Here is a 288358-nt window from a genome sequence, read left to right as displayed (position 1 = left end):
TTGTGTTGGCTGTGTTATCCAGAGAGGGGAGAAACAACGGGGCCTCCTCTCCCCCCTTTTTTGTTTTTTCTCACCATATAATCAACTCATAACCCCCCAAGTTGGCAGGACCACACAGGTACGTGTTAAAATTGTTACAATCATGTTTAAAAACCTAAAAAGGAATTTTCTGTCATTCAGTAGTCATTTGTCTTAAGCAATCAACAAAAACATGTCACAATTTAACTCTTTTAACCACTAAATTTGTCGTGTCCTCACTGGATGGTCAGACCAGTGTCTTTTCTTTTGAAGTTAAGTTGTTGTCCTGCAACCCAGAGAGTTTATTTGTCAGTAGTGTATAAACTATATCATTTAAAAACAGGTGTATGTTAAGTGTCGCTACTTTAACCTTGCTTGTACGTGCACATGTATGTAAGCTGTTTCTTCATTGCATGTATGGGTGCGTCTGTATGTGGGTTAATTTAACTTTTTTCTCAAACGAGGCATTTCTCTAACACGCACATGTGTCTGTTCCACACACTTCTCATACCTTTCTCTGGTTGTGTGTGGTTTTATTTGTTTCAGTCATTTACCAGGAACATCTTTTCCTTTTTTCCATGTCTTCCGCCAGAGGTTAACACTGGTGAGATTCAGGGACACAGCACCAGGAGCAGTTCAGCGAGAAAAACCTGCCTAAAACTTCATTCTCTCTTTTTCCCGGGTGGGGTGGGGACAACTCTGGTGTCCAGCCGTGAATTTTTTGAGCCAACGCTTGGCTTGTCTCCTGCTGCCGTACTCAGGTTTCCAGGTTAAGAAAAAACCACCTGTATGAAGACACTAAACATACATTTAGTATTTGTATAAACATAACTGCCTAAATTATTGAACTCTTGAGGAGGGTTGATTTAACTCTTTACTAACTTTAAACCCCACCAATAACAATTTCTCACTGTTGGGAAGCATTTGAGTAACAAAGTGTTGCAGGTTACCTTTGTGGTGGCCATCTTGTTTTCCCAGTAAAGAGGAAGCCTGCCTCAATTGCAGCTCTTCTATAGGCCAGTCTGTATTAAGGTGTGTCTTTAGAGTATTTAAAGGGAGCAGGAAATGGATTGGGAGCCATTTTGAAAAGTTACTGTCTGCATGTGTATGATGTTGGCAAGAGATAATAAAACAATTACTTTAATTAAGATAGAGTGAAGTCTGATGTTTCCCTCACCACCCCTCACTGCGTAACACTCATTCACAAACTTCTATGCATCCATTTAAACATGCGAAGCCAGCACAAATTCACACTCATACCCCTACAGCAAAGCTTTAACATAACCATAATCCAACTCCTCCCTCAAACGGGAGAAATCACCCTGAATCAACCAACTCTATATAAAACGTCAAACAAAAATAAACCACAAACATTTCTACACTTCTATGTCTTCCACGCAGCACACTAGGCAGAAAAACACCGATTAATCACAGTCTATTCAATTTATACTTAACATCACAACAAAAGAAAAACCTGCTCTTTTCACAACTCTCACAGCTAAAGTCACCAACTCCAAAACCACAGAATTTAATCAATATAGTCAAAACTCTTACACACAGCCTCTGAAATAATAAAAAAAAATCACCAAACACTCGGTTACTCTTTTCACTCGCTCCTTCTCACTCCCTTCTTCCTCATTCTTCCCATACAGCATACACGCTCGCTCCCGCGGACCCGCTCGGCCCCGCGGGCTCACTCGGCCCCCACCTTTTTTCTCTCACAGAGACAGAGAGAGAGAGACCCTTTTCCTTTTTTTTTTCTCCAGCACACATACACACACAGAATCCCATCTGAGAGAAAGAGGGAGAGAAGAGAAAAGAGTTTGTAGAGAGGAAGTTTAGCAGGAGTTTCAGATTTAACAGGATGACAGCTTATAGAACTTATTTACACTTTATTTACACACCCACGTAATATATATTCTATTTACACACGGGCCCGTATAGACATAGACACACCGCATGCCAGAACCACTTATCTCGTTTATTTCTCTAGCGGTGTTCCTAAGTTTTTTGACTGATTTAAAAGCATCTATAGCCCAGGGCCGCGCCCTTGCTGGTCAATTAACGTTTCAAGGACGCCGCCTTGAAAACGGTCAGATTACTAAATTCTAATTAATTTATAACAGTTTCCCGCAGCTGGAAAGGAGCTCCACCTCTGGCGCTAGTATCAAACCCACGCCTTCAGCTTTACTTAAAGCTCACAGGCCAACGACGTTGAGTGGTCCCGGCCGGGTCCGCGACCCTGTCGATCAAAAAATGCAGTATAAAGACAATTCACTCATAGAATTGCCGGCCTTTTACCTGAGGGTCCCAAGTCCTCAACGGAAGGCCAACTCCGGGCTAAAACCTAACCACGCGTCCGCGATTAGGGGTCAGTGCCACCTGCTGAACAAAACTGCATTCTTAGGGGATCCCCGTCCCCAGTCCTAACAACCTTTTTAATTGTTTTAAAAGCCTCACTGTGGGCACTCTGCCCCCCCAGTTTAATTATCTGAAGCCCAAAACCGCGTTTTTGCTACCCAATAAAAACCAAATTTCCTACACTACCGGGTGATTGGCTGGCATCCAACCACCCCACATCAGTTTTCACACACTGTCACACCTTGACTTAAACACATAACTTCTTAACTCAAAATTCACCCCCAAAATAAACAGCAATGAATTTAGTCAGACTAATATTCCCTATTTTAAAACTAATTACTCAAGATCAGAACAGAACAGAAGCCCCACTGAGTGAACATTTAATTTGGTTTTAATTTCCAATTCAGCACCTTTGGACGTCAACAGGCGGTGCTTACCTCTCATATTCCGGGGCCCATCACTCAGTCGGCCTCCTGGCTGTCCGTCTGACACCACTTATACCCCAGCCACGCTCCATTTGTCCCTCCTCAAACTGGGTTTTTCGGCACCAGAATTGTCATGGTTCGGATTTTGAGGAAGAGACTACGACTGGGATATAGTTTGGGTCAGCACAGATCATTTATTAAAAACACACATTACAGTGTGGGAAGAGCCGGACTTCTTCTTCGTTTGCACAAAGACAGAAAGCTTTATAGTCATTATGACGTCACACAGTTAGACCTTACTGGCAACGATAACAGTTCCTCGCACTCAAAACGTTCTCCTTATATGGACATCAACTGCTACTTTAGAGAAAAACAAGTGTGTATTACATTGTGCACTTTGTGATAGTGTAGCTCTCAGAGAGACTGTCCTAAGACGACCTTCCTGTTCTTATTAAGTGTGTATGTGAACGTGCGTGTTTTACATAACTCTGTATGTGCATGTTTGTGTAAGCCTGCAAGTGACTGCAGGAGGCCCAACTGGACCCTCTAGCTCGAGAGGTGCTTTCGCCACATGATAGAGTATTACATCTAGAATGGGTTTTATCCTACGTGCTCTGAAATAAACAATAAATGATACATGATAAACTGAAGATAAGTAATACAGACTAATGAAGTAATGATGAAATAATGACAGTGCCTGTAAATGATAACCAAGTAACAGTAAAATAACAGGTTTTCCTCGACAAAACCAAGAAACTGGAAGCAAGACCGAAGGGGTGTGTGGTGCATTTACAGAGGTATAAAGAGGAGTGTTTGTGGTCCAGCTCTTGAAATTCAAAGAAATTATTTCCAACTAATGATCAGTCATGTTTTTGTTATGTTTGTTGGGATATATGTTGCTTCATATGCAAGAAAAGCCACTGTGCTTCCATAAAATGATGGGTCTATAATTTCATCCTGCCCACACAATAAATATCGTGTTTATTAATCAGTAAATGATCACAAAGCACTTTGGGCTCTTTAGTTATTCCGTTGCTGAAGTTTGAGATGAGAAGTTACATTTTCAGTTAGCAGCAGCTCATTGGGTCACTGCAGGGCTGTTTTACGCCACTGCAGCTCCAGCCATTTGTCTCCAGACTAATGGTGTTTACAAGCCCCTGATGCACACTTAAATTGTTTTTTAAATCATGTTTAACTGGCCCGTTCCTCGTCTTTAGCCATTTTGTTCCTTATCGTGCATTCTCCATCTTACCATTGCATCAGCACTCCTCTGGGATTCACTGTATTGCAAAATTTCTTCCAATTCACAGCAGAGCTCTGCCATTATTAAAGTGCCTGTCTGAAGTCCAGCTGTCTGTCTCTGAGTCTGCACACACATCATATGATAATGTGTTTTTTAGGCTGTGGCTCTGTCATTTGCCGCAGAACCACTGATGTCGGGTGAAATGCATCTCCATCAGGCGTCCTCAGCAAACCCCTGCATCCTTATCGATGCTTCATCTCTGTGATGTTAACAGAGCCACTTATCACCTGATCTTGTTCATCTGAGAGCAACACCAGCTTGCTTTCTCACGTTATCAGTGTGATTTATCTCTCAGGAGAAGCAGGTTTAATCTGATAGATATTACACTTGAATTAACCCTTCAAGAGGTACTTCAGTGATCGATACAAGCCTTTGCTGTTAAATAAAAAGCTGAGAACAAACATCTGCTGCCATCGAGTGGTTTGTATGAATCGGATTCAGATTAATTTGTTACGGTGACTATTTACAAACAGAATCTCAGTTTCAGTATATGAAATGGTAATGAATAATGTCTTTTTATTCGAGTCCTAAATGATTTTGATTAGCAGCTGTCGACAGGGTGACCACATACCAGCAAACTAAATGTGGAACAAATTAAGTGGGTTACATCAATGATGCTGAGAGGTAGTCTGAATTTTATTCCTGTTATGAGCTGCTCTTCTGTCTGGTAACAGGTTTTAGGTTTCAGGTTGGATTGATCCGTAGACTGGCATGTCTTTGTTGAGACATTTTTATCCAGTTATGAGCACTTATAGGCTACTGTTGGTGTCATGATCCTGGAACCTGGTATTTTAAGTTTGTTCTGGACTTGAGAGATCATTTATGTTCAAGTTATTGAGTATGTTATTTCTCAGTACATCTGAGTTTATCTATAGTCCTTCGGTTTCGTTTGTTCTGGTTCATTTCCAGTAGGTCTTAGTTTCATCTCTGTGTTTTGTCCTCATTGTTTCCTGTGGAAATCATTCTCATCTCCGTGGTGATTTTTCCTTTTCTCAAGTTTATAAATTTTGTGTGTTTCAGTCCCTGTCTCAGTATTAGTTTCCTGTTTTATTGTGATAGTCCCTTGTCTTGTGTGCATTATGTACAGTTTTGCTTCCTTTGTCTCGTCAGTTAGATTTTGTTCCTCTGCTGTGTCACGATTCCCTCCTGTTAGTATGTTAGTTTGCCTGAGCCTCGCTCTGTTCTTTGTCATATTGTTGTCTGATCTCCGCACATGCTGTGTGTCTTCCCCGCAGTTTCCTGGGCTATTATGTTATTGTTGTATGTTGGCAATAGTCAGCAGCAAAGCTGCCTTTTGAATTCACAATTTCTCTTCATAGTCCTGTGTTTAGGTCCACTATCCACCTACCACACATTATTTTTATTATATTATGCATACACAGTGTTAGGAAGGTTACTTTTAAAATGTATTCCACTACAGATTACAGAGTACATGCCCCAAAATGTATTTTGTAACGCATTCCGTTACGTTACTCAATGAGAGTAACGTATTCTGAATACTTTGGATTACTTAATATATTATCATGCTTTTTTACAACTAATGAATGTCCTAATGCTATGTGATTTATTACTATTACTGAAGGCTACTCGCCATACAAATAGCAACTAGATTTGTAAATCTTAATATAAAATGGGTAACAATAAGGTGGACATTAGGTAAGGCTGCACTTTTTGCAGCGATCTTGTATATAAAACAGGTCTGCGGCTCCAAACCGTAAACGCGTAAAACCGTAAAGGGACCTCTGGCTAATACGTCGGGTTCTGTGTCGGGCTCGTAGCCAAAAACTAGCTTTACTTTGTTGTGTGGGTCAACTTTGCTAGCAAGAGACAGAGAGAGGCGTTGAAAGGCTGCTCCAAAGGAACTTATTGTTTCGGAGAAAAACACGAACCCAGTGTACAGTCGAGTCTTAATAGCGTACTTACAGCTGGGCTCGTCAGGCACTCTTTTTGGCTGCAGTGGCTATTATTATATTTACATGCTTCCAGCTCCGGTTTCTGATCGGTGACAACTCGTACTTTTCCACTGTCCTTTTTCTCCCTCCCTCGCTCACAGACACATAATGGGTATGGCAGTCCATTCTCCCTGCAGCACGGACTACACTGCCCATGGGGCTACATTCTTTAGGGCGATGCCTGTAACACTCTGCCTATTGCCTTCATATTAAATAATTTTAAAAAATATTTCTTCACGTCATTATGAGCCGCACGATTGAGACACGATCATTTGAGCCTCTTAATCCATGTTTTGTTTAGGTTTCCACCAGCGTGGAATTACCAGAGATAGAGAGGGCGTCGCCTAATATATGAAACAGGGAAAGATCACCGTGTAATTCCTTTATTTCAAAGTAACTGTGTTCTGAATACCACCTTTTTAAACGGTAACTGTAACGGAATACAGTTACTCATATTTTGTCTTTTAAATGCGTAACGGCGGTACATGTATTCTGTTACTCCCCAACACTGTGCATACATGTATTCAGTTAGTTGTAAAGTTTTACCCAGTGAGAGAATATACAGGTAGCTAAACTAGCTTGCTAAATGCAAGCTTCGTAGTTTTAACTTTTTGTATGCTAGTTTTATAGAAATTTCTTTTCACTGAGAAAAATAAATAAATACATTGCTGCCAATACCTCAAAAAATTTTGGATCATCTTAATTGGAGTTACTCAGAACTAAGTCAAAGTTTGAGGTGCATAATTTGAGATAATTATCCAGCATTTTGAGATAACCACTTAAAATTTTGACTTCTCCATTTTTAGTGGCACAAACATAGTTTATTGTTTTCGTGGAGTTTTTATCATGTAGACCTAAGCAGGCTGCACAAAAAACAGTAATATTATTTCCAGCCTGACGAGCTCTAACAGTAACATGCTGTGCTGTCAGATACTGATGTGATCCCACAGTTTGGGGCTTTAACTCTTTTGGTTTCTGAAGTGGGGCATGCAAAAAAAATTCAGCCACTGTTTCAACTCTATTAACCCCTAAAACTAAACAAACCTCAGGATGATCAGGATCCAGCCATGGACGTCTGAACAAAACCACTTTTGTCATTTTGAAAAGGCAAAAAAATGTCTTTCATTATGACAATCAAAGCTGTCTGTGTGGTTACTTTTTCAGGTTTATTTTCATTTCTCTTAACCTCATCTCCGAGACTGTTTTTTAAAGGTGCTTCAGTAAATTCTAATCTAACAAGACGTTCAGCCTTGCAGGCCTAAATAGGAACTCCTTTATCAAGCATTAAATGAATCCTCAGTCTGAGATGAAGCAGAATTGCATAAGGTGAAGCTCACTTCTGATTCTGTGTGATCTCCATCTATATAAAAAAAGACCGAATTTCAAAAACTGTTTGACTGAAACTGGTACCACAGCTGTCTCAGATGATTCAGTCTGACAGAGAAATTGAGAGCCTCACTTAAAGCTCTTTTGTTGTTGTGTTATGTTTCTGTTTCATGTGCAAGTTATTTTGATTGTTAATTTTAATTACAATTAATAACCTCATAAGTTGCACTAGCTGACTTTTTTCCATTACATAAAGTTTTGCAGATTGCTGGAGCTGCTTGACAAACTGAAAACAGCCTCAATTTATTTGTTTCCCGCAGATTCAGAGACCACACATATTTTCAAACTGCAATTTTCGTTTGCTGTAATAAGCAATTATGGAAACCGAAATTACAGATGCAGTCATTTAACTGTGCAGAATATCAAACCAAAGTCATTTGTAATTAAAACTCCCAATTTTCAAAGTAAATATTAAAATGTGATTTATTTCTCAGCATGTTCTCAATGAAAAGAACTACATAAAAAGGAAACTTCATTAAAAGCTATTTAGTGAGTAAATTACAGAAATGTTTTTGCCTGACATTTATGGACAATCTGACAGTGACATAAGAAAGTTTTTATCCTCTCACTAAGCATCAAGCACTGGTGAAATGTGACAGATTGCTTTTTCTTTCTTCCCTTATCTTGAAAAATCAATCCATGAATAAAGTCAGTTATTACACCAAATATTTTTCTTATTTTCAAATACACTACATCCCTGAAAGTGTCAGGTTTTTATTGAGTTTATTTTGTATTTTTGATTTCTTAGGTTTTATTTAAATATGTTAAGTTCTTGTGTTATTTTTTTTTTTAGTTAAGGTTTAGTCTAATCCAGTGGTTCTCAAACTTTTACTGCCTCAGAAAATATATGGCTCTTGAAGCACCACCCTTATGACCGACATTAAAGTACAGTAGTATAGGCCTTTTTAACAACACATACAGTTTACACAAGACAATTTTATTTCTTATATGAATGTTATTTATTTTAACTGTCATAAACAGGATGTGGCATGTGATAATAATAACAATTGTACTGCATTAAAACATTCACAACAGGTGGGATATCCACTCTTTAAGTGATGACCTGATGAAACCTGCTTCCGGTCCAATCTATTCTGCATTTATTAAGGCTGTTGTGTTTTTAACATGTTTTAATGCTTTATATTTTGTTCTATTTAATCTGTCGGCCTCTTTCAGTTTTTGTCATCACTATTCATTTTAAAGCTCAGTTTTTAAAACCTTACGATGTAACTACAGCTCAGCCCAGTAGTATATTAATGACTAACCTTATATTGCAGTTGTTCTCCTGACTGAAGTTTGGTCCATTAACAGCATCCTGCCATGCAGTTACCTTTGTTCATCGGGAATCGTTATTGAGTGGAAAAAGGTTAGCGTTGATCCTCCAGCTTCACTGTGTTTATATTATGCTAACATAGCTGTGTAGCTAGCCATCACGTAGCACATCGTTATATACCAGCTAGCCAAACTTCAGTAACCCTACAAACACCACTGCTGTTTAGTATTCTGTCTTCATTTATGCCGAAAGTCATAGCAGAGCTACAGTGGGGCAAAAAAGTATTTAGTCAGCCACCGATTGTGCAAGTTCCCCCACCTAAAATGATGACACAGGTCAGTAATTTGCACCAGAGGTACACTTCAACTGTGAGAGACAGAATGTGAAAAATAAATCCATGAATCCACATGGTAGGATTTGTAAAGAATTTATTCATAAATCAGGGTGGAAAATAAGTATTTGGTCAATAACAAAAATACAACTCAATACTTTGTAACATAACCTTTGTTGGCAATAACAGAGGTCAAACGTTTACTATAGGTCTTTACCAGGTTTGCACACACAGTAGCTGGTATTTTGGCCCATTCCTCCATGCAGATCTTCTCGAGAGCAGTGATGTTTTGGGGCTGTCGCCGAGCAACACGGACTTTCAACTCCCGCCACAGATTTTCTATGGGGTTGAGGTCTGGAGACTGGCTAGGCCACTCCAGGACTTTCAAATGCTTCTTACGGAGCCACTCCTTTGTTGCCCGGGAGGTGTGTTTTGGATCATTGTCATGTTGGAAGACCCAGCCTCGTTTCATCTTCAAAGTTCTCACTGATGGAAGGAGGTTTTGGCTCAAAATCTCACGATACATGGCCCCATTCATTCTGTCCTTAACACGGATCAGTCGTCCTGTCCCCTTGGCAGAAAAACAGCCCCATAGCATGATGTTTCCACCCCCATGCTTCACAGTAGGTATGGTGTTCTTGGGATGCAACTCAGTATTCTTCTTCCTCCAAACACGACGAGTTGAGTTTATACCAAAAAGTTCTACTTTGGTTTCATCTGACCACATGACATTCTCCCAATCCTCTGCTGTATCATCCATGTGCTCTCTGGCAAACTTCAGACGGGCCTGGACATGCACTGGCTTCAGCAGCGGAACACGTCTGGCACTGCGGGATTTGATTCCCTGCCGTTGTAGTGTGTTACTGATGGTGACCTTTGTTACTTTGGTCCCAGCTCTCTGCAGGTCATTCACCAGGTCCCCCCGTGTGGTTCTGGGATCTTTGCTCACCGTTCTCATGATCATTTTGACCCCACGGGATGAGATCTTGCGTGGAGCCCCAGATCGAGGGAGATTATCAGTGGTCTTGTATGTCTTCCATTTTCTGATGATTGCTCCCACAGTTGATTTTTTCACACCAAGCTGCTTGCCTATTGTAGATTCACTCTTCCCAGTCTGGTGCAGGTCTACAATACTTTTCCTGGTGTCCTTCGAAAGCTCTTTGGTCTTGGCCATGGCGGAGTTTGGAGTCTGACTGTTTGAGGCTGTGGACAGGTGTCTTTTATACAGATGATGAGTTCAAACAGGTGCCATTCATACAGGTAACGAGTGGGGGACAGAAAAGCATCTTACAGAAGACGTTACAGGTCTGTGAGAGCCAGAGATTTTCCTTGTTTGAGGTGACCAAATACTTATTTTCCACCCTGATTTACGAATAAATTCTTTACAAATCCTACCATGTGGATTCATGGATTTATTTTTCACATTCTGTCTCTCACAGTTGAAGTGTACCTCTGGTGCAAATTACTGACCTGTGTCATCATTTTAGGTGGGGGAACTTGCACAATCGGTGGCTGACTAAATACTTTTTTGCCCCACTGTATATGTTTTCATTTTTGCTGTGGCAGTTAGGCTGCCAGATTTTTGGCTTCACAACCCACAACCCTCCTTTATGGTTCGTGCACGTCGAAACTCAGTTTGTTCTTCGCAGCGTTTCGACACGAAATACCATCATTTGGTGGCCTCGCTGGATCCGCTGTCCACCCACCGGGTGATGACCCTCCTCCGGAATCCCCCCACCCAAGACAAATGCTCAAGGCGCTGCTGCGGCGCTACTCACTCTCCGAAACTCCTCTCTGGTGATAAGGAAAGGCTACTCTTTAAAGAGGACTCGCGCTTTGGGACACGTTTTCTGGTTGAGCGTCGGGAACTCTCATGTCGTCTTTGCATACCTCCACAATAGTATATTATTTAATCTTTTTTTAAAAATGGAGATTCCCTGCGTACCACCAGAGAGAGCCTGCGTACCACTACTCTTTGAGAAAGACTGGTCTAGTCTATGTTATCATCAAGGTCCCTTTAGTTTTGAGTCTTCGTCTGTTCTCTGTGTAGTCTTTGTTGTCCTCTTAGTTATGCTCGCGCCCTTGTCTCCCTTATCTGTTCTCATGTGTCTCTCCTTGTGTTCCGTGTCTCCCAAGTCTGTCATGTGTTCCATGTTCTCAAGATCGTGTTGTCATGTCTACATCCCATTATGTTTTCTATGTTATTTTGAGGAGTCCTGTCTTCCATGTTCAGTGTGTTTAGTTTTGCTTCCCCTGTGGCCTCATGTTCATTTGTGTGAGCTTTGTTATCCTACGTGTTTCTACTTCCCTCATTACCCTTCTTTGTATTTAAGTCGTCTGTCTCCCTCTGTTCATTGTCAGGTCGTCTAATTAGCTCACCTAATGTTCCTGGAATGTAACGTCATCTCAAGTCTCCATTTTTCTCAGGTTCATGCTCATGTTTATGTTTTATGTATGTATGTAGAGTTTTCTAAGTCTAGCTTTAGCTTTCCCCATTTAGTTTATAATTTCCTTTTTGCCATTACTATTTTGCTTCTGCATTGTTTTCTAACAGCCAGAATAAAAGGCTCGCTTTTTTCTTAACTTCAGTTCTGTCCCCCATGTTTCCTTCTTTTATATCCGCTCCTCAAAAACACCGGCCATGCTAGCTGTGACAGAAAGTGTAAACAACAAAGTAGGCTGTAAAAACAAAATCTCACCTGGCAGTTGGCTGACAGGCATTTTAAAAGGCTTTAGATTTCAGAAGAAGACCGAAAGCAGTTAAAAGCTCTCTCTAGCTGGTGGCACACTCTTTTGTTCAAACATTTGTTTGCAGTGGAAAAAAAATTCAGACAAAAGAAGCTTTTTAATTTACATGTCATCCACTTCTAAAGCCAGCAGAACAGCATTACGTGGCGTTTACTAAAGCTACTAGATGAACAGACAGTTGAGATATACAGCCTTTAATTTATGCTCTTTAAGGCTGATTATGACACCTGCCTCATATATTCATACTGGGCAAAAGTGCACCTACATTTAGCACCTCCATTTGCTGCACCTGTATGGACCAGATGATGTAGGTGAACCTGTGAAACTGCGTGTAACAGACCTAAAAGACTGTTCGTATCAGGTTTCGCCTCATGATATTCCCGAAGCTAACCAAGTGTATTTGGTGCCTTAACAGCGACTGTCCTTTTTTCACACAGGAAAGAACCACAATCTCCGTGATGAACATCATCTGGCTTACCTGTTGAGTTATTTTTCCAATCTTGGCAAATAAAAAATTGTGTATTTTGTAGGTTATGGTTCCAACTGAAGTAAAAAAAAAAAAAAGGGAAGAAGAAAAATTTAAGTTAGGGTATCTCTTAAGACAGGCCTACCTTCCCACCTACTGCTCAAACAGTAACGACTTTCATTTCCCAGTGGGGGAAAGTAGCCCACACAACAAAAAAAGTAGAAATAACCTAAACTGCCACTGTGAAATATGATGGAGAAATAATTATATATTGATCAGAATCGCTACGTTGTTGGGGTGGAGGGGTTTGTGTGTCCCAGGGATCCCAGGAGCTATGTTGTCAGGTGGCTTTTTGCCCCTGGTAGGGTCTCCCATGGCAAATTGGTCCTGGGTGGGGGACCAGACAAAGAGCAATTTAAAAACCCCTGTGAGTAAGCGCACGGGGGTGTAAACCCTGGTAAACCCTGGCTAACTGTTCCCCCAGCTACTGATAATAGCAATAGGAGCATGGAAGGTCACCTCTCTGGTGGGACCCTCAGCAGGGACCCTGAGGTTGAGAGATACTGACTAGATATAGTCTTGCGTAAGTCCAGACAAGAAGGTTCATTATGCAACAGATGATACAGAATTTACACAGTAGTGCATGAATATAACATAAGCGTGTTTTGTTTTTTTGTTTTTTAAAACTGGAATCCAGTAATATTAGTCTGTGTTGTTGACTTGTGCCTGTTGGATCACATCAAGCTCTCGTAATGCCAATGATGTCAACATCTGTCCAACTCGAGGCTTAAAGATGGGACTTATCAAGCTAATGGATAATGTTAGTTTGTTATGGTTGACTCTGAGGAAACACTGGACACAGGTTAAATGTTTTAAAGGCTGTAATGAAGGTTTCAGAAATCAATGGGTGACACTCAAGTTCAGTTTTCCACAGAACCAGGCTTTTTTTTTTTCCAGACTAGGGTTTCACAAGGGACACGAACAACTGGACAGCAGGTAGGTTTAGCCTGAGCTATATTATCATGTGAGAGCTGTGTTTAAATACTTCTGGTAATATCGGAAACCGGTATGCCTCCATGAGTCTTCCATGGACTACACCGACTGCTGAAAAAGAGGGGTTCAGTTTAATTTATATGGCACCAAATCACAACATTTGGCTCAAGACATGACATCCACAAAAGATATAAGGTAAGTCCACATCTGGGCGACAAGGGCGACTGTGACATGTTCGTATCTTCTACACAAACTGTGGTTCTGTTCTGTTTTAACATGCTAGACTTGAATTTCTGCCAGCTCCACTCCACTGAGGACAGAGCGGTTTGTATGAGTGAATCTCGTCTGTCAGCTTTATGAGAACATGAGCCTGAGAGTCTCTTGCAGATGTGCCTGTCGAGCACTATTTATTCAGGTATTGGATGTGTTTTGGATGTTTCCCGCTGCTTCAAGGTTCTTTGAGACAAAAGAAGTTTGTAGCCAGAGGTGACAGATTTTAAACAAAAGCTGAGCCTCAAATCACGTCTGAATGTTTCCCACAGTGGGAGACAGAAAACTCTTTGAAAATATACACAAAGGAGGTTACAAGAGATTTGATGTATTCAGTTGGGTGATATTCTATTTTCTTTCTTTTTGTCATGAATCCCATCAGGAAAAGCAAATCAACAATGAACTTCTACCAACAAGCAGAGCTCTGTTGTTGTCCGAACGTGATTAAAAAACATTAGTGCAATCACAGCTTTCTTTTAATGATCACTGAGAAGTGTAAAAATTGTGATTTTTGTGGGGCAGCACCAGAAAACACTTTAAAATGTTCAATCAAGATGTTTTGGCTTTGATGTTGTTCCAAAATCAGTTGTACCAACATCGGGATGAATTTCTCCAAGACCTTTGGAGCATCAAAACACACCATGAGCCTGGGAATAATTTAGATTCACTTTGTACTGACTGCTATATCCTTCTTATCCACTGCGAAAAATGGTTTCTGATCATTTTGACTAATTTTGTTACCAAGACTCATTTTTTAAAATTAATTATTTAGTTTATTCTTTTATTTTGAGATCCATTTCCAAATTCAAACTGAATTATATATATATATATATTTTTTTTTTTTTATTTTTTTTTTTTTTATTTAATGTTCTAACACAGTGAAATACTGCACTCATTTGTCTCACCGTTCACTGTCTAAATAGACAGCTGCACTACTGTCTGTTAACCTGGTTTTGTTTATACTGTAATTTTTTGTGTGTTTTTCTGTGCTTCTTATTTTATTCAGTAATTCATTTGTGACGTACTAGAAAGGAATCTGAATCTCATGTTTAGCTAGCGGTTGTTTGAAGATGACTTACCATCGTCCATGAAACCATAGTAACCTGCTGTAATCAAAGCAATCGCAAGGAGATTTCTGGCTCACCACCCTACACCTCTATGCGACCGACTTCACCTAGAAACTGCCAGCAACCTCCACCGACCTGTGCCGGATTTTATTTATTGATTTGTTGATTAAAACCTGAAATAAATTTTTTTTTAACAAAAACAATAACTTGCATCTTCTGTGGGAACAATTATTATGTGATGCAAATGTTGTCATAGTCCATGGATTTTCAAACATCCAATAAATAACTTGCTTTTCTTCTGACATTACGCCCTCCTCTGCTCACTCCACCATGACACGTGTGCGCTATGAAAGTTATTTTTGTTGTTCACAATCAGGAAAAACATATGAGGGGGGAGAAAAGTCATGTTCTTGAGATTTTTTCTTTGGATATTTCAAAAATAAAAGCCTAGAAGGAATTTAACATTTAACAGCAAGAAGTGGAAATAATAAAAGGATGAAAAATAGAAGTTTATATTATACAATAAAAACTGAGGCCAGCAGAGCGGCAAGTCCATCTGACACATCTCACGTAATGAACTAATTCTAAAAGAACACATCACCGAGCTTATTAAAGCAACAGGGACAGCAGCCTCTTCGATTTGTGCAGGAGATCGATTCTCGTGCGTGTAATATCATCTGCTTTAATACAACAGAAATACAACAGAACAGAAAAAAAGGCTGTTTTTGCTTTTTGCAGTTAATTAAATCATAGTGCTGCACATGAGAGCACAATAGTTCAATCAACAGCTATTTCAAAGTGAGAAATACCAGCTGAAAAAAACCTGGATTGTTTCAAACAACAGCCTGATGGGGGGAAAAAAGACTACCTTCATTTTAAACCTGCTTACTTCAGCACTTTCAGTGGTCATACAAATAAAGAGAAACAAACCTTCCTCCATCCTGAATGGAAAACAGACAAGATCTGTTTTCTACTCGATAAAAGCAAATCAGAGTCCTTGAAATGCCATCATGCAGCCCACCTGTGAGATTATGCGTTTTGGGTTCGTGCCTGAGCTGTCGAGCTGTCTCATGGGAGGTAATCAGAGGTCTTCTCTATCATCGGTAGTCTGGTTGAGTTTCTCTGCTGCAGATTTGTCATCAGGCTGGACTCGCTTTGACCTTGGTCATAGAAAAACAGCAAAGTAAAAAACACACAGTGCTTTGCTGCTGAATGCTGAATGCACAGATAAAGAGAAACGTTTACTCCCCTAAGCACAGAGAACAACCTGACCTCACCTATCAAAAAAAGTCCTGTAAGCTGATATTTTTTTACTTGAATATGTCTGCTTTTCATAGACTGTAAAAATATATTTCCTCATTATTTATATATTCTGGATAATCTGAGTGGTCGGTCAAAATCATGAAAAACACTGTGAACACTGTGCAACATGGTTAACTGTCGACGTCTTGATGCATTCTCAATCATCCAGGTAAGTAAATCTCCAAAAGTTGATTCTGTTCATCTGGATGTAGGAGAAACGTTTCATCACTCATCAAAGTGACTTCTTCAGTCTCAGCTGACTGCAGGTTTCCCCAATCTTATCTTGTCAACATTGATCGTGGGATTATAGACTAATGAAAAACGTTCGTGGTTAAACTTCTCAGAGATTCTAAGCATAAAGTGTTCAAAGTTTTCATTACTAAATTTGCTAAACCAGAAAAAACTTGTCTTGCTCAGTTCATCACTTGCTAATGCTAGCTCTGAAAGCACAGCTGGTAACTTATCTCAGAGCAGCGAAAGTAGAGCAATGTGGTAATTTCCCATCAGTCTCAAAGAGCAGAGGTTTATTACAGCATGCAGAAAAAACAAACACAGAGATGACCATCGATCACTGATCCACTATTCAGATTCCAGGATTCCACAATCAAGCGGAATTAATCCTGCTTTCAGAGACCGGGTTAGACAAACAACTGTGGCCACAAGATGGCAGTAATGTAACGGATGGATGGGGGCAAACAGGTAAGAAAGAGGATTCATGACAGCATTCTGTATGAGATCAAAGGAGAGAGGTAACTTTACTTTGTTACATGTTAACTTAGATTGCTCCGATGGAGAGCTACGGATATACAAATTCAAAACTCTGCGCCAAATCATTTTGGAACAGCTCTTTACCACCTTGAGGATATTTGGTGGTGTGTGGGAATTTGCCCCATCAGTCTGCATCCTTCTGCGTGTCCTTTAGGGAATGTCCCAGTAGTTTGTGGTACCAGAGCTGTGATTCCAGGATTATTGTTCCAAAACTTGGTTTGAATTATTGGTTAGTGTTCGCTGGGGCTACCCTTTGTCACTGACTCTGTTTGTAATTTTATAGCACAGCTGAAGGATGGAGAGATGGAGAGTATACAGTTTGGTGTTCTCAGGACTGTTTTTTTTTTTCTTTTTGGGATGATGTGGCGACATGCTGCACATTGCAGAGCCCACTTCAGGTTGGTAATGAGTTGCTGGTTGAGTTTAAGTATCTCAGGATTTCATCATGTTTAAGGAAAGGAAGGAGGGGAGGTGACCGATGCAGCTGCTGCACTGATATGGAATGTACTAGTCTGTTGTGGTGAAGAAGACCAGTCAGTCTACATTCATACCCTCACCTATGACCTCAAGGTGTCGATAGGAATTCAAAGAATCAGATCAAAGACACGAGCTTCGGTTTTTTCCTTCTAGTTTTGTTGCATATGACACGTGTAATGACTACAGTAATAACACTCGAGTAATAAAACATGATGATGGAAAACATAAAAATTATAGAGGCCGATTTTCCCTCTCTGAAGCTTTGTGTCTGTTTGCATTTGAAGCAAATAGGAGCAGCACAACAGAAGCAGAACATGAGGATAATTGTTTCCTTTGAAAGGTCTGGATTATGTGATATGCATGTAAACTGTCTGAAATCCACTGCGCGCCTATAAATAAACAGCCACACTTGACACACTGCATTACAGTATTTAATGGTGTTTTCTGGCTTCATTAGCGATCAGTTTGGTAATTGCACATCGGCCCGAGCTTAACGTTCTGTCTGTCAGAAGATTGACTGTGAGGACATCAGTAGGAATAATTAATGTGTCAGCCGATAATGCGTGTGTACTAATTGTTTGGCCGGCTCTCTGCAGAGAAAGGTTTACACCGTCTCTGCTGTGCGTGGTCAGGCTGAAGGTGAATCATGCAGCGTTTGTAACTCAGATAAAGTCTGATTGAATCAGTCATCAGGGTTGTGCTCCCGTTTTCTATTCAGAACATAGAGTGACTTTGTGGTTTTGTAGCTTTAGCATTTCATGACTCACTGGGATGGTAAAGGCAAGCATATCACCTCCTCATAGCTGTGTCTCTGTTTTTAGGATGTTACCCATGTGAATTTGCAGGGATTCTGATGGTGCTCACTCAATAAGAGAGTATCCAAATATTATTGTTAATGCAGTATAAAAACAGAGTGAACATCCTGCCGAGAGATCAAAACATACAACATGGCTCTGGTCTTTAACACTGCACCATAAAATAAGAGATGCCCACTCTAAAGTCATCCAGTGGTTTGTTTCCTGTTCGAAGCAGTCATGCCTCGGACTTACTGCAAGAGCTTAAAAACATATACACAAAACTCAAAGCGCTGGGTCAACGTCTGGCTGACCGACGTCTAACGAAAAGCTTTGAAAGGCCTTCAGAAATCCTGGAGAACATCTGCTCAAGTCTGGTTCCCTGCAAGCAAAATATGAAGAAATATTCATTAACATCAACACAAAGGCCAAGAGGGTTGGAAGCAGTTATTTTCCACTCTTGGATTCTCCTTTAAGGTTTCAAATTCCTTACAGGCTTTTTAACCAATGTCAACCAAACTGGGGAAACTCGTTCACGTCCCTGTTAGCCCGTCACGACATTTGTCACACTAATTTTTACATAATTGCCTGTCGTCTGGCTGTAAAATGGTACCAGACGATAACTTTGAAATGGAAACGGGCATAAAGTGAGTCTGAGAGCAACATCACTGTGTTCCCTGCTGTACACTGCATGTGTAATTCAGGAGACTTCACATCAAAGTACGGCCACCCCCCCCTTCCCTCTCACACTTTAATATTTGCTCATGCAAACACTCAGTGGTTCCATCTCGTCCATGTCTAAGTGCGTAATTTGAATCTCCAGTGGAAATTCGAAAATTTCTCTCCCACAAACTCACCAAGACAAATTTAAATGGAAATTCCAGGCTACTGTCCTGCTGACGAAATCTATTCAAGACCAACTCCAAAATCCAAGCTGACATTTTAATGTGTCACATTGAACATAATCAGGTTGAACCTATTAGATATCTGGTGCAAACTGACCCTGTGGTGACCTGCAGAGATTAAAACTGCACAAAAACAGAGCACTGGTCCGCCTTTTTGAATTTGGAAAGCATCATTGTCATGCATCACATTGCTCCCCAGACCACCCGTTGCCTAGGGGATATATGCTGCATGTATAACTCAGAGAAAAGCCTTTTTTCCCACATCAGCCGCTTGCCTTTCATCTCGACTTTTACAATCTCTGCAAACTAGAATCTGCTCTGTAAATCTTTCCTCATGAACATAATTAATCCTTGTACATTTCTCTGCAGCCCTGCAGGCTCCAGGATGCTTTTGTAATGCGTAGATTCCACAGAGACCTTTTCCACTGTTGCATTATTCACCTGCAGATGAAACACTCTGTACCTATGCATACCGTAGAGCCAGGCAGCATTCTGAAGCCCAGTCACATGCTGCAGCCCTTTGTACAAGTGCTCGCAGATACAATCACTCTCAGGGAGAATAAAAGGCTTTCAGCCCGGCAGATAAATCTGTTCAGATGGACGTTGACTCTGCCTGTGATGGATTTTTCTCCAGAGCTTGAATCCTTGAAAACAGAAAGGAGAAGCAGCAGGGTTAAGGGAAGCTTTTCTTTTCTGTTCACTGTGCAAACAGAAAAAAAGACATGAACAGATCATCATGACCCGGGGCTGTAGCACCACTGAGGACACCGCGGTCACATCCACTGGGATGGAGGTGAATAACATGAATAATATCTAATCAGCTTCTTTGTTTTCCAGTGATTCGTTAAATTATTAGGATAACTAATATATATTATTTTTTTCTTTCAAATAAAAACCCAAAGTAAAAGAAGCTCTAGTTCAAACTGTAAAAATTTCAGGGTTAAAAGAAAAAAAAAAATCACAACTTTATAAGAGGAAAAGTAAAAAAAAAAAATTTTCAAAATACAATTATAGGGTAAAAATTAATCAATACATTAAAAGAGTATTAAGAGGAAAAATTATAAAATAAAACGCAAATTTATGAAACAAACAAGAAAAATAAATGAATAAATAAATAGGAAAAAATGCAAGTTGATGAAGAAAAAATCAACAATATGCATGAATAAATCTCTAATATATAATACAAAAATCCCCCCCCACACACACACTATTGTTGTTAAATCTTACATTTGAAGACATGGGATGTAATAAAATTGGCTGTTGCTAACTTTGATAGTATAATTAAGAATAAATAATAAGAAATAACTGGCACATAACAAAACTGAGGGTTTTCATATATTTCTCTTTTTACAAAAAAAGTCACAGCAGATAAAATCTCTCAAATTTAAGCATAAAAATTCATCTTCAGCTTCAAAGTGTGACCTGACCAACCCAAAGGTCACCTCCATCTCTCTTACAATCTCTACATACTGTAAAGTCACGTGTGATTTTCAGTAAAAACATTAATTAATTAATGAATCCTCATTAATAATTTAAATTAATACATTATAACTTACTAAAATGATTCAATCAGATCTCCATTAGGATATGATTATTACAGCAGCATTTAGATAACACTTTAATTACCTCTGAATGAGAGGAATTTAAAATAAGCTGTGGCTTTGAGTGAAGCTGGGGAGGATTAATAAGCAGACTTGCTGCGTCTCTGAAACAGTAATAACACAACACAAAACCAAACTGTGGGTCGGCGGCAGCAGGTTGCAGCCGTGTGTTTGTACACAGCCCTGAGTAGTGGATTTGTGTGTCTTTGTGCGAGTGAGTGGGCGCACAAGTGACTGTGATTGGCTGTGGAGGAGAGCCATTAACGGCCACTACAGCTCCTGCTTACCAATGATGCTACAAAGACTCGGCAGTTATCTCGTAATAGGATTTATTCAAATTGCCAACGATTGCTCTGGGAATTTTTCTGGGCTGCATTTGAGTTTTTAAATGCTGTTCACTTTAATAATTCAATTATAAAAACAGACACGGGGCCAGGGAGAGCTCGCTGGAGCTCCGGGGATGTTGCCCAAATCTATTTTTGCAGCTTCATAGCTGCTTTATTAGATTTTAGAGAAGGTGATAGAGCGAGAGGAAATTACAGGAGAAGACGGACAAAGAGGTCGGGGGACACGCTTTGGAGGTGTGACATTAAAAATAACTGTTGGCAAACCGGAAAAACAACCAGACCTTCTTTCACGTCCATGTTTCTCCTTGAAATATAGTTTTTTTTTTAAATATACTTTTTAGCTGCTAGAGTAAAATTATTGTTTATAAAGATTCATGTTTTGCAGCTCATAATGTTTATAAAATGTCCTCATAAAAAATGCTTCAAAATGCATCAAAGAATCCAAGCTTGGGTTGGTTTGCACAAAGATCCAAATGCAGGACTCCAAGCAGGCAAAGTCATGAAGAGCAAACGTTGTATTGGGTCAGTAGGAAAATCCAATTAAGTCAAAAACAAACAGAAACCCAAGAAAACTGCAGCAAGCCTGAGGAAACAGCTAACACCTATCTGAGGCCGCTAGGATTTCAACTTACTCAGATAACTTTAGGTTTAACTGTGGATTTTCTGTACTATGACGCTGGTTCATGCTGACTTATACTGCAAACCTGCTCCAGAGCAAGCCACATTGCAAATTAGACATCAGCGGGTGTAAAGTCATCTCATACTGACCAATCAAATCTATGGAAAATAGCGTCATCACTCCTGGAAGACCCTTAAGAATTGTGTGCAGATGAATAATAAATTCATAATTATAATAAAGGTCAATCAAATGGACCAATATGGCAAGGCCATGATGATCCACTTGGTAAAATAAATCCGCTTGGCATCTTTCTTGGCCTTAAGACAACAATTCTGATGGCTAAAGATCCAAACGGGACACAAAAAAAGAAAAAAAAAAGAAAAAAAGAATTGTGTGCAGATAGTAGGAGGGTCTGAATTTTTTTTAATAACCTCTTAATGTTTCCCTGATGAGCATCAGTGAGAAATATAGATTCTTAGACTTCTTCACAACTGTTTTATTGTTCTGTGACGGTTGATATACAGTGGCTTGAAAAAGTATTCGGCCCCTTGAACTTTTCCACATTTTGTCACATTACAGCCACAAACATGAATCAATTTTATTGGAATTCCACGTGAAAGACCAACACAAAGTGGTGTACACGTGAGAAGTGGAACGAAAATCATACATGATTTCAAACATTTTTTACAAATAAATAACTGAAAAGCGTGGTGTGTGTAATTATTCAGCCCTCTGAGTAAATACTTTGTAGAACCACCTTTTGCTGCAATGAAAGCTGCCAGTCTTTTAGGGTATGTCTCTACCAGCTTTGCACATCTAGAGACTGAAATTCTTGCCCATTCTTCTTTGCAAAACAGCTCCAGCTCAGTCAGATTAGATGGACAGCGTTTGTGAACAGCAGTTTTCAGATCTTGCCACAGACTCTCGATTGGATTTAGATCTGGACTTTGACTGGGCCATTCTAACACATGGATATGTTTTGTTTTAAACCATTCCATTGTTGCCCTGGCTTTATGTTTAGGGTCGTTGTCCTGCTGGAAGGTGAACCTCCGCCCCAGTCTCAAGTCTTTTGCAGACTCCAAGAGGTTTTCTTCTAAGATTGCCCTGTATTTGGCTCCATCCATCAACTCTGACCAGCTTCCCTGTCCCTGCTGAAGAGAAGCACCCCCAGAGCATGATGCTGCCACCACCATATTTGACAGTGGGGATGGTGTGTTCAGAGTGATGCACAGTGTTAGTTTTCCGCCACACATAGCGTTTTGCATTTTGGCCACAAAGTTCCATTTTGGTCTCATCTGACCAGAGCACCTTCTTCCACATGTTTGCTGTGCCCCCCACATGGCTTGTGGCAAACTGCAAACGGGACTTCTTATGGTTTTCTGTTAACAATGGCTTTCGTCTTGCCACTCTTCCATAAAGGCCAACTTTGTGCAGTGCACAACTAATAGTTGTCCTATGGACAGATTCCCCCACCTGAGCTGTAGTGAGGAGAGAAAGTCAGGAGAGAATGGAGCCAGCTAAGAAGAGGAGGTGGTCCTCCCCTGTGTGGGAACATTTTGATTTTATTCCTCCCAACAAGGTATGTAAATTTCTACAGAAGATGTATTTTCATAATACTGATGGTGCAATACAATTTATGTTCAGCGGCTTTACTTTTGTACAAGGTGAAGTGTTTGCTATGTGCCAGGGAGCTGGGATATAACAACAACACCTCATCCATGCTTAGGCACTACAGAGCTTTGCATGAGAATAAGGGGAACAGCGATTGTGGAGCAAGACCAGGTGAGCCATCAAATGCCATGATAATATAGCATGCAGTAATGTTACTAAATAATATAACAATATTATACAACTGTAATAAGTTATGTGTTTGATATTTATATTTGTGCTTTGATTTTGTTGTCTTTCCTCAGGAGAACAATCTCAAATAGATGAAGACCTGGTTAGCATGGTGATTGAGGACTCCCAGCCATTTAGCATTGTGGAGGACAAAGGATTTAAAAGATTTGTTAAATCATTAAATCCTAGCTATGTTCTCCCCACTAAAAAGGTCATAAAAGCAGTGAAAATGTAGTTTTTACAGAATAAAATGTGAACAGGCAGGACTGAGGCTCAAAGCCTCAGTGTGTAGCTGTCCATACCTCAACGTTACAAAAGCACAACCACTGTCCACACCCCAACCACACCTCACCTCACAGTAAATGATCATTTCCATTTTAAGCATTTCCAAATAATCATTTTCCATACTGCCAGTATAAATATACACAGTATACTGCCATCACTACAATATAGATGTTTTACACACTCCTTTTGTTGTTGACATTTACAGGCTGTGTGCAAAAGGCCACACTCTTCAAATTCATGCCAACTAATATTTTTACGTCCAGTAGGTGTCCTACTAGAGCAAATGAAGCTTCAAGAAGCTTTGCGCTGGGATGAACCAATTGGATGAAAAGCTTCAGTGCTTCATGAAGCTTCATCTGCCCATCACTATTGGTAGGTTTACAGTTGTGCCATACTCCTTCCATTTCTGAATGATTGCTTGAACAGTGCTCCGTGGGATGTTCAAGGCTTGGGAAATCTGTTTGCAGACCTAAGCCTGCTTTAAATTTCTCAATAACTTTATCCCTGACCTTTCTGGTGTGTTCTTTGGACTTCATGGTGTTGTTGCTCCCAATATTCTCTTAGACAACCTCTGAGGCCGTCACAGAGCAGCTGTATGTACTGACATTAGATTACACACAGGTGCACTCTATTTAGTCATTAGCACTCATCAGGCAATGTCTATGTGCAACTGACTGCACTCAGACCAAAGGGGCCTGAATAATTACACACACCCCACTTTTCAGTTATTTATTTGTAAAAAATGTTTGGAATCATGTATGATTTTCGTTCCACTTCTCACGTGTACACCACTTTGTGTTGGTCTTTCACGTGGAATTCCAATAAAATTGATTCATGTTTGTGGCTGTAATGTGACAAAATGTGGGAAAGTTCAAGGGGCCGAATACTTTTGCAAGCCACTGTATGATCCTGAAATAGGAGGCCTGTTTGTACTTGTGGACATTATCCTGTTTTGATTTTTGTCTTTACCCTCGCTCAGTGTTGAGCACCACAGCTGAAATAATAAAAACTAAAACTGAACATTTATTTAATGAAATAAAATCCGTCAAATGTGTCTGAATGACAGAACCTGTTAACCTGCATTCAAATAAGCCAAATGTTATGAATGTAGTAGGTATTTTCCGCTCTTACTCTTAAAGCACACACATTCACAGTCCCTTCGATAGTTTGGTTTTCTGCTCCATCTGCAGCTGCTGTGTTACTTTCAGTTTGTATTGTGTGTTTAACGTCTTCATATTTTTATTATACTAGTTTTAAGCTCTCTGTAAAATTATCCACTCTGCTGCCAGCACACTCATCCATGTTTCTGCTTGGTCACATGCTGTTGACACACTTGCAGATTTATTGAACAGTGAGTTAACTCACTGAGCTACTAACCAGCTTTATGTAGCCTGGCTGCCAGTGTTAGGTTAAGTAAAGATGGATAATGCAAAGATATCATGTTGAACTTGCTTCACAGTTGAGGGCTTTGCAGAGGTGGGGGCTGTGTACAGTATGTACCCAGAACTGAAACAAAGGAAGCGAAGGAGAACTGGGAAAAAGCAATTAAACACAGGTGAAAACAGGAGGTCACAACCAAAACTAGACTGAAGTAAAACAGGAAACACCAGACTGCTTAGAGACCAAACAGAGACTGTTAACAGGCTTGTTGCCATGATGTGCTTTACACTGAAGTCAAAGTCAGTACACTCAGAGGTCAAGATAAAATCAAGTCAAGATAAGTCACCGCAAAAGTGTTCTACTTTTCTCAGTAAATCTGTAATACAGCAGATTATAATATTTAAATAATCTTCAGTATTGTAAGAGTCCAAGTTGTAAGAGCACATCTTTAAAGTTGGTGCAAACTTGAAAAACCAAATCTGGACTTAAGATATTTTCAGCTCTGATGTTTCTTGGCTGCTTTTCCGGTCATTATCTCCTCTATAGGGTGCACCCTCTTATATGCACAGAAATAGCACATTAGGCCACTCCTGGGCATTGTGAAGGCAGGTTTGTGCAGTAACGGGAAGCTGCTAACCACCCATTGAATTGCCTCCTCCAGGTGTTTGCGCTGGCCGCCTTCCCTCATGCAGCATGAAGAATTTGCTAAACTGGAAAAAGTTGATGAGTCGTCCGCGGCGCTGGGAAAGTGGGCTGAAACAGGGCCGAAGGTTACTTCTACATTTACCTCCTGATTCTCACCCCGAGGAGATGCAATTTGTCTCTTTGACAGGTTCAGAGTGTAAGGGATGAACACGAGGCGCTCAGCTTATCCCCACAGTTCAGGAGGAAGAGGCTCATTAAGGGCCGGATTTAAAACACAAAGTACACAAAGAAGAGAGCTGCCTGCTCAACACAAGTATTAATGATCGCTCTGAAAATATTTGAGCGACACAAGTGTATAAAGAAGGTTTTATCTCTACCTGCTAAAGCAAATGCCTTAACAGGTCATATTCAAATGTGGTAGAGCCATCTAGTGGCCAGAGGAAGTGTGACCGTTTGTCTTTAGGGCAAACGGAGGGAGGAGGCCAGGGTGGATGGATGGGTTCTGGATTTTCAATGCTTTAAGTTTTTAATGTTTTTATTTTTTAAACAGCGATTGTTTTCACTTAAAAAAAAACCCAGTATCAGGTTCCCTTGAGTCTTGTCCACATCAGCCTAAGACTCATTAAATATGTCCTGGTGATCTTTTACCTCATTACCTGGCCGCTAGTGTTGCTTGGTTCATGAATAATGTGCTTGTGGTGTCATGTTTCTCACAGTATTGATACTAGGAAATATATAGTATTATCTAAGTTCATAGTTTGCTCTATAGTTCTATATATATATGGCCTCATTCATAAAACGCGCTTAATGTTTCATGGATTTAGTTCTCATTCTGTCGCTCACTTTATTCTTTGTAAATATTCTGGTTTGCACTCATCCCTCATGCCTCCGAGTGTTTTCTGCTCCTGAGTCCGTTCACCTGTGTTGGCCGCCCGGCTGTGACATAAGGATCACTGATGCTGTTCTGGAGACCTATTGTGGGAAAATCCACACATGGACTTCATGAACATGTACAGAAGTGTCCCAATAAACAGAAACGTAACATTCTCATTTACAATACAATAATCCAGGACAGACACAGAGACCCAGCCACCAGCCTGCTTCATTTTTGTAACTATATTTTATATAGTTTTGCTTTTGCTTTTGTAGGCTTTGTTTGACTCTTGCAGAGGACATCATGTGTATACACAAAGTCCAATGAATGGAGGATACAGAGGATTAGAGTCATTCTGTCTACAGAGATCTTCTCTAAGCTTGAATGAAAGACCTTGCAAAGTTAGCAGCTTTCTCTCTTGCCACAGACATAATGACTTGTATTCAAAGACTGATGTTAGAGAGGAAGGTCTATTACATGTGAATGTCTTTTTTGTATAAATGGACTTTGTGATTCTGATGGCTTTAGATGTGTCAGCCTGTCTCACTGCATTGCTGTTTAATCTGAATACTGCAGAAGGTCAGAGAAGAAATGAGCTGTTACTGATAAATAACCTGTATGGAGTAGCAGGCAGTATATTATGCACATCAGCAATCCTGATGGAGTTTGGGACTCTTAAAACTAATCTGTCTGCCTAACTCTGAACAAATGAGAGAAATGATTTAATGACATTTTTCATAAATAATGGAGTGACAAAGAACATTTCCTGCTAATAAAAGCTGCACTCTCTCATTTTCCTGGTGATGAAGTTAATGTTTAGCATTAATTGCTGGAGTAGTCAAATGATCAAGAAGTTTTAAAATGCCATTTTTATTTTTCATACTTTTCCACTAATTCAGCTTATTATACTGGATGTGTGCGGTGCTGGTGTCTGTGGGAGCATTTCAGTGGGATTATCTGACTAATGACACGGATCGCTGTGTGGTACACACTGTGAGTGAAATTCTGATAGTTTAATCATCTGTTACTTAGCATTAATTAGCAGTTATATGTGTCTATGTGCTGCACCCGTGCAGTTAAAGGTGATAAAGCTGATGAACCTTGCACCCTTTCGTCCAGATATGAGCATTTTACATGTTGGTGGCCAAAATGCTGAAGCCACTGTGTGACATCACAGTTGTTACGTCTAGTCTGCAAAAGTCTGCTTTGATCCAGCAGGTGGAAATGTTGTCATTAGACGATGAGCACTAGATCTCATTTGGATGTGCAGATCCCTGTGACCATTTTGTGATTGTGTGGATTCTCCTGCTACACCCCAATGCACCAACTAACCATCCATCCATCAGGCAACCTTCGATAATATCTAACTTTAAAAGACCAGTGCTTTCCTTAATGGGTTCTCCCTACTGCCTTGGCTTACTGGTTGTAGTCCTTGAAAACAGTTAGCTTCCACTTCTAACTCCACCATCTTGGGCTGCAGCAGGTTGACAGCAGTCCTTGCTCTGCTCTGGAGATCACCTGTAAACTTTTGAGCCACTCTAACCGGAACCTGCAGCAGGTAGAAATGGCTTCATGTGAGGGTACACTGAGCTCACCAAGGCTGCAGAGTAAAGCGAGGACTACCAGCTGCTGTCCACGATGGAGGATGAAGTTCATCCAGCAGGACAGAAACTGGTTAATTGGTTTTGGCTGGTCCCCCTGGGTGGGTTTGTCTGTCAAAGACACCAGAAAACATGGCTGATTGGGGTTTCCAAGTGAATCAGGATGATGTAAGTTATAAGACTGCAATATTGAGGTGAGCAGGAGTGTTTAGCATATATATTGCCTGAAAACTTTGCATTTTGAGGCAATTTTCTAGCCATTAGCAGAATCGTTCCTTTTCTGATGTTAAAATCTGCCATCATGCAGATGTAGTGAAGAGACACGCGGGATAAAAACTAAAGTCGCTTAAATAAAAGGTAAAAGATCACCAGGACATATTTAATGCACTAAAATAAGAGCTGATACACCAGAACAACTCAACTTAACACTCACCTCCTCCTATCATGTCACATTTAATATAAAGCTATGCAGTGGGTGCACTATATATCAAGCTAACCCAGTTTGCAGTGGCATCAGTCATGAGTGGACAGAGGAGGGCTCTGAGCCACACAGGACCCAGCCCAGAGACAGAGCTGCCAATGACAACATGACCCAGTTCAAAACTCCACTGACTTAAAAACAGACTTTTTCAAAGACAGGAGCTGCTTCACAAGTTTCCTTCATCTCTTTTTATAGGCACACTTGTTTGAAGAAGAAGAAGAGTTTATTCCCAAAGTGGAGTCTGGAACCTCCTTCCTCCCCAGGGGTCCTCGATGGGGTCCTTTGGGGTTTGTTAGCATAATTTGGTGTTTAATATATTTATTATTTTTCACAATGAAATACAAAAATACAAAGCATAAAATAAAAGTAAAAGAGGAGAGAAAAATTAAAATAAAAAACCCACCCGAACAAACAAAACCCCTGTTCGCTGTCAAGTAATCAAAAGTTTAAAAGTGCAAAATAACGCCAACCAAGGTATACAGAATAAGAAGGAAGAAAAATAAGCAAACAAATATAATTAAAAATAAACCGTGGGTGGGGGCCGCGTCCTTCAACTTCAAACGTATTAGGCGTCTTGCCAATAGTGTAGAGAAGGCAATAAGTCTTTGACCCCCTGCCGGTAGTGCCAGACCATCGGAATTGACCCCAAATAAAAATAAAAGTGGATTGAGTGTTACTCTCATTTCAAATATGCATGACAAAGCCTCACAGACATCCGTCCAGGACTTTTGTACTTTGGGACAGGACCAAAACATATGGATCAAGGTGGCCTCTGTCAATTTATATCTTTCGCACGTTGGGTCAATCTGAGGATACATCTTTGCCAATTTTGGTTTGCTGAGATGTACCCAATGCACTATTTTAAACTGCAGAAGGCAATGTCTTGCACACATGGAGAATGAGTGAATATTACTTAAAACATTTCCTCAGTCTGCTTCAGTAATACAGATTTTAAGATCCTCTTCCCAGGATCGCTTAATTGCAGACATAGAACAAGAACCCAGGTGCAAAATCAGAACAAGTATTGATGATATGGCCTTTTTCTTAGCCGGGTTAAAACACATAATGTCATCCATTACATCATGAGGGGGTTTATTCGGGAACCCTGGGATAGAGCCTGAAAGAAAGTGTCGTATTTGTAGGTACCTAAAAAAATGAGAGGGGGGTAAGTTGTATTCATTAGTCAGAAATGTGGCATCATACACTGAAGGAGAAATGCATGTTTCTGCAGTCAGAGTTTGCATGGCCCAGTGCTGGACTTGTGTACAAACACTGTTTATCTACTCTCCCTTAGCAGTGATGAAACTGTGAAATATGCAGCACAAACTGGAAATGAAGATGTTTCGCCTTCAAAGTAAAAGTTGTTGCCTTTCTAGCACTGAAAAGTAACCTTTTGCTGGACTGGTAGTGAGCACAGCTGACAAATATGAAAAGCTAAATGTAATCTGCGAGCAATCACAGCAATCACTAAGAGATTTTTGACGCAGAGCTGTCTTTGCGACTGAATTCATCCAATGACTGCCAGAAACTTCCAAGAAACACTACAACCAGTCAGCAAATAGACAGTCAGCTGTATCACGTCTAATATGGCACATAGTTCTTGAGCAATGCATACATGGTGTCATGTGAGAAATCTCAGTGCTAGTTGCTCTGTTGACGGCATCATCATTCTGACAGTCTGGTTGTAGTATTGTTTGACTGACCTGTTTTCCTTCTTTCTGTGATCTACCTGTGGTGTGAATGAGTATCTGATCACACTATGTAAGTAGAACACCGACTTCATGTAGACATAGCCATTGTGAGTTCACTTATTGGTTTTGGACTCACTAAAAGATCTTGAAGCCTCAGTGCCATCATGTTGGTGTGGTGTCCATATTTGGATGAGAAGGTGAAGGGTGGAGCGCTAAAAGTTGGTAAGGGTCAAGCACAGAGATACTGGTACCTGTGTCTGTGTAAGTAATAGACCAATAAAAAACTGATACACACTTCTTGTCTGTCAGTAAACAAAACAGCAGTCATATTAAGGTGGAAGGAGAAGACTCCACAAAGGGCAAGGGGCGAGTGAGACTGTAAATATAAACGGTAAAGAGGCTAGGGGAAACAGGTGGGTAATACAGGGGGAACAACTCAGGGATAATACGACATAATACGACAGGAAGTAAAATTCAATATAAATCACAGGTGACAAAACACTACCAAAATAAAAACAGGAAGTAACTAGAAAGCATTGTGTAGAAGGAAGATAGGAAAAAATTCAGTAAGATGAGTTAGACCGAGCATTAAAAGGAGGTTCAGTTGGAAGGGGGTTACAAGTGTCTTGGGAAGGAAATAAAGACAGGTTTATCTGACAATTCTGAGAAAATTCCAACAGACTAAACAAAATAAACGTAAACGTAGAATATAACCACAAACTGAAAAAAATAACTGAAAATTAATGTACTTAAAAATGTGGCAAACATAAACAAACAATAACAATCAGACTGAGAACAAAGAAAATGTAAAATAATTACCAAAAATCAGGACTGTGACACACGGTCCAACTCAGTGACTATTATCACTGAAGGTGAAACCTAGCAGATGGCTAGCAGCTAACTTTAAGCCTGCCAAAGCAGGGCATTCTCCTTTTTTTCACCCGTTTCCTGTCCTCGTCAGATGAGCTGTGGATTAAAGGCATGGCTGGCTTGGCTTGTGGAGAACCACCATGTCTTGTTCGACCTTATCACATACACCTGGTTACATTATACACACATTTTAACTAGATTTTTTTTTTTTTTAGAACTTTAAATAAAACTCATCACCTAATCCCATTTTAAGCTTATAAGTCTGGTTGTAACAGATATGGTTATTATTCAGATCCTTGAACTCCATGCATGCTGAAAACAACTGCAATTGAACCAGTAATTCCCCAGCATGCAACATCTGCAACCTGAAAGAAGTGTCAACTGTTCCACCAACACCTAAATTAACAACCAAACCAGAAGACCCGTTCCACTGGGAAACTTCAGTTCCTCTGCAGCCCTGAATGAAAGCACAACTCTCTTACTTTTTACTTGTCTTTGAACATGGTGCTGGACTCCTGATTGGCTGGGTTCAGCAGCTCAGTGACCTGTGGCCGTAGCAGCACAGCACAAAGAGCAGTACTTCATAAAAACTTCACTCCTCAGCGTTCAAGATCTTTGGATTATTTTAGGTTTGTCTTGGGTCAGCTACAGATTCCCCAACGGACGATCTGATATCCTCGTGTTGGTGTTGTTCCCTCGTCACCATAAATAATGTTGTTCCAGGTTCAACATTGCAAGTGACCAATCACCTTCTCCTGACGTCATCCGCGACCTTGAAAAAAACAAACGCCTTCAAAAAATCTACTTCACTTGCGTGAAGAGAAACCGCCTCTGTAAGGACAATATGTATAATGCTTACCGTTTATTTAAAAAAAGTATCCTGAAATTCAAAGAATTCAAGTTCCTGGATCGGCGGACAGAAGCAGTTTCTCTTCTCGCAAGTGAAGTCGATTTTTTTAAGGCAGTATTTTTCAAATGCACAAAAAGGGGACGTCACAACAATGTGATTGGTCACTTGCAATGTGATTGGTCACTTGCAATGTTGAACCTGGAACAACATTTATTATGATGATGTGGGAACAACACCGACACGAGGATATCAGATCATTCTTCACCAACACCTGGAGGTGACACAAATAACACGTCTGTACCTGCAGCAGATTTTTTAAAGAAGGACACACAATAGAGAAGAGCTAATAGCAACTATCATTAGCTTCACCTGCATATTAAACAGACCCGCTGTCAGAAAGGTCGTTATTATTCACCGACGTGACGACTTAAAAACCCGAGCTGATGTTTTCTTTTAGTTCTCTCCGCAGTCTAATGCATATTTACACATGAATCCAAGTTCTGCAGCAGTAATTAAGAATAACAGCCAATTTACCCGGCGAGAAATTCAAACCTGAGAAATGTAATTCCTTCATGGCTCGCTGCATTTAATCCAAATTTGACACACTAGGTAAATGGAACCTAAATACTGTGCTTTTCAGCCTCTCCCTCACTCATTCACTCATCCACCATTACTTACATAATAAAGTAGTATAAAAGTAGTACTTCGAGGTACTTTACTTTCTTTTTCACGCCACTTTATCCCTCCACTCTGCTGCATTTCACTGACAAATACTGAATTTCATTTCACAGCTCCCCTTACCTGTTATTTTTCAGACCATGATATTACATAAAAACCATGAGACTGTGGGAGACATACAATCCATTATTAGAGGTTAAGCCTGACTCTGTTTTGTTTTATCGGTGTTTCCTGCTCCAGGTGGTGGGAGTTGTGCCTTCTGATGGCATGAAGGCTGTACCGGTTTCTCTGTTTGACAGCCGTCTTTTAATCGACTCATTTGAGAGAGAAAAACACGTCTTTCAGAGGCAAACATTTATTGCGAGGCTGAGTGCACCCATCCTTCCTGCCCTTCTACACAGCTAATTTCAGCTAACAGCGTTCAGCTGATGTTCCAGGTGTGAATCAGCCGGTCATAGGCTCAGAGAGGAGCTGCAGCACGTCTTTAACAGCCTCTTCTTTGCTTCATTCGAGTCCTGATGTGTTATGTAACAGCAGGGTGGCACCTGAATGAAAATGACCAGATTTCTGATGCCAGCAAGCCGCGGGCGAACATCTTTCCGGCTGCGATGGCATCCCTGCATGGCATGTCGGTATATCGTGAAGCATCGTGTCATATACGGCTCTTTCTAAATTATGTATCATTGTTCTTTTGCAAATTTAAACAGCTGTTGGAAGCAGTAAGAAAATCCAATAAAGCCACGGCTGTTGAAGCAGGCGAGGTTCAGACTTGGAGCCCTTTTGGCCTGCTGGAGCAGCATCGATTCCATCTGCGCTTCAGCAGAGCACTTTTAATATGAATTCACTGAACCAGGGAGAGGCATTATATTCACCTTTATCCCCGTTTTAACTCCTCACTTCAGCACAGGCCGGAGCGTCAAAGGTAAAGGAACATTTATAGAGAACTGAATTGAAAAATACCAACGAATAAATAATTCAGGCGACATGACGACATAATGGCTGTGTTTGCCCATTCCCACTTGGGGAGGAAAAATCTGGTGCATTTTAATGTGTTGCTTTGGTCACAAAAGGAGACTGATTTCATTTGTGCTCCTTGTTTTTAGGTCAGAGTGAGTTTTAAAGCTCATCAAGGTGGAAATGCTGCTAATGGGAGTTTCACCCTCATGTCTTTGAGTCTAATTTGCCAACTAGTCATTTAAAGTTATTGGTTTCCCAATTTTATCGTGATTAAAACCCATTTTCCCCCTCCAGCAGCAGCCCAACCTCGTGACACTGGTGGTCAGACCGTTTACCTGTCTACTCCAGAGTTATAGATCCTGTCATCTGCTGGAAGTGAAGTTTATTATGTATATTCATGATGGCCGGGTTAACCTCCTGAGGGCATGAAGGCAAAAACATTGTCCTGCCTCACTTCATCTATCACAGTATCATTATTTTCTCAGACAGCCCGAAGCCAGACATTGGAGATTAATGCATTAGATGACTGACAGAAAAATAATTGCCACCAATGTTGGTAACGTATGTTTAATTTAACCCCATAATCCTGCTTTTATTTATTTATTTGTTGATTGTGACCAGAAACGATGCCCTCACAGTCGAGTCAGCTTCACAGCTCAATTAGAGTTGTGTTTGGAAGTGTACGTCCACTCATCGTGAGGATGAAGGTCATCATGATTTCTTTGACCTGTTCGTTTCCCAGGTGGATGATTATACATCTTTAATGACTTTAAAAAAGAAGAATTGGGTGCAGATGGGATGTGCTCTGTCACAGTTTATGGTTTCTTGGAACCCAGAAAAAAGCTGCTGTGGCAAGAAGTTCATATCCACTCATCACGGGCATGAACGGCAGGGTCATTGGGGTTTTAATGATTTCTTTCACTTGTTCTTTTTCCAGATTACACATCAAACAAAACTCCAAAATTGAACCTGAATGAAATTTGCAGCGTCCGGTCAACATGGACCAGCCAAATGTCTTCTGGAGAAAAGCTTGATGGTCAGAGAGACAAAATAGCTATTTGGCCACAATGACAAGAGGTATGTTTGGAGGAGTAAAAGTGAGGCTTTGAAACCTAAGAAAACTGTACCAACTGCCAAGCATGGTGGTGGCAGTTATGTTGGCCACTGAGAGATTACAGCCAAGAGATGCTGGTTGGAGTCCTGTTGGACTTCACTTGTGTTTTCACCTTTCCTTTAACCTTTACCTGCATTCACTTCTTAGGTTTAGGTTAAAACACACCCATTCACAACCGTGACCCAGCTAGCTGACAAATTGTTGGCCTTAAAGTAAGAGAGGGCAAGTCAGGTTTACTTTGTTAATATGTTAGTATGAAGTGTTAGTATGATTTATCCATAAGTTGCGCATAAAAGCTGGAAGCAGCCTACAGCTCCTTGTATGCAGATGTTGATAGAATGAGGTGTCCTTGCAGAATCCTGGCAAACCTCTCAGGATGTTAAAGAAATTCCAAAAAGGGGACAAGGTGACAGGGACGACGCTGCTGCTCCCATCCTAAAGATAGTTTGCTCCTCATCTCTGCTCTTGTTTTGTGTCTATATGTTGTGAGCAGCTAAGTGTGCAAAAACCAGTTTAAAGTAGGGAAGTCTGCCACAGGGAGAATCATGAGTGGGTAAAAATGTTAGAAAACAACACATTTCCTGTTTCTAAAGGGCATCCTTCTGCGACCATTATTACAACATGCTCACACAGCCCATTATTCTCAATAAACACAACCAACTTTGGATTTTTTCTCACCTAATCCAAGTTTCAAGCTTCTTTTAAACTCCAGCAGCACTGAATAAATTACAGCACAACTTGGTGATGATGAAAGTGACAACGAATAATAATGCGGGTGACACTTTTACCAAATTGTTGTGTGACTTCTGACAGCAGGAGGGGGGGAAAAGCCATTTTCGGGAATGCTGTGGCAATTTTTTTTCACTTTAAACCCAAAGCCTTTTGTTCGTTTGATCCTAATCAGCATAACAATACTTCCCCTGCAAAGATAATCTGACAGAGCCTCATTTTAAGAATTATTTTCACGTCCATCTTTGGCCTCTTTGTGCGCTGCGCTTGACTCTCACTCTACTTCTGTGAGGCTTTTGTTGCAGATAATGTCTTATTAAATTTCCTTCCTGCAGCTTGACTTATAATTACTGTGGGCAGGCTGTACATTGACCTAAATTGCAGCACTCCTTCTGAGCAGGACGCAGTCTAACTGAAACATTCATCTTCCTCTGCTCGGTAATTCTCCCGCCTTGTGGCTCCCCTGGTGGCTGGAAAAGCTGATTAGTTTTACAGCATGTTTCCCAGGTATCCTGTTTCCTGATCACTAACGTCAGCATAGGAAAAATAGACCAGTTTTTTTTATCTGAGTGAACTCTGTGATGTGTGACATGTCACTTTCAAATGGGGTCCTAACCAGCGATGGGAATACTGCGTTATAAGTAACGGCATTACTTTTTTCAGTAACGAGTAATCTAACTAATTACTATTTCTATCGTTACAACACTGGTACTGTACGGGTACCAGTCTCATTACTATTTCTCAACAAACAGACGGGTGAAGCTGTGTTCAGCTTACCGCACCTTATATCAGTTGCACGGAAGTAACTGTAAGTAATCTGGGCGCTACAGCTTTAAGTAGCTGCGCGCGCTCCCGCGGATGGCAATCACTGTCTGGCAGACAATCACTTTTTGGCACAACACCTGGAGCTAAGCGGGCAAAACAATCGCAGGAGTACTGCTGTTTGACTGAGGAAGAATAACGTCGTCGTGGTAAGCCAATCACATGACCACTTTAAGATGACAAAGCAACAAGGGGATATATACCAGTTTTTAAATTGTGCTGATAGGCCACTTAAAGTCACGATAAACAATATATACACGGTGTTTTTTCCTGAATAGTTTCATCACATTTACTGTCTAAGGATAGCGCTAGCGAGCACTCTCTGCTTATGACCAAAAAAAAAAAAAACAACCAATTATACCCTGGACATTTTTTTTTCAAAGTAACACAATAGTTACTTACGGAGCCCCGCAGGGGACATGGGAGAAAAAAAAAATTAGGGAGAAAAAAAAAATAATTAAAACCGACTTTTGCGAGATCTCGCAAAAGTTTTAGCCGCATTCTTCGGAGGCCGCCAGCTCGAAGCCGACCGGGAGGTCGAGGCACGATGTGCCGGGAAAGCGGTGTTCCTCCCGGCTGTAGTAGGTCTCGACCTCCCGTTAGCTTCGAGCTAGTGGGTGTCAGATCTCCAAAAACGTCGGAGCACTTTTGCAAATATGTGATGTCTTGTAAACCGAGCAGGTATCTGACGCTTACACAACTACATTCACGCCTCAAAATATCTTAAAAGTGTATTTTGTGACCCAGAAAGAGTAATATTACAACTAAGTAGCTGCCGCCATTGTTGGAGTTTTGCGAGGCTGGCGGCCTCCGAAGAATGCGGCTAAAACTTTTGCGAGCTCTCGCAATACTTTTGCGAGATCTCTCAAAAGTCCATCTTAACTTTTTTTTTTTCTCCCTAATTTTTTTTTCTCCCATGTCCCCTGCAGGGCTCCGTAGTTACTCTTTCTAGTAATTGATTACTTTTAGAATATGTAACGCAATTACTTTTTTGAAGAAGTAATTAGTAAGTATAATTAATTACTTTTTCAAAGTAACTTGCCCAACACTGGTCCTAACATACATACATACAACAGAGCTAAGACAAAACAAATGACAATAAACTGTTGTTCCCTGTCTGAACGTCTGGTGTCCTGGTGCAGCCACAACAACCTGGTGCTGAATGCCCAGAAGACAGTGGAGATTATTGTGGACTTCAGGAAGCACACAGCTCCACTCCCCCCCATCATCCTGACTGACACCCCCATCACCTCTGTGGACTCATTCCGCTTCCTGGGTACCACCATCACCCAGGACCTGAAGTGGGAGCCCACCATCACCTCCGTCATAAAGAAAGCCCAGCAGAGGATGTACTTCCTGAGGCAGCTGAAGAAATTCAACCTGCCAACACGGACGATGATGCAATTCTACACTGCAATCATCGAGTCCATCCTCACCTCCTCCATCACCGTGTGGTACGCTGGAGCCACTATCAGGGACAAACAGAGACTGCAGCGTGTTGTGCGCTCTGCTGAGAAGGTGATTGGCTGCAGACTCCCATCTCTGCAGGACCTGTACACCTCCAGGACACTGGGGCGTGCAGCTCGGATCTCAGCTGACCCTTCTCACCCTGGACACAACCTGTTTGACCTGCTCCCCTCAGGCAGGAGGCTCCGGTCCATTCGCACCAGAACCTCTCGCCATAAGAACAGTTTCTTCCCCTCTGCTGTTGGACACATGAACAATAACCATATGACTGTACCCGCCACTAACACATGACCCTACGCTGTGTTCACTGCATCATTCCATGTTTGGCACTGATCACCACCTGCACTCATGTATATATCATGTATATATCTATCTATCTACTTAGCACTTTTAATTCTTATCTTATTTTTATTTTCATGTCTATTTAAGCTTAATTTATAACAGTATTTATAACAGTATGTTTGCACTAAGCACCGCAGCAATTTCCTAATGTTGTAAACCCGCTCAACATTTGGCAATAAAACCCTTTCTGATTCTGATTCTGATTCTCTGTCTCAGGTAGAGATGCAGCCCGGCGCATCCTTGTGGGTGGAGTTTTCCATTCCCAGGCTTCCTTCTTTTCACACCTGCTATTTATTGTCCTAGGAGAGGTTATAATACTACAGGTTAAAAATGAGCTCTGTTAACCACAAAACACAGAGAAGTGGCAAGATTGATCTAAAAATAGTAAAATTAATGTTTAGCTTATTATGATAAAGTGTCATCTACATTTGTAGTAGTATAATTTGTTTATTGACATTTTGCAATGTATTTACTGTTTGACCTACCCAGAGATGAAAATTAGCTAGCAGCTAAATCAGTCTCGTACAATGCAGCCTTTCTCAGAGGAGGAGAGAAGCTGGGACCTCGCCTCAGATCATTCCGCATGACGTGCAGTCTCTTTGGGTCCTCTGCAGGTCCTCTGGGATTACAGGCTCACTGTGGCCAGTCGAGCTAACAGCACAATTAGCTGGTGAAGAGTGATACTTTAAGAAAAAAAATCTGTACAACCTGACTTTACAAGACCTGCAAAATAAAAAAAAAAACACCAAAGCAAAGGTTTTGTTATATAGTCATTTAAAAAAATAATGAATGAAAACACTAACATGAGGAAAAAATTAAGGTAAATTTAACTCATCTCAATCAGAGAGAAACATAAAAGCCTGCCTCAAGTTGACTTTAGAGGAACTGTAGCTCAGAGAGTCCGAGGCTACTGGTGTTTACCATGTAAAACAGCAGCAGGTCTGTGACAAAGTAAGATGTTAGCCTCACACTTATAATCAATTTAACAAAAAAAAAGTCATATTAAATATTTTTTTCTGACATTAAAATAGTTCATAAAGGCAAGATCGCCTGTAACTGCAGAAGGCAAACAAAAATTGTCACGATCCTGGGTCTTAGGACCCAGTGTTTTGAGTTTTAGTTCATTTTGATGTTTATAGTATGTTAAGCTCTTTAGGCCTCCTATGTTCATTTGCTTATTAGTTCCCCCTTGTGTTTCCAACCCATGTTAAGTCTCCCCTGCTCTTCATGTGTTTCATGTCTGTGTCTTACGTTGTCAAGTTCTGGTTATCATGTCTGCGTCTCATTATGTTTCCTATTTTATTTGGAAGAGATCCTGTGCTTTTATATCATGGTTTATGTTTTGAGTCCTTTGATGTACTGTTTCTTGTTTCCCTGGATCTCAGTTATGGTTATCTTAGGTTTAGCTCTTTGGCTTTGTCATATGGCTTCCCTGTGTTCCATGTTATGTCCACTGTGATGTTTTGTACCATGTTTCAGGTTCCTATGTTCTGTCTCCCCAGTTGCTGTTAAGTTTGCGTGTTTTAGAATTCAGTCAGTGTGTTTCCTGTTTTACTTTGAAGGTCCATGCCTCATGTGAGTGTTTCTAGTGTTGCGTCTGTCTCGTCCAGCCTGATTACTCCCAGCTGTGCTCCCCTTCTGTGTCTCATTCCCTCGTTATCCCTCTGTGTATTTAGGCTCTGTGTTTCTCTTTGTCAGTGTCGTAGTCTCCCTCATGCGGTGTGTGAGTCTCTCCGTGGTTCCTGGTATACTTTATGTTTAGCTTTCCCAGTTTAGTTTAGTACTGTTTTTGTGTTTCACCTTTTGCCAGCATTAAAGCTGTGTTTTTGAGTTTACGTTTTGTCTCCGTGAGTTTGCGTTTGGGTCCTCTCCTGCCTGCCACACAGCTGAATCATGACAAAAATTCCAATTACACTTATTTATGATGATCTCACATGTGCATTATTAGCATAAAAATGAAGGTTTTGTCTTTTAAGTGGAGAGTTTACGTCTCTCATTTCAGATTCAGGTGATGCTGGAAGGAAACGTGTTTCTGATCATTTAGAAATCCTTTAACTGTCACAGTCTGGCGGAGGCAGACTGTATTATGAAGAGGACCCAAAATGCAGACACCATGAAACAAAACTTAAATGTTAACAGAAAGCGAGCCGTTTATTAAGGCTGGTGAAAACATTACAAAACAAAAGGCAGAGGAGAAGCTAAATAATAACCTAAACTGGGAGAGCTAAGATAACATAGAAACCCAAAACATGGACACAAAAACACCGAGAGCACAGAACCTGGAAACATGACACAAAGGACAACAGACGACCTGAGAGTGAATGAACAGAAACACACAGACTAAGGTCGTGTCCAAATTCATGGGCTGCATCCTCCTGAGGCCGCATTTGTAGACCGATTACGTCACAGCGACGCGCCGAAGGCTGTCCAAATTCGTAGACTCCTCCGAAAGCAGCCGACAAATGCGTCCTCCTTTTCCCCGAATTTGAAGGATACGTTGGGTGTGTCCTTCGTGGCCTACCATATCCCAGAATTCATAGCGCAGCCCAGCCAAACTCCAGTTTCCAACAATGGCGGCCGCTACTAAGTTTTAAAATTACTCATACTAATCTTTCTGGGTCACAAAATAAACTTTTAACATATTTTCAGGCGAGAAAGTAGCTGTGGAAACATCAAATATCTGCTCGGTTTATCAAGATATCGCATATTTGCAAAAGTGCTTCGACGTTTTCAGAGGCGTCTGCTACCCACCAGCTCGACAGCTAGCCGGGAGCTCGAGGGTTACTGATGCGGCCAAGAACGGCACAACTCCCGGCACATCATTTTCAGATCACCGCGGACTTTCGCTGCTCGGGTTAAACGTAATATATAATTCACTTAGACAACCTAAAAATGTTATCGTTGGGCTTTTTTCAGTGTTTTGTTTGTTCGTGAGTAAATCGGTTTGGTTGAGATTAAAGTTATTAGATTAGATTGGATAAAATAAAACTTTATTAATCCCCCTCCTCCTTGGTTTTTACACAGCTGACTAAACGTCAAACAGAAAACTGATTAAACAGAAGTATGAGACAGTCAAGAATTTACGCCAGTGTCCTGTTATATTTTAGATAGCAAGGAGCAGACGGCTGAGTTTATTAACCCTTTAAGACCTGCCATAGAACCAAGTCCGCTAGAGCTTATATTATATTTTTACATGTTGTAGAGCCATTTTTGGGAGCATTTCAAGTTGCTATACATCAATACAACCACTACAGCCTAAATTTTAATAATATGCATGCATTAAGTGCATAGTAATTACATAAATTGCAAAAAGTGCAATAAACTACAAAAACATTGAAAATCGTTTTTGTTTTTTAACATATATTTCTAGTTAGAGAAATTTAAGAGGCTTATCCCTCAAAACTGGAAATACAAAAAAGTTGCACAAAATAGTTTCCCACCACAGGAAATTTATTTTGAGTGTCTTCATAGTTTTATTTTTGAAATACACCAATTTCTATACACTGCAGGAAAAACGAAAATAAATATTATAGTGCAATTTGCAAAAAAGCAGCATATGCATCAAAATAAACTATTTCCAGCAGTGCAATATGAGTCCTAAGCATCCCAGAAACAACACAAAGTCATAAAGTCAAACATAACTTTTAAAAACACCAGTATAAGCTCATGAGGCCTTGATGGTAAAAAAAAAAAAACTACATTTCCGCGAAAATGACGCCACTTCCGGTTTCGGGCAGATCATGGCGGACATGCGATAGCTTGTGCTAATGGACGTAGGAAGTTTTATGAACAGCTGATCGGATCGGCAAAGCGTGTTTCTGGAATATTATGTTTTTGTTGCTGCAAGTGCTTTTTATGCAGTTTTTGCAAAGCTATATGTGGAAGGAAACCGTGACCTAGGACAGGCTGATGGCATAAGATGTAAGTACAACTCCTCCGGTTTCATATGCAAAAAAAAATTATTGCGCTAGCTCACGTGGTTGCAGTGCTACCGGGATTTAAAAATAGTTACACAAAACGGAGCGTGTCCGCTCTGACCGGTTTTAAAGGGTTAAACTCCACTGAGACAGCGGTGACCCTAATCTGAAGGCTAGACCGTCCAATTTCACGGCCGTTTACTTCCGGCCTACTCGACCTTCTGAGGACCCGGCCCACGTAGACCGCAAAGGCCGGGTCCTCAGGAGGATGCAGCCCATGAATTTGTACACGACCAGCATACACACAAGGGTGATTAGGGGGAAGTGGAAACACATGGGGAAACAGCTGACACTAGTCTGACATAACAGACAAAGGAACCAAAGCTGACTGCACTGACATAGGACACAGACCTTCAAAATAAAACAGGAAACATGAGATGTAGACAAGACAATATAAACCTGACAACATAAGATACGCAGCATGAAACAGGGAGAGGGAAACTTAAATACAGGGGTAGAAAAACACAAAGAGAAGCTAATAAACAAATGAACTTAGCTATTCTAAAGAACTTAAAACATCCAAATAAACTAAAACTCAAAACGGGTCAGTAGGAATGTGACACACAGGCTACGTTCACACTGCAGGCGAAAGCGCATCAAATCCGATTTTTTTGACCCTATGCGACCCATATCCGATCATGGTATGACAGTGTGAACGGCACAAATCCGATATTTTCAAATCCGATCTGGGTCACTTTCGTATGTGGTACTGAATCCGATACATATCCGATGTTTTAGAAAGCGACTGCTGTTTGAACGGTCATGTCGCATTAAATCCGTCTTTTACGTCACTGACACAAGACAGACGCCAATTATCAGCGCCAGAGAAGCGCCCGATAAGACATCGCAAACGCTTCCTGGCCATCTGGTGAAACAGCTGGGAAGACAACGTTTGAGAAACGTGAACATTTTATTTGTACTGTATAATCTGCAGATTCTGACAGAAATCTGCAACTATCCTTTGAAGCACCGCTCCTCTCTAAAACAGCAATAAGGATAATTATGAGGTTATTTACATTATTATGTAAATAACAAAATAACTTAAAGCAAAAATTGGGAAACATGAAGTCTGAAGTCTCTATATTAAGGGCCATCAGTCAAACAATATTGTTTGCTCTGGGTCTAAACAGAGCGTTGTGTGTGACGTCTTCTTTTGCGCATGCGGGCCGCTTTGGGCGTTCACACTAGAGCACGTTTGCTGTCGCATTTTATTTGTGGTGTGAACGAGCAGACAAACAAATCGGATTTGATCAAAAAATTGGAATTGAGCATTAAGACCTGCAGTGTGAACGTAGCCTAACAGACGCTCCCACTTCCCTCCAGGCAAACTAGAAAACCAAGCTGACCTCTATGTTCTCCGCGGCCTTCAGTGTTTTTGTTCTGAGATTTCACCTCTGTGCATTTGTTCTTCTTAGCCCCCGCTTCATTAAATTACCCAGACACTACCATTTATTCTGCCAGATTACTTTTAAATGTGTAATTTCACCTCTTTCCAATTAATAATAATGATGAGGAGGCTTCTGCGGAGCAGCCAAAGACTCGTGTTGATCTGAAATTGAGCACTGCATTATAATGATGTTTCATGCAGGTGAAGCAGGACACCAAAAAACAAGCTTTCATTAATCTCTCTTTATCTGTGCTGAGAAATTAAACAGCTATCTTATTTGTATTCTTCTCTGTTCTTTTTCTCTATTTGTTCCTTTCCGCTTTTTTTTTTGCTTTTTTTTTTTTCTTTTTAACATCTTGCAATAAAGACGTGAACACTGATGAGCCTGTAAAAAGGTGAAATCTCTTCAGCTCATCTCAGTGTTCAGGGACTCACAATGTGAGAAATAAAGCAGCAGCATTTCTTTATGCTGCAGTATTCAGTCAGGAAGAGGGTATCTAAAAGGTTTAGGAACTTAGGAACTGAATCTAAATTAAAAACCCCTAAAAGCCTCACTGAAAAGACCCAATTTTTATTTCATCCAGGGACTGAATTAAGGAAGAAAGTAAATGCCATGAGGCCACAAGCTGTTGTATTCCTCATTTTTCTCCTGCAGCAGTCTTACAATCATTTTCACCCATCATTACAGGTGTATAATACGCTTTGGGCTCTTGTTCACTATGCAGTGGACAGTTTGTACTTGCAGCAGTGATGCTGTTCTGGAAAAATCCTCATTGAAGACTAAATTAGGATTTTTCAAAATTTGAAGTTATTCCTCTTGTAACTTCACCAGTGAAGATGCTGTGTTCTCATTCTGGCTCAGAGTCTCTATGAATGCATCAGAAAGACAGTATTGGTAGCATGTAACCTTGCAGAGGTTACACAGGTAGTCCAAGTCCTCCAGGATGGCACACCTGTGTCTCCCAGTTTTAAGAGCAAGGAAGATATTCCAGGAGACATGCAGTTATTCTAGGAGAGCTACAGAGGGCCGTAGAAGGCCTTAACCCATCAACGGGACCAACACCTGCTCCTTTGTTCAAGGAGTAACAGGATGAGCACTGCCAGAACTTCAAAATGACCTCCAGGAGGCCACTGGTGTGAATGTCTCTTACCAAACAATTAGAAACAGACTACATGAAGATGGCCTGAGAGCATGACGTCCTCTAGTGGGCTCTGTGCCATCTCCCCACTGCCGTGAAGCCCAGATGCAATTTACCATAGAATACCAAAATTGGTAGGTTCACCCTGAGCACTTGTGACAGACGTGAAATGTTTTGGAGAAGGTGTGGAGAACCTCATTATGCCTGTAGCGTTCTTTAGCATGACCAGTTTGGTAATGGGTTAGTGATGTCCTTATGAGGAATATCCATGGAGGGACTTCTAAAAGCTACAATCTCAATGCAGACTTTGACTTTTCCCACAGAACACCAATTAGGAACCACTGCCTTCAAATATACTCTGGTTTATCATCCTTCTGGCTCTAATGGGACCACGATTCCCAAAAGGACATCATATTTAATGTAATAAAACTTGAAACTGGTGACTGAGACCATAAACTCCTCAAGAAAGTGTTTATTGACTTAATGTTGTATCCAGAGGAGTCAGTATGAATGTGGGTTTAAGGGGCCACTTGAGCCTCCTGAAGTGAGAGCAAAAATGAACTTCAACTGTACAGAAAACCATCTGAGTCGGAGCAGAAAAAGTTTGGCCCAGTCCAAACTAGAGGCCGGGCTAAAACACAAGGCAGCTAATGTGAAGCAAAACATAGATGAAGCACAAAGAGTATTCTGTACGGTGGAGGATGATTAACTGGGTGGAGTTTTTATGATTTTAGCCTTTGTTATTAAGCCACTTGCTTCACATGATAAACTGTTGACTAGGGATGGGTATTGATAAGATTTTCACGATTCCGATTCCATTTTCGATTCTGTTTAACGATTCGATTCTTTATCGATTCTCTTATCGATTCTTTTTAAAAAGGAGAACACTAAGGTCGAATAGCTTAGAACTTTGTTTTATATCTTCTCTTTGAACAAGACAGAAATTTAGGAGTAACATGGCCTTACAAACCCAACAGTGAGATCTTAAGAGATCCAGCCTACGGCTCTTCAATGGGGTGTCACAGGGTCCCCAGGAAAAAAAATTGCAAATGTAAAATAATAAAATAAATATTCTTCTGTAGCAATAACAAAGTACAACATAAAATATTCTGTAGCAATTACACAAGAATATCCAGTAATGTCCCTGCCTACAATTAAACACATTCACTTACCGAAAATCGGGGGCATCTGCTGTGGCAAATGGGTGCAAGCCTTTTACCACAAACTGAGTCTCTGCTCGGTGACATTCGTCTATCCTGCAGTCTACGCTACCGGTAGACTGCAGCGAGAACTGCCAGCATCTGAGCCAGACTCTGTCTCTCTCATCATGGTCACCTAAATGCACAGTAATGGCAGGTTTTGTAATAAGGCAGATCGCGCTAACATAATATGCACTGTTAGTTGATTATTTACCTGCCGCTTTAACAGGAGAGGACGTGCAAACGTTACCGCTGCTGCTGGGTTGAGATTCACGAGTCCGGAGCGGAATTAAAAACGCGACATTCATTTAAGGTCATCGCGTGTTTTGTGAGCAAATGCTTTTGCATATTCGTCGTGTTTCCTCCCTTAAATGAAATATCTACTTTGCAAGTATTGCGAGTTGCCCTGTTGTCATCCGTTCTCGATACCCATCCCTACTGTTAACATGTAAATAAAGGTTTTTATTGATTTATTTTTAGTGTGTGTACACTCACAGACTCTAAACCTAATCAGAACTGTGTGATTGACATTTTGGGCGAACCACCACCAAAGAAACAACCACTGGCTGTCCAAACTGGTCCCAGAAATGAAAGCCCATATCTGAGTGCTGAAAGCAGACCAAAATCAATCTTCAGCTGCTGTCACTAACCCACACAACCTTTTGGCTTCATGAAATCAAACACAATGGAGGATTCCCAACCTCATTACAAATGCTCTGGTCTCCTCTCAGCCAGAACCCTCTGCACAGAGATGAAGCCACACTGACAAGGGAATCCAAAAACCCCAGCCATGACGAGAAGGGCGAATGCAGCACACTTACCCTCTCTGCATTCACCAGTTTGTCTCAGTAAGGAATAAATATATATATACACATCCTCTCTGTATACTTTCATGTAAGTTTGTTTGTTTACATTTCCAGTAAATGTACATTTTCAATGATCTCATTTCCTCCTCAAAGCTGATCATCTCTTCAGCTGAACATCAGAAAAACAAAAATCGAACTTATATAATACATCCATCCATCCATTCGCTTCCGCTTATCCTTATCCTTTTCCAGCTGTCATAGGGTGAGAGGCGGGGTACACCCTGGACAGGTTGCCAGTCTGTCGCAGGGCTAACATACAGAGACAGACAACTATTCGTGCTCACATTCACTCCCACATTCACACCTATTGGGCAATTTGGATTAATCAATTAACCTATCCCCACAAACTGCATGTCTTTGGACGGTGGGAGGAAGCCGGAGTACCCGGAGGGAACCCACACAAACACGGGGAGAACATGAAGAGATGAACAGAATTTATAAAGAAAAATCAATTTAAATAAGACCAATAAATACATACAGATTTTTTTTAAATAATGAAACATCTCATTTAGATCTTTTTACCTTTTTATACCTAACTGGGAAAAAGTTTTGTCTTATATTTGTTCAGATGTAACCAGGGATTTTGGGGGTATTTGGGATGAAATACAAAAACTGATGACCCAAAAGTTGATTCTGTTCTTCTGGATGTAGCGTTTTCAGGGGGAGAAACGTTTTGTCCCTCATCCAAGTGACTTTTTTAGTCTCAGCTGACTGCAGGTTTCCCCAATCTTATAAACAGTACCTCTCAGCCCATTGTTCCTTTAGTGGTGCTAGTTTCAGTCATTATGCGAATGTACTGTTTACTGTTTATACAGCTAAATCTTCACTTGAAAATGTCTTAAAAATATTGACTTCAGTATCTTCATTGACTCCAGCTCAGCCTTCAGTGACATCATCCCAGACAATCTTATAGCAAAGCCGGTAAACTTGGACTAAACTTGGAACCTCACCCTAAACACAAAGAAAACCAAGGAAGTGACATGGAGTTCCATAAAACAAGAACTGATCCCCCTCCCCTATCCATAAAAGGTGACTATGTGGAGAGGGTGTCCTCCTTTAAGTTCCCCGGCACCCACATATCTGAGGACCTATCTTGGTCCACAAATACATCAGCCCTTGTGAAGAAGGCCCAGCAGCGCTTGAGGGTTCTGAGATGGCTGCAGACTGACCTACTCGCGTCCTTCTACCGTGCCACAAACGAGAGTGTGCTGGTGCACGCCATCCCTACAGAGGGTCATCAGAACTGCAGAGGAGGTGATCAGCTGTCCGCTCTCCTCCCTGGACTTAATTGCCAGCTCGAGATGTCTCTCGAGAGCCAGGGCAATTATAAAAGACCACCTCCACCTTAACCATCACCTCTTCAACATCCTGCCCTCTGGATAAAGTTTCAAATCAATCAGGTGCAAAAGCAATAGACTAAAAAACAGCTTCTTCCTGTGGGCTGTCAGAACTCTTAATGTGTGAACAGACTTCTCCCATACAACCACTCGGACGCTGCTATTGATTAACTATGTTGCTGCCATCCCATGTCCAATAGCTCAGTCTTTCCTTGTTCCTTGTTCTGTGTAATATTTTGGTCTCAATGAAATTACCATCCCCACCCTAAATGACCATAGCTCCTCCACCCTTATTTATTTATTTATTTATTATATATCTGCCCTTGTATAAAGCCCCAATGTTTCTGTTTCAATGTTTCTACTCATACACCATGTATATAGTTTACTCACATATTCGTGCTCACATTCACTCCCACATACATGTATATTGCTTTTTTCTTGTTGCATATTGTTTTCTTTACTTTTGCACCTTTGTGGTCCAGCTACCCAATTTCGCTGTGCAAGAAACTGCACAATGACAATAAAAGCTCTAAGGTCAAAGCCTAAAGTCAAAAGTTTATTTTGTGAACCAGAAAGAGTAATAAGACTAATGTTAAAACTGGAATTGGCTGGGCCGCGATATGAATTCTGGGATAGGTTGGGCCACAAAGGATACACCCGACCCATTGTTCAAATCTGGGGAAAAGCAGGATGCATTTGTCGGCAGCATTTGGCGGAGTCTATAAATTTGGACAGCCTTCATCGTGTCGCTGTGACATAATTGGACTACAAATGTGCAGCTGTCTATTGTAATTTGAGTCTACTAAAATAAAAATAAAAGTGTTCTAACATCTCACCTGTTTTTTTTTATTAAAGCATACATGTATACTATTTTTATTGATAGAGAGATTAAGCTTGTGTTTCAGTCATTTAGTGACTGTGCTTAACTGTATGAAGCTTATTAGACATTATAAAACAGATGATATGTAATTTTGCCAAAGTGCTTAAGATACTTAGATCTTAAGTATCTTAAGCACCCCCCCCCCCCCCTTCATCACTGAAATGTCAAAAAATAGCCAACAATGTCACCTCTTGTACTGTTGGCAAATATCCTGGGAGTCCAAAAATATTCAACTTCATTTTGTTATTTATGAGAAAGAAAAGCATAAAATCCAATTTGAGCAGCTGGCAAGTAGAATACTTTACACCGTGGAAGAAATCTTGGATGATGTGGTTTATCTGTAACATCCCTGAACATAAAAATCACCTTGAGCTTTGATCAAATGTAACTATAACGCTTTGCTCTCAGGCAAAGTCTTTCTATGTAGCACTGGTCAAAAACTACTTTCACTTGTTCCAAGTGGGAATTTTCTTGCAAGTATTCCAGTACAACCTTCTCCTCTTCAACCTTTTCTAGCTCCTTGTGAGGGATGCCAAGTGTTATAAGATGGTGTATGCCATGGCCTCCCAGCTGGGCATGCCTGGAATCGTCCAACCTAACCAGATACGTGAATCACCTCATCTGGCTCCTTTCAACATGACTCTACTTTGATCTCGTTCTGTTGTCTGAGCTCCTCCTCTGTAAGGCTGAACCGAGCCATCCTATAGAGGAAACTGATTGATGAGGAAACTTGTTACCCAGATCTTATGACCACATGAGGTTAGGAGGTAGATGGTCAAGTACAACACTGACACTGCAAACCAAACCACATCCTCTGCAAAAAGCAGGGATACTAATCTCAGGATCAAAGACAAGCATCAACCCAGGGAAAGCCCAGTGGCCTCCTCTTTGTCTTCTTTAAACGTGAAGAGAGAAAACCGTCTTGATAAAAGTCAAAAACTGTGAGTGAGGTCAGTGATATTCACTGAAGCAACAAATCTCACTCCATATAAATTAATTCATATCAAAGGGACAGATTTTTCTTTCACATTCACCACAATTTTTTTTACATTTCAGCTGCTTCATTATAAAACCTTTTTCCTTCTCTGCTGGCCTTTAAAAATACTTTTCACATCCAGTAATTTAGAGCTTCCCTCAACTCGGGCTGCTGGATGTGGGAACATTTTTCTGCTCCCACGAATGACTTTCCTCTCAATTGTCAACTTTTCAGGAGCCGAGATGAACATCTTCACGCACCGACCGACACAAAGCAGTTTAAAGCTCGCTCGCTGACTTTCATATCAGAAACAAAAATTACAACAAAAGATTTCCAGAGTGTGACAATGACAGAGGTGTTTCATCAACCTCCCAAAACTTGAAGTGAATAAAAATCTCCCAGAAAAAGCAGGAAGACAGTGAGAGTACGTCCTTACTTCATTACACCAGCAGTCACTAAAGGTTTGTGTCTATCAGAGGCGGAGCCAGACATTTGAAACACCCGGAGCTTAGCCCTAAAGGGTGGTATGCATGTGGGATTTTTTTGGGGGGGGGGGGGGGTTAGAAATGACTGAAAGATTAATTGCCTCTGTTTTGACTTTTGTTCAAAAAGAATGGCTTCATATAGGGAAAAATATATACCACATGTGCAGAGCACCTTAAGCTAGTTTTTTAATTAAGCAGCAAGGCAGAACAAGGTCAGGGCTGTATCAAGACACACGGACTAAACCCCAATTCAACCAGACCCAGAACTGATCCGGAATTAAAACAGGACACAACAGTTCAAAATCAGGACTACTTAGGATTTAACCAAGACAGAACCAGAATCAGAACTAAATGATAGCACTAAAAATCATCATAGACCTGCACTACACTTATTTTTTAATTCTACCAAAGTCCACTATTTAGATTGAGAAAAGTTTATATTATTATTTAGCCTTGTTGTGCAAACAAGCCTGCATAACTTAATAAATGTAGAATTTGAAAAATAACAAACCTAAAAAGAAACACTAGGTACGAGATACATGAGGACCTATGATACGGTGATACTTTTGGTAAACAACCATTTGACTAACATGTGTGTCGTACCTGCTCTTGTTCATCTCTGTTCTGTCCTCATTCTCCATCTCCCTCTCTGTTCCTCTCTCTCCCTCTTTGTGCTGACAATCATCAAACATACAGTTGAAACCAGATATTTACATACTCTTCAGTTCAAAACACAAACACTTTTTTAATTGTAACATCAAATCAGACTAAATGTTTATTTTTTTAGATTGATAAATATAAAAACATATTTGTTAACTTTAAGAGCAAAGAGAGAAACTATCTGTTTTCTTAATTGCAAATGGCACCAAATTGTATTCAAAACTGAGCCACACTTATGGAGCTCCACAGTTCTGTTCCTGGTGTTTTGGTTGACATCTCTTGATGTTCCCATTTCAAAGAAACAGACTCTGTGTTTTGCCTTATATGCATCCACAGCTGTGCCACCAATTTACTCACATGGACTCTACGAACCTATCAGAAGCTTCTTCAGCTCAGAATGGAATCGTCTGCAGTTTTCTTATTAATTAACAATAAACTTAGTGTATATGTGCTCCTACATTTGATGAAAGTGATAATAAATAGACAGCTCTGTCTCTCTTTATTCTGACATTTAACTAATTCAAAAGATATTTCAATATTTATTTATCCAAAACAAGTTTACTCTAAATTGATGTTGTACAGTAAAAAACAATTTCTTGTGTTTTTCCCTAAAGTGTATGTAAATATCTGGTTTAAACTGTGAATATACTGCTGTGTATTGAAATTCCTCTTGTTTTGCATAGAAATATACTGAACAACATACAAAGCATAATATATAAAATACTACCAGAGTTTTTTCTTTGAAAGAAGCCCCTTATGTCCATTCTTGTATATCAGTACATTACTGAAACCGATTTATTTAGCCGTGGAGGGTAACAACTGAAAATATGAAATAAACACACAAGCTGAGACTCTTTAAAGTTGTTCGGCTTTTCATTTCGCCATTTGTTGATTCACTTGAAGAGCAAGTAATGTAATATGGGTCAAGTGATCAGTTTGATATCAATCTTTCTTGATACATACTTATGTATGAATTCTGGTTGTGTTTACTGACTTCGAACTGATTTTATATGGTACACAGCGCTCAAAAATCTGTCAAAAATGTTTTAGTACAACAAGTTAGAAGTTAGCAGGAAGTTAGCTCGCTATAGTTTCCAACTAAACATGATATACCAAGTTCTGACTGAGAGAGTTCTGAAAAAATTAAAACGTACTGTTTTGCAATCACTTCCAACACAAATGAAGACAGAAAACTAAACAGCAGTGACATTTGTAGGGTTATTGAAGTTGGTCTTGCAGTTATGATGTGCTACGTGATCTCTAGCAACACAGATATGTTAGCATAACATAAACACATTGAAGTTGGAGGATGAACGCTAACTTTTTTCCCACTCGATAAAGTTTAACGTGAGGGTTCCCCAATAGTTATAGGCAAATGCAATCGCATGGAATTATAGAAGTATGGAAGTGGAGGAAGCATGAACTAACTGAACTCAAAATGCATAAAGAATATAACCAGCAAAAATAATAAAACAAAAATTCTGTAATAATACATGAGAAAATAATAAATAGAACTAGAAAGATCAAAACTCAAAAACACTGGTTTAAACACCCAGGACCAGGAATACCAGCCAGTAGGGAAACGGCAGAGAAAGAATTGGTGCTTAGGTGTAACAGAGCAAGGGGATGTTTCATAGAAAGAAAGCCTAAAAACCAAAACAAACAGAAAAAATAAAAAGTACAAACTTTACAAACCTGAGTCATGCAGCTAAGTGGAAAATACTGAAGCAGATGTGATATATTACTCGCCTCTGTCAGTGCGCCCCAGGGTGGCTGTGGCTACAATGTAGCTTGCCATCACCAGTGTGTGAATGTGTGAGTGAATGGGTGGATGACTGGATATGTAAAGCGCTTTGGGGTCCTTAGGGACTAGTAAAGCGCTATATAAATACAGGCCATTTACCATTAGTTTTAGTTTCCTGGTGGATTTATTGAACTTTATAAAGAGACAGATGGCATTACTGAGATACATAATCTTCTTATATTATTACCAATATTGATTGCAATTGATGACCGAAAGGAAGACTGTAATAAAAATATTTAATTATCAGAGAGCAACAGGAAAATCAGAGACTTCACTAAAGTACGAGAACGTACACTCAGTACTTTAACTATGTGGGAGCACTTGTGCTTACAGGTGTAGCCAGCCCTAAAAAGGCTGATTTGTGAGCCAGAAAAACCCTGCTGAGATGCATTCGCTTTCTATTATCAGTCCCTTACTATCTTAATATAGTCTATGAAACATGAAAAGTTGTCATGCAAACTTCCTGCAGTCTGAGTAGACATTTTTATTTGGTTTAATATTCAGCTCAGTTCAATTTGATGTAAATAGCACCAAATCACAACAGCAGTCCTACAGACCCTGCAGTAATACAATACATCTCTCCATCTCTGCAGAACTCTCATATTTCATAGGCTACAGTTGTTTCAGAAGAGCGATCGTGGCTCAAGAGTTGGCAGTTTGTCTTGTAAATGAAGGTTGCCAGTTCAAGCCCCAGCTTGGACAGTTTCGGTCGTTGAGTCCTTGGGCAAGACACTTCACCTACCGCCTAGTGGTGTTGGCCAGAGGAGCCGATGGCGCGATATGGCAGCCTCACTTCTGTCAGTCTGCCCCAGGGCAGCTGTGGCCACAACTGTAGCTTGTGTCCACCAGTGTGTGAATGTGAGAGTGAATGAATAGTGGAATTGTACAGCGCTTTGAGGTTCTCGAAAAGCGCTATATTAACGCAATCCATTATTATTATTCAGACCCCATCAGGTTCTGCACTGTTCCTAAGCATGTACTTTTAATCTTACATGAAAAATGGCATTTTCCCCCATCCATCCCAAGTTTAATAACCCACAGAGGTGTTTTTATAGACCCTTTGCTGTTTGGTGAGATTCGTCCCGTTTGCTTTGTTTATCGCTGAACCTGACTGCAGACTCGCTGTGGCACACTCAAGGGGCTGGAGACACTGTGTATCAAAGGGTTCACATTTTGGACTGCATTAAAGCAAAAACACTCTCTGCAGACCTCCACAATAAAACTGTGGTGAGTCATAGATCAGGTTAAGGGTCTGAAACCATTTCTAAGGCTCAGAGCGTTCCCAGCAGCACAGTGACCTTAATAACAGTGAGATGGAAGAAGTTTAAAACTCTCAACCATGAGAGGTGACTGAGAAGCCAAATGGATAGAGCTCCAGAGCCTATACCAGCTTTCTAAAAACACATTTCACTTTGTCTTTATTGGTTACTGAATTTAGATTAGTGAGTAAAAATATCTGTTTTAGTCATTTTAAAGCTGTTCTTTGAAGTCGACCTTTCTCACATATAGCAGTGTCAGATATGCTGTCATTACCGGAAATACTCTGTGTTGTTCAAACAGCAAAATAAAAGAGGAAAACAGAGACATGAAGACAGACAGGTATACAAACACAGTCAGGTGAACACCAGAGGTCCTGGCAGAGAGTAAAGGCTCAAAGGAAGAAAAACCCAAAATAACAGAAATAACCTAAAAACCATAACTTTATTTATAAGTTGTAAAATATTTGACACTTACACACACACACACACACACACACACACACACACACACACACACACACACACACACACACACACACACACACACACACACTGATTTCTGGACTATCTGCCGAGTAAACAGTCCTCACTCTCCGTATTTACCCTCTGCACAGCGAGTTTTCATCAGAGTGCTGATCTATCGGGTTAATGCAGTCTGTGTTTCTGGCCCACGGCAAGTGTGCAGATAAGACCCAGAGGGCAATTTATTGTCAAGTTAATCACTTTAAACGGTAAATATGCAGCGTATAAATGGCAAATTATGTGCTAATGATGGAGCGCGCCAACTCAATTACATCTTAATTGGGTTGATGTAACAACTCTCAGCATTTTCCAGTATTAGGTATTCATCAACAACTTAGTGCAGCCGCCAAGTGATATTTACTGTGCATCTCTCAGTTTGGATCAGATGTCAAGTGATCATATGGAAGCTGTCGAGATGAATGCTTGGTGGTTATTATGCACATTTTTCATACCAGCCAGATTTGATTCCACAATTTGCTTTTTCTTTTTTTTTTGGTGGGGGGGGGGGGTATATTGAATAAATAATTTTTGTAGATGACATCACCTATGACATCAGTATTGGTGTGTTAGCCTCTACCAGTTTGTTTTTTCTGGAGCCTGAAGTTGCTTTTTATGGATTGTTTACCGTTCAAGTGCACTGCACAGACATGGCTAATTAATGCTCAGTAATGGATTAATTGAATCAAGACTAAAGCACTAAGTTGTTGGACAGTGGGTTCTTCACTGCATTTTATGAGCCAGAAAATGTAAGAAACAGTGAAAAGGTCCAGTTTACTCACCTGAAACGGGGCTGGCTCAGCAGCAGCCTAACCAAAGAAGCTTCTCCCTGGGAACCTCCTCCAACTTGTCTTGGGGAACACCAAGGCCTCTCCAGGCCAGCCGAGAGATACAATCTCTCCAGCATGTCCTGGGTCTGCCTCGGAGCCTCCTTCCGGTGGGACATGCCTGGAACACCTCACCAAGGAGGCACCCAGGAGGCATCCTTGTCAGATGCCCGAACCACCTCAGCTGGCTCTCTAAGGGAGAGGCCAGCCACCCTTCAGAGGAAGCTCATTTCCGCCACTTGTATCCACAATCCTGTTCTTTCAGTCACTAACGACAGCTCGTGACCATAGGTGAGGGTAGCAACGTAGATCGATCAGTGAATTGAGAGCTTCACTTTTACGCTCACCTCTCTCTCTCTCAATCTGTCTGCTGATCTCTCACTCCCTCTCACTTCACCTCTGAACAACATCCAGAGATACTTAAACTCCTCCACTTGGGGCAGTAACTCGTCCCTGACCCAGAGTGGGCACTCCAGCTTTTTCCAGCTGAGGATCACCTCAGATTTGGAGGTGCTGAACCTCTTTCCCACCCCTTCACACTCTCCTCCAAACTGTTTCAACAACACGGAGTCCAGAACCCACCGGGAACAAGTCCAGCTTATTACCAGCTATAACTCCCATACACCCTAAAGTATCCTTGAGAGGGTAAAGAGCTGGACCAGTGTCCTGCAACTGGGACGAAAACCATATTGTTCCTCCTGTCTCTGAGGTTCGACAAAGGGACTGACTCTCCTTTCCAGCACACTTGCATAGACTTAATTCATGTTTTACAGAAATTTTAGATGCTTTACACTTCAGACTGGTTGTAAAAGTTCTCCAGCAGCTTGCAGGGAGACATGAACCAGTAATAAATAATGAACCCCCAAGGAAATCATTCTTTTCAAAGCCACTACACTACACTGTCATTTTTACCTTTGAGATGCGCATATCCAATAATTTACACATATTTGAATTTTGGTGCTGCTTTAGGTTTTTGTCTTTCTATGTTTGCAAATGTTTCTAAACAAAACACTCCAAAAAAGCCTCTCGTTCATGCTCGCTCTCAGTCTCCCGCCTGGTGTTAAACCTGTCGAAATGCCTTTTTTGCACTTACAGTAACATAATGTGTTGTTGTCACATCAATTTATGTTATTTTCCATCTCCTATTGCTTTCTGCTCCACTTCATGTGTGAGGATACATTTAAAGGATTCCCACTCTCTTCCTCACAGTGAGGAATACAGCTGGTCTCAGATCAGTGCTTACTATCAGCAGGTAACCTGTTGTATTGGAGCTGGAATAAGTTAGATTCTTGGATCTTTGCTCTAAATTCCACTTGACCTGCTCAGCTGTTCAAATCTTAGCAGCTTTAATGTAAATGACACACATTTGTGTGGTGTCTGGGAAAGAGCCAGTCTCAGCAGAGGAAACATGAGCCACTGCTGTAACAGATGAGCTCACTGAAGTCCTCTTCACTTCTTGTAAAAACTCAGAGGTGTTGTAGCAGCAGGCTTCGCTAACACGAGTTTAACTCCTGGGAAAAAGTAACAATGCTGATTCTCCTTCCCCTCCAAGGTCACGGAGAGACAGGAGTCATCAAACAGCTTAATCTTCTGCATCTCATGAAGGTTGTTTTAATTGGGTTTGTTGGCAATACAAAGTTCAGTGACTCACAAAGTGCAGTGACAGCAGGACTCAATGCACGATGCTTCAAACTGTATACAAATGAGTCTGTCCTTCCGGCTGTCTGTCAGAGCTGTGTTTGATCAGGCTTTATGAAATTATGCAACATCACAGGATGTGAGCTGGATAGCAGACAGTATGCATGCGAAATCCAGTAATTAGAGAAAGAGAGAGAGAGACGCTGTTTCCTGAATCTTTTGTTCTTCTGTCATGGACCCGGCTCTGGGGACTCGGGGTCCGTGGGCAGTGGGGACTGTGACTATTATTGTTATTGTTATTATTATTATTATTTGGTGTGTTGTCTGCACTGCCCCTATGCACATCTGTATGTAGGCAGGTATGTGTGTGTGTTTTGCCTTTCTGCTGTGGCCAAGTTACAGGCACCTTCAGCCCTGGGGGCGTGGTCTAACTTGAGGGCTGGCCACACCCGAAGTCCTGGCCGCACACCTGCTCCTCATCTGGGCTCGTCGGGGGAGCTATTTAGATGAGCGATGGAGCTTCCACCGACGCTGGATTATTGCATTTGACTACACGTCAGTCTTCAAACAAGTCAAGTGTGAGTGTATGCCTGCTGGGATAAGTGTTAACGGCTGCCTCTATTGTTTTCCCCTCAGGAGGAGTGTGGGACGAGAAGGAGCAGTGAGCACGGGGAGTGCAGGGACACTGGGGCAGAGAGCACTACACGGGGACTTTTGGGAAGAAGACACTACACGGGAGTCTGGGAAACTGGGGATTTATTGTTGTTTACTTCACCACCTTGTAAATAAACACTGTTGCACTGAAGAGTCCGGCGTTTGGGTCCTATTTCCCCATCTCCCCACGGTCTGCCAGCCAGACCGTGACATCTTCTCTTTGTGTGTGACTCTCAGAGATGTTTTTATGGACTCGGCCTCGTTGCCTGCTCTCTTTCTGGGTTGTTTGCCTCACTGCCAACCTCTGATTAAAGACTTGGATTTTGAACTTGTGCTCGGCCTCTAAATGTCCTGCATTTGGGTCCTTTCCTCTGCATTCTTTACAGAGCTACTGAGAAAGCAGGACGGTGACAGGAAATAGATGCTGTGTGTGCAGAGGAGCAACAGATTAGCTTCCAGGTGTTGCTGAACAGATGGGGGGCTTAGTTTGGTGATCTCCTTACCACCACCTCTAGGATTTCTTTGTTGGAGGTGTTTTTAAGTAGAGACTGAACCCTGAAGAAGAACTCTGTAGTGCCAGAACAGAGGAAAGTAAGAAGTACTGCCATCATACACATATCAGGTTCCCACTCATAGACTTAACTGACACAAGGCACTCCGATGTATCTGCTAACTGTAAATGGAAAATATGTTGGGAAACAGTTTTTGTGCAGCAGATAAAAAACTAAGTACCAGAATTGTGACATTTACTCTTTTGTGGTTACACAGAAACTTGACGTGGCCACATCAACAATCAGACCCATTGTTAGAATGCATTGATGCACCAAAAGACCACAGAATTATTTCCATGATGAAGAAAAACAACTTCACACCATCTAAACAAGTCAAGAAGACCCTTGTCATGGTCTGGGTGAGTGGCTGGGTTTCTTAGCCTACGGGTGGAGCATCGGCAGTCCCTCAACACACCTGTCACTAATTCCTTGGTTGTATCTAAGTCGAGTGTTCTCAATGAATCATCGCCAGATTATCTGCTAACTCTTGTTAGAGCCAAGCCACCAAGTTCAAGTTCTTGTAAAGTTATAAGGTTCTAGTGAATTAACTGTTATCTCCTGTGCTTTAGCTTTCCTCGGATCACCCTTCCATGTCTAACCATTGCTAACACTCACCTGGACTCTGGACTCGCAATCCACCACAGCCACCATACTTGCAATTGTGGTTCACTATTTCGCCTCCCTGTCTCAATCACTTAGATCCACCAGACTCTCAGGATTAACGAGTACTCACCAGGACCTTGCCATCAGCTTCTCCCCCCACGCCACAGCCGGACTGTGGACAAGTAAGGCAAAATATATTGGACCTCTCACCAGTGAACCGCCTGACTCCTCTTTCCCTCTGTTTCTGTGACTCTGTTCGCCAGCCCAGAACCACAACTCATTGCCTGTTTACCAGTTCTTAGTTGTAAGCACCAGATTCCAGTCATAGTTTGCTCGTAACATTTAGCATCCCTAAGAGTTTTTGAGCAATAAAGTTTTCACGTCCAAGCCACGTTAACTGCCTCCGTCTGAGTCTGCTATTTGGGTCCACTCTCTCGCTCTGGCCTCTCCACCATTACATGCTTCTAAAATGGAAATACAGAATTTACAAGAAGATCCAAATACTTGTTTACACTCAGGTAAGTCTGGTTAGACTTCATTAGAAAACATGTAGAGAGTTGCACAGGTCTGGAGAATATTCTTTGGACAGGTAAAACCAAGATGAGCTTGTACCAGAATGATACGAAGGCAAAGGTCTGGAGAAGCAGTGAACCAGCTAATTATGTGAAGAATATCACATCATCTTTCAAACATGTAATGTTATAACATGGGCATGAATGGCTGCCGGTGGAACCGGATCACTGGGATTTAAAGACAGAAGCTGACAGAAGCAGCAGGATGTGCTGTGAAGTGTTCAAGGCTGTACTCTCTGCTCAGATTCAGCCAAATACTGTAAAAGTGATTGGACAGAGCTTCGCAGAACGGATGAATAATGACCCAAACAAACATTGATCTGAGGCCCAGTAGGCATCCTTGTCAGATGCCAGAACCACCTTAACTGGCTCCTTTTGATGTGGAGGAGTATCACCTCTACTCTGAGCCCTCTGACTGAACTCCTCATCCTATCTCTAAGGGAGAGGCCAGCCACCCTTCAGGGGAAGCTCATTTCTGGCACTTGTATCCAAAGTCTTGTTCTTTTGGTCCCTACCCACAGCTTGTGACCATAGGTGATGGTAGGGATATAGATTGACCGGTAAAGAGCTTTGCTTTTACACTCAGCTCTCTCTTCACCACAACAGACGTGTACAGCTTCCACATCACTGCAAACAAATAAAGGAACCCAAGAGTTTCTCAAAGGAAAGAAATGGACAAGTCACTCCCCTGATCTCAACCAACAGAGCAAGTTATTCAGGTATTAAATGGAAAACTGAAAACAGAGACACCCACAAACAAGCAACAACCAATGGTGGCTGCAGCAAAGAGCATCTGAAGTCCATGGGTTCTAGACTTCAGTCACTGAACACAAAGGATTTCAACCAAAAACACTTCTTACATTTAAAATTGTTAGTTTAGCCATTTCTTTTTAAGAAAATTGGAGATTGTGTAGAAAATGTCTGTAAATCCTAAACATATCATGGCATACTCTTGTTAATTAAAGCTGAAAGTCTGCACTTCAGTCACATCTTGAATGCTTGATTTAAAATTTTCTGTGTTGGTTTACAGAGGCAAATGTAGAAAAAAGTGTTGCTGTCTAAAAGCTTATTGAGCAGACTGTAGCTGAAGATGCTGTCTGGATGAGTAATTATTGACTGACTGGCTGCAGAGAGACAAACATGCACTGAAACAGTTTTAAAGATGGGCTCTTTACAGTTATCTGTTCCTAATGAGAAACGGTGTCCAGGTCACTAGTCTGACACTGAGGTGTGTCGCGGTCTTGTGTGATCGATGGTTACGTAGTCTGTGAGCTTCGACTGTGCATCGGGCGACTGTTATGAACTCTCAATTCTACCAATGTGTCTCAAAGTAAATGCGGTGTAGAGTCATGTGGTAAAACGGATCCAGGGCAGGTTCGGTTCAAAAACAGAAGATCGCCCCGTGACCCGCGGCGGCAGCATTGTTGTTGTTGTTTGTGTGATGTCAAGCCTGCGGGGGAGTCTCGGGTGTTATTTTTAGCGGTGAAAGGTTAAACGGAGAAGCTCGACTGACTGAACTAACCGGATTATCTGCCATTCTTGTCTGGATTTCATCATAGTAGGATTCAGTGGGAGACGGGCCATCTGAGACAATTCACCAGTGACGCCGCAGTAAGCTGGAAACCGGCATCCGCACATTTCTCCTCTGATTAAAATCAGCCCAAATCATAAGGAACTCCCATTTGAATACCAAATAATTTCACCTATTTTCTTAAAGTGCCTGAGACCTGACAGAGACTCCTGCTTATCTCTCCCTTTTATTTTCATTTTGCTGCCATGAATACAGAGCGGAGTATCAACTGTGAATATTTCAGTATTTAATCAAATGTCAGAGTGCATTTAGTCTGAGCCCTGAGAGGAGGGTTTTTCTTTAAATGTAATGCGGTGATAAGCGGAGCTGGATTTTAATGTGCAAAGTGAAACTTTTATTAGCGGCTCCCTGAGAGCTCCTCGGCTTTATTAGATAAAACAGCTGAGGGGGATGGAGGAGAGATTGTCAGACAATGCTACAAGTGAAGTGTTGTCACTGAGAGCAGAAAGGCTTTAATGGACTCTGAGCTACTGCTGGACTCACTTTAAATGAACTACATCAAAGTCAAGCACAAAGCAAAGTACATGAAGTAAAACACATGTGCTACAAAAGCTTCAGAGTCCAGGTCAAAGCGCAACACGCCAAATAATCAACAAGAGTACCAGAATTTGTGCCTCAGAGGACCAGAACGTGGAGTCAATCACTTTGTTTTGTTGCAGACCTGCAGCTTTATAATGAGGAGTGGATGGACTCAGTTTGAGTCATCGCTGCAGCCGCTGTGATGTCAGCTATTTTGAAGCCTCGGCCGAAGTGTTTTTGCTGAGCTTTTTGAAAGCAGGTGCCACGAGTCCAGAGTGAACGTGATGCTGCACGGTTTCCTCGTCCGTCCGCTGACCGATCAGGACTTTGATCAACAAACTGAGGAATGACAGCAGGCTGGGTAGTCGTACAACTCAAATATGCAGCTCAGCATAACAGAAACCAGTCCTTGTGTTTGACCTCACCGCCGTCGTGTTCAGTTTCGTATGGACTAACTTTGTTTTTAGGAGAGATTAGGTAAATAACATGAACAAATACTTTGCCTTTTATTTTTTCTTTAATATTTTTCTTATATTTTCTTTTTCTGTGTGGGTGTGTGTGTGTCGGGGGGGGGTTACAGCTGCTAATCCCAGTGCTTCAGTCTGGCAGCAGTGAAACACACAGGCTGTGTTGGACAGTAAAACAGGCACCGGATTACAGATTAAAAGCAATTTCTAATCTTCTTTTGCACGGCTCTTCAGATATGGCCCAACTTGGCGATGTCTGAGCTCCAGCTGACCTACAATAAGATAAGACCTTCAACTTTCCACCATCTCTGCTCGTCACAGAGGTCACCAGAAAACATCAGAAGCCTCGCGTATGAAAGTGCACAGGCTGTAGGTCTTCCTCAAAGCCAGAAGTTTTATTTTTACTCCAAATCCTCAAAGAGACACAATCCCTCACCCCCTCGCTCCCCCCAGCCGTTAGCCTCACTCCACCTTTCATTAGTCGGGTTCACCTGAAGGAAAGAGGTTTGAAGTTCACAGCCATTCGAAACAGTGTGAAGTTTTTAGGTTTGGTTTCATGTGTTAAAGTCGCACGAAGTTTGGTTTAGTGCTGCAGTGTTTGGATAGAGCAAAGTAAAGGCAAATAAAAATAAAATAAAAATGCAAACAAGTTACTGAACAAAGATTTGGTAATTAATTTTTCTCTCTTTTTAAGCAAGACAGTCTAAAATAATCTGGTTCCAGCTTCCTCAGAGTGATTTTATTTTTTATTCTTTTTGGTTGCTGGATGGGGGAAAAAGGAGATTATGATCTGTCAGCGTGTCCTTTGGGAAAGTTTCATCTAATTATTCACTCATTAAATATTAAACCATTGTGGGAGAACTAAAAGAATTAGATTAGTTTAAGGCTTTTATCTGAGTAACATGATGACATACCTGACAGTGTTTGCCTGCAGCTTCTCCAGTGCGACTGTATTTTGTTGCTTTTATATTGTTTTTATAAGATGGACATAAAAGTATTTTTTATATACTGTATTTATACGTGTTTGGGTTTTCTGTTCGAGAGCAGAAACTTGGATGTGATCACGGTTTGTGTCTTTCTAAAGTGAATATTAACCAAATGAAACTAAGTAAAAGTCGGCTGATTAAGAAGAAAAGTTTTTAATTGAAAACTGAAAATTGCAAAATATGTGTACACATAATGTATTCATTAATCAGCTTAGGACAGTTAAAAAGTAGTAAAAAAAGATTTTTGTTTTAAAGTGGGTTTATTTTTCATATTTGTTGTGAACACAGGGATTTTAATTGTTGCATTACTGATAACAGCGTGTTCATGTTTTTCAGGGCTTTGAATGTCACAGTAATTTAATGGAAGAAAATACAACAACATATAAAGAAAACTATTCACATATGTTTGAATTACAACAACGTGTATATGGAGGCTCTGTCCCTCTCTCTGATCTACAAGCTTGTTTTCTCTTTATCCAGAGTCAGATTTCTGTAAACGGCTTCTTTACAGGCAGATTAAATAAAGACTTTCACATCAGATATTTTAGGAGTTTAATATTAAACTGATCCATATTCTAAATGAACTCTATTTATTAATTAAGCAGAATATAAAAGTAAAAGTGCTACAGATAAGATGGCAAGAAGGAATTTAAATGTTTTAAATGAGTTTTATTTTGTTGGCAGAAACATCATAGTTCAAGTAAAAGAGCAGAGTCATTAAAATGTTAATATTTTTTACTGTGTTCAAGTAAAGCGACTGATCTTATTTCTTCTTTTCATCCCAAGGCTCTGCACACTGTGCAGTTTCAGCTCTCTGATCTAAAATCATTTCTTTTCATGTGTTGGAGTCAGATTTCCTTTTAAAGGACTTCTGCACTTGTGGAACAAACATCATTTGTCTGGAGCTTCCTGGGACTTAAACCCTGAGATGGCATAAGCTTCTGGACTTATTGTATTTGTAACAAAGGCATGAAAATACATTGAGCGGAGGATTTAAGTATTCATTTATTCCTCCAAGCCCAACGGTTGTCACAGTTTTGTGCAGCGATCAGGTTTTCGAATTGAAACAATGAAGCCTGGAGACAGAAACGTGCAGGAAACCGCCAAACGAAAGAGAAAAACATCAGCAAAGATTCAAAGGTCCAGCAACCTGAGTCTGTGCAGACATGTGATGTGCTCGTGAGGACCGCTCGGAGCAGTGAGGCCTGCAGGATGCCTTGATTGAAAGCAGCCGGGGAACCATGGCACGGCGTGTCCGGCTGGGCCAGGAGGGGGTGTGTTGAGCCAACTAGTCATCGTGGTTGACAGATGCCCCCAGAAAGCCACTAACAGGATGACGCCTGCGCTGCGAGGGCTGCAAGGTAAAGACGGATTATGTCTGAGCAGTAGATAAACAGATTATTCCAGAAACAGTGCCTACTTTTTTAACCTCGTCACTCTTGCCACACTTTGCAGCAGGTCCTGTTCTGGATCGGTTTACGCTTCCACACGCATCCTGGAATTCATCGGAAGCGTTTGAGCAGCCGCTCAGGGTCCCCCAAATGACACGAGGTCGACCCACACCCATGATCTCCACCTGAGCCAGAGGAGCCCCCTCCTCTTCGCTGACACCTTCCCTTGTGCTGCTGGATTAACTTTGACGTTCATATTTCAGGAGACCGTCCTACATGATGCTTTGGGCGTTTGGACTCGCTCTGCTGCTCGCCGTCGCTCCGCAGGCTGCCGTGATTAAAGGTGAGCCTCGTTGGTTCGCATTTTATTCTTTGCAAACAGAGAGGTTAGATGTGAGGGTTTAAAGAGTAAGGCTATCTATACTCGTACTAAACTTGGTCACAATGTGAAGCAAAGCCTATTACGATTGCGTAAGTACTTGGCTGTGAAGTCATCGTGGAGTTGGACTGTCACTTTTCCCCCGAGGATACCAAAAAGGCAGTTTAAATGCATGGTGACATCGCAAGAAGTTTGCCTTCCTCCAATTATGTGTGTGCAAACATGTCCTCAATGCAAATGGAAATGCAGAAACAGATAATGGCAGTTCAGTAGATTCATGGCTGGCGTGCTGACAGCTTGACAATTTGAATTACAGCTTTCTCTCCTCACTTATTCAGGAAAGAAAGAAAGCTAAAAATCTGACAAAAGAGGGGCTGATAATCAAAGTTATAAAACAAAGTTCACCTTCACTTCAAAACATTTCTCAGGCTGTTTATTTCTCCCAAAAGCAGCCCGATGAATTACAACCCTCACTTTGACTCATGCTGTCCTAAATTTATCTACAACAAACCTCTTGTTTAGGAGCGTCCTTTTGGTACACCGAGTGCTTCCAGTTTTAGTGTGTGTGGGCGCCTGAAGGAGAGAGTCGACCCTGAGCAATGACTGTAAGGCAAACGCTGAACTCGGCTCAGCTCCATGCAGCAGATAAACACAAAACAGAGAAATGCTGAAGGACTCACACAGATTAATGTAGGGAAAGATCACGGCATGTGCCCAAAGTGAATGTGAGGGATAGGTGGAGGTTTAGAAACAAGAACATAGAGAGAATCAGAAGAAAAGGTCAAAAACATGGAGCTACATGCAGCAGCAGACAGCTTTATAAAATATTCAACACAGAAAGGTTTTATTGGTGCAATTTGGTGGTGGTCTCTTTCTCAGTTCAGTCATTAGAAACCTTTAGAAACATTTCTGCATCACTCACAGGTTTAATATCTTTAATTAATCCGTTTCTTTTTTTCCTGATGTTCCCTTGTTTATTAATAACACATACTGTATCATTTACAGGTATTACTGCTCCTTCAAACTGAAGCGTCGGCAGTGATACGGAAGGATTTAGTCACATTAATGCTGCATAAAAAAGCACATCATCAAAATTAACCTGGACATTTTCAACACTGCAGCTTCTTTGGATAGAAAACGGTATCTAATGAGAGCAAACTCAGAAGTGAAGTATTTAAATACTTTTACATCCCACATTCACCGTCAGTGCAGACAGTAAAAGCTTCGGTGTTCAGAAGATGTCAGGATTCATAAATTTTAACAATTATGATGTTTACAGTTAGAAAACTAGAAAAAATGTGCATAATTTACAGTTATAAAATCCTCTGATTAAAGCTGACTTTAATGTCCAAAATCCATCAGGTTCTGTAGGATACTGAGGATTTAGTCACATTAATGCTTCATAACATATCTTGGAGACTTTCTTCTGCATTCAGCTGTAACGTTGCAGCTTCTTTACGATTTATTTTCTTTGCAAAAAATGTCACGCATGTAAATATGTTATTGTCATCTATGTATGTTGAACTAAAATAAACTTAAAGGTCTGTAAGAAAGAAAAAGAAACGGGATACGTGTTGTGTAGCAGCATGTTAGGAGGTCACAGAAAGTCAGCGTCTCTAGAAAGATCATTTAATACCAGGCTTCAAACCACTGACACTTCGATACTGATAACCTAAAAGCTTTCAGGGACTCGCCTGTAAGAACACAAATCTCAGTCACAAATCTTGATGCCTACGTTGTTGTGCTCTGTAGTCTTGTCCATGACATTTTAATATAAAGATTTGTCGAGTGATTATTGTGTAACTAACCGACACAGCCAGAGGGGAGAATGTAAAAATTAGCTGTGATGATAAACAAGTCAAACTAAGCACTTCCAGACCTTTTACCCTCTGAATGAGACCACTGAGGGAACAAAGTGTGGATCCAGTCTCCTCAGATCTGGGCAGTGATGTTAGAGTTTGCATCTGTGTCTGCTAACATGCTGCTTAAATGCTACTAACACGCTGCTAACATGCTGCTTAAATGCTACTAACACGCTGCTAACATGTTGCTAACACGCTGCTAACAAGCTGATAACACGCTGCTAACACGCTGTTAACAAGCTGCTAACACGCTGCTAACATCCTGGTAATATGCTGCTAACACACTGTTAACAAGCTGGTAACATGCTGCTAACAAACTGGTAGCATGCTGGTGTGGTGTCTGAAAGTTCAGGTTTATCTTATGAGCTAAAATACAAAAACTGTAAATCTGCCGGTTATAAAATACGCTCTGACTCTGTTTACCAGCTCGTAGCCATGAAGCTGTGCGTTTGCTTTCAGAGCACATCTTTGATGATGTGTCCTGTGGAAGTGACAACCATTTTTTTAAATTAATCCTGTAATGTCACTGCTTTTCTTTTACTGCTTTCTCATTGTTCTCAAGTGGAGGAGGTAAAGTTGAGGAGGTAGACTTGAGGTCTTTGCTTATCTGTGAGGGAATAAGGAGGGAGCAATAGTAGTAGAAATGAGCGCCAGAGATTAATAAGAACTAATGGTTAAATGCAGAGGAGTGTATACACATGGTGACTGAAGAAGAAACACCCAGTGCATCATGGGAATCCCCCAGCAGCCTACACCTATTGCAGCATAACTAAGGGAGGATTCAGGTTCACCTGATCCAGCCCTAACTATAAGCTTTATTTTTCATAGACACTGAAGGGTGTCTGGGCCCTCATCTGAGGTGTTTCAGCCATGTCCTACTGGGAGCAGACCCAGATTTTCCCTTTGGTAAAGTCTTTGTGCCCCCCTGTTCTGGACATATCAGACTTGGATAAGTAGTTTTGTTTCTGAAGTGACCAGAACTACTTTTGTTGTCTCCTAAAGAGTTGTTTTGCATATTAAATGTCAGAAACTAGTCGTCCAAAGGCTCAGAATATTCCGTTTCTAATGAATAGAGACAGAAAATAGCAAGTTTAATGTGGATCTGTCTAATTACTGAAATGCTAATCAAGGCTTTTTGGTTTATGGACGTCTTTTCTACCTCTGACTCTTTGCAGAGTAAATCAGACCGGCGGTGGTGTCACTGTGGTCCTGATGCTGCTCCATCAGTCTGCGTTTGACTCGTCACGATGTGTGTTTGTCTCTGAAATATCTGGCATCTGTTTATTTACCACAGCAGCGTAGCAGCAGCTGGTGTTTTATCTGCTCTTCACTGCGTTCGGCTCTGATTCCTCTCCTGCAGCTCCAAGCTTCTTCTCCTGTTTGTTTTAAGCCTCTTGTAGTACCAGACGGATGGGGTTTAAATCAGGCAGTGTCGTTTGTGTCGCCAGTGGCAGAAAATGACTCTAAATCCGATTTCGACTGTTTTCAAATGTTGTTTAAATCTGGTGACATGAGCTGCGCTGCTCTTTGTAGTAAACACCACCCATCTGTTGCTCTAAACAAATGCCAGGGATTTGGAACTGACCGCGATCTGCTCTGCAATGACTGTGTTTTGACCCTGAAGTTATTTTTTACCTCCTCTCTTTGTCTGGCTCAGAGGGCGATGGAAGGATGGACTCGGGGGTGAAGATGGAGGCCGTTGGCCCGGCGGGACTGGCGCAGCTGCTAAAGATGCCCGCCCTCACCAAAAGTTCAGGTTTTAAACCAGAGCTACGCCGATCCAAGAGGTCGGTGTTTTTACACTCCGGAGTGAGAATCTGCCCCCAGGAGACCATCAGTGAAGTGATCGCAAGCCACCAGGCGTACTACCAGCTCAGAGGTACAATTTGTATTAGTCTGGAGACAATAATACCCCCTAATCGCTGTTGTCAGCAGTATTCCTCTGATAAATTATAGGTATACTACAACTGCATTCAAGTTTTATTTATATAGCACCAAATCACAGCAGTCGCTTCAAGGTGGTTTATGTTGTAAGGTAAAGCCCCTGCAATAATAGAGGGAAACCCCTACAATCAGACGACTCCTGATGAGACAGTGGCAAGAAAAATAAAACCCTTTTAACACGAAGAACCAGTCTCAAGGAGGGCTTCTTATCTTACCTTTCCTAAATCAATTGCTGGTTTTCTGCCTATAAATCTGCAAACAACTCCGAATTATCGGCCAAATATTGATATTGTTCAAATTCCTTCTACAAACAGGCCCTTTTTGGGCTTTTATTTTGAAGCTCAAGTGTAAAGAATGTGTCTGTGGTAACCAGGATGTAAAAATCATGCATGAAACCATGAGACAAATATTGGGTTTGGTAAATCTGCTTCAAAGTAAAGTTTAGAAAGATTTTTTTTCCAGTGGAGTATAGGTTTGATGGACACGTGCAAAGTTACACGACGTTATGCCTTAATTAGCGGCTCATTATGGGGGTCCTTTCGTCAGAGCAGCTCTTATTTGCATTTTGTGCAGGGCTGAAGGTAAGAAAGTTTCCCACAACAGCAATAAAAACTGTGAAAAATATTTTACTATCTGCTTATTTTCTTTGCAGAAGTGAAAAAAAATGTTTTCTGATGCTTTGGTAAGAATTGTGTATGTGGGTGGATGCAGGAGGCAGTAAACAGCTGAAACAGTCGTGAACCTCCACCCTGTTACAGACTGCACCCATACGCTTCTGTTCGTGACACGGCGTGCTTTGAGCACCATGTCTCCTCTTTATTCTGGCTGTTTATGAGCCTCACTGACTGGCATCAGAATGAATTTACATCAGTTTGTTCAGAAATGTTCAGAAATCATTTGATGAAGACGGGAGAGGGAATAAATATCAAAGAACATCTGGAGGGATCGGATGACAGCGCTGAATGCACGCCTTATTATTACCTCTTCCTTAAGATGAGGTCCTTACATTTAGCAGTACGATAGAGTGTTGGAACCACTGATGGTGCAAAAATAAAAATAAAAAAAGGTGAGGTGTGGGGATGTAGGGGTTGTTAAAAGTTTAAAAAAAAGTTCAAAGAATAGTCTGATGTTGGTGCTCCAGCATGGGGATTTCAGTTAAGTATCAGAAAGGGAAGCAATGCTTTTCCTAATAACGTGCACATTTGGAAAGGTAATCTCCAAATGTATAGCTTTTCTTCAACTTTAACTGGCACTGCTCTCACCACTGTGCTGCCTTTTGTTGTGAGAAAATTAAATTTGTGGCTCCACAATTTTTTTTTAAATGTGGAGGACAAAGCAATTAAACATGATGCTGTGAATATAATTTTACTGGTTTTAAGTGTTTGCATGCTTTCAAGTCTTAAATTTAATCAGATTGAACTTCAAGAGTAGCTTTAAAAGCCTTACATTTAGCAGATTTTACCTGCAGACATCCACACAAAGAAAAGACAAAGCTGAAGTGCAGAAGCGTCGGTTTCTTCACACAGTTTCCAGCAGGCAGTTTCACTGTGGAGGGGGGGGGGGGGGGGGGGGGAGTGGAGGAAAGCACAGGTACATGATCCCACACTCGAGCCAGCTGACCCGTCACGGCGCCACTGAGGAGCGATGAAGTGAGTCACAGGCGTGAGTCACTCCCCTCCTCCGCACAGAAAAGTGCCGAGCTGTGCGGCTTGTTCAGCACAGGAGCAGAAGCACGGGGATCGTACCTGTGAAACAAAACGGCCTCCGCACGAATCTTCTGAGCGACAGATGCAGGACAGTGTGAGGAGTCCCATGTTTGCAGGTGGTCCAAAAGGTGACGCCCCCCCCACCCCCACTGACGTTTTCTAATCCCTTTTTCTTGAGCTTTATACAAAACACCATGAGCTTAAGGAAAGGTGTGAAGGAGAGCTGATGAGGCCAGGAAGATCAGACTGCTGGACTAGAAACTCCTCATCATAGATACTTCTTCACGTGTGGTTTTTGCATGCAGGCTGTATAAATGTGTCTCGTATCTTCTCTTGCTGCTAAAGGAAACTTGTGGTTTTAATGGCTTTGTGATGATGATCAAATCTGTCAGTGCAGAATGCCCAGAAAGAGGACAAAACCAAATCAACCTCCACTTTCACTCCATTTTCACAAAGCTCGTTATCGTTATTCACAGAGGTCAGCTCTGAAGAGAAGAAGCTTTATAACAAGCACATCTTAATACAGCAGCAGTTCAGCTGTGGATTTAAAAGCCTGTTGTTGAATCTTTAAAGCATGTCAGCAGGTTACAGCATGAGTGGAAAACCTCATCGCCCTTCAGTCTGCTTGTGAACGGTCGGCACAAGTCGTGGGACGCCATCTCCTTCTGATAGTAAAGCCACACCACTCTTCATATGGACAAACTGTTCATGAAAACAGAATTCAGCGTTACCCAAAAATCAAGTGTGCCCTATAACCTTCAGCAGCGGGCGCCCATGTGCATGAAAACATGGGGTTATATATATAAAAGTACTAGTTGGTCGCGGCATCCACCTCGAGCATTTCGCTGCCGTCATTTTTAAACTCCTCCCTCCACCGCCGCTTCTGTGGCTTCAGATCGATGGCGCCCTCCTCCATCTTCGTTTTCCATCCGAGCTCCCCTTGCACTTCACATTGATCCACATCAGCCTTCACCTCCCTCCCCACACCTTCAGCGTCTAGACCCCCGCGGGGGGCATAGCTGTGCACCTCACGCCCCAAGTACCCCCTAAAAATAATTAAATGGCGTCTAAAGGCCAAAGAGTCCTCACATAATTCAGCTTTTTCTTCGTTGTGCTCATAGCTGGTCTAATAAATCTCTTTCTTTTTAAGCCTCGATCTCATCTGAGTCGCCCCTGACAGAGCAGCTCTGAGATGATGGATGAAAACTGTCATCTCAGTTTTAAATGCAGCTCGCCTCGGGCTGTATGCGTGTTTAGCCGGATACTACCAAAGAAAGACGGGCCAGAGTAGCTGTGGATAAAACATGAATTTCATAAACAAGACGTGTGAATCTCTTCAGATGTTCAGTGAGAGTTTATTTGTGTGTTCGAGGAGTTTTTCCCTCAGTTAAAATTCACTCTTTTATGACTATTTATTGTTATTACCGGCACCCAGGAGCTCCTACTTGCAAGAAGCCAAATTAAATGTGTTTTAATGTTTACCCATGTATGCGCAGCGTCTGCAGCCTGCAGAGCTGCATGCTGTGTCCGTGTTCCTTTATCCTGTGCTGTAAATGTCAGAAAGATCCCGCCCCACTCTGATGGCTTAATTCTGTTTTCAGACGTTCACCCTTCATCTGATTTTCGTGTCATGCACAAATATCTTTTCATCTTTCTCGTCTTATCTCTGCTCACGCTCCTGTTTGATCTTTTATCCTCGTCTAACACGGACTTTATTTTCCGATTGATTCAGAGCGGATTAGCTCAAAGTCTCGTGTGTGTTCTGTAAATTTGGACATACCGAAGGCTTCAGTGTGTTGTTTAAAAAGGGAAAATCATACAGCTTTGCTCACAGATCCCACCGATGGACATTCTTTAGTTATTCCCAGTGAAACCAGACAGAAGCTGACGTTTCCACAGATGGTGGTGGTTCATTCAGACAAAGCAAGAAATACTGGTCTGATTTCTGCAGTAATAATAAGTATTGCATCTTTGCTACCTAAATAAAACCACAATCACGTCTGTGGTGCAGCATTCTCATGTGAATATTTTCTTTCAGTCGATGAAATCATTGATCGTCTTCCTCCACTCACCTTTAAGCATTCACAGCAGACGGCTTTCTCTGTTTTCTCAGTATTATTGTGGGGCCTTACAATACAAAGCTACTTCAGGCAACTCTTAAAGAATTGAATTGAATTGAATGACCCCGGGTGTGACTGTGGTTTAGGTTGTTTGTAGATTTGTTCCCTCAGTGTTTCCTGTCTCATTTTTTTGTTAAGTTAATTCATGTGTCACTTCCTGTTTTATTTTGGTAGTTTGTCTTGTGTTTAGCCTAATTTCTTTGATTTTGCCTCCTGTGTCTTGTTACCCTGCTGTTTCTGCTTTACTTACCCTCGTGTATAAACAGCACTGTCTTCCCCTCAGTCTTTGTCTAAGCGTCTGTTAATCTCCCACATGTGTCTCCAGCTTTGGGGTTCTTTTTTTTACTTTTCTGATGGACTTTGTTTTGGCTAGTAAAGAGCCCATAAAAGAAAGGCTCACTTTAGTTTAGTTTGCCTTTCTCCACATGTCTGCAATTCATTGCAGTTTCTTGGTTTTGGAAGACATAAACTGCACACCTGTTAGACTTCAGCAGAAGAAGATGGATGGACGACTAAACCAATCTTACTGTGCCATCAGTTTTTGTTTTTTAATCCTCCTCAGTTAATTCATCCATCACAGACACTGCTGCAGAGTTAAATACGTCCTCTGGAGGTTGGAGAGCTGAAACTGTCTGATTCATTTAAAAATATCTCGCAACAAATCTGTATTTGCAAATAGATAAACATGTACATGTTTATGAATATAAACATCCATAAATGGATGAAATGTTGTTTATATTTAAAAGAATGAGGCTGCTGTGAGGAGGTGGATATTGGAGGTGAGGAGGTGGAAATGTCACTATATTAAAACCCATCTTCTTTATTTTAGTGATGTGGCACAACATCAACATCCACCTGTGCAGTTTTTCTGTCATCAGACCAGGTCGAAGGTTTAAACCTGATCTAAGGTTTAGGATACATTTGATGTCTGCTGGTTAACTATTGGAGTCAATCTGGATTTAAATAAATTGTCATCTCTGTGAGATGTGACAACACTGGACACTTGGAATAACTTTGTACAAGTTTAAAAGTGCAGATCTGATTAGAAAACGATGTTGTGATGATATAAAGAAACCTCCGGATCCAGCAGCAAAGTGTTCAGTGCTGAACATGGTGTGTGTGTGTGTGTGTGTGTGTGTGTGTGTGTGTGTGTGTGTGTGTGTGTGTGTGTGTGTGTGTGTGTGTGTGTGTGTGTGTGTGTGGTCCTGTGGTCAGTTTGTCAGGAGGCGGTGTGGGAGGCGTTCAGGATCTTCTTCGACAGGATTCCGGGGACGGCCGAGTACCAGCGATGGGTTCACACGTGTCAGCACGAGTCGCTCTGCATCTCTGACCTCGCCAAAAACTTCAGCGACTCGGAGGAGCACGTGAGCATGATTCAGCGGGTACGAACGAGATTCTTCACATCTGCCTGCAAACCATGTTTCATGTTCATCCCAGCTAACCTGTCATTGTTTTCATCGTTATGTTGAAGGCGTGAGTTACGTCTTGGATGCTTTTAAATAAACGAAGCGGAGTGAGTTTCGCTGTCAGTCAAAGACACACAGTGAACTAGAGTAAATATGCAGTGCTCCTTGTCATCTGTATTTAATTGAGAACCTGATGTTAATCCAATCACAGTGAAACTGAACTGAGACAGTTTTTACTTTATACTATTTACAGTTTTCTGAAGATCCTTCACTTTCTTTGGTTTCTTTTTCTTTTTTTCACCTGAGCCTTTAGCTACAGACACTTCCAGTATATTTTAATGTTTTGCTTTCAGTTGTGTTTGTTTGCATCATTTCTACTGTTTTTTCCTAAAGTCTACTTTTTTTTCACTTCCATTTAAAATGTTTTGGTCACAATGAGCTAATTAGTTTTCTTAATTTAGGATATTTTTTGCTGTTTTTACAACAAATAAGCTGATTATCCCAGCATGAATCAGTCCCTCTAAATCATTCAGGCACCTCACTTGCAGGAGTGTGGTGGTTGGAGTTTGTTGGCCGGCAGCCGCGTTGTAAATCCATCAGCAAACATGCAAACATTCGTCACCGCAGCATCTGTCCTGTCTGTAAAGTCTCAACATTAACGGCACGAAGATTAAAAACTGCGGAGATTTGTACTGAATCAGTCCAGTTAACCCGCAAAGGAGAAAAGAGATGCTTTAATAGCATTTAGCTGCTCAAAACCGCCAGGAATATGAGCGAGCTGGACATTTAAAACGTTCATTAACATTCAGAGGCGTTTTTAAAAAATGATACTGTGGAGATTTAATAAGTTTAATCGCCAGAAGGTTTGTAAAACTTCAGGGACAGCTGCAGCTAAATGAAGGTTTAAACCACAAGAGGCACTTTTTAAATGAAGCCTGGTGTAAAAGTAAATCAAATAATCAGTTAAAGTAAAACCAAACAGCTGCACACGAGCTGAAATAATGTGTGGTGAAAGTAAACAATTGTTCTGGTTTCTGATTGGTTTACAGAGGATGGACCGGCTGAGAGACAGGAGGCCTTCATCACGGTAAGAGCTGACAGATGATTCATGTTCGTTAAGCTCTCACTGTGCTTCTCTGACTGCATGCACACTGATAATGTGAATATGATGCAAACAAGGCCATTAAACAGTGTGTGTGGGGGTGTGAACCCGCAGGAGTCCAGAAATGTCATTTAAACAAATGATTCGAGTGTCAGAGCGAAAATCAGCTTTACATTAAAAACTTGGTGATTTCTTAAAAAAATGTCTAAAGCAGAGGTATCAAACATAATAATAATGCAGTCCCATTAAACAGTATTGAAAAAAGTGATAGACGGTGTAAACTTTGGACTTTTAGTTTTACAGCTTTATTTACTGACAGAAACTTCCCACATGGTCATTCATGCTCCACCAAAGTAATTGGGTAAAAAAAACTTAAATAAAACACTTACATAAAAGTTCCTGTTTTTCACTGCCTACTATAGATATTTCATTTTGTTTTTACGCAGGATATCCTGTGTATCCACTGAAAACTATACACTGTACACATGAATACACATTTGTGTAATTTTACACGTTTACAGTCTAAAGATCAGATTTTGTAATCTGGTTAAAAGGATCGTGGTTCTGATTGAACCCTCACTCCCTGAGGCGTGTTTCAGAGGTTTTATGCAAACCAACACGATTTTAGTGTCTTACCACGTGCTGAACTTTGCATAGCTGTTAGAAATATTCATTAGTTAAACTTAACAATGAGCACTCAAAAAAGGCGGGGGCGGCAACCTGCCCCTGAGCCGGGCTCTGCCAGAACTTTCTTACTGTTAAAAGGGAGTTTTTCCTTCCCACTGTTGCCAAAGTGCTGGCTCACTGGTAATATAGTTGTTGGGTTTTTCTCTGTATGTACTATTCCAGGGTCTACCTTACAATATAAAGCACCTTGAGGCAACTGTTGTTGTGATTTGGCGCTGTATAAATAAAATGTAATTTAATTTAATTGAATGGAGAAGCAGATTTTCAGCACCGTCATTGCCAGCAAAATTAATCGATTCCAGGCAGTTATTGGCCATTTACAGGTTGGGAATTTTGCAGGTGCCAAATATATTTTGGCAATATTTGAAATTTACAGACATGTTTCCAATGCTGACGTCAATGACAGCTTGGGCAAAAATAACAGTGGATGAGCTTCTGGTGGTCGTTATGGTCTTTTCTGTTGTTGTCTACACATTTCTGCCACTTCAATCGAAAGATTCCTTCAAAATATGTATTCATGCATCAGAAACATCTTACCATACATAACGTGTGCAGGGAGAGGGAGAGGAGCATGAAAAATAAATAACTTCCCTTAACAAATAGCAGATTTGAGGGGTAATTACACACATGCAATCAAAAGGTTCCTCATTGGATCTTTACTAAGGACTGAAGTGCTACAGTAAAGGATTTTGAAATGTATGTTTTCATTTGTAAATTTTAAGTGTTTATTGATTTGCAGCAAAGCATCACTTTCATAGATTCAGCTGAGCAGTCTGTCAGTGAGTCATGTTTCAGGGAGAAACGTCACATGGGTGCAGATGTTGCTTTAATGTCATGAACACGGTGGAGAGAGTGCCGTTTGGAGCTGACAGGTGCACTTTTGTGCGTTTGTAATCATTCGTGGATGACTCAGCACCGTCATTATTTCTGATCTTTGTGTCTCTTCCATAAAGGAATAAATACAAAGTAATGTGTGTGCGTGTGAGTTGTTAGCAGAGTGAAGTTTATTACTTTAATTCATCATTTTCACTCATTGATCTGAGCGTCGGTGTTTCAGCTCGTTCTGCTGCTCTCTTCATGAAAGATAGATGAAGTTATGATGAGTCGAGTGTGACTCTTATTAGAAGTACAAGGCAGGTTATGCAAGATTCATTCAACGTGATTAAAAAACATGCAGACCTTTATTTTTTTTTAACTTGAAGTGTTTTAATATTTCATCTGCACTAAATGTTCTCTGTAAAACATTTAAGGCTTTGGAAGAAGCCCTTCTTCCCTCTTAAAAGCAAAATCCTTTGTGTTTGTGGTGGCGTTTGGATACAACAGGCTTAAGCCCGAAAACACTGCTTTATATGGGATTAGCATTACATTTAACATACAGCATGGCCATGTTTTATTAAGTAACTCAAATGCATATCAGCGTGTAACCCTCATCATGAAGTAAAACAGATTTTGTTCAAACATCGGCCGTTTTCCACCGGTGCTCACACCAAACATAGAGCAAAGTTTTAAGCTGCGTTACTCGGCCAAAAACAGGACAGACACAACAGCAGCTGCCTGAAAGTGCTTTATAGTGTAAAGTAAAGACTCTACAGTGATAGAAAGAAACCCCACCAAACAACCCCCTGTGAGCAAGCATTTGGCAAGAGTGGCAATAGTGGCAAGGTAAAACTCCCTTTTAACAGGAAGAAACTTCTGGAAGAACCAAATAGAGTTCTAAAAATTTGACGGATATAAAAAAAAAAGTCTTTAATTTCAGATCAGTGCATCTGTAAAACAAAGTTGGAAGTCTTACAGCTGTGCTCATTACTGATACTAGAACAGCTTTGCATGATTCACAGTTCAACATAAACCTTCTTTATGTCACACTGAGCCTCGCTGCTGTCCCCTCAGTTAATCCTGTGTGAAACAAGCTGTTTTAGCTCCTCCCACTTTAAGTCATCTGCATTCTGACAGAAGGTCTGAACAGAAGGTGGGTGGAGCTTCTGTTTCAGATTACCATATTAGGGATATCCTCTCCCTGTGATGTCATTAAGAACCATGAGTAGAAAAAACTGCCTGAAGCTGAGTGTATGTTCTGATTCGTACATACACCAACCTGGAGCAGGAGAGATGTGACAGGAAGTCAATCAATCAAATCTTTATCTCAAACATATAAGTAATAAATGTTAATACAGAAAAAGACAAACATGAAATCGCTTAAAGTGACCATATTAGGGGGAGAACGCAAACGTTTATCAAATCCTATACAGTGGGGCAAAAAAGTATTTAGTCAGCCACCGATTGTGCAAGTTCCCCCACTTAAAATGATGACAGAGGTCAGTAATTTGCACCAGAGGTACACTTCAACTGTGAGAGACAGAATGTGGAAAAAAAATCCATGAATTCACATGGTAGGATTTGTAAAGAATTTATTCGTAAATTAGGGTGGAAAATAAGTATTTGGTCACCTCAAACAAGGAAAATCTCTGGCTCTCACAGACCTGTAACGTCTTCTGTAAGAAGCTTTTCTGTCCCCCACTCGTTACCTGTATGAATGGCACCTGTTTGAACTCATCATCTGTATAAAAGACACCTGTCCACAGCCTCAAACAGTCAGACTCCAAACTCCGCCATGGCCAAGACCAAAGAGCTTTCGAAGGACACCAGGAAAAGTATTGTAGACCTGCACCAGACTGGGAAGAGTGAATCTACAATAGGCAAGCAGCTTGGTGTGAAAAAATCAACTGTGGGAGCAATCATCAGAAAATGGAAGACATACAAGACCACTGATAATCTCCTTCGATCTGGGGCTCCACGCAAGATCTCATCCCGTGGGGTCAAAATGATCATGAGAACGGTGAGCAAAGATCCCAGAACCACACGGGGGGACCTGGTGAATGACCTGCAGAGAGCTGGGACCAAAGTAACAAAGGTCACCATCAGTAACACACTACAACGGCAGGGAATCAAATCCCGCAGTGCCAGACGTGTTCCGCTGCTGAAGCCAGTGCATGTCCAGGCCCGTCTGAAGTTTGCCAGAGAGCACATGGATGATACAGCAGAGGATTGGGAGAATGTCATGTGGTCAGATGAAACCAAAGTAGAACTTTTTGGTATAAACTCAACTCGTCGTGTTTGGAGGAAGAAGAATACTAAGTTGCATCCCAAGAACACCGTACCTACTGTGAAGCATGGGGGTGGAAACATCATGCTATGGGGCTGTTTTTCTGCCAAGGGGACAGGACAACTGATCCGTGTTAAGGACAGAATGAATGGGGCCATGTATCGTGAGATTTTGAGCCAAAACCTCCTTCCATCAGTGAGAACTTTGAAGATGAAACGAGGCTGGGTCTTCCAACATGACAATGATCCAAAACACACCGCCCGGGCAACAACGGAGTGGCTCCGTAAGAAGCATTTGAAAGTCCTGGAGTGGCCTAGCCAGTCTCCAGACCTCAACCCCATAGAAAATCTGTGGCGGGAGTTGAAAGTCCGTGTTGCTCGGCGACAGCCCCAAAACATCACTGCTCTCGAGAAGATCTGCATGGAGGAATGGGCCAAAATACCAGCTACTGTGTGTGCAAACCTGGTAAAGACCTATAGTAAACGTTTGACCTCTGTTATTGCCAACAAAGGTTATGTTACAAAGTATTGAGTTGTATTTTTGTTATTGACCAAATACTTATTTTCCACCCTGATTTACGAATAAATTCTTTACAAATCCTACCATGTGGATTCATGGATTTTTTTTTCACATTCTGTCTCTCACAGTTGAAGTGTACCTCTGGTGCAAATTACTGACCTCTGTCATCATTTTAGGTGGGGGAACTTGCACAATCGGTGGCTGACTAAATACTTTTTTGCACCACTGTACTTATCTAGATCATCCTCTGTTTTCATTATACAATCTAACATATACCTTTGTGCCACAAATAAATATGTTTGTGTAATATGTTTTCCTGTAACTATGTTCATTGTTTGTAAATGTTTGAAAAGATGAGTCAAAGATGTGCATTAGTAGTTTTGAAATTCTTCAACAACTCCAAATTGGGGATGTCAAAGAAATTTAATTTCACATCTAATCCCTGAGATATTCTAGTATAAGAAAAAGAAGTGCAATGTTCAACACATCTGTTTTTTCCACACAATAAAGAAATTCTGCTGAAGTGAATGAAAGAAAGCACTCTTTAACTGTAAAAATCAATGTGCGAAATTACAGAAAAATAGCATCCATGTGAAAACAGGAACTTCTGTAGCACATACAGTGAATAAACAGGAGCTTTTATGTTTTTAAAAGTATTTTCTAATTACTTGTAGCATGAATGGGCATGTGGGAGGTCTTTGTCAGTAATGATAAAGCTGTAAAACGTAATCATTTACACCTTGCTTCACATTTTTCAGTGCTGTTAAGTGGGGCCAGACTGGAGTCTCTGCTCGGCCGACTTTACGCCCTGGGCCTTATGTTTGATGCCCCTGCTCACTTTCAGAATGTGAAATTTTTGTGTCATGATGTGTTTGTCTTTCTGCAGGGGAGCGACGACTCCTGCACCAACGCAGAAGCTCCTGGAGATCACAGGTAGGACATCTTCAGCGGAATGCATGTCATCTGTTTATACACTGATAGTTTTTTACTGTTTTCATTGTATATTGTCGTACAGGGAGTGCAGAATTATTAGGCAAGTTGTATTTTTGAGGAATAATTTTATTATTGAACAACAACCATGTTCTCAATGAACCCAAAAAACTCATTAATATCAAAGCTGAATGTTTTTGGAAGTAGTTTTTAGTTTTAGCTATTTTAGGGGGATATCTGTGTGTGCAGGTGACTATTACTGTGCATAATTATTAGGCAACTTAACAAAAAACAAATATATACCCATTTCAATTATTTATTTTTACCAGTGAAACCAATATAACATCTGCACATTCACAAATATACATTTCTGACATTCAAAAACAAAACAAAAACAAATCAGCGACCAATATAGCCACCTTTCTTTGCAAGGACACTCAAAAGCCTGCCATCCATGGATTCTGTCAGTGTTTTGATCTGTTCACCATCAACATTGCGTGCAGCAGCAACCACAGCCTCCCAGACACTGTTCAGAGAGGTGTACTGTTTTCCCTCCTTGTAAATCTCACATTTGATGATGGACCACAGGTTCTCAATGGGGTTCAGATCAGGTGAACAAGGAGGCCATGTCATTAGTTTTACTTCTTTTATACCCTTTCTTGCCAGCCACGCTGTGGAGTACTTGGACGCGTGTGATGGAGCATTGTCCTGCATGAAAATCATGTTTTTCTTGAAGGATGCAGACTTCTTCCTGTACCACTGCTTGAAGAAGGTGTCTTCCAGAAACTGGCAGTAGGACTGGGAGTTGAGCTTGACTCCATCCTCAACCCGAAAAGGCCCCACAAGCTCATCTTTGATGATACCACCCCAAACCAGTACTCCACCTCCACCTTGCTGGCGTCTGAGTCGGACTGAAGCTCTCTGCCCTTTACCAATCCAGCCACGGACCCATCCATCTGGCCCATCAAGACTCACTCTCATTTCATCAGTCCATAAAACCTTAGAAAAACCAGTCTTGAGATATTTCTTGGCCCAGTCTTGACGTTTCAGCTTGTGTGTCTTGTTCAGTGGTGGTCGTCTTTCAGCCTTTCTTACCTTGGCCATGTCTCTGAGTATTGCACTCCTTGTGCTTTTGGGCACTCCAGTGATGTTGCAGCTCTGAAATATGGCCAAACTGGTGGCAAGTGGCATCTTGGCAGCTGCACGCTTGGCTTTTCTCAGTTCATGGGCAGTTATTTTGCGCCTTGGTTTTTCCACACGCTTCTTGCGACCCTGTTGACTATTTTGAATGAAACGCTTGATTGTTCGATGATCACGCTTCAGAAGCTTTGCAATTTTGAGACTGCTGCATCCCTCTGCAAGATATCTCACTATTTTTGACTTTTCTGAGCCTGTCAAGTCCTTCTTTTGACCCATTTTGCCAAAGGAAAGGACGTCGCCTAATAATTATGCACACCTGATATAGGGTGTTGATGTCATTAGACCACACCCCTTCTCATTATAGAGATGCACATCACCTAATATGCTTAATTGGTAGTAGGCTTTCAAGCCTATACAGCTTGGAGTAGGACAACATGCATGAAGAGGATGATGTGGACAAAATATTCATTTGCCTAATAATTCTGCACTCCCTGTATACACAAATATATTATACAGGTAGATTGTAGTTGGTTTATTCTGAGATTAACGTTGCTCCTGTCTCTCTTCAGGTCCTGAGGCTCAGACCGATCCCCCGTCAGCGCCCCCAGTGCTCGTCACCAGCACCACTGTCTTCTTCAGTTCCACGAGTGCCTCTCCAAGCTCCGCCCCTGAAACGAGCCACCCTGCCAAGGAGCTCAAAGAGGTACAGAGGAGCACTTACATTTACATACGAAGTATCAATCTGGCGCTCTTATCTGCCGCAGGAAGCTGAAGGAGGAAGGAGCTCAAGTGTCTGACAGGCTGAAAATGTCACGCTGGGGCGTTCATGAAATTATACATCAGTTAATTTGAGTGAAAGGCATCACTTCTGTCCCTCTGTCCTCTTTCTTAACCTGTAATCACCTGTAAGTAACCCATTAAGAGCTGCTTACTAACTGCTCCGTACTTGAGAACTCAAAGGTTTATCCTTCAACCAGTCCTGTGAAAACTAATTTACTCTGATGATGGAGTAGAACCACTTTTACCAGCAATAAGCTGAAGTAATCATTTTCTGTGTGATTTATCAGCCTCTCATGTCACTGTGGAGGGATTCTGGCCCACTCTTCTTCACAGTGTTGCATAAGTTCATTGAGGTTTGCAGTATTTGTCTGTGCACAGCTCTCTGAGCACAGCATGTCAGTCAGGCTGAGGTCTGGACCGTCGCAGCACCTCGATTCTTTTCTCTCTCAGCCGTTCTGAGATCTGCTGTTGCTTGGGATCATTGTCCCGCTGTATGACCCACTGCAGGGATGACGTCGCACTGTGGACAAATCACAAGCAAAGATTTTCTTTTTTAACGCTACATCGATAAATAAGACAAGCACAAAGATCGGTTTTGTCTTCTTTCACGTCTGTCCGAGCCAAAACAACAGTGAGCCCTCCGGTTCCTGCACCAGCATAATTCACCTCGTTCTTATTCCCACAGCGTTTGTGTAGTGTAGTGTGAAAACAAGAAGACGGTGAAAAAGGTGATTAAGAACAAAGCAAAACAAAGTGCTAAAACGAAGGTCCTGTGGCACGTAAACCACCAGCCCTCTGATGTCCTCCAATGTCCTCCTGGTTTCAGTCAACAGTGACCTTCAGTGGGAATTGGAGAGGCTTGCTCAGGGTAACACTGCAGTGGATAAAATCCGCACACCCAGATTATATCGCCTCTGACCTGGGGATGCCTTGGGGTCCACCAGGAAAAGCAGGAGGAAGTAGCTCGGGATTCCCTTTGTGGGAAAAGAAGAAGGTAGATTTGATTAGACTTTATTGTCTCGGACAAACAAGGGAGCACATGGCCTAAAATAAACATGATATCAGATCCACACAGAGCCCAGATTTGCAGCCCTGTTGATCAGATTTTGAGTTTGTGATCTGAGCTCAACAGACAGGTTACCAAACGTAATACCAAAACTGATAATAGATTCAATAGGTCCCTTATAAAATAATATCCTCCCGCTGTGCTGTTAGCCTTCTTTAAAAAAAGGGGCAACAACAACGCTTCAAACCGGTTTTAACTGACAACCAAGGTCAGCGCCTGATCTCAGATCAGCGATCTTCCCTCGGTTTCATTTACATTTAACATTTGGTTTTGCCCTCCCACCAAAGCAGCGTCCCTGCCCTCTCTCTTATATAAGCAAACAGAATTTCTATATGATCTGAGAATTGAATCACAAGCTTGTTTGTATACTGCAGGAAGGAGAGAGCTCACACAACCCTGGGGGGGTGTCCTGTACTCCTGCACGAGTGAAACAGCCAGGTTACTTTCCACCTGCTGCTGTTTTTTAATTATATAAAAAATACACACCTTTGTGTGTCGTGTTGTTTAGGAGACTGTGAGGGAGGCTGGTGTTTAACGCTGAGCTCAGACCCATCAAAGCATCATCAGATCTCTGCTTCACTCCACAGCATCTCTACCAGAATGCAAACAAAGCATTTCATCATGGTTACGTTAGAGCTACGGGTCTCATTATTTTAGGGATGAAGATTGAGTCAGCTGAGAGCCGAAACAACAGACTACAAGCTGGAGTCACAACAGCAGACACAGTGTTTAGGAGAAAGTCCCATCACATCCACGGGACCTGGTGGTGTCTGGTTTTTTAAAAACTGTTCACAGTGCTGGGATCAGTTATTACTTTGTCAAATTCCATCGAGTGACAGATTCTTACATTTAATTCTTCTGTGGTCCTCGTGCTTCCTTTAGCTTTCCTCTGGTTGTTCTTGAAATGTCCTCGACTGCACATCAGACGTCAGATGGAGGTTTTCTGATAATCACCAGCTGAACACAAGATGAACGGAGGCACAAACTTCATTCACACTTCACTTAACACCTCAGCCAGTTTTCAGCCAGTTTTCAGCCAGTGAAGTTTTTTGCACTTATTTTTAGTCACATCAATTTCTTTTCAGCTCATTTCAGTGAAACAGTTGCTAATAAAAGAAAAAGCCAGCTTTGCAAAAACCTGAAAGATGTGCACGTTGGCAGCTGTGTTTGTTGGAGAAGGATCACATGACCTTCAGTCTGCAAACAGCGGGTTTACCTGCTGCACAGGTGGAGCTGTTAAGCGCCTCACTCCTCCCCCTCAGATAATTACTGCTTTTTCACACCACTGACCTATTCATGGTTACGGTGAGAGGAGGAGGACAAAAAGCCCGGGCTGACATTTGACATCAAACTCCTTTAAAGCAGGGAACGTGGCGTCATTTCGCTGCTGACTGTTCTCTGAAATGACCGCAGCAGTGAGGTCGTTGCTCTTTCACGGCCTACAGGAGCGTTAAACATACAGGTACGAGCCTATTTCATGTTTGCAGCCATTTTTTTCCTCATACTTTCATTATGGAATATCTTTGCTTTAGTTTCAAACATAAACAAAGAGATACGCTATTTCCTGTTGTGCTTGGATGTATGAAAACTTCCTTTTGATCCTTATGGTTGTTGAAATATGAATCATAAAAAGAGCTTTCAGCCTGAATTTCCCGCTCTATCGTTTCTTTTTTCTCGTCTGCATATGTGGTTCTATTCACACAAGCAGATTTGTTATTTTCTCTGATACCAGTCAGTTTCATGTATTTGGAAATGCAAATTAAAATGTTAAAGCATAACGAAGAGACGCACGTAAGCTGTCCCTTTTTAGCGCCTCTCATTTGTCTCGTTTGCCGTCCTGAAGGACCCGGAGCTTCCAAACGTCGTCCCAGATAGTCCGGTGGAGCAGATCGTGGAGTTCAGTATCGACCTGGTGGATCCGGGTTACAGAGAGCTGCTGGATGACCCGGATTCCCCTCAGTACATCGACCTGGCACAACACCTGCAGGACCAGGTGAGACCTCCTGATTCCTTTTTTTCCAACCTCTACTGATGAGAATAAAAAAAACTACCTCACTCAAACCAATAGAGAGAAGTGGGAAAATAAACCTAAGCTCCCTAAACTGCAAAAGACAAAGTGATTATGACCCAGCATTTTGAGGTTATCGTCTTTTTGTGAATTCTTTGTGTTTGGAATATGTTAGTTTTTCTTAGCATTTGCTGTATGTTTAGTTTCATTTGTCTGGTCCAGTTTTCTCATCAACCCTTCTTGTTTACATGTGTCCTCCCTGTGCTCTGTTCCATGTCTCCCCTGTCTGTCATGTGTATCCATGTATGTTTCTTCAGCCCGTCATGTCTCACTCCCTCTCTGTCTCTCGTGTCAAGCTCCCAGTTTACGTCTCGTTTCCCTCGTCACCCTCTTGTGTATTTATGTAGTCTGTTGTTATTCATTTATTGTCAGGTCATCTGTTATGTTCATGCCATGTTTCCAAGGTTTTGTGCTTTCAGATATTTACGTAATCTCCCCAGGTTTCCGTGTTCAAGGTTTTTTATGTTTACTTTCTAGTTTTCTCATTTTAGGCTTTTTCTTTTAGGGTCAAATTGATTTTGCCTAGCTGTTTGGTTTGTACTTTTTATCAGCCACAATAAACGGCTCGCTTTCTGTTAAAGGTTTTGTTTCGCGTGTCTGCATTTGGGTCCTCCACCATGTGGAAACTCGTTTAAAGTTCACTTTTTCTGCAGTTTTCCTCAGAAAATTATCAGAAAATATCAAACATCCAGGGTACCAGCACTCTTTTCAGGTCCTCTGTGTTAAACTGGTGCAATTTATTTAAACTATGATATATCCCATGACATTGATGTTCAGAGCTGGTTACTGGATATCATACACAAGTAGTTTAAACGTGTTTTTCCACACTGACACTTTCTTGTGGATATCTGCCAAACACTGAGAAACGCTGGAAAAATAATGACAAATCAGCAAATTTCAACCAACATATGAGGGGAAGATCTGGGCTCAAGTTGCTGTAAAAACATCAGCTGATTCTGAGGGGTTGAGGTGGGAGGCACTCTTCGTGTAATGACCTTGTTCTTCCTGGGTCTCGCTCTTTACAACGGCTGCAACGGAAGAATTAAATAACTCTGATTGGTTAATTCTGCATTGCTGCATCAGGCTCAGTCTGCACTTTTAATCAAAGAACTAAATCTTTATTTCTCAGTTTCTGAACGAGCTTCGCTTGTGACAGTCTGATCTCCTGCCCTTCCTCCTCCTCCTCTTCCTCTATCAGCGTCCGTCTGTGCCGGCGCTGCTGGTCCAGGCTGATAGTAAAGAAGCTTACACCACAGGGCAGCAAGGTCAGGGTTCAGAGAAAGGGAGAAGATTACCCCCAGCCCGCTCTCCCTACGAGGGTTTTCCTTTTGTCTCCTTGCTCTGGGCTCCTTGCTGCGAGTCATGTCGTGTCCCCTGCTGAGAAATCGAGTCCTTCAAAGTTATTTTCTCTTTTTCTGATGCTAAAGAAAGGCAGCTGGGTCCTTTAAAGTCACGCCAGGCGCAGCGGGATGCTGCCTGATGGAGCTCTTAAAGACGATTATGTCATAAGTGTCCAGGTGCTTAACTCGCCCAAAGATAGATATCAATGGGGGTTTCCCATTCATGCGGTGTTTGTGCATGTTCACACGCTGGCTCTTGTTTGGTGGCCCAGAACTGATTATGTTGGAGCGGGAAGAGGGTGACGACGGTATAAAGAAGTTTGTTTCTTTCCTTTGCAGATGCAGCATGTCTTTGATAAACTTCCTGGATTTAGATCCATCCATGTGCTGGGTATCAGGTGAGTTCGAACCGTGAAGCATACATCTGAGTAATCAAATCTCTCCAGTGTGGTGGTGGTGGCAGCGAGGCAATCCAGCGAGGCAATCCAGCGAGGCTCGATAATTTCATCACATCTGAAACGAGCAGATCAGTTGGCGTGGGCGGCCTGTGAATAGATAAGAGGCCGGTTGTGAGTCGGATTGTTTCAGACACCGCCGCAGGCGAATGTTTCGTGCCACTACTAACAAGACTGAATGGAAAGATTATTTATCTCTGCTGGATGCGTTTCCAGTTTATAAGCAGTGACAGCGGGCCAGCATCGAAACCTGACGGGGGAAGAAAATATTATTATAGTTTTTCCTCAAAAACAAAGTCATTTTTAACCGTTTAGGAAAAAAAACTTGGTTTGAAATCAGTCAAACAGGAATGAATTAAGCAAACATTCAACCGTTCGTCACAGAGCGCTTTGTTTTGCATGATTCTATAATCCAAGCGTTTCGAATTCAGTTTCACCGAGCGCACCAAGGCTCAATCACAAATATATGCCTGATATGGTTTTTTCACGTCCACATAAAGCCCTTGACCAAGGCGCCAAATACGATTATGAGCTTTTCTAACATTTAGCGAAGCAAAATTATTCAAGACGCCTCCCGTACAGCCACCTCGCAGCAGCATGGGGCATTTATTCTAACCACAATATGACCTGATGTAAGAGTAATCGATTAATGCTGTTCCTTCACACACAGATGTCTGTGCATCCTGCCTGTTTTAGCTTCCTTAAAAACCAAAGAATGAAATTATCTCCGATAACATACTTCACCTGGACGACCCTGCCACCAAACTGGCTGCACATAAAAGTAACACTTGCTCATTTCATTTTCTGACTCAGATGATCAGCACTTTGCTTTGTTTGTGACTCTGTTATTGCGGGCTAGCATTCCCACGCCTGTGCAGACATCTGTGGTTATAAATCTTATATTCACCTTTCATCCTCACGTGCACCTCTAGACCAGTTTCACCACCCGGTACCTCAGCTTCAACCCCAAAACTCTGAGAATGTCACCGTAGACACCACTGGTAATCCTGCATGTTTCACTGCTGCTCACTGAGTCTCCGAGTGTTTGCAGACAGGTCGGCATCTTCGTGACAACCTGCTTGTAACCAAAGCAACTATGAGAAGGATTTTAGTGCTTCACTGTACTGTTTGAGGTCAATTGCACCAAGCAACTGTTCACCAACCAGGGGGTGCCGTTGTGTCTCTGAGCATATGTGACTGTGAAGAGGACTTCTTGAAAAAGTCTCATTAAACGCTTTCACATGCAGTGTTGGGCAAGTTACTTTGAAAAAGTAATTAATTATAGTTACTAGTTACTTCTTCAGAAAGGTAACTGAGTTAGTAACTGAGTTACAAGATATTAAAAGTAATTAATTACTTGAAAAGTAACTATTGCGTTTTAAAAAATTCTTTAACCCTCTGGGGTCCAGGGTATAATTGGCCATTTTTAACTACTTTTGCCTCACCTTTAAAAACTATTTACTTCGCCTTGTTTGGTATCAATCTTTTCAGCACATCCTTACGTGTCTGAATTTACAGTTATGTTTTCATTTTGACATACTGTATTAACACAATTGATCTAAAATCAGACAAAAAACATAAAATCTGAGTTGAAAAAGTTATATTTTTAACAACCACAAACATGTTTATTGAATCATATTTCATAACTTTAAATGCAAATATAAATTGTCAATTTTTTAAAAAGTTAAAAAGTTATTTGCAGCCATTTACCTTTTACCCTTTTTTTTATAACCACTTCAAACTATTGACATAACCATCAGGTGTTCTGCATTCATTAAAATGCCACACTACGGAGCCCCGCAAGGGACATGGGAGAAAAAAAAATTAAGACAGACTTTTGCGAGTTCTCGCAAAACAAACTTGGGATCTCACAAAAGTTTTGCGAGATCTCGCAAAAGTCTAAACCGCATTCTTCGGAGGCCGCCAGCTCGAAGCCGACCGGGAGGTTGAGGCACGATGTGCCAGGAAAGCGGTGTTCTTCCCGGCTGTAGTAGGTCTCGACCTCCCGTTAGCTTCGAGATGGTGGGTGTCAGATCTCCAAAAACGTCGGAGCACTTTTGCAAATATGTGATGTCTTGTAAACCAAGCAGATATCTGACATTTACACAACTACATTCACGCCTCAAAATATCTTAAAAGTTTATTTTGTGACCCAGAAAGAGTAATATTACAACCAGTGTTGGGTAAGTTACTTTAAATTAGTAACTTAGTTACATTACTAGTTACTTCTATCAAAAGTAACTCAGTTACTTCAAGTTACTCGTTACTTTCAGAGTAACTAGTTACTAGGGAAAGTAACTTTGGTTTTACTCAGAATTCTCTTGTTAATGTGTTGCTTCCGTAACTGGATACCCAGCAAGATTTCCAGTCTTCTAGCTTGCTTACTTGCCACAAGTGCACTGTGCCACCTAACCAATTAAAGGAAAAAATAATGTAATCATTTCCATGAGAGAAATCCCACGCCTGATTCTATCCTAGCCTGCTTTTTACATCCAACACAAAAACTGCAGTCGTGGTGCTTTCGATTGTACTCAGAACTCGGAAATTCTTCCTTCTGAATCGGAAGATGTAGGCAACACTAGACTGCAGATGAGCTGCATACAGGGCTGGACTGGGACAAAAAAATCGTCCCGGGCATTTTAACCATTATAGGAAAAATCATAAAGCCTTTGAATGAAAATAAACACTGTTGTGACAGTGATGTACACTGTTTTGATGGTATATATGTATCAATCTATCAATTGTTTGTTGTAAGACTCAGATAATTATTTTTTTAAAAGTGAGGCATTTTAAATGAGAATAAGAAAGTATTTCCTTGTGCCCCCCTTTCCCTTTTAATGCCCTACATGGACCCCTGGCAACACTTTGCTAGACCCGCCCCTGCACAGTTACCAGCTGTCAGCTACTTAGAAAAGGATCCTGGTGTTATTTGTCTTACCGCGACATCCGCTGGTTTCCTCTTTCTGGCGCAAAGTGGGCGATAAATAAACAAGAGAGAAAAGCCGATCAGCTGATCATTGATCAGTTTCATGACTGAAGTAGAAACAGGAGAGGGAGGGGCAGAGAATGAGAGAAGAAGAGGCAGCTGTGCAGCATAAAGACAGAATAACTCCAGCTTTGTGTCTTTTTCATTGTAGCTGAAGTCCGGGACAAACTGTTCCTTTTCACCTCAATACCAAAAGCGTAATATTTTCTCTGAATATGAGACGATTCCGTTTTTTACGGGACGGTTGGCAACTCTAATAATTAACCTTATGAACAAAATAAAGTTCAACATCAGTAACATAGCACCCACCCAGCTGTATAGAAACTCCGTCATGCTAGCTAGCACGCAGTACGAAAAAGTCAGCATAACGAAAATAAACTCCACCTAAACTTGGTTCATATCTGACTCAGATACACTGCAGGTCATAACTTCTTACCTGAAGTTCAGTTCACCTGACACTCTCGGACCAGCGGCCGCTTCGGGTCTCTCCTCTTGCCTCCCTTTTCCTTCATCCACCTGCTGGCCTCCACCACTTGCTAATGTTATTGAATCTGTGGAAGCTCGAGTAACGAGTAACGAGCCTATCTAAATCCCAGTAACGAGTAACGCGTTCCCGGTTTTGGCATAACTAGTTACCGTGCTCGTTACCACAATAATAACGTAGTTACTGTAACGCGTTACTTAATAACGTGTTAGTCCCAAAACTGATTACAACTAAGTAGCTGCTGCAATTGTTGGAATTCAACTTTTGTGAGATCCCAAGACAGCAATCGCCTCATTGTTCAGACACACAACACAAAACCACAACACTACACACTTAACTACACAAGACAACACATTAACTACACACTTCAAACATGCTAAACGTCAAAAATCGCTCACATCTCAAAACTCTCTCTCTCTCTCTCTTTCTGCTGTCTTTATCTCTCTCTCTCTTCCTCTCGCCATCACTACTAAAACTTCCCCTCTTCCCTAAACAACCAAATCTCATGTTGCCATATCATTTTATGATTGGTCGACATGGTGCATTTTTCCACCAACACGAACAGGCTGTTTTTTGGTTTTCTTGGTCATAAGCAGAGAGTGTTTGCTGCGCTGTCCTTAGACAGTAAACGTGACGAAACTATTCAGGAAAAAACACAGCGTATATATTGTTTATCATGACTCTGGTTTTACGTGGCCTATCAACACAATTTAAAAACTGGTAAATATCACCTTGTTGCTTTGTCATCTTAAAGTGGTCATGTGATTGGCTTACCACGACTACTTTATTCTTCCTCAGTCAAATAGCAGGACTCATGCGATTGTTTTGCCCCCTTAGCTCCAGGTGTTGTGCAAAAAGTGATCGTCGGGCAGAAAGTGATTGCCGTCGGTGGGAGCGCGCGCAGCTGCTTAAAGCTGTAGCGCCCAGATTACTTACAGCTACTTCCGTGCAACTGATATAAAGTGCGGTAAGCTGAACACAGCTTCAACCGTCTGTTTGTTGAAAAATGGTAATTCTTAGTTTTACCATTCTTAGTAATGGTAACAGTGTTGCAACGATAGAAATAGTAATTAGTTTGATTACTCGTTACTGAAAAAAGTAATGCCGTTAGTAATGCCGTTACTTCCCATCACTGTTCCCACTTTTCCACCTTTGATGTAAAGCGCTGCTACAGAAATCACTGCAGGAGTCAGAGCCACTCGGTCCTGATGCAGCAGGTTATTTAAGCTGTTCATTGTTAAAGTTTGTATTTTATTCTGAGCATGTTTTTTTGCCAGCTTTAACATTGATTGTTGTTCTTTTGTCTACAATGTTTCCCCCAGAGAAACAGGCTTTTTCAGACTCCACCATAATACACATCATTTCATGCCGAATTTAAAGTGACACTCAAATGGCTCATTTCTTGTGGCTCTTGTCATCCTGGTGGTGCCTTTCTTTCTGTTACACTTTCATTTCCAGCTCTAATGCCTTCTTTTCTTCTCCCCAATGTAAGCGAGACCCAGGACACTGACGGGTAAATGGCACCAAGAGATGAAACATCCCCTGTAGTATCCGCCTCCTGTTGTGTGTTTGTGTTCAGTTTCCTGCCAACATGCGGCTCAGCTTTTATTTGTGTCCGAGTTAGACTCACAGAGGGGGGATTATTTCCCCCCAAACTGTTCACACAGCTCAGTGAAAAGATCTGCACGGGGACCAAATAACTGCTCAGACAGGCGGACAGCTTCCTGTGAATCGCAATCGCGTTACAGGTGAACACAAGGAGCACAGATGCTTTTTCATGAAGTTTGTGACAGTGTCGGAGAAGACAGGTGAGCAGGGAAACAGGAAGACCTGTGGATACTGTAATTGTCAGGCTGCTCCCCCGATTAATTTGCCTTCCCCTGTGGCGTCTGGGGCTGTCACGGCCAATAACACGGAGGTGAGGCCTCAGCGGGAGCTCGTCCTCTAATCTCGGGAAGGATTCGCAGCTCCTCCTTCCTTCATCTGCCTGCCAGATTGCAACAAAGCAAAGAGTGACTTTTCTCAGTGTTTGAATTATGACAATGAGCAAGAATATTTTCACATGTCTGTACACTTGTTCTTACTTCTTAATAAGCAGCAAGAGCTGGACTCATGTCAGTAAAAATAAAATCAAACAACAACACGTAACGAAGACCTCACAAACCTACGGCTGACTGACCGCGTCCCCTCGAGATTTTAGCCTCTTTAAGCTGCTTGTTTTGGTTTTCAAGTCTTAAAGATGTTTTGAGCAGCCAGATGTTTTAGTCAGGGGTAGCTGGAGACCACAGACTGTACATAAAAGATGGAAAAAGGAAGCGCGTTATACTGGCGTTCATTCAGTTAGCCAGCCACGGAGGATTGCAGAAATACATGTGAATCACAGGTATTAAAAACAGTAACTTTCTACAAAACGAAGGAGTGACAAGAGTATTCAGTCTCTTATTTAAGGAAAAGTCATAAAAATATGTTTAGTACCTAAAATAAAAGTACAGATTATGTAGAATCATAAATGTGATTTAGCTTTAGAGCGATATGTTACCATGCATGAGTACATTTGTTTTCAAATCTGTAGTAAATAAATAAATGGAGTGCAAAGTAGAGTGTTTACAACCACAATACAGCGGAGTAGAAATACTCAAACAACGTACAACAAAACTTATTTTAGTGAAGTGCTCAAATGGACCATGTGACTGGCGTTGGTAGGGGAAGCATGGACTCATTTATCTGTGACTGATGAGTCTGTGCCACTAGGTTGTTTGAATATAAGAAGTTTATTATTGTAATTATTATTGGATTCAACAAGACAAATAAGGTGGAAGGTGTGTTAGGGCGGAGATCACTACGCCTTTCCTTTATGTACAGTCTGTGGAGGAGACAAAAAACAGCGATAAGAGGGAAGTAAGTGTAAAACCAACCTGGTGATTTACAAGTTCCGAATGGAGAACCATCTCGCGGCCTAAAGAAGAAGTGCTTTCACTTCGTCAGTTCACTCAAAACAAAGAAATTCACATCATCGGCATTCTAATTGTCCCATCTAACAAATCAGCTTATTCTCTGCTGATGATGATAGCGATGCAGAATATTGATGCAGCGCAATATTCTCTTCTTGTTTTTGAAGTGTAGCTTCAGATATTAATGCCTGGCATTTTAAAAGTAGTGTTTCTCAGTGCAACCTTTTAACTATGTATGTGAAACTCTTTCCCATATGTCGGCTCCTTTTGTCAAAGCTGTCCTTTAGTGTCTGTGATCTCACATACATACATGAGCGCAAACTCATAGTTTGTAGTTAGTAGTTTTTATTGCCTAAATCCAATCAGAGAGTAACAAGCGAAACAGACCAGGCATCTAAAACTTAGTGCAATTCACAAATGTGCCAATCTGAGATTTTTGCCACCTATGCATCCTCAGCTGCTTTAAAGACAGCGGATATTTCTGCCAAAGGACACTCCGTAGCAGAGATCACGATGAAATCTGCAGCATTATGTTAAAACACGATGTTACAGGACTGACGAAACAAAAGCTGAGAAGCACAAAATCTCCATAACAGTCGACCTGTATTTGCAGAGTTCAGACATTTATTGATCAGCGCGGTTAGTGAGAAGATTCAGAGGCAGTATCTCCTGACCCTGACACAGCTCACCCTGTAGAGTCTCTGCCCCACCTACCCATGAAACTGAATGTCATCCCTCATCTGCTCCCCATATTCATGTCTGTTTTGCCATCTTTAAAAAATAAAAAGGATAATATTTCCTCTTTCAGGCCTGGAGGAATCTCGGTGCACTACTCTCTGGTCTTTGAGGTCAGTTCCCCTCAAATCACCTCTGAGATTTCAGAGAATGCGACTGACACACCCAAGTCTTCCTCAGCCAACTCTGCACTCAGGGAAATGGTGACCAAGGCTCTGCGTGAGGAGGCGTCCCTTCCAGTCGACCTGGATTCAATTAACTTTGAACCAGGTAACGTCTCTCCACAGAGGTCACTCTTTGGTTTCATTTATATGGTCATCGCACAAATAAGTTGCATGTAAAGAGTCATGAACAGCTCTACTTGCATTTTTTAGACGGCATGGGCAACATCCAGCTACTGTGACACAGCTGTCTCAGATCGTCCTCTGTGATCCAGGCCCTTCAAAAGCTAAAAAATTTCTTCAGGACCTAAATTTGTTTCACCCAAATGATTATTTAGAACATGTGAACACCGGCATTGTTCAGTCTTCAACGAGAACGATGTTAGAACATTATTTTAATACAGAAGGATTCACAGCTACAGTCTGTAACAAAAAAAACACCTTTCATAAAGACTTCTCCAGTGAATTCTCAGAAAACAGTCGAAAACGTCCCATCTGACACTTTCTTTTAAATAAGCCTCGTTTATCTGAATTAAAAATGAGGAACTGAATTAAAGAGCTTCACTTTAATTCAGTTTTGTACTGGCCAATTGTAAACATAGAAAACCTTACATAATCAGGCTCCCTGGAGCTCTATGACATTGTGGTTCCACTGAGAATTTTGGGCTCAGTGATACCTGGAGCATCCGGTGGAAACTTTTACGTAACTCCTAATTTGGACAATCAGCTATTTCTATTTAGTTAAAGCATTTAAGGCTTGGTGTATAATTCCACTACAAGATTTTGAGAAATATGAGTAACTGATTGGTTTTATCTGATTTCAACCTGCTTTTTTTTAATGTCATAGAAAAGATCCTCCTACCAGCATTGAGAGCCACCGCTTCAGTTGGAGTAATGAATCAGGTAAGACCATTATAATGGTTAATGAAACTGTAGTTGGCTTATTTTAAAGAGAGACCACCCCAGATGAAACCCCATAGAGCCTGCAGTGCTCTCTATCCATCACGTTCTATTAAATTGAAGACAACTGATCTCCAGAACTGTGCAGGTCACACTAGAGCAGTCTTTGTTTGTGTTGTCTTGTACAGCTTTCAGTGTGATTGGTAACATGTTTAAATACAATCCTTAAGACTTAAATATTGTAAATTAAAGTTGTCTAATAGTTTTTTTTTGTTTTTTTTTGTTTTGTTTTCATTTTTGCCAACATGCCTTCCACAGTCCAGCGAGCCTGATTCACACAACGAGTTGGAAATTTCCACTGTGGAGCCAGAGTTTGACAAACTCTGGCCGGCAGTTTCCCTCACCCCCATGGAGAAGGAAAATGCCCTGGAGATCCTGCTTGACCCAACAGCAGTCCCAGATGATGATGCGACAGCAGTGACCAGTGGGGTGGCAGAGGGCAGCGATCAACTCCCAGGCTCGGAGGACGTTACTGATGAGTCGATTTATGTGAGTGAACCCGGGCCAGTAAAGGAAGAGGGGAAGGGAGAAGAATTGCTGATCATTACACATGAGATTGAAACCATTCATCATGATGAAACCGGTAAACTTGTGCGAGACTACATTCCCACCCCTCCTGCACTTCTTGAGCTGGAGACAGATGCTCCCTACGTCAGTTTGTCTCCTAACCTGATACCAGAGGGAGACCTGAGTCCTGTTGGTGACGACAGAGAAGGTCCTAGATTGGACACTGTTCAGATTACCCCAACCGCTAATATTATATTCACTACAATTCCGGCTGCAAAGGAGGCGCCTGATGTTAGACTCCCCATCACAACAGTCTCCGCCATAACAGACCAGCCACCCACAAAGCCAACAGTGATACTTCATGAAGACGAAGAAGAAAATGCTCTTCCAGAGGAAGAAGAGGAGGTATATTTGGGTGTCTCTAAAACCCACGATGCTGGTGATATTTCAGAAACAAAGGATGTTTCAGAGTTGGAAAATGAAAAGGGCCTGCTCAAACCAGAAAGTGGCTTGGCAGTTGAACCTGATGAAGAATCGCTCAAAGTTTTGCAGGCAACTGTTGAAGTTTCAGAGACAGTTGAAGGAATATCTGAAGTTTCAGAGTCAGCCAAAGAAGTATCTGATGTTTCAGAGACAGTCAAAGAATCATCTGAAGTTTCAGAGCCAGTCAAAGAATCATCTGAAGTTTCAGAGACAGTCAAAGAAGTATCTGAAGTTTCAGAGTCAGCCAAAGAAGTATCTGATGTTTCAGAGACAGTCAAAGAATCATCTGAAGTTTCAGAGCCAGTCAAAGAATCATCTGAAGTTTCAGAGCCAGTCAAAGAAGTATCTGAAGTTTCAGAGACAGTCAAAGAAGTATCTGAAGTTTCAGAGACAGTCAAAGAATCAGCTGATGTGTTTAAACTAAAAGAAGTAGTAGCTGAAATTTCCAAGGTAGATGAACTTCAAGAACCTGACAAACTAGGAGCAACTGTTGCAGACCCTGATGAAAAAGTAGCTGAAGTATCAGTTGAAAAAGAAGTACATGGGGTTTCTGAACCAGAAAAAGAAGTGCCTGAAGTTTTAGAGCCAGACCAAGAAGTAGCTGAGGTTTCGAAACCACACAGAGAAGTGCCTGAAGTTTCAAATTTAGAAAAAGAAGTATATGAGGTTTTTGAAAGGGATAATGAAGTGCCTGAAGTTTCAGAGCCAGTAAAAGAGGTAACTGTAGTCTCAGAGCTAGGTCATGAAGTAGCCGAGGCCTCAAAACCAAATCAAGAAGTATCTGGGCCTTTGGAGCCAGATCAAGAAGTACTTGCGCCTTCAAAGCCAGGTCAAGAAATACCTGCGCCTTCAGAGCCAGGTCAAGAAGTACCTGCGCCTTCTGAGCCAGGTCACGAAATACCTGCGCCTTCTGAGCCAGGTCAAGAAGTACCTGCGCCTTCTGAGCCAGGTCAAGAAGTACCTGCGCCTTCAGAGCCAGGTCAAGAAATACCTGCGCCTTCAGAGCCAGGTCAAGAAGTACCTGCACTTTCGGAGCCAGGTCAAGAAGTACCTGCACCTTCAGAGCCAGGTCAAGAAATACCTGCGCCTTCAGAGCCAGGTCAAGAAATACCTGCACTTTCGGAGCCAGGTCAAGAAATACCTGCGCCTTCTGAGCCAGGTCAAGAAATACCTGCGCCCTCTGAGCCAGTTCAAGAAGTACCTGCGCCTTCAGAGCCAGTTCAAGAAGTACCTGCACTTTCGGAGCCAGGTCAAGAAGTACCTGCGCCTTCAGAGCCAGTTCAAGAAGTACCTGCGCCTTCAGAGCCAGGTCAAGAAGTACCTGAAGTTTCTGAAGTAGATAATGAAGTGCCTGAAGTTTCAGAGCCAGCTGAAACCTCAGAGCCAGGTCACAAAGTAGCTGAAAATGCAAAACCAGACACAAAAGTGCCTGTAGACTCAGAGCCAGGGGAAGAGTTTATAGTAGAATCTCAAGAAGTTGCTGTTTCAGAGCCAGAAAAAGTAATTACAGAAGTAATTACTACTCTAGGTATTGAAGAGAAGGACCTTGAATTTTCAGAGCCCAAGGCAGAAGCAGAAGAAAGCACCGTCAAAGATCTGACAGAAGAAGCACTGCATGAACAGCCCAGTGTTTTACAACCAGAAGAGGAAAAAGCAAAAATTACAGAAGAGATTAAAAAAATGGACGAAAATGTAATTCCAAATTTGCAGCCTGAGCCAAATGTGGGGGGTGTTAAAGAACCAGAGGAAGAGTCACAACTCACAGGTGTAGAAGATGTTTCAGAACCAAAAGGAGAGGTGGTTGATGCCACAGGATCAGAAAAACTAGTGCCAGAGGCCTCTGAACCTGAAGCAAAAGTAATTCAGGAAAAGCCAGCAGATGTGAAACCAGCAGAAGAAGAGGTTTCTGAGGGTCCAGCACGAGATGATAAAGATGTCGAAAGAAAGGAGGAAGAGGTTTTGCGGGTAGAAAAAGTTAAATCTCCAGCAGAAGAAACTGCAGAACCAGAAACTGCACCGACAAGGGAAACCCAAGTGCCCAAAGTAACAGAAATGGCACCTGTGGAAGTTGGGACTGCAGAATCAGAAAAGGAGCAAGAAGAAGTACCAGAACCGACTGAGTCGGTGGTAGAGATGAAAAAGGTACCATACGAACCATTACCTGGGAAAGAATCAGAAGTACTGGATGTAACTGAGGTCCCACTACCACAATCTGAAGAAGTCGTGGAACAAGTGAAGGTTGCTGAAAGCCCAAAACCAAAAGAAGCTTCTCAACCGGTCAAAGGCAAAGCTGACAGTTTACCACCAGAGGAAAAGCTACCAGAAGTCTCAGAGCCAGAATCTAAAGAAGAGGTAATAGAGGAAGTCCAACAATCAGAAGGGGAGCATCTTCATGGCCTAGAATCGGATCCAGGTGAGGGGGTAGTAGAGATGTTAGAACCAGAACCTAAAATAGATGCCACTGAGCCACCTGCCGAATCAATTAAAATCCTGCCCTCCTTGGATGGTGTGGACAACCTTCCTTTTGGAGAGGATGCTGTTCAGGTCATTGAAGATAAAAACCTCCTGTATCCTGTCAGAACTGACTATCATCACCCAGCAGAGGAGCATAATTTACCCGTCATACCAGTCCAGCCTTCCAGCGAAGATGTAGGCGAACCTGACCATGACTATCCCATCATTGATCATTTTTACAACGAGGAGGATGTAGAGAGTGTAGACGTTCAGGTGGAGCATGAAGTCAATTCCACCACAATGACAGAAACGACAAAAGGCAATTCACACTTGGAGACGATCTCTCATATCACAGGTGAGCAGGTGTGAAGAGCAGTGTTGGGGTTGTTATTCAAAAAAGTACTTTATTACACATAATTTTTTACTTTCCTTAAAAGTAATGCAGTACTTAATTACTCGCCGGAGAAATCAGTTCGCTTCACTACACTACACTACACTACTTGTTACATTACTTAAGTGTTTCTTTTGTAAAACCTATAAAGAGTATAATATATGGGCGAATTACAGTAATTATAAATGAGATGGAAGTGAGATGATTACATGTTTTCTGATGGATTGATTATATAATTTTAGAGCCGTGTACAAACCAAAATGTGATCTCCCTACATTTCAGTGCAGACTGTGCAATGTGTCTGTGCTGCATGAAAAGTTGTGGGTTATTTTTTGATTATTAAAGACTCCATCAGATGGATCTTTTCTGTAAGATTTTATCTTAGTGCAGAAGTGAGGATTCTGCATTAGCTGTATGAATTTATTATGTATGTATACAGGCACATTTTGGTAATTTGTTGAAATCCTTTGTGTGCACTCATGACTTAATTAATCCTTTTTGCCTGAAATTTCAAAGTGGCAGCTGCAGACACAACAGGCACATCAGAAGCCACTAAAGAGTTGCCAGAGGAGACACAAAAAAGTAATTTATCCCCAGAAACAGACATCAGTGTGACAGCACCACCAGCTTCAGACTCACTGCCTACACCTCCGGCAGCTTCTGTCGATGTTTCTGAAGTGTTTTTACCCGTCCCAACAATTGACTCTGGACTCTTTGAGGTAGCAGAGGAATCTGAAGTCCCCATTGTTACTGAGTCTCCTGAGGGTGATAGCGCTGAGCCGGAGGTGGAGTCAGAGCAAAGCGAGCCAGCTGTCGTCATTATTGATGAAGACTTGGGAGGCTACATAAAAAAAGAAGGCGGAAGCCCCACCACCCCGCCGGATGCTACCGAAGACATGGTGGAAGAAGCTGTGCAGGACCTGGCTGTGGAGCTGGATCAAACCAGCGTGGTGGCCACAGACCCAAATGAGCTCCTGGAAAAGGGAGAAGAGGGGAGCGGCTTCCTGTCTGTGCAGGAGGAACACAGGACCATTGTCACCACGGCCACACCTCCACTGAGATACCTAACCACTCCCACCATGACCACGGCCAGCCACGGCCGGGAGCTGGTGGTGTTCTTCAGCCTGCGCGTCACCAACATGGACTTCTCTGAGGACCTCTTCAACAAGACTTCACCTGAGTACAGGTCCCTGGAGAACACCTTCTTAGACGTGGTGAGTTGGAATGCAACCTGCATCCTTCTTTAGGGTTCTTTATTCTGCTGGTTTGTCTGGTTTAAAGAGTCATTATGTGTTGTTTGCAAAACTCTCACACCTCTTTGAATATATCAGCAATCACCAGTTAGTGGATTACAGCTGTTTAAGTAAAAATATATTTAAAGTTTTACGTACTGCAGCATTTCTCAAACTGTGGGACATGAGCCGCTGCAGGTGGGGCGTCGATAACCAGCTGAAAAATACAAATGGATGGAAAATTAATAAAACTGTGGGTAAACCTGAGGGTACTGCTAACCTTGGGCCTTTGCTTTTCTTAATGACTGATAAAACATGTTCAATGTGCTGTGTAAACTTGGATGAACTAGCTACGATGATGCAGAGCTGACAGCAGCTAGCCCTGTCGGCACCAGCCTGTCTGTGAAAGTGGCCACGGCAATATTAATGCATAGCTTTAAACCTCGATGTAACTCAAACAGGAGAGTTGAATAAAAGGTTTTCTCCACTACTGTTGTTCTGAAGGAGGAAACCATCCATAGAGGTCAAAACAGTTTTTTGTATTAATTCAATTCAATTTTATTTATATAGCGCCAAATCACAACAAAAGTCGCCTCAAGGCGCTTTATATTGTACAGTAGATACATAATCATATGACCCCCTATGAGCAAGCACTTTGGTGACAGTGGGAAGGAAAAACTCCCTTTTAACAGGAAGAAACCTCCAGCAGAACCAGGCTCAGGGAGGGGCGGCCATCTGCTGCGACCGGTTGGGGTGGAAGAAGGAAAACAGGATAGAGACTTGCTGTGGAAGACAGACAGAGATTAATAACAGATATGATTCAATGCAGAGAGGTCTGTTAATACATAGTGAGTGAGAAAGGTGACTGCAAAGGAAAAACTCAATGCATCATTGAGACTCTGAAGGTTTTTATCTCAGCTGTAAAGTTGGACATTTTAACATATTAACATATTTTAACATATTATCCATCAGTCTATGGAGACTGACTCACTTTTGGAGCCTCATGTGGAAACTAGAGGTACTGCAGGTATTGGCACTAATGCATTCATTTGCATGTCATGTCTGCAGGTTTTTTTAATGTGTGATTTTAGAGTGTTAAATGACACAGACTATAAAGTTCAAGGTTTTATGTGACATTAATGTTCTGGAGTGTGATAGATTTAGATTTAGCTGCTGTACCTGACATATCCGTTTACTCTGGGTATTTTTCCTCGTTAAACGTGGGTCCATAGATATTTTCTTCTCTTTGGCAGAGCCGATATATTTGGTTTATATCACCACATTAAAAAAAGAAGAAGCAATTATCCAATTCTAAAATCGAAAACTGAGCACTTGCTGAATGCAGAAAAATTCAAACTGTTTAATATTTGGGAGAGCATCACATCATGAAGCTGTAGCCTGAGAGCTGAGGGGAGCTACAGACTCGGATCATAATCATGTGTGGCTCCATCAGCACCAGAGACTCCTTTCATGTCATTTCATACATTATTATAAGAGGAGAGGAGAACATATTCCCCAAACTGAGACCTAATTGGAGCTGGTTTCATCCCGCTTTGATGCCAATGAGCTATTTTTCCTTCTTTGATTAAAATATTCATATTAATAGGGATATTTAGAGTGTATCGACACAGTGCCTGGTGAGTGCGATACCTCATACTTCTATGACTTGATGGGTAAAACAGAAAGCCAGACACAATTAATAACATAAGCTCTGTTTTCATTCCGAGTTCTCCTGGAGCCCTCAGCGTCGGAGCTGCAGGTTGTTGCGCAGTGAATGGATATGTTTTGATGTTTTGGATGAAGTGAGAGAATAATTTCAAGCTCAGGCAGGTACAATACAGCCCTTATTTCTCTCTGAACAATGACTCTGCTGGATTAATGAGGCAGGAAGAACACGCCGGGGGAATATAATGGTAAATGGATGATGCAGGTGCGAGTCCTCTGCCTGAAATACTAATCTAAAGATGAAACGTGCCTCCTACTTACTGCAGTTTTATTTGCAGATTATTGCCTGCCGTCAGTGTCCTTCAGCTGAGATTTCAGATCAAATAATGTCTGAAGAAGTGGGAGCTCTATCTGGATTTCTTAGCATTCAGACAGTTTTATCAACCTTAACTCTCTGCATGGCGCTCACATCTTTCTTTACCTTTCTTATTTTTCTCATTTGGATCCATCAATGATTAACACTCTACCCTAAACTAATTCCTGCTGCAAATGTACATTTTGGTGACCGTTACGTACTGACGTTTCAAAGTATTGAGTTCAAGCCTGGAGGCATTTACATACTAATATGGAGCTGCAGCAAGTGATGTTTGTGCAGCAGCCAATTAGAATCCAGAGCTAAAAACGGCTCAGTGTAACTAAAGGTGCAAATATTTCACATAAGCTTGAGTGACTATTCAAATACTCAGCAGTCATAAGCATACCTTTCATTGATGAGTAAGCACTTCCTGCAGACTTTTCACATTAAAAGCCTTACAGGAACAGCAGCCTGCGAGCTGAGGCTTTTAATGAGTGTCAGTGATTTACAATGTTTGAAAGAGTGGCAAAGGTGAATAGACTGGAGTTACTGTTCTTTTTTGTTTAATTGGGAAACTTGGAAGGAAACCATTGAGTCTGCAGAAATGCTGAGTTTGCATTATCAGCAATATCGGCTAATTAAAAGAGGGGCAGGCAGGAAAATGGAGAGATCTGGGTAATATATGAGTCAAAAAACACAGAAAAGCTTTTTATTTGTGTTTAACTCGAGGAATTGAACCAGCAGCCTTTAAGTCGTCTCCTCTGTGTCCTCGCTCTGCTGCTGGCGGTGAAAAATTAATTCAAGCCCTGCAAGACGCAGTAATTATCACATGAATAGAAATACAGACTCAGGCCGACAGATACTGCCTGGTAAAGAAAGTACTTTAAATCCTTTTGGGGACCAACGTTTTCTGAATAGATTTTACTCTTCATCTGCTGAACAGTTTAAACTGCATCAATAGAGGTAATTATGTCCGGTCAATGCAAATTAGAGAAACAAAACTGTCGAGTGTTTCTATTTGTTCTCTTTTAGTTTGACTCTGCAGATTGTGTGTGTGTGTGTGTGTGTGTGTGTGTGCGTGCGTGCGTGCGTGTGTGTGTTGAACTTCATTTTCAGGGATACTAATTTGTCGGCACAGTGTCTCATTTAAGGTGAGGATGCTCTCAAAAAAACTCAATGACAGGAGGAATACATGAAGAGGAGTGATGACTGAAACGAAGTGCGCTGCTTTACTGCATCTCCTCCGTAAACAGCATAATCACATCAGTGGCACTCGCTGCCAGCGGCACTTATAAATGTACTTATTATTTCCGGACACATTTTACACGCACATGCAAAAAGGACCATAAATATTTGTGTAATGAAGGAAGAAACAAGCATGTTCGGTAAACTGGACTTGTGGGGATTTAACCCGACTTTAAAGAGTAAAACCTTTTTTTTTCTACCAGTGATATATCACTGTCTCTCTCTCATGGGTTCAATTTAAGGTCGAAAAATATTTGTTTTAAACTGAAATTTATGATATAATAATAATCACGATGATAAAAATACATTTTAAAAATTCGTAAAAAAGTTTAAATTGATGAATGAGGAAAAATATTTAGAATCACTGATAGAGACTAAAGTAAACTTTGTAAACTCATCGCATAGATAATCAATTCGGTTTGATTATATAACACCAAATCACTGATGACAGTGGGAAGGAAAAACTTCCTTTTAACAGGAAGAATCTGCGGCTATCTGCTGTGTGGGGAGGAAGACAGAACAGGCTGTTCCTTTCTTTGAGGCAACGCGATCAACATCAAACAGAAGACACTTAGGTCACTGCATTTCTAAAGGTTCTCAAAAACGGTAAGATGTGAACAAATAAGATAGTCAGCTCCAAGTATATGCCTCCCTTCAACACCGCCGCTGTTAGCTGTACTATAAATAATAGAAGCGATTGCTGTCTGGTTGATAACAGATGGAAAGCAGCTCGTCGGGCTAAATGTGGTGAAAGCCATTCTTCTCTTTTTATGAGGTGGATGCTTTTTGTGCGGATCTTTTACAAATAAATGCACGAGAGGAAACAGCTTCCAGTACAGATGTTCATACTAATGCAAAGTTATTGAATAAACCATGTTACATGTAAAAATTTACATGTAATTTCTATAATTAATTGCACCAAAGGATCGACTTTAAAGTGAATTGAAGATAAATGGGATTGAAGAAGAAGTACTGACTTAAACTGAAGGGAGAAAAGAACAGGGCTGTAATCCTATTAAGAAGAATAAGCCAATCAATTTGGGGCACAAAAACTGGGATTTAACTAGAAAAAACCCGGATAAATCCTCTGATTACTTTCTGGTTTGAAGACACAGTTCATCCATATCACATTAAAGTTTAAAATTATGACTTTAATCTTTCCTTTCTGTGTCTGCTGACAGCGGATTGACTCAAACAGTGGGATGGTTTCTTCCTCAGAGAGATGTTTGTGTGATTTAAAAGGCGTTCTGTATTCTTTGCAGCTTCTGAATTACAATATAAATCTTCAGTGTGAGTTCAGGCATTGCAAGAATTTCTCGAGCAGGAGGAGGAAACGTAGATGAATGTATTGATTTGTAGAAAGAAATTCCAGACATTCACACAAAACTCTGGATAAAATCAGACTGGGTGCATCAATTCAGCCAAGGCTTTGACTTCATGGGCATAAAAGATGTGAGTTATGTGAGCAGAGAGGCATCAAGTTATTTATGAATTCACTCAGTTTAGACAGAATTCATGATGAGACAGTTTAATCGGCCCAAACTACATTTACATCAATTTTCTTCTGTTTTTCCTTCAGTTTTGTTTTGTGCAGATTCTCCAAAGAGCTCAGAGAAAATGTGTAATTTTCCCTTTGTGTGTGTGTGTGTGTGTGTGTGTGTGTGTGTGTGTGTGTGTGTGTGTGTGTGTGTGTGTGTGTGTGTGTGTGTGTACTTGGTTGTTAATATCAAATTATATCAAACAGTCAGACTCCCCTATGGCCTACGCGTCACTCTCTGCTTCTTCTTCTTCTGCAGCTGCTGCCGTTCCTGCAGGCCAACCTGACGGGCTTCAAGAAACTGGAGATCCTCAACTTCAGGAAGGGCAGCGTGGTCGTCAACAGCAAGATGAAGTTCACCAAGTCAGTGCCGTACAACATCACCGAGGCGGTCCACTGCATCCTGGAGGAGTTTTGCACCGCTGCCGCCAAGAAGCTGCACATCCAGATTGACACCCACTCTCTGGACATCGAACCAGGTGCGTGAAACGCTACCGGGTTTGCAGGTGTCCTGAGCTTTCTCTGCCCCAAACCGAACTGAATGTGAACTCCGGTCTGCTGCTCATGTACACCAGCCGGGCCTAAAATTGTGAGCAGTGACAGGTGAGGTGAATAACAGTGATTATTTCTTCACCTGTTAGCAGGTGGGAGCAAGTCAACATTTTGTTCTCAAAGTTGATTTGTTAGAAGCAGGTAAAATGAGCGAATGTAAGGATTGCCATCACAGTTTGACAAGGGCCGAGCTGTTCAGAGTGTCTCTACACCTGCAGCTCTCGTTGGGTGTTCCCGGTATGCAGGGGTCAGTATCTATCAAAGTGGTCCAAGGAACGAACAGTTGTCATGGGCGGCTGAGGCTCACTGATGCATGTGGGGAACGAAGCCCGGCCCGTGTGGCTACTTTAGCTCAAATTGCAAAAAACGTTTAAGCTGGTTCTGATAGAAAGCTGTCAGAATACACAGAACATCTGGCACTACAGACAGCGAGGGTTCCCACACTGACCCCATCCACCGTGTTCTGCTGGGAAACCTTGGGTCCTGCCAACACATGGACGTCACTTTGACATGTAACATCTACCTTAGCGGTGTTGCAGACCATGTACACCCTTTCATGGAAACAGTACTCCCTGATGGCTGTGTCTTTCATCAGGATAATGCGAGGTGCCACAAACCAGAAATAGTTCAGGAACAATTTGAGGTGTTGACTTGGCTTCCAGATTTCTCAGATCTCAGTCCAATCGAGCATCTGTGGGATATTCTGGACAAACAAGTCCCATCCATGGAGCCCCCACCTCGCAGCTTAGAGGACTTAAAGGATCTGTCGCTTACATCTGGGTGTAGATCCCACGGCACACCTTCAGGAGTAGAGTGGAGTGCATGCCTCAACGGGTCCGTAGCAGTTTATAAAATAGAGTAATATAACACAGGAAGACAGTTTGTTTTGGCTGATGTTAGCAGTGATTAAAGCAAGCTCTGGCTCAGTGCTGATTCTACTGTTGTTCAACTGAATATCTAAGAGTCCTTTTTGCATGCAATGGTGTTTTTATTCCTTAACATGAAAGATTAAAAAGCCAACATGCCGTTTCTTTTGTTAGCTGCAGTGCGGTGGTGTTTTATGATGCCAGGATTTCTTTTTATGTATGAGATATAAACAGGCATCTTAGAATAATAAACATTTGTTGTATCAGCAGCGCTCCTCTGCATGCAGTTCACACTCTAAAAGCTTTGTGATGTAATATTCTCCACAGATGAGTCTGAGGCAGGGAGCAGAGATCACAAACATTCAAACAGACTTGGTAATTAGGTCTATATGTCAAATCCAACGGCACACGGTGGGATCGTAGAGAACATTAAAGGGCCCGAATAATGGTGATGAAGATGAGAAGTGAGCTGCTGAGAGGAGAAGTGCTGCTGCAACATCTTCTGTCTCGAGGCGAGCGTGTGTGTGTTTCAGCAAAATCCTGATTGGGAATCAGGTTTTTGCTGAAACACTTGTGTTTGTTGTGAACAAAGCTGCAGAAGCTGTGTGATTTTTATCACATCGGTATGGACCAACATCTCTGAGGAGTGTTCCCCAGCAAGGGATACCTAATAAAGTGGCTGGCAAGACTAGATTTTGAACTAAAAGAGGCTATAAAGCACTACATACACTGTAAAAACAAAGGTAAATGCAGGTTTATAAAACCTTAAATTCTCTTGTAGTTGATTTGAGGGTTACAAGCAATCTCCCAAAAACTGTGCAGCGATATGTTTGATAGATTCCTCAAACCTGCCAGTTACACAGTGTAAGAAAAGTAGTAAGAGGGACATTTTACATACACAGATTAAATATGGCTATTTATTCCAAGTCATGATGTAAAAGCAGCTGTTTCTGTTCCAGCTGGCATACACTGATAAATATTAGAGATGGACCGATCCGATATTACGTATCGGTCCGATACTGACCTAAATTACTGGATCGGATATCGGAGAAAAATAAAAAAATGTAATCCGATCCATTAAATATCACGAAAGCACCTCACAAAACTTGCAACACGCCGTAACTCACCTCAGAACGTTAGCACGTCGGAGCAGTATGCATCACGTGATAGAGCGGCTGTGGCATGCGGGACCTGTCGTGGTCTGGATAGCATTTGGAGCTTCGCTAGCAACCCGGCATTTCATCTCCGACAAAGTTATCCCCGAGAGAAGTAAAGCAAGTGTGTAAGTCCATCTCTGAATGTTTGTAAAGCATTCCTGCGTTAAGCTTAACGAGCGACTGCCTCTCCTGCTGCTACTTCAATCATGAAACTGCTTAACGATCAGCTGATCGGCTTTTCTGTCGCGAGTCCGTCTCTCTTGTTTGTTTTTGGCCCACTTTGCACCAGAAAGAGGAAACCAGCGGCTGAACAACAGCAGCACGTTTAAGCTTGATCAGCTGTTGTTAGAATGTATTTAATATTACTTTCTACTCGAGGATCTTTTTCTACGTAGCTGACGCTGGTAACTGTGCAGGGGCGGATCTAGCAAAGTTTAGCCAGGGGGGCCGATAGGGCATTAACAGGGAAAAGGGGGCACAAAGACATACTTTTCTTTCTTATTCTCATTTAAAATGTCTAGCTTTTAATTATTTAATATTTATCTGAATCTTACACCCAAAGTTTTAATCTGATGTAAAATGTATAGAAGTCAATTACTGTATATAGTAACTGTTAAGTCTAATACACCCTAGTAAGCTATAGTACTTTTTCCTTTGGGAAGGTACCATCTGTGCAGTCTGCAATTTTGTTGAAGAAAGATGTTGAATCTATTTAATATTTCTTGAAAAAGAATTGATTTCTGTGTATTTTTTTTTTCACACTGCATCAAATTAAGGTTGATTACGTCGATTAAGCATCATGAGGTGGAGCGTGAGGGGTGGTTCCGTATTTTTTATTTATTTATTTTTGTTGTTGCTGGGAGTTGGAACCCTATTAGTTAGGTTGCTTAATATTTATGCTAAGTACTCTTTAAAATACCAGAATAGGGAGGATGGTGTAGGTTTAAGTTTATTAGATTGATCAGTATTGCTGAACTATGAAATATTTTTTTTTGCATACAGGTATAACAGAATAGCTTTAGTGTAGTTGTTGTTTTAAACTTGAGTATGAACTTATACAAAATGCAGCAAGATATTTAAAAAACAGTTTTGTTGATTAAAAAAACACTATATCGGATTCATATCGGTATCGGCAGATATCCAAATTTATGATATCGGTATCGGACATAAAAAAGTGGTATTGTGCCATCTCTAATAAATATACAGTATAAATAAACAGGAACTCTCCAGGACACGAAGGCTGTAGACCCCCAGCAGAAGCCCTGATTCAAACACACATACTTGCTGATGTATGTTTGGATTACAGATACTGACCACGTGCTGTGGCTTCACAACATGATGTACTTCTCATCCGTGACACCCTGCACACATGCTAATTTCCCCGGAGTGAATCTGACGTTTAGTCTCGGAGGCCGGCTAAACCTTACATTTCAGTGCAGAGCAGGAGGAGAGGATCTCATTAAAATCAAACACTCCTCAGCACCTCCCGGAGAGAGGAGGGTGGTTAGAGGAAGGCGCGGGAAACTCCTCCTGAATACTAATGTGTGTCCACGTTTTTCTGCCTTCCTCTCCTTGCAGCTGATCAGGCCGATCCCTGCAAGTTCCAGGCCTGCGGTGAGTTTTCTCGCTGCGTGGTGAACGCCTGGACGAAGGAGGCGGAGTGTCAGTGCCAGTTGGGCTTCGTGTCAGTGGACGGTCTGCCCTGCCAGAGCCTGTGTGTCCTCCAGCCGAACTACTGCCAAGGAGGAGAGTGCCGCATAGTTCCCGGATACGGAGCCGTGTGCAGGTAAATGACGATGTATGCGGACTGTGTATCAGCAGGTCCACAGTTTGGTCTATAAAGTGTTACAAAGAACACAGAGCAGAAATCACAAAATTTATTATTTCTATAATTTTACAGTAAACGCAACCACATCATCAGCATATAATGGCAGTCTCAGTCTGTCCCTCCATATTACTTATTACACTGATATGCAGAACTCTAGAGACAAAGAGTTAACTCAAAAAGCACATGAGATGAGGGACTTTCAAAATAAGACAGGAAGTAACAGAACACAGGAACAAAAACAGCGTCCCAAACATTTTGTTGGGGGGTTGTTTAAAGAAAAAAGGAGTTAAACAAAACTGAAGGAAGCAAATAAATGAATGAAATCAAATAAAACATTAGGTTAAAGCTAATAATAGGTTTTAATACAAAAAAAGACTGCAAATAAAAACAACAAACTGAAAAAACAGGAAGAAACATTCACGGTGGACAGGACATCTCAGACTCAGCGAATGAAAACAGGACGAGTGTTAAATAGGATTTCAAACGGTCGATTGCTGAACTTTGTGCAGGTTGGCAGATTATTTGAGAGGCTGTGGAGTCGATTCATGGAGGGCAAATTTCATTGATAGCCAGTGCAGTGACCACTGCGTGATGTGTAGGAGCTGAATTGTGATTACTGAGTGGATTTGGACAAACTGAACATAAATGGGTCACCGCAGTTCAACTGAGAAGTCATTAAAGGGCCGTTAAAGTTAAAACCAGCTGCAGTTTTGTAAAAGCTGACCTTCACGACTGATTTGACTGTTAAAAATACGATTTTTACAACATTCAGCTGAACAACAGAACAGGAACACAGACCATGGGCAGCACGTGTTTCAGTTTTGGAGTGATGGTGAGGCAGAATTTAAATCTCAGGACCGGGGTTTGCAAACAGGTACAGCGGGAAAGTCAGCGTTCAGTCATTTCAAAGTCCCGGCTGCAGGAATGTGGGAAAAATCATTTCAGAGTGATAATGTGTGACTGTCTTATCCTCACTCAGACTGAGCTGCCATTCTTTGAGCCGCTGGATTCAAACCGAGAGCCATAATTTTCATTACAGATGTATAATTTTTATCAGAGGGAGCTGGAGCCTGCCGGTGTATAATGTGATTTTCTGCTTTCTTTTTTTAAGTGGAATCGTTCTTTTTGTAAAGGGTCGTGATGCCTCGAGTTTAAGCTGTTCTCTGCAGCCTTCTTTAACTTTCTCTGTTAAAAGTAGAAAGTTATTCAGGTACTTTTTAACAACCTCAGCTTGGGGTTAACGCAGGGTAACCTTAAGCATGCAAAACAGAGGACTGAAGCCAAATTATACCCAATAAAATATGAGACAGGAATTAAACATACAATTAAACAGTGTTAGCAATCACCTCAATCGTAAACTGTGTCACTAAAATACACTGAACAAAAATATAAACGCAACACTTTTGTTTTTGCTCCCATTCCCCATGGGATGGACGTAGAGACCTAAAATTCATTCCAGATACACAATATAACCATCCCTCCCAAACAGTGGTCACAAATCAGTCCAAATGTGTGGTAGTGGGCACATCTGCTATATTGAGATAATCCATCCCACCTCACAGGTGTGCCACATCAGGATGCTGATCTGACATCATGAGTAGTGCACAGGTGTACCTCAGACTGCCCACAACAAAAGGCCACCCTGGAATGTGCAGTTTTGTCTCACAGCAAAATGCCACAGATGCCACAAGCAATGAGGGAGCGTGCAATTGGCATGCTGACAGCAGGAATGTCAACCAGATCTGTCGCCCGTGCATTGAATGTTCATTTCTCAACCATAAGCCGTCTCCACAGGCGTTTCAGAGAATATGGCAGCACATCCAACCGGCCTCACAACCGCAGACCTCGTGTAACCACACCAGCCCAGGACCTCCACATCCAGCAGGTTCACCTCCAAGATCGTCTGAGACCAGCCACCCAGACAGCTGCTGGAACAATTGGTTTGCACAACCAAACAATTTCTGCACAAACTGTCAGAAACCGTCTCAGGGACGCTCAACTGCATGCCCGTCGTCCTCATCGGGGTCTTGACCTGACTCCAGCTCGTCGCCGTAGCAGACTTGTGTGGGCAAATGCTCACATTCGATGGCGTCTGGCACGTTGGAGAGGTGTGCGCTTCACGGATGAATCATGGTTCACATTGTTCAGGGCAGATGGCAGCTGAGAATGTCCCAGTTCTTGCGTGGCCAGCATACTCACCGGACATGTCACCCATTGAGCATGTTCGGGATGTGCTTGACCGGCGTATACGACAGCGTGTACCAGTTCCCACGAATATCCAACAACCTCGCACAGCCATTGAAGTGGAGTGGACCAACATTCCACAGGCCACAATTGACAATCTGATAGACTCCATGCGACGATGTGTTGCACTGCATGAGGCAAATGGTGGTCACACCAGATACTGACCGGTTCTGGGTCCCCAGACCCCCAATAGCACAAAAAACTGCACATTCCAGGGTGGCCTTTTGTTGTGGGCAGTCTGAGGTACACCTGTGCACTACTCATGATGTCAGATCAGCATCCTGATGTGGCACACCTGTGAGGTGGGATGGATTATCTCAATATGGCAGATGTGCCCACTACCACACATTTGGACTGATTTGTGACCACTGTTTGGGAGGGATGGTTATATTGTGTATCTGGAATGAATTTTAGGTCTCTACGTCCATCCCATGGGGAATGGGAGCAAAAACAAAAGTCTTGCGTTTATATTTTTGTTCAGTGTAGAATAAATATGAAATCTGATTAGTAAACATCCATTGTTTAACCACTTATAGCCTGTCACAGCTGTCACAGGGAGAAGGGTAAGGTGAGGCGTCTGTGGAGAGAAAGTGAACACTTTCATCTTTTAAAGTGAAAAAGTCCACATGTGGAGGCTGGAGGGGACACAGAGTCATACTCATACACAGATTTTCATGCTTCATTTGGATTTTTTTATAACGCATGAAGCTCTTTAATTGCCAATAAGTTACTCGGTTAGGTTGGTATGCATGCAAACTCCTCCCACAAAGGCCTCAGCGGGCCAGCGGATTCAAATCCAGAACCTTTTTGCTGTTAGGCAACTGTGCCACCCAAATATACCCCCTAAGAAACAAACAAAAAGGCCACAATAGGACAGACAACCAAAAAAATCCTTATCTGTCTATCTGATTCAGACTGTCCCAGGAGCCCACTGAGCTCCTGATCCAATCTGGGATCAGGAACTCAGGAACCAATCCAATCTTCTCTAGCAAGAAGCGATAAGGAGAGCGCGGCGGTCCGTGTCCATCTCCTGCAGAACCATTCCCTATTTGGGGGTTTGTGTTGCCGTGCCTCTCCAGATCACCCGTTGTCACTTTGATTTGCACTAAAACACCTGAAATGGATCAAGAAGATAAACTCTGGAGGCTGACACAGACTGAAGCCATGATATAACTACCAGCCACTCACGTGACTGCAGGAAAGTGAGCGTATAGAGACATCTATGGTGAGAGAAGAAGGGTGGAGCCTCTTTTTCTTCTTCTGTCGCTTTGTGGTGTAACAGCTACTTTGCTTTCACTCTTCTGTCCAGTTCATCCCAAACCAGCTCAATGGGGTTAAAGCCTGGAGACTGTGGCCACTTCGTGTTTTTAAGCTTACTATCTTGTTCTTTTTTCCTGAGGTAATTCTGCCATAGCTTGGACTTGGGTCATTATCTTGCTGTAGGATGAATCCTTGACCAACTACGTGCATACCAGAGGCTATTGCATAGTGCTGCAGAATGCTGTGGGAGCCGTTTTGCTTCATGGCGCCTCTCACTCTGTACAAGTCACCCACCCTGGATCCAGCAAAACAGCCCCAGACCATCACACTTCCTCCTCCATGTTTGCCAGTTAATGCCACACACTGTGAAACCATCCTTTCACCTACTCAACGGCGCACAAAGATCCTGCGTTACAAACTGAACATTTCAAATTTTGATTCCGCCTTCCAGTCTTCAGTCGTCCAATGGCAGCGTTTCATGACCCAGCCAAGCCTCTTTGTAATATTCTGACGTCTTAGCGATGGCTTTCTTGCTGCAACTCGTCCTGTAAAACCTGCAGCAAGAAGTCTCCTCTTCACAGTTGAAACTGAGACTTGCTACGACCACTATTAAGCTGTGCTTGAAGCTGTTATCCTGTTAGCCGCCTATCATGCAAGCTGTTAACTCCCAGAAACGTGTCCCATGATTCAGCTGTGGCTTTGGGTCTGCCAGACCTTATCCTGTCAGTTTGCCCCGGTTTCTGAGTGCCTTTTGATAGTGAAGAAAACTACTGTCACCTTAACTTTCTTTGCAATTTCTCTGTAGGAAATACAAAGTGCTACGTACATTTCATTGAAACTTGTGGTGCATGGTTGAACTTAGTACATCTGAAGCGTAACCGCCAGCTGTTAGCTGCTGTGATGAGTTTTAAATCGTGGCAGGATGATGTCGGCTGTCCACAGACGCCTTTGAAGAATAGTTCCTTTCCTTAAGCACTTAAAAGCTTCATTAATATCGTGTTTCATTAACTGTCAGCTCACATGCAGATTTTTTATTACATTATGAACGTTTAACTAAATTAAAAGTTATCCTCGGGTCTGTTAATAAACTGCACTGCAGGGAGCGGCGACGGTTTTAAATCTGAGACATTTAGAGACAGACAGGGTGAGATAATGGCTGGAAAGACTTTTTTCTCAACTCTTATGGAAACTTTGAAGGAAATCTGACGACGCTCTGCTTGGTTTTTTTAATTGTATTTAATCCAATAACACCAAACATCTGTCTGCTGAAACAAACAGACTCAGTAACAGCAGCTGCTCTCTGCGCTTTTATCAATATTTGTTCAGGACTAATTTTACTGCTGTTTAATCCACGTTTGGTGTGTGTGTGTGTGTGTGTGTGTGTGTGTGTGTGTGTGTGTGTGTGTGTGTGTGTGTGTGTGTAAAGATGATTTTCTGAGTTTTGGTAAGTTTGGCAGTCTTCGAGATGTAACGTAGTGCCGTAATCATCCTAAAGATTAACTGTGTCTGATGCTTTGGTTTATAGCAAAATGTTGCTTAAAACTGAGATCGTGATTTTGGTAACGCCTGCTCCTTATTTCTGGTTTTGAAAACTGTCAGAGAAAAAAAGAAAAATCTTTGCACATGTGGTTCATCAAACAGATGGATATGAGATGGACAAACAGATCCAACGCTGCAAAGAAAATTGATTTAATGTTTTGGTTTCTTTTTGTGGGTTTTGTCACTTTGTGACTGAGGGATTGATTGTGCGATTGATATTTTTCAGTTTCTTGTCACTTTAATGGTCAAATGATGGAAAAATTGCCCCAAATAGCTTTAATGTGCCTCTGAATTCAGACTGACCATGCTTGTATGAAGTAATATCTTTGTGCACAGCCTTTAGCGGTCTTCTGCTCTGCTGTGGTGTTTATCCTCCTTCTCTCTGTCTGATCCGTCGCTCCATCATCCAGCCCCTCACCACTGTAAATCAATGCTAAGTTGATTTTTAACGGAGAGAAAGCGTTTTTTCTTTTATTAACCACCTGCAGAGAGTCGCTGCCGCTCAACTGCCAGAAAAATCTAATTTCAGCACCGTTATATGCCAGCACCTCGCCTCCTGACACACAGCACCTCAGAGATTCTCACGCTCAAACGTCGATTTTCCATCAGCTCAACCTTTGCATAGATAGTTTTGGGTCTGCATTGTTTCACCTGTCAGACAGCACAAACTTCATTTTCTGGATCTGCAGTGGTGAGACATTAGAGAAACCACAAAAGCGTAAAACACGTATTAAAACGCCATCGTTACAGCTTCTGTGTCCACAGATTAACAGGCAGGAGATCCACAGCTCTGAGCTTCTAGACTGAGGACTTCGTTTATTGTTCGTTGGAGAAAAACACAAGAAAACTAAGAAGTGTGGTGTATTAGGGGCTAATCCTTTGTGATCTCCTTTGAATTCATCTTGTTAAGCGTTGTTGTAAAATCCTGACCTACACGAAACCCAGTTGTTAAAAACTTAAGCAGGAAAATAAGGGACAGCACAGCAGCTAATTTGAGTATCATAATTGGAGGTTCAGACTAAAAACGGAAGTTTCTTGTTCCTCAAAATACCAAATAAACAAATAAGTAAATACAGTGCTTTTGGAGGATATGGTTAACAGCTCTCTTGCTTCCACCTTGACCAGCTCAAGACTTTTGCACAGAACTCAAAACAAGTGACAACATATTTCCACATTCTTTTGATCTTTTTTTATTTCTGCATTTACTCTTCGACCTTCCTGACCACGTCGTGATCACCAAACTTGGGGTGGGTTAAGATTAGCAGCCCAAAAGAGCAGCTCCAAAACAAATTCCCGTTTTCTTTACGATTCCATCAGAAACAGCAACAGCGTGCGGACAGCTGCACCAACGGTACTCATAGCGACGGCCCACATACCTCTGCAGGAGAGGAGGGCTATGTTTACCAAGTAACTGAATATGAATAATGAAAAGTTTCATCAATCAGAAGAAAAAGAGCATTTTTGGGGGCACAGGAATTTATATTTGGATGGTGCTTGGAAACTATTTTGATTTCCTTTATTATCTCGGGGGATTTCTTGTCTCTTTGTAGGCAGCGGACAGCAGAGAGATTAGAGGAAATGTGAGGAGGAGGAGGAGAGATGGTTTCCAGGGACACACAAATACACGGTCAGCATCTTAGCCCAGTGATCCACAACCAGGGGTATTTGTTCTGTAACTGCCAACGGCTTCTAGGAAAGAGTGAAGCAGCAGTACTAATTGGATAAATGTGATATTTCTGCATTTTATAAATAAGTAAACACAGTTCAGGCTTGAATGCTCGTGCCCACAAATGACAGGTGAAGTGCAGAAAGATGTGCACCTGAAGCAAAGTCTGACATCTGATTTTCTTACATTTAGTCGATGACCCGAATGTCTTCATTTGCATTCGGAGCCGAGGACACGGACGTGATTTTTCCCTGAACCGGAGCTGCGGTTTGTGGTTTTGTTTAACATGAATATTTGATTGGCCCGATTGGCCCGAGCAGCAGAAAGAAACCGCTGCCGGTTTCCTCCCGAAACGCTCTTCCGTCTTGGGGGATTGAGGGGGTGGCGGTTGACTTAGATTTGCCACGTTTCATTAACACTGAACCCTGTTAGCGTCCAGACCGGCCGAGAGAGGACAAAGAAACCAAAAACAGCCGTAAACACCGAACACCACCTGGCAGGTTAGTACCGCGGCGCTGCACATTCCTTTTAATCTCATTTGGCTGCCTGACAGCACAGAGAGCTGGCAGCAGTGAAATCATTTTGTGTAAGTTAAACGCTTTCTAATGAAAAGACTCCCCGAAAAGGCACACAGGGAACGACTCCAAGGAGTCCCATTTCTTTTTCCTACAAAGCTGTGCAGGTTTTCTTTGGCACCTTGCTCTCCATGTGGCCCTGATACTCCAGGTCACGTTTCTTTAATCCTGCTCGCTGGCTGGCTCAGACTTGTTTTAGTTGGGTGTTTGCCCGGGTGAGTGCAGGTGTAACAGACTGGTTTTAGTGTCTAGGCGTACAACCATGTGTGGTTTTCTAATATGCGGTTTAAAGGGTGAAGCTGGGGAAGGTGGAGGTTTTAGTTCCACGCAGGGTGAATCTTCAGTTGATATTTCAAAAAAAATTTTCCTCAGTAATGTGTTTTTATCTGCTGCAAACTCGCACTGGGTGACTTTACCTACCAACCTGGCACAAATAAATGCTAATGTAGTGTTTTAAAGCAGATATTGTGAAGTTATTTGAATTGCACAGTTTAAAAAAGAGTGACTTTGGAGCACTAAAAATAAGACAGTTTGTGTTGCAGAGCATCAGCCTGTGTGTAATTTCTGTAGTTAAATTGGATAATTGTGCACAGAGGCCCAAACCGTTTTTTTGTAGCAGGCTCTAAATGCATTTATTTCTGCTCTAACGTGAAACATTTTAACATCAAAGTCTATGGGGACCGACTCCTATCTGGAGCGAGCCTTAAATGGACATTAGAGGAAGTAATGGAGCAAAGGAGAGCTGTCGCTTCATAGTAAGAAAGATCTCACTTTAAATCCTGCCTTTCTTTGTGGTTCCTGCGTTGGTGGGTTCTCTACAGAAGACCAGCTGAGTTGATGAAGGGCTTATGAAAACAGATCCTAATACTGGTTCATGCATTAAAAAAAATAGGTTTTTGCTAAATAAAAAGGTTATTGATTGATTTGTCTCTCCAGCTTAGCTTTGAGATTTGCGGCTAATAGACTTAAATTAGTTTATGTTAGCTAACTAGTGACAGAACCGATAACTCAGAGGAAAATGAGGGACTAAACCTAAACTCAGTCCAAGGGGATCACCTTTGAGTTGCTCCTGGCTGTAACAATGAGTTTTATGTTAACAAACCAAAGATATTCTTTACACTTTCACTCTCTCTGTCTTTAGCAGTAAAGGAGTCATCATTGTTTGGACTGGTTCTTATATAGCGCTTTTCTACTCTGTCCGAGCACTCAAAGCGCTTTATACAGCTAATTCATTCACCCAATCACAGCCATTCACACAAGCACTTCTAAGCTTAAGTGCTAAGTATCTAACATTCATACACATTCACACTCCGATGGATGCATCGGAGAGCAACATGGGGTTAGTATCTTGCCCAAGGATATTTGGCATGCAGACTGGAGCAGCCTGGGATCGAACCACAGACCTTCTGGTTAGTGGCTGATCCGCTCTGCGAACTGAGCTACAGCCAGCTGCACTAAAAATCCACCTGTTAGCTGTAATGTTCAGGTTTGTAAAGCATTTTATAGATGAGAACAATGTTGAAGTTCATGAAAATTACACATTCAGAGCCTTTGAGTCTTATTCAGTTATCGGTCCATTAAATGGCTCTGAGCGGAACCTACCAACAAACCAACCCGGTGACATTCTGTACTTAAAAATTAAAAACTATAACTTTAAAAAAGGGTGGAGTGCCCACTCTGGGTCAGGGACAAGACCCTGCCCCAAGTGGAGGAGTTTAAGTATCTCGGGGTCTTGTTCACAAGTGATGGGAGAAGGGAGCCGGAGATCGACAGACGGATTGGTGCAGCGGCTGCAGCGATGCGGATGCTGTACCGGTCTGTTGTGGTGAAGAGAGAGCTGAGCGTAAAAGTGAAGCTCTCGATTTACGCCCCTACCCTCACCTATGGCCACGAGCTGTGGGTAGTGACTGAAATAACAAGATCGCGAATACAAGCGGCAGAAATGAGCTTCCTCTGAAGTGTGGCTGGCCTCTCCCTTGGAGATAGGGTGAGAAGTTTGGCCATTCAGGAGGGGCTCAGAGTAGAGCAGCTGCTCCTCTACATCGAAAGGAGCCAGTTGAGGTGGTTTTCCGGGCATGTCCCACCGGGAGGAGGCCCCGGGGCAGACCCAGGACACGCTGGAGAGATTATATTTCTCGGCTGGCCTGTGTTCCCCCGGATAAGCTGGAGGAGATGGCTGGGGAGAGGGAGGTCTGGGCTTCTCTGCTTGGGCTGCTGCCCCTGCGACCCGGCCCCGGATAAGCGGAAGAAAATGGATGGATGTTAAGCACAGAGTTCTTAACTTCAGCTTCACAGACAGAGTTACATGTATTTACATTTCCTGAGCAGGGCTTCAAAGTGTAAATCCACATAGTGTTTCGTGTACACTTCAAGATGCTGCAACAAATCATTTTGTTTCTTTCAGAACTGTGATTTTTTTTTTTTTTTTTTTTTAATTGAAATATTTTCCATTTCTGTTGTCCATCAAATTACTTAAGCTAATGTTTCAGTGGTTAGAGATGACAGAAGACGGAGATGAAGTTTGCAGCCTCTCGCAGCCATTTTCAACTGGTGTTAAAATGGAAACTCAAACAGTCAGTCCATCAGTCTACATTGAATTGGATAAATTTGGCAATTATGTGCAATCTGTTTGCAACAATAGGGTAAATCAGTAAAAACTGCTAATCTGATGCTGCTTAAATGCAGAGAAATTCACATTAACGGTTTACCTTCAGAGTCCTGCCAGAACCAGATTTGAAATAGAAATCCAGAAATAGTGACGTTGTTGCTGCCAAACTGCAATTTAACAGCAACATGAGACAAGCGCTCTTTGATATTGGAACCAGAACAAAATGAAGAAAGATCATAAAGAAACTCAGTGTAATTAGCTCTTTAGTTTAAGATGAGAGTACCTCTGTGCAACCTCAGAAACAGCTCGCACGTACACACTGTGTACAAACCATTATCCTGCAATATGATGCTACTGTGCAACTGCAAGACCAGTGTATATTCAGGTTTTGCTGTCCACTAACTAGACCACTATTCACGTGACTTTAACAAAGGTCCAGTCACACAGGCCTAGAGACCAGTGAACCCTGGTCACTGCTGGTCGCTAATGTATTATTCCCTGACTGGTTGGCAAATAGTTGCTGGCAGTTGCTAGGTGAAATTGGTTGCTAAGATACGGTGCTGAATCAGAAACTACCTTGTGATTGGTTTGGTCACTCGCAGATTACCACAGTTGTCCACAGTTTCCATGAAATACGCTGACTTCTGCAAACACTCACCAAGTTGCAAAGACAGAAATATTTCCTGTGTTTTAGACCAAATGCACATAAGATAGTAAAGCTGTGCAAGACATTATTATGCCACGCTGGTTTATTGATGGATTGTATTTATTTATGTATTTTATATATTTTCTCTTTTACTGCAAGAGGGCTCTAATGCAAACGAATAATGTTAAGTAGTAAACTGTGAAAACTGGAAATGGGGAACATTGGCCTTCAAAATAAAAGTTGTGCCTCACCACTACAGCCAAAGCATTCCAAAGTTTTACTTTGAAGGAGAAAATTTTCTGCTTCGTCTTTGTGTCTTAATTTTCCAAGTGTTACTTACACTCTGAGAGCAGTGAGCCAGTGTTTGCAGACTAGTCTGCGTTTTCCATGCAAACTACGAGTGACCACAGCCATCTACTGCCCACCCAAGCAGTCACAGAGAGGTTTTTGGTGCAGCACAATATGTCTCTTTGCAACCAGCCTCCTACAACGACTGGGCCAGTCCCTAGGACTTTGTGCCTGAGGCGTCATTAACCATTTCCGGGTCCAAACCGGAATACACCGTGTTCTGACTGAGGGATTAAAACGTGTTCAGGTTAAATATAATAAAATATTAAGCATTAAAATGCGTTATAAAGACAACAGCCTTAATGAACGGAGTAGGAGTTTGGACTGGAAGCAGGATTTATATGTCATCCGTTAACAACAAGATTCAATGGACTCCACAGCATCAACTTAATATTTCAGATGGAAATGTTTAATTTGCATAGCATAGTAATAAAAACTTAGAAATCCTAACAAATTCATTAGATTATGACTTAAATGTGTTTCAAATGGCTGTATGCTGCCCTTGGATGATGCTGCCTAAATAGAGTAAAAGAGAAGTGAGAGTTTTTACTTCAAATCAAGCTTCATGTTTGATCTGAGTAGCAATGAAACCAAATCACACTGCAGAGAGAGACACGCTCAGTTTGATTAACAGCTGAGCTGGTCATTAAATAAAATGCATGTTCTGCGGTTGAAAATAAAAACATTGCATGTCTGAAGCTTTGTACTCGCAGGAGCTGAGCGTCTGCTCATTTGTGCCTCGGCTGTGAAGGAGGGACCGTTTGATTACATGCAGATAAACCGCAGTGGAAAGTTGTAAATCAGTCAGGTTCAGGCTCGAGGTGCTTCTCACAGGAGTTAAATAAATAGTCTGTTTGGTGTAATCTGCTGACAGCCTAGGTAATTTTTTTCTCTTTCCTCTGCAGGTATTTTGAACATTTGCAGTATTTGCAGATCTTCTCTGATATCTGTGGCTTCAGGACAGAGGCTGATTTTGGTGCATGTGCAGAGTTGCTGTAGCTGCAGTTTCATACCGGCCCACCTCATTTTCTCCGCTTTTTCTTTTCTCTGCAGACACAAAGACGGCTATTCCCTCCCAGCCCTTTCCAGTTAAGAGAATATAAAGGATCGGACGGCACATGAGAACACCACCACAGGTGAGAGGGGACTGGTTTGTGTCCTTCATGTAGACTCGTGTGCTGCAGCCAGGAGAGAACATGATGCACACTCAGCAGGACTTCATTGTGTAAAGTGGAGCTGATTAAGAAGTGGTAGTGTTATCAGATGATGCAGAGACCTTCCTCCTCCTTCTCCCAGTGTGAGATTAGCTCTAAACCCAAACACGAACACCTGTGTACGCCTTTACAGCACGATAAAATAATCACAGTAAGATAATCTGTCCTGCTAGTCTAAACCCCCGATTGGTTTAAAGCTGCTGTGTGTTTAGGCAGATGACCAGTGAGTAATTAAACCTCCCAAAGGAGGACGACTAAACCCTGACCTGACGCTGCTGTTTAGTACAAACTGTCCTGAGCCCACCTTTTACCTCCTCTCTGATCCTCTTTCGGGGTCTGAGTCGCCACAAAGCTGCGAGGTAATTTCAGAGCATCTCCCCCCAACAAGAAAAACCCTGGAAACCACATCTCTGAAAGGCTTTCAGAGGAAGATAAACCACGACAGCGGCTTGCAGCCTCCACCAGGGTCACACGCCTTAAAGTCTTTGTTCTGCTGTGCCGGCTCCTACATCACTCCGTGTACGTTTAGAAAGAGATTCTGAACCCTTGAAAAGGCTGAAGAGTTTACTGCTGAGATTAACTGCAACACCGGAGAAGTTTGAGGGCAGAAAGCAGCATTTTGGATCCACAGTTACTGGAAAAATATTTATTTTACAGGGCTCTGGAAGTGGATGTACTTAACTGCTTAATTAAATTAATTAAATTCTATTCTTAAATACTTTTGTAATCTGTTGATTTCAGTTTTATTTATATGAAATCTCAAAATAAATTAAAAAAAGCCTGGTAGTGTAATGTAGCTCCAGTTTTTCTCCCCTGAAACTTAAACTTACCACTGCTGTTTGTTTCATATAAATAATGAAAGTACCAATTTTCTGTAATATTAATGGAGGAGAAACCACAACTGAATGACAAGAAAACTCAACACTGAGACTTGGCTTTGAGTTCCATGAATATTGAAAACAAAACCTGCACTGAATACATCTTGGTGTCTGGAGCTCTCTCAAACCCACATGAATAATTACAGGGGACATTAAGCTACAGTGATGATAGGGACAGCTAATAAATCTCCCTTCTTTGACTGTGTAAGTTTGTGGATTTTGTAAACGATGGACCACAAATCGAGAGAGTTTATTGATATGTCACATCGACCAAAGTGCTGCAAAAATATTAAAACAAATGAAGCCATTAAGAAGCAATTAAAACCATCGGGTAAACAAATCAAGCCATTAAAGGCAATTAAGAAAGCCCATCGTGTGGTAATCTACAGGGCTCGTTAACAGTGTAGGGTAAAACTGGTCCTAATCCGGGAAAGTTTGAGGGTAGATGTCCTGATATGGAAAGAAAAACTGTTTCAAGATTTATAGCAGAAAAAAGTAATCACTAATTTGTTATGTAAAGCATAAATTTACCTATTTATTGTTATACATTTTTTCTGGCTGTGGTGCCAAAGTTTTAATTCCCCAAAGGCTGCTCAACGACTGACATGTAAAACACCGATCTTGTTTCTTGTCTCTTTGAAACAGGAACTCGGACTCATCGCGGCCTCATTCAGTCACTCGGTTTAAATTCAAGTTGATGCAGAGCTGAGGAGGTTTCAGGACAAACCGCTGGCTTCTACACTCCCCAGCGCTCTGAGCTTCATACCAGAGGACAACCAGCCATCGGGGAAAACAAACGTTTAGGCCATTTTAAAAATGTCAGAAAGCTGTCGTCTGCAGCTGACGATGAAGAGGAGCTCAGGGGACGACCACAGCATCGATCGGGTTGATATCGATTGACCCTGGACTGCTTTTATATATGTCTGCTGACTCTATATGTCTGTAGGCTGTGTGTCACATGATTAGGAAGTAATCTGATGGTTCCCCCAGATGTTAATGCAATTTACAAAAAAAAAAAAAGGTCTCCAGTGGTGGGTAGCAATTTGTTTCATACCAGCATAATTTTATGATGTTCAGATAATATTTTCTAGATAAATAATAGAGATGTTCTTTAACTTCCTATTGTACACCTGAACCTTATATATCGAGTGAAGATGCAGTAGTGATAAAAAAAAAGTTATTACTTTTCTATCAAGTTTGATTCAAAGGACATTTGGATGCTTAATGAGGTTAAAATATCCAGTATTTATTCTTTCTCTCATCCCTTATTAGATTTATTATGCCCCATATTTAATTTTTGTAATGTTTTATGGTCTCGTCTTAATCCCAAGGTTGGGAATCTAGAGCTTTAAACTATGGCTAGCTGCAGTGCAGTGCTGAGCTAATGCTGATTGCTCAAGACGCCGCGTTAGTAAAACGTGTATGCATTGGCCAACCTTGATGTTAACACCTGGATCCTTTAAGATGTAGCCACAGGGTTTTTCTTGGATGTTACTGCAGAAATTAAGCTGTGGGAATACTTCCATGTTTTTTTGCAAGATGATTTACACTTTAATGAAACACTAACAAACTGTTGACAAACTGTTGTAAAATTACGGAGTTCCTGTATTTGCTGTGAAAATGTTGAGGATTACCATCACACCTTCTCTGCCACATGTAGTGGCTTCAAAATCCAGGAGTTTGGGTGATTACAGAATAGTTGTATCTATTTTATGATGTAGAACAAAACATGAAATCAGGTGACCCATCAATGGTTAAGGTTTGATTTTGCTTCAGCCTTGTTAAATAAGCAGATCGTTTAGAAATGAAAAGCTATTATCTTTCAAATGTGTTGTCACAAACTGAACATTACACTCACTGTGTGCTAGCTGCTAGTATTAAACATTAAATCTACAGTTACAACAAAACCTAAATAAAAATCCACCCACTTCCTTGACCTAACCCCGAACCCTTCTATAACAAAACCACAGTTAACCAAAGACATTTTTTCAGGCGTCAAAAAATAAACCTTTAACAAGACCCAAAGAGTTTTTCATGTAACACTATGTATGTGATTGTGTTTTCGGCATGGTAGTCATAAATCAAACACAGTACTTAGTGTTTGTTTCTTGTTTGCAGTTTTTGGTTGTGACTGTAATGCTAACTGCTAAAATTTAAAACTTTTTAGTCTTCTAATAATACATTTAACAGTGACAGAAACAATTCAACACAGCTAAACATAAAACAATACCACAAGCCATTTAGCATAAAGGCCCAATAAAAATATGGTGCTTTTAGCTAGTTAACAACTTTTGCATGAGTTTGTGGTTCTGTCTTTTTTGCTACCTAGCTAACATGGCGACTACTTAAAAGTATTGAGCATTCTCAACATTTGGACTGTTTTAATTTCACTATCCCTATTATGATACTGACCACTACTGTTACTATGGTCGCTGACAACAATTTGACAGCAAAAGTGTAAAGTACACAATTTGAGATGCAGTGCAGTTGTCTACAGCTACAATAACTGATCAAAGGTGGCACCATTAGTGGGTGGCTGAATGCTAACATAGTGCCCGCTTTATTGAATACGTTTCTAACATTTGCATGCTAGCATACTAACATTTTACAGCAGAGCTGGGAGAGAATTAATTTGATCAGGTGGTGGCGCTAGAGGAACTGTCAGAGGATAACCAACGTTTTTATTGTTCATCCATGATAGTACATATAGCTCTCAAAGTTCTAAATATATGCAACATGGATTCATGGATTTATCCTTTGTGTACATGCATTAACTATCCTTAATGTAATATTAGCTCTTACATGCTCTGACAGACACCGTGAACTAGAAACGTTTACCGTGTAACTCTTGGTGTTATCTAATTGTTCCCTACATTGTTTGTGATATTTCTGTAATTTTTATTTACATTCTGCTGCTATTACACAGGAAGTCAAGCAATACGCAAAACCCCCCTAAAGTTCATTGAGGGGATTAATTTGAACTCAAGTACCGCATACCATCAAAGGTGCGACTTGCACACCTGTGAAATGTACATTTGAGTCAGTTTAGAGGCTTAGAAGTGGATGTAGTTGCCATAAACTTAAACTGCACTGCAAAGAGTTAGTAAATTGAGCTAGCTGAAAACCATGTTGCAGCAACAAAGCTAGTAATATATCCTTTGGATTAGGATTATTTGTCATTGTTTGGTTAGAAAGCATGGATGAACTTTTAGTTATTAGACAGTTAAACAGGACGCCAGTTATAAACTTTCTCTTGCGTGATGCATTTACATATGTTAGTCTATATTATGGTGCAAATTTGCACCAACATGAACTGGTAGTGGTCAGTTTACGTGAGTTAAACTGTCAAATCTGATGTTGTTTCAGGGCAGCTGGAGCTATACAGTTCAAATTCACTTTTACACAGAGACGAGAAAAAAAAGTTAAGAGCTTGGAGTAAATGAAGTTGTCATAGACTTTCCTTTGCAAAAAAAAAAAAAAAAAAAAAAAAGGTGAACAGTCAGCAGTGTTAATGTTTGTCTGAAAACAAGTAAACCCTAGGACACAGCAATTTGTCCACGCTAGCACGTAAGCTAATATTATGTAGAGAAAAAAAAAAAAACGGAATTCTGATTGACATCAACAAAATGTATATAATTTATATGTAAGTGCTTATTACACTGGGCACAGGAAAACAAATATTTTGGAAATCTGTCAGAAATATTTGCTTAAAACTAAAAATTATATGGTTTATTAGTCAAACTGAAAACTAATGTGGTTTTGCCCAAATGTAAGCCGCCATGCAGTTCTATTCTGAAAAGCCAGAAATGAATCAAACAGAACGTTCAGTTCGTCATTCTGCTCAGGAATGCAAGTAAATAACTGTAATTTGGCATTTTAAAGAACAAATTATTTGCATTTTTTTGGTTAAAAAAATGCATGGATAACAATAATTAACAATAACAATAAGCATCCCAATGCAACGGTATTCATGTTTGATGTGAACACACCATAAAACTGGTGAGCGGGCCCTGTAAATCTCTTCCTGCTGAGGGGCTCGGGACACATTTTTCATTGTGTTAGAAACTGAAAAAAAAAAAACAGAACAAAAGAAGCTTTTTGTTTTTAGTTTCATTTATATGGCGTTATACTTGTAAATGAATTCTGTGGAGTCAAATGATCTTCCATTAAAGTCGTAGGTAGTAAGACCAAATCTTACCTTTCTCAGGATTAATCTTACTCGCACGGATCATGTCACAGATCAAACCGATACTTAAACTTCCCAAATGCTGTCGTCTTATTGATGTAAACACTGTTCGCTGTTTTTGTCTCAAATCAATGCATCTACTGATGGTTATTGCTGCTTGTGTGGGGAGGGAAGCCTCCCCCAATGACTGTAATGTGGACTTTTCTTATTTAAAGTCTTAAAATATTATGTGTTTGTTTCACAATCAGTAGTTGAAAATACAAAACTGTGCTGAATAAAACTCCATCTTCTTCATTTTGAAAGCATTTTCTCTGAGGTGGAAAAGAGGAGGCGAGAGGTGAGTGAAACATGGAATGCTTTTATTCATCCGTTAGAGATCAGCGTTAGAAAAATGACAGTGGACAAAGGCAGTGCTTCCCCAGGAATGATTGCAATGTGTGGCGAGAAACAGATCGCAGCAAATCCACAAGACTTTCTTTGCATGTTATGGAGGAAAATATCTCGAGGTCATCACTTGGTTAAAACAAACACTGAGGTCTTAATGACGGCAAAGCTCAGAGCGCGTCCCCTTTACACTCAGCATTAACACGTGTACTGGCACATTATATACAAATGCCAAGCTTGGTGAAGTTGATCTTTGTATTTGGTACAGATTTTACTGAAGAAATTTGAGGTTTTCTGACCTGCTTCAAACACGGCTGGAATCCTTACAAATGAAAATTCCTGGACCAGTCTGATTTTCCATGTTGATGTTTTTTAAAGCTATTATTTGGCAAAATGAATCATGAAGATTATACGGTCTCCAAGATAGTCCTGCTGCAGTTCCCCCCACACTGATGATGGGCCTTTTCCCCAGCAAAACATTTTGTGTCTATCAACAATGGCCGCAGTCCACTCGGCTCCTGGTTCAGTGCGATGGCTTAGTAAATGGAACCGAGCTAGGTCAACATGTCTGCTGTGGAAGAGGCCCACACACCAAGCTCGCAGTGGGTCCAAAATTGTAATCTGACCCTCTGATCAGTTTGGTTGGCATTTCTAGTCTTTCTCTGGCTCCAGTAGGCAAGACTGTACGCAGCTTTTAACAGGAAATGTCCCAAAAGGACTCACTTAACTATTGATAGCAGTCGTTCTAACCTAATTAGTACCCAAATGGTATGATTTCATCAATTGTTGATGTTGACGTGTGATATATGGTTTTTGATGACCTTATATTGTTGCATGTCTCAGATACAAATTGGGCCTCGTTTGTTTACGATGTGGGAATTAAATTCCCCTTTTCAGTGATCGTGCTCAGAGCCCAATGCCAAAAACCTGAGTCAGCCTCTTTTGTGATAATTCAGGTTTTGTATAGCCAGCTAAAGCAGCTAAAACAAAAGCCTGGCTATGCAGAGCATGCTTATATTAAACCCCTCTGCTACATGCAGTTGTTTATATAATCTACTTCTGAGATTAATAAAATAATGTTTAAATCAAGTTTTAGGTTCTTTTTAAATTTAGCTGGTGGTAAGTGAGCCGTCTTCATCAACTATCAGATCCATCCTGGCTGTGCTGTTATCGCTGTCTGTAAAGGGGTTCGGCTACTTTGCAACAAGACAGATGTTCATGCTTTCAGACAATCTCAGCCACATTTTTCTTGTGCAGAGCATCAAAGGGGGAACAGAAAGCTTGGGAACAAACAGGCTCGGGGGAATAACGCAGTGCGACGTCACCACAGATTGTCTGTCATTGTTGTTTTTTTTTCTTCTAAGTAATGACAAAAGAGGCCTGTTTTTTCCTTCTTAGCTGAGTTTGTGTGATTTATTGCTTGACGATCTCATGTGCCCAAGCCGATGAAGTAGAAACTGTTCTTTGAAAAATAAACTTTTACATTCCAGTAGGAATAACACTGCTGTCTGCACATACCGCCCTATAGAAAATATTCAGTGTTATATGAATGTTCCAGTTTGAGGCCAAGTACCAGTGCATCGTAGAGTTCGTGCTCGAAAGCTTCTCACACAGCAGGGAAATGTCCAGTCTGACAGAATATCTTAACAACTGATTCCAAACCATATTGTTTTGTGCTACCTTGGGATTCGCTGCACTTGCAAATTACTAAACAAATCAAATTCAAAGTGTTGAAGCATGGCTGAGTTATTCAGGTCTCTTTTTGCGGTGCTGATCTGTTCTGAAAAACACCACGAACACGTGGAGTCGTATCTCAGCACTCAGCAGTTGCATAATTAATTCACATTTTCTGCTCGGCTCCTTAAACAGAAATTAATCATGGATGGGGCTCCGCTAATGAGGAAAAAAACCAAAAACAAGGTTTCATGTCCGGAGCCACGTTTGGTCTCAAAAGGTTTTTGGACCCTTTACTAATTTAAATCACATACCATGAGAAGAAACAAAAGAATCACGACATGAAAAAATCAACAAGGTCTCAAGTTACATTCAGCTGGAAAAACAGGAGGTAATTAAAAAAAAAAAGTATTTGTAAATATTGGATTTAATTCGGTGGAATAATCGGACACCCATGCATGCAGCCTCGTGGTGAGAGCTTGCAGCTCCTTGTGCGAGTTTCTCTTTTTCACCCTCCAATAACCGCATGAAGACGACGTAAACAGCAGCTTTTAAGTCGGAGCGGGATCACCAGCTAGCTGTTAAGACGGAAGCGACACACCTGTGAGATTTCAGTGTAATCATCAGGATCATCAGGAATGCATAATTGCAGAGGAATTAAACTTGTTCTGGGGAGGCAGCTTTGAATAAACAAACAGAAAGTCCTACCTTTCAGCATTTAAACCCTGTTAAAGTAGTATTAAGGCCTCATAGTTAGACTTGCACACATGTTACAGAAATGTTGGAAAACAACCGGATGTGATCATTTAGCATGATTTTTCGTTTCTGCATAGGGTTCAATGCAAAACTTCCCCGCCCTGCCCCCACTGAGGAACCAAAAGCCAGTGAGAACGAAAACTCATCAAACGGAGGAAAAACAAAAGGACAGTTGAGAAAAACAAAACGCCGTTCACGTCGAACGCCTTGGAGTCAGAACCTGTGCAGCGCGCCCGCACTCCATCTGTGTCAGGTAGCTGGTGCATTCGTCCCTTTGTTTGCAGCGCGAAGCCCCGCCTCCGGGCCCCGTCACTTGAACATGCTCTGCAGCATGGCTGTGGCGTAGGTGGGCCGCGCCTGCCGGCTCTCGATGGCGCTGCGGAGGTACTGGATCCCGCCGCAGCGTTCCCAGATCTCCTCGAACTGCCGGGGGAGGATCTCGGCGCCCCGCTTCCTCGAGAGGCCCGTCTCCTCCAGGCTCAGCTCGCACATCTCCATGTCGTCCTTTCCTGTGAGAAGAAACGAGTCAGAAAAGAAAAAAAAGACGTGAAACGCAGTGATGAGGAACTCAAACAAGGCCAACTGCACTGTCAACAAAAATGCTTGCAGAATAGTTTCACACTGGAAAACCACCACGAGTCTGTGGCAATAGTTCACATCTCTCATTTGGAAGTTTTACTTAACTGAGAGAACCAAGTGCAGATGCCTGTTGTATAAAGAAATGTATTTCTCTCTGGATAGCAAAGTCATTTTAGCCATTTTTCTTCTTTCAATGCATTCATTTAATTATTTACTATTTTAGATCCTCTCCGATTCTAAGTTTGCTCAAAGTTTAATACAAAGTTAAAGAATAAATTAGTTAAAGTGTAAAGCTGCTATTAGTCTCAAATAGGAAAACAATGGGAGAGATGTCTATGAGAGTTATAAACCCTTTAAAGAAAAATATAAAAGTTGTGTTAATAATAAATGCCACAAAATAAATGTAAAGCTAAATATGATTGCATATTTACACAAATCAGTTTGATATTTAACAAAAATATCAAACTTAAATAAAATGTTGAATGCTAACATCTTGAACACATTTCTTTGTTGTGCATATTGTTATATAATGCTAAACTAACGTTCGTAAGGTTAGCAGCCTTAACAGCCTTTGTTTAAAAAATGTAAGAATTTTTAACTTCCTCTGAAATATTTTGTTACGACACGAGAATAATGTTGATAATAATGTTCTGATACAGTATATATATATTTTTTTTTACCATGTTAATAGCTCAAATGTATGTACTTAGCATGTTAGCATGCTAAAATACTAAATGTATAAATGTTGTTAAACTGCACCATAAACTAAAAAAGTTTTTTATCTCTAAAATGGGGAGAAATTATGGTGGTAAAATTAGACATTATTGTGAAACATGTTGACAACTGACAAAAAACCCAGAGCTGCTGCTAGCATATCTAAAATGTTAGCTAAAAATAACGTCATCTTAAATAGAGATTATGTAAATGGGGTTTAAATGTGAACAAAGGGAAAAAAACACAATACAAAGTTTTTCTAAATATTTCACCAATAATCTTTTTTTATAGATGTGGTTGCTATCTACTTTTACATTAGAGGCTTAAACACAGCCAAAGTTTCAAATAATGAGTTAAAAGTAGCTAAAAGTAATTTTGCTTCATTTTCAACAGGAACAGCAGACAAACATCGTGACTGCCGCAAAGTACGAGCAGTACAACTGACAAGCTCCTGGTGCTGCCGGCAGGCTTCCAGAAGCTGGCCAATTAGATGTTTGGGGGTCTTTAAAGGAAGGGCCCCTCAAGGAGACAAACGCTAATACAGAGCATATTTATACTCAATTTCAGCTCTTTTAGCAGACCAAATGTTCCCAGTTAGTGCAAATACACCTCTGTAATACTAAAAAACTATACAGCAGTACAACACTGAAAATTAAAAACCAACAACCAAAATTTTATGGGCAGAAACATGAATTGCGTGTTTAGGTTAACTAAACCCTCTTAAGATATACTGAAGGGCATCCTAAAAGGCCAATATTTGATCATTCAAGTCTTTTGACCTGTCAGTCAAGCAAAGCTGTTCTACTAGAGTCCCAGAATGAAAATGGCCCTGAATGATACTGCCTCTTAATATCTGAAATCACAGAGTGTTTAAGGCCCACTTTAACAGTCTGAATTAAATCTGTAGCCCTAGAAGCATTCAATGCCTTTATTCCACCAAACATATTCAATGCTTGCAATTTACATTCAGTGTGTATCTACAGCTGTTAAGGCAATAACAAGTTGCAGCAGTGTGCTCTCTGAGTGTCATATGAGGCAGTTACTCACCCACATACTGACGCCGTCTGAACACAGCGGCTGCAAAACAGTGGCTGCAAAACAGCAGCTATTTCCCTACGACATGAGCTTTCTGAGACCGACGACCTCACAGTGTTCAAATCACACATCCTGCACAGCCGTGACTCGCTTTCATAAAGCCTCAAACCCACAGACGAGTGCAGCCCTCAGAGCCAAATTAAAGTTGAGAAATATGCTGCTAGGAGTTGTGATGTTTGAACTCATCAGCACACATATGCTCAGACAGGTGGGTGAACAAAACAAACGCTTCGTTTTTTCCTTCTTTACTGTTGTTGTACTCGTCATTTGGTACAATCTGCGATTTTACAGCTTGTTCTGACACAAACACTCACTCAGGCGCTTTCATTTAATTTGGCAAATTGTGGGAGGATGCAGCAGCATCTGTGGATATCTGTTATATTATGTTATCAATAGAATACAAATATTACACTTTGCTCTGACAAATGTTGGAGTTTCAAACCTTTTTTCTTTAATGCAACTGGAAAAAGATTCCAGATTGTTTTTCTTTGAAGTGCTCTGTATAGAGGACAATTAAAGAAATCCCAGGCACACTTTAACAATTCAAAGTAAATGTTTATCCCCAGTTAAACATTTACTTTCATAAAATCTCTTTTAGACACGGGAATTAAAGAGCAGCATATCAGGTCAATCAAGGGATTACATTTAAGTAAAAACTGAATGTTATCGACAAGGTAAACTGTTGGAATGAGGGAAATTTCTGAGGAAAAAAAAAGGAAGGCATTTATGAAAGGCACATATTCAGGAGGCTTGCAGCTGGATAGCGTAGTGGTAAGACTGCACGGCTTTGGAATGGGATTCGCAAGTGCGATTCCCACCTGGGGGCGCCTGTATCCAGTAAGGGTCCTAGGCTAGACCCTCTCTACAGACAAATATGAAATATGATAAATATGAAGTGAGGTGTTGAGGAAAATTGACGGCGAAACAAGTAGTGTTGCAACATTTGGAGTATTTAAAAGTAGAAAGGGAGGCAGCGCCTTCAGTTTTCAGGCCCCTCCTCTATGGAGCTTCCCATTTGGATTCAGGAGACACTCTACTTTTGAGATTAGGTTTAAACCTTTCCCTTTTGCTAAAGCATATAGTCATGGCTGGATCAGCTGACCCTGAATCCTCTCTTAGTAACTCTGGATAGGTGTAGGCTGCTGGGGGATTCCCATGATGCACTGGGTGTTTCTTCTTCACTCCCTATGTGTTAATCGACCTCTCTGCATTAAATCATTCTTGTTATTAATCTCTTAATCCTGTTAAAAGGGAGTTTTTCCTTCCCACTGTCACCAAAGTGCTTGCTTATAGGGAGTCATATGATTGTTGGGTTTTTCTCTGTATGTATTATTGTAGGGTCTACCTTATAATATAAAGCGCCTTGAGGCGACTGTTGTTGTGATTTGGCGCTGTATAAATTAAATTAAATTGAATTGAACTGAATAAAGTCATGTAGAATGAAAACTGCAGCGTATCGCTCTAATGTTCTGATAAAAGCTGACGCGTGATTTCTGGCATTCTCGAAGGAGAGCTCGTCAAATCGCGGTTGATGATTCGTTGCACGGGCCTCCTAAAAATAAAAGCCTCTGCGTCTCTACGGAGAACAACCTGACGGTGCATTATGACTCGAATATAATCAATCTGCTGCACTCGCACAAAGTCAAAGTCTTGAACATTGATTAACAGCGAAGTGCTGCTTCTGATTTCATTTCTTTCTGTGGCTGTCGCAGAATCAACTCATCGATTTTCCTCTCCACCTCCACCCTTTCTTCTCGTTTTTTCTTCTACTCTTTAACTGCTTGTTTCCTTATGCCTGTCACTCACTCTGTCATACTGTGATGCAGCCCAATGGGTGGTGTAACTGTGTTTAACTTGGTGCATATATATGTTGTTTCATTTAGTCTGTAGATGGATAGACTCTCAAAGAACAGAATAACCCGGCCACTGTCGACTAACATATGTGTGCAGAAATGTTTCCAACACAGGTGAATGTATAACGTAAGGTAAAGACAGAGATTTATTTCCATGCTCAGTCTTTGCCTCCCTCAGATATCTGGGTTGTACTGACCTGCCACCAGTAGGATTGGGTGTTTATCGGGATGCAGCTCCATCTGCCTGGCGATCCAGGGTCCGTCGAAGTGCGCGTACCACCAGCCCTTCTTCTTGTTCTGGGGGTCCTTGTACTGGTCGCTCGGCCGGATGAACGGGATGCGGAAGTAGCGCTGCTGCCGGTTCATCGCCACCTCGTACTGCCGGGCCGGTATAGGTGGGGCTGGGTTCTGCTGGGCTGTTGATTGGATGCAGAGGGAAATATATTAAAAAAAAGTTAGGAGTCTTTCATAAATCAGAGACCATGTTTACATGCAGTAGCCTGGGAAGTGGTTATGGTAAATGTAGCTTATCCCGTTTCCTGTTTATCAACCTGTGCATTAACTTATGAAGCAGAGTAAAGACAGAGTTCTTTGCAGACTAAAGATAGACAAAAACATGTTGTTGTTGTTTTTTAAAAAAAATAGTTTTCTACTTGGAGACGAGGGTAAGAATTTCAACAAACCACACTAAGGCTCAGAGGATGTTTAAAACTTTAGTTTTTTGCTTAATGACATGAAAGAAAAGGCTGGAGTTTTATCTGAACTTACTAATTCCAATGTTTACAGCTCGTTTTAGTGTTTTAGCTAAAAGCTGCTCGGCCTTGTTAATTATGCAAGAGACACAATAGTGAGTTGCAGTGAGCATACAGACATTAACAACAGCTGCCTGAGCACAAATTACATCTGACATTCTCAAACTGGACAGTTTAAAGGAATATTTTTGCATTTTACTCAGTAGCACTCCAAACAGCAGCGACCGTTTAGATTAGCATAAAAACTGGAAAAGAGAGGCTGATCCTGGTAAATAATATCTACCTTCAACCTCTGTGAATTCAGTAGATACAGTTTTACATACATTTAATCTGACAAACTTTAAGGTGTTTTAAAGGCACATCTAATTAAAGCCGTAGGGGTGTCATTGGTAGCTTCGTAACCTTCAAGTTTGTCCTTTTTTCTACTAGAAGATCTGGTTACAGGATGCAGCTTCGTGTTTACCAGCTGACATGAAAGTCTTTTAAGGCAAACTTGCATATACCAAATCTGCAATTAAAGTACATTAAAATGCAAGTGATTAAAAAAAAGCTTGACCTGTGTTGAGTTTAAATGATCTTGTTCTTGACATCAACACAGCACTGTAAGTCAGAGGCTGCTTGACCTTGCGTCAGTATTCCCCTAAACATACTTAGAAAACAGGAAATACTTTGTATCAATAGGTAACTTCACATCTGAGCAGACAAGTATCACATGTGGAGTTCCCCGAGGTTCCATCTTGGGACCCCTTCTGTTTAACATTTACATGCTCCCACTGGCACAGATTATAAAGAACAACAAAATAAACTACCACAGCTATGCAGATGACACAAATATATATCACAATGTCACCAGGAGACCGAGGCCCTGTACAGGCTCTTGGTAAATGCATTGAGGAAATTAATGACTGGTTGTGCCACAATTTTCTCCAGCTAAACAAAAACAAAACTGAAGTAATAGTCTTTGGATCCAAAGAAAAACGATTACAGGTCACCAGAGAACTTCAATCTATACACCTAAAAACCACAAACCAGGCGAGAAATTTGGGTGTAGTGATGGATGCAGACCTAACTTAGAAAAACACATTAAGACAATAACAAAATCAGCTTACTATCACCTCAAGAATATTTCAAGGATAAAAGATCTGATGTCTTGGACCTGGAAAAACTAGTCCATGCATTCATCTTTAGTAGGCTTGATTACTGTAACAGCCTCTTTACAGGTCTACCTAAAAAAAAAATCAGTCAGACAACTACAGCTCATTCAGAACTCTGCTGCTCGAGTCCTCACTAAGACCAAAAAAGTGGACCACATCAGTCCAGCTCTGAGGTCTTTACACTGGCTGCCTGTCCGTCAGAGGATAGACTTTAAAGTTCTGATGCTGGCCTATAAAGCTCTGAATGGTTTAGGACCAAAATACATCAATGACCTCCTGACCCAGTATGAACCTTCCAGATCCCTCAGGTCATCTGGATCCGGTCTTTTATCAGTTCCCAGAGTCAGAACCAGACACGGAGAAGCTGCATTCAGCTTTTATGCTCCTTATATCTGGAACAAACTCCCAGAAAGCCTCAGATCAGCTGAAACACTCAGTTTATTTAAATCCAGGTTGAAGACTCACCCACCCAGCTGCATTTGAATAAAGCACCAAATCCACACTTTTAAGCTTAAATTTCAAAACTTACATTTAACTACTGATTTTATCTACTGTTCTGATTGTATCTACTGTTTTTTTAATCAATTTTAAATCATGCTTTTTATTTGTTTTTTAATGTCTCTGTAAAGCACTTTGAATCACCTTGTTGTTGAATTGTGCTATATAAATACACTTGCCTTGCCTAAACGATGGGAATCTCAACACAGGAAGTTCAGAAAAAAAGTTAAATCTCTTTTTCCAGCGGTCATCTCCATCAGTGCACTGAGTCATCTTTGAAATGCATGTAAAGTCTGACAGGCCTGCACACTTTTTGGATGAAACAAATCCAAAAGCTTTGTCTGCTGTTTGTGAGGACAGCAACCAGCATAAACTCAGGACGGGCTCATATCTGATTGTTGCTTTTGGCTCTCATGCTTAAATCTTACCCTGCGCTTGTCTACGATTCACATGGACTCCTGACCACGAACCTTCTACTGAAATGCTGCTTTATATCTACAGCTGTTAATACACAGGTCAAGGCTCAGGAACAGGACTAAACACAGAATCTCAATCAGCACAACCTGGTCAAATGTTTGATCTCCTTTTCATATTTCCCATTAACCCACAGCATGTAAACATGAAGCCCCGTCTGCTGTACTCCCATTAGGTCTGAACAAAGAGCCCATTCCCTGGTCTCCATGTCTAAGTGCAGTCAGTGAGTCCTGCTGTTAGAGCTGAGGAGGAAGAGGAGGAGGGTTAGAGATCACAGCAGAGCTGGTGGAAGAGCAAAGAAATCAGCGAGACGTGAAGCAGATGCCAGATGTTTACGAAGGGGTTTGTACACTCGTGAGAAACATTTAAAAAACAATTTGCATCTTTCTAAAAAGTGGAGTGTAAAGTAATACTCTACAGAGATTGAAGAAGCTTCTCTACGTGATAAAGGACATTTAATCTGCAGAAAATCACATTTCAGAAAGAAACTCACAAAATAAAATCTAGTTTTCGATTCATGTCAGCTCGTGTTGATATAAATTGCCTTTTTGTTCCATTTCTCAAGCTGACAAATGGAAGAAAAAGGCAACGTGTTATTTTAAACCTGGTTTCAAACATCTTTAGGTCTGTTTGGTTTTGGTTTTTTGCAGCGTTTCAAAAAAAAGTGAGAAAACCATCTTCTACAAAGCAACGCTTTGTTTAGCCGTCACCTACAAACCACCTCAGAAACCAAGAAAACAAACTTCACCTCCAGGCGTCAGCAAACTTCAAAAGAAAAACGCCAAAAAAGAGGGGAAAAAAAAAATCAGCTTTCTTTGTTTAGAATGTATACCTGTTAAAATAAACCTCTTTGGTCACTCAGAGTTCAATCTCCCTGTTGTGCCTTGCTCAGCTGAACAGGCTGTCGTGTATCTAAACTCTTCATTAAGTCTGGAGTGAGGGGAGTGAGCCATCTGCTTCACTGATGACTTCTTTTACTACGTTTCTCTTCCGATCAGCCGGCGTGGCGGCCTTTTCCTCCCGTCACAGCGCAGTAAACATGATGCTATCATCCCTCGCCAAACAGAAGCCAACTACCCTGAAAACCCAGAAAGCCTTCTGTCCTCCTCTCCCTCCCTCTCCTCTTCCTTGAGAAGTCCTTTCTGTGGGAGTATCAATAACAGCAGCCTAAAGAGCTCGCAGGAATATCCTCCACTCTTTATCAAAGCGTTATGGCTGTCAGGCAGGCGAGAGCTGGCACCAGCACGCTGCTCGTAAAGACAAAATGGTGCTTAAAAAAGAAGCCCAAATAATGTCTCAATACAGGCAGCAGTTGCTACGGAAACCCATCCACCATCTATTTCCTACTCCTACCACAGAAAAAAAGTACGTTTACTAGTGAAAGCACAAGCCTGAGGCCAGCAGCGATCCCAGGGCTGAGCGGGAGGGGAGGAAGGGGTTAGTAATGGTGGCGGGGTGTAAGTAGCATTACACACTAGAGGACCACTTACATGCTGTTTTCACAGGTGGTGCATGATCTGAAAGTAAACATGCCAGGTTACACGTACACACACACAGGAAGTGATGCAACACTGAAACTTTATGATAACAGTGATGAATGAGAACATGAGAATGAAGACATGAACACTGACGGTATCAGACAGCACCGCGCTTCGACATCATGTCTCAGTCAGGTGTTAGTGAGGCGTGTTCAGCAGCGGCAACGAGAAAAAGGGCGACACGGAGGAACGGAGAGTCAGATTTTTACACGTAACTAAACATAAATATGCGACTCATCAAATCTAAAACTTTTGGGGGCTTTAAATCTGCGTCTGCATTGCATCTGCTCCGTAACCTGTTGCACATCACATCGATGCAGAGCACGAGAAGATGTACTGCCACGTTTGTCCTGCCGTTTCCTCCGGTTTTAGAATGAACCAGTACCAACATGATAGAAACCCCATCGCCTGGTGACGGGCAGCAGGCTCTTATACAGACTACATCTGAAGCTCTACGCAAGCATAAATCATCATGATGGTTCTGTCGACACTCTGGTGCAACACAGCGGTGCAGCACCACGTGTGAAAACTGACACACGTGGTGCTAATGAGTGTGGATGTTAGACAGAAAACCAGAGAGGGGGTTGCTCACGTCAAAGACCCTGGGAGTGATTTGGGGATCGGATATTATAAATACATGTCATCACCTTCACACACGGAGCCACGGCCACCGTTAAAGCCGGATCTTCTGACGGCTGCACATGTCACATGTCCGGAGTCGAAGCAGCAGCAGGACAAAAGCTGCGACTCTCACATGAAGGATGAGGGATAAAAGAGAGTATGCGTGTGGGGGCTCGTGGACCAATCTGTAGTCTGAGCAGTGCACACAATAGACAGCTCTGAATAAGAGCTCTTTGTCGTCATGACAACTCAACGTGTGGCACAAGGAAATGAGGCGATGGCGGTGGAGAGGTGAGAGGCTGAGTCCATTTGCTCGTCTTGTTGCTGACTGACAATCACGGCAAGCTGTCAGCGACCCCGACAGACCGAAGTGCTCGTCTTTATAAAGTCTGGCATTCAAATGAAGGCATTGTTTGGTCAGAGTCCAGCACGGTGAATCAGTTTCAGATTTTGGAGACTTCAGAGGTTTAAAATCGCTCAGAGGAATCTTTAAGGTCAGAGGATCTCATTTATAAATGTGCACAAACCAAATCCGTCTCACCGTTCTGCACAAATCTGAGACTCCTTCACATCCAAACAAAAGTTGACCTCTGTGACCTCTGACCTGCAGGCTGTTCAAGGCTCAGTGTGTTTCTCTCTTCCTGTAAAGCTTCGGGTTGTTTCCTTCTTTCAAGTGTAAGTTTAAACATAAGAGAGAAAGATTAAATGGATGAGAGACCTTTGTGGCCACAAGGTTATACAAAAGGAGTTAGAAGTGTTCGAAAAATGTTTTTGAGGTACTTTGAGGTACTTTCAACGTCAATCTGCAAACGAGAGAGCTGTTTTTGTACCAAGTGCATGAAAAATGCAGAAAGCGTTTCACTCGCTGTGGGAAAAACACAAAGAGAGACAGCTCCAGAGGAATAAACGCTGCGGCGCCCGTCATACCGTAGTCGGTGACAGATTTCGGTGCTCGCTGCTCTGTATCGGTGTTCCTCTTCTTGTTCTTTGACTTCCAGGCGTGGTAAACTTTAAGCCGGCGGTGGAACTCCTCTCTGCAGGCGGCCAGCAGCTCGATGTCTGGAGGAGACAGGATCAGAAAATCAGGCAGAAGAAATACTGACAGCTTCTGCAAATACATTTCAGAGACGTACATCGATTTGAAAACTGGAGAACCTGAAAGAACCGAGAACTTGGACGAATCTGTGTAAAAGTCATATTCAAACAGAGAACCATGAATCTGACAGGAGTCTGAACCCCGTCGCTATGGAAAAAGCAGTGCTGTCCTTCCGATTTCATCAACTCCACCATTATATTTAATAATAGTTAATAACAACATGCACTGAAAGCTTTGGTGATAATTACATATTGAAAGTGGGCTGGTTCTTGTGCACCGCTACTCTGAGCACTCAAACTTTACACAGTTCGCCTCATTCACAGTTTCACACGAGCACTTTTTCGCGGCTCTTTTTATTTAGGTGCTTACTAGCTGACATTCAAACGCATTCATACTCTGATGCATTGGAGACCAATTTGGGGCTGGTATCTTGTCCATGCAGACTGGAGCCGACAGGGATTGAACCAACAACCTTCTGATTAGTGCTGGCTGCACATCTTCCTCCAATCAGCCACTGAGTCATCAGGTTTGAGTTCAAGTCGGTGTTAAAATCCGAGCTCTGTTCTTACTTAAGTGGGGAAACCATTTCTTCACTGAGCTGGCTTTCACTGTTTCTGTCATGTTCAATTCAATTCAATTTTATTTATATAGCGCCAAATCACAACAAAAGTCGCCTCAAGGTTGAAACAGCAAAGAGGGTGAACACAAACTGAAGCAGCGCACGGCTGACCGATTCACTGGTTCAGACCTTTTCTGTGGATGTCCGACATCCCGTCAACCGGGCTTAATTCTTACTGCATAATCACAGAGGCTGCAGTGGACCAGGTGCTGGGAATCCATATTAAACAGAGGTTACCTGACATTAAACTCCCTCATTCATGTTTTCTTGAGGCAGCAGACGGTGTTTGGCTAAAGGCTGTATCAAATAAAGGGATTATAGCCTTTTAACAGGCAGACACAAGTATAAGGATGAGTAGCAGCGACCATAAGACGTAGAAGGTCACTGAAATCCGGGCCTTGGATGGCAGACGTGACAGGCCCAGCGACAAGATCGCCCTCAGTGACTTCCCCGCTTGTTTCCTAAGCATTTAGGATGAGAAATTCTCCACAGGGTTAAAGGGCAATCAGGGCCATGGCCACTAGTCACCAGCTGTCAGAGAGCAAGCACTGAGTGAAGGTTGGTTTGCTTTATCTGTGGCTGTAGATTTAAATTCTCCAGCTGGTTTGGGTTGCCTGATTGCTAACATTTTGGAAAAACAAATCTTCTCTGTGGATTTTTATGTACATAGATGTTATTTATGAACTTTTTAGGGTACAATTATACAGCTCTCTATGTCCACAAACCTTTGGCCATAAAAAGTACAATTTGTTGACAAAAAAAAATCCACATTATTGAACCGTTAAAACTCACATAATTAATATTGGCAGATGGACCAACTTTTGTTGATTCCCCCACACACGGCGCTGATGTTCATCTCAACATAATCAATGTAGTGCGCGCGCCCCGAGAGAAGGCAGGCAGCAGCATTAAGCACACATTTCATCTGGACGATTCAGATAAATGACTTCAGTAATATATAAAGAAAGAAAGGAAATAAAGAAAGAAAAACACACACATTCAATTTATCATCCAGAGTGCGAAGGCTAACACCAAGCAATGAGATGCATAATGCACACTAAGTGCTTAGGTAACGCCAGACGAACAAAAAAAACATCCTCCGTTTGTTGAGGCGAGCGGAAACCTCTGCAGAATACGCTGCGTGTCAACAGGCCCTCGACGCTGGACTTTTTTATTCTGCTGCTCGTGATGATCCGTAGCTGTGGACGTGATCGCATCAGTATGCGATCCCCTCCTCTGTCTGGGGAGGTGAGCGGCCTGTTAAACGCTGACCGAGTCATTCTATGTGTTTATATGCGGCCGCCCGCAGGCGACTCTCAGCACATTCATTTCAGAGAAGCCGGCGGGCGTCGACCCTCCTTGTCCCAGTCCTCCACGCTTCCTGCTGCGTGGATAAGGACAGGTGATCTCTGAGGTTAAACTGAGAAAGAAAGAGAGGAAACAGGCGGATATTCTCCTCTTGGCTGTTTTCTTTAAGTTTCACTTTCTTTTATAAGTGAATCAAAATCAAACCAAGGATGAAAGTTTGTTCGTCCACTATCAGAGTCCCCTGATTGGATGTTCCACCTCCTGTACATTGAGATAACGGCTTCAGGGATGGAAGACATGTTTAGATCTTAGATAAAGCAGGAACTGCTTTGTGTATTGATGACAAAAGCTACAATTTTACAGCCGTCCAACTCAGCAGTAACACCTCAAACAGGGTTCTGAGGCTTATTAGACCACTTTCTTCCTATTGTCCAGCTTCTGGTAGCCTGCTGAGGGGCAAAGCCAGCACCTATGGCCTCTTTATCCACCAGTTGGTATGGAAGCTGAAGAAAAACTGGAAGCCTATTAAGTCAAATAATTTCTGAATGGAAATGCCCAAACACCTGAGACAAGCTTTCAGCACCGTGGTGGAGGGATGATGGTTTGGACACCTTCCAGTCACTGAGTGGACCATGAACTGTATATCAAAGTACTCTATAGACACATGAGGCCATCTGTGCCACAGATAAAGCTTGGACCAAACTGGGTCACAGAGAAGAACAATGATCCCAAGCAAAGCAGCAAATCTCCAGGAGAACGGCTGAAAAAGCAAAGAATCAAGGTGCCCCAACAGTCCGAAGTCCAGACCTCAACCTGATTTAAACACTGGTGCAGGACCTTGACAGAACTGGACATAAACAAATCCCTGCAGACCTCAATGAACTGATGCAACACAACATTAAAGGGTAAAAATTTGGCCTTTTATGGTAGAAGAACATTCCTGCTCTTGTCCTTACAGCTAAACCAGCAAATCAGCCAGAGCAGCAGTTAAAACCAGCAGCCTCGCTGCTATCATTATGTAGTAACTGAACATATTCCTTAAAAAAAGACCTATATAGACATATTATATCTGTATTTGTTGCCTTTGGGTCTCTTTCCTGTCTGTGCAGGTCCAAATATGAAATCACACTTTTTTTTCCTCTAACATTTTTAAATTATATAACAACAATTCAATAACAGTCAAATTTGGCACAGGTAACACATTCTACATATTCTGGATAGGATCATCAGCCGCTTTTTAAATGTCAGTGTAAAGGTTGAGTAGGTTCGACACTCTGATATGTTACAGTGATATCACCTCGTACTGAAATTCTTCTGTTTGACAAAGCACCTGCTACAGCTGTGGTATCATCACGATGAGTTTGGCTAAAAGAGTTGTCCTCTGTTCTGCTCGACCGGCAGTTCACTCCCACACGAGAGAAGTGGTCATAAAATGAAGCGGCGTTTACAAAAATAAAATTAAGTGGTGTGGAAAGCGAGCGGTGGCAAACAATTCTGTCAAAGCTGCCCATTTGCTGGAAACAAGAGGAGTGAACTCTTCACTCAGAACAAACAGCCTTTACGACCATTTAGCTATTCTCAGAGCGAGGATAAAGGAAGACCATGGGGTCGATAAAAATAACAGCGGTCTGTCTTAGGGAGTGTGAATACAATCAGCAATTCCCATCAGTGTGCCTGTCATTGCACCGTTAAAGATCAGATTTCTATCCAAGCGCGCTGATAATGGAAAAAAGTTTAAAAATAAAAAATCAAAGAGCTCATCCTCTGAGGAGTATGAACATTCTGAGAAAATTAGGATTTTTCAAGTCTGCCAGTCAAATTGAGCCATTTTAAATATATTTCGCCTCACAGCAGTGCTGGAGAAATGTCTACCGGATCCATTATTAATCCTCTGAGGACCAAGAACAGTGACTTTAAAAAATTTAAGGAGAGTCTGCTCAGTTTCCAGAAGAAGTCCATCACGAAAGTAGCTTTAAAGTACCAGTGAGAACAAAGGAACAGAGAACATCAAATTTAAGGAAAATGTGGACATGAAGCTCTGAGTTTAACATAAAGTTTAGGAATTTTAGAAGACAACAATGGACATTACAGGTTCATTAAAATCTAAAAGGTTCAGCCTCTGGGAATATGAATATACACAGTAAATATGTCCATTACATATTAATACTTCAAGGCAAGGTAAAAAAAAAAAGGTTATTTATATCATTTACAATCTTAATCTCTAATCTGACAGGCTGAAAAGTTGGAGTTGAAAATCACAGATTTCTGGTGATAAATTATTAAAGAGATCTTATTTTGAAAAGCACTTCTTAAAAGGCAAAGTCTGGACTTGATTCTCTCGACAGAGCAAAATGCACAAGGTCAATGCATGAAACTAATTCAACTTGAATGTGGCACCAGGGTGAAGCTCCCACTGTGTCCAAAATGGGAAAGATTCATCCTTTGGGAACGTTAAGGTACTCAATATGTGTACTGTCAGTTATCTGAATAATTTCCTTGCAGCTGTCAAGCATCAACCTCTGGTAAGTGGTTCATCCTCTGAGAACGTTGACTATCCAATAAAAAAAAAAAATTTAATGAGTGAAAATTTGTCTTTGTAACCCACAATGGCACGTAGAATGTCTAGTTTATGCTTGGGGAAGTGTGGATAGCCATTAAATAATGTCAAACAATTATCTTTATTGGAAAACTATCAGCGCAACAGTAAATAAGAAAACACTCACCACATGAGGTATTGATGGCGTCACGCAGCTCAGCATACTTCCACTTGCTCAGCTCGTACTTCTTGGTGCCCGCAGCCGCCTTGGACGCCTGGACCTGCGGACCTCTAATACAGGAAACAGAAGAAGGATGCAAGAGGTGAGTGACATAGACCCACAGCTGAGAACTGTGGGGGACCGTCAGCAGGTGATCATTTCCACCGACACCACATCGGTGAGTTTACTGAGGGGGTCGCTGTTAGGGTCATTAAAGGACTGTGCCATGCACCCAGTTGGATTCTTCATAGGTTTTCCATCCATCCATGATATAAAAGTCACAAATTTATTAGGGAAGAAAAATTTACGAGTTGTTCTTATTGTGCGTATTAGTCAATTATTTATTTATTTATTGGCCTACATGGTTACCTGCCTCCAATCTACACTGGCCCCTTTACATTGTTTGAGTGTCTGACTGGGCAGGTTTCGGGTTGGTTTCTGTTATACGGCTCTTAAACTTCAATCTAGTGTTTCCCAGAAGTCTCTAAGAATTTGAAACGTGATAGCCATCTATAGATGCGAATTGTTTCAGCAACCCAGTGAAGAAATCAAATTATCAAGTCTTTGTTCAACGTACAGGATGGGATCATTTATCTCAATCTTAAAATACTGAGACAAACTTCAGTCATGTTTCAGATTTTAAAAGTCCTGAAAAGAAGCTCTTTGTGAGGAATTCTGGATCAGGTCCATTGAACTGAGGTTATTAGGTTTCTCTAGCTTGTGCAGATATAAGATTAGTTAAAGTGGTGGCTTCAGAGGCAAAGGATGCTGCAGACCTGCAGAACATTCATTTATAAAGACCTGCAATTCTGTAATTAATGGTTTTATTATTATCTGGAACTGATCTGCTAATGTTTCATAGTGTAATCTGTAACTAAGAATGACTTAAGTTGCCAGGTTGTAGAAAAAACCATCCAGCATTAAAGTTTGATTTCCATTTTAGCTTTTGAAAGCCTCCAACGGGCCTGTTCGACCATTAATCTTCAGTAAAGGAGCCGCAGGATATCTGGACCTAAATCCCATTTATAACTGCACACTTGATGGATTATTGCGAGGATCAGATTTTAATGATTTCTTATTAACATTTATAATTTTGGGTCCTGGAGATAAATGATCGCACAGCCCAACAGCGGCATCTCAGAAAAGAAAAATAACGCAGGGGAAGGTTTTCTACATCCAGGCAACTCAAATGTTTTCTTCTTTTTTCTGATGTGTGAAGCATAAGTGGGACGGTTATTGATCATTAATGAAGTTATGGTGTACAGAAGTTTGGTTCATATTTCAACCGTTTGCAGTGAAACATGGCTCACAGCCGCTGGAGCCCGGAGGTGGATATGTTTGCCCAAAGCAATGATGACAAAAACGACTGAATTGATGGAGATGAACGGCCTTAACTTTTGCACAGAAGTGATGACAAACCACGATTTGTTGGCCGGATGTGTTCTATAACGCCTGATTGTGACTTGAATAGTTCATTAGGGTGCATGGAAACACAGTCAGTGACGCATCCCACATAGTAAACTCCACCCAGGTGAAAGTCACCAGGTGAGACAGGAACCAGTTTTCCACGAGGAACAGAAGCAGCGCCACGTTCTTTAAACAGCTGCTGGTTCATTATGAACGTCAGGGTGAGGAGGACTGAGGGTGTCAGACAGCAGCGTTATAAAGAAGGAGAGGACCAGAAGAACAGAAGGTGTGAGTACATCATTAAAATGCATGCTGTTTCAGTCTCTAGGAAGCCACACAGCACCTCCATTGTGTCGGCGTGTGGCCGCCACAGCGTGACGGCTCGCTCTGTTAAATTATGAATGACCGTTTGACAGCAGAGAACAGCGGCTACCCTCCAGCTGCTCGCTCCTCTGCGGCGCTGCTGACAGGCCTGATTAATCCGTGACCTGGATTTGCCCTTTTTAGAACGCCGGGAAGTTGGAGGCGGGACCCCGCTGCTCCTCTAATCCTATTGGATCTCATGTTTAGCCCGAGCTGGGCCTCAGACCCGGGGTTGCTGAGCGTGTTTTCACAAGCACGTGGTGACTTTGGCGTGCTAAGTGGCCAAGCGCTGCAGTCACCTTCTGCCCCTGCTTCCTGTCGCCAATTAACCGCAGACAGGCGAACACGGGAAGCAGGGACTGGCACGGCTTCAGCTGACATCACTCATTCACAGCAGCGGGGATGCTGACAGGAACACGGGCAGAAAACAGCGTATGCTCGCAGTAATCTCACGGGACCGGCAGTTTAACCTGCTATAGGTTAAAGGTGGAATAACTCTCTGTGGTGGAGTTTCAGGAGGAAGAATTTGAACTCTAAATCTCTATTAAAGTCATGGCTTTACATTTTTGGGCAGTAAATCACTGGAACTCGAGTTGCTCCTTCAAAGGAGCATGTGTTTCAAAGTGTGTTTCAATTGTGTTTCATCTGCAGAGGTAATTACAGAAAAAAGCTGTTTGTGTGGCTGAAGACAAAGATCTGGAACTCTGTACTGCATGCTTTCCAGCATTAGGATCAAAAGGTGTACCACCTGAGCAGCACCTGCCGGAGCACATGCACTGTGTCCTTATCTCATAGGTCCAGGTTTGACTGTGCTCTCAGCTGTTTGCTACGCATCATCCTCCTTTTAACATCCAGTCAGAGACCAAAGAGAAAAACCTTGAAGGAGATTTATTCGGCTCATTCCCAGCTCCATGTTTTTATTCCTGGACTCCAATAGAGCAGCCCTTTGGTTCATCCTCTGTTTGCAACATTTTAGCTCCTCCCACTTTGGGCCAACATTCTTCTGACTGGCTGCCCCTCGTTAGAGAGTAAGTGGGTGGGTTTTCTAACCATATTAGACATATCGCCTCTATAACATCTTGAAGAGACAATATTCAAATTCGAATTTGAATTTAGAAGAAAAAAAACTGTTGGAAATAAAGCATTTGGACCCTGTTTTAAAACAGCGCTTTGAGAGAAAACAAACTACTTTTTATTTGCTTCCAAAAATCCAAAACATCTAAAAAGGTTTTCTTAGTAAATTTTTTTTTTTTTTTTTTTAAAAACTAGGAAAATATTTACATTTCCAAATAAATATTATTATCATTAACATATCAGGACAGTAAAGAAATTTAGATCAAAATCATTTTGTCTCTGAAATGATGAAGTGAACATTTCAACGTTTAAAGCTGAGCTGGACTTTTAATAAGCAGCAGCATAAAATCCTCCACTAACTCTGCATTTTTCTGAAAGTTACAGCTTTTATCTGTAAAATCTTAAAAACAGGAGCAGCTGGAGCCTCTGCGGCGGCCGGGCGATGGAGGCGGGAAATAACAGCTGGGTGACATTTAACGGGCCACGGCGTCCCCGTGTACACGGCCGACTTTCAAAATCACAAAAGAAAAATAAATCATGTTCTTTACAGTGGAGGCTAAATAGTTATTATTAACCCTGTAATCAACACTGCTCAATTTACTTTTGATCATCAACAATCAAAAAATGATTCAGTTTTAGTTTTTGTTCAATTCTCATTAAAATTTTCTATTAACTTTGATCAAAGAGTGAGTTGATTGGTCATTGAGGTGTGATCCACATAGACGGTTTCTACCCACCGAGCCAGAAGTTCGGACATTTCCCTCGCCATTTCCTCCCTAAAAAGCACGATGTTAGGATAAACTGTTAGTATGCTGCCGAGACATTTACTACAAAATACTTCATCACCATCTTTTTCACTAAACAGGGACAGCAGGTAAGTGAAAGGAAAACAAAGAGAGGGTTAAAAATGAAGAAGAAGAAAAAGGAAAAACAGAAGTTGGTGTTCATGCACTTCGATTTTTAAACAGCTGAAACTACAACACGACAACACTTGTTCACACTTCTCGTAACTTCACAGATGATCAGAAACGGAGGAGAAGCTCATGCTACAGTCACACTGTGTGCAGTGATCATGTGATCTCGATGCCTTTAAAGACCGGAAGCAGGTCTGCAACCACTCAACAGTCAGTCTGCTATTGGTCTGGACCACTGAATGTGGTCATGTGATCAATAATAACTGGGATAAATCTGGGAATATCGCAAGTCTGTTGCTGTTTGCATACACAGAAATTCAATTCTGCTGCTTTCACACAGGAACATAAACATCCGAGTGGAGTCTTCTGTCGTTGCACACAGCAACCATCTAAAATCCTTCTTAAACTGGTCTAAGAGTGACAAACCGGTATCGGTTGGAGACATTACTGGCTACAAGCGAAAGATCCCGTGAGAAGACGGGAGGAGCATGTAATGTAAAAACTAGCAAATCGAACATGCAGAGCTACCTGCTGGGCGACGCCGCTGAATGAAGGAGCAGCTAAAGGTAGCTTTCTGTTTGGAGACAGGTCGACTCCCATTAGGCTGAGACATCAGAGACCTCAGCTTCGACCAATTCTTTGTGGTATTTTCACTCTAGTGTGACGGAGACGTTACTTGTCCTGTTTGTTACAATTAAACTTTCTTTTTGTCCACGTTATAAAAAAGGTCCCTACGGTGCCGCCCACAGCTCGGCTTTCTGACTGCAGAAGCTCTGAAGCCTGCGAGCCTGCAGACCTCCAACTTCATCTGATAATTCTTCTCATTACCAACATGATAAGCTTGTGCACGGACGACCTCGTTCACTTCAGAAACATGTATTCATTATGTCGTCTCTGGTCACACGTTTAATGGTCCGAGCCTCCTCCTGCGTGCGAGCCATTAACGACGCTCCTGTGATGTTTACACGAGTCCTTATTAGGCATTAAACGGAGGAAGGTGAAATCAGGCAGGAAGCAGCTGCTGTAGTTAAAAGAAAGCAAAAAAAGGTGCAGCGGGCGTCATTATGCGGCCGCTGAGCCATTAACTAAACGCTGTCGCGCTGAGTCCAGAGGTTCAACTGGCAACAAATCAGAGGCCATGACAGTGACGCCTGCACTTCCTTCCTACTCAGGTGCCCTGGAGCCATGAGAAGATGAGCTTAGCTTAGAAAATAAATGACTTAACTTCACAGTTATTGAGCATGAAACATGATGCGGACTGCCAGTACAGCTGCTCTGAATCAAAACGCACACAGCCGACACATTTAAGAGAATTTAAACTTCCAGAAGACAAAAGGAGAGAAACAGGAAGTCAGGTGAGAGGAATGGGAGGAAGGAGGCAAGGATGCCAAAAGAAAGGAGGTGAGGGAAAGGAAAGAGTACATGTTTAAGTTCATAACTGACACTTTAATGTCTTTCATTTGGATCTATGAGCTCTGACACAGACTGATGTGTAGAAACAACCACATACAGGGCCTTTAACTCACTCGCTCTTCTCCAGACATCTCAGGCTGTAAATCAGCTGTTTTCTCACACAGTGAGGTCAGGCGTGTTTACGCACTCACGCTTTTTGTACGTTTTTGTAGGTGTTAAGTACTTAAAGAAAGACATCCTCCAAGTTTTATTCTTTTAAAGTCATATTTTTATGTCCAGATCAACCTGAGATAAAACTGATCATGGCAGCCCTGCTCAGAGGTTTCAATGTCTGCCTTTGATTCTTTTGTCTGAATGTCTGTGATGACTCTTTTCTTCAAATCTACATCTTTAACACTGATGCATGTGCAGGTTTTACTCGGTGATGTGGAGAACAGAACCCGAACAGAGAGGCCGGGTCTACGTGGCCGATCCACCCGCAGTGCAAAGCTCTGTGACGCAGCGCTCTAGGGAGGTCAAACAGTTTGATGTAGCCACTAACAAAGCCGAGTCACGGCGTGAAGCATCAATTTCAACTTTCAGAGAGACGTGTCGCTTCAGGCTAAGTGAGAAGAGTGATCGAGGCCAAGGCTACACCGAGTGCTTTATGTCTGGATTCGCCGCTGTGAGCGCACGGCGGCGTGTGGTGTGACAGGAAACCTACATGGTCAAGCTCTTGAGCTTTGGGGAGGCAGCAGCAGCGGCGGCAGCGCTGTAAACAGAGGATTACAGGATTATAACGGAGCAGCAGAGCACAACATAACAAAGCAATCAGGGAGGCGAAGGTGATTCCTTCCCCCGAGGCTCATCAGGAAATCATTCTCCTTCCAAATTGTGATCTGAGGACAGGCCTCAGATTCATCAAACTCCTGAAAGTCACACCTGAAGGAAAGCTAATCTGGACTAAAGCCTGCTTTCAGATGCATCTTGATGATCTGGAGGTGAAGTAGAGGTGGGGCTAGAGAGCAGAGATTTTTGCACATTTAAGTTTTCGTTTCTTTTTTTGTACAGAAGATTAAAATCACCTGAATTACCTCTCGATGTTTTATTTCATCTATGCTGCAATAACTAGCAGACTGACCTCAGCTGGCTGTGAAAGCCACTTCCAAATCAATTCTCCAGTTAACCTTTGACCTCTGATCCGTGTATGAAGGGTGACTTATTCCTGAAATGTTACTGCACTGAAAGTTAAAGTCTGAAATTGAACCACATGACTGCAGATCTTCAGCGATGAGCGACGTGTTTCTGTAAGAATCTTTGTGACCAACGTGGCAGCTTTTTTAAAATGATCCTTTAAACGTGTGAGTTCTTAAAATGTTATTATTTTGTGCATTAAAAAAAATGAGCTGAAGCTTCTGCTTTTTTCCCCCCTTTGTTTGGTAATTATTAACGTTTCTTTTGATTTCTTTTATTTAAAACTGTCTAACATCAAATATAAATATCAGTATATATCAATGAAAATACACCAATATTACTTATTTATTAAAAGTAATAACACTTTTAGCGTTTCCAGGTTTATAGCTTTTGAATTATTTAATTACAGAGTATAGATCCTAGTATAGATCTAGGGGTGCATGTTTGGAGTATTTTACTTCTACTTTGTCTCTTTCTATGGCTGTAAGGTCGTAACCCTCAGAAGTCTGATAAACCTGAGCCTGGATCGAGTTTCTGGTGGGTGAGAATCAAACCTGGTGCTCATATCTGGATTTAAATGTAAGTTAATAAAAGTCACTGTGTTCAAACTGATGCATCCGTTAGCTGGAATCAGAGGGCAGAGCCGGGCTGGCAGATTGTTACAGCATGCAGAGGGTTTGTTATGGTTTGAAAGGTCAAAGGTCAGGTGTGTGGGAGTGAGGGGGTTAAATTAAAGGGTTAAGAATCGACGGGTCTTACGCTGATCGCTCTGGGGACGATGGAACTGAGGAGCCGTTACTGAGAGGAAAAAACAAACAAAAAGAAAACAAAGAAGAAGAAAATGATTAAACTCAGGATCAGAGGGAAACGATGGTTTCTCCAGGACGAGTCCGAGCGGCATTCAAAGACGTCTCCGTCCCGTGAAGACGCGTCGCAGAGGGTCTCCTTAAACTCAGGCTTACCTGCGCAGGCCCGAGTCGTTGGCCACCTCCTCGGGGATGAGCTCAGCCTCGCTCTGGGCGATCCTCAGCGCCAGCTCCCTGTCCCTCCTCTCCTGCTCCAGAACAGCCTGCCGAGCGGCCTCCTCCTCACGCTCCGCCTGCAGCTGCAGCTCCATCTCCATCTGCACACACACCGAGCACACACACACGCTCTCGTTCAGTCGCAGCACACCTGGCGCATCTCCGCCGCAGTTAACATATGTTCACGACTGGAAGTGCTGCTGTAGCCAGCTTTCAGTTCACTTTCTGAACGCTCCCACTTTGTCAACCATCTGCTGGTACAAACATGTCTGCCAGCTTCGTTGCGGCACGGCTGGTGTGCGATGCTGCATCAGCGCAGGAAGGTTCAGCTGCTCATGCGTGCAAACGCTTTCAGCTGCAAAACATCAGAAAAACTGCAGCAGCACACAAAACGACTAATTGCTACGTTCACCTGGTGAGGAGACGGGACTCTTAGAGATCAGGATAGACGCCATCTGATGTCGCAGTGTGGCGACGTCAGATGGCTTGACAGGATGGAGTAAGGCGGAGGCTCATGCAGTTACAGTGCTGAAGGTAAATATGCAGCGGTGACACAAACGCTAATAGATCTCAGCTTCAGCACTTTATTCCGCTCGTGTCAGCAAACATGCCGACTTTTCATCAGAGACTTCTCTGATGAACCAGAATCCTCTGGTTGATTTTCATGGTTTCACTGCAGCTTGGAGACTATTTTGAGAGTGTTTGCAGACCAGGTTCATACAAACTACATATGATTCTGGCAACTTGCTGGTTTTTGCAACTGATTTCACCGAGCAACCTCCAGCCACTTGCCACTGACAAGCAGGATGCGAATTTCAGAGTCGTGTCATTCCGATGCTGAATAATAATGAAAAAAGTAGCATTGACAAAAACCTACAGGAAACCACTTCCTGCTCACACCAACAAACATGCTAACATTTAGGCCTTCTGGCCTTCATCACAGCTCCTCTGAAGCATCTCTGACAAATCCAGTTTCAGGTCTTCTCATCCAACATTCCCATTATTCCAGAGTTTTTCTGTGCATCTCCTGGTTTTGCAGTTTCTCCCAGATATCCTCCATCTGCATGAGCCTGAAACTTGCTGGAAAACGTGCCTCAGTGAGTTTTGTCTGCACAGAGTAGTGTCTGCACAGACACGCTGAGACGCTGCATTCATTCAGCTGTGTGCTGTCAAAACACAGAACGAGGAAGACAAACACGAATCGAGCTGTGTGCCGCTCTGTGGGTGCGTCAAACATAGGTTTTCTTTTTTTTGTGTTCAGTTAATAATAAAAATAATAATCAGTTCAAGCTTCCAGAATGAATAACTCATTATCGAAAAGTTGTAAAAAACAAACAAACAAAAAACCTACAAACAACGCCTGTTTTTAATCACAGACGATTTTCATCAAACCTGTCCGAGCTCGTCCATCAGGACACTCTGAACACGTCTGCAGGGAAACAGGATTTAGATGGCACAGCGTCACCAAAATGATTTCACACATCGCCGGCCTCCTGCAGGTTAGCACAGGATTGCAATTTTATTGAAAAACTATGGAAAAATATTTAAATCATTAAAATAATGACTGCTTTTAGTCTTTTTGCTGTAACATCAAACCGAAGCAAATTATTTTTACATTTATAGAGTTTATTTCGATTCCTTAGTGCATGTTCATCTTTTTTAGCTCCTTTTATTTCTAATAATCAAAATAAATTTTATTTGGTCATCATTGATTCACTGAAGCCATTCTGACGTATGTGTGGGCAAACCTTCCCAATCTTCAGAAGAAAGATGATGTCATCTTCTCCTGATTGGACGATCATTATGAAGCTTTGATTAATCAGGCAGCCGTTCGTATCACTGCTCAATGCTAACACAGTCCAATAATCACCGACTGAGCTGCTCATTAAAGCAGGAACAAGGGGTGGCAAACGAGGGGCGGCGCTAAACTGGATGATTAATGCTCTGGCTTCCATTTTCCATCATGAATCAAGGGAAACTGCTCCTTGACTGGCTAAGGAAGGTCGCAGGGATCTGAAGGCCATCACTTCATTAACTGAAGTTCATCTTTCTTTAAGATGTGGACGAATTCTTTAGCCTTCACGTTTTCCATGCGGTAACTCCTCTGTGAGGCCACGTCGCAGTGCAGCAAGTTTTGTTCACATGAGACCACTCCAGGAATATTCTGAGTTTAGCAGCTGCAGATTTATCCGCAATACTCATTTTAATTTATTACACAGCTGCCTTTTGTTTATGTTCCTGCTTCATGGTGAAACATTTGAAGGTTTGGAGCCAACAGACCTCAGCTGGATTTTTAAATGCGAATTCAGTCGTCAGCTGCTTCAGGGACAAGTTGGATTTAAGAGTACTCCACATGCTGTTTTTAAAAAAAAAATAGTTTTAGTGTTTTTCAGTCTGTTTGTTTTGGACCGATTAAAGTGCACACCTGGAGAAAAACCTGAGGAGCTGCAGTGGAGAGGCCGATGTCTCTGTTGCTGAAAAATGAAGCCAACACTGAAACAACAAAAGGTGCAGTTTCTCTAATGTCCACTTGAGGCTCCAGCAGCGAGTCCCACGTTAGCATGTTCAGCATTACAGCAGAAATAAAAAGGTTCACAGCCTGCTGTAAAAATCAGCTTCAGCCTCTGTGGATCGTTTCCTCCTTTCTCACAAACCTCCAAGGGTTTGCTTTTTTAGAAATCACCTATTTAAACCACACACATCATCAGTGCCCGGCTCATATTGCATATAAGCAACAACAAAAACAGAAGAAAAGTCTGTGACTGAGTTTATGATGTGTGTGTATGAAAAAACACAGATTTAAGTCAACTTACTTCTGATTGGCTGCCCGTCATAAAAACAAGGTTTGAACAGCAGGTGGGTGGAGTTTCAAGGTCACTGCCTGTACAAAGACACATCTGATTTGATCCACTGCATGCAAGTTTGACCAAATTCTGACCAACAGCGGAGGAGCAGCAGTGATCTCTGTGGACGGAGGATGGACGCCTCGCTGTGTCGAGCTCATCGATCCTTTGACCAGCTGAGCTAAGAACAGTGACACAATGGCTGAATGAGGAGCAGAATGTGCTGCAGTAAGACCCCTTTGATTTGACTCTGATGGGTCATGTGATCTCAGCATGTCACTTCTAAACGCTTCACATTCAGATTGACGACCCAAACTTCACAGCGTAGAGGATCCTGAGGCCCGATAAACTCGGCAGCGCGACTCGTGAAAATTCTGAGCATTGCGAACGTGCTGAGAAGCCCAACAGCTCCAAGTTGATGGAAGTGCAGCAGATTTGGGGGTAACCCAGCCCAGGGGATCTGGGCTGCCGGCCAACAGCTTTGATCTGAACAGCTGCCGAAATCTGCACTTGATCCGGGCCAGGTCGACGCCCCGGGGACCCGAAGGCACCAGCCGCCACGGCAACAGATGGGCCAAACGGAGATGTGCTAAATGATAAACATAAAACCCTGTGACCATAAAACCAGCTATCTCTCTCTCTCTCTCTCTCTCTCTCTCTCTCACACACACACACACACACACACACACCATCTGCAGAGAGCGCGAGTATCAAAGAGCAGATTTTGAAACCTGCACAGTCTGAAAACACATGACGCACATGTTTGAAGCGTCACAGCCGCCTTTAAAAGCACGTCTGACCCACCTGCAGCCTCGCTGACTCCGCCACACCAACAGTTTCGGTCACAGAGAATAAAATTTTCCTCCGCGATGTCAGCCATTGCTTTGGACATTTTAAAGCTTCAACATTAGCTTGAAGACATCAAATTCAGGGATTTCAGTTAGCTACAGCCACCTGTCAGTCAACTGACAGGTATCTGCTGGGATTAAATCAGGATTTCTCCCGCTGGTCTTCTGCAACTTCCTGTCTGCTTCACCAGAGTCTGTAACCCACTTTATTCTCATTCATATTCAAAACCAAAAGAACGACCACGAGACATCGGCTGCTTTTTCTTCTTTTAAGTTTTAGTGCTTCTTCTCTTCATCCTGTATGCTGCATGCAGGGTTTTGTAAAGCGTTGTGGGACGTGTGCGTGTTAGCGATGTTACATAAACACATTCTGGTTTCTTGCTCTGCTTCGGAACATCAAATCTTTATGATTTCAACAAAGCTACACCCTGATAAATGTTTTAATCTACAAAAGGCTATTCAGCTTGGTACAAGCGTGGCTCTTCATGCAGTATTGCCTCATTCTGCAGCTGTTTGCTCACACAGAGCGACTTCAGCTCCTCTGCTAACTCGACAAAAACCACAGCTGTTAAGTTCGTCCAATAATTAATGCTGCAGTTCATTTAGTGGCCACTCGGGGCTCCAGAAGTGACTCTGAAGCAGTTAAATGTACTAATAAACCATCCAGGAAGTCTGTGCTCGAGGATATTATCTTTTCCCAATCAGCAGATATCTCTGCGACGCAGTGTGTCCACCAAGTTAACCAGCCTTAGCTGATAACTTGATAACTTCACCCTCTCACTCAAACATAGTCATTAATGGTTTCATATGTCAACGGCCATTCAGAGTGTGTGCTTTTGTGACAGAGAGTGGTGGTGACAAGGAGGCAAAGATAAAAATCCGCTATTTGCAGACAACCCGGTTCATCACTTGCTTTTTTAATGCTTTAATAATTAACACGTCAGCCTCAATTGCACCTAAAGTGGGACTAAACTAGCTCGAAACCCCTAAAACTCCTAAACCGCGCTTAGCTGATCTTAGTGAACATCCTCTCTGTGACACAGAAAGACAGAGAGGACCATTAGAGAGTGTGATGGAGAGAGATGAAGAGCAGCCGGGTTCCTGCCAGAACAGCCAGAAATGGATTAGAGCAAAAACAGAGCTCCACAGGAGGGATTTCAGGGCTGTAACTCAGCCGTACGGCAAAGACAAATCTGTGAGGATGGAGACACAAAAGCTCCGAGCGCACAAAACTGCTTCACATCAAGCCCGACTGCTGGCCTTAATTTAAACCGGAGAAACATTATCTGCAGACATTTGGTGAGTACACCCGAAACATAACCTTGTTTCTCTCTCACAGAGAGTAACTTAAGGTTATGTATATAACCCCGGTTCTCTGAGTAGCATGAGTGAGTGTCTCACTATGGGAACGCCTCCTGCGTGACCTCATCAGAAGCTCAAATACCATTACGGTATTTGAGTGACGCCCATTTCAGGAGGGGCCAGTGCCTCCCTATATAATAGGCTGACATAGCGTCAGATGTCATTCAAAACAAGCCCACCTCTTCCTCGCTTCCATAGCAAGGAGGGCGGTCTGGTGAGACACTCACTCATGCTACTCAGAGAACCGGGGTTATATACATAACCTTAAGTTCTCTTTCATAGCATTCGTTTCGTGTCTCACTATGGGAGAAATACTGACTCCCGGATTGCCAGACATGCCTGTTAAGAAGACAACTGTCCCCAACAGCACTTCACAGGGGAGAGGCCCCCACCCGGGAAGAACCTGCACTGAGGACTGAATGTGCTAGGTTAGGTGCTGTCACATCTAACCTGTAAAACCTAGCAAATGTATGAGGTGAGGTCCAGCATGCAGCTGCACACACCTCCTGAATAGAAACTCCCCTAAAGAGAGCCCATGAGGTTGCCAGACCTCTAGTGGAATGCGCACGTAAGCCAGCAGGGGGCTGAAGGCCCCTGCTAGTATAGGCCAGGGCAATTGCTCCTACTATCCAATGGGAGAGGCGCTGTTTAGACACAGGCTTTCCCATATGTGGTTTAGCCCAGGACACGAACAGCTGGTCACTTCGTCTGACACTCTGGGTTCGGTCCATGTAAATGCGCAGAGCACGGACTGGACACAAGGTATGCAGCCGCTGTTGCTCCTCTGAGGAGAAAGGCGGTGGGCAAAAGGCCGGCAGTTCCATAGGGGAACATGTGCCGACAACCTTCGGGACAAAGGCAGGGTTGAGCCGCATACTGACCCTCGTATTATCCGAGGAGAACTGAATGCATGACTGATGCACTGAGAGAGCGTGGATCTCTCCCACACGTTTAGCAGAAGCTAAAGCAATTAATAGAGCCGTCTTCAAGGACAGAAATTTTAACCCAACCTGTTCCAGGGGTTCAAATTGGCAACAGGAGAGCGCAGCCAATGCTGTGGGAAGGTCCCACGATGGAGCCAACGGCCATGACGTAGGCAATTTACGCCGTGCACCCTTCATGAAACGGCATATTAAGGGATGCTGGCCAACAGTCTTCCCCTCAAAACCAATATGACAGGCCGAAATTGCTGCCAAATACACCTTGATGGTGGAGAAGGCTTTACCCTTATCAATCAGGTCCTGAAGAAATGACAGAATCACAGCCACAGAGCACTGAAAAGGGATGACCTGTGATTCTAAGCACCAGCTCACGGGCACTCACGGGCCAAGCCCATAGAGCTAGCCTCTCTGGGTGGGGGTGGAATATTTCCCCCTGTGCCTGAGACAGGAGGTCTCTGCGTAGTGGTAACGGCCAAGCTGGGCCGCACAGCTGCTGAAAAATCTCCGCCAGCCAGTGCTTCCCTGGCCAGTGCGGGGCCAGGGAAGCACTGGCTGGCGGAGATTTTTCAGGATCATATAGTGACTTCTTTCCCTCACTCTGGCCAGAGTTGGAGAAATGAGGGCCACTGGGGGAAAAACATAGAGGAGGGTTCTCGGCCACTCATGAGCTAGAGCATCCACCCCGAGTGGAGCTCTCTGATCATGCAGCGAGTAAAACAGGGGACACTGAGCATTCGCCCTGGATGCATAAACATCCACGGTCGCCTGACCGAATCGCAGCCAGATCTGCTTCACCACCTCTGGGTGAAGCTACCAGTCCCCATACAGCGGGTTGCCCCTGGAGAGAAGATCTGCTCCAAAGTTCAAGATCCCCGGCACGTGAGTTGCTCTCAGTGACAGCAGGTGGACACTGCTCCAGACTGTCAGTCTGTGTGCCAGTGTGTGTAACTTAGGGGACCCCAGACCGCCCTGTCTGTTGATGTAGGCCACAACGGTGGAATTGTCCGACCTCACTAAAACATGATGACCTCTCAGCCAAGGGAGAAAGTGTTTTAGTGACAGGTGAACCACCAGCAGTTCCAGACAGTTTATGTGGGTGGAGCGCATGTGAGGGCCCCATTCCCCATTCACTGTTCTGCTCTCGTGGGTGGCCCCCCAGCCCGAAAGAGAGGCATCTGTGGAAATCATCTTCCTGGCTGAAACTGCCCCCATGGCAACGCCCTGAGACAAGAAACCTGGCCACTTCCACTCGCGGAGAGCGAGTGAACAGTCTGCAGAGACTCTCACGCGATGGTGGCCGTCTCGGTGAGGGTCCAGTCCCCGCGAGCCCACCCAGCGCTGAAAGCCTCTCATGTGCAGGTGTCCCAGTGTTATCGCCACTAGAGAAGAAGCCATCAGACTGAGCAGCCTCTGGCACTGTTTGAGGGTCACTGTGTTGCCTCTGCGAAACAGTGCTAGGAATGACTGTATGGCCGCTGTTCTCTCCGGCGACAGAAAAGCCCTCACCCGAAGGGAGTCTAGGCTGAGCCCTATGAAAGTAATGCATTGAGTTGGCGTCAATGTGCTCTTTTCCATGTTTACCTGGAAACCCAAACTCTCCAGATGGTGTATGAGAGCATTTGTGTGACAAGTCGCTCCCTGGCGGGTTGGGGCTGCCACCAGCCAATCGTCGATGTATGTGGCCACCCGAATGCCCTTTTTCCTGAGCGGGGCCACTGCTGCCTCAGTGCATTTCACAAACACCCTTGGGCTCAGTGAGAGACCAAAAGGCAGGACTACAAACTCGTATGCCATCCCCTGGAAAGCAAATCTCAGATACTTTCGGTGTGGGGGATATATGGGGATGTGGAAATAAGCATTCCTCAGGTCGATTGATGTGAACCAGTCGCCCGCTCGTACAAACCGTAGCAGCGAGGCGTGCGTCAACATCCTGAACTTGTATGTCCTCAAATGCCGGTTCAGGGCACGGAGATCCAGAATGGCTCTCATCCCCCTCCCCCCTTTCTTTGGCACAAGGAAATACCTTGAATAAAATCCGCTGTGCATTTCCTCGGGAGGGACAACTCTTATAGCTCCTTTGTCTCTCAAGGTGGAAATTTCCTCCAGGAGAAAACTGGCAGACTCACCCAGAGCACGAGAGTAAACAATTTCTTTGAAATGTGGTGGAGCGACACTGAATTGCAGCCTGTAGCCCTTTTTCAATGTCCTCAGCACCCATGCTGACTGAGTGCAGGTGGCCCAGCTCTTCATGTGGAGAGACAGAGCACTCACTGGCCACTCCACCGAATATGGCGTTTTGGCGCCCCCTTGTGGTCGCAGCGCGAAACATACGCCATTTCGGTGTCCCATCACCTCTGTCACAGGCGAGCGAGGTGACGGGCTCATCTGCATCATCACAGCCGTGGAAACGCGAGTCTCCACGGGCTGCGTTATGGCAGACGGTGCTCTGTTTTTCAGCATGTTTGATTTTTTCATGTGTTTTGCAACACTCGACGGCTAACTGCCTGGATGCACGTGTCGGGGCTTTTTTAATACAGAATGCATGAGAGAAGTGCTCGTGAAACAACACTGCGAACTTTGGCTCTCTTTCCCTCTGGCGGGTCTGGTGACAGGAACGCCGGCCCGAGTCAAGCACTCTGTGTGGAACATGTGGCGTTGAACTTGCTCTGGAACGGAGCTGGGAGGCGGCAGGGCGGCCCATGAAGGGGAGAAACTGGGTTCGCTCCCGCCTAGAGGAGAGGCTGTCAGGCCGGCCGCTTCTTCCTCCTTACGATCGCGGCAGCGGGGGGAGAAGGAGGGGCCGCTTGAGGTCTGGCCTGGGGAGACTGCTTCTGAGTCCATGGATTCTTAGGGGCCCCGGCAGCCTGGGGGGCAGCCTGGAGGCTGCCTGCGTCTTAGGCACTTTGGGAATCCTGAAAGCGGGGACCGGGCGAGACGCTGCCTGCGCGAATGACTGGCGCGGCGCTGCTGGGGTGGCGTGCAGGGCCCTCCTCGGCAGGCAGAGTTTCAGAGCCTCATCATCTCTCTTTTTCTCCTCACATGTCTTCTGCATGGATGTAAAAGCTGCACCGAAGAGACCGTGAGGAACGACAGGGGTGTTGAGGAGTTCCTCTTTTTCCTTGGTCGTCAGGTTGGTGAGCCCGAGCCAGCGTGCTAGCTCCTGAAGAACCATGAGGCCCATGGCTCTCCCAGTAGCCTGTATGGCTATCTTGTGGAGGCGGAGGACGTGGTCAGTTATAACGCAGATTTCTTCCCACACTGTGGTATCTGGGTTAGCTGTCATGTCCTCTTCTAGCTCAGCTTGGTAATCCATTAGCATAGAAGAGGCGTTGTTGGCTCTTACCGACAGAGCCGCTGCTTTGTAGCACTTATCTGTAAGGCTAGACTGGAAGCGGTCTGTTTTGGAGGGGAGAGATGGAGCCGATGAGTACAGAGACGTCTTCGGGTGAAGATGGCTCGCCACCAACGGCTCCACTTGTGGCATCTGGCGGAGGCCGATAGACTCCATCCCCTCACAATCCAGCAGGGAGCTCCCCACGATGGGGTGTTTCTCGCTGTGAGGTTTTGCTTTCCACGTCACCGCTATTTCATCGAGTAGCTCAGGGAAAACAGGCAACACATGCTTCCCCGTCTTTTTCGCCTTCGGCAATTTCTTACCGTCAAAACGAGACTTTACAACCTCTGTTTGTATGGCGGGCCACGGGATATTGAGCCTAGCGGCTGCGCGCTTGCACATGTCCTGCATGTCGAGATCCAGGGGAGACGGCGGTGTCGGTTTTTCAACCTCGCCGGTAGCCGAGGGCTTTGCAGCCCAGCTGATGCTAGCCAAGGAGGTGGAATCTTCCTCCTCACCGTCGTCAGACAGCAGGAGCTCAGAGTCAGCTGACTCATCTCCGTCCTCGTTAGCATCTCCTCCCCAGGTGACTCCAGCATCGCAGAAAAACACACGATCTCCGTGTGCCTCCAGCGACGGGAAAGCAGTCGTGATGGGCTGAGGGTCTGCCTCTGCCCAGCTCGGCCCTGGCGTTGCGGCCAAATCATCGGGCATCTCAGTTTCTCCTTGCGCCGCAGCAGCCTCACACAGCAAAGGGTCGCCGCCCAACAGGTTAGCCTGGCGAGCTAGCCTGCGGCGGAGTAGTTTGCTTGGGAAAGCAGCGCAGTGGATACAGTCATGTGCAGGTGTCAAGGCAGCCTGAGCGTGAGATAAACCCAGGCATGCCGCACACACGGGGTGTGTATCTCAGGCAGAAATCTTCTTTCCGCAAGGACAAAGTTTTGCAACTTCGTTGGCCGTCGTAGCCATGGTTAGCTAGAGGGTCGCGCACGTTAGCGAGACTGACACCGAGTGCGGAGAATATTGCTATTCCTCGCTAACGTGGGGTGAAAAGTGTTGCTACTTTTCTACAGGTATTGCTACCTAATGTGTAAAACCGCTAGCGTCGAAGGGTATTGCTACCTGATGGTGAAGCTAGGGGTACCTTTATTAGCAAAGTGTTGCTACTTCGCTGGGTGAAAGTATTGCTACTTGGCACCGGCACTAGCCACAGAACAGTATTGCTACTGCTTGTATGCTAGTGGACAACTGAAAAGCTGGGAACAAAGCGCCCGGCGACCGAGTTGTTCACTCGAATCTGTGTGCAGTTTAGCTTTAGCACCCAACAGCACAGTTGTCTACAGGTGAGAGGCGAGAAGAGGTTTTTGAATGACATCTGACGCTATGTCAGCCTATTATATAGGGAGGCACTGGCCCCTTCTGACATAGGCGTCACCTAGCCAGCCTGTAAGGGCTGGCGTAATGGTATTTGAGCTTCTGATGAGGTCACGCAGGAGGCATTCCCATAGTGAGACACGAAACGAATGCTATGAAAGAGAACTGCTAAGGAGTTTGAGATCAGGTGGGATTCGAAATGATGATGGTGATAGCGTGACTTCAGTTCATCTCCTGTAATAGTTTAATTATCGGAAGGGTTCAGTTACACTCTACAGACCAGCTTTGCATCACAGCAAGAGCTGTTTTAGCCCCCCCACTTTAAGTCAACTTTCTTTTGATTGGCTGCCCCTCTTAAAACAGGAGTTGGGCCAGCCCTTTGGGCAGACGATCACTATGTTAGGGATATGCCCTCTGTATGACATCACACAGGGACAAGAGTAGAAAAAAACAGAGTGAACCTGAGCATTCAGCTCTCACACATTATTTGTACACGCACTGACCATTACTGAGACTCTGGCCAAGTTCAACACAAGTACAGTTCTAGTTGTTAAAAACAAAACCATCTACCAAAAAAAAAAAAAAAAAAAAGGGGGGGGGGGAGTACACGGAGTACTCTGTGACAGTGGGGAGGATAAAACATAACAGGAAGAGCCCCCAAGAGAGCAAGGCAGGGGCAGCTAGTCTGCTGGTGGGGCTCCACCAGAAGAGGATAACATAGAAAAACTGGTCCTTTTATTGTGATAAGACATAACATTTGCTGATTTTCTTTCATCACAACAAAATCTGAACAACATTTTCCTGTTGAAGTCTGAATGTGTTTTTGTAACCATAGAAACAATAGCAGTTTCACATGCCCGCAGGTTGAACTGAAATGATGTGTTTAGACTGCACGGTCGGCACCGCTGCCTCACAGCTCGAGGGCCGTGGGTTCAAACCTGGGAAGGGCCCCTCTGTGGGGAGACTTCCTGCAGGATTTTCATATCAAAGAAGATTTCATTTTTAAAAAAAAAGGTAGTTTCATTGCTTTTTGTAACACATAAATGTCCAAGGTGGAACTGAGCACTGATTTAGGAACGTATTTATGTGAAGATATCTGCACATGTTGCACTTTGTTGTGTTTGGTGTCGTTTTATACGAATGAATAAAGGTTAAAAAAAAGTTTAATTAAGTTTAATTGTGCCTTTCTGTAAAAAAAGGACACATTTTGTAAATAGAAACAAACTGAATCCACATCCTCTTGTTGTACCAAAATGCAGAGTGTTACTCATCACGGTGTCACACTCTGGAATGTATTTAAAATAGAAGACCTAAACTCAAACAGCCCCTTTTATAGACGCTGGACTGTTAACCTGCAGGATCCGTCCTGTAAATCATCTGCAAACAGCTTCCAGGGTTAAAAACAACAAAGGCCAACAGAGCTCTGCTGTCTGCGGGCCGCCTGCAGCGACACACACCCACCTGAATCCGCCTCTCCTCCTCCTCCCTCCTCTTCCTTTCCTCCTCTTCCTGCTTCCTCTTCAGCTCCATCTCTGCTTTCCTGCAGAGACGAAACACAAAAGCAGAGATGAGGACAGAAAAGCGGAAAGAAGGCAAAACACATTTGGAAGAAGAGTAAAACATCAGAGAAAAGGAGACAGAGGGGGACTGAAAGTGCAGCGCTTCTCTGTGTGTTCACCGTTATGTTGAGCGCTCTCAGACGATGATGAATCACTCATAAATACACAGATCTGAATGTAATCACTGAAATATTTGCGGTGTGACACCAACTGCCTCTTGTTCTGTTTGTCTCCAGAAGAACCAGACCTGCTTTCCTAGCTTTCATTCTGACGCTTTAGTAACAGGAGTAAAAACAGCTTGGAGGGGGATGAACGCGAACACAACCAACACATTTTCAGCAGCGTCGACTCGGCCCAGTAAAGACCATTATTAACAGCTGAAACCTTTTACCAGAGGCATGATTTTCTAACAGAATTAATATTTTCCTTTAAAAGGCTTTTTGAAACGTTTGTTGCAGGTTACTGATCTGTAAAAACATGTGGCTTTGTAGCTAATGTGCTTTTAGCCCCATATTTGGTCTCCACCAACCACTTGTTATCAGAAGTTTAAGTTAGCACAGCAAAGAAAGGTGCATCATTTCAAACCCTACTTTCATTTAAACTCGGTTACACGTCAAAAAGTTGCTCTGTACAAAAATCTGATTTAAAGTGGAAAAACAGACCTGTTGGCTTCTCTTCGTTTCCTGTCACACATTTTTATTAAACAAGGTTCCCTTTCAGTCGATTCACTCGGTACAACACATAAGTATGGGATATCACGCCCTCGCGTGTCCTGGCTGAAGAAACCTTTATTCACGCCTTTACGGCAGATGACGTGTGATGACACGCGCAAGGCCCCGCCCGCACATATAGCCGCTGCCATCACCGTCATCCCTCAGTTCTTACGCTCTTCACCTCGCTGAGAACACCTCTGCTGAGTTGGGCTAGCTAGCTACTGCTAGTTAGCTCCGTTGTCTGCCAACTTGAACCTAGCTTAACTGCCCCTGTTGGTGTTAGCCTCCACCGCCCAGCTGGTGCGTAGGCTGCCCGCGGAGCGCTATTTTCAAGTTTTTCTTGTGCAGCGTTTCGCTTTGCGTTTTGGGAATGGACTCCAAACCGAAGCGAGCAAAGCAGAAATCTTCTGTTCGCCCCTGTCCTCAGGGATGTGGTTTCTCTTTGCACGACAGCGACCAGCACGATGCCTGCCCTGTCTGCCTGGGGATCGTCCACGCTAGGAGAGCGTTGACGGAGCCCGAAGCTTGTGCGTTTTGTCGCCAGCTCCGACGCTCGACCCTGGAAAGACTGGTGACGTTTGTGGAAAGAGTGCTGGGACGCTCGGCTGTCGCACGGCATGACCCTCTTCTTTCCGAGTCTGGAGCCCCGGCTTCGTCCGAGTCCGAAGACGAAAATTTTCAGGTCGATGTCCCCGCGATTAGCTGGGCTGACCACATGGAATACGTTGACGGGTTAGCCGATGACGGACCGGAACCATGCAGGAGCGCTGACGGGCTTCAGCCTGGGTTGAAGCCCGCCAGCGCTCCCCAGGAAGACGATGACGTGCTGGACATCGGCCTGGACATCCATGGTTTGTCGGAGGATGAGCAGGAGAGCTCATTGTCGACCCAATATGCCGCCGCTGCTGCGCCGGTCGGCCACGATGACACCTCTCTTTTCTCCCTGTTTCGCCGTGCCGCTGAGAAGCTGCAGGTGGACTGGCCCTCTCCTCCACCAGCTCGGAAGCCGTCGCGGTTTGCGGGTTTTTTCCTTCCACCGGAGCCCGCAACGGCCAAAAACTGCCTCCCCATGTTCCCAGACTTTCTCTGCGAGCTAACAGCGTCATGGGACAAACCTCTGTCTACCCGCGTCACTGTGCCCGGCTATGGACAGTACATGGAATTGGACGGCGCCGAGGGAGCTGGTTTAGCTAACCCACCCCCTATGGAGCCGTCTCTGGCTGCTTATCTGGCCCCGTCCCATAACCATGGTGTCGGTGGCCCCGCAACTCTGCCGTCCAAGCACTGCAGATTCTCGGCCTCGCAGCTGGAGAAGATTTATCGGGCTCAGGCCGGCACCGCTCGAGCCATGAGCTCCGTCACCATGCTCCAGACGTACCAAGCAATGTGCCTGGCGGAGCTTGGATCGCTGGTTCCGGAGGACAGCCCGCTGTCACCTCTTCTTAACGAGGTTAGAGTCACCACGGATTACATCCTCCGTGCGTCTCGCTGTGCAGCGCTCTCCCTGGGCAGAGGGATGGCTTCGACAGTGGTGGCGCAGAGGCACCTGTGGCTGACCCTCTCCGACGTCCCTGATAGAGACAGAGCTGTGTATCTGGACGCACCAGTGTCTGCGGCTGGGTTATTCGGACATTCACTTGAAGCCATTCAGGCTAGATTCGATCTGAGGAAGAAGCAGACGGAAGCTCTGCGCGACATCATCCCCAGACGCCAGCCCCAGCCCAAGCCCACTGCTAGCTCTCACAGGCCCGCCGCTCCTCTGACAGCTGGCAAGAGACCGGCGCCCACTGCTGGAGTGGGAGGGCCGCCGGCGAGAGCACGTACTCCGGCCCGAGCTCCACGCCAGTCGGCCTGGGGCAAAGGCCCTCCCCCGGGCCCCCGACGGGACCCGACGCCCAGGAGGAAGAAGCCTCAGCCCTCCTAGCTGTGATTGCGAGTGGGGAAGGGATCCGGCAGCAGGGAGACGCTGCTCTTACCCCTCTGTTGCCGCACAAGAGGTGCCGCTTAAGTTCTGTTCAGGTTGTCAGCCCCAGAAGGCGCTGCACTTCCCTATCGCGGTCTCCCAAGCACATAACCCCTGCACACGGTTCAGATGTGTTGAATGTTCAAGCAACCACATCGAGTGTTCCCGCTGTTTTTCATTGTTATGCCCCGGAAAAGGTGCACCCAACAAAATGTATAAATGTACATGTTCCCATGTTGCAATCAATAAAGAGTGTGGTTTACTCTCAAACAATCTCAAATGCTCAACCTGCAGGCGAAATGAGCCAGGTCAGGCAGGGGATGCAGTCCCCTGCAGACACACTGGGGGGCGACGGCACCCCGCCGTCAGTGCTGCAGGCCAGCCGGCTGGCTGCTCACTTCCCTCAGTGGCGCGCTTGCGCCCCCTCTCCGTGGGTGCTGCAAACCGTTGCCATGGGTTACCGGTTGCAGTTCCGGGTCAAGCCGCCTCGTTTCCAAAGAGTCGTGAACACGATTGTCAACCCCGAGGCAGCCTTGGTACTCAGAGAGGAAATACAGGCGCTATTACAGAAGAGAGCAATACGGGTGGTCCCCGCTTCGGAGACGGACAAAGGTTGGTACAGCCGTTATTTTGTCATTCCGAAGAAAGGGGGAGGGCTTCGTCCCATCCTCGACCTGCGAGTCTTGAACACGTACCTGCGAACGTACAGGTTCAAGATGCTAACACTCAGACAGCTCCTGAGTGCAGTCGGCCCGGGAGATTGGTTTGCGACAAATCGATCTAACAGATGCTTATTTTCATGTCGCTATACACCCGAAACACAGGCAGTTTCTGAGGTTTGCATTCGAGGGCGTAGCCTACGAATACCTAGTGCTGCCGTTCGGGCTGTCGCTCGCTCCCCGCACCTTTACGAAATGTGCCGAGGCAGCGCTAGCGCCCCTCAGGAAGAGGGGCATCCGCATCTTGGCCTACCTGGACGACTGGGCTCTCGTGGCTTGCTCCAGAGAACAGGCGGAGACGCAGCTGTCGCGGGTTCTGTCACACATTCAGACACTGGGGTTCTCTGTGAACTTTCAGAAGAGCTCGCTAATCCCAGGTCAACAGATCGCTTTTCTCGGTCTGGAAATATGCTCTCTTTCCAGCCGCGCACGGTTGTCAGAGCACAGAGTGGCCGCGTTTCATCGCTGCCTCGCTCAATTTCAGCTGGGACGCAGACTGCGTTTCCAGACGATATTGCGCTTGTTGGGCATGATGGCATCTATGATCGCCGTAGTGCCGCTTGTGCTGTTGAAAATGAGAGCGTTTCAACGCTGGACTCTCTCTCACCGTTTGTGTGCTTCGCGTCACCTCCGGAGGAGGCTGCCGGTAACTGCGTCTTGCATGCTAGCTCTCCGTCCTTGGAGGGAGCCCGGGCTACTGCACCAGGGCTCTCGGATTGGGAGGGTGTTGTTTCGCAAGGTGGTGTCCACAGATGCTTCCCTAAGTGGGTGGGGAGCGCTGTGCGAGGGTGCGTCAGTGAGAGGGATCTGGTCCGCGGCTCAGCGCCAGCTGCACATCAACCACTTAGAGCTGTTAGCAGTGTTCTTAGCTCTAAAGCGTTTCCGTCCAGTCCTGCAGGGCCAGCATGTCTTAGTCAGGACGGACAATTCAACAGTGGTGTCTTATATAAACAGGCAGGGAGGAACACGCTCTCTTCCCCTGTTGCAGCTGTCTCGCTCTCTGCTGTTATGGTGCAGTGTTCATTTTCTGACTCTAAGAGCCACCCATGTCCCGGGCCACCTGAACCTGGGGCCGGACCTTCTCTCCAGGGGGGGTCCTCTGGTGAGAGAATGGAGGTTACACCCTTCAATAGTGGCTCAGATTTGGGATCTATTTGGCGAGGCGCAAATAGATCTTTTTGCTTCCAGGGTGAATGCTCACTGCCCCCTGTACTTCTCCATAATCGACCACGATGCACCCTTGGGCTTGGACGCGCTAGCGCACCAATGGCCGGACGTGCTCCTGTATGCATTTCCCCCAGTGGAAATGATATCTCCAATTCTGGAGAGGGTGCGTCGGCATTCCCTCTCTCTGATCCTGGTGGCCCCTTGGTGGCCCGCGAAGTCGTGGTATGCAGAAATAATCAGCCTGCTTGCAGCAAGTCCTTGGCAGCTTCCTCTCCGCAGGGATCTCCTCTCTCAGGCGGGGGGGGAAGTGTTTCATCCGCGCCCGGATCTGTGGCACCTTCATGCTTACCTGCTGAGAGGTTAAACTTGGTTGCTAAGGGTCTGCCACCTAGTGTGGTAGCGACGATTCAGAGCGCCAGGGCCTCGTCTACTAGAGGCTTGTACGCTTACAAATGGCGAGCCTTCGAGCGATGGTGCCAGGACCGCCGCACTCTCCCATTTCAGTGCTCTATTGTGGATGTTTTGACATTCCTGCAGGAGCTGTTGGATAAAGGCCTTTCGTTTTCGACGATCAAGGTTTATTTAGCGGCTATATCTGCTTGTCATATCGGTTTTGACGGGGTGACACCAGGTGCGCATCCCCTCGCCGTGCGTTTTCTGAAAGGGGTTCGCCGGCTGAGGCCCGTGCTTAAGTCCAGTGTCCCTGCTTGGGACTTGTCTTTGGTGCTGGAGGCCCTTTGTGGCCCTCCGTTTGAACCCGTTGAGTCGGTAGATATGAAACTTCTTTCGTATAAGACCGCATTACTTCTCGCTTTGGCCTCGGCGAAGCGAGTGGGGGACCTTCATGCGCTGTCTGTGCATCCTGCCTGCACACAGTTTTCTCCTGATGGCCGCAAGGTCGTATTGCGTCCGAATGCCGCCTATCTTCCCAAGGTCATGCCTGCATCTTATAGTTCAATGGAGTTTGAGTTGCTGAGCTTTTGCTCCCCTCCTTTTGAATCTGAGGAGCAGAGGAGGGTGCATTCTCTTTGTCCGGTGCGTGCGCTACGCACCTACATTGAGCGCACTCGGGATGTGCGTTTGTGTGACCAGTTGTTTGTCTGCTTCGCTAATCCGAATAGAGGTAGAGCTCTGTCCAGACAGAGGCTGTCCCACTGGATTGTAGAAGCTATCTCGCTGGCATACAGCACCGGAGGTTTTGCGTTGCCCCACGGGGTGGGAGCTCATTCCACCAGGGGGATGGCGACCTCATGGGCTCTTTTTAGAGGGGTGCCTGTGGCTGATATTTGTGCAGCGGCTAATTGGGCGTCGCCGCACACTTTTGTGCGGTTTTATCGGTTGGACGTTACAGCCCCTTCGGTGGCTCATGCTGTCCTTTCTGCTGGGTCTACCACTCACTGAGGATGTGGTGGTCCCGTTCCGGTTCGGTGGCTGCTCTGCGGGGCGTGTATATAGGTCCCATACTTATGTGTTGTACCGAGTGAATCGACTGAAAGGGAACGGTTAGTTATGTCTATAACTTCTGTTCCCTGAAGGAGAGGAACGAGGTACAACACAGGGTGGCCCCACTGAGCAGTTGGCTCGGTGAAGAGCGGCTATCGAACTGAGGGATGACGGTGATGGCAGCGGCTATATGTGCGGGCGGGGCCTTGCGCGTGTCATCACACGTCATCTGCCGTAAAGGCGTGAATAAAGGTTTCTTCAGCCAGGACACGCGAGGGCGTGATATCCCATACTTATGTGTTGTACCTCGTTCCTCTCCTTCAGGGAACAGAAGTTATAGACATAACTAACCGTTTCGATGATAAGTGCACATAAATCCTGAGAGCCAGATACAGAAGCCCCACCCACCTCCTTTATGAGGGGCAGCTAATCAGAAGAAAGTTTTCTTGACAAACCGAGGAGCAAGAATGGCTCGTTTCATATAATTTTCAGTAAAAATTAAAGGAGGATTATTCTAAGCTGTGAATCATGCAAAGCTACTCCAGCAGAGTCATTAAAAAACACGGAGCTGGAAATGACTTCCTGTGAGAGCTCACCTAGCTGAGGTGGCCTTTAGGCAACTGCAAACCTCTCTACTCTCCTCTCTCATTAAAAGACAAAGAATCCCAGTGTAAGACTTTATAATTACTTAAACAAGACACACAGTCAAGCATATATTTTAAAAACCTCATTTACGAAGGTGGAATGAAGAATATTCAGAAATCTGCTGATTGATGGATTCCTCCTGTCGTCTCTCAGCCGTTTTATTTCTGTTGTGCGCTCACTGGAAAACTATCAGACCACCAAAGCTCTGACTTTTGGCCTCTTTACTACCTCCAGCTTGTCCTCGCCAGTCATGCAGGACCTGAAGGTTATTGTGCTGCTGCACACGCTGCGGGCCGCCGTAAATAGAAACGTCATCTTTGTGTGGAAAAAGATGACAGAACACGGGGCTCCAAGTCGTCGTCAAGACAGAAGTTTCTGGTTTCTCATTACCTGGCAGGCTTTAGTGTGTTCTTACAGATACTACAAGGATTAAGGCTGCACGAGATCTGCTCTCATGACCTTCAGTCTGTGACCTTCAGGTGAATCCTGGGGGTTCATAACTCGCCAGAGGAGAATAAAGTGAAGGGAAGAGGGCCATAAAATTCAGGCTGTCGTCTCTAATGTCTTATATTAGCAGCTAGTGGTTTGTGACGAACACAATGGCCCCCATCAGTCCTCCTAAAAGACCTTCCATCCCGCTGCAAGCAGCAATGTGGAGGACAAACCCGTGTGAGGAATACGAATGCCACAATCTAGGCGGGAAATGAAATTTTCCGTGTAAGCGATTGCGGGTGTGTGATGGATTCAAATCCTCAGCAGTCTCTTAAACATCAAAAAAGACCCGAGGAAAAGGATAAAGAGTGAAAACGGAGCGCGGGAGGCGGCGCGTCGTCACTCCTGGATGGTTTTCTCAGCCTTACAAATACGACGCTCTGAGGAGGGCTGTAACAGCTCTGATTGGACAGCAGTCTGAGGTTACCTGCACAGCCAGAGCCCCCAAAGGCAGGTTTAGTGCTGAAGCTGGGCTGTTGAACTTTGAATGAACTTTTTAAGGAGGACGGCTGGTATTTGCGCACGTTAAGCAGATAAAACAGAGCTTGTAGTTTCTTTTCTAAAGGACGTGTGATATTCAGGTGGAGGTGTTAAAGCCCGGCTGATGTTTAAAGATAACTGTATAATATGAAGTTTGTTTTTTGTATTTTATCTTTACAGACCATGCAAATACAGCAGAACTTTGAAAGAGTTCACTCCAAATTTATGCCCTTTTCCTTTTGGTTCAAGTTTTGGAGATTTCAGAGGTAGACGTGTCTGCCTTCACTTCAGTATAATGGAAGCAGCCGGCCCTCGCCCCGTGATCTGGTCCAAAGTGCTTCAGCTGAAAGAAAACTGGAGCTTTCAGAGCTGAAGAAGGCTCTCAGCTGAGGGGTGAAACATCTTCAGAAAGCTAAAAGAAGTCCATCTGCCTTCGACCTGGATCACTGAGACGCTGCACGGACATACTTATATATTTATACAGATTTTGTTTCTTAATTTCAATTTTATGCTCTGTGCTTTAAGCTAAGATGTGCTTGTGTGTGTGGTGTGCTTTTATATTGCGGATGAAAGAGACTGGTGCATGAGCCGAGGTCGGCATGGAAACCACCGTGACATGTGACTTATGTTCGTAACCACAGTGAATTTGGGAAACTCCGGCACAGAGCAACTTACGCTAGACATCTCTGTGTTTGCACAGTGATGCTTGTGCAGGACACATGTCAGAATAAAAGAGTCTGAAAACATGCTTATTCACATTTTGTGCTTCTGTGACATTAAATGAGCTTTTAGCTTTTAGAGGTACATATAAAGACAGTGCTGCTGAGCTGATTGAAAGCTTACCAAGAAAAAAGAGTGACTTCCTTATAAATAAGGAGCTAGATGTAATTTCCAGCTGTTTAGTGAGAGAGAGAGAGAGAGAGTGTGTGTGTGTGTGTGTGTGTGTGTGTGTGTGTGTGTGTGTGTGTGTGTGTGTGTGTGTGTGTGTGTGTGTGTGTGTGTGAAGATGGCGTGCAACACCACACACGCTGTGGTAAGCTGTGAAGACTGAGAATAAAACATGACCCAGAAATCCTCTGTTGAAAAACATTAAATGAAGGAACTATTTTCTTTCTCTTGTCGACAAGAGATGTTGCTGAATCTAAGCAGATCTTCTAAAGCCCCACCCACTAGGCGCATCACACACAGGAAGACCAAATCTTACTTCCTGTGTGGACTTTCCCACTTATTGTCAAATGATGCAAAAAACACTTTTTTTAAGCAATTATTGATGACCTCACAGAGGGGCTGTCAGTGCTGCGCTTTGAAATGTTGGTCTGTGTTTTAGTGGGTTGTTAGGTGGTTGCTAGGCAGCATTAATAACCTGTGTGTTTGTTTGTGAAACCATGGTTTTCAGGAGATGCATAAACTCTACAAGTGGGTCACTTTAGCACATTGCTTGGTGGTTGCTAAGCAATCTGATGACATGATAGCATCGGATACAGGGGCCTGAGATGCACCTGTGTGCCAGTGTTGTTTGATGGTGTAGGAGGAGTTGGCGTGTTTTATAAGACAGGCTCTCACAAACCTGAGACTAATTCTGCAGAGCTGTGGTGTTAAAGTGAAGCTAAGAAAACCTACATCGTTCACAGAAGGTGGTGGAGAACAAAAACTGAGCTAAAACAGAGACTCGGAAACAGCAGGAAACTAAAACAACTCCAGCTGGACACAAAAGGCTCCTGAAACCTGAAACCAACATGAAGCCAATCGATATAAACATGTAAATTTAGCTTTTGCCATTTTTAAATCCTCAGGTGTTAAAGGTTACATGGCAACGCAGCCCAGTAACAGTAAAAACTTCCAACAAAATCTTCATCCTGAAGGCATCATCTCTTAAATCCTTTCAATGACCTGCTGTATTTATGGACAGGAATTACACTCACACATATACATACACACAGATACACACAGATACACACACACACACACACACACACACACACACACACACACACACACACACACACACACACACACACACACACACACACACACACACTGCTGTGGTAAACGCTGCTGTAAATCTGTGCCGAGCCGTCTGAGTGTGTTTGTCACTTCTACGAGTGCCTCTCCACGTTTTGGCTGCGACAACGAAACAAAAGTATTTCAGTGAAGAGACCAGAAACATTCGAGTACTCCAACTTTAAACCCCCCCGTCCCACTTACAGCCGTCTATCCTCCTCCTCCTGCTTGCGGCGCTGCTCCTCCTCCTCCCTTCGCTTCCGCTCTCTATCCATCTCCTCCTGGATGCGTCGCAGCCGCTCGCGCTCCTCCTCCTCCTTCTTCTTCTTCTGCATCTCGGTCAGCAGCTTCTCTGACCGGGTCACCAGGCCCTTGTACTCGTGGTCGATGTCGATGCGGCCCATTATGGTGGTCTACAAGGCACAAAAACAAGGTTGCACTTACAGTCAGGTCTCACAAAAGGAAGCACCGATCCCGATATCTGGACCGTGCGGATTCAAAGCACTGGATGGAGAATCTGTGCAGGCTGATCTGTTTCACTGCATCACGCATGTGAAATGCGGTTATGATCCACCCTCCACCCTCATCTCCAGCCACGAGATACGAATAGTGACCGAGCTTCCTCTGAAGGGAGCCTTAGAGACAGGGCGAGGAGCTCGGTTGATGCCTCCTGGACGTTTCATGCATATCCAGCTGGAAGGAGGCCTGGGCAGACCAGGACACGCTGAGTAGGTGGGCTTAGACCCCTGGCCCCGTTTATGTTTCTGTGCTGAGCCGGTGGTCGTGTAGGCCACATCTGATATCTGTGATCACAGAGTGAAGAAGCCTGCCTTTAAGTCTCTGCCAGGGCTACAAAAACTCCCTCGGAAGCGTCGGTATTCTCACATTTCACCGTCACGGCGTGTTCAGGTGTCATCGGGGCACGATCTGACATTTGACAGACAAACACGGGGCGGGGCGGTCGTGTAAACCAGAGGAGGGAAACGCGTTGGAGTCTCAGGATGATGAATATTTATGTGCATCTGCTGTTAACAATGTTCCCTCTAAGCTGTGCGCGTGCGGAATTGCGCACTGCTGGTCTCTGAGCACAGAACATCTGCGTTGCGCACAAAAAAAATCTAACCTGAATTGAAATAAAAATTTAAACTTTAACAATTCTGTTTTGCAGTGTTAGTAAGTGACTGGCTGCGCGTATGGGATTAGAACGATGCCACCTTATCCCATAGTCCAGCCAATGATGTGATTCACATTCGTATATACGCAGCTAATCAACATCGTTGGCAGGCTATGACAGCGTCCTGATGTGCTGACACCAGTGTTTTAGCTGGCAAAGCGGCGTGGCTGGCACGTTAATGACAACGTGTACAACCATTGGAGATGTGAGCAGGACAGACGGAACAATTGATGGAAAAAGTGTGGACTTTATACCATTTTTGAAATTGTGTTGATAGGCCACGTAAAACCAGAGTTATGATAAAATTATATGCAATGTTTGGTTTTCTTCCTGAATACTATCGTTGTTTATATTTACTGCGGGAAGAAACGGTAAAAACAGCGTTTTATAAGGAAAACCACCTGCGAGCAAAAACAAAACTGAAAACCCCCACCCTTTCCTATTGGTCGAAAAATGTACCATGTCGACCAATCATAAAAATATATGGCAACATCGCACTTAGTTGTTTGGGAATGGGGGGAGTTTCAGGAGTGACGGTGTTTTGGGATGTGAGAGATTAGCAACGTTTACCGCAAATCTTGTGTAGTTAGTGTGTAGTGTAGTCAATAGTTTTGTTGTGTGTGTCAGAACAATGAGGCGACTGCTGAATGTTACAGGAGTGATACATCTCCTGATGTCAGGCCTGCAGGTATCAGGCTGTTGTTCTCCTTTATCTCATAGTGGACAGAAATTATTTTGTGGAGTGGCACAAATGATTTGTGTGGCATCAAATTTGATGCAGAACACCTGATTGTTCCGTAAATAGTTTGAAATGTTTGTTTAAAAATGCCTTGGCTGCATTTTTAGGTAAACAGCTGCAAGAAACGTTGTTGTTTGCAAACCCTAACCCCTTTTTGAAGAACTACATAATTAATTGCCCAACATTGGTCATTATTTACTGTATTTTGCAGACAGAGTTACAGGACTCTCTCCCAGACCACAGACTCATACTTACAATACAAGTCAGAGCTTTACTTAAAAAAAAAAAAAAAAAAGAAGAAAATTTTGTTTTCAAAATTGGAGTTCAAGTTATTTTTACTTCCAATAGTGTTAACATACTAAACAGGTCATGAACAAGATTGTTTTTAATTTTCATTGTAAGTGGGCTAAAGCACTTAATTAAAAGTAGTCTAACATAAATGTAAATGCTGTAATTTGATTATTTTAATAAACAATGTAACTGGGATGGATTCGATGCTGGCGTGACCACAGTGCACACGTCTGCTGTTGCTCACAGTGGTCCAAGGGACCGCTCAGGGAGCTTGTGTGTTCACTCAGACACATGAAAAATTAGAGGGAACATTGGCTGTCACCGCACCACTTTTCCTCCAACTAGCAGTCACTCCACAACAAAGCTGCGGGGCGGAGTCTGAAGTGACGGGAGCCTTTCAGTCAGACTTCCTCCACCGGCGTTTGTCCCTCTTATCTCGACACATACCGCGGTGAACACCTGTCAGCCTCACGCCTGCACCACTTCCCTCCAGGAAGAAAAGTGACAGGGAAGCTACGGTGTGCTAAATTATGGAAATTAAAAAAAAATAATAATAATCCACTGCGGCACGTTCAGGATTTATGACATCCACGGGTAAGATTATCTTAGAAGAGGAGGTGACGTTACAGTCAGACAAAGCACACAGTTTAATCCAGTTTAACAGGAAATACCATTATGACAGTGAGAGGGTCGCTTTAGAGGCTGAGTGCCTGTGAATCAACGAGATAACCAGATAAAATTCCTCAAATCACATTCAATCATTCAATCAAAGACTCTTTTTAAAACAAATTAGCAAGCATTTATCTAAGAAAAAAATAAGGAAATTTACAAAAAAAGATAATTTTTGTTCCAAATTTGCAAACTTTTTTTCTCATAAATGTTGTATACATCTCATTTCTCATAAACATGGCACTTTTTCAGTGCCAGTCAAACTATGCACCACACCCACCTTGATTTTGACTATCAGGGTGTCGATGGCGGCGTCCAGCTCCCGGACCTGTTTGCTCATCTCCTGCTTGCCCTCCTTGAGCCCGCCCACCACCTCGTTGAAGCGGTCCATCCTCTTCTTCAGGTTACGCACCTTGACTAACCCGTCGATCCTGCCACACAAACACAAGGCCTCAGTAATGAAAAGCATCAGAGGGAGAGAGCACCGCCGGGGGGCTCGTTAACAGCGGGCAGCCGTTAAACGCTGGTAATCTCGTCACCTGGCAGTCAGCGAAGCACCGTCAGCTCTGCTGCAGAGCTCGCTAATTACTCGCAGAATAATCTCAATCACAGTTTGGGCTTCAACACTTGATTAGTTTCTCTGATGACGCGCTGTTTAACGCTCACACTCGCCTGCATCTGATCAGCTCTTCATTTTAATCACACTTAAACTGCATCTTTTTACTCAAGAGAGGAGTTTGGTTGAAAATCACGTGTCACCACTTTACTCGATATTTTAATCAGGTGTGTGCAGCATGATTCATGGATGCAGGTGTGTAAAGTCTTGTTCAGGACTTGGATGCCTGGGCTTCACGCGATGACCGAAACCATATTTATGACGTGCCAGACTTGGACTTTGTGCCACCTCCACTTTGACCATGCTCATTTCATGCTTGTCACCTTGTCATGTTGCTTTGCTCAATCTGAATTTGTGCCCAAACTCTTCCCGCCGGTCATCAGCGCACCCCCACCCGGCCTCTGTAATCACACTCTCCAGCACATCCTGCAGTGAGGGACGCAGCGTGGAGCGGCAGGTTGTTTATCGGCGAGAGATTGGTGGTAATAAGCAGAGCTGAAGCATCACAGAGCAGCCGTCTCCGAGGGAAACGCGACACCGTGGACGTGAAAGAGGCCGATAGCGAAGAGAAAGCATGAGTAGCAACAGGTGAGCATGAGGGTTGTGTGAGCATAAAGAGGAAGAGGGAGATGAAGAAAATAATGAAGAGGTAGAGATGAAGAAGAAAAGAGAAAGGGGGTTAAACTTCGTGAGCAGGAGAGAGAGGAGCTGAGGAATTAAGAAGAATAAATGGATGAAAATGGGAGGAGAGAGAAGGACAAAGATAAGGAAAGAAAAGGAGGAGTGAGGAACAAAGGAAAGAAAGAAGGAAACCCACCGTGGTTTGTGTTTCTTCATGCAGAGCCACATCCGGACCGTCTTCTGCATCTGGATGCAGGCGCTGGTTCGATACAGGATCTTGTTCTTCACTGTGACAAACAGAAGAAAAGAAGCAGAACGAGATGGGAACTTTAACCTCAGAGCTGAAAGCAGCGAGGTCACAGTCTGCACCACGAGACCAAAACAACCCGACTTCAGCATCCTGTAGGAAACCAGGGATCATTCAGAATCCCAAAGTGCGGTTGGTTTATCCAGTCATTACCTCATTGGCTAACGACCTATTAGTCACGACTTCACACCACTGTGATTTATGGGCTTTGTGCTTTTATTCCCAAGAAGTCTCACAGCAGGTATCTCCTCATGTTTGATCTGGCAGATTTCTGCACCGGACGATAAAACTCTGAAGTGATTTGTGTTTCCTCCTGTTAGAAAAATGTGCAAACCTCTACACTACAAGAGTATAAGTTCGACGATAATTAGATAAATTAACTTCCTGTTTTATTCAGCGGGACATTAAACTACAGAATGCGAAACAACTCGACTTATTTCTGCCAGCCAGAGTCGTCGCCCCCTGCTGGCCATAAAGGTCTTAAATAATCAGGCTCCATCTCAAAGAGCTCATAGCACCGCTCACCTGGAGAGAGCACTCAGACTGCTGGTTTACTCCTTACTAGGATAGCTAAAAGTCTTTTGCAAAACAACCCTGAGCCCGGGTCTGTTTGAGGTTTCTTCCTGTCAAAAGGAAGTTTTTCTTTGCCACGCAGATCCAGAAGCTAGGTCCAGACTATGCGAGGTACAGGTCTGGTCAAAGCCAGCAGGAAGCTTTCTTTTCTGTCTCATAATTCAGGAGTAAATAATAGAAAACTTAAAGTTTACAGACTTTGTCCTGATAAGAAACCTTGTTCCGCTGAATTCCTACAGATCGGTTTAATTTGAGGCGAGCTGCTCTCTGATGCAGTTTACCTTCTGTTGTTTGCAGAAATTCACGATTTCTTCACAGAGAAACATCATTTGTGATTCAGACCCACCCGTCTCCAAGTCTGTGACAGCACCGGCGCTTCTCCGTCCTCCCAATGAAGGAAGTTTGGATTGAATTGAAGTGAGAAAATTAAAGCGAGAGAGAGCGAGAGGAGGGGTTACGAGGGAGGCCCGAGGAGATGAAGTGTGAAAGATAAATAGAGACAGAGATCAATAACATCTCTGCTCGCTGCCAAATTCGTTTCATCTTGTTATGACCTCAGAATATGTAACTTCTACACCGTCAATAACAGGATGATGAATTAATGACTTTGCATTTAGAGAGCAGAGGACACCGGGCGCTCCTGCAGCCCACGAGTCAAAGTATTGTCTAACAGTTACGGCTGAAACATCCCCACGCCTCCTGGATCCATTTTTAATGGGATGGGTGATGTGCTTGGGTAGTTTTTGCAAATAAAGCTCGATCGATATGGAGAAGGAGAGAGAGAAAAACCCAAAAACGGAGAAGAGCAGGATAAATGGAGACGGACACAGACAGAGAGGCAGTGACCGACACTGCAGTAATAAAAACCAGCAGACAGACGGACCGCTCCTCCAACAGCTCAAGCCCACATTATCACAGCAGCCTCTGCTGCACATAAACAGCCAGTGGTTTGTTTTCCCTGCTCCGTGCACCTCCTGTTTGCGTGACGGGGCTCCAAACACATCTGCTTGCACTACACTGCGAGCTAAATGAGCAAGATTTATAAACGCCTTTAAGCAACAAAAATGGTTCTTTTTACTCAATGAAAGAAAAAAAAAAAAACCCTGAAGGATTCTGATGACAGATCAACAGGTGCCTCTACTGCAGATAAGTATTCTGCATACACTCACAGAGGTGGTCAATGTGAGTGCTCAGCAAACAAGATGACAATGTCCCAAATGCAGACAGGAAGCTTTAAAATGGGACTTCATGAAGCAGTGGGTGACGGTGGCCACCTCCGTTCTGGGGTTTGGCATGACTGGACTCACGAAGCTCTGAGTTACATCACTGTGTCAATTTGTCAGGTGACGCCATGCTCAAGAGTTTCCTGCCACACTGAAGGTGAAAACAACCCCCTGATTGGCTGGCGGTGGTTCCTGGAGGTTTCTCTCTCTCATCTGGTGCAATCTGTTGCAAAGAAGGTGTTTTCTTTGGTTTCTACCATGTTGCCATGGTTACCTGTAGTTTTTCCTGTCTGTCTGCAAATACTCGCCAACTAATGGAAGTTTCCACTTCCACATGTTGGCTTCAGCAGGCACAACCTTAAGTTTGAAGCGGAATCTTATCCACTCCCAGCTGCACTACAGCTTGGAGAACAGCTGCAGGGTGTTTGAAGTCCATTGACATTCAGACTACATCTGCCCGTTCTTCCTAGCGACAGGTGGTTGCCGACGGTTGCAGACTTGTCTGTAGGAGTGTGTGACTGGATCCTAAATGATCCCCATGACTGTTAAGTTAACGTCACGTGGGCAGTGCTCACATGCAAAGACCTGCAAAACCTTAATATGAAATTCAGCAAGTGCAGCGTTCTATGCCTCAGCAAGATAGAGATCCCTGGTTTGATCCCGGGAGGAGGAACGTTGCATCAGGAGGGCACCCGATGTAAAAACCCAACAAGTCATACGAGCGAAGCAACCTGCTGTGAACAAAGGAGCTTCTATGTATAGTTAAAAAATCACATGTGATTTTGTGGTGGTTACAACAGAACCTCAGTGAGCCTATTTATTCATTTCCATCAGCTACAGTATGACCACTGAGACACCAACTGAGAGAACATAAAGCCAGTTATTCATACTGAGGATGCTTTTCTATCATTTCAGAATCTTAAATGGACGCACATTTTCAAACACTGTTAGATCATCGTCATGTTAAAGCTCACGATCGTGATATAAGAGCAGACGTTGCGTACGTTTGATGACGGACAGAGCGCACCACTGGACCTTCTTCCAGCGGCTGTGGATGAGCCACTTGTTGACCTTCTTCACCAGCTCGGCCAGATGGTCGGGGTCAGACTTCATGATCTGGTCAAATTCTGCAAACTGGACAGAGACGAGAAACACGTGATCAGAGCAGTGATTGTCTTTGATTTTTACCCGGATAAACCTCGTTTGTTCTTTTAGCCATTTTAATGGGCAGTGTGCCTCTTCTTTATCAAATACTCCGCTGAAAATAATCCCAAACAAATAACACATCATCATCATCATAGCCTTGAATCCTTGTCCTTCAGTCTTAAAAGCAGGTTTATTTTTCTGTTAGTGTGTTTTGTATCTCACTAAAGAGCAGCCAGAAGACCGGAGGTGTACGTTTATTCTAGTTCGAGTTCTCTACTCCATTCATGAATGTTTTAGAAGTCAAGGATATCTCCCACGCTTTAATGCTCTCTAACCTTAACTGCTCTGGATTTATAAGGCTTCGGAGCTCTTCTTTACGACTGTGCAGCTGACGTTTGTTGTGATCGTGTCCTCCAAACACCCCTGAACGATGAAAGAAACTGCTGAATTTCCTGCATTATCTGCTCAACATCTGTGTGTCCTTATTGTTTGTTTTCCAAATCTTGATTTCTAACAGCAGTGACACGCAGCCCTGCAAAACCCCCGCCCGCCTCCGGGTTTCAGATGTCTGAAGCTTCACACCATCACATTAGGAGCTACACTGCCTCTGAGATGTGCAAAGATTACCAAGGCTGTGCTTCAAGCTTTGACACATAAAACTTACTTTTCTGCCACCTAACATTTGCTAAAACTGGAAGCCACAACTGTCGGTGGCTGCTCGCAGGTGCAAACAGTTATTCACGGGGACCATGTGATGTTGCGTCTACACTGGAGGGTGGTGTCGTCTTCAGAAAGCAGCCAGCGAGGACTTAAGTATTTATGTATCCCCTGCAGCTATACTGTCAGGCTTATAGTTTGTCCGGCATGTAGCGCTTCAAGGCTCTCTGCTGCAAATGTGTGCACTTTCATAAGTCCCTCCTGGAAGCCACGCGTCTGACCCAAACGTGATTAATTATTCATCTGGTGGAGAAAAAAAGCCCATCTGCTGGCTCTGGCACTTCTTTAGAAAACCTCATCTAGTCTCACCTCGGCAGCAAAAGAAAACTAATGCGCTTTTCCTTTGGCTCTATTGTCTTTCTTTAGGTGAACAAAATCTATATTAGCCAGAGTGAGCAGGGAATAGAGCCTCACCTTCCCAGGCCGGAAGAACACTCTGGTCAGGCCGAACTTGTAGTCATTTTCATTCAGCCCCAGAGCTTTGAACAAAGCCTGCAACACAGATATGCAGGGCAGAGATAAACATGGGGATATAGCTCTGTTAAAATGATAACCACTCAGGGCCAGACCCGAGGGGCGGAGGGCTGACCTTGCAGAAGAGCCGCGGGTCGAGGCGGGTGAGCTTGGGAGGCATGTACTTCTGGTACATGTTGTAGAGCTCGTGGAATGGAGCTCGGGAGGGGAAACCGCCCTGCATCAGGTCCAGCACCGAGACCATACCTACAGACAAAAAAAAGAGGAAAATATGATTTTACCAGACAAAAAAGTTCAAGATCCACTAACCGCACAGCCAAGAAAGGCAATAAAAACAATCCCTCAGAGTTAGCTCATGAGCTTTAGGCATTTTACTCCAAACCAGTAAATCATAAACCAAATATCTCAGTGGACGTCTGAAAAGACGTTTCTGCTTTTGGAACACGAAAAGACTCGACACGAGGTTTCCACCTGTACACATATAAGATAAATTAATTACACAAATACTTGATACCAAGGAGAAAAGGCATGAGTCCACAGTATGAGCTGCCCAGTTCTGCAGTTTTTATGCCTCCTGCTTTCACATCAAACAGCTCTGAGGACTGCCTGCAGATAGAAACCAACCGGGGAGCCCCTGCTGGGAGCTTCCTGTTTACACTAGCACCTCTAACAGCAGCTCTGAAGTGATGAAGAGCCAGTTTCTGTAATCCCATTGCAGCCTCTTCACTCTCTTTGCTGTGTGGTGGATGGTGCGGAGCAGGTTGAAGTTTACTAGCAGAGAGTTTTATATTTCCTTCTGACATAGTGAAACGTTTTATTTCCTCCATCACATACAGGCTCAATAAAGTCTGGACTTCACTTGTATCCATGTACAGCTGATCTCTAATTCCCCCAAAGTCTTGTTTATACATTTTTGTTGTTTGCTGCATTCATTTTTGTTTCTGCATTCATGGACTTAACTGATTAATGTCACTCAATTATTATTCACTCAATTATTCTCTTAAGCAGGTCCCTTTTTAGCTGCAGCTAAAAAAGAAATAGAAAGTTACTGGAACACAGAGGAAGTTTCAACGATACAAAAACACAATATTTTTACTTCCTTATGCACACACAGGAGCACAGCGAGGACCAAGACCGTCTTCCAAATTAGATAACTGACACCAGGAAGCCTGGCTGACCTCGAGGCTTGATGCAAACAGAAGTGACAGAGGGGAGATCCTCGAGTTCATAGACGAGCCGCATCGTCGCAGGGCTCGAATGTGGATGACCTCTGACGATCCGACCATATTAAAAAGAGACCTACTTTTAAAAAAAAGCATCAGTTATGAATAAAATTTAATCTGTGACCAATGTGGACATCTTTTCACTGAATTTGACTAATAATAGATTTAGATCATCTCACATTAGGATTCATTATGAATCCATCTGGCAGTCGAAATAATCTCTTCTTTCTTCTAAAGAACCGATTATAAACATGAGAGTCTTACTTAAAACCGCTGTTTTAACCCAGCATCACAGCTTCCTCTACACCCCTCCCAAGCACCATTGGACTCCTCAAATCTGAACACACTGAAGAGGAAACAACATGATGACTTATTAAAAACTAAATTTTTTTTATCACCAAACTTTTGTTTTGTTTTAGGACTTAGTGTTCCTCATTGTTAATGAGGACTTAGGTTTCCAGGGTTAAAACTGTTATAGGCTAATAAGTAGGCATATGAATTGATGCCAACTAACCTGTGTAAAACGAGAAAACACTCATTTCAGGTTTGACTGGGGTAAGTAGGTAATACAGACAGCTCTATAAGCTCTTGGACAACAACACAGTTTTTGTCATTTTGCCTGTTCCCTGATTATTTCAAGATAAGTTGAGCAGATAAAATGATCTGGATGTCATTCAAAGTGTTGAACTTATAGACTGAAATGAAAAGAAGGAGGTCATAATTAAGATGAAAAACCAAAATAAACCAATCAGACAGAGGAAAAACTTTACAAATAACCAAATCAACAATCTGGTGCATTCTTAAAAAAAAAAAAAAAAAAAAAAAAAAAAAAAAAAAAAAAAAAAAAAAAAAGAATGCTCTGAGCAGCTCACCAACAACAAAAGACCCGAAAGATCACAGATGACAGCTAAAGCACATGATCGCAGAATTATTTCCATGGTTCAGAAACAAGAGGTTAGAGAAAAACTAACTAAGGAGTATCACTTTCAAGAGCTTACAACAAGGTGCAAACCACTGGTTACACTCAAGAGCAGACTTTTTTAGAATTAGACTTTACCAGAAAACATCTAAAAGAGCACGTGTAGTTAAAACAAAACAAAAGAAACTTGTTTTTTTAATTAAAAACAACAACAACAACATGTTTTTTGGTGTTTTGTTTTTTTTATAAATTCAAGACAAACCTGTACCAGAATGATGAGAAGAGAGAAGTCTGAAGAAAGAACGAAACAGCTGATGAGCTCATGTTAAAACATGGGCATGAATGGTTGCTGGGGAAAGCAGGTCACTGGAGTTTATTGATGACTGCTCATCAATGACTGCTCTGCTCAGTCCTGAAGTGTTCAGGGCTGTACTCTCTGATCGGACAGAGCTTCACAAAACACATGAATAATGACCCAAATAAACTGCAAAAGCAACCTAAGTCTGAACCCAACAGAGCAGCTTTGCAGGTGTTAAACAAAAACAGAGACCCAGAAACAGGCCTGCAGAGGATCTCAAGATGTCTACGGGTTCTAGACTTCAGGAAATCACGGATGAAAATCTATTGCAGTCAAAGTATTAAAAGCCGTGCTTATACTTAAAATGATGTCAGACTAGCAGTTAGTTTTGAGAAAATGTAGGACTTTGTATAAAAACTTCTGTAATTCCTAAAAAAATGATGCAGTACTTTTGTTAAGCACCTTGAATTACAGCTGCAGAAAGTCTGCACTTAAGTCATAAACATCTTGAATGTTTGATTTGAAATCCTCAGTGGTGGTGTACAGAGACAAAACTACAAAAGCTCTGTCATTGTACAAGTACTTACGGACCTGACGGCAGCTGTCAGGAAAAACAGGAACAATATAATTCCCAGAAAAACAAAACAGATGGCATTGTTATTTTTTTAGACACTGGATTGTGCAATCTGTTGTTAGACGTATGGGTAAAAATCAAAATACTCTCAGGTATACTGGCACAAAAATGGAAGTGAGCTTCGGCTGATCCCATTAATAGAACTTCCAAATAGAAAAAATTCAAAGCAGCTAAAGGCTGCTTAAAGAGCTTGGTCCAAACAGTCTGCGCATGCCAATTAGCATCCTTTATCAGACACTGCATATTCAGCTTTGTGACCCTTTCTGTCTGCTGCTTGTGCTGCCACAACTTTCCTCTGACACATTACATTAATCTATTTATTTAGACCGCCTGTAAACGGAGATCATTCGCCATTTTTGAAGCATTGTTAGTCATCTCATTTTGCTCTGGAAGCTTCTATCAAAGGGCTCATTTTCAGGCCTCTTTCATGTCAAACAGATGCTGCTAATTGGCATTCATTCATCCTCTCTGCAGTATTTGTTCGTGTCCTTAAGTTGCTTTGGAGCTCATGACCTCCATCGAGTGTTTTTCCACTGATTTCGTCAACCCCCTCCTCAGCATAAAGTACTCTCACAGCCACGTTAAATGAGTTAACAGTTTAAATCACAGGACGGCACAAACGCAGAATATATGGCTCAAAGATAAAATAAAGAAATAAAATGACAACACAGCGTTCAAACTGCATAAGACGGAAGCATGCACCAGAGAACTTTTTTGTATTTGCTATGACACACTGAACATAAAACACAATCAGAGCCACTGCGATGTCGCTTTCTGGTTCGTGGACTTTGGCTGTACAAGATGTTAGCCAATGAGCACAGACTAGCTATTCCCCCTTTCTGACTCTAATAATATAATTTACAAAATTATCTTGATGCTTTGTTCAAACTAGAACTGAGACCATAAACTCGTCAGAAAAGTGTTTTGAGGTGGATGATGAACACTGTGGCTCAGGCAGTTCAGATATATGAACAGAAGCTGCGTAAGAACCGTTCGGTTTACGGTTCACACAGAAAGCACACTGGACCGTGCAGAATGACAGACGTCTGTAGGAGCACACGGTCTATGTTCTATCACGATGTGGTGGTGAGCGTGGTCTTCTATGTGGAGTTGTGCTTGAGCAGTAGGGCGAAAACAGCTGATGCCAAGAAAATGATTGGGAAGGCTGGTGTCAGTTCTGGAAGAGGAACTGGTGGAGATGTCTAAGAGGAGGTCACTGAAGATACTCAGCATCGTGGACGATCCAGGCCGTGCGCGAGTCACCGATTGGTCACCACAGCAGTGAAAGGCTCAGTGCTGCACGACTGAGCACGGCAGGAGATCCTTTCCAGCTGTGGCTGTTAGACTGTATGACTCCTCTCTGTTCAACCAGTTAAAACACTTTAAAAATCTGCACATGCACATCAGCACTCTGATATCATACTCCATCCATCTGTTCTTTACCAGATGGGAGGATTAGCACTATGGCATCCTCTATAATTTATTCCCTGTTATGGTGTTTGCCAACAGCATTATTGTTAGAATTACCACTGTGCCACTTTGTGTCTGTTTGCACTATCGTACATACTGATATTTATATTTCTCCAACCACAGGAGTCGCCCCCTGCTGGTCATGCAGGTTTAAGGCACTTCTGAAATGGCTATGCCCAACTGTTCAAACCCACAGATATCACTGTTAAAAAAAAAAAAAAAGACTCTCCAGCATTAAATATCACGTTTAAAATAATCACGTTAAAGAAACAGTTTTGGTTTCTACAGACTGGATTGTACAGACTAACCATGCAAAAAGTCTGTGCTTCAGTTTCTGTAGGTGTAATGTCAGTATTTTATTAATCTCAGCATCCAACGGAAAAATGGCGGGAGGCAAACTGCTGATGCCGCGGCTTCAGTACTGCTTTATTGGATGTGTCCATCTTTTGTTTACAGTCTATGGTTTTGCTTACATGACTTCGTTCCAAAATAAAGAGAAAAAAAAATGCATGAGGACATTCCCACAGCAGCGAGCATATCCAGCTTTGATACTGATATAATTTCAAAATAAGACATTTTAGGATTATTTTAACTTGAACCCTGGAGGTGCATCACTAACTGAGAGCAACAGAGACACTGCCTAGATTCCTACTGTGTTTAGCCTACGCTCACGTCTCTGCTATTTCATTAGTTTCCATTGATTAATAAAACTGTGGTGATGAGTGACAATCAGCAGCACAAGACACCGTCCGGAGCCCGAGGATCAAATTCAAATCTTCCCCATCATTACCTTCAGCCCATCGACCGCGAAGCACTTTCTTCTGCTGAATGACTTCCTCCGCCCGCTGCCCCGTGATAAGAGAAGTTCCCTCTTGTGTATTCAGATAAAGCTGAAAGTTGTTGAGTGCTGGCCCCGAGCTGAACACAACTCATATCGGGCTTTCAGCTGTAATTGCTGCACGGCTTCCTGTTTGGGGATTTGATATCATCTTTAATTGAAACATCACCCTTCACAGCTACATGGAGGCAATTTTCAGAAGTGTGGGCTTTCACCTTGGAGCCCTTTTGGGGGGCATGAAGGTATTAAAAGCTGATCTGCGCTTTTGTTTGTAGAAGAAAAGAAACCCTGAATCTGTGAGCCTCCCCTCCAGCAGCTGTAACACCACACGTGGTTATCAAGTCCTGCGTCTAACTCGCAAGGTGTATCACAACTTCAACGTGGACTGATTTACTTAAGCCCTCTAAGTCTATCTGTACTTTCTGCTCAAGGCAGCTCGGGTCAGACAACCCTGCCCCGTCTCAGGCTCAGATTAAATCTACATCTCATTTTCAGAGGTTCTGTGCCCCGGCTGTTGCTGAGCTTCCCACTTTGTCGACTGTGTCGAGCTGGTACACCGAAGTCTCTCACGTCTACTCCAGACCAACAACACTTCAATTCTCAGCACAATAAAACTGATAAAGAGTTTGGCGGGGTGCGGTATCTGAGCTCTGCGAGCATGAACCGAATCTCTGAGGATATTAAATCTGAACTCATCACTTCTTTACCTCCAAAGCCAAGGACAGGGAAGAGATGGGGGTGAATCTCACAGAGGGAAAAGAAAATGTTTAAGAATAAGGCCACAGTCACAAGCAGGACCACAGGAAATACAGGCCATCTGGGTATGCTTAAAATACCGACTGGTTACAATTTACATTTACTTGAAAAAACAAAAAAAAGGCAAGAAAAAGTAATGAACAGAATCAATTTAAAATCAACTTTTGTTCTTGTGTTTAGTAAATCCTCTGTTATTTGCACTTTTCGTGAGTTATCAAATCGAAGCTGCATCAAAAACACATTTCAAATCCTTTTTAACACCTTTTTAAAAAATATAAGTCTTTTAACGAAACACATCTGTCGCAATTTCTCTTCTCGCAGTGTGGAGGTTGATTTGCTGTGTGGCTTCAAATGGGTGTTGGGCAATTAATCACAGTTTAATTTGAACTACCAGCGATGAGCTCCAACAATTAGGAAAACAAGATCATTGGCATAAACAAGCACTTTGTTGCACTCGTTTTTATTTGGAAGCTCCCGTTTTGTTGTGCGTGTTATTAATGAAGCCATTTCCTTTACAGATGTGCAATAAAAAACAGCATCACTCACAGAAAACACTTTTTTTTTTAAACAACCACCTTCAGGAAAATCATTTTTTAATTTGATGGCAGTGAGATATGTTAAAGTGTGTAGCATCTCCGCGTTTTTTTACTAAACAGCCTATAAAAATCTTCCTGACTGTAAATCATGAGCTGGAGTTTAATGTACAGTATGGGAGCAGATCAAAGCTCCAAGGCACAGAGGGAAGAACAGGCCTCATACCTGCTTCATCCACGAGTGGCTTTTCCACAGGTGAGCTGGCATTTGTGGGGACAATCAGATCAACAGCAGCTCTAAAGAATTTCAGACGGTTTGTTTTCCTGATGCACTCTCCTGCTTGTATTACTGATGAAATCTGCAGGTCTGTGTAACCGAAACGAAGCTCAACCTGAAATCGTGTTCTCGGAGCACACCGGGCCAAAACAAACCTGACGAGCTCCTTAATTATGGAAAAAATTAGCACATTATTTTGGTTAGCAACTGTGTGTTACCTGACAAATATCATGCAGTGATCCTTCCAAGATGAGGGTCTCCTAATCACAACCTGATCACAGTCTGGCCAAAGGCGTATCACCTTTGCTTGATCCTGACCCAACAGTGGGCGGTTTGGGTGCGTTTGATTTACAACACAAGACAGTGTGAGAGCTTTATTGTGGAGATAAAGACAGAGAGCTCACCTTCAGCAGTTTTGTCACTTTTTAAACTCACTTTGTTTTCCTTCTGTACAACTTTTAAACTCGTTTTTCAAATAATTCACAAACCTTGCTCTCACACCGTTAAACCCTTGTTATTTTCCCGCAGACTCGTCTGAAAAACATCCTTGTTTGTTGTAAAAGACGATGAGTCACTGCCTCCTTTTTGTCTCGCCCTCTCTCTCTGGTTAAATTTTTCCGTGTTTTTCTGAGATTTCGTGACATTTTGTTCTTATTTGCAGTCTCGGTGTCACCTGTAAAGGCGCTGCATGTTTTTTGTCATTTAAATAGGACAAATAGGACGTACTGATAACAGATGTGTGAAACGCGCTGAAGGGGAGATTATAAAATAGTCACACAGAAGTTTGTTTCTTATCAACACCTGTGGACAGAAGGACAGATTTTTTTTTTTTAATAAGTAAACAATCAGCCGTCTTTGGACGTCAGACCTACGCACTGCTGCTCAGTACACACAAACAAAACAGTGAAGAAGGCGCAGCAGCGCCTCTTCTTTCTCAGGAGACTGAAAAGATTCGGCATGAGCCCCCGCATCCTCAGGACCTTCTATCGCTGTGCCATTGAGAGCATCCTCACTGGATGCATCACCACCTGGTATGGCAACAGCACCGCCTACAACTGCAAAGCTCTCCAGCGAGTAGTGCGGTGCTCTGAACGGATAATTGGAGGTGAGCTTCCCTCCCTCCAAGACATCTACAGGAAGCGCTGCCTGAGGAAAGCGGGGAGGATCATCAAGGACTCCAGTCACCCCAGCCATAAACTGTTCAGACTGCTTCCATCAGGAAGGAGGTTCTGCAGCATCCGGTCCCGTACCAGCAGACTGAGAGACAGCTTTTTCCATCAGGCCATCAGACTGCTGAACACGTCATAGACACCTCACCTCCACTACTGGAACTTCAACATTATGCACTCCATACTGTATATAAATGCCACTTGTTTTGCACATATTCAACTCTGTATATTTTATATATTTTATTATTATTATTATTATTTTATTTTATTTTTTTACTATTTAACTTGTAAAAATGTGTATACACACACACACACACACACACACACACACACACACACACACACACACAGGAAAATATTTAGTATACACATCCAGAAATGCATACACTATTATATATTGTACATATATTTATTAGTTTCAGGTTGGCCATTCTTGTATTTTGCTCGTTTGTGTTGTTGTGTTTGCACATCTCTGTTGCTTGTGGGGCTCGCACACAAGAATTTCACTCGCATGTGCTGTGCCAGTGTGCCTGCACATGTGATGTGACAATAAAAAGTGATTTGATTTGATTTGAGGCACAGTTTATGGGAAAATCTCAAACCTCAGGCACACAGACAGTGCCAGAACATTAACTTTTACTAACAGAGAGCTAATGTGACACTTGTACTGTGAGGTTTTTGTTGGTGAAGAAAGAAAACTGTCCAAAACCATAACCGTTGTAATAATGTGCTGCCATTTATGAACTGCAGTTTTCAGGCCCCTGTTCTGTGGAACCAGCTTCCAGTTTTGATTCAGGAGACACTATCTCTACCTTTAAGATTAGGCTTAAAGACTAAAGTGTATAGTTAGAGCTGGATCAGGTGACCTTGAATCCTCCCTTAGTTACGCTTCATTAGTTATTATTCATCTCTGTCTCTCATCCACAGCATGTCTTTGTCACATCTTCCTCCCTCACTGCAGATGGCCCCGCCCCTCCCCAAGTCTGGATCTGTCAGAGGTTTCTTCCTGTTAAAAGGGAGTTTTTCCTCCCCACTGTTGCCAAGTGCTTGTTCATAGCAGGGCATCTGATTCTTGGGGTTTCCTTTCTATTATTGTAGAGTCTTGCCTTACAATACAAAGTGTCTCGAGGAGACTGTTAAGTCTATTAAAAGTGTTCAAACACCAGAACAACGAGGCCCTGACATGTTTTGCTTCTTCAAAAAGACAGAATAGACAGGAAGTGATGTTAGAAGTGAAATGACCTCACTTCCTTCCAGGTGCAAACATTAAAATCAGAGTGTGCAGGAAACACTGACCAGAGCACTGCAGCTGGGAGAGGATCTGAGCTCCTTCAAACTGGTGACTGACCATCTTCAGGTTCGGCTTAATGCAGCGAATAAAACTGGAGCCCTGGAGGAGGAGGAGTTGGGGGGTAAAGAAACCAGAGCGGAGAAGATGAAACAAGTTATTACACCAACAGCATGATCCACAACCTACATCACAAATTCATGGCATTCATCATATCGGGCTCAGGACGTGATGCACGGCGCCGAGGGGGAGGGGAGGTGGGGACTGCGAGATGTACGGACAGGACGGCTCGCAACATCAATCATGTAAACAAAAGAGGAGCAAACACTGACCGTGCTGCGGAGCTTGTCCAGGAGAATATTCAGCTGGGTCTGCGGGAGACAGAGGAGGGAGACGCATCATCACTTTTATTCAAACAAACTGAGAAAACCTCAAGAGACAGGCAGACACACAATCGCCCGACATCCATCATGTGACTGCAAAACTGGGTACGGGTTATTCCACATCACATCCCAATATTTTCCCAGTCATAGGCCGTAAGAATGCACGAGGAGTCTGTTCAAAATTGCTCCTTTTAAATAATTTTTCCAGCATTTCTGAGCCCTCATAGCTTCACGAGGACAGGAGATCCACGTTAGAGAATATAGAGAATAGAGAATATAAACACGCTCAAGTCCTGCTACAAACTTCATTGTTAAAGCCAAAGTCTGGTTTCTCCACTGAACATCACTATCATGTGATGTATCACGATGCTACTGTGGATGTTGATCTGCTTTCTGATAATTGACTAAAGAAAGCGTCACAAAGTGCTTTTACTTCAAATTTCAGGGGTTACATGACCATGTGGGATAGGAGGTTGCACAGTTTTAGCGTGACAGTCATATCAGACCTTCCGTCCATAATTGGCTGGTTTAGGTGGGATGTACCGCCTGAACCTGCACCTTCCTCTGAAAGCTAGCAGCTGTGCATCTGCACAGAGACGAGTGCCGAGGAGATCAGATTTGGCTAACTGGGCTGCAAACAACATACAAAAATCCCTGAAAGCAGCACATTTGTCCATCTGCAGACTGCTGCTGCTGTTAGGGATAATATGATTAAATAAAGTTGTTTTTTATGATTTTTACACATTGCTGTGCGCATTAAAGAGTTGGCACTCCGTGTAATGAAGGTCAGAAGCTTCATTCAGCGCCATGACTGAATTGAATTATCGTGATTGACATGTAGAAGTTCTGAGGGTTTTGCAAAACATGCTTAGAACATCATGCTGGTTAAAAGTCAGGAGGATATTTTCTGGGCCTACGGAGTCCAAACAGAATGTCCCAAACTTAGATAATAAGTAGAATTGGTAGAATGACATTTATAGTCAAAGCTAGGCAGGGAGGCATCTTTTCTCTGTTTTTCCAGGAAGAGGAGCAGATACAAGGTAAAATTGTGATTGGAGAGCGCTTCTGATACGGAACCAAAACCTTTGTAAATCTACATTATCAGCATATTTGTACCCAGTAAGCTGCTGGGTGCAGTTTCTGATCAGGTCTCTGCCTTTTCTTTAAAAAAATGTTTGTTCCAAACAACAGTCAGAGTTACAAGTCAGCACAGAAATGGATTCAGAGAGGGGAAACTTCTCACTAATGCTTGCATTATTAAAGCTTCTTGTAGCTTTTCTTGATGTGACTGTGGACACGAGGAGCATCTGTGAATGTGAACATATGCAAATGTAAATGATGTATACTGATTAGGGGGTATAATGGAAGACAGATGAGTGCACAGTGAAGCCAAGCAAACAGTGACGGATTGTAAAGGACGGCCCGCTAACGGCAATTAACACCACAACAACGTCCTTGTTTGTCCACTAATGTGTTTGGCGGACACACAACGGCCAATCCAGGCTCGCAATGACGCCCTCGGCTGATGTGGCAAACACTGTCATATGCGAGCAGGAAGCTGTCTCGAAAACTAAATTTTTTCCTCACGCTTTCACAAACTGAGCACCACAATAACTACAGAAGAAGAAGCTCTGCAGGCTGGTGAGCCTGACCAGAGAAGCAGAGCAGGGCTGAGGAAGAGCACCAGATATTTATTTTTAAGCATTTTTAAGGTCATGTGATGCGGATGAGGACACATGACAAGGACAGGTAGGGTCAGAGTTTAGTGAAAGCATGGACCCATCTTGCCTTGTATCCACTGTTCAGACTGACGGTGATGCGATGGTGCAGGGACAGTTTCTTGACCCTTCATTATTTAAAACCCAACGCCTTTTTCTGAGACCCTGCTGGTTAAGTTTCGGAAGCATTGTATTAAAAATGCTTAAAAAATTATTTCGTCAAACTTTCTAAAAAGCCACTGCAGCACCTGTGCAAATTACGTTTAAGGCTGATTGGAAAATCATTAGTTTTGCAAGTTTTGGTGATATAATTAAGTAAAGACAAACTGCAGTGATGAAAAAGCTAACTCACCATGTCTCCCTTAAAGCCACGGCACAGGTAAGGCTAAAACAGGCACGACAGCTTGAAAGCCTTTCCATCCATCTGCTTACTGTAATTGCTTGTGGAATTAACACAGTCATATACTTGGAGATGCTCTAATAAAATGATGGACTTGGCCTTCGCCTCATCCATTTTCTCGTGAGAGGACGTATGAGAGTGTGTTACGGCTTACATAACTCCCTTTTATATGCAGCAGCCTACATGTGCTGACGAAAAGCAGCTGTGCGGAACAAAAAGCAGAAGAATGCACGGCCGGCCGGCCTCCGCTCCATTTAAAGGTTTAAATGTCTGTAAAGCATTTATGATGTTATTTACATCTCTCTCAGTCATGCTCATGCAAACAGACAAACAGCCGCTAATGCAATCTGACCCGGTCAGGTCTGCTGCTGCACGATGACTTTGTAATTCATAACAGAGGAGCATGCAGATGATTCGGAGGCAGGCAGGTGAATTATCAGCCATGTCTGGATGAGCCTTTGGAGCAGGACACCTTTGTTATGATGTATTTGGTCACTGAAGTGGGGCAAAGCCACGGTGTCTGGTTATAATGAAAACCTGCACGGATCACAATCTCCCTTCATCGCTGCAGCTCCAGGAAGCAGCGTCTCCATCACCTCCACCGTCTCGGATTTATCACTGCTCATTTTCCCCACCCCGCTCGCCTCTGCACCCACGGCTCGCCTCCCGTCTGGGTCCTCCGGTACACCTTTTGAACCGTAATCATAGCTCGAATAGTGAGGGCTCAGGAAGGGGAGGAGGAGGAGAAGCGCCGGGATGAGGAAAACACAGAACACACTAACACACGTAATAACGACTAAATCCAGTCTGCACGGACTCGAGTTAAACCCTCTCGAACGACCGCGGGATGCTTTTGCTGGTGCAGTGGCAGACAAACATGACTTGTTCTTTGTTTTCCTGAAAGCATCAGTTTAGTTGATCTTCCACGCTGGACATTCACGGTTTTCAAACATTCTCCTCGTGCGTCACAGAAACAGTGCAGCCTGAGGCACATCCCCAAATCCAAAAGCAATAAACCCACAGGAAACACTGACCTTCATCGGACAGTTTCAGCTGGTCAGCTGACCTCACCTGGCTGAGAATATAATCCATGTGCACCAACAAATTTGATAAAAATGGCGCTACATTAGAAAAATGTCTGCTTCATGTAATTACCTTATCACATCTAAATTTGAAGTGTATATTTATCCTCACATACTTTTAAATTCGCTGCTGTTCTGTGACTCATTATGGTAGGAACTTTCCACATAGCCTCGTGATGGAGAGCCACAGTACTCAGCTGGACAGAAAACCAGTGGACCAATCCTGAAGAGTACTGGCCCAATTCAGTCAGCAGACTATGATTAAAAACACTTACTGTGAGGATGACTACAAATAAGAAGAGATGCCTGAGCCTACCAGGAATAACACCTGAAGCTGTTTTCTGACATATTTTATGCCTACTTATAAAACAATGACTGGATGTGCAGCAGAAATCAGTGATTCGGTCTCTGTCTATGCAGCTACCCTTGGAAAAACCTGGAAACTGTTCTAATGGTTGTCAAACCATGTCTATGTTCATCTACACTGAGGTGTGAAAACTCGGCATTAAAGGTCGGGGGAAGGTCTTCAAACGTCGTCTCCATGGGGTAAAGCATTAATATTGTAAAAAAGGGTCTACTTCATCCCAAACTATGATTGTTTTATAAACTTAAACAAACAGGAAGTGGAAATCAAACTTAAGATCAGTCTCATGCAAGACTCCTTACTCCTCCATACAAGGCTCATTGTAATGGCCGGCAGATTCTTTGGTACCGACTGTGCTTCATAATAATCCTTCATCACTTGAATCGTCACCACTTTTGGATAACTTATTAAGAATTTAGACAAACAGCTGCTGCTCAAATCCAAAGTATCCAGCCGACTCCACACCTCCCGTCTTATTGGTTTTTCATTAAAAAACAAGAAAACCGGCCACAGTGAACTCGTCCCTGTGCTCTTCAAAGCTAGAGCACTAAAATTCACTGATCATAACATTTTATTACAGAAACTAGAAGCTGTTAGTTAGAAGTTAGTTCCACAGGGCTCTCAACTAGGCCCAATACTTTTCTCATTATACATACATTCTTTGCTATGCAGATGACACGCAGTTTTACGAATCTGTGAAGAAGGATGACACAAATCATTGAAATAAACTACAGACATAAAGGCCTCAATCCGCTGTAATTTTCTACTTCAGAAAATTCAGAAAACAAATGATGTTTATTCTGCTTGGTCCTAAAAATGGCATTACGCTGACCTCCAGCAACACCGGGTGTGATTTCTGACAAGGACATGTCTATTAGCTTACAAATTAAATAACTAAGAACACCTTATTCAGCTAATGCTGAAAAACTATTTTATGCATTTATTACTTCGAGGCTGAACTATTGCATTTCATTATCAGGCTATTCTGAAAGCTGCCAAATGTAAATTAAACAGTGCAAACGACTCCAGACCTCCTTTCTCCTTAATTTGTCAGGAAATGGAAAGAAACGAGGCCCCTCGTGGAAATGAAACTCTTATCAGTCAATTGTTCCAATTAATTTTAAGCCTGGAAAAAATGCAGGGCGAGGTTAAAAATGGCCTCCAGTAAACACTTTTTCCCTCCTGCTGTTGTTTCAGACTTTTGCAACATAGGCCTGTTATGAATGTTGGAGGACCGGTTGATATAAATCACTGTCACTGTACACGTGAAAATTAATTTATTGTGTTCCCGCGTCTTTAATTTAAAAAAAAAGAAAAGAAACAAATCCTGTTTGTACTGGACACCTCGCTGCTCTCTGGCTTTGACCCTGTTAAATACACCTGGCCATCACTACCTCAGGTTATCTTTTCTCCATTAAATATATATATTTATATATTTTAGGAGGGATGATTGAGTGGAGCCAGGCGCTGTGGTTTTTGGCTCACCTTGCCTTTGGTTAGGTGACACATTAGAGCGCACATCAAGGTGAGAGGCTGAGCTGGATGAGTCACGATGGAGGAGAATAAAAATCCTCCGTTTATAACTCCAGCTGACAGCAAAGACGTTGCCATCTCTGTGCTCAGGGTGAAAGAGAGACACTCATCTGACTGTTTTTAGGTGAAAAATTATGTTCTTGATGAAGATTTCATACATTTACTTTGACTCTTTGTACCTACGGGACCTCGGAGGTGAGCCTGGGCGCTGTCGGCTTTATTATAACAATCAGTCAGACATGTATATAATGAGGCAGACTAAACATTTAGGAACTATTCTGCTTAATGGACTAGAGTAGAGTAGCTTTGCATGATTCACAGTTATCATCATCGTTATTTATGTTAAACTAGGCCTCTGCGCAGCCCCTCAGATTATCCTCTCACGATGATTTTAAAGCATTTAATTACCTTAAATTTTAAAATGACATTTTAGGACTTTTTAAGGATGAGTGGGAACCCTTGAATGAGCCTGCTGGCCTCTGGATTTGTGTATATCTCATCATCGCTTCATCGAGCAATGATGAGAATTTGCAGCTCAAACTCTGAAGCTCACGCTGTGCCTACTTAAGGTTGGGGATGAGTTCAGCGGGTAAGGAATAAAGGGAGCAGATTGTAGGATGAAAGTGGAGGGCGAGGAGAACAGCCGAGGTGAAAAGAGTGATTTCACATTGTTTGGGCATTTGAGCAGAAACACCTCCTAGGTGAGGTGAGGCGCTTCGGGCATGTCCATCTGAGAGTCCACGGGGCAGGCCCAGGAGATGCTGGAGAGAACACACTGAGGGTATTCTGTCAGCCCTAAAGGGCTTATTCAAGCGACCTGTACTCTCACACCAAAATCTGAAGAGTCTTCAAATTAGGCCCGAGTTTTCCCAGCTCAACCAGTTAGGAGCTCCTTTTAGCCTCGGGGTGTTTTGTGTAAGCTGACAGAGGCCTGCATTTTTGATAGCTACATAACAGGTTTGCAACATTGCTTGTATCAGATCATACTAAAATAAACATACAACAAGCATTTAGTAAAGAAGAAGTGTGAGTATGAACTGGCCGGGGCCCAAAGTGCCGCCTGAGCAGACTGGGCAATGAGCCGGGATCTGAGGGGATGACGTCTGGAGCACATCTTTAATTCAAGCCATTAATGAGGTGTAGCAGCTCTGTTTTATTTTTTGACAGACAGGATGTCTTCATCAGAGTCAGACGAGCCAGTGGTGGCAAAGACTTTTAATTAGACTCAGCCTGTTCTCCACAGAGCAGTACATGTCCTGGTGGTCATAAATATCTACAAGTATTTGTATCACACATCGCATGTTGGATTGGATCTTTTTTTTTTTGCTGCTCACCTTAAACTTGTTGCCGACGCTGATGAAGCTGAGTTTTCCGGCCTTCTGCTTCACGTCTTTGCTGTTGTTGGAGTTCTCGAACAGCTCGCGGACGAAGCGATCCTTGGACTCGCTGACGAGACACTCCAGAGACATGTGCAGGGCGTCGTTGTTCTTCTCCACAAACTTGGTCTGAAGGAGAAACATTTCAGCGTGAACGGGGCGCTCGGTTCGAGTCTCTTCTTTTTGTTCCCGTTTCTGATACGCCTGCTTAACTGCAGAAGGAAAAATCTCTACACGATTTTATGACTTGAATCTCTCCGCAGCTACGCTCGGTATGTTTTTAAAACTCTCATCTCAATGATGGCACGCTTTCATGTTAAAAGTTGAGTTTTCTGTGGTCGAGTGATCAGAGAAAAGAAATGATTCATTTTGAAGACGCCGCAGTGTGTTCTGGTGACGCACCGTCTCGTAGCACACGGCTCCTGCAAAGTGCCTGATGATAAATCCTTCATCGTCCCTCACGTTCCTGTGGACGGTCAGCTTAGACTTCCTGGGTACCTGCAGGACACACACACACACCTGATCACGGGTGGAAACACACACACACACACACTAAAACTCTGCAGACTCAGCAGAGTTCATGCATGCTTCCCATTTACGATGGAAAACTAATTCCCAGTCCTGCCAATCACTCGCTGCTGGGAAGATTAAGATTTGATGCCAGTAATTTAACCGTCAGTGAGATCACCTCACTCTCAGGCTTCACGTCACTCCACTGAAACTCAAAACTTCAAGTCAATATCAAAAGTTCCCATTTTTTGTGTTTACCAATATCATCAATATTATCCAAATTATCAATAAAAGCTTTAAAATTAAGGAGCCATGGGAGAAGGTGAAGCTCCTTGTTGATAAGTTATTGTTTAATACTGCAGATAAAGTGCTCCTCGGCTAATAATCTTTAGTGGTGATAAATATCAGAGCAGTGAGTCCATCATCTCGTGTTCAGGCTGTAGTGCCACCACCTTTAAATGCAGTTGGTGATATCAGCTGTTCTGCTCTGCAGCATCACTGAACCCTGCATGCAGGCACAGGTAACAGATTTGCACCTGCTGCAGGTCTTCAGACCCAGTCTAAACATTTACTCATCGAAACGTGCAGCTTCTCACATTGCAGTCTTTGTCTTATAAAGTTTTTTGGCTGCTGTTTGGACAGAAGCAACAATTTCAGGACTCAGTTTGGCGACAGTCATTTTCACATTTACATATAAAGAACTAATTGTTGGGACACAAAATGAGGTGAACCACTTGGGTTTTCTATTAATTTAATAGATCTTTTAGCAGCTGGTAAATTTACAAAGCCGAAAACGAAACTAGAACTTCCTTTACCTGAGAGATAGGAGGAAAAAAAGCACTTTTTCCAGCTCTGCGTTTGTAATCTGTAGTCTCTCAGGTTTAATATCAGCCCACCCTGAATGCTGAGGCCAAAACAGGGAAAATAAGGTCTAAATAGGCCTTGCAGCAGATTATTTGGAGGAATGGGGTAAAACAAGAAGACTCAGACAAACATATAAATCAGCTCCAGTTTTTTCTGAGTCTAAAGATTAAGCTGAAATGATTCAGAGAGAATCTCCTGAGTAAATCAAACATTCGCTGAGTCCCATAAAATCCTCGCGTTAAAAGTGGCATGCTTCCCTGACTTTCCTTCCTTTGTGCGGTCACTTACAGTCAGGCGGAAGTGGTCCTTGTGTTTGTTGTGAACGGTGTCGGTAAAGTGCTGGTCACTGGGTTGAGGTAGACGGTTCTCTTCGTCCAGGATGTCCAGGATGCCGACCACCTTCGCCTCCACCAGGTCTGCGGGGAAAACCGTGACAAGCATGAGAAAAATAAACGCTGCGTGTCCTCTTAATGAAGCTGTGGCGGATCACCCCGAGGCTGACGGGCTACGCGACCGATTGAATCACGGAGGGTGCGATGTAGGCAAATTCAAATTAAAGTTTAATCGAATGGGAAGAGGTGTGGAGATTGTAACAGTTTCTCCTTGACCTGATCTGACTTGAAAGGTGATGGGGACCTAATTTACCAAATCATAATTATTATTATTATTGCATTAGTGCAGTTTAGTTCTCTCGGATGGTGCAGAAGTGATTTTTATTTTATTAGTTTAACATCAAATCCTTCTCACTATTAAAAGTCATTGACCCATTCTAAAGAGAAGAGCCACGGCTCAATTTAAGGACGTAATGAGCTTCAAGCTCCTGATGACGGAGACTGGGACACCCGAGGACTCACTGCTTACTTCCTGTTTTGTGCCGTGCACCAACTTTCGCTCCTTTCTCCTACAAAAGTATCAAAATCTAACGTGATGGAAGTTGGATGCACTTTTATTTCTGAAAGGTCCTGACATGGAAATGTTAAGTAAAAACCAGTTTCTCTGCATATTTAAGTCAAAAACAGTTGTACATATAAAAATACATGATTAAATCTCGTCATTGGCGAAGCCCTCTGTGTGACTATGAGAGATCAAAGCTGTGAGTTTTACAAAGACAGATTCTTTTTTTGAACCATCCTGGGTTGTGAGCATATCTGATCACACCAGGAGAGACGTGAACGGTTATTTAAACAATCAGAGAGAGCATAAAGATAAATGGAAGCTTCCTGTTACTATACAGAATATTACACAGCTGAACCTGGTGTTGTGGTATTGTTTTATTTCTGTATACTGAGGAAAAATGAACTCAAGTAATCCACCTGAAGAATATCAGTCTTTGTAAGGACATCTGTGAAGGTTCTCGGTCATCCTGGTCATGATTGTCTCAGGTGCTTGATCTGAAGGCAGCCGTTCTTAAAGATGTTCCATCGCTAATCCAAGAGACTCATGCAGGTCTCAGATATGTAACTTCTAAGGTGCAGTCAGGAGGTGGTCCTTAGAGTTTTTACGGCTCTCTATCATCACGTGAGCCGTTGGGGTCACGTGATGGCTCATGGTGTGAGCAGGTGTTGAATCTCTTGTGATGGGTTCTCAAGACTGTGTTATAGGAGGCTGACAGGTGGTGTCATAGGCCACCACTTTTGTTCAGTGATGGAGACAGATGGATTCCTTTACTCAAGAAGCTGAAGAGCCTAAAAAAACAACTATTTAGGAAGCTCATTTTTAATATTTAACAGCTCCTCTAAAAAATAAGAAGCTGGAGAAAGAACCTTCCCTTTAAATGTTCTGAATTTGCTACAGATCCTACTTTCAAAATGTTATTTTAAAGATTATTTTAACAGAAAGAAGAAAATAAAGGAAGAAGGTGAGGTCTGCAGTGACCGACAACACGCCTGTGAAGGAAAAGCTGTCAGCGCTGAACAAACAGCCAGCAAACTGACAGAAAACTGAGGCGCAGGGGAGGAAGTTTACGTGGGATGACTGACTGATTCAGAGGATGACGTGGGGGATTGTTTAGAAGATATGATTACCTACCTACGTGAGCTTTAGCAGTCTTTTTCAGTAATGTTTCCTGACAGGAACTGACATGCTGCACAGTAGAGGCTCTTTGATGGAGACTCCTACTCACAAACTATTCAGCAAATGAAGGTCAGCAGAGCTTCGAGCAGCAAAAACCTCGGGAGGCATCCCGTCATCTGCCCCTCCATTGCTCAATCCGTCCACCTTCTCTCCATCACAGGAGACAACCAGCAACAAACGAAAGCGCACATGGCTGCACGAGTTAATAAAACCTGAATGAAGTGAAAGTAACGCTTCAAACAAACTTCTGTGACGTTAAAGAACTTTTTAATAGTTCCCACTCCTCCTCCTCCTGTTCGTTTCCATCTCCGCCTTGTTCTGTGTGCAGTCACGTGGCCGCTGCTTGTACAAATGTAATTTTCTGCTACATCAACTGTGGTTTTTACGTCCCCTGAACAAAGAGGAGCTTCTCCTTTTATAACACGCAACGGGAATCCAAACCAGCAAACAAACAACCGCGTTTCGGTAAGCTACGAGCCAGCGAGCACAGCCAGCCTCCCGCCTCCCTGCAGCTCGCTCTGCTGTAGTTAAACATCTCATACTGAAAGCACAGAAAGCATCATTAACCTCCTTCCCCTTAGATTGCCCTGTCACATCAGTCTCCCTCCATGTTTGTGAACTATTAAGACACATTTCAGTCAGGACGGGAGTTCACAGGCGTGGGGGCTTCGTCGTTCGTCCTCTTTGCGGTCTTTGAAGCGCCACCGAGGCTCGGAGGTCAAAGTGAAGAGAGGCAGCTCTCCTAAAAGTGAGGATGATGAGCACACTGAGGTGGATAATGAGCAGCTTTTACAGGACACACTTACATATAGGGCTGACATATAAATACAAAGCTCTTTTTCTTTCGTATACAATAAAATTTCATGAGGCCTAGCTCTCCTTTAATACGGCACACTGCAAATAGACTATTTCATTTTTAGGCGACACCTTTGAACTAGAGCTGTCTTTTTCAGTCTGATGTACCCAGTGGACATCAACACATCCCCATAGACTGTATAATAACGACGGGCACAGCCATCTTTGAAGCAGTGCTATTTTTGCATGGGAGTTAGCTAACCCCCCCTCAATTAATCAGAACCTAATTAGTTCTGATTGGATCTCGTTTCCCCGAAAGGTTTTCATCTCATTTTTATTCGTTGACAGAAGTTTCAGTACGTCATGGTTTTCGTCCTCATGTATTAGATTTTATTTAGCTATTGTGTTTTTGCCTGAAAGAAATTACTGTTGATGAAACCTATGATGAAAATCAATGAAATGAACACTGTCTGGAAGTCAGCTATTTATTTTGGATCTGAACTCTAAGGATTTTAGGCATTGATGTGTTGGCTCCTGAAATGACCACATTTAAATCAGAGGGCGGAGTGAGAGGTTATCGCTTGGTTAGCGAGCGGCATTCATAAACTGTATCGGACGCAGCACACAAAGATTCCCCCGATATCCACAGACACTATAAACGTGCTTATTTCAGCCTTATAGTTGGACATTTCAACGTTAAGAGTCTAATGGGGATTCATTCACTTCAGCCTCGAGGTTGCTTCTCGCAATAAAGTGCTGCACAAAGTGTTAAAAACTCAGCCAGCATTCGGTCTCAGAGCACTTACTCTCAGGAAGAGATTTTAACGGGTTTATTACACTTTATTTGTGTGAGATGAAATTTTATAGTAACAGCTCGAGAAGTGAAAACAGCTGGATGAGTCTGTGTTTCTTTAGGAATATTTAAAAAATATAGCTCTAAATATTAATATAATAAACCACACAAAAGATAAGATGTAGCACTGATCAGAGGATCAGAAGGAAATCTTGCTTTGTGAACTAAAACAACAAACTCTCCACATTAACGGCAAAACTTTGTGTGAAAGCCGCAGGTGGGATTTTTAAAGATGCATTACTCTGCGTGCGCTGAAGGTTTAGTATCAAACCAAAGGGATTTACTTCCTCATCAGCTCTTTAACTCTTGCACTGGTTGTTCCAGAGCAGAAAAGGGGGGAAGCTGATCAAATCCCCTCCACACATTCATGCACCATCTAGATATTTAAAGAGGAATTTGAACTGCTTTTTGCACCTTTGTTGGGTATCTGAGGTGCACAGTTGGAGTAGGGAATTTTTCACATTATGCTCTATGCACTAATAAAAGAAGTGGTGTAAAAAGAGAACAAATATCAAACCCCTCTGCAGAGAATTTCATCGGCACAGAGGAGTAACTGCAGCTGCTCTGAATGCACAATCACGCGAGCTGAGCGAGGAGTGGCGTCTTCATACCTATGCAGTCCTGATTGTCGACGTAGTGAACCTCGTTGACTCCCAGCCCCTCCCGCTGGTACAGCTCTTGCTCCTGGAATGCAACAGAGAAACTTCTAATGAGAAATCATAACGGTATTCACGGCATGCCCGGCGTTCGTCTAACGAGGGCAGGGACGGCTCGGAGGTTCTGCCTGGGGGGCATTCAAGCTCTCTAACAAGTGGCGCTTAGGCCAGGCTTTTTGCTATTACACTTTCATGCAAAAATGAGCATCTAAAGGTGATGGGGCTTTTCATGCTGCAGACAGATGTTTGGGCAAACGAGGAGTTTTAAAGGTAAGAAACAGACAGCCGCTGTTAGAACACAGTCGAGGGAAAGTCAAACACAATCCAGTATTTAATGTGGCCCTTCTCTGAGGTCTGCGGTTTACAGACAGAGCAGATGATTCAATTACGGCACTGATCCAAAACTCTGGATTCTGCGAGTGAACTATGATTACACAACAGTCTGACAGAGGGACCTCAGGGTCTTCAACTAAACAGCATTTCTTTTGTTGGAAACAGCTCCCGACGACAATAAACCCATTAAGGAGGCTGTGGCTTTCCAAGGTCAGCAAACGCTGTGTGTTGGCGGAGGTCTGAGCGCTCGAGTTCCTTCTCCTTTATTATAAGAAGACCTTCAAAGAGAGCGTTGTTATTTTCCCCACACAGAAACGCAGCTTTTCACAGACTTGGACGCCGTCAGTCTCCGTGCCACCTGTTGCTAATGACTGTTTGGGTGCTGATAGAAGTGGCAAGTGAAGAGTTTCATCTGAACTTGAGAGGATGTCAAGTGAAAGAAAAGAAACAACTTCTGTTCCAAGAAGAAGTTTACTAAAATCAGCACGAAACTTCCCACCTTTCAATGCTGAGCTTTGTTAGTAGCGCAGACAACACACCGGTCTGCTGTGGCGAGACGAGCCTAAAGGCTGGTCCTTCTACGAAGTGTGTTCACAAAAGTTCAGGACTTTTGTCGATGACTCAAAAATGACAAATCAACTTTAAGGATCTCCTAACTTTCAAGGAGAGCTGTCAAATCTGTCATAGCGGCCGTGCTGATAATGGGCCAGAAAAACCATCAAAAGATGGTCTTAAACGAGGACCACCAGTCCTCTTCAGCAGATCGTCTTCCCTTAAATGTCCTTCACTTCCTGTGGAGTCTAAAGAGCGCCATTTTGACATAGTGGATGAGGTCTTGAACACTCTGCAGTGGAACAGGTACAAAGGGAAATAAAAGGACACAAAATGGTCCAGCAATGCACAAGAAGATGATCCTGAAGGGATCATCAGCCAGATTTATATCTTAGTAAGGTTTCTGACTTTTACAGATTTTTAATTCTGAAGCTTAGAAAAAGCAACAGATATACTTTTCCACCTTAAATGCGAGTCTAGCTCACATTTAAGGTGTTAACATCTCTACGCTGAGAGAACAGCGCAGGTAAAGGTCCGTCCGTATCGGAGGTAAATTCCTGCTGGATGCTACATGCTTCAGAAAAGCTCCAGAGAACGCAGGGAACGGGAGTCTCTCCAGAGATCATGTGAGGATCTGATGTAAGTAGTGTGAAAGGCTCAGCCATGGAGCCAGGTTGAGGGTATTTGGGCATGTGTCTGCTTAAAGTGCAAATAAAAGGTAGAACTTAGTTGAACGGATGGAAAAGTTTTCTGACATAAACAGCAATAAACCTGAAGCACACTTTCACATTAAAATAAAACCTATTACAATAAAATTCATGTTTTGCAGAGATGAAAATTTAAACTTCATGTTCAGACTTTTGGAAAATGAAAACTTTGCAACCTGCAATTTGAAAATGTGGCATCTAGTCTCAGAAAAGAATTGCCTGCAATAAGAAAAACACTTAAAGTTTAAATGGAGAGTCCTCCACAGATGTCTGCTTTGATTTGACGGTGTTTGCCGGCGGAGGTGAGATGGTGCAGGGTTTTACTTTCAAACAGTTCTCACCTCTTTCAGGATCCGCTCGTTGAAGAACTGCTGCAGCTTCTCGTTACAGTAGTTGATGCAGAATTGCTCGAAGCTGTTGTGCTCAAAGTACTCTGCAAATATATTCGTTACACAATGTGTGTCAGAGCAAAGTGGACTATTACAGGATCTTTTCTGAGGTGATGTGAGCTTTCAAAACGTGCATTACTTCTTTTTTGTCTCCTTAGAAAAAATGTTATCAAACCAACCAACAGGTTTTTTTCCCCTTAAAACCATCAAACAAACATTTCTTAGTTTTAAAAACACGTTATCTATAAAAACCTTGAAATTCTGATGTTTTTTTGTTATTATTGTGATACTGACCAAAGCCAGCGATGTCCAGGACGCCGATGAAGTTGGCGGAGGAGTCGAAGGGGAAGCACTGGTTGACTCTGGTCACCACGTGGTCAAACAGACGGCTGTACACGGCCTTTGCCAAAGCGTCCCGGGCGTTGTTGGCCTGCTCGACTTTGAGTGGCACTCTGGGAAAGACACAAAGATAACAGGTTTAAATAAATCAGAGATTTTAGGTTTTATTTTCACTTACAGATGGTCAAATAGGGAGAAAGTGTAAAAGTTAAACCATGTGCTCAGGCTTCCACTTTCAAAAGCAAATTCTTGTTCCACAGAAAGATCCCAGCAGGGACACTCGGACACAGCAACCTCTTCTCTCTCCCAGGTCATCATATAATGCTCAGGCAGCTATAAATGCTCAATACCCAGTGCTGCTGGCTTTAACTCCCCTTTTACTGGTTTTCTGCTCCAGGCATGCAACTCCAGGATTTAAAAACACTGAGCTTACAGCCCAAAACAACAAATCTGCCACGTCTAGATAAAGTGTAACGTGTGCTTACACACCTGCAGATAAATGCTGGGTTTAAATGAACCGGGCTAGCTGGACCTTCCAAGCAGGTAATTGTGTTATTGACAGCTGCAAAGAAAGAGGGATTGGGTGGGAGGCAGTGGCCATAAAACGGCGACAGAAACCATAACTGGCAGCGAGCTCTGTGGAGGTACATTGTAATTGCTTCAGACTGAGTGCAGACAAAAGGAGTGACCTGATGGCAGAGGCTGGAGAAAATACACCGCATTAATCTGCTGCTGGGGCCGAGTTTGTGAGCCGGCTTTACTTCTGGACTTTACTTCAGCACGACTGCAGTGCACTCAAGGACACGCTGGGAAATAACTCCACACGAGTGGCACTCAGACGACCAAAGCTTCCAATAACGACTCCCAAAGTCCTCCTCCCTCCCTCGGCGGCAAATTATCTCCTCTGCACATACCTGTATAAGCCACACATTATATCAGGGGAGTTGTGATCCCTGCAGGTGGCTCGGTTGGTATTTTTCTAATATATTATGCTGCAGGATGACCTGAGCCAAGGGCAGACCTAATAAAGCTGCATTTCCAGTCTATTTGCATACATGAAAACATACAGTGAAGCGCTACACATTTAGATTTTAGGCATCGTGAATTTATTCTCCAGCATGTGCATAAACATACGTCTTTGCTCATATAGATTTCTCTTACCAATTAAAGCAGTTATTTTCACCAATTGAGATCACCTTCAGCTACATTCTCACACTTAGAATTCATTAAAACTTTATTATTAATAATAACAATAAATTACTGCTTTAAGAGAGTGGTAGGCGCTACCGTCTATATATCTATATAAACAGGAGCTGCAGCTTCTCTCTGGAGTCATTTTAAAAGTGGTGCAGCCCATTAAGAGGAGCCGTTTGCTCAGTCATTACCATCTCAGTTAGAACAAGGAGTCCTGCAGCAGATGGTCCGACCGCCCCCACAGAGATCGGTCAGCTATATTACCCAAGATGCTTCAAATCACCAACCTACCTGCTAAGTTTCTTAGAATTTAATGGTACAGAAGACGTCCTTATTTTAAAGCTTTTCCCTCTTTACTGCACTTTGAGTAAAAAGCAGATGTTTTTTGTTTTGAAGGCACATCTCAGGCGTCCTTTGGAGGCGTCAAATTAATAAAACATTACGAACTCTGCGTTTTTTAACCTCAGTGTTGTGAAGCAGTGTATTTTAACCCAAACTGTGACCGTTTTCTTAACCCTAACCACCACACAGTTTACCAGGGAGTGGAAGTGAAAGTAAACACGGATCCATTCTGGGGCCTTTATTGTTTCTGTTACATCTGCTCCCTCTTCACCACATTTTGAGCACTTCTAAGGACATTTTTGTTCACCGCTATGCAGACGACATACAGTTATATATCTCTAACTCTTTGTTTCCAAGCTACAGGGTTTGCACAGGTCCTTAAACTCTATTAACAGTTAGTTTGCTGATAACTGTTTCCAATTTAATGAAGAGAAAACAGGCCTTGTTTGTGCCCCTTGCTATATTTACTAAAACGTCTATCGGGAAAGTGACTCAGGTTTCACTTTAGAGATTCACATTAAATCTCTGGTTTGCTTTTTCTTTTTTTTTACTTATGTATCTTTTACTTATGTATTGCATGTATAGAAATAGGATTATTCTAATTCCTTTTTCACTTTTCTCACCATTTTCAGAACAACCTAAGCTGCTCTGTGCTGCAGATACAAGATTTTAAAAACCCAGAAGCTCCTGTGACTGCAATCAACTCTCAAAATTAAGCATCGGAAAGATAAAAATGATATGCTTTCCATTATATGTGACAGCTTAGCCTTCGCAGAGTTAACACTTTTAACAAGTGAGGTTCAAAATTAAATGTAAATATAACCAGAGTTGCACTTCAGAATGTAACGCAAAGTGTTTTAGCACTTAGCCAAAGTTACAGCCACAGAGGGGACCTTAAAATCGGACTTATCGCCTATAATCTGTCCTGGAGCTCCTCTCCTTCACGCTTGCCCTCTCTCCATGTTAAATTCATGGCGCCGGGGCACCGCAGCCGGAGGTTCTAACACTGCAGAGAGCCCTGCTCATTTAAAAACCAAGAGGTCTAAATGTCAGGGCAACATAATGTCAGAACACTAATCGTACAAGCAGCCTAATATGTATTCCCTGTGAGCCTCGGTGCTGAGAATGTGTTTCTTCCTCTTCTCTCTCGGTGTAATTACTGATGTCGCCTTGTGTAGAAACTCTGCGCTCTGAAGACGCCTGCTGGCCTGCAGCTGCTCCTCGGCCCCGTCCTCAAAGACACCACATGCGCAAGAAGATTGCTTTTAAATCAGACTTCTGAGCCAAAAAAAGCAGCACTCACATATGAAAGAGAGGGCACTACACCGCCACTCATGTAGACACATTCACACGGAGCATTCACCGGCTAAACTTGAAAACCCAGCTTTTCCTCCGTTTTACTGCCCCTCAGGCACACTGAGATACAAATCAGAACTTTTCTGACAGCCATAACAACAACTTTTATGATACCCGAAGAAAAAGACTCCTTCTTAGCATGATTTACAACACTGCACCGAATGCCCATTGCAGCAGGTGGCTAGCTTGTTTGCATTTATATACTTATGTGCAGACGGGGCTCTCACAGCTGTCGAGTACGTACACGAGTGTCATTCGCATTCATCATACAGGTGCGATGGATGGAGGGAAAGATTGCATATTTTGGTTGTAAGAAATCCACTTTGGTCGAGTGGATAAACACTTTTTCTTGTCTGAAAATAAGTTTTAATTAACAGACACAACACATGGTTAAAAGCAGCCTTAGGTTAGGGCACAATTGACACAAGTACAGATTTAAGATGTAAGACTGTAAGACTGAAGCTTTAGTTTAAGTTTGGCTTTAGCAACAACAAAAAACTGATACACTGGCAGAGGAAACAAGCACAAAGGCCCTACGAGGTACATGGTGACATCTGGGAATAGTACGAACCGAACTTTCTGGTAGAGAATGATCCACAATTTTTCTTAGAAATGATGAGTAAAAGTACTGGGAGACATTTACATGTGCAGGATCTTCTGTGAGGTCACTGAACAAGCCTCCAACAGCCATTAACTGTTGACCTCAGCCGGCACGAGCGCTCAGATTGGCATCTTCCATTTTCTCTTTGCCCTCCCACTCATTACTCCTCCAATCACTCGCTCTGTTTGAAATTACACTCACATTAAAGGTTCCCTGTAAAGCTTCAGGTGTAGTACGACTCTGCCCGCCTGGCTTTCAGTTCTTTCTGCCGCCCGTCGCTCTTTTACCACCGCTTATTTTATCTGATGCTCAGAACATTGTCCGTCTCTTTCATGCCCCCCGACTCAATTTTCTCTCCACTTTTACTTTGTCACATAAAAACACTTGATTCCTCTTCATTTTAAAGTAACTCCATTTCCCTGGTTTGTTTTTTTTTTTTTCCCATTTCACTCATTATTTCCACCAAATTAAAAAGAAAATGGACCCCGTATGACTGCAGCACTCCAGAGTGACAAAATTAAGTGGTTTCTGATCTGACACATTCCCACTGTGCCATCACTTCAGCAGGTTTATGCTTGGGCTATTCCGGGCTATGAAAGCAAGTTGTTAACACAATATTTACATTCAGTTATGGAGCAACATGATCTTTGATTTCAACGCCAAGATCTACCCAGTTTTTCTTCTCCGTTTTCGCTCTCTACCAACTCCTGTTGTAATTTAACTCGTTAGCTGTGAAATACTCCATTTTGCTCGCAAATAATCAATTAGTCATTACTATATAAAAAACAAACAAACAATATTTTATAGAACTGCAATGGACTGGCGACCCGTTCGGGGTCTCCTCCATTTATCCATCCATGTTCTGTTCTCCATACAACAAGAAAAACTGAAGATGGATGACACCAACGCCATCAGCAATATCAGGCGTTGCCGTCCTAAAACATGCGCGGCACGATTCGACAATACCGTACAAACAAAGGAAGACTACGGCTGTCCCAAAGTCTGAATGCTAGAACATCACTCTCTGCCCCAGCGATCCACGCTGATGTCCTGGTGAGCAGTCTGAGGTGGAAGGTGATCTTCAGCGAGAATAGTTCCCAACAACTAGCAAATGCTGGTTTTTTTCTGCCCATTCCCACCTTCTGATTGTGTCAGTCTGCTCTTTGGCACATGGCAGGGAGTGTTTTCAGAGGGTATTCACAGAGTAAATATTGCTTTCTGTTTCACAAAATGTTCTATAACCTATGTATGTATTATTGTAGGGTCTACCGTACAATATAAAGCGTCTTGAGGCGACTGTTGTTGTGATTTGGTGCCGTAGAAATGAAATTGAATTCAATTCAACTGAATTATTATGCAAGCGATGAGAACAAACCAAAGCACTACAGCTTTAGTTAAACAGCAACAAACAGTTCATCATGCATCAGCTGGTACCCTCACTACTGGAAGCCACTTTGCAACCTGCCTCAACCCATGGTGGTGTCACTGACCTGTACTCCGCTTTGTACTGTTAGCATACTTGTTATTAATCTCCGGCTCTTTTGCACAGCATGTCTTTTATCCTGTCTTCCTTCTCTCACCCCAAACGGTCGCGGCAGATGGCCCCGCCCCTCCCTGACCCTGGTTCTGCCGGATGTTTCTTCCCACTGTCGCCAAAGTGCTTGCTCGTAGGGGGTCATATGATTGTTGGGTTTTTCTCTGTATGTTTTATTGTAGGGTCTACCTTACAATACAAAGCGCTTGAGGTGACTGCTGTTCTGATTTGGCGCTGTACAAATAAAACCGAATTGAATTGAAATTGAAAAGACATAATTACTACAGGTAGAAATCTTCTCTCGACTGACATGGTTCTGACTGAACTGCTTTAGAAATGTTTTGGAGAGATGAGCCTCGACATATAAAGCTCCCAAAATTATCAGCCTTCTTTATTCAAACAAACTTGAGAAGACTGAGAACAGTCTGCAAAGAAAAACAACTGTTCACACAGAAAAAAGGATCTTTTCATAGTGCCAGTGTTATTCATCAAAACCCCTTTTTATCGATGGAAATCAGATCCGCCAATGGTGAGGTTACTGTCACCCATTATTATAGAGGGACACGCTGCACATTAGTCTTAAATTTTTCATATTTACTCACATGCCTATGTAATCAGTTGAAGTATTGCACTACAGAAAGGCAACGAGCAGCAACCGGATTAGAAAAGAAAAGCGGTACATCGTTGAGTTTCTGGTTAATAAAAGCAAACCAGCTCCATGAAAACCACCAGCTCACGCACCGTTGCAACAAGTTGGCCGATGATTGCGCTCTCGTGTTCGTTGCCAGTGAATGTGACTGGACGTTTCGATGGCCGTCATATGCCGATTTAGACGACACACTGCATGGTTTTATCTGCCATACATCAGCATTAAATTGATCAGAATGCTCTTTATTTATACCTGCCGCAGCAATTCCAAGCAAAGCACAGACTCTCCACAAGTCTAAGCTGCCATTAAACGTTCACTCCAGGGACGCAGCCATGAAACAACAGCACAAGTGCACGCAAGTCTGCTGTTACCGAGTGCCTGAGTACAAACTGTGCAACCTTGTACGCATTTGGCTGCCACAGAGGAATATAAATTATGCCGCTAACGAGACTGAAGCGTCTTCTGACTTCTTCACGGCCGAAACAGAGCGAGTCTCATTCAGCCTTAAAAGCATCAAAGGTTCCCGACAGCGCTGGTGGCGCGATGAGTCAGTTTGTTGACTTGTAATTAGGCGACTCGTGTCAGAGAGCCTCTGCGAGTTCATTATGCATCCAGCGTGCCATTTGTTTGAATCGTTCTGAACTGCATCTTCATGCAATTATGTTCTTTCAGAGACATGATGACCTGACATTGACTGTTTGACTGAGCAACGAGACGCCTTTCAGTAAGTCAGTAGTTTGTGTGTCTTTGTGTTTATGAACGTGAGATCAGCAGCAGGTGAAAAGATGTTCAACTGCAGATGTTCAAGGACTAAAAACTCCGTGACCATGTTAATCTGTTATTTCTGCAAAGAACATGGTTTGTATTTACGGCAGCAGTGAGGGCGTGGGGCATGCAAGAAAGAAGGTGCTTTTTAAATGAATAGACGACATTATTATTCACTTTGTGATGCAATAATCAATTCCCCCTCCAACGTGGACTCTGAGTAAACTCTAAATACAACCTTGGACTGCAGAGTGTAGCGTCTGATCTGCTCTGGAGCCTCAGCACGCTCAGAGTAAGGACAAAAGTTTCCACCTGCTGCAGGTTCTGGTTAGAGCGGCACTCCAGCTCAGAGCAGAACAAACACCAGTCCAAGGTGGAGCTCAAAGTCTGTCCAAATGTGAATGACATCAACGATCAATCTCCTCCTACATCGTCTGATCACGGCAACGATGCTAAAAGTTATTAGGCGACAGCAGTGAGAGCAAACAACTTTGTTAGGGTTTATGTAACGGACAACCTGACCTCACAACTACTGGCTGATTTTGGGCTCTTGCAGCAGATGGCCGTCCCTCCCTGCAGGAGGTTTCTTCCTCTTAAAAGGGAGTTTTCCTTCCCACTCTTTGCTTTGTATTACTGGAGGATGTTGCTGTTGCTATTCTGCATTTTATGAACAGAACTGAACTGGATTTTTGAAGGGTTTAAAACTGTTGATGTCACTTTAGTTAATCAGCGCTGTTCAAAGGGGTGAGAATGGTGATCATGAACGAGTCGTTGAAACCAGGCGAACTCTAGTATGCCTGCAGACACGACAACTTTAACACTCTCAGTCTATTCATGCATGCCACAGTGACTCAAAACCCCAGTTTTTCCAAGACCTCATCCCAGAGAAACAAATGAATGTCAACACAGTCAAATATTCTGCTCAATGTTAGGGGCACAAAGTCGATTTACACAATGTTCCTGTGTTGACTGGATTGCTGGATTGTAGGTATAGACTGGAAGACAACAGCCGGTTACTTGCTTCAGTTTGAATCCCCATCATATTTGTTTTCTCCTCCAAGAGCCTCAGAAACAAAGCAGGAGGTGCTGATGTGCACTGATAGTATACACAGCACACATAAGGCTCTGCAGTGCATCGTCTACATGTGGGAAACATGTCAGCATTCGTTTTAAATTTCAATAGAACAGTGGCAGTATAATGTCCTCGTAAGTGGATATCAGGCCCTTGTAGAGCAAAATTTAGTATTTTGTTCTAGACAACCCAAAACGTGATGTCCACATATGCGGACGCCAGGTCCTGGGAGGTTAAACCAGTTAAACCCCCGCGGAGGGTTCACATCACCGCGGTGTCTGCTGCTCTGCGTCGCCTCGATCCTCCACTTTGCAGAGACGAACACCTGGACACCATCGCAGGTCCATGAACCCTGTTTAAGGCGCAGCAGCCGAAGCCGAAGCATCAAAGAATCAGAGTTTGAACTCTGGCTGAACTCGGCCATATCTGGTTATCTTTGTCACTTTGCTAAAAAGCCATAGAAACATGACTGTAAAACAACTCAATTTACTGTGAGATCTCAGCTTTTGTCCACAACACTGAAAAAGGGTCAATTATGCACTTGCTGAAATAACAGTTTTTAAAATTAAAAGCTGAAGTCAGAAGCATTTTTCAGGAAATATTCGAGTAAATGTGAGCAGGAAAGTGCACTTACTTGTCTTCAGCCTGAGCTACAGTGCAGAAATCGAGTATTATGGTGAACATGAAAGGCTCATTTGCAGTCTGCAGAAATAAAATTAGTGAAATCCAAATGATTGACCAGGCTGTTATAGTTCCATTATCTTAATGATTGTTTTCTTTCTTTAATTTGTTTTGAGGAGTGTGTCTGCATGAACATGATGAAAGTTGAAGAAATCAGGTCACATAGGAAGCAGCAGCAGCAGCACACACACACTCACTCACACACACACACACGCACGCGCACACACACACGCACCTAAACACACTGAAATGTCTCTCCTGAAATTAGACCAAAAAAAGAACCAAAAGACAAATATCTGATTTTAATTCAGACTCTCTGAATCCCATGTGCCTCGCACGCCTCTCCTCTCTTTATTCCCCCACTCTTTCGGACGGTCTCTCGCCCTCACACACGCCGCCGTCTGCACTTCCTCCTTCATGAACCACACGCACAAATAGCCGGCTGACGCGATGCATTCAGCTGGCGACGGTCCAGCCAGCTGCCTCGCTAGAGTTCACCCGCTTTATCCGCTTTTTGCCAACAGCGAAAATTACAGCAATAGCGTGTGAAATTTTCATATAAATGAGCAACAGTACGGAGCCGACCGTGCCACCGCAACGCTGCGACACCATTTTCACAACGCCCTCAGAGCTCTGAATAGTTACAGCCACTATGTGGGAGAAACTCACAAAATTAAAGTCTGAGTTTGAGACTTTTTGTTTGTTTGGATTTTTGTTTTTTTAAAGGATGTAAATAAACAGCAACAGGTAAAGCTATCAATCTGTGCAGAACTCCCAGTCCTCGCTCTCCCCCTGGCCTCCTACTCTTCCTCCTCCTCCAAACAATATCTCCTAATAAGGTGTCAACAAACCAGCAACACTGTGAATTTCACGGCTGAACTCTGATTGGGTCAAAGGCATCTGTTACTGCTCACTGAGAGAGAGAAAGCAAGAGAATGACACACACGAGGATGAAAGTCACCCGCTGCCTTTAAGGGTCTCCACGGCCAATCATCTGCCTCCATGTCCTCCCAGCATCCTCCTCTGTCACACCAATGCTCTGCATGTCCTCCCTCACTATAACCATGGATCTTCTATGAGGTCTTCCCCTTTTCCTCCTGCCTGGCAGCTCCATCTTCATCATCCTTAGTCTGATATGTTCACTCTCCCTCCTCTGCACATGCTCAGACCATCTCAGCCTCGCCTCCATCCTGCTCCATTCCAATTAAAATCTTAACATCGACCTCATTTCTGTTTTTCAGAGCCACCGTCGCCATTCTACATCACGTGTCGCCATTCTTACTACGTCAAAAAACCCTCCCTTTGCTTTCATCGTCAGTAGATTTCCGCAGTCGCCTGCAGTTTAAAACTAGTCTGCAAACACAGTCAAGCAGCAAAAACACAAACCACTCAAAGAAAAACAATAGTAAGAGGAGCATTAGTTAGTGGTAAATTATTAGATTAAACTCATTAAAAACGTGGCCAACATCTAAGTTACTGAAGTCTGTTTAAAATAAGGAGCAACCTCTGCGGCTGAAAATGAAACGTGTATGGAAGCGCCAAAAGCTGCAGTTCCTCTAATGTCCACTTGAGGCATTGCTACAGTGGCATCACCCGCTGGTTGCGGGTGTCTTGTTTCGGAGCCGCGAGTTGAGCGCTTACAGCAGGTGTGACGAGGCAGGGCAGGGCGGGACTTTGTCTAATAACTTGTGGTTGACACTCAACAGCCAGTTACTGTGGGATTTTATAATTTCCCAAATAACCCTCAGATAATGTTGAATGACTGAGACTTTATTTTTATTCATTATGACCCAAAATGAGCGACTGAGTACGTAAATGGAGACTTCCAGAGGACTGAAAGTCTTTGAGCATCTACAGCTGTCGACATCTGGTGGCCGGTTTCTGACCTGGAAGCTACATTTTTACTCATTTTATTTTGAAATAAACAGATAAAATAATCTTTTTTTCCCCATATTGTGATCAGTACATGCTGATCATGCCACAGGTCACATGACGTTTTATTTATTTATCAGCAATATGTTTCTTAAATCAGCAGTTGTATCTGTGCTCCTTTGAAACACTTAAATGAATCATCGGTCGCGCAGGGTATTAACACCTCTTATATTACTAATGTTGCGTCTGATAAATTAAGACTTCATTTCCTTCTAAACTAATTGTATAATTGTGCAGCTTCCCAGCAAATCTCCTCTTCCCCGAAGGGGAGGAACATGCTGGAAAGCATTTTCTCCATCCCCTCCGACCATCTGCCTCCATCGGTGCGTCTGCCGCCTCCTCGTGCAAAGAGGATCTTTTGCTTTCTCAGTCACAGGGTTTTTCTTTCTGGCTTTAACAGAGAGAATAAACATGTTGGACGGGATTTTTCCCATCAGCTTTTCATTCCTTCCACCATCTGCCACAAGACTGCAGCCATGTCTCTCGCGCACACACACACACACACACACACACACACACACACACACACACACACACACACACACACACTAATGGTTTTGTATTATGGTGCTGTGTGCACTCATTTATATTCATCGGTTCTCTCTCGCTCTCTTCTACATCACCTGACCTTATTAGGGATCATAATTTTTGGACCCGACCCGGTCATTAGAGCATTTAGGATTCAGTCCTCTTTACTGTAACCTGAGAGTTTTGAAGGCGCCACAGTAAACCCACCCCAGCTCTCGGTCCAGGCATTTGCCCAGAGGTCCACACAAGATACCCCCAAAAAATGAACAAGCAAAATGTACAAGAGTCCAAAATATCAACAGACTGCACTTCTCCCTCTAATTCCCCCAGACTCAGTCGCTCACACAAGACAACAGTCCCCAGTGTGACAGCACTGCAGTGTCAACTTCAGCCAGTTTTGGTTCTTCTAATTTACTGTTGCTAGGAAAAGCTCTTTGGAAGGGAAACTCCAAACATTTCCAAAGCAGACGGGGTGGACGAACAGGACGAACAGCTGGACTGATGGACTCTGGGTTTCTACATCAGAGGATCATCAGGAGCCAGCAGGAGGTAATAAATGAAGGACCTTCCTGGTGTGTGTTTGTGATTTGGGACATGTGCGTTGCAAAGTTGTGTCAAATATACTTTTTAAAATTCTAAAACATCAAACACCTCCTCTGCCTGTCTGATTATTTGGCTACAGGCCATGAGCCAGTTAAAAATCTTCAAATGACTGCCCAGAGAAGCGTGCAGGAAAAGCTGATGTCCATTAGTCCAAATCCGTCCACTCCTCCATCGCTCCTGAGATCCATTCAGGGACCACAAACAGTTGAACAGGCGCTCAGCACTGACATCACATATACAGATAGACAGACGTCAGTAATGACAGGCTTTATTGGAATCCGCACCAAATTCTGCTGTTTCTCTGTTCTTAATAAAGAAGACATTTCTTCTTTTGCCTAAATAGTGATGAAACCACAGAAATGTTGACCCTGCGATGACCTGTATCCAGTGACACTCAGGCCAGTTAATGGGCTTCAAATGAATTTCCATCCTAACATTACTGAGAGGAGAAACATGGAATCTAAAGACTTGATCTGAAATTCAGTCAAATAACAGTGATGCGAGGCAGGCGGGTTCCAAGACGAACAGATGCAGAACATCTCATCTAGTACCAGAACTTGAAGAATAGCAGAAGATTACGGGCATTGTACGGCGAGTCGATAACTGACAGGCAGATAGAGGCTGGAAGTGGCATTTAATGCACCTACACCTACTCCTCTCTCTGCACACAAAAGACGGGAAACAAACGTTGGTGTGGGAGGTTTGGAGCCAAGGCGAGCGGCTCGGCGTTCAGATGGCACACTCGGGCCGAGCTGCCAACAAAACAATCAGAGGCCTCAGAGAGCGAGCTCAGTGTATGCAACATGCACAATGAAGAGCATAAATGAGAGAGGCTGGGAGCTAACGCCTCCACTGACCTCCTCGGGTTAGGGTTAGTGTTAAACAGCTCTCGAGGTAAACGTGCTAGGCGGTTTCTGTTATGACTGTCGTATTATTTTCTCATCACCACCGGCCAGTGCTCGGCTGTGTCCCTGCCCTCCCATCTCCTCTTCTTCATCACTCTGAGGATTACGTTATTAGCTGCCTTGAACTCCTTCATGGTGGAGCAGCACTGGGTGATGGGGGAGGTTTGTTTAGGTGCATTCACTCCTCTCTGAGCCAGAGGGAGAATCTAATGCATGAAGCTGTCTCCCGGTGGCAAGCGCCGAGCCATAAAAATGGCATAACACTCATCTGAACTCCTCCTCCTCCTGAACGCTTCATGGCTTCGCATTTATCTCGTTAAGCCGCAGCCAGCTGGTAAAGCTGTGAAAGGTCCGGGCCATCTCTCCGAGTGAAGATGCGTCAACGCCACTCAAGTCTTCATCCGTCACCGAGTCACGCTGGTGTCCATCTGGACTCCAGTTAATCCCGTCAGAAAGTCACTGCTGCAACTTTCACACATCAATCTTCAAACAAACAACAGACCAAAGTACACACTCCAAAATAACGTATTTAGGACAGTGAGAACTACGAATAGTTAGGTAGCATCAGGATTTACCATAAATATGAACTCTGCAAAGACGCAAAGACAATAAAAGCGAAAATAAATGTCTGTAAGTTATTTTATAGTTTTTCACTTATTTGAACTTAAAACTCTTAATAACAAATTTACAAAATTAGACAACTGATGGGTTTTTGGTGTAGCGTTTAAACTTAAACCTTTTGAGTTACCTTCAGGACTGGTATATCATAGCGGCAAAGCATTCATTAACTGGCCGAGGTAAACAGGTAACACTTAACCCTGCATTCTTTTTAACGATCACCGGGGGGCGACACCAGTAGCTGCAAAAAGACTTTGGTCCTGTAAAAGTCCATGGGAATAATGCTCGCTTTGCTGAGCTCAGTTCTCAGATGAGTTTATGGCAACTTGTGTTTGACAAGTCGTTAGCCAATGAGCTAACGGCTTTACAGTCAGATCCACCTCTAAGTTGTCACATCTGGTTTCAAAACACAACCAAGCTCACCTATATAACGGGATGAGAGCGAGTTAGTAGCCCATTAGGGGCTCAAAGTAAAGCCACTGCTACTGACTCATGAACTGCGAGCTGAGCTGGCCCAACTAGGAGATGACCCTGGACATCCTTGAGGACCAACTGGACCTCCAAAGCATCCATGTGTGACCGTTTCCACCGCTCATCTTTGTGTCCTTAAACATGACTTTTCACACATACGAAAATTAATATTTTCCACTTTTGAAGAACTGCAAGAAGAAAAGATGGGCGGAGTGAAGAACCTGAACCTGTACGAGGAGCCGTGTCTGCTGTTTGGAGGCTTCTTTGTTACAAAACGTGAGATCAGCAGAGATCTCATTTCAACTGATTTAACTGATTTATTCATTCCATATCACTGGTTTATTTCCCAATCCTCTCACCCCCCAAAGAGATTGGGCACTAAGAGAAATCAGTCTGTAATCCTACAAAAAAAATCTGTGAAAAGAAAATGTTTTATTGTTCTTCTGCTTCTTTTATCTGGAAATGTGCAACCTAATCCGGGTCCAGATTGCAAATGCTTAAGTACTCCTTGTGATTTTAAAACTCGAGCAGGTCTTGGTATCACTCATTTAAATGTCAGAAGTCTTCTTCCCAAACTTGATTTTGTGAAAATTTGGATGAAAGAGTTAGATACTGATATTCTTATATTATCAGAAACCTGGCTTACTAAATCAATTACTGACAAAGACATTGCAATAACGGGCTATAATCTTTTCCGTTGCGACCGCCCCAGAAAGGGTGGCGGTGTTGCAATTTATATAAAAAGCAAATTCCATGTTACTGTCGATTCATCAGTATCTGTTTGTAAACAGTTTGAACTTCTTGCCCTCAAGCTCCAACTTTTCAAGGGCTATTTTATTACCATTGTGGGCTGTTATAGACCCCCCTCAGCTAGTAGTGAGGCTTTAGTTTCACTTAGTGAAAAACATTCTACTTTAGATTTTAATGAAATTGTGCTGGCTGGAGATTTCAACTGGGACTGATTGTCCTCTGCCTGAGACAGTTTTAAATCCATGTGTGATTCATATAATCTCACACAACTAATTTACAGCACAACTCATCCAAATCTTAAATGCCCAGAAAAGTCATCACTTATTGATTTATTTTTAACTAATATGCCGTGTAAATATTCTCACACTGGGGTTTTCGCAAATGATATCAGTGACCACTGTGTGGTAGCTGTAGTCAGACAATCAAAGCTCCCAAAATCAAGGCCACAAATAGCTTTTAAACGAGATTTTAAGCATTTCTGTGAGCAAGCTTTCTTTCATGATTTATGGGACTATAACTGGAGTAGAATCTACCTGATAACTGATCTTGAGTTGGCATGGAATTATTTTTATGATACGTTTATCAAAATTATAAATAAACATGCCCCCATCTGCAATTTTAGAGTAAAATGCAAAAACAACCCTTGGTTTTCTCCTCAGCTCTCCAGTCTACTCAAAAAAAGGGATGCTGCCTGGGCTAAGGCCAGAAAAACTAAATCCGAAGCGGATTGGCTGATTTTTAGACAGCTCAGAAACCGTTCAACTTCCTTAATTAAAAAGGCCAAATCAGAATTCTATCTTTCAAATACTACTAAACATTTGAACGATCCTAAAAAATTCTGGAAAATAATAAAATCTTCTTATGGGGACATAACTACACATGAGATGCCAACTTTTGTTGTAAAAGACTCCTGCACTTTAACAGAGAAAAATTGACATTCTAAACTGCTTTAATGAGCATTTTGTTTCTTCAGGATCTCTATTTGAATCTTTATATCCAGATTTTAAACAGCTTAATCAACAAGAGGCTCTCTCTGCAACCGCTCAAACTGAATCTGTGGTCCAACCCTTCAGTTTTTCTCCGTTAAATGTTTTTGAGGTCCACAGGGCTTTAAATCTGTTGGATCTAAATAAATCTGCAGGACCAGATCAACTTGATCCCTATTTTCTTAAGATGGCTGTAGATTTTTTAGCAGAACCAATAACTTACATTTTTAATCTTAGCCTCTCGAACAGTGAGATCCCTGTAATATGAAAATCTGCCTATGTTCTCCCTTTGCTGAAAGGAGGCGATCCTTCAGATGTTCTAGAAGTTCTAGAAAAGTTCATTAGTGAACAACTGAAAGACTTTTTGGACGAAAATTCAGTTCTTTCCCAACATCAGTCAGGATTCAGAAAACAACACAGCACAATAACTGATGCTATTAAAGTGGTTAATGACATTGTTGATTCAATGGACTGCAAAAAATACTGTGCTGCTCTTTTTCTTGACTTGTCAAAGGCTTTTGATACAGTTGACCATGCTATTTTATTAAATAGACTAAACAATATTGGTCTATCTGTAAATGCTGTAAGTTGGTTTTCAAATTACTTGTCAGCAAGAAAACAGTGTGTCCATGCTGCTGGGTCTTCTTCCTCTTTTCTCTCAGTACCCAAAGGAGTTCCGCAGGGCTCCATATTAGGACCATTGCTATTTTCTCTTTACATAAACAACCTTTGTGATAATTTGTCAAATGCAGCATTTCATCTTTATGCAGATGATACAATTATTTATTGTTCATCCCCTTCAGTAGCACACACCCTGCAATTTCTGCAGTGTGCCTTTGATGTCGTTCAGTCCCATTTAACTCAACTTAAGTTGGTGTTAAATCCAGATAAATCCAAGCTCATGTTATTCTCAAATGGCAAAGAGTTGTTAGCTATGTCTCCTAAGATTAAAACAATTCAAGGAACTGAAATTGAAATGGTCCCATCTTACAAGTATCTAGGGATAATTATAGATCAGAATTTGTCATTTAAGACTCACATTCAAAGGCTTGTGTCGAAGTTAAAACTAAAACTAGGTTACTTTTTTAGAAACCAATCCTGTTTCTCCCTCCAAGTGAGAAAACATTTGATTTGTGCAACCTTTTTACCTTTATTGGAACATGGTGACCTGCTTTTTATGAATGCACCTGCCCACTAACTAAAGAGGTTGGATACTGTGTACCATTGTGCTTTACGTTTTATTACTGGCTATGGAAATCGTGTACATCATTGTTCTTTGTATGCTGCTGCTATCTTTCATATTCGCAGACTCTCCCATTGGTTGATCTTTATCTATAAATCTCTCCTTGGGCTGGTTCCATCTTATTTATGTGTTTATATGTGTAAAAACCACAACCAATACAGCCTTCGTTCGCACAATATCATACAATTGATTGTCCCAAAAATCAGAACAGAATTGGGGAAAAAGGCTTTTAAATACGCTGCCCCTGCTTCCTGGAATAATCTGCAGAAGGAACTGAAATTATCAGAATTGGTTACCTTGGGAGAGTCTGTCTTAAAGGAACGAGAGAACAGCTCTTTCACTCAGTGTGATTGTTTTTAATGTACTCTTAATTTGATCTGTTATTGTATATTTTACACATGTTGGTATGGGATATTGTGTTTGCTTTAAATGTTATATACCTATGTGGTATGTAACTTTTGTTGCCATGATGCCAGGTCTCTCTTGGAAATGAGATTTTTAATCTCAATGAGATTTTTTACCTGGATAAATAAAGGACTAATAATAATAAAAAATGTATTTAGCCTTTTTCCATGTTGTTTACTCAGTTTAGCTGGTCTTCAATGAAGCAGGTAAAATAAAGAGGAGTTATTCAGAGCCTCCTACACCTCCTCTCAAAAAGTTGGATATTTAGTGCTACCTTTGTCCCATTTCAGCCCATTTTATTGGGTTGATTTTGCGTTTCTACGCATTTTATGACAGCATAAAAATAAATAAGTCCTCACTAACTAAACTCCCTTCTGTTTACATTTGGACCTTTCAGCATTTCCAGTTTGGCTTTTTATGCACAAATTTTACAAAAGTGCATAAATTGAGCTGGAAGAAAACACCTTCCCCTGCCTGTAGGTGATGCACGCTACACTGAAACTGCTGCAGCAGGTAAATTACCAGCAATTTAAAACACATTAAGCACAGAGAACAGAATCCAGAAACAACAGGACATTATGTAAAGAACGTTAAATATGTCTGTGAACAAAACCAAAGCCTGGAAAATTTAAGTTGCACGCCGTTCTTCTCACTCTCACACACACACACACACGCACAGTGTTTTCCTCCAGCAGAAGGGGAGCGCCATATGTGCTCCGACAAGCCAATTGTCACATTTAACTTAAATTAGGTGTTTAGCATGTGGAAGGAGGAGACGGACAGAATTTCAATGTGCACATTTATATAAAGGTGTGAGGCAAACACACTGGCCTGAGCAGTAAAGAGGTCTAGAAGCCTGTTTGCATGATGTTTACAGGACTCTGTCACCTTTGTTGGACTCCTTGCTGATGGTGTCTGTTTGTCGTGTGCTGGTATTTTACACCTTTAAAAGGTAAAATTGTACCTGCTGCTTTAAGCAAGCTTTCTTCTCATTGGTCGCTGCTGTTTGAACAGCTTCTATGACAGCACAGAGAGCCCAGAGAAGAAAAAACTACATTTTTTTTCAAGAACTTCCACATCTACTATGAGCATCCAGCACAGAAAACCCTCAGTGGACATTTGGTCCAGAAGCAGCATGATAAAAAGTCGGACACATAGACAGTCAACATCTTATATAACCTTAGATTCACATAATTGAAGCAGCCAGCCAAAGACAAACTGTTTAAATCCACCGTGAGTGTCTGCCTTTATTCCTCTCGCCTTTCTTTCTAAATAAGAGCCATTAATAATATTAACGGATGATGTTTTTTATCAGCATTATCTGTGATCCCTTTCAGGCTGCAGTAAACCGTAAAGGTCACCCTGATTTAAAGTGCCTAAGACCAGGAACTCCCTCACTCTGAGCACACTGGTGCATGCTGCTCCCTCTTGGTGTTACAAGTTTCTGCATCACATTGTTGACGGGTTAAAGTGTGAAGTTTAAGATAAATCAGAGAGCGGGCATGTAGTGAAGCATGTTCTGACCCCAGATACATTTGAAAGTAGTTTGAAATAATGAGGATTCTTTTATTCCCATTTGGGATTACGTGTTTATGCCCAGGAATAAAAATCCAAATTAAAGTGTCACAATGGACTGGATTTTAAGGAAACTAGATGGAAGCACATGAGGATGGGGTTTTTCTAACACCCCTGTTTCTTTCCAATATTTTTAAGCTTCCTTCATAATGAGAGCTGAAATTTTCTGGGCTGAAAAACACGTTCCAGAAGCTGTAAGCAGAAGAGTTTTACAGCCACCCCAAGTGTCACAACATGAATAAATAATAAAACAGTTGAAGTCACTTTCAATTAAATTCAGCTTTTATCTTTTTACGCCTGGCTCATGAAAACTGGACTTGCCAATGCGACGCTCTCTGCATCGGGTTCAAATCCAGCGACCTTCAGATGTTTGGCTTCCAAGTACTGCTTTAGCTTTCTTGGCACCACCCAACCCTTCTGTGCAGCAAAGAGCAAAATGTTCCCGTCACACTGTGACTATCGAAAGAATTAGAGACCAGTGAGGGCACTGGAGTGGACTGAGACTTGGTACCGTATTTCAGCGTTTCAAGCCCTTGTGTCATCACCTAAAGCAGGGGTAGGGGAACTTTAGGCCTCAAGCCTGGGTCAAAACACACGAATCAAATCAAAGAATCGAATCAAATCAGAATCAAAAGTTTACTAGCCTCTGCAGAACTCCAAGACATGTTGAGGAGGTGATTTAGCCATTTAAATCAGCAGTGTTGGATCAAGGAGACATCTAAAACCTGCAGGACACCGGCCCTTGAGGCCTGGAGTTTCCCACCCCTGATCTAAAGCTAAAAACTGACTCGTTCTGGTTGATTCTTTTGTAGATGTTTGATCTTCTTTTCCTGATTATTCACTGGAGAAAATGTCAAAGAGTTTGAGGGGATTAGAGATACCTACAGCTTCGATTTACTGCCAGGGACACCGATGGGTTGAAACTATGTGACCATGTGGTTGTTGGCCCCCGATCAGCTGATATGGATTCTGGGCGTACGTGCTTGGTTGTTTCGTATTTTTCTTGTGTTTCTGAAGGAAAACATGAAAAATACGATGGAACGACCTTCCTGAAACATTCAGCCACCACTCTGACCTTTTCAAATCAACCTCATTTGAGCATCCCGGCGCTTCAATCAGAGTCCAGATGGCCCTCCACTTTATTCATAATAAGTTTTGGCAAAAACACTCAGATTCAATCAGGTGTTTATCAGGACAACGAGATGAGGCGGAGAGTCAGCCGGCTCTTAGCGAGGAGTTACGTAGGACACCCTACAAAAGATGCAGTAGGAGAAGGAAGGTTTAAAAAACACGAAACAAAGTTAAAATAAAATTATGACCATATTTACTCAACTTCTGAGTCTCAGAGTACAAACTCCACTCGGCAGCTGTTCTGAAGCTTTCAGTCAAGCTTCAAACTGTCAATTCTTTTTGCAGGCACAGTAGATTTTTTTTTAAACAATAACAGTGTGAGAAGCTGTACGGTGAGAGCTGTCAGACAGGAAAACGTGTTTCAGTTCACTGAAAACTCAAAGTGAACACGTGGAGGCTCCGCTCGACAGCAAACAGCCGGCAGACACAGAGTTTAACTGGAAACACTGCCGTGCATTCAGGAGGCAGATACTTCACACGCAGGTTGGTGGAGACCAAACACAAAGCTTCAAGACAGCAAATATACACCACAGACAGTTTTGAAGGGTACTGAATGCCCAATGTTACGCTCCCAGCCAAACCTATAATCACATCTCATCAAGAATTTCAATGGATCATTTCGATCTAGTGATTCTCTTGTTGAACTTTTATAGCTTGTCTCTCCAAACTAACGTCTTCCCTCCTAATGATGGGATATGAGAGGAGTTCAGGATCACAAAGACATTGCAAGAGGAAAAATTACAGTAAGTAACTGATATTTAAATCCTATGACTTTATTTATTAGTTCAGTTTCTTTTTAAAGTGTAAATATTTCACAGAAATTACCTGGAGTACCTTCACAACCCACTTGGGGACCATGTTCCACACTTTGGGATGTGGCTACTTCATAATTGAAGGTCTGTCATTCCCGCTTTGAAAACACCAGCACGGCCAAAATGTTCCAATCGAGGCTTCAGGACAATATATATTAAGCCAATGACTATGTACATCTTTTACATACAGTCTATGCACCACACTTGGACGTCCTTTGTTTTCGGTAAACAGTAACACGGTTTGCCGCACCGGAGGCGGTCCTTAACCCGAGCCCTGACCGAGCCAGTAAGGAAATCTAATTTTTCATGATCCACTTGGTTGATCTGGCCAAGATTTACAGCAGGTGCCTTCCTGACTGGCATTAGGAGTACACATTGCTCTGTAGTTAAACTGAGCCGTAAGAAGCCCTGCTTTACAAATCTACGTGATCAAGAGGAGAATGTCAGTGCTTCCTCCCACTGTGCAAAAGCTGCCATGTTATCCAGCAAATAGTTACAAGTAATGTTTTCTAACAGTTAAAAGCAATTTTAAAAAAATCCAGGAATGAAAGAGATGAAATCACACAGACAAAGATAAAAGTCAAAGATGTGCTTCCTTTGTGGTCCTTGATATAAAGACGGAGCTCCAGGTGGTGCCAAACTACAGCCTAAAACCTTTATCATCATCATCAGTAAAATCCTCCTGAGACGAGCACGCTCTCTCATGCTCCTCTACGCTCCTTCTAAAGGCACAGCTGGTGGTTTTTATGTGTGAGAGCGTCTCATTTTAAACTGGTCGACACCACAGAGCTCAAAGGAACAAACCGGTTGGCTTAAAGTCAGCAAAACACCTGTAGTCCCTCTCAGCATGAGGCCCCACCCAACAGCAGCAAGGCGGTCTCTGAGATCCTCAAAATGTCAGAGTGTGTGTGTGTGTGTGTGTGTGTGTGTGTGTGTGTGTGTGTGTGTGTGTGTGTGTGTGTGTGTGTGTGTGTGTGTGTGTGTGTGTGTGAGAGAGAGAGAGAGAGAGAGAGAGAGAGAGAGAGAGAGAGAGAGAGAGAGAGAGAGAGAGAGAGAGAGAGAGAGAGAGAGAGAGAGACGTTCTGGTGGTGACCTGACCTCCTCTGGTCCCCGTGACATCATCATTGTAATAAACTGTTGGTTAGTGTTAGTAATGCAGTGATCATGGGTAGCACATAAATCAGTGAAAGGTCCTCTGATGTGAACACAGCTGTCTGACTGTCTGTGTGTGTCTGTGTGAGTGACAGAAGCTTCTTACTTGATCACCGTTCCTTTGGCGCCCCCTGCTGTCGTGAGCATGACTCTGCTGGTGAGACTGACCCGCAGGTCCTCCTCCTCCAGGCCAAGCAGCTCAGCGCAGTGCTCCAGCGTCTGACTCGACTGGTTCTTGATGGCGCAGCCGCCTGCAAGACGAGGAAAAGGGCAAAACTCGTACTGAATATACACACACACACACACACACACACACTTATTTATCTAATATTCACACACACTCCCATCAGCATGTCAGGAGCAACTCGCGTTTCAGTATCTTGCCTGAGCAGCCAGGAATGTAGGGCTGTTTTCTTATAGACTTTTATTGAATCCAACCCGAGGAATGCATTGCACAATAGCTACACATTCCTGACCCGGAAACCCAGAAATCAAAGTGGCGCTTCAAGAAATGTTTGTTGCTTTGTTTGACAGCAATGTAAGTTTTGAGTGCTCTTAAGAGAAACGTCTTCTGGTTGGCTTTTACAGCCTGGAGCATGATTACTACAGCGGTCCACACGGAGTTCTAACCTGGTGTCTTTTCAGAACCAACCCACATTTTCACAGGTTTTAAAACCAAAACTCTTGGTCTGATTTATGGTCAACGCATTGGTCGTTGCATGCCAACTGTGACGTCACCATGCCTTGCTGACCACCAGAGGAGAACATCCACAAGTCTCATCTTTACATCTTCCTATGTGCAATCAGAGAATCTCCGAACTCCTGTACTCATACATCACTGATAAAGCAGTGAACAATCACACGTGTGCTTCTTAAACTCAACCGTGTGTCGCTTTATAGAAACTGTGAGATGCACAACAAGTGAAACTCCACCAGAGAGCGGATGTGTCGTCGGCTGTGAGGTCACTTTAAGGCACGACATAAATCAGCGGTTACAGAAAATGGGAAAAATGCTGGTGGGGCGAAATCTATATGCATCTGCAAGTCTTTGTGAACATGTTCCTCATTTCCTTTCACTTTGATATTTTAACACCTCACAAGACTTCCTTTATATTTTTACACTTTAATAGCCCCACTATGGAGCCATGCCACACTTCTTCCCATCTAGGGTCAGGGGTAGGGTTATTTATTGAAATTTTCAATTTAAAAAGGTCATGTTTCCCCTGCTGGATCAATGAAGATTCATCTTTTCCTAACTCACTGTGAGCAGGAGAAAAAGGAGAAAAGCTGTTTCTATACCGCTCTGTGCCGATGGCGGCAGCAGCTGATCCGACCCACCAAAGGATTACGTGAATGTAAAATATGAATGTAGCAACCTGCTAAACCCCCCACACTTACCAGACAGCGAGCACTCGCATGACAAGTGAATCCAACTATAAGATGAAGGCCGTATATGACGCAGGCTTTTACGTATGAACGCCTCGGCATGTGAACAGACCACAGGAAGTGACAAGTTGGTTTCTCACATGAAAGGCGGTCCGATGGTGTTCAGGGCTGAGGCTGCTGACGGAAGCCGTTCACATCAAAGATTGGATTAGAGCAGCCGTGAACCCCCGTGACACGGCTTCACATCATTACAGCTGCTCCTCCGATCAATGCCAGGAATCGATAGCCCCTGAAAGCTAAGCTAAGCTAATACCTAATCGATAACTGGAGGGTGAAAGAAGGCCCCGCAGAGGCCAGCGCTCAAACCACAAATCAGAACAGAAGACGAACACTTGGACATGAATCCCAGTTAATTAAGGACCGTTATTTCCAGCCTCTCTGGATAGATTTCTCAGTTTACTCTGAAATGAATCGAGTCCAGAGAAGAAGCGAGCGTTGACACCAGCGCCAAAGGAGATTCATGGGAAGACTTTAACAACGAGCTGAAATGAGAACATTCAGAGCAGTTTGACCTTTTGAAGAGACTCCATCCTGCCGTTCAGAGCACCGTCGTCTGAGTGGACTTATTACAGCCAAACAGCAGAGATGAATCCGCTAATTAATCTGTTGGCTAAAGGTTGGACCTCATTAGAACGTCCCCGCTCTACACCACTCATCCTTGATGGAAACGTTTTAATGAGACCGCCCTCTCGCTCTCTTTTGTCATGTGATCAAAGAACCTGAAAACCACAAACAGGCTGAGAGATGCAGTCGAAGTTATTTGACTGTTTCCATATCATCCTATATTCAGTGCTGATGCGTGCTTTCAGCTACGAGCGCACTCATTGCCAAATGCTGCGGTCCGATTGGTCAGATCGCACTGGAAAACTCATATAAATGAAATCCTCCTGTGTGAACGGCGGCATTAGGAATAGCTGTTTAAATGAACTTGACTTCTACATGCTTTCTGGGTCTAAGATAAGTAAATATTCTTTAAAAGCTCCCCGAGGGACCGCTCTGCAACTGCAAGCCAAGCCCGTCTCAATAGCCCCATCTGATTGGCTCCTCGGCCTGAACGCTCTGTCCTTGTTTACTGTAAAACATGTGCCAAGTGAGCCCCCTGCTGTGAGAACCAGTCCGTTTAATAGGCTCCCTGCTGTGCTTCCTCTTCTTTCCGGCGCAGGGAGAAAACGACGGGGAGGAACTTCAAGACCGAGTTGAAGTTCAAAGGATCAGCTGATTTTCATGGAAACTGAGCCTCCCTGAGGGTTCGAGTCTTAACCGCTGTGGAAAAACGAGGCACAGAAAAATGCCTCTGCGAGTGCAGAGAGCATAATCCCTGAAATATTCACTGGAATAATTACAGAATTAGTTTGTTGGCTGTGTAATTAATGAATTTCCCCTCAGCCAGAGAAAAATAACTCGAGATTAGTCATTAGTGTTCTGAGTGTTTTTCATCTGCGAAAAAAAACAAAGTGCAACAAGAAGAAAACGTCTTTCCGTGACGCCGCTGTCAGACCCGCGACATCTATCAGCCATCGCAACGAGGCTGAAGTGAGACGGAGGGAGATCGAGGCTGAATATTACAGCAATCAATCACAGCACAGAGCTTTGAGGGATGAGATCAAAGAGGCGTCGGCCTCTCAGGAGCCAAACCGGTGCTGTTTAGGAGCTGGGAAGCCCGAGAGATGGATGACTTCTGATACAGAGCAAATGCAATCACGGAGCGCCGCAGGGCTCCGCTCGGAGAACGCCCACCTCATCAGTTAGAGCTCACGACCAGCCACGTCGCACTCCGTCGAGTTACAGTGCTTCACGTCCTGATCCGTCCTGATCTGTTGGGGTCAATCTTTCTGGTGTAGTTTTAATTTCTTATTATTCTGTTAGCAGACTTAATAACTAGCTGGTTAATAAACAAACAGCAAAGCCACACAAAAGGTTTGTGGATTATGGATTACGCAACCCTTTTCTCCTTTCTGGGGCATCAATCAGCACAGCTTCATCAAAGCTGGGATTGTGGCTCACTTATGACCGTGGAGAGTGATCGAGAAGGGTTCTTGAAGTAGGCTTTAGTGCTAAAACGTAATCAGTGAGTGGAAGTGAAGGTGCAAACAGGAAGGTCCAAACTCTGGAAAATGTGCACAACTAATCGCTCCATCGGTGCTCTCTGTCAGACAGACTGATGGACGCGGTTGGATATGTAAACCACAAGCACAGGAAGTTTAATTAAATAACATTTCGGTGCAGAACTTTATTCACATTAGCTAAATTTCAGGTCAGACGGCGTTACGGGCTTTAGCAGCACCAACACACACAAAGGCACTTTTTTAAAATGCCTTCCTGTTCAGGACTGTGATTTTAATGCAGCGTGATCATGCAGGTAAACCTGACATCCATCCCCACATCAACTACAGCTGCGTTTCCCTCCCGTCTTTCAGTGAATGCTTCGACATGACGTCTTTGCATTTTTAAAGTCGAAGAGAACGACCTGTTTGGCCTTGTGCTATTTGTGTTTGATTGGAATCATCTCCGTGTGAAATCTGACATTTGAATGACAAATTGAGGAAGTCAAAATGGCAGCGACACATCAACCAACCTGGGATGCAGAAAAAAGAAGTTTGATTGAGGTTCTCAGAAAGTTTAAGGGTTTATTATCTTCACGACGCTGTTAATGAATTTCACGTTTTTCTGTTTTAAATGTTCGGTGTGCTCGACAGCTCGTGGCTGAAGGTGATGGTGGGAATGTAGATCAACAGCCTTGATCTACATCTAACGTGTACGTTGCATTAGTGAGCCTCCTGCTCCTTCTTCACTCACTGCTGAGCACGAGTCGGGACACCAAACTCCTCCAATCGGAGCAGCGACTCATTCCCAGCCCGGAATAAGACACAGCCTTGAACTTAGAGGTGCCAATTCACAACCCGGTGACTTCGCTCTGGGCACCAAACTGCAGGTTGTCAACAGAATCACATCATCTCCAAGAAGCTTCCGGACCAAGTAGTCATCTACCAATCAGCAGATTCAAAAAGTCTGCAAAATAATGAACCAAGTTTCCCCCAATACGATCGACTACACTCTGACTGAGTCTGACCAAAACTCTGTCTGAGGTTGTAAACGGACCGAACACCCCGTGACAACAGGAGCGATGCCCCACAAACCCAAAGAACACAAAGGACGTGAAACGTCTTCTCCAAGTCCAAAAACAGGTTCACATGTGTGACTTCTTGTTCTCACCTGATGTGCTTCCGGCCTCCTCGAAGTCGATGTTGCCGAGGTGCAGCACGCCGGCCACCACCCTGAACAGATCCAGCTTCTCTGTGTCGTCCAGGCCGATCTTCTTCATGGCTACGCACATCCTGGCAAAGTCGCCGTGGTCGTCCAGCAGCGGGTCCTTCAACGGGCCCGACTTTGTGTGCTGAGGAACCAGGAGAGAAAACGTCACCGACATTTAAAAATCTTCGTTCATCTCCATCTCCTTCATATTTTTATTCTCATGTCCTTTCTTACACAACTCACTTCTAACTTCATTTCTTTACCGCTTGTCATTTTTACCTTTCTGCCTACCTGCTCTCTTCTCTTCCTTCACTTTGGAGAAATCTGAATCTCCAAATCATTCTAACTTAATCTCGAGCCGAATGCTTTCACTCTGCGGAGTGCAGCAATCACCCTGTTTATCACTGATCGTGTTGCACAAAGCAGAGCAGGCAGCGAAAGAAGAAGCACAATCTTCAGCAGAGAGAAGTAGGAAGAAAAACACACACACCTGAAAAACTCACTCAGGAATGCCGCATTGTAACGATAACCACGGGCTAATCTATAGATGCCAGCGCACGCGTGTCCCTTGTGATAGTGGATTAAGTGGAAAACGAATTATTTTGCTTAGCCGGTTCTTCCATTTAATCAGGTTCTCTCCAGATTTCTCTCTCCCTTCCCCCCCGCCAATAGAGCTCAAGCAGTCGAATCAACAGCCAGAAGGGAGCATTTCTGCAAACATCAGTCAGTTTAACCGGTATTTATTTACACATTAGAAGCATTAGGAGCATTAGGAGTTTTGGTTATGAGACAAAAATGTGAATAAATTTCACTTAGACGCCTGAAAATCATCTGAAGAAAAACTTTAGCAACACAGAAGCTGAAACCTGCACGAGGCCAGAGCCCAGCAGCCTCCCGGCAAACACTAATGGGCTGGGTGCTCGCATAGGACAGGTTATGGAAGGTAACTGAGTACTTGTACTGCTTTCTGCTTCTACTCCACTGCATTAAGGATGAAAACACTACACCAGGGGTGTCAAACTCAAATACACAGTGGGCCAAAATTCAAAACTGGAACAAAGTCGTGGGCTAACATTAATATTTATTGAAATATATTTATTCCTCCAAATATAAGAATGAATCTTTTCTTATGGACTCAAATAAGTTTTTCTGGAAAACTGAATATGGAACAAGCAAAGCTTAATACTAAACAATATATATGTTAGCTGTATAATACCAGTAGGCCAGCTCTAATAGTCATTTGGTATGGCTTCGCGGGCCAAATGTAATTAGGCTGCGGGCCAAATTTGGCCCGCGGGCCAGAGTTTGACACCTATGCACTACACTCTGTGCTCTATTTAAAATGTGCATTTGTGAATATGTGGTCCTGTTTTGAAACAGCCTGACTAAAATCATCTGCAGCTGCAACATTAATGTGTTACAATGTAACAAATTATTATTAATAAATTATTGTTCTGGTATTTATTTACCCCAGTTTGTATAATTACGCAGATTTGATATTATGAAACAGGAGTAATTCACTGCAATGAAGAAAACACGGCACTTGTGGTTTGTTGTCAGCCACCATTGCGCTTATTTCAGTGCAGAGTCAAATCCAAACTTAGGATATAAATCAAAATAAAGTTAAGTGTTAGTTAATATTGCAGTTTTGGGTGGAAGTGACATAAATATTGTCGCATCTAGAATAAACTCCACAGTGGAGTCAAATCTAGGCACAGGACAGCTTCAGGCAGCCATTAAGCTAAGATAAGTAATTCCTTTAGACAGCCACATACGGTCCACTTGGATCTTCGATGGGCTGGACCAGCAAAGCTCCCATTTCTGAGACAGGCCGACTGCACTGTGACATTCCCAGATGCACAAAAGCAGACACAGGTTGACTGAAAGGCTCGATTATTTTCTACAAAGCAGGAAGGAGCAGAAAGCACTGCAGAGCTGAAAGCATGCTCGGAAAGTCAGAAGCGAGAGGAGAAACAGCCAATCACCTGGTCGTCCTGCGTGACACGAGCCGGAGCAGCGAGGAGACATACAGCACATCATTTATCAGAGATTACAGCAGCTACACTCGAGCTAATCTGGGACTGATCCCGCTCACAATTTGTCTTCGTGAACCCGAAGGACCGGGCGGGAGGGGCGAAGCTCGAGTTTCCCTAACGTTTGATCTCCGAGGCCGCCTCACAGTTAATGCGGGATATTCCTCTGTGATCCGGGATTTTATCAGATATTACCTGAGTTGCCCTGCCGCACGCCCTTCCTCCCAGAGCTCAAGTTAAGGCACAAAAGCTGGAGATTGTCTGCAAATACTTCTTTACTTGGGTCTCTGAGGAAGTCATGAAATAAAGCAAGAGGACACGCAAAAAACAAACTTTCCGAAGATCATTTCCCAGGACAACTTTCTTCCTTTGTGTGCCTCCTTTCTATTAAACAAGCCTCCCACTCCGATGCTGCCAGATAATTGTGTTTCCCGGGCTACAACAAAAGGACCGTTGTCCAACAATCTGTTTTTTTCATTCTGCCAAAAACAGTTTAATTCTGCGAGTCCACAGTTTGACACCTGATCTATTTCACCCTTGCGCTGACTTAAAGGACGAGGAGCAGATCTGTCGAAAAATCAGTCAGCTTCTTTCTCCTTCTGCATGTTTTTATTCTGAAGAGAAACCCTGATGTCACTGGAATTTAATATTAGAGTTGTTTTTTGTGTTTATTGTTGTTTTACTGGTTTGCTGTTTGGAATTTTGGACACTTTGAGGAATAAGAACGTGCTGTATGATAACACTGCTTTGGGACTTCCCATGATGCACGGCATCTATAAACTTTCTTTTGTCAGTCACGGATGGCTTCCCGTCCCCGAGTCTGGTTCTACAGAAGGTTTCTTCCTGCCAAATGCTGCTCACACAGAATCATCTGATTCTTGGGGTTCTATAAAACATCTACAAAGCAAAGACGACTGTGACTCTGAACTGAGTCACAGTTCATTGAGCCAGATAAAGGTCTGCTACGTGAATAAAACTGAAGGTAGACTGAATGTGCATATAACCAGATTTAAAAGCAGCACCAGGACCTCCAACCCAGTCCACAAAGCATTAAACTCCAACAATGCCACCTCTGGAGCCTCCAGTTGAGGCGTTTCGGGGAGGTTCTATCGGGAGGAGGTGCTGGGACAGACCCAGGACTCTCTGGAGAGATTATATTTCTCTGGAACAACAGGGGGGCAAGTTGCTGGAACAGGTGGCCGGGGTGAGGGAGGTCTTAGACTGTTGCTGGATGGATGGACGGATGGCTGTGCATATATCATCATAGAGGACAGTGTTGGTAGACTTGTTTTAGAGACTGTACCGGATCCAATTTTAGGAGTACCTCACATAAAGACCTTACAAAAACTGTTCTGTAAGACCTTGAACTATTCTTGCTCTTCACCGAGAGACCTGTACAGTTTAAATCTTCGGTGAGATGAAGATGAAAGACTAAAACGACAATGCTCTTAACCACCAGTGATGGATGTGTGCGACCGGATTCTTCCTCTTTCCATCCGCCATCTTCAGCAGCGCTCCGATGTACCGTCCGTGCTCCTGTTAATGGCTGCAATAATTAATACCGACGCACTGCAGAGGAAGCAGTGTACAGACGCTGTAATAGAACACTTGTGCATAATTAATCAAAAGCCATAGGCAAAGAAAGGAGCTCATTTCACATGATGAGCTTCTCTTATTAATGCACAGCATTAAATGTCCCGCGCTGCACCGAGGCTCTCGGTCTGGCTGCTAATTAAAATGTTTGCTGTTTATATATGAAGTATCTGAAAACAAGGAGATTATATAAGCAGAGCCTGTTTGCAGCGAGCAATTTCAGGCAAGAACATTACACAACAGCACTAATGAATTATCACAGGGTGGCTGCTGTTAGGATTATCTGCTGCCTCGTAACGAAATGCATATAATCAAAGCTTTACTGTCAGTTTATTTCCATCTCTGAGGCTTTAGGTAGCACAGATGGACCAGCGTGTTAACGAACAACCTCAGATTCAAACTTTCAATTAGTTCTAAGATTCCCAATGCCGTTCTTATCGCCTTATGGGCCTATTATTTAACCGTATACACTTGCAGGCCAGTTTATTAGACACACCTGCTCATTAAATATTACATCTAATAAGTCGATGAGATTGGATTGAGGCTGGTCCGAGTGTTTCAGAAGCTGCAGATCTGCTGGGAGTTTCCCACACAAGGGAGAAAATATCCAGTCACATGTCACAGGAGAGTGATGGCCAGACTGCTTTGACCTGACAGGGTTAAACACTCATTTCAGTGAAGGTATGCAGATGAGCATCTCTGAATGGGCTACAGCAGCAGAAGACCACACCAGGTGTCCGTCTTGCAAGCCAAAAAACAGGAAACTGATATAAAGTTCACACAGACTCAACAGAATTTGGATCCATCCTGCCTTGTATCATCCGAGCACCATCTAAACCCCACAGCCTGCCTGAGTCCACAGTTAAATCTAACAGAGCGCCTCTGATTCTCATCACAGATGTTCTGTGCAGTCTGTGAAGCTGTCACGTCAGCATGGACCAGAATCTCTCTGCTCCCAGCAGCTTACAGAGTCCATTTTTGTGCTGGTCGTTTGCTGTGTGATACGTGATTTTTTTTGTTTCTAAATTTTTAACACAGATATATGTTTTTGAAGAAAATCTAAGAAGCTGAAACCTGATTTTTGTAAATCTCCTTCCTTCAATTTCTATTTTAACTGAAAGCTTCTTCCAGCTACAGCTGTTACAGCCATGAAGTGAAACAGCTGCTTCCAGATGTTCGCTGTCATGATGGTGAAGCTGTACTCATGTACTTCATGATTTCTTATTTTTGTGCATATTTGTAACAAATAAATGTTTCAGATCATCAAACAAATTTAGAAAAAGATCATTTAAATGAAATAATTTAACAGACATACAAACCAAAGCTGGGCGTGCAAAAGCATTGTACTGGCTGAATCAGAATTTGGACTTTTATTCGTGTGCAGGATAAATTCTTTCATTTTTCAGTCTTTCACATGTTGGTTTTCTGTGCAGATGAAAAACATCACACACGTTTCTCATGAAAAGTCTGTAATTATCAGTGAAGACACACACGTGCTTCACAGGCAGGTTTCTTCTTCTTTTCCCCCATAAAAAAAAAAAAAAAAAAAAGACTATTTCACACATTGACAAATAAGTTAAAGCCAACTTCTTAGATCTTTTATTCTTTTCTGAAAAGCTCCCACTGGACAAACAGACAGAGTGATCGGAGAGATAAGAGAGGCTCGCTCACACAACGACTGTGAGAAGAAAAGCGGAGCTGGAGGGCGTAACGACGTGAACGAATCTGCTGAGTCGGGTTTAACAAGGAGCTAATGGAGTTTGCAAAGCGACCGTTTCCCTTCTTCCAGCCCACAGGGGCATGAGTCGACGTTTTTCTTCTCAGTTTTTAGAGTTTCCTTTCTAAGAAATGGAATTATTGGGGGACACAAATTTACTGCAGCTACAAGAGGACAAAAAGTCCTCTCTGCTGTTTAAAGAAAAGAAAAAAGGGAAAATTTGCAGCTCAAAAACTCAATTTAGCAACTAAACTTGTTTGTGGAAACCAAATCACCTCATCAGATCTGTATCTGATCTATCTAAACTCGCAGTTTTTTTCCTACTCTCTGCTCTCTATGATGTCACAGAGTGTGGATATCCCAGATATGATCACCTCCGGCAAGAATCCCCACCCACCTGCTGTCCAAACTCAGTGTTTATGAGTGGCAGCCAATCAGAATACAGTTTACTTAAAGGAGGAGGGGCTAAAACACCTCTTTTCAGATACAGGATGATTTGAGAAGCTGCACAGGTCCCAGAATCATGAATATAAGAATTATTCTGAACTCTGTTAGAGCAGCTTTGCATGATTCAGAGTTCAACAATAAAATATACAACCGGAATGATCAGTATGTTGCTTTATTGCTGTAATATCGTAATATCAGCCTCACATTTCAGTGAAACTGTGTTTTTCTGCTTATTTTGTGGTCCAGGTTTCATAAACTGGTTGAACTCAGAGACTTTTCTGCATACTGTACCTCTGGGCTCTTCCGATTCTGCATGATGTGCTTGTCTGTGTCTTTGGTAGCGAAGAACCGAGTGCATCCTCTGTTCAGGTACTGCAAAGCAATGAGACACAAGAGAGAGGAAAGATGAGCAAAGTTTCAAAGGCAGATTAAAAAGAAAGAGCACATCAGAAATCACCCGACATTATACAAGCCGGTGTGGTTAACCTCGTGAGCTGTTCTTGTGCAAGTCTGCCATTAAAAAAAAAAAAAAAGACTCATAAGATTAATCCACCGTGCTTTCATTCCAGCAGAAATGCCCTGAACTTCTTCCTCAGACCACCATGGGGGGAAAGATCTGCTAAGTTGGGTCTTTTAGCTTCTTCGATTGTTTGGGTCTCGACTTCATAAATGTAACTGTCAGCTTCAAAGAACAAAAAAGGTTTTTGAATCGCACTCGGCAGACAGAGGTGGTCTTTGGAGTCCAGAGTCCTGAAAACTACAAATAAAAGATAAAGATCCAAAACTATCAGACATTAAAGGCTGTTTATCCTCAGACCCCTGGACTGACAGCAGCTTTGATTTTTTTATCTCTGGTTTGCTGTTTTTAACTTAGTATTTAGTTCGTTGTCATAGCTTTTATAAATCCTGGGGGGAAAAAAACTAACTCATTTTGCTTATTTATCCATTCTTTTTAAATGTATGTATTTTTATTGGCACTCCCTGCTCTGGAAAGCACTTGCATGAAAAGTACAACTGAAATAAAATTATCATCACTGTGTTATTATAAATATGCAAAATCAGAGCCATGGAAATACATTTTAATAACTGATTACATTAAGGAGGACTGCACAAGCTTCAGACTAGTATAACTAAGGGAAAAATAATATTTTCAATAGAAAATGTGAATTTCTGTAGTCTTATATGAGTCACTTACTATTATCAGCATTTTTCTTAAACAACTTTATTCGTATATTTATCTCAGAGTGGAGTTTAGGTTTAGGCTCGTCCTGTGAAGTTGTACATCTAAAACACTTCAAGATGCAGTTTCAAAAGGTAAAAAATGAGCAGAAATGAAACAAATCCAGCTAAATGTCCTGTTGTCAAAGTTAAAACATAGCAACAATAACTAGAAATGAAGCAGCAGAAACTGGCGTTTTTGCACTAATGTCATTTTCCGACTCGAGTGTTTGAGAGGCGGCCTCGCGCCTCCATGTATGGAAGCGCTTTGTTTTACGGCTTAAATCATCAGTCAAATGGGAACGCTGTGCTCTCAGAGTTTGTGTGCAGGAAACGCTTTGCTTCAGAGACGGTCAGAGTTCACCTGGATAATTGCATTTGCATTAAAAGCAGCTTTGCTCTGCTGACATCCTCCTCCTCTCTTCACAGACACGAGATGACAGTGGCTCTGGTGCTCACCTCCCAGGTGTCTTGGGAAGAGGGGGAGGCTGGTTCGAGCCAGGGCTTATGTTGTTTGCAGAGGCGAGCCCTTCTCTCGCCGAGAAGATGAACATAAACAAAAACTTTCATTAGAGCCGAAGCCACCGGGAGGACCGAATGTCCTCCATTTCCCCGGCAGACCGCCGATGGGAGCGTCTCGTTTTCCTCCTGAAAAACCTCAGAGTCACCCCGCCGAGGTGAAATGCACCTCGGCCCCTTTACTGCAGTAAATACTTGAGTACTTTTTCTCAAGATTTCTGGGACTTCATGTAGCTTCCATTGCATCCTTCTGTCCTTCTCTTTTCCAGCCCTCCTTATTCCTTTGTTTCCTGGCTTCTATCCTCCTTCTGGTGCTTCCTCAGTTACTTCCACCCTCTCTGCCTCCTGTCCTGTATGTCTTCTTTTCACACTCATCTATTCTACTCATCTAGACTACTCTTATATTTATGTGGTTCGTTATGTCCTTTCTTTTCACCTTTCTACCCTCCATTTCTGTCTTCTTTCCTTCCCTCCTTCAGCCTTGTGTTGTCTACGTCCTTAATTTCCATTTTCTGTCTTTCCCTCTTTCTTCCTTTGACTCCTTATTTCCTTAATCTAGCCTCGTTGGTTACCGCTTCTATTTCTATTTCCTTCTTTCCACCCTTGCATTTGTTTGCATCTTGCTTCCTTCATCTTATCTGTTTCCTTCTGTCCTTCCTTATAGCTTTCTTCCCATTTCTTTCCTTCTTTATCATCTTTCCTCAACCTCTATCCCCTCTTCCACCTCTTCTAAAAAGTGAAATTCTTCTGTCTTTTTACTTTCCTCCTTTTTCCTTCCTTCCCGCCTTTCCTCCTGAAACAGCATCTTCCCATATTGCTTCCTTCTTTATTCACTGTTTTTCTTCCTTTACCTTTTTGCTTCATGTTCTCTTCCCTCCTTAGAAAAAAGTGCACTTCATGTCCTCTTCAGTATTTGATGATGAAAACACCTTCTTGCTCTCTTTGGAGTCATCAGCACTTTGACCCTTTAAACAAGCCTTCGTGGACCTGAACACACCTCAGCTCCTCCTGTGATGCACAAAAGCTGAACTTCAGGAGTTCATCACGGCTCAAACCGTGTGAGCATTTTTCTCCCACCGCATCATCGGGGGAAAGTGCAGATGCATGAACCATCAGAAGATGCAGGTGGTGTAATACGTTGCAGGGGGACAGGGGCGGGTGCCGTAGAGCAAACGTCGGAGGTGAGAGTAGATGATTGAATTTAGAAGCTGCCAATAAAAGAAACGACCCTGAACAAAGAAAGTGACCTCAGGTTTTCTTCTTCTCCTCCAGAAGATGTGAGTATGAGGATGAGTCAGCTCTTCTCAGGTGAACCAAAAGAAAGCAAAACCATCATCTCTCAGTCTGTTTGCTTTTTAACTTTAATTTGCTGTCATGATTCTTGTGTATCTGTGATGTTGTTGTTTTCCCTAAAATCCGGTTGCTAGGCACTCAGAAGTCACACGTTCCCGTCTAACCTCTCAGCTCTGTCACAGATTACATGTTAGAGCGTTGACGGCACAGAAATCAACACGAGTTCATCACCGTCATGTAACAGCCATCACGGCTGCTTTTGCCTCCGTTACCTCAGGACTGTGGACGTCTGCGTTTGTGGCTGCAGGTGGCAAACCTGATGGCAAACACGAGCACCTGACACCCCCTCTCCCCGCTCTCCATCCACCGCTGACAGCTGATAAACAGAGCATGTGCAGCAGGTGGGCTTTACTGAGGATGAGCTGCCCCCTGCTGTTCAAACAGGGAAAGAGCAGGCTGAATTTCTTAGTTTAAAGGGTGTGACATCTGACTTTCTTGGATTTTGAAACCATTATTTAGATCTTTTGGAATCCTCCTAACATAGAGTCGACCCAGGAGTCACACCCACACCAGGCTCTGCAGACTTTGAGCACACACAGCCGACGCTTCACATGAGGTCAGTGTATGTACACGCATGAACCACAAGCTCAGCCTTCAAACTGCTTCAAACACTCAGTTCCACATAGTTTTTTCAACCCTTGGATCTGTATGACATCACGAGGGATCATCTTCTCTTCGTGAAGAGCAGCCAGTGAGAAGAGAGCTGGCTTAAAGGGGGAGGAGCTAAATTGGCTTGTTTCAGACAGAGGACAAATATAGAGAGCACAAGAGCACAAATATGGAGTTGGAGGGAGTTTAGGCTTCAGACAGAATTATGTAATAACAAAAAAATTCTACCGTTACCCGTTTTTGATTCAAACCTAACAACTGCAGGCAGAGGCACTTCAACCTCGGCTGCAATAACTAAACTACAAACACAAACCAAATCACTGTGCAAGAGCAACATCGAGAGCCTCGAGTGCTCCTGGCAGGACGTAAACAGTAATGGTGTGCGATGCTGGAAGCAGAAAGAAAGTAGTTCTCCTGGAATTTTTTGTATAACTAAACCAATTTAAATTGTAAAAAAGCATTTTTAATGCAACTATCTGACCAATAATATTACTGCTGTACAGTTAACTGTACTGCTGCACTGGCTGAGAGTAAAAAAACAGAAATAAAGTGATAAAAATAACACAGCAGCATCCAGAAGTTGAACCGTGGGCTTGGAAAGTCATCCCTCTCTTCTTTATTTTGATTATTTTGGCAGCAAACATGACTTAAACATCAGGAGACTGTGGTGTTTTGAGGACTATTTTCAGTGGCGGATTAAGATTTTGGGCAGCTCGTGGTGATGAAGGACTTTTGTGGGGTTTGGGCTTTGATGAAGAAGAACACACTCAGTGCTGGTTTGACAGAAACAAGAAAAATACAGAGTCCTTCCATCAAGTCTGCGATCAGGCCCCCACCCATCATCTGCACCTCCTCCATTCATTCATCAGCCATCAGCCCCCGCCCATCTGATTGGGCTTATCGAGCGTCAGGATGATAAAAATCTTAATATCCGTACCCGGAACGTGTCCGGAGAGCTGAGGTGAAACTTCTGCCGGATGTCTTCGGGAGCTCCGGCACACAGCCGGTAGAAGATGTGGTAGTTCCTCTCCTCGGGGCTCTGCCGACAGATCCTCGACTTCTCCAGCAGGTAGTGCGACACGAAGCCGCCCACGACGGCGTTCTGAGGAGGAAGAGCAGGGGAAAAACCAAAAAAAAAAAACCTCATTTATGGCATCTATCAGCGCGTTTCATCTTCATATCCTGCCACTTTGTCATTATAATAAATTATATGGTGAATTAAATGGAAATTAAATATTAAATATAAAGAATTTATCTCATATTATAGTTTAAAGAAGAAAAATGTAGATAATAAAGCTGGAAATCACAAAGAAGAGTCTGCCTTTGGGTAACATGGAAATACGGTGATTTATAGGACACATAAACAAGAGCGAAACAAAAGAGATAAATGATCATAAGTGAGGCCTCATTACTGAGTTTATGCTGCGTAAGCATCTGAGATGGCAGAGGGCAAATCGCGTCTCTTCACAAAAGCAGAAAGATCAACGTAAACAGATCGTGCTGAATAAGTGCGGCTTCATTTGTAATTCATAACTTTCATCAGCAGACGTTAAAGCTCGTGATCGACTGAGCGAGAACGGCCCTGAGCACCTTCTCGTTGAAGTGGATCTCCACGAACTTCCCAAAGCGACTGCTATTGTTGTTCCGGACAGTTTTGGCGTTCCCGAAGGCCTCGAGCAGAGGGTTCGCTGCAAGGGAGAAAGAAGTCGAGTTCAAACTCAAACCTCAACAGGAAGCTGATGAGAGAAGCAGAAGCGACCTCACCTTCGACTATCCTCTCGTCGATGTCCTGACCCGTTCCGTACGAGGTCGTCAGGTATCTGCAAGCACAGCACATCATCAACACCTGAGAACACGCGATTCGTCTGTCATTTTAAAGCAGAGGTTCTCACAGGTTTACAGCCTTGAAGGTTTTTTAAAGCAAGTAAACATTAAAGTTTGTTCAATAAAAACTGTTTTTGTTGGACCATATTTCATTTTTAATACTGCTGAAAATGCTGTAAGAAGGAGGAAGAAGACCATTTCTGATATTCAACAAAACAAATCCGGCAGATTGTCAGATGTTTGTGTGAAAGCAAAGAACGATGCTCTGCAGGAAGTACAACTGTGTTAAATATTTAGGTTAAAGTGATCAGAAAAGCAGAAACTCTGGGTTTACCAGAGGGTCACTGCACAGGTTTAAGGCTGCCGCAGTGCTCCTGGTAAACGACTCTTATATCGAGCTTTTCCACTGGAGCACTTAAAGCACTTGATACATCATGCCTCGCTCCCCTATTCACATGTATTCATGCTCTGATTAACACACTGTTCCCTCCCTGAGGACACTTTTGCCTTCCAATTAGTAGATGACCTACAGTACAGTTTCCTGTGACCTCCACAGAAACGCTTCCTTTCTGCGAAAAACTGGCAAAACAAAGCCCAAACCTGCAGTTCCTCAGACGTCCACTAGAGGCTGGCTTCATCGGTGAGACTCCCACATTACTGCAGGTGAATATTTTAACACCTCACTGCTTAAACCTCGTGCCTGCTAAGTGAATCACCGAACTGGAGCATTTTTATTGCGGTTATCTGAGCGATGACATCACTTCCTGTGTGGTACCGACCATCCAACAAGTCTACAGAGAGGACCTTTAATAGTTTGGTACTCAGCAGATATCTCTGCTAACCCTTTCATCCAAATAGGCTCATTTCTGGCTTCAATCGCCCACCAGCGATCGCGGCTCAAGAGTTGGGAGTTCGCCTTGTAGTTGCCGGTGCGAGCCCCGGCTTGGACGGTCTTGCTCGTTGTGTCCTTGGGCAAGACACTTCACCCCTACTGGTGGTGGTCAGAGGGCCCGGTGGCACCAGTGTCCGGCAGCCTCGCCTCTGTCAGTGCGCCCCAGGGTGGCTGTGGCTACAATGTAGCTTGCCATCACCAGTGTGTGAATGTGTGTGTGAATGGGTGGATGACTGGATGTGTAAAGTGCTTTGGGGCCCTTAGGGACTAGTAAAGCGCTATATAAAAACAGGCCATTTACCATGGATAACACCGTGACATCTTACTGAAAAGCTGCTTCAGAGGAGAGCATTATTAGAATCACCGGCTCTCACCTGCCTGTAAACGTTTCTGCTCACATCGTCTAAACACTGTAATGTCACAGCTTTTAGCATGTCCAAAGTCCAGATTTTGTGTGAGCATTTATCAAATACCGCTTTTAATAATCAAATAAGTAATTTCTTAAGAAAAACTGCAAAATATTTTAAACTCTGAGTTATCAGAATAACTGAGTAGAAAATATTTGGGGTCAGTGAGTCAAATGAAACAGGACATTTAAATGAACTAAAACAGGCCTTTTAACCATTTTACGACCTTTTCTGGACAAAACAATCAATTAATTATGAAAACAAGCTGATAATTAAAATCACAAATGAGGTCAAATGAAAATCGATGATATCAAAACTGATTGTGTATATAAGCTCCGAGTACAGGTCACATTACAATAATCACACGAACATGAAAACGTGGATAATTTTCTCAGATTTGTCGTCGCCGCGTTCGCTGAAAGACGAGACCCTCGCCTCCCTCACCTGAGAACAAACTTGGTGTTTTCAGTCTTGCCGGCTCCAGACTCCCCGGAGACGATGATGGACTGGCTCATCTTCAGGACCTTCATGTCCCTGTATGCCTTATCAGCTGAAGACAGAGGCAGCAGTTAGATCAGACGCCACGCTGACCCCAAAAATCAAACAGATATTAAACCCCTGCGGTTTCAATAAGTCAGTCTGGTACCGTGATGTTCAGGGGACTCTGGGAAATCTGAGTGCTGGCTGCCCCCTAGTGAACAAATTGTGAACTACAACATTAACTCTCACCCTAAAAGAACTGCTTTTGGTATTAAATTATTAGAGGACGATTAAACTGATAATTTCTTAATGACTTTAATGATCTTGTTCAATTTGTGAAACATTAAAATAAGTCTTATAAAAATGACAGGGATTAGGACATTTTAAAGCATCCATGACCAAAAACTGCTTAAAAAGTCTAAAATAAAGATACTGACCTCTAAACCGTCTCAGGAGTCTTTAACTTTCTGAATATGTAAACAAACTTTGCTCAACTCGAGCAGGTTAAAATGAGCTCTGCAGAGATGTATCATGCCTTGTTCCCTCCACAGGTAGATTTCACTAACTAACAGAACATTTCTTGTCTCTCCTTTAATGTGAGGCTTTCTGCTTACGATTTGTTTGTGTTTTTAAATCACGGCAAACGAAAGGTTTCCCTCTTTCTAAAAACACACCAAAAATGCTCAAACTGAGCTTTAGTCACGAGCACAGAACAAAAATGTGGGACAAGTTCCTGGAAATACTGTCCAGCATGTAAAAGTTGTGATAAACTGAGCTGCTCACCAATGGCGTAGACGTGCGGCGGCAGCGTGCCCAGCGACCGGCCCCGGTACTTCTTGATGGTCTCCTGCGAGTAAAGCTTCAGGATGTCATAGTACGGGTTGACGGCGATCAGGATGTTTGCTACAAATGTCTGAAAGAAGAACAAGAACAAGAGGAATAAAAATCACTTATTTGGCTCATAAAACCAACAAAGTCTCTAATTTCTCTGCCTCCTCCTGAAGGAGCAGCAAACGTTTTCTTTCAGCACTTATAAAAAGTGAGAGGCTCCAAAATCTGTCAGAGTTTAACGGAATCAGGATCAGAAAATCTGAATTTCTGTACTGATCCAAACTCCATATCAGCCAGTAATACGAGCATTCAGCCACATCTCAAGAATTTCAAGAATTCATAAAACTCCTGAGCATCACATTGTGATTGAGGATTGTGTTTCCAGTCTTCATGGAGGTTACAATGATTATATTGTGTTTTCAAAAGTTTTGGAGAGGTTTAGATTTACATTTATAATCGCTGCAGAGATTTCTAAAGCTTTACAATATCCTCATTTATCAATAAAACCTGATTTATATCAGAAATGCCCTCTGTGAGCTTCACAGTGCAGTTCCCTCCTCGGCCACTAGGTGTCAGTGTGGACCAAGTCTGACTCCAGCTGACATCAGTTGGAAGCTTCACAGGAAAATGGAGCTAAATAGCAAAGGCAGCAGAGGTCACATGAGCCCCTGCTGGGTGCTCAAGGTGTGAGGCCGGGCCGAAAAGCCCCCTGGGGTGAAAAAGACACCCTGTGTAGCCCCGCTGCTCCTATCAGAGCCTCATGTGGAGGAATAATCATCAGCTGAGGGTTTGCTGGTAAGCTGAAGACTCTGTTTGGCCCACATATGTTTCATCTTAAGGACTTGAGCAAAATTATAATTATTTAAATAATAGCAAACACGTGACAGCCGTCCTCTTTATCTGGATGGACATGAATAATTACTGAAGTCTTTTTGAAGTGACAAGAGCCGAGATCATTCATGAACCCCGTGAAGTGAAGACATCCATATGAAGGAAAAATAATAATAATTAAAAAATAAAACAGTTATTCAATCAGTGTGAAAGTGAGTTTTCAAGAGCAACACAAAATGCAATGCAATAAAAAGTAACTAACAAAAATTCATTTTTAGTGAGTAAAATCGGACTAATAATGAAAAAATAAAGAAAATAGAAAAAGGAAAATGTAGAAATAACTGCAACAATTTTAAAAAAGCAAATAAAAAACCTTTAAACTGATTAAATGAATAAATACATATATAAATAAAGTTATTTAAAAATAAATTTACTAAGGAAATCAACAGGAACTAGAAAAAATATCAGAAATAAAAAAACAAAAATTCAGTTAAAAAAAATAAAAAAAATGTAAAAATCAAAAAAGTAAAATTAAGGGGAAATAAGTGAAAAAAAATAAGAGCAACAAGAAAAAACAAATACTACAAACGAATCAGAAATATTAATTGTCACATGTTGATGCAAAAAAAAAATCTAATAAAGTTTGATCTGATTTATATGAGTTGTTTTTAATCTATTCATTCATTAAACGTTTTATTTTGGCAGCTTCAGTCCTCCGTACATTACATGTATATTTACACAGTAACCTGCACACATGTTATTTTTTCTGAACTGGGAGTGCACACGTTTGTCCAGTAAGAAAATGTGATGCCTTTGTTTCAGGCGAGGGTGGAGTAGATCTCTGCTTCAGTGGAGTGTGGAAACATGACTGAGCGTGCGGCCCGCCCACAGGTGGTGCGGGCAGGTCACGACCGACGCTTTGTGCTGACACGGCAGCTGGTTTCCTTCATCGGGTGATGATAACGTGTGACGTTGTCTTTCCGAGGTCGGAATTATTTTGGCTCGGTGTGAAATTTTGACTTTTTACGATCAGAGGAAACGAACCCCGAACCTTTATGAGTTTTTCTTTTTGCTTTTGTGACCTTTTGGTGTTTATTCTTTCATTTTCAGCGCCACAAGTTCACCTGAAGGCTGAGCCTCAGGTGTGTCCTGTGCATTTAACACACCATTGAGTCCAGGAGTGAATACAGCACGCCGAGGATGAGGACGACCTCACAACCGTTTCTGTTTCACAGTATTTCACCGACCGGCCGCTCCCCCTCATGTCTGTACTTACATAAATTTTGTCTTTGCTGTATCTCACTCGGATGTTGTTGAGCAGCGTGGCTTCATTCAGGTACATCAAAGAGCCTGAGAGACACAAGCAGGACAAAATGTTACTAAACTCAGCAGAGCAGCGGATCCACGCTGCACATCGCATCATCCATCGGGCCGAGAGCTCACGTGAAGGTGGTTATCAGTCAGACTGATAACCACCTTCAGCAGCATGTAGCCAATCAGAAACAAGCATAGGTTTACTCAAAGCAGCTGAATTTACAGAAAGGAAAAAACAAAAAACAAATAACAGTGCCACTCGAGAAATGTGAGGATGCTATAGACACAACAACATCATCAACAACAACAACAGCTGTCGGCAAACCAGCAGATTATATGAGAGGAAAACTGCAGTGTGCAGGGTTTTATCAGTCGGGGGCACATAGGGAACCAAGACAGCATAACATGAAAATACTGCAATAAAGTGATTAAAACTGCACTTCAGCAAAGTAATTAAATGACTGTAGATACTAATAAACAGCAGGGTCTTCAGGGAGGGCCAATGCCACCCCATCCCCTCCCTGTAGATGCACACCTGGCTGCATAAAAAAAGCTGCATTTTAACGTGCGAATAGCTTTCAATACCGGGTACTCAAACCTCACCTTCTGCAACACCAGGAGAAAAGTGTTTAGCCTACAAGAGGTTCTTTTATTTTAAAAATCGACCTGATTTCCTACCCTCTGCAGCTCTTTAAACAAGCAAAAAACTCATTATTTAAGCGAGGAGAAGCATAGTGACACAGTAGGAGACTGTTCTGAGTGGGCATCATCATGATGGCACTGCGCCCGGTGCATTCCCGGGAAAAGACTGGAAGAACGCCTCATAAATAAAATCTATTTAAAGCCACGATGGAAAATCTGAAGGAAAAAAGAGACGACTTGGTCCGTTAATAAATTTATGAATATCACTGCTGCTTTGTTTAGACTCAGAAATATCAGACCAACATTTGCTGACGTGCATCCTGTTATAACTCTGTGTTAAAGCTGAATTTAACTCAAATTACAGATCAGCAAGTAAAATTCCTGCAATAAAAATACTCCTATATGGAACTTTATTTCCTTTTTGATGTGCATCAAGAAAAGACTTTAGACCAGGGGTGTCAAACATAAGGCCCGGGGACCAGAAACAGCTGATCCCAGACTTCCAGAGTAACAGCAGCTTAAGGAGGACGACAAATGTCTAATGTCAAATATCTAAAAAAAGGAGGAGCCAGATCTGTAGGTGGAGCGATGAAGCACAAGTACTCACAGTTATCCTCCACATGTTTGTTGACGTCATCCTCTGCAGGGAAGACTTGGCTCACCGGAGCCAAAAACGTCTGAGAGAAAAGAAAAGAAAAGAAAAGAAAAGAGAGATTTATTATTATGATGAAATAAACTGTCAGCTTAATATATTTAAACTGAGTTAATTTATACAGAGGGGCTTTAAAAACTCAGTGCATGATGCTGTTGATGCATGATGCAGCTTCGACAGAGTTCATGGGTTTCTTTCATGTTCATGTTTTTAAATGATGGCTCCAGCAGGGTGAGTGTCATCTACCGGTTGCTGCAGACACGATGAATTATTTGGAGGCAGGAGGTAACGGGATCAGGGCGACGGGACTGTCCAATGACTGAGATGCAGAGAAATGCCGCGCTGCATTATTAACATCCAACTACTGACTTTCGATCGGGTCGGCAACAATCCCGGCTCCACTCAAACGTCTGAAACCGCCGACTCATTCACGTGGTCTCGAGGTCAGCACAACCAGCTCAGACCTGGCGCCAAACTTAGCGCTCAGTTTTGAATTTTGAAAGTGTGAAAGTAAAAACAACAAATTTAATTTCTTAAAAAGAAAAAAAACATTTGATGGTTTTTGCATTTCTGTTGCTCTTTAATGCTCCGTATAATTAGCATTTACCTGAGGGCTCAAACTAAAATCAAAGTGCTCTCTGTTTCACTGTTCCACCTTCGGCTTTCTTTTACTCTAAAAGCTTTGGAGCATTAGCTCTGTACACATGACTTCGAGCTGAAGCCGGCCATGCTGAACCAATGCTGGAGGCTTTACGAGGACGTGTGACCTCAGTGTTTTGGAGTGCGGGGGCGTGTGTGTCGTATTCGTGTGATCTTAAAGCCGATCGCTGCCAGCTCCTGAAGGCCCCGGCAGACTCTCACTCCTTTGAATCGGGCTCTTTAAAGAAGCGCTGCAGGCCTCGGCTCGAGCCAGAGACTGACGTACAGCCGATTCATTCTTTCCAGTGGTGGCATGTTCCACATTCTCAGCCCAAGCTGGACCGATTCCACAACACTGCGCCGCGTGAGGACAAGGGGGGAAATAATGTGTTATAGCACAGCCAGCTATTACTTCAGTGTTACTACTGAACCTTCCTGGAATGTGCAGACCCCTACAGAGCTGCTTCTGAGCAGGGATCAGTGGACACTTCAAGGCATCTGGACATGAAGAGCTCTGAAATGGCCAGAACCTGACACTGAACCCTAAACTTCACGGGGAGCCAGTGTAAAGAGGACTCGTCTGCCAACAGTGTGGGATGAGGTGTGAGGTACATGTTAGAAGAACAGCTAAATTGGTCCCAGTGAATATCAATGCTCACCATAGCACACCATCAGTTTCATCAGTTTCCAGCCTTTTCTCCAGCTTTCCAAACCCAACAGTCCAGAACTCACACACACGGCGTTCCCACAGCGCCATGCTAACTGCTCAGGGAGGCCTCAGTGAACACAACAAGGGGCCTGAAGTGTTTTTGAACTCCCCGGGGTCCCAGTTTGATCAAGCATCTGCTGCATGCCCGGGAGCGAGCCCGATCCACGCAGGCCCTACCCCCAACATCCAATTCCACAACACCACAGGACACTCCCAGAGGTCCTGTGACCCCACCCCCACCCCGATGCTTCAGAGTTGTTTAACAGTAGCACCCCCAGGCTCCTACCTTTCTACCTTTAAAACCCGGAGAGCAGCCAAATGGCTGGTAGGCTTTTAGCTAAGCTTTAGCTTCAGCCAAGTGGAAGCTAAATTGGCTCTTCATTCATATGTAAATTAGGTTGTTACCTGGGAATTCTGGAGGGAGGGGAGTGGGGGTGTGTGGATGAGGGGGTGGGCGAGCTGCTAAAAGCTGTGAACTTCCTTTTGTGTTTCATCTTGATGCATTCTCAATCATCCAGGGAAATAAATCTCCAAAAGTCACCAACTTGGAGTGTTTCAGTTTGCCATCTTAGGGAGAATCAACACACATGGGTGTATGTCCTTTGTTGCTGCGATTTATTGATAAAAACAGTACAAAAAACCAACCATTTGTACACATATTTACAAATGGCCTGCTGAGTGGTGCACGGAGCATGTTCATTGGTTCATGGACCTCCCTGAACTAATGGCATTTATTGCAATTGTCATCTTGCGGGGGGTTAACAGGGTTCCATCTCTAAATGACTGCTGGTCAGCAAACCTGGGAAACCCACAGATAATTGGAACTATGGCACGAAACCGCTTCCAAGACATCATGCAACACCTACGCTTTGATGACAAGTCCACCTGCAGTGATCGAGCAAAGACTGATAAGTTCGCTGCAATTTCCAGTGTGTGGGGATCATTTGTCACCAACTGCATCACGTGCTACAACCCTGGTCTACATATCACCGTTGATGAACATCTTTTCCCATCAAAGACTCGGTGCTGTTTCCTGCAGTATATTGCAAGTAAACCTGACAAGTTTGGGATCAAGTTTTGGGTGGCTTGCGACCTAAAATCCAAGTACATTTGCAATGTCTTCCCATATCTTGGCAAGGACCCCAATCGTCCCACTGGGGAGAGACTTTCTGAAAATGTAGTAATGAGAGTTGGCTCACTCTCATGTAGCTGGGAAGAAGGCAAGAAAAGAACAGTTGCTTTGGACACAACCCTCCACACCTAGCCCTGGAAAAAGAGCCATGTGTCAAGATGACAAGTGGCCTGAAGTGGACCCGCTGCCTCAGTGAGACAACACCATAACCAAGCACCTTCTCAGACTGGAGGGCTGGGGATTCAGTCACAAGTAGGGCTGGGCGATATGACCCAAAATTCATATCTCGATATTTTTTAGTTGGATGGCGATATAAGATATATATCTCGATTTTTTTTTTTAAAGCCATAAGTTAAGAACAAAAAGAGAGTTCTTAGTCACACTGTGTCCCAGATGTCACACGGGCACTTTTATTTACATACAGCGTAGATGTACATGAAGAAATTACTTAAAAATAAATTATCAGCATTTATTAAATAATCATGGCCCATAAATAAAAGAAAACAATGTTGTTTTTGTGCATAACAAAAAGCTCACAATTGTGCAGTCAAAATGTAAACTAATAGACGCTGAGCATAATAACAAAGAGACAGATTTCACAGCTGCACCACGTCTCTGAACAGGTGCCATTTGTGGTCCTTATACACACACAGTACAGTAATATTACGTTGAAGCACAGTACGTATCACTCCGCGAGGCTCCTCCCCGGTAGCCGTAATCCTCCGACAATCCATCAAGCGGTGCAGCTCCGTAGCTTAGCAAAGTCATATTAAAACATTTTTTGACAGATTGCTGAGCGCCGTGTTCCACATAAAATCGGTTCGCGGTCAGTAAGCACAACCAGAATTCATACATAAGGCGCACTGTCGAGTTTTGAGAAAATGAAAGGATTTTAGGCCGTGCAGCTCCTCCGGGCTGCATGTCGTTAGCGCGGCTAGCTCGTTAGCGCGGTTAGCTCGCTAACACGTTGACGCCGTCCAGCCCCACGCACGGGACGATCCGCGGTAACTCGCTAACGGAGATTTTCCGCTTTCATCTTGTCATTGCCTGCAGGTGAAGCTATGGGGGAGGGGGAGTTGTGTTCAGTGAAGGAGAGGTGAGGCCGAGTAACGTTGCGTAGAGACAAAAGTGGACGAAAGAGAGGCAAACCTGCGGCTCCACAAGTATAATTATAACGTAACATAAGCTATATCGATATAAACGATATTGTCACATCTTATATCTCGTATGAAAATATATCGATATTTTTAAAAAACTCGATATATCGCCCAGCCCTAGTCACAAGTACTGTAGTATTTACCAAACAACCTGAAGCAGACTCAGATAAGTACTGCTGTGATTTGGTGGCATATAAATGCAATTAAATGGAATTAAGTTGCTTTTAATGTTGTGGCTGATCAGTGATTTGGATATTAAGGATTGGCTATAAACTGGTGCAACGAACTGGCCAAGTGGATGAATAGCTGGTGCAAGTGACTCATGGTTTATGGTACAAACAAAGCTAGTCCTCTTCCTGTTTCCAGTCTAATCAAAGCTAATAACTTCCTGGCACTAAAGCCACATCATCAAACTTCATCATCTTATTTCATTCTTGGCGAGAACAAAATAAGTTACAAAATAAGTAACTCCAAAATTGCCTTTTTAAGTATCTGCTGCAAAAATAACTTCATCTCCTTCAGTAATGCCCTTCAAACAGTTTTGTCCATCTGCAGCTCCGAGGCAGATCAGACACTCTCTGGGAAACAGAAACACAGACAAGGCCGGCTCTTTGTGAGCGATAGTATGACAGGGTCTCATGCTCTCCGTCTTTCCCCTGACGTCCATCCCGGGAGGCCGGCCAGCGAGTGAGCACATCGTCAGACACTGGCACAAAGTGGCTGCAGCGGGACAGACGGGACATTGTTCAGATTCAAGCCCAGAAACTCGCTCTGACAGCAGATCAGAGCATTACTGTTAAAATACTGTTTTCTGTGGTAAACCCAGAGAGGGACCCTTCCTACCAGGAAACCCTTTGAAGCAGGCTTTGTACTGCCTCGACCGATAAAACTGATTTATGGTGTTTAAGTTGGGGTCAGAACTGGTTTATCAGCTCCTTTGAGGCAAAACTCAGGGACCCTACTATTTTACTCACATGGCTCCAAGGTGCAAAATCCTCAGGTTTTTAACAAATCCACCTGAGACGGCAGACAGCTTGCACTCTTATACTGATCGACGCCATCAAAGTTTGCACTGCGAGTTCATTTTAGCCGATTTATTCAACGGGCTCGCGGTGCATGCCCACACGCCGCTTTGAAGAAAAGCAAAAAGGACTTTTCTGATGAGCAGCAGTCAGTATAATTACTGATTTTGTCCAGAACTGCAAAGACTCAGGAAAACTATTTTTAAAAACAGAAACAACACAGTCTAATAGCAGAGGGCCGGGGTTAGCATCATCAGTCACAGGGTTGTTGCAGGTGATGATTTAAGGGTCGTCCACACAGGAAGCAACTAGTAGCACTTTGCTGACCACAGAAAGCCGATGACATTCAGTCACTTTAAGCAACAACGACTGAGATAACTGCTGAACGCTCAAAGTGGGCGGATCCTGAGTTAAAGCTTTCTCAGATTACAGACAGAAGACTGAAACAGCCTCCATTAGCGGTCCAATGCGTCAAGTCAGCTACAAAGACACAAGCATCATTTCCTGTGTTGATGCTCTCATCTTTCAGTTGCACAGTAAGGCGACTTATCTGACGCCATCGTCACGAAATATATTTTTGTCACGATGAATATCATGATACAGAGAAGATTAGCATGGCCCCTGCGCAAGGATGACACGCAAATTCGTGAAGCGTTCCTCTTTTTTTTTTTTTTTTTTGGGGCAGGGATAGCTCAGTAGGTAAAGTGGTCGCCCCATGATCGGAAGGTCGGCGGTTCGAATCCACTTAACGGCTACCCTGAGGTACCCCTGAGCAAGGTACCGTCCCTACACACTGCTCCCCGGGCGCCTGCTTAGTGGGCTGCCCACTGCTTCACTGAGTGAATGGGTCAAATGCAGAGAAAAACAAGTAATTTCCCCATGGGGATCAATAAAGTATCCATTATTATTATTATTATTATTATTATTATTATTATTATTATTATTATTATGAAGATATTTTGTTAAAGAGGATGTGTGACCAGAAAACCAGAAGCTAGCAGCTCAAAAGGGGCGACATCACTGATGACACTTAATATAAACTCAGTTGTTAACATATCATTGACACGTCACGATATTCACACCCTGAAATGAGACCACAGCGAGCAACAGCAACACCACAAAGGCTGGTTCTGCTCGTAACGTGAGGTCTCATATTTCATCGTATTTCTTTGACTTCAGCACACGAGTGATAGACTGATACACGTGGGACAAACTTCATTAATGCAAACCAACACACTGTGTGTGCAGAGGTGTAACGCTCCGAGTACACAAATACATAATAAAGCCATCTGTCTAGAAGCATCTTCATCAGCCTTTACTTGTTCCTCACATCTCACTTCTCTACCTGCACCTCTGTCAGTCGCTCCTTTGATAAAAATAATAAGACACGTATGTCAGATTCATGGAGCTTTTTGGTTCTTCAAATGAAAAACATCTATTTTTACACTCAAGTTTGTGCAAATGATTAAAAATAAAAGCCTTGAAAAGGAGTGAAGGGTTTCTGTGAAACAGTGAAATGTAGCAAGAAGGAGCAAGAAGGATACAAATGCTAAAGTGGAATTAATTATAATAAATATATATTAGTAGAAGGCCAGGTATGGCCATAGGTGAGGTAAATAAAGGTCAGTCCCAACAAAATAAAACGTTTATGTTAGCTGTCAGCGTTAGCTTACTTTTACTGTTCCACTAAAGATGGAAGAATGTGTGCAGTAAAAAATACTACTGAAGCAGGTACCGGGTACTTTTAAGGTGGAGTGTCTCCTCGAGTGTTTTATTGAATCCATGAATTGTTGTGAATCACTGAACACTTGAAATTCCCCAGTTGTAATTTTCCATCCATAACGGAGATCATTTCAAACTGGCGTGACATTTAAAATACATTTACCAGGAATCTCTCTGTAAATGCAGAGAGGCCCCGTTTATGCAGTCGTTTGCAGAGCAAATGTGCAAAGATCAGGGGCACAGTAAAAGGTGGAGTAAATATTTCTGGATAGAGATGGTGAGGAGGGAGATAAAAACCATAAAACTGGCTGTGTGAGTGTCGAATGACTGCTGTAAAAACTGCTGCAACTCATTCCAGTAAACGGCCAGAAATCCAGTGAGGCCAACCTTGTGCAACATCTTTTATTCAGAGAAAACATCCAGGAACGAGAGCCACTCTTAAAAGAACGCAGGATTAAAATCACTTTTCCTGTTTAAATATCACTCATGACTCAGGCAGGTGTGGAAACACACCTATGCGGTTCTGTGTTTTACAGGCTGACGGTAAATCAGTGAGGAGCCTCTTTAAAGAGGAACGCTGTCACTGCCAAGGCCTCTACGAGGGGGAAGATTAGTGAGACGGACACCGAGCTTTAGGGGTTACCACAGCAACAGACTCTCAGTGACATTAAAAGCTTTGCTGAAGGCGATTCAGCACCTGATGCAGCAGAAAAGCGAATCAACGGAGGCGATATCAAAAAAAGCGCGTTTATCTTGCTGCACAGAGCCACTTGGCTTCTGATTAATCAGCACTTGAGCACCGGAGGTGAATCTCAGAGTGAACAATGCTTTATTGCTTCCAGAAAGGTGGCCTGAAGCCCCGCGAGCTAAGTGGGACATTAAATCATTAACACACAGCAGGTGAGAGCACATCAGATAAACCCATCAAAGAAGGGCCAGAGCAGACCGATCGATTCAAAACCATTTTCATCTCACTCATTCTTCTTCAAAATAAAAGAGGAAGGCATAAAAAGGCTGACGTAGAGGTGATGAAGCTACAGCTAGCCGTTTAAGTCTTTGCTTTGTGTTATTAATACAACGCTGATGCTTGGAGGTAAAATAAATGTCATCCTTCCAACCCGAGTCCTGCACACAGACATCAGGACGCAGTTGGGAAATTGGGGACGGTCTCGGGGTAGGAAGGCAGGCGAGTAAATAAGTCTGCAGTGCAATAATAACTGCTCCTGTAAAGGAGGTAACCCTCAAAGTTTGCTCACCTTTCCCTTCTGTTTGAGGGGTTCGATGGTGAGGCTGTCAGCTCCGATGTCTACTATGGTTCCCAGCTGGAACCCGTCTGTTGGGTGTGGCGCCCACACCGGCTTCCCATCCTCCATCTCGCCGCTCTGAAGGCTCTGGAAAACATGACACACGACAGTCAGTGGCGCTCTTTCAGCTCCAACATGCAAACATTTCTTTCTGTTTAAAGCTCAGTTGGCTCCTAGTGTGTTGCCTTGATTGCACCTCAGCTCCTTGGTACTCGTTTCACTCAGCAAACCATAAAAATCCCAAACAGCCAATCACACAACACTGAAAGGATGCTGTACTCATGAGTGACATGTAGGAGGTGTGCCTCCTGTTTTAAAGTCTGTTTATCTCACTGCACCCTGATGACTTGCATTTCAAAATAATCTTTATTTATCGGACACTGTGCCACGATCCTCTGTCTGAAACAGTTTTAGCCCCTCCCCCTTCAGCCCAGCCTTCTTTTGATTGGCTGCCCCTCACAAACAGAAGGCTTAAACACGAGGTGGGTGGGGCCACCTACTTCCCTGACTTCCAAAGATATTTTAGAGCACAAACTTTGTTCCTGCATTTGTAACAGCCACGTTATTAAACCATTTTGTCTCTCTTTAGTTTATCAATGAAATGGACATCAAGATTAGAAATATTCATTATACTACAGACTGAAACACAGCACTGACTCTGGGCTTTCTGGAGATTTTTCTGACAGCAAGAAAACCAATTACAGTGTTAGTGAGTCAAAGCAGCAGCTGATCGCGTTACAGCGGTGACACAGGGACAGAAACTCCCTGAAGTCTCATGATGCACTCACAAATCTAGAATAAAATATAGAAGTCGGTTAAAAGGACATTCCAAATGTGCAATAAATGAAGTATTTGTCTTTAGCTTTAGTCATTAATAAGATTAAAACTAGCACACAAAGTAATGAAGTCTGAACGTTAGCATTCCTTAAACAATAAAAAACAAACCTAAAATAAACCAAAACCGCTCTGGAAACTGAACACAGTCAAAAACAAAGGCCCAAAAATTAAATAAAGGACAATAAATTTACAATAACATCGCTGAGGACAAAGCAAGGCACACCAGTGTTTATATTTTATCAGATTTTATGGATTGACAGCTGTAAAAATGATGATTTTCAACAGCTGTCATTCAAACATGAAACACTAAAAATCACAAAAATGACGCACTTTATAAAACAGCAGTGTAACGTTTAGGACTTGTTAATCCTTGTTGTAAGAAACAAAAGTTCGAAAAGAAAAGTTTCACAAAATATTCTTTTCCCCACAGACTGATGTGATGATTTCCATTTCTTCCTTACAGCGTTCATCGCACTACCACGCTAGCATCACCACATATGTGTGTCACCATACAGTATAGTATGTCGTGGAAACCCCTATGAGTACAGTAATCCGGTTGTTCAGTCTGACGTCACTAGCCGTGTCTGGGCCTAAACTCCGCTGCAGGTCCATATATCAAATGATCACTATGGCATTACTGAGAGTTGAAAAACTGTCTAAAGTCTTTCATCTTTAATAAAATGATCAGCGTTCTGCTCTACCAGGTGTAACAATTGAGTTTAACATCCAGGCATCCATGAAAACGGAATTTATGACATTTAACGGAGTTAGAAGTTAGCAGGAAGTTAGCTCGCTAGCTTCTATCTAAATACAATATAGCATGTCCTGACTGCGGGGTTTTGGAAACAAATTAAAACGTACAGCTCTGCTATCACTTCCAGCATAAATGAAGACAGAAAACTAAACAGCAGTGACGTTTGTAGGGTTACTGAAGTTGGGCTAGCTGGTATATAATGATGTGCTACGTGACCGCTAACGACACAGCTATGTTAGCATAATATAAACAAGCTAACTTTTTTTCCACTCGATAAAAATTAACGTGAGTGTTCTCGGTGGAACAAATGTAATCGCATGGCAGGATGCTGTAAAAGGACCAAACTTCAGCCAGGAGAACAACTGAGATAATCCATCCACAATACGAGGTTAGTCATTCATATACTGCTGCATGGGCTGGGCTGTAGTTACATCCTAAGGTTTTAAAAACTGAGCTTAAATAAATGATTAGCGGTAATAAAAGCCGAGGGAGGTCAACAGGGATCACTGACTGTCTTAGGAGCTTTTTGAGATCAAATAGAAGAAAATACATAACATTAAACATGTTAACAACACAAAAGCCATATTAAACGCAGACTAGGCCTACTTTAGACCCGGAAGTAGGATTCGTCGCATCATCACTGAACAACCGGATATGTAGTGATGTAAACAAATGCAAGCTGATGGAGCCGGAGTAGCTGCAGTTCATCATTCCTGTCCTCTCCGTTGTTTCCGTGAATACGAGCGGCCGGAGGCAGAGCAGACCATAAACTACCAGCATGTGTGAGAACCTGACGGTCAGCCTCGCAGGCCAGAGCGTGTTTACACGCACACAGCACGGACTTCCAGCTCAAAAAACACTTTCTATCACACTGAGGTTTTAACCTGATGCAGAATTGATGCATTTGTCACATTAAAGGAAGTACCGGCGATGGTGTGGTTACAGACAGCATACCAGCTTCTTCTGTCACAGCAGCTCTCTGCACGTCCTCCTTCACTACATCCATGAATCATCTCTGACCTTTGTCCCACATGTCCACACCATCTCAGCCTCAGCTGTACCCGATGGACTCATTTCCAATTCTGTCCCATCCTTGTCCTCGCAATGAAATGCTAACATCTTCAGCTTTTAAATCCGTGACACTGTCTCTAAACCACACATCACATTAGTGGTAAAAGTGGTTGGCTGAAGACAATGACTGACCTTTGTGTAGTAGAGCAAAGAAAAAAAACACATAACACTGATCTTAAAAGTCTGTTTGTCCCTTTGAAGTGACATTTCTGTGCAAGTTTTTATAATAAACCAGATTATAAAAACTGCCAAAGAATCATAATAAAAATAGTAATGTTAGTGTCTCACAAAGTTAGAAACTCTTAAAAGGACATGACAAATCTGCTTCCTAAATCAGTGAACATCCTGCCGTGGGAACGCGGAGACAACTTTGAAAGCTCTAAAGTGAAAGCTTGTGTTTCACTGGAGGATGACTAAGCATCATCCCAAAGCCTAAGAAAAACCATCGAGGAGCATCGTGACCTCGCTAAGAAAAAAAGAGGAGCCGGGCGGGGTGAGCAGCCAATAAGAAGCGAGACTCTGAGCCAGCTCGTTTCCATCCACACAGCTGCGACCGTCACCCAGCAGCTCCCTGCACACACGGTGGCTTCCTGCCAAACAGCAGCAGGCTTTTCTCTGGGAACTTAAAATAATTACCCCGCACTGTCTGAGTGCTGCACTAAGAGCCCATCAAAACTAATTAGGGATATTAAACCATCACAATCCCAGTACAATGAGCCCCTTTTATCAGAGCAGCCTGGACGCTGCTGTAATTGGAGACCAACAGGTGTGATCCCCTCAGGTGTTCACTGTGATGCACATTTACATAAGCAGAAGCAAACCCGATCACACCGCATGCACGCTCCCAAGCTGCACGCTCAAATACGAGGTCACAGGGTCAAACTGTGACCTTGTACGTGTGCAGTATTATTATTGTTGTCACTGGAGAAAAAAAAAAAGCGTAGTTATCAGCTGGGACTCTAGGTCACAGTGTGCACTTCACTTAATGCTAATTCCTCTGTTTGCAGCAGCCGGAGGAAGGATTCATGGGTATGCGTTTCAGGCCTCTTGTTCACTTTCAATGAGGTGACATCACGTACTGGCAAACTGAAATGTGGGTTCTCTGGCTTGTTTGCAGTGGAGAGAAGTTCGAGCACGGCCGTTAGCCATTATGAAACTATCCCGAGAGAGAGGCGGGCGGGGGGTTGTCGGTCGTAGCATCTGGCATCAAAATGAAGTGGAAGTTAATGACTGCAGTGAGTAATAGCTGTGCTGTATTTGATATAAGGCACGGCTCATTCAGCATGCTCATCAAAGCCTGTTGAAGTGCTTTGTGAGTGAAGAGACACCTTTAAAGTAACACATGCACGAGTCCAAACATGAGCCCCGAGGCACAGCAGAGCCAGCAGATTAAGGGTTTGGGTGTTAACTTCAACTACTTTTAGAGGGAAGGCAGTTTCAGGTGTGCTGTCCTTGTGTAAACTGCTCCAAGTTTAAATTAAACTTTTAAAATAAAAGCCAAACTGGCAGCTTGGTTTCAAAGCCAAAGGCAAAGATGTTTTAATTAACCACACTTTCGTTTCCCAGGTCGAATTAATTAGTCAAACTGTAAAAGTATAAACCAAGTAAAGACGTTTGCCTGAAGTGCTGCTGAGCAAACAGCTGGAGCCAATGGCCCGGAGAAATGGACAGACGGACGCTCGCCGACTCCTTCTGCTGGCCAATGAGGGCGAAGGTAGTGATCTACAGATATGACCTCACCCACGACTCTGCGTCCAAAAGCTCCTCGATCAGGACATTTAATCCTGCAGCTGAGAAGGAAGCTGCACTTACAAATGGATGACTGATGACCAGGAAGTTCATTAAAAAAAAAAAAAAAAAGACAAAACTATGAGGTCATCCAAACCGACTTCCTGATGGCACAGCTTTGAACTACCGGTAACTGATTCGGACGTTCAGTTCTAAAAAGGTCAAATATATTATTTAAACTAAGAATAAAAAATAAAGTTCATTTCTCAGACTGATCTACAGTGTCCAGATGCTACAATTGTATTTTATTATATTATTTTATTTTAACCTTTAATATCTGAAACACAACAACTTTATTAAAAATAAGATAATCTTATATTGATGAAGTACTTAAAAATAATAAAATATACCCAAAGTATTACAAATAAAGCATTTGTTAAAGTTCAGATAAATGTCAGCTGATGTTATATAAAAGGAAACGCATAACTACACTCGACAACAGGCTAAAACAATGTAACCTATTTAATAAGCACACTGTAACATAAACTGTAACTTTCTGAAATTATTTGGTCTATAAAAGCTTTAAAAAAATTTTTATAGTGATATATAGATAGATATATAGATATATATAGTTATGTATTTATATATATTGTTCCAGTGCAGCACTAGCTGCCAGTCACTATTCACACATCTACAGTGTAGAAGCCTCAAACACCAAGTGACTGACAGCAGCACAAAGTGTACAGGAACCTCAGGACTGTACAGCAGAGGTTCAGTCTGCCACAGCGTCTCACAGCAGGTTAATGAAGGCATTCAAAACTCCCACAGGGAGCCTTCACTCATTCATTCCTGTATACTGATGCTGCGCTGCTGCAGGGCACTTTGGCTTTGAACCTTGGCCTCTAATCAATATGATGATTTTCCATTATGAGTCTAACACTGTCTGCAATCCTCCAGAACAATCGCACACACGGCGGGTCACACAAAGACAAGATCAAACCTGCTACAGCGGCTCAGCGCAGCCTGCACAGACCATCAGAGACACAGCAAACATCTCCTGCAGCTCACAGGATGTGATGTAATCACCTTTAACTCAGCTGAGCTACTGCAATAAAAACTGCTGAAAGATCAAAGAGTGATCGTTCCACTTAGTGGGACTGAGCTGTGTTTGCCTCCCTGCACCCTGGGAAGTTTTCTATAGTATTAATAACAAACAAACAAAAAAAAAAAAAAAAAAAAAAAAAAAAAAAAAAAAAAAATAATAATAATAATAATAATAATAATAATAACTAGCACTCTAAAGCTCAAGCATTAATCTGGTGAAGCTGGAAGCTGTTATTAAAGTTTCATATTTTTAAGAAGTGGTAACAATTTATATATTTTATGGTTCCTGTACCTGAAAATGCTCCATAGCACCGCCTACAAAATTGCAACAAAGAAGCTCCGCCCAACAAGTCAGCCATTTTTACCAAAGAGGCATGTCAGGCATGCTTTGTGCCATTCACAGCTGCTGTACTTTACAGAGGTGGGACTCGCCAGACACCCCGCGATACAATATTTGCACAATACTTCATTCACAATACAACATCAATGCAATTTAAACATTCTGCGATATGCTGAGTATTGCAAAAGCATATCCATACATGTTTTTATCCAATAAAGTTATCTCACTTCAGTTTTTTCCCCTGCAAAATGACACAAACGTGTCAAGCATACCAATACTGTCACTAAAACCTGCCTCAGGACAGTCAGTCTGCACTTCCCCCAGAGTTTTCTCCAATCCCAGGACTCTAACAAGTTCCAGATTTAATCAGATCAACATATAGCAACATGATTTAATTCGTGGGTGCTCATCAATGCCACCCAGGAAGTGATGTGGAGCTTCTTAGAGCGACAGCCAACAACAGTCCAACAAGTCTGTGGAAACTGATTGGACTGCAGTTTTAATTTTGTCTGGAGTTTTAGTTTTTTAGTTCAGTCTTGTTTCTGTCTTTTTAATTGTTATTTTACACTATATTACATTATATTTGTCACTGGCAAATATCATTTCAGATAGCTGAAATAAAAACTGAAAAACCACAACTAACTAAAATGTTTTTGTCCACACCTAGCTACTTTTAAATGTATAAAATCTTTGCTGAAATCTGCAAATTTTTGCCACGAAAAAGATTAAATTCAAATTCAAATTCAAATTTTATTTGTCACGTACACAGTCATACACAGTACGATATGTAGTGAAATGCTTGGACAACTGCTCGTGACCTAAAGAAAACAAAAAAGGAAAAGGCTATGAATAAGATAGGAAATAAATATGAAAAATTAAAAAGGGTAAATTTAACTAGGAAGGAATAGAATATAAATTAAGGTTAAAAATGAAATAACTGTACAACACAAATTAGAATGAAGGGTAAATTTAACTGGGAAAGAATAAGATAAAATATATAAATTAAAGTTGAAAATAAAATAACTGTACAACAAAATACACAATATAGAACTATATAAGAATGTATGAAGAAATCTAAATATAAATAAATATATACACAATAACAGCAGCTGTACAAGTATTAACCGGAAATGAAGAATATAGTGACCAGTGTTGTGCAAATCATTAAAAAATAAAAAATCACAATGATCTATTTGTCATCCCGTGTAGTTTTTCCAACGTAAACAAAGGCACAACGTTTACCCATCACAGCTGAAAAGGTGATCAAACCTGCTGTTGATCAACTTTATTTCCAACGGTAAGCCCTTGGAGAAACGAGCCTTACTGCTGACTACATTAACATTAAACTGACTCTGCAGCTAATTTTAGACTCTGAACGTCGCACTCGATAATTGTTGCTTTCACCACGGAGCTCACAAAGCTGCGGGGACGACTGATCCCTCCCGTCTGAAGCAGCTAATTAAGAAAACCACAAAGTACCAGCGACAGCCGGCCAGCAGCAGAGCTGAGCCTCGACTGCAGCGCTCACCGTCACATTAATGTTTTTGGGGGGTTTTTCTAGCAAAAGCCTGAAACTAAAAGGGCTGAAGCTATTTCTAGCTGCTGCCCTAAATATTAAAATCCTGCATGGAAGTGTAGCTCCTTAGCTAACCCGTCTCCAGCTGTCAGCATCCTCTGGAGCAGGATTTCCATTAACAGAGTCATTCAGACGAAACATTAAAGACGCAGCTGAGAAGTGAAGGACTGCTGATTGTTCACATCAGACCATCATAATAAAAAGCTGCTTAGAGTGAAAACTTTGAATAAGAAGAAGAAAGGAAAACAGGGAAATACAGGGAAGTGTATTTAAAGCAACTCGCTGGACGAGTTTTCACCTAAGTGCAAATAATGAAACTGAAATATTAGAAACCGGCCACCTCAACACTGCTGCACGATGAGCATCCTAAAAATAAATGGGACACACCGAGGTCGCATCATGACAGATACGCCTGAAGTCAGAGTAAAAATAACCTTTACTACTTTTTATAACACTTTATAATAAACACGGTAATAAAATATAAACCAAAGTTATTAAATATGCTTAAAAAACAGAATAACGATAAATTAATGTTTAGTTTTCATTCATATTGTTCAAATGTATTCTATCATGTTTCACACAGTGAACATGTCGTATCATTAGTGTGGTGCATAATTGTTCACATAAGTTGCATATATTCAAGTATTTCCCAGGTCTGAGAAGCAAAGCGTGAAAGGACGAGCCGGGGAAGCTCCACTGCCTGCAGCAGTGTATCAGAACACGGCCCTCTGCTCTATTAATGTGTCAGCTCATGTGTGACTCCCCTGATTAATAAAATGTAAAGCTCATTTTGCAAATGACAGTCCTTATTCCAGTCAGAAAGGAGGATAGAGAGCGCGGCACTCTCACCGGCTAATGTTCTGTCAATCACAAGTCAGCCAGTGAGTACACGCCGGATAATCCCGTTTAAAAAAAAACAAAAACAAAAAAAAAAAAAAAAAAAAACACAGTATGATCAAGATTCACAGATCAAACAAAACAAGTTTCTCACACCTGAAGCCTTTTCATCCATGTCTTATACCGTCTGTGAGTGTGCAAGCACAGTGGCAATGTCCATCTATTATATACAGTCTGTTTTTCCGTAAATCCAGGCAAACATCTTGAACTGAATGATCATTATTACACACAAACACTGCTTTAGCACTTCTAACCCAGGAATTCCCGTACACAGTCGCAACAATTATTTTCACCTAGAAGTTAAAGGAAACCCGGAAAGCTAGCAAAAAATTTCAATCACACGATGAGGAATTTATTCAGACAAAAAAATATGCTGTCACAAGCACAAGCCTCAGTCCCAGTGAAGCTGATATTAATACCACCAAAGACAGGATCATATATCTGAGAGGTGAAGAAAGAAAAGAGAGCCAGCACAAAAATAATCAGACATATAGAAACACTGTTACATCTACAGTTTGGTTCACACTGAGATATTTTTTTTAATTTATTATAAAAACATGAATTAAAAAGGAAAACATCCTTAAACATCAGCAGACGAGCCCATTAGCAGCTCCATGACTAACAGAAGCCACCATCAGCATATGAATGATTACCACTACATTACATTAATGCCTGCTATGGAAAATACTTATCATTTGTGGATGCTATATTTACCAAAAACAAAAGGTGCTCTTTAATGTTTAAACACACGCTCAGAAAAATGGATTTTACCACCATGGCGTCCTGACCATTATTTTAGCATAACAAACATAAACGTCCCACGGCTATTTCGAAGAAGTGCAGTGACTTAGTAGTTTGAGGTTACGGTTTCCAAGGTCGGAAACTTTATACCCACATTATTAAATACGTCCGAATCACCTCATTTGATCAAAGAAGCGTCGTTTCCCTTTATTCCAGTCTCCAGTGAGGAGGCTGACACACCTGCTCCTCAGCCTTTCAACTTCCACAACAAAGAGGTTCAGTATTTGCTTACAAGCTGAACATCTTTCAGAGTTTGCATATTCAAACATGCCGATGGTAAAAGAGCAGCCAGTTGTTTGCTCATCTGAATAATGAATAAAAGCGGGAGAACGTGATATGATGTCAAACAACAGACCAGCTCTTCGTGGTTAAATGACTGGAAAAACATCCTGATGCAGGACAAAGTAAAGGGTGGAGTTACCACCATGCCACCGGTTTCAATGTGGGCACCAGAGAGGATGTTGGACTACACTGGTGGCAGTAGGGGTGTCTGAATCATTGGGGCGTAAATAAAGGTTGTGAAAACTTCTCTTTCCAGTGTGCAGCTGCTTTGAAGCAGACGAGCGTGGTTGAGTGGAGCTGAAGTAGATTTTTTTGGTTTCCCCTGTGATGCAAAAAGCGTTTGATTAGGTCTGTCAGCCGAGTCTCGTTGTGAGACCTGAGTCACATCATAGCAGGAGGTATTTTTAGTCCACAGACTGTTTTCTTTGCCCTATTGAGACGTGCGCCTTTGTGGTATTTGTGCTTCTGGTTCGTTTCAGCTTTATGCAGCCACATTAGCAACAAATCAGAGCTGCACTGTGTTACAGACCCCAAAGGCTGAACACTCGACAATGCCAGGGGCCAAACTGGGTGTGAGGGCACCTTTAGAGCACAGCTGGCGATCTCTGCTCTGCATTCCTGGATGTGTCCGTTTTTTTTAACTCTCACGAGGCAAAGTCATTAGCAAAATAAAGTTTAAAGAAAACCCACTGACGTAGTTGGTCCAATCGCCCAACCCAACTGATGGGAAGGTTTACTTGTGATCATCTGTGACCACTTCTGTTGTTTCTTTGGTAAGAAGACATTTTGCTGTGGATAAAATGTTATAAAACATTGCGTGAGGAGCCCATTCACTCAGGAGGGGCTCAGAAAGCACCCAACCGAAGAAGTGGTTTAAGCATCTGACCGGGATGCCTCCCTAAGGTGCCACCCCAAAGTGGCCTCTTCAACCAGACCAAGGCCCCTGCCATGACACCCTGGAGAGAGTATATCTTTTGGCTGGCAAGGAAAGGCCTCGACTCCTAGAAATTAAGAAAATTCATTTACTGTGTGAAAGATCTCTCTCCTCACCCCAGCAATGATTCATTGGTCACACAGGTGTAGTAGGAGCTCCACCCGAGCCGTGCAGTAGTGTCCCGGCAGGTAAATAAAGCTCGCTAACCAAGCTCACACACCCACACATGAAGGAGATGCTTTAGGTTTATGCTGCACTGGAGGCTGTACGCTGGCTATTTGGGGCTGGTTTCTCGATTTTTAATCTCAGTTTTGGAGAAGTCGGGTTTAGCGTTACATGATTTGAAGTGTAAAATCAAAAATGCTTTCTCAGTCCCTCCCTCACAAATAAAGAGAACAATGAATACATTTAAAGATCAATCTAAAAACCATGCTCTGAAACATCTGCACATAGTGTGTCGTAAGCCACCTTACAGTAGCGTTAAAGTCGGTCTTTTATTCGGTGGAGTGGTCAGAAATGAGTGGCTGAGCTCGCGCTGCAGCAGCTGTGGCTCTGAGGACGCCGCTCTTCACGGCAGCAGAGGAAGCACTGTTCGAATCGACCTGCGGTCGTATGTGTGCCGACCCACTCTGCGCCGAGCCGACAAACAGCTGATTGTTGGATCTGCGTCGTTGCTAACTGAGAGCTCGCTGTCAGGACCGCTCGGCCAGGTCACGTGGTGAGCGCAGAGCCTGCGATGAATTCAGAGAACCCCCCGAGGGCAGACTGACAACAACAGAGGGGAGGAGATACAACTACACCATGATAGATTCTTTATTTGAAACTTCCAGGGAAGATGCTGGAAATCTGTGGATACAAACAGCCAAAATGAAAACCTTTCCTACTGAAGAGCCAATAACATTCCCTGTGAGGTATTCTTCAAAGCACAGTGAACCACATATGAAGCAAATATTATGGAAGTGTGCACATAAAGTTGAACAGCCATTGTTTAGCTTCATTTGACCTTGTATACTGTGGTAAAGAGAAAGCTGAGAGTCAAGGTGAAACTGTTGATTTAGCAGCCCATCTACGTCCCCACCCTCGCCCATGAGCTGTGGGTAGTTACAGGAAGCGTACAGTCATGAATCTGCATCAGCTCTGAACAGGACGACTCCTGGACATGTCCTCTGTGAGGCGTTTCATCCATCCCCAACTGGGAGGAGATGCTGGACATGCTGGAGAGATTATGTCTCTCAGCTGGTTTGGGAACACCTACACCACAGAAGAGCTGGAGGTGGAGGCTGAGGAGAGGGAGGTCTGTTTAGACTGCTGCCCCATCGACCAGCAATGAAGGGAAACTACTGCTAATTATCCAGTTGCACCGTTTAAAGAGTCGTGATAAAAAACAATCCAAACAGCTTTTAGACATCAGCAGCAGAGCTCCGTACTATGAAACAAGCAGGGCTGTTAGAGGCTTTAACATAAAAGCCCCGATCACCTAGAGACTGCTAAACAGTATGGCTCAGCATTTACTCCAATAGAGTTAGGTTTTTAATATAAACTCAGAAACTCAAGTCTCCATAATAAATACTTTCTTATAGGTAGCAGTACTTTTATTAATTAAACTGAGTTTTATGTGGGCCAGTAAAAGTCTGACCCACCGGCTTATATGGACATGGACAAAGGTTAATCAGCATAAGCCACCATAATAGACAATATGTGTATATTTTTAGGCTGGCAGAATTGTGAAAGCGATTCAAGCGAACATTAGATTATGGTTATTCCTACACGCCGTTTTCTCCATGACATGAAGTAAGGGCTCCTGATTGCTAACTTTTTCAGCTCGTCCTGTTGCCATTTTCCTCTCTGGGAGATGATTAACACCAGCTGATGGGCTCGGGCTGTTCTCTAACTGTGCAGAAAATGATGCCGTGTTTCGCCTTCTCACAGCGCCGCTGAACTTTGCACAGCTGATAACGGCCTTCGTCGGGGTGTCTTTACGGGCAGCCGTGAGGGTTTTCTGCTAACGAGCATCACATTTCCTCCTCCATAAAACTGCAGCACGACATCGCTTCTGAGGACGTGATGCAACATTATCAGCTCACTCACATCTTCTTATGTATTTTTAAGGCTGCTGATTAGTAAGAGCAACAAAGCGTGGGAGCAGTTTTACAGAGATAGTTTAGACTGGTCTGTGGGGTTAGACCAGTCTTAACTTAGCTCATAGATTAATGTGATGCAGGATAGTCTGTTTCACATAACAAGGATTAGATCATTGTTAGTCTAAAAACAATTAGATGCTCAAAGCACTTTCACACTCATTCACTGTTGATCTATGTCTTAGTGCTTTTGTCTCCCATTCACACACACATACACTCTCTGATTTTCAGTGTCCTTCCCAGGGATATCTAAATGACCCACTTCTGGCAACTTTGAAAACCTGTCGTGCATTGCTTCTGTGTAATAGTATCACTAAAGGAGTTTTTAAATGGTTATTGAACTGATTTTTAGTCTCTTTGGGCAATCAATCCTTTTGTCCCCCCCACAGAGGGTCTCAGAAAATATACTATAACGTAGTCAAATCAGTCACCTACACCTGATGGTGATATGACCTCTTCCTGTACATCAGAGACTTAAATTGGTGCAATTTTGCAATTGAGACCACAACATAATTAATGACACTGATGCTCATTGAAAAAGCTAAACAAAAAACAGTTCTGTCTTTGGACTGTTTGCAATATTTATTTGGTATTGGCAATATTTAATTTAATGTGGGTAACACAGGTATGAGGGCTCAAAGATGTACAAAACTTTGAGCCTGAAGTAGCCAAGGTTAAATCAGCTAATCAGGTGAAAGACCTTCGCTGATTTTTCTATTATTCAGTGGTTAAAAGGAAACCAAACAATCATTCGTGCACAGCCATCTTTCCACTTTCTGCTGCCTAAATCAAACACCAAAGCTATCTCGCACTAACTGATCAAACCAATCCGGATGTGATCTAAACTTTCTTCTTGTGTTAAGTTTTGTTTATTTAAAAAGTCACACATGAAAGTTACCCAGCATTCTTTGAAGCAGTTCACCGGCTGCAGCCGCACCCACAAGAAACATTGGTCTGAAAAGGGCGTGTCAGCAGGTGAGTCCTTTCAGAAAGTAACGTGACCTTCCCTGACACACACACACACACACACACACACACACACACACACACACGTACTTCTGTACTTTCAATTTCTTAATCCCAAGCCAAACCTTAAAACAATGTCTGAAAACCTCTTCTGAAGCGGTCCTCACCGACCACACAAAAGTTCTCACTATAGGCAATTAAAACTGAACCGAGTCCTCACAAAGGTGGTAATATAGGTCAACACACACACACACACACACACACTGTGTGTGTGTGTTTCTGCAGTTTACATTTCTTAAACCAAATCAAACATTTAAACAGTCTGAAACAGTCTTTTGAAATAGTCCTTACTGCAGTGGATTAAAACTGAACCAGGTCCTCACAAAGTTGGTAACCCCACGCACACACACACACACACACACACACACACACACACACACACACACACACACACACACACACACACACACAACTTTGCACTTCTTAATCTCAAATCAAACCTTAAAACAAGGTGTGAGACAATCCCTTGAAGTGGTCCTCAGTCTGCAGAAAGGTCCTGACTACAGACAATTAAACTGAAACTTGTCCTCACAAAGGTGGTGATACACACACAAACACACAGAAACTATTCAGTTTAGTGAATAAAAACTAGTATTTGTATTGGTTCACATACAGTACTTTTATCTGATCCTGTGCTCTGCCTCTACACTGTGACATAAATTAGAGACACACCCCTAATAGACTGCTGCTGTAGTACAGCACGCTCAGGCAGTGAACTTTATTGTTCAAGAAGTAAATCCTCTTCCTCAGTAAAAATATCTTAAATGAACAAATTCAACCATCCAAAAATGTTCAGGAATATCAGGAATACTCTGTTATCCTATTTTTAAAACTCAGAAACATTACAGTTGGTCTCAAAGAGCATATCTGTCCCTTGCATGACCTGCTCGGACGCTGCTTCTTTGCAATTTCAGCCGACGTCTGGGCTTTCTGAAGTGCTGATCTTTTATGAACAGTTTGTAATCCAGATTAAAGATTGACAGGAGTCATCCTCCTCAAGTTGAAGTCTAACCCCAATAAAAAGTGTCACAAGAAGCTAAAAGGTGGTACATTAGTCAAAGAGCCGACTCGCTCTGAGCAGTGACAGCCCTGAAAATACTAAAGCCAATCCGCACTGATCAACAACCACTGATCAGCGGGCTATCATAGTCATTGTGCAAGTGTACTCTTTATAAGGTTGTGGAAACCTGCAATCAGCTGAGACTGAAGAAGTCACTTGGATGATGAAACATTTCTCCCACTGAAAATGCTTCGTCCAGATGAACAAAATCAACTTTTTGGATGTTACCAAATAGATTAGCAGCATCCATCAAATCCAACCCTCTATTGTCATTTTTGGCTCTAAGAAGATGGCCATGGCCAAACGCCAAACTAGGCTGAAGTCACCTGGACAAGTAACTAAATGTTTCTTCCAGTAAAAATGTTATTTCCAGATAAACAGAATCAACTTTCCACAAATGTCCACAATCCAAAACGTGATGTCAGGGTAGTTTAGTCCACATGTTAAAAGAAGGCCATCTGGATTCTAACTGATAAGTGACTTACCTCAAATGATTCACTGCATTTGGCCTGGTTTTAACTACCCTTGATCTATCCTAAGCTCAATGGGATGGTACTTTGCTCAGGGGTACCTCAGGGTAGCTGTTCTAGTAGTCTTAGTTGCCTTTACTTCACCAAACCTGCTAAAAACTTTTTTTATTGTTTTAAATCCTAATTAAGAACAACATAAACATGGAAACTGCAGCCCGACTCAAAATGTCAATAGCAGTATCTTATCATGGAAGTCTCTGTAGTCATGAAACCCACAACTGGAGCACTCTTTGACTTCCAGAAATTGTCCCAACAGATAAAATACTCTAAGTGACTCTTGAGTGTGCTTCCTGTCACTCTGAAACACTTCTATGACCTGTCCAGCAGTCTTTTCCTCCATGCTGTCACTTCCTGACTGCAGATTATTGAATGGGGCTGACAGACGGTGATATCAGGCAAACGACTCACATTTAAAAAAAAAATAAAAGGACAGGAAGTGCCCGGCTCCACAGAGACTCTGAGACAACGAGGACCAAAAGACAAGAGCTGCATCAGCTTATTTAGCCAAGAGCATCCTGGAACATAAACACACATACTCATATGTGTTCACATTAAGAAAAAAAACCCCACCTGAAAACTGTTTTTTCCTGAGTGTGGACGACGTACAGTTACATAACACATCTCATAGCAACAAAGTGTGGAGGGCCATTGGAGAGCTGGCTGTGCACCCGTATCGGCTAAATATAACGAGCAGGAAACAGAGAGGAATAAAGGCTGTGACGCCGTTACCAGTACTAAACTGGGCCCGAACCATGGGACCCCGCTTGACTCTGGCCCCGAACTTTGAGTCTGCCACTTGTGCCCAGCTACAACTGGAACTATTGGTGGAATAATTGATCAGCTGGTCAACACAAAATTAATCTGATCTCTCAGAAATAAATGTTTAGTGGCCTTCAAACCACAATGACGAAATTTTCCAATCAGCCACAGTGAGTCCAACAACAGCCAGCTGTAGTATTTTCCAACAGTACTTCACTCTTTATGTTAACAACCCAAAAATTAACAACTTGTATTAAATATGGGTTTACAAAATGTAAAATATGAATAAAAAAATTACAGGTTTGTGTGCTACTGTCATCTCAACATGCCACAGGAGCTTGTGCGTGCTATTAGCTTACTGTGAGTCATTGTTATATTCAGAATTGACATCATGTAAAAAACAAACAAAAAACCCCATAAAGTCAACATCACGTACACTGATGCGTGCCTAAACCTAAACTCCAGGGCCCGTATCCCTAAAGATTCTGAGAATCCTCTCAGAGAGCTCCTAACTTAACCTAAAAATTCCTTGCCAGGAGTTTTAGCTTAGAAGTGATTCCAGAACATTTTCAGTGAACTCTGAGCAAGGAATGGATGGAAAATCCTATCTTAGTGAGGAGGTGTGGTTGACCCCGTTGCTAGGTATGAGTCATCATTTCAAAAGCCGTGATTGGTTGATCCTACAAGTTTGATGGAAATGAGCTTTTGGTGATAATGAGCAAAGGATGTACCCTCAAATCAATAAACATATTATATACTCTAATCTTATGCTGACTGTAATTGTAAATAATATTTCACATTCAAGAAAATATCTGGAAAATGAATAGTAAGCTGTAGGGGTTATAGCCATTAGAATCTAAAATATGTGAAAACTTAAACTCATTACACCCTGTTCAAATAATGATTCGTGTCTTATTTGCTCATATTAATATCCTAGCTGGCATATTTTGTACTTTCACTCCCATATGGACCCCGTTGAAAACAAGATGGCCTATCTCAAGAGGCTGTCCTTAATGAAGTAGAAATCACAACGTTACAAGTCCAGTGTGGTCTTAACGAGGGTAACACGGCTCAGCTTTTAGCAATGTCTGTGATTGCAGACCCAAGTCATCACTGCTGCATTGTTGCATTTTCCCGGTTGCCAAATACCTCGGGGTTGTGATTACTTTCGTCTCCGGTGTAATAGCGTTGTGGCGTCGAGTTGGTGAAGTAATTGCATCTCTAAGGAGATCCACCACAAACATGATTCCTGCACGATCCAATCTGTAGCATCTCAATAATTCCCTGTCATCCAGTGTTTGCAGGACATCTCTCCTGCCTCTTCTGTTGGCCATTTTGTGCAGCTGCTTAGGGGAACTCCTAAGCCACTAAAAGTCCTCTTCCCTGCTCTTAGCAGATCTCGCCTTAGGAGCCCTTTTAAGCGCTAGGAATCTTGAGGAATAGCTTTTATATTAACTGGGATTGTCGTGTCACTTTTAGGGGAAATTCTAAGAAAACGTCATGACTCTGAGAATTTTCTTAGAATTTGGCCGCTAGGAGCCACTTTTTGCACAAAGATTCTTTAGGGATACGGGCCCAGGTTTTTAATTAAATTCAGTTTATTTAATGACAGTCAATTTGTCCATGCTATAGATAAGATAACATCAAGCTGGACGTCGGGTTAGCTCACTGGAATGAGCAGGCGACCATATCCCACACGGCTGAGAGCAGCCGGCCCGGGTTCAAGTCCTTTGCCACTTGTCTTCCCCTCTTTCTTTCCTCCACTTTCCTGTCAGGCTTCACTGTCCCTGTCAAAAATAAAGCCACAAAAAGGCCCAAAAATTTTATTTTTTCTTTTTTTTTTTTTTTATATCTATCTATCTATCTATCTATCTATCTATCTATCTATCTATCTATCTATATATATATATATATATATATATATATATATATATATAGATATAGATATAGATATATATATATAAAACAAAAGATGACATCAACCAACTTTAACAATAAGAAACACTCAACAAATTTGCATTTACTCAGAAATGTTGGCTAAAATTCGACCATAAACCTTATTTGAAACCAATCGGTTCTCGTAAAACTCCAGGAGATTGGTTTAACGAGCCGACCTAAACCACGTCATTATTTTCTGACATAGGAGATTGCGCAGTTTCTCTGTGTCAATGGGCAAGCTAGCATTAGCTAAAAAAACCCCAACAAAAAACAAAAAAAAAAACAAACCCAAATGCAGGTCCTTACATAAATGTAACGCCCTCCCATTACTGCCCCAGTTTGGCCCCAACACTGGCCATACTTCTGTTTGACCTCCACAGGCAACACCAGGTAAAACAGACTCCCTTCAAGCTAATCTTGGCTAACAAAATAAAAAACAGCTGCACCAATGTTTTTTATTTTTCTGTTTTTGTCCTTGTTATAAATTTATTTCTATGGTTTCTTATTTAAATCTGTCCACAGGATTCAATAAGAGGCAAACGAGGCCTCATCTTTAAATTCTGTGACACTAACCAAAAGACCTCAGAGGAGATTCGTGGATGTGGTGAAGTAGGACATGCAAAGGGTTAAACAGCGTGAAACAGAAGCAGATGGTCCACTGTGGTAACCCCTAAAGGGAGCAGTCAAAAGAGGAAGACAAAAAAAAAAAAAACGAAAAAAAGCTTCACATTCACTCAGATGCAGCTTTAAAGTTTACATTACATCCGAAAACGGACCCAAAAGCAGCAGTTAGAAGTACAAGGTCCAGCGCTGTGAAACCCTGGCAACAGCGAGCGCCAGTATTCCTGAGTCATTTAGATATTTAAGTGCTAAAGAGAGGCGGATTAATTCAGGTCAAAGTCCTCCTGGAGTGGAGCCACACAAACCTCATGAGCAGTGTGAAAAACCAGAGCAAGGAAATGCCGCATCAGAGGAAGAAACAGTGCACACATACACCTCTGCTCTCCGTGCTCAAGTCAACAGCAATACTCTTGAGTACTGACAGCAAGAAGAAAAACGTGCTCAGCTTTTTACAATCCATCGCTTTCAACAGATTCCTTTAAAGCTTAATAATATCCGACAACACCAGCTGTGTGCTTAAAACACAGTAACATGTCAAAGCAGCCAGCCTCCCTGGAAAAATACCCAGAATTCAAACATCAGAGCTGCCTGTCAGAGCGGAGAAAAGGCCTCCGTTACCAGAAAGGCCTTCGTATTCAAAGGTCACCATCAGCAGACAAATGGCTGCCCTCGCTGTTGCTGTGGTTACAGCCCCCACTACCATAATGGCGTGCTGATGGCCCGGGTGCATTTGCATGTTGACACATGACACAGCGTTTCAGTCACAGCTGAGCCACGGAGAGAGAGGAAGGAAGAGAGCGACTGAGAGTACAGGCGATTAAAGCCGACGGCAGCCGCTAAAAATAAACATGTCTAAAATAAACTAAAAATTAAAAATAGTTTGTCCTGACATAAAAGTACAACATGGAGCGTCGGCACCATCCTCCGACACTCTGTGAGGAAACAGAATAAATTGTTTTTAGCTTTAATCCTGCAGAAAATCGCCAATCATTGAGCAGTATTCACTGCAAATGAGCTAATAAAGGCAGTTTTAATGATATTTAACGCTTTAATTTGAGTTTTACATCTCTGTCACCTTGTTTGTTCATGTTTCAACAAGTAAACATGAACTCTTGTCACCATTCTTTATTTATCACAACCTGCCTTTTATTTTTACTTCTCACCCTATTTGGTATTTTAATACTCTGTTAAATTTACTGGTTTATATCGATTCAATATCTCCTGTACACATTTTTTTTTAGTTTAAAAAACAAACAAACAAACAAACAAAAAAAAACCATCATTTATTTGTGAGGCTTTTATTGTGAAATGTTTAAAACAGAGTTTGTCCTTCCCACTGTTGCCAAGAGTTTGCTCAAAGGTGAGTCAGATAAAGCTGACTAACATATATATTAACTTGTGATTAAACTGGTTTAGAAATTAGCCACAGCTCTGGTTCTTAAACGCACCTCACTACATTTCATTACTCGAAAAAACAAAAATAAAAAATGAGCATGTGATTACCTTTTTTGTGTTTTCAGAATTTACATATCTTGCTTTCTGATTCCATGTGAGTTCAAAGAGCCCCCTACATAACACATGGTGCACCCATGATTGGGTGTCATCATCAGCACCACAGATATGAGTCAGGAGGGACCTTCTGCACCTCCAACAGATCAGAACCAACGGGAATAAAGAAGATCAGGTCAAAAAGGAGCCAGTCCACTACTGGAGCTAACATGCAATGGATAATGTTGTATTTACTGTATGTAATGACCAAGAAAATACAAACAACACTTAAAACCCATTTTTTTGGTCAAATTAGAGACCTGGCATATGTAGGAAACGGCAATAGAGTCATTTTATTTGTTCATGTATGAAATATAATCATTATTTTTTAAGTTCTCTCTTTCTCTTATATTTTATATAACCACACTACAGACGGACAAGCGCCTGTTTTATGCTTGTGGTTAGCAACAACGACGGTAAAACCCTCGCGTGTCCGCTTGTTTATGTTCCACATAAACCTTTCACAATAAAGCTCAAGATGCTGTTGAGACTTCTCAAAATAAACTGAATCATGTGAAAGAGCAGATTATTTACGGATGAGAAGTAAAAAAAGAGCCGCCAGGTGCTAAAAAAATAAACCTTAGACTCAAACGTTAGAACAGGCTTTTCCCCGCAGCACGCCATGTAATAAATACTGGCAAAGAAAACGGCGGCCTTTACAACTTATGTCTAAAAATGTGTAGTTTCATGCATCAGTTAAAAACTCAACTCCAGGTACATGACGCGCAGCTGGAAACACTTCCCGCAAGTCAAGCTGCCCAAGATTCACAGAATTTACAGAAAATGTTACATTTTTGTGATTTATATCGTTATCGGACAATAGAATTCTTATATCGGGATATGAGATTTTGGTCATATCGCACAGCCCTATATTTTGAACTAAACCAGAATTTCCTTTTAAAATTACACAAAGAAGAGCAGGCAAATGTTGAAGCTTTTGAAGTTTTTGGAGTCGGAAGGAAATCTGACCCAACTGCAGGAAACAACCTAAAAAGCAAAGGTTCATGGGTATATCAAGAGACAGATGCTGACATCTGATAGCCAGCTGTTATGTTTGAAAAAGAAAAAAAAGAAAGAAGATCTTTTCTCATTTTGTCTGCTTTGCTAGAGTCGGTACAAGAATTGGGAGCCATTTGTTCTGTTTATTTTGCATTACTGAATTCATTTTATCTACTTTAGCTCTCAGCTTTAGGGTTCTTATCTTAAAAGATCCAGAAACGGGGTTGTTGTTAGCTCCGAGGAAAACAAGTCCACGAGGCTTCTGTTTACAACTCCTGCTTCGCTTGTGTGATTCATCAAAACACATAACAGTCACATAACAGCACGTTTTAGGTCCCACAGAGACTCAAAAAAAAAACCAACAAAAAAAAAAAAAAAACAACCCAACCCTGGGGCAAGGCAGACGGCGTGTAAGCCGACACTCTTCATCATCATCAACAAGCGATGTGGTCTGCTCGGTGTGGCCTGACTAATTCAGCTCATATTCCCTTTATTACAAAGGCTGATGGAAGGTAGTGGAGTCCCACCACTGCCGCTACCACCACCATTAATATATCTCCATCAGAAACAAGATATGCATGAACTCTGCTGCTCCATCATCATCAGCTGCTGCTGCAGGCTGAAGAGGTTTGTCATGGTTCGGGAAGTCCTGTTTGTTTGTAACGTGGCTTTTGGAGTGTTATCTGAGCCAATCAGTGAGCAGGTCCGGAGTCAGGATATGTGCCCGCCGCACAGTATAAACAGCAGACACAGTAGAGACAGTAGACACAGGGTCTTCCACAGAGTTCGATCATATTTTTAGCACCTAATCTCTCTGAAAGGAATAAGTAAAAAAATGCACAGTTTTCTGACAAACAGCTAACTTTGAACGACCTCGCCTGTCAGAAACACTATGAACTACAAACTGCTTTATTCTCAATTCCTCCAACTCTTTAACTGGAATCCTCCCTTTGCTGGATCTGGCAGTGCAATAAAGAAACTGAAGCATTAATGAAATAAAGTGAACAGCACGTGGAGCACAGGTGAAGTTCAATACTGTCAGACCAACTATGACAAGAGAGGCTTGAGACTAAATGACATCGCAAATCGCCACAACAGCGACCTGACCACCCCGTCTGGTGGGAAACGAGATGGAACCGACCGGGGCGAGCCAGTGTTGACCAGCTGTGCTTTAAAAATGAGACCACAGGAATAAAAAAATAAAAATGTCAAAGTAAATATGCTTTTCCAGCCAAAGAAAGTCTAATTGTGGGAAACTAACAATCAGCTTTGTTGCATTATAAAAGCAACCCATCACTTTGAGGTGATGGCATCAGCGCTCTCACCTCCAATTCACCTCGAATGCGGTGATGTCAAGCACTGTCACACTGAATTGCAGGTGCGTTGCTTTGCTCACATTGCCACAAATTTCAGCAATTTTAAAAGCATGTTTCGATTATTGGGTGCTGTGATCAGCGGGTTCACACAGCACTGAGATACAGGCAGCGTACCAGCATGGTCATAGTTTAACCTCGCCTGTTATCGTGCTCATTTTGACTGATTCCTGAGGCTTTTCTTACTTAGGTAAGTGGCAGGTACATCTCTAGTCAGCATCCTTAGACGAGTAAGGTTATAGTTATTATAGTGAAGCAACTGTCCAAACATGAGTTCTGACTGTGCCTCAAACTTCTAAGCATGAAATAAGCTGTCGGATTTGTAAAATACACAGAGCTGAGGTGATGACGAGGCAAAAAGAACAGAGCAGAAAAAGAAAAGAAAGCAACCGAAACAAAAACCGAACAGAAATTACAGCCATGCTGGAGTTTGACCAAACACAATCTGAAGTAAGACGAGGTGAGGTAAGACTTTTATATAAGCTCAGAGTGTAGAAATTCCCTCCGTTCCCTACAACATTTAAGGAAGGAAGTACCTCAAATTTCTATAGGAAAAATAAATGGAACTTTACATAATAGCTTCCCGTAACACTTAGGTTATCTTAAAGGTCTGATTGGTGGTAAATCTGCACAACTTTTCAACATATGTGCACCGTTTACCAACAGCTGTTAAAAAGTTCAAAGCGCCCAAATGGTGACGCGTCAGCCTGTGTTCTTACTTCATTACACTCGAGGCTAATACATCCTCAGATTCTGCACGTTCTAAACATTTCAGGATATTCCAGGGATTCCTGGACTGGGCAAAGGACAACTTCATTCCTTCCTATCCTCCCACCTCTCCAACTGCTTCCTCCACAGGGTGACAATGCAAGGAAAACACAACACAGCACGAGAGGTGTTTACTGACAGAAATTACACCCAGCATGAACATTTAAACCCAGTCTGCCGCCGAAGCCGTATCATGTCCTGAATCCTCGGCCTCCTCGTGTCTACGAGAGAACTTAAAGTGGATAAAGATGCACATAAACAGCTTATCGCGAATAAGACACTTGACCAAGAGCCATAGCACAGAGGATGGAAGCTCTGCAGCCAGAAATCAACTTTATCCAGACAGACTCTTTCTACTTAAGAGCAAGGGCTGAAGGGAGCAACATGTCATCCAACTAATCCAATAACCAGGCATAACTTTATTTACACAGCACCTTAGGAAGAACACAGATAACAAAGCACTTTGACAGACAAGCAAAAGCAGAAATTCAAACGGAAAGCTGAACAGGGACAGACAAGCTGTGAACAATTAGAAAAAAGAAGAAGCAGAACTATACAGCTTTTCTGATGTTTGGCTCAATGGTTATGGCAGACTGCGTCTGAACAAAAAACAAAATCTCTTTAAGTTGTATTGGGCTGCTTTAGAATGCGTAATCAGGTCACAGTTTAAGAAATGTCCTTTGTCACTGAGAATATAGTTAACATGCATATTCAAACTGCAGAAAGATCGTCATCTTCAATGGTCTTCAACCCACAAAAAGAGAGAATACTGCGTGATCCATGTTCTGTAGTCTCAATATGAGTTTCTGCCATCAGGCAGACAATTCAGACTCAGCAGTGCAAACTGATCTTTCTATCAGGTTGAACAATGCCTTTCTTCTGGCCAAGAATATATTGATACAACCACAGGTTGCACTGCAAAGCAATTCCAGACTGAGTGATGTCTCCTTCTTGTTTGTTTAGTATTTAAATCTGTCTGTTGGTGCTGTGTGTCCATATGTGTTCAGGGTTGTAGCTTTGGAGTCCAAGTCAGACTTCCCCATGGGGACAAAACAGTATCCATCTACCAATCATTAAACAATTTACCTACCTACTAACTTAATGATCCATCCATCCTCCAACCAACCGAACCATCTATCTGCCTACCTGCCAAGCTATCCATCTACACCCACATACCTGCTAACCTATCGTCTACCTACCCAGCTATCTACATATACATCTATCTATAAATTCCAGCCTATCCATCTATCTACTTATGTACCCCATCTACAACCTACCAATCTACCTACATACCAACGTATCTATCATCTATCAGCCTACCTATCTACATATGTACCCGTCTACCTACTTACCCACCCATCAAAATGTTTCCTAGATTTGTGGATGCTAAGGGGCCTGGGACAGTTTCAGAACACTTGTATATAACTTCTGATTTTGAGGTTGTTAATTGAAGAACATTTTGTGATATCCAGCTGTTGATATTGGTTACACATCTAAAAAAGAAGCTAGTCTTCCAATGGACATGTTTAAAAGCAGGAGGTGGTCAAGAGGACCTTGATCAATGACCTTCCTGCATTTTCCTGAAGGGAAGAGCAACTCACTTTACAACAAGTGTCATTTCCTGTTGTGACATAATGAAATTATACAGCAATCTGGCCATAAAAGAAAAGTCAAAGTCCCTTCGAAAATCAGGAGGTTCCTGCTGAAGAGGCCTCCACCCAAACTAAAGGCATACTATAACCTCAGAGCTCTATTATAAAAGGACCTGAGGCGTTGAAAACTTCATACATGAACAAATATGCAATGTGGGGCATCACAAATCGAATAAAATATGAGTAATTCACACAGTTTTCTGCATTTGGGGTCATAATCATTTCCACAACAGTGATTTCAAAGCAGCTCTAGGCCAACAACAACGAGCTCAGGAAACGCACAATAAAAGCTGAGTACTCTTATATAATCATGCAACACAGATAAAACCAGAGCAAAGCCTGGGCTCGTTCCCTCTCTGCATCCTGACTTTCCTGAAGATGCCACATTATCTTCCATCATCGCTCAAGCAATAATATCACAAAGACCGAGCCCACCGCCCACTCTGCCTTTTTTTTTTCTTATGCAAAGCATGTCCATTGATGATTCCTCCCAGGCTCAGGAGCAGTGTGCTGAGTGTGCATTGTGCAGGCCGCAGCCCTGCTCGTGTTGTGAGATGTGACATATCGGTGCTGCAACACCACAGCCTCCCGTGTCATGTACGCACCACTGAACCTGCATCTCAACTGCCAGCCTCTTTCCCCTTTTACCTCCCTCTAACCTAACAAGGCTTGTGATAAATGTTCTAACGCGATCTCACGCCGGGCCGAACCTCGTTCAAAACAGGTGACATGTTGAATCGCCTTGCCTTTCACGCACGCACACTGGATATGAACAATGAGTCATCGTTTTTTATAATCCGAGAGGCACCTGTTTTCATTCGGCAGGTGTATAAAATTTCCACGAAAATAATCCAACTTTTTGATCTTGCTGTTTCATCTTCTTACACTGAGTCCTGCCACCAGAACCCCTCCATCGGGTGGTAATGGCAGCGCATTAAAAAGTTGGAAGCTGTATTGAAATAAAGTGGGGCACAGCAGTTGTTGTGTAAGCCGAATTTAAGAGAGGGTCCTAATTATTCGAAATATGCATTGGAGACTGTAATTTTCGTACATCCCTCCTTTGGTCGTTACAGAAACTTTAAATGGCCAGGTTTTTGAAGGTAGTGTGGCATCAACTCTTATCAACAAAGCTACACAAACCCAAGCATATTAACTCATTGTAAAAAAAAAAAAAAAAAAAAAAAATTAAAATAAAGATGGTGGATGCTGTTAGGGGAAAACTGCGCTAAATTCCAGTGGACTCGGTAGTTCCTCCCCCAGCTTTTAGCCCAGTGTCGACGGTTTTCGTCCCCGGTGTCTGGACTGCCTCCCCGGGTTGCTTGTTGCTAGCACCGGGACGCTGCGTCTCCTGTAGCCCGTCAGCTAGCTAACATCCCAGGCTTGTAAAGATAAAACCTCCCCGGTGCACGCCGGTACGACCTACCTGCTCTCAGAGGAAACTCCCGGGACTCCTCAGCTTGTTTTACAGAAGCAGGGTTTTAAAAAAAGAAATTTCCAGAAAAAGGAGCGCTCGTACTAGCCGCACAGTGCCGGTTGTCTCCAGATGATCCGCTCCGGCAACCTGGCCCACGCTCTCCCCGCCCAGCAGCCTTCGACTCCCGCAGCAATCCTGGGAAACTGGCCCCGTGACGTCACTGGCTGTGCCAATAATCTCCGGCGGAGGGGTCCGTCCTGCAGGGGCCGCTGTCCGGAGAGGAGGGCTTTATCATAGTTTCATTTTTTATGCTAAAAAGAAAAGCAAAATATTCAACAATTTCTGTCCCCCACTCCCCATTAATTTGAAAATAAACACTAAGACACACATTTATTGTGTAAACTTTGTAAAAAATAAATAAACAAATAAAAAAAGAAATCTATGGAAAAACATTTCTAAAATAAGTTATAAATCCACTTTTTCCTTCTTTTGTTTGGTTTTTGTCACATTTAATCTACAAATACAAGTAATATATATATATATATATATATATATATATATATATATATATATATATATATATATATATATATTAACGTGGCTGAATGCATAACTTGTGCAATCCTGTTACTCTAATTTTAACCCGGTTCCCATATCATTTTTAATAAAATAATCACAAATGTGTCTCTTAGATTGAGGGGGGGCAAATCTGCTGACTTTGTAAAAGTTTAAATTTGAGCAAAGATTTGCAAATAAATGCTAAAAATTAACAAAAAAAATGTGTAACCATTGAAAAATTGTTAAATGTAATTTTTATTAAATTTTATCTGAAATTGAATATTTAATACGAGGATGACCTTCAGCCCAGTGGCCAAGAGTTTATTAAAGAACATTTTTTAAATCTGGTGCATTTGTAACAGGGTTTCACACAGCAACTAAAATATCTCATAAAAAGTCTGACTTAGGAAATGAAAATGTTTTTGGTGCTGTATTATTTATTTTTTGCAAATACATAACAGAAAATTAAAAAAACTACATTATAAATTATAAAACCCCTTGCGTTTTAAACAAGAGTGTGAAAAACATAAGATCCCAGGAAGGAATCAAAGTTCTGAGCAGGAAGTCTGCTGTTGTTTGTGTACATTGTAAAAAAGAAGTGGACTGAACACGGAGCCCTGAGGGTCCCCCAGCCTGTATTTAAAGATGGATTTAGCCACCGTGACATCACTCACTGGTCTGGTTTCTACTGGTCGTATAACTCCAAATGAGAGGTCCAGCTCAGTGTTTTAAATTAGCTACAGTGAGGTGCAGCATCCAAATGGATGGCTCATAATAATTATTCATCCTTGTTAGAGATTTTATGAAGAGGGAAAACTACTCATTGTACTAACTAATTACTGTGGAAAGTAAAAATTACAGTGATTTAGTACTCACTAAAATGAGTTCAGAAAATTCATAATTATTCATTTCATAAATCACGACACGCTGCTCCCCTGTACATAAGCTGCCTTTACAAGTTTAAAGTATAGCTATTGGTAGTACTGGCCTGATATTTACTTGGTACTAGATCAAAACCCAAATTTGCAGTACAGCACAGCACTGGTGACTCTGGTCCAGCTTTTACGCTCTCTGTGAGGATGCACTCGCCTTTAGAATCAGCCTCATGTGGCCGTTAGAGGAACTGCAGTTTTTCGCTTCATTGTTTCTGGCATGTTCCCAGGAAGCTCATTTTCATGAGTAAAATCACTCTCCAAACTGGGACTCACAGAAGCATCTGAGACAAATCAGGAAAATCAGCAGAAGCTCTGACACGAATAAATCTGAAGTCCCACAGAGGCTGTAGAAAAATCATCTCCACTCTTTACACGTTCAGATGTGTGTGTGAGGAAGGATTAATAGGGATAATGTCAAAGACGACAACAAGGGTGCTAATCTGTCTGCTGCCACACTCACAGCACACGACTCTCGGATGGAATACAGTAAAATACAGATGATCATTAATTAATCAGGTCATATCAATGAAGCTGTAAGCACCAGGTGAGATGCAGATGTCGCCTCAGCTGTCACAGGTGGTTGAGATGCTTGTGGAGTTTGTGCTTTGGTTTGCTGAGAGGACTCTTCTCGTCGCTCGAGTCAAAGTTGGTCTGTGATTTAAAGATGAGCCAAAATCTTCTGTGACGCGTTTTCTTTGTTCTGGACTGAATTTCTCACTATATCAATAAAAGAATAATTGAATAAAAACGGAGAAAAACTGACAATGTTACACAAAAAAGAAAAAAAAAAGAAATATACGAAATAGTGTTTTTATTTCTAAACACTGGTCACAAAAAATCTTACATTTGTGTCTCTTCAGCGGTTCTCACAAAATGTTTTCATCTTTTTCGTGGTTATTTTTGCCTCATCGTATTTCACGTCGTTTTATTTTTGTAATCATTTTCCGTAGTTTGGTGATTTCTTTGTGCTCGGTTTGTGTTGTTTTGCAGTCAGTGCATGGATTGCTTTGTTGTTGTTGTTTTGTGTCTTCGAATTGTTTCATGACGTTTCCATATGTTTGTTTTTATGTTTGTTTTAATCCTTTTAGTAGTGTGTCTGTTTTTATATGTTTTTGTGGTGATGCGTTTTAATCGTTTGTTTCACATAGGAGTGTTTTGTCGTCGTCGTTGTTGTTTTTGCTATCATTTTTGTGTCTTTTGGTAATTTTTGTGTGTGTTGCGAGACAGTTTTTGTCTACAATCTTGTTTCTCTGTTACATAGGCGTTTTATTTCCTTTTCTTTTGCTCTGTCCATTCCAAGGTGTTTTTCTCTTTTAAGATTATTTTTGTCTTCTTAAAAGTGTAGAAAGTTGTTTCATGGTCATTTTATATTTGTTTAGGTAAATGTGTGCTGCTTTCACGTGGTTTTGTGTCTTCTGTAATATTTTGCATACACTTATTTTTGCCTACTCATTGCATGCAGATGCTTGAGTCTTTTTTTTTTTTTTTTGTCTATTTCTGGTAGTTTTGTGTCTTCGTCATTACTGATGTCTCTTTGTAGATCCTTTGTGTATTTGTGTTTTTTGTGTCTCTTTGAAGTGTTTTTGTTCTTGTTGTGGTTTGTGTCTATTTATGGTATTTGCCATCTCCTGTGGTGCTTTCTTTTCTCTTTGATGTAGATCTCAAGATGAGACCTGGGGTCTCCCGGGTTTCCTCCTCCGGGTACTCCGGCTTCCTACCACAGCTGTGTCTGTTTGGTGTGGATGCAAAGTGGATGAAGCATTTCAGGGAATAAAACAAAAAGATGCGTGAAAAGTGCTTTGAGTGATCAGTAAGAGCAGAAAAGCATCTGATGAGGTTATATGTGATGTATTCAGTCTGTGTCAGTCAGAAACGCTAGACTCGAGTCTACGAGGCTTTATTTAAAGTTTGAAATAATAAGACTGTACAAGCTCAGGCTGTTAGAGCAGCTGGAGAAAGCCCTGCCTGAGTGGCTGCTCTTGATTTAAAAACTCTGGAAAGAAGCCAGGAAGTAAAGCAGGCGCTGGTTTTATCTTCTTAAAGACAATCATGATGAGGGCTTCGGCTTCCATCAACACATAAAACACTTAATTTATATTTAATGCTTTGATGCTGTAAAGGTTTCATGGTAAGTGGAAGGACAAAACACCGCAGAGGAGTCATGAATGTTTTATTGTCTGTAATGGGACGCTGGTTAGAAAACTGAAAGCTGAGAGCAGCGCTTCAAACAAACCACCTGATGCAGCAGGCGACCTTCAACAAACTGAACTTGCTTCATGTTGATCACTGCGAGGAGCCACACCTGAGTGAGGACACACAGCAGGTCCAGATGTTTCTGCTCACTGGCATATCAAACTAAAAGAATCAAACAGCTGGTTAGTCACCTTTCTGGACTTTCCTAGGATGGTGACGGGACCGGTTCGGTTTGCCTGTCTGCATGGATGTGTTTTTATGTGACGTGGGGCTCGATCCAATTAAGAAGAGAAAATCTGGAGTTGACTGGTTCAGACGTAATATCTTTACTGTTCCACGATTGGTCGAAAGTGGACATCTCACATCTCTTAAGAACGCTGCCTGCTAAAAAAAAAAAAAACCACATATATAAAATAAAGTCACCAGCAGGACTGAACAGAGCAAATTAGAAAGAACCTTCCACTGGATAATTACTACAGCGATTAATTTGGTTCAAGGGATTTAACACTAGCTGATGCAGCTGCAGTGAGCAACTCTGGTGGTCGTGGGAAAAGACGTTATACTCCGAGATTATCAGCCAAGAGCCTTTGTCATAGCCCAACAGCCTCTAACTGAGCATCAGAGGCCTGACATGGAGACGTCCACCTTCCAGACTTGAGCGTGAAATCCTGAAGATGAATTCAAAACTTGGATTTTTAGGGAGTGAACTAAATTATTGCTGAGGAAAGACCAGGCACTGTTAACACCAGACTTACTGTGAAGCATGGGGGTGATAGCATTATGTGTGGGGTTGCTTCTCAGGTTCACAGATTGGTCTGATATGAAGGGAAC

General features: G+C 42.6%; 2 protein-coding genes and 1 non-coding gene across 10 annotated transcripts; 2 read left to right on the top strand and 1 right to left on the bottom strand.

The window, feature by feature from the left end:
- The first annotated feature begins 64346 nt into the window (after nt 1-64346).
- Nucleotides 64347-126079, top strand: LOC101475174 (uncharacterized). 2 transcript variants are annotated; one of them, XM_024799000.2, is made up of 17 exons: nt 64347-64661; nt 68217-68438; nt 73545-73711; nt 74785-74822; nt 80033-80079; nt 81786-81919; nt 84906-85055; nt 86810-86868; nt 91888-91908; nt 94155-94351; nt 95090-95145; nt 95461-99001; nt 99554-100251; nt 105331-105550; nt 109225-109432; nt 121414-121496; nt 123098-126079. In XM_024799000.2, exons 1-16 carry the CDS (start codon nt 64595-64597, stop codon nt 121451-121453), a joined length of 5865 nt encoding a protein of 1954 aa, XP_024654768.1. In that variant the 5' UTR covers nt 64347-64594; the 3' UTR covers nt 121454-121496; nt 123098-126079. The 2 variants fall into 2 exon arrangements, with proteins under 2 accessions (XP_024654768.1, XP_076730302.1); XM_076874187.1 differs by lacking the exon at nt 91888-91908.
- Nucleotides 126080-126976: 897 nt separating this feature from the next.
- On the bottom strand, nt 126977-284071 carry myo6a (myosin VIa). 7 transcript variants are annotated; one of them, XM_076874188.1, is made up of 36 exons: nt 283851-284071; nt 257644-257778; nt 249962-250031; nt 248675-248748; nt 246520-246649; nt 245701-245806; nt 243898-243953; nt 243724-243821; nt 243071-243235; nt 238726-238806; nt 232606-232786; nt 228053-228197; nt 206597-206754; nt 206255-206346; nt 204277-204349; nt 200233-200360; nt 198973-199068; nt 198529-198699; nt 192047-192085; nt 191723-191816; nt 182425-182555; nt 182250-182327; nt 180977-181106; nt 178066-178156; nt 176913-177063; nt 173964-174172; nt 164039-164117; nt 151816-151976; nt 151613-151651; nt 150384-150431; nt 148091-148129; nt 144477-144580; nt 139658-139789; nt 138062-138088; nt 133891-134109; nt 126977-129961 (listed from the first exon to the last, which is right to left on the bottom strand). In XM_076874188.1, the coding sequence occupies exons 2-36, from the start codon at nt 257758-257760 to the stop codon at nt 129762-129764; spliced, it is 3912 nt and encodes a 1303-aa protein (XP_076730303.1). In that variant the 5' UTR covers nt 257761-257778; nt 283851-284071; the 3' UTR covers nt 126977-129761. The 7 variants fall into 7 exon arrangements, with proteins under 7 accessions (XP_076730303.1, XP_076730304.1, XP_076730305.1 ...); XM_076874189.1 differs by lacking the exon at nt 138062-138088 and having other exon boundaries at nt 283851-284070; XM_076874190.1 differs by lacking the exon at nt 148091-148129 and having other exon boundaries at nt 283851-284070.
- Nucleotides 255231-255331, top strand: LOC111500613 (U6 spliceosomal RNA). Its single transcript, XR_002721179.1, has one exon. It is a non-coding gene; the product is annotated as a U6 spliceosomal RNA (small nuclear RNA).
- Nucleotides 284072-288358: the final 4287 nt, after the last annotated feature.

This window comes from Maylandia zebra, linkage group LG15 (assembly GCF_041146795.1).
Source record: "Maylandia zebra isolate NMK-2024a linkage group LG15, Mzebra_GT3a, whole genome shotgun sequence".
Classification (NCBI taxonomy): Eukaryota; Metazoa; Chordata; class Actinopteri; order Cichliformes; family Cichlidae; genus Maylandia; species Maylandia zebra.
Note: the sequence above shows the minus strand (reverse complement) of the source record. Positions and strands in the feature narration are given on the sequence as shown.

Bases quoted from the DNA above. Each gene is read 5' to 3' on its own strand.
- myo6a (XM_076874188.1), bottom strand. From the start codon at position 257,760: ATGGAGGATGGGAAGCCGGTGTGGGCGCCACACCCAACAGACGGGTTC. The intron at 164,118-173,963 runs GTAAGTGGGACG...TCGTCTCTGCAG, and splicing joins GAGGAGGAGGATAGACGGCT to GAAAGCAGAGATGGAGCTGA. The intron at 129,962-133,890 runs GTCAGTACAACC...TTCTTCTCACAG, and splicing joins CCCAATCCTACTGGTGGCAG to GAAAGGACGACATGGAGATG.
- LOC101475174 (XM_024799000.2), top strand. From the start codon at position 64,595: ATGATGCTTTGGGCGTTTGGACTCGCTCTGCTGCTCGCCGTCGCTCCG. The intron at 86,869-91,887 runs GTGAGTTCGAAC...CCCCAATGTAAG, and splicing joins ATCCATGTGCTGGGTATCAG to CGAGACCCAGGACACTGACG. The intron at 94,352-95,089 runs GTAACGTCTCTC...TTAATGTCATAG, and splicing joins TTCAATTAACTTTGAACCAG to AAAAGATCCTCCTACCAGCA.